The sequence below is a fragment of the Caloenas nicobarica genome, chromosome 1, assembly GCF_036013445.1.
Source record: "Caloenas nicobarica isolate bCalNic1 chromosome 1, bCalNic1.hap1, whole genome shotgun sequence".
Taxonomy (NCBI): domain Eukaryota; kingdom Metazoa; phylum Chordata; class Aves; order Columbiformes; family Columbidae; genus Caloenas; species Caloenas nicobarica.
The window spans coordinates 73,705,482-73,963,762 of record NC_088245.1 but is presented as its reverse complement, the minus strand read 5'-3'; the positions used below and the strand labels follow the sequence as shown (position 1 = coordinate 73,963,762).

General features: G+C 43.8%; 2 protein-coding genes across 3 annotated transcripts; one reads left to right on the top strand and one right to left on the bottom strand.

Annotated features, from left to right (window-relative positions):
• Window positions 1-2,137: 2,137 nt before the first annotated feature.
• On the bottom strand, window positions 2,138-32,302 carry LOC135989098 (zinc finger CCCH-type antiviral protein 1-like). The gene is made up of 12 exons (XM_065635658.1): window positions 31,941-32,302; window positions 28,496-28,625; window positions 22,289-22,541; window positions 21,349-21,450; window positions 17,890-18,013; window positions 16,015-16,180; window positions 13,523-13,643; window positions 12,887-12,983; window positions 12,062-12,140; window positions 6,307-6,437; window positions 4,725-4,876; window positions 2,138-4,097 (listed from the first exon to the last, which is right to left on the bottom strand). Exons 1-12 carry the CDS (start codon window positions 32,228-32,230, stop codon window positions 3,814-3,816), a joined length of 1,929 nt encoding a protein of 642 aa, XP_065491730.1. The 5' UTR covers window positions 32,231-32,302; the 3' UTR covers window positions 2,138-3,813.
• A 38,728-nt stretch (window positions 32,303-71,030) lies between these two features.
• On the top strand, window positions 71,031-215,123 carry ETV6 (ETS variant transcription factor 6). Of its 2 annotated transcripts, none has more exons than XM_065658560.1 (8): window positions 71,031-71,347; window positions 118,590-118,716; window positions 177,242-177,406; window positions 181,244-181,378; window positions 186,019-186,561; window positions 204,297-204,439; window positions 207,460-207,560; window positions 210,914-215,123. In XM_065658560.1, the coding sequence occupies exons 1-8, from the start codon at window positions 71,315-71,317 to the stop codon at window positions 211,017-211,019; spliced, it is 1,353 nt and encodes a 450-aa protein (XP_065514632.1). In that variant the 5' UTR covers window positions 71,031-71,314; the 3' UTR covers window positions 211,020-215,123. The 2 variants fall into 2 exon arrangements, with proteins under 2 accessions (XP_065514632.1, XP_065514631.1); XM_065658559.1 differs by having other exon boundaries at window positions 118,587-118,716.
• Window positions 215,124-258,281: the final 43,158 nt, after the last annotated feature.

Here is a 258,281-nt window from a genome sequence, read left to right as displayed (position 1 = left end):
ACGAGGAAAGGAAGAAAAGGCAGAACTTGAGCAAGGACCACACTGACTCCTAAAAGCTCACTTTTGTATATCTAAGCAGAGCAGTTGAAAAGCAGTTGATACAGACTCTCTATATATTACAAAATAGATACTGGTTGTGTACAGGTTTTGTAAATACAAACACAGCCCCATTCTTGCTTTTGTTCTGCCTTTGCCACACCTGCTAAAGTTAGCAGGCAGATGAAGACTGGATTTATTAACCTAGGATGAAGTACTTTTTTTTAAAACAAGTTTTCAACCCATGTTTTCCTGACAAAGGCATACATATAGATATTTGCAGATACAAAATAAAGGCTTCAGTCAGCTACAGGAACCTCTGCAAACAATAACTTCTTTGGATGCATTGCTACTGACCAAGACCTTTTGAGAAGATATTGTGCCTACCTGTGTGCAGCCACCATGCAGTCTCACAGGCCACGACAACACTTGGCCTTGGTGAACAGCCTTGATCCGAGGCTTTTTGCTGAAAAATGGCATTGCGTTTGTCCTCCAGACTCCCACTCACAGCTGCCTTGAGGTCTAAGAACCCAAAGAGCAGCTGTGCCAGAGGGCTGTACAGTCACAGCCTGTGCTGCTTCAGAGCTGACACCAGCATAGCATCTAGTTTTGCAGAGGCTTGAATGTGCTGGGAAGCAAAACAAAGTCCCAGAGCCTTGCAGGGGCTGGGAAACTCTGTGCTCACATCATTCCATTTCACAGGTACCTCACAACACTCACCATTTAATACCTGAAGGGGTTTGGGCGGGGTGGAGGGAGGACACACAACTGACAGCTGCTGACCAGCTGACTGCTGGGATTGCATCTGGTCTGTGCTTCAGTGCAAGCAATTTCACTGGTTGGCACCCCAGCACACTGGGGTAGACTGGAAAAAATTATATTCAGAGGTTGCCTTTTTTTTTTTTCTTTTTTTTTTTTTTTTAAATAAAACATTTACACTGGTGCTGCTTATAACACATTCTATGGTGCTATTCTCTAAACTCTTCCTATGTCTTAAAACACGAGAAGTAGTTATTCCCACAGTGTAAAGTCAGGAACAAAACAAAGGCTTCCAGAAGGCAAGAGCAGCAATATCTGTGCTCGAGAATATAATGCTGTGCCTAAAAGAGGTTGAAGTTACTGGATTAAACACAGAACATGCCCTTAGCAAATGCATTTTTAGCCTTTTCTGAACAAGCATCTACTGTACTCCCAGAAAGCCATTAATCAAATTAATCAAATTATAAGGCTAATAAATGAGGCAAATAAGCCAGGGTGGTCCATCCCCTCCATTTGACCAATCCAGAAATCCAAGAAAAGAATCTGCAGTGACAAAGTACTATTATCACACATAGGGTATTTCAGACAAAAATATGGCCCACAAGTGGCAGTCTCAACAGGCATTGCTAGGATTGCAAGACAAAAAACAAGCAATAATGTTTCTATGCAGTCACCAGGAATGAAAAAAAAATTACTTGAAAAATTCTGTCGGTTATCATGAAAACAGTTTGGTTTGGTCTTACCTTGAAGCTGGCTTGTTGCAGCAGCCACTGGAACCACAGTGGGTCCCTTCCGACTCAGGACATTCTATGATTCTATGAGGAAGGAGAACCATTTTTCCTTTATGTTCCATCCTCCTGCATTCAGGGTATGTTTTTCCTCATTCAAAAAGATTCTTTAAAAGTTACTCATCTAGGTATTTTAACAAAATACATACTTAGAATAAGCCAATACCTGAATACTTCTTCTACATATTAAAAACAGTAGTTCTGCTACTACTTCACCTTATTCTTTCCCCTTTTTTTTGACTTTAACAACTGCTCAGGGCAGCTGTTTAATTACATGGAAACCGACCAAACTACCACAGTACTTAAGGGTATCTGAGGAAGTTCGTTTACAGAAATATTCCCCATGAATCACTGTAGTTTATCGTTTGCGCTTAGCTAAGCATCAACACTAAAATGCTAAACTACATCCGTGCAGTTCCCTGGTTTAGAAACACAGAGGAAAGGGAAGACAGTGAGCACATGATGAAATGGCTTGCAAGTCTATTTACTAGTGCCGTAAGTTTACGTATGGAGACAAACTGCACACTAACAAGCAAAAAAGAGAAAACCCAGTTTATTTGCAAATATGGCAAAATTCAGTGATTCAGGAACTCTACAGACAAACGAAAGTGAGAGAGATCTGAAAAAGTGGTCGTCTTCCCCTTTAAGGCATTAGTGATGCAATTTTCATTTAGTTCTAAGGCAGTAATTTTGAAGATTTCCTCATTTTATATATTTCCCCTTCCTCTTGGTAACTTGCAAACTTTGAGTAACACACATGGTTGACAGATTTGTATCGAAGATGCAAATAACCGGTTTGCTGTTTGTATTACTGTAAATCTTATCTGAAAGCAAAAATTACTGCTCCTTGGACCTCAGCAACAGTTTCCCTCTTAACAGATAGACTGCCTAAATAAGACTTCTCTGTACAGAAGGTCTTCAGCTCGATTAACTAACAAACTCGGTATTAAAATTCAGTAAAAACTCTCATAGAGTTGCTATATTTTCTTTTTGGGACAATAAAAAGCATGTAACTTAATAAAATGGGATTAACCACCATTAGTAGCGTTGTACATCACTGACAAAGACAAAGCAAGCGTATCAAAAAGCAGACCCAGGGCAGCGGTATCCAGGATCAGGAACAGCGACCTATAAACACAAAGAGGAACTACACTTGTCAGTGAGTTCTCAGAGAGTTGCCCAACGCAATGTGGGCAACAAAACACATATACGAAACGTCTTAGGACAGCAGTTCTACTACTGGCCTCGAAAGAACAAACTGGTCTCTTCCAGTCATGTCATATTTCTGCAAATACGAAAATTAACATATACAAATAGGACAGAAAATATCAACGCTTCTGAAGATGTTTCTCCTGTCCTATAGTATTTGCGAAGCAAATGTTCACATTGCTAAAACACGTGGCCGCGTTCACTTGAAAGCCTGGCTCATTGTGACACAGCCTTTATATACTTACGGCCATTAGTTGCAGGCAAACCACCAAATTTTACTACCTGCTTCTTTATAAACTGTGACTTTCACAGTTCCGCTTGAGCTCTATTTTTGTGTAGGTCACAGAGCACATTACCGCAGATCTGCAAAAAGCATCTGATCCAACAATTTTCTGATCACAACAGTAGCTGCTGTCTTACAGCTGAAACTTCTCCACTTGAGAACTTATGACATGGACTTAAAATAAGCTTTTAATTTTCTTTTTGTTTTAGCATTTTAAACTTGAAACTAGTATCAGCATTAACAAGCAGGACTTTGAAAGCTAAGCCATTCTTACGTACACTGACTTGTTTCGAATTGTGATAGAGAAGAGGATCAAGAACAGCCATATTCTACACTGAGAAGATTATTTGACTACTAAAAACCTAAGAGTTTGCTTAGAAGCTACTGTGCTGCTAATTTTCCTCTTAACTGTTTGCAAAGAGAAAACCTCCCTACTCTATTCCTAAGAAAATGCATTTACAATTATTTGCCCACAGAAATCATAACATTCAATTTCCCATCCCACGATTCTGATTTTTCTGCTATGGTTATCCAAAAGTCTATGCTTCATTTAAGAGAGGAAGAGGAGAAAACAAGGCAATTAGTATCAACAAATGTAACATTTGTGTTTCCAGCCCTCCTCAATACAGAAATTATTTGGATTAACATTCCAAGGGATTGTTTTAAAAAGAAGGAAGTCACGAAGTATGAGAACACTCACAATACAGAAAATGAGTGATACAAACAGCTCTGATTCTTCTAAGACACAATACAGTTTTTTTGTTCCTCCTTATACTCTAGTAAATACTCTGGGTAAATCTGGTATTTTTCAAAGACAACAAAAATGGAGGGATTAAACTCATTATCCACACAGCTGTCATAAAACCGAAGCCCGTTGCTAGACTTTGCTGGGGGACGAACGTAGGTTGCGTTGCCCTTAACATAATCTCCAACCAACACACGAGCCACGAACATGATGTTTGTTTTCAACCCAGGCTGGCAGTACGAATGCGAGTAGGAAGCATCTCTAGCAAAGTAACTTCCTAGAAAACGATATGAAAACATGGTTATAAGGAATATATATAAAGTGACAGCAAAAACTGAGGATTGCGTTGTTTTTTTAGGAGTTGTTTGGCCCAACTTTCAGGTCTCCTCTTTCTAAGTTTACATAACACCACAGAAACTTTCACAAGGAAAAGGATTTCACCACAGAACTTCCATTCAGAATTTGCTGGTTTTGGAATAATTTAAAACAAACAAACAAACCAACCACCATATAAGAATACTACAGGTATGTGTGTTATGATAAGAGAGAAAGACAGGAAAACATGAGGACCTTCCACAATCATACTGAGGGAACGTGCACTCTTCTTGCTCCCTGCCATGAAGACTAGAGGCCATTTCTCTGGCAGGTTGGATTATGACCTGGAGCCTTCAGAAGATCCCACCTACAGCAACAGGGGCTTTTTCAAATCCCTGCCTTAATTCTCTTAAAACCTTGTGAAAAGGCTTACCACCACACCAAGCAAGTCCTTGTCCTCTTCAGAGGGAAGATCATAATACCAATTCCTACCTCTTTTTCTTACCCTCTAAAGACTCCAAAACTGACTGCTCTAGTATCAGAGGAGTCTTATGCAGACATCAAACACACAGAGTCGCTTCCTACGTACCCCTTCCATAGTTAGTTCCATTGGTTCCACAAATTCTCCAGTCGAAGTTGTGAAAGCAGATGGCATCCGTGAGGGAGCTCTTGGTTCCGTGGAAAAGGAGCTTTTCATCTACTTCCTTCCCTCCGTTCTCCCTTTTCATCTGCTCCTTTTGCCTAACAGAAAAATGCAGAGGAGGAGAGTATGAGCCATGGAAAAAAAGGGAGAAAGTGGTTTAAAAACCAAAAAAAGACTATAATGTACATGTAAATATCAGCTGCCATGCAGGCTGAGCTCCTGCCCCTCAGCGAGATCGGTGCAGCTGAGGACATGGAGCCAGGAGGAGAGAAACTGAGCTTTCTTTCACCACTGAAGACCTTCCTGATTTAGGCCAGAGTCAGACTGAGCCATGAGCAGTATCAAAAAGAGAAATCACAACAGAAGGCTCAGCCAGTATTTTCCACCCCTATTTCACAGCATCTGGACATCCCACAGGTTTTCAGAAGCTACTGAAGCCAACAGGACAGTAATATTCTTCGGGAGGTGATCAGCTACCAAGTAAACAGAGCCAGGGAGAGGGGAGAATTCTTCCCACTTGTAGACTGTATAAATGAAAAGTTAAGAGCAATGGATGGAAATTTTTTCATTGAGACCTTGGCAATGTTAAACTGCCTGGTTTGCTTAATTATCTCATTGGAGGAGGATAAAAAGTTTGCACTATTACATGTTCCGAAGTGTCTTAAGTTTTGCGTGATAAAAAGGTTTTAGGAAATTATTAGCTGATAACTTCCTGGGTTCAATCACTTTGCAGGTGAAAGTACTTATATGAGCAGTATTTTTCTTCTCCGGTACCATTTCATACAGTCCTTGAATGCTTCTTTTAAGTACCTGTGCTTTTGTTTTAAACTAGACAACCATTCTATGTAACAGTTTAATTTGCTACCAAATTGACTTGAACGTGGTCATTTATTGTCACTAGCACCAGCTCAAATCTGTTGGTTTCTAGCTTGGCATAAGGACCTGGCATTCGGTATTGCCGATGCAGATGTAGAAAATCAGAAAGGAGCTCTGGAACTCAGGAGATTACGTTAAAGCAGAAGGATTCTTTCTCAGTGAAGACTGACTTCATTCAGCAAAGGTAATCAAACTCTTGAGAAAGCCTTAAATAAATCTGACAGGGAAAAGACAGACCCAAGCACCCTTTACGCTCTTTTTTTTTAGCAAGTATTTCCTATACTTGAACGGATAAACATTTGTAACAGACAGGACATGTGAGCAGCAGGCAGGTACTGATCAATCTCTGAGACAACACGCTATTCCACATCACTGTCAGTATCCTCATCCCGATTTTGTGTCATTCATGTCTTTCTGTCCCTACCCCTTCCTGCATCTTCCAAGGAGCAACGAGAAGGGAACCTGCCCTGGAGAGCACAGCATTCTCTGGAAGGCCTTAGGCACTTTATTTCACTCCTGAAACTGCCTCTAAGAAGGAAATACCAGCCAGGTGAAAGCACAGATTTCACATCTTTTCTTTCCCAGGAAGCAGATACAGGCCAGCAGATCTTGGAGACTCCCTCCCTGTAAGGATGAGGAAACAAATACTAACCACTGAAACACCTTCCAGAGGGATGGATTCTGAATCCTCTGTATTTTAACGACACTGTAGCTTCCCATGGTCTGCTGAAACAGCTGCGTTATTTTGTGGTATTCAGACGTCGTTTTGCTGATCTCCACCGCCTATAAAACAAAAACCAAAGCAAAAGATGACATGAGGCTTCAGTTCGCTTGTAACATGCAGAAGCCCAATTACAGCAGATATACTTTCAAAGGGTCCCCAAACTATACTTATGAAGGTTAATTTAATGCTTTAGAGCGTGACTATGTCAATAATTAGGACAAACAATATGTAAATCAGTGTGTCCCTCCTGCTTCACAAGGATATCTCACCTCTCTTCAGGAAGGATGCTGACAGCGAAAAGATCAATTAAATGTCTACCATCTCCAAGTAAGGGCGCACATTTTAAATCTCAATGAAATAGAAATCTCAAAAAAAAAGAAAACTTCACCGATTATTCCAGTTTTACATATAAAGCTGATTAAGAACAAAAGGTGTTAGATAACAGTACCATTTGTAACCAGACATTTCAGGGAGCTTCAGCTATTAAAGATGAAACAAACAAAATGCACACAACCTCCCAGCATCATAGCTCCTTAACTTTTCAAAGTTAAAACTTGGAAAGCTGCATTTAAATATATACCTAAGGAAAAAAGCTAGATTTCTAAACACAGGAGAACAATTAAGATTTTAATAGGAATGTTAACATTAAATACCTGCTTAAGCAAATGTATCTCCTTCTTTGCTAAAGGAAACGAAGTCTATTTATCCACACGTTTCATGTTTAAAAAGCCATCAAGAAATGCACATTTTTCCCAATGAAAAGCTAATGCAAACAATAATCAAAACATGACTTGAGCTCTTCTGCTTGCTTATGTCATGCATAAATTTTCCATTATGTCTCCAAAGTAATCTGTGTCTTTACTCTTCTCAAATAAACACCTATCCTCCATAAATTTGACTGAAAACGATTAATGCTGGCAGACTGATGTCACTTGGTAACACTTGCCACTTTACTGCTGCCTAAGCCCAGTGGAGATTCAAGATGACCTACAGTGAAATGTACAACATCCCACGTATCCAAGTTGTGTTTTAAGCAGGAAAGCTGCAGTCATCCTAGGAGGTAACAGGAAATCAACATCTTAACCTGTCAGGCAAAAGCTCCCCGTTTTAGAAGGCTGAGCTTAGAGACAAGATAGAATAGGACTTATATTTCAGAGCTGCATATAAATAAAGAAGAGTTTTTCTGGACGTCATGTCCAGCTTGTGCATTAAATACCTACTGATGAAGAGGTCTATCATAGGAAAGTCTTCTAAGGATTAAGAATAAAGCCAGCTACACAAGAAAGAATTATTTCTTTGAATTTATTAAAAAGCTTTTACAAGGTTAAATGAATTTTCCCATGCCTTCATTCAGAAGTATTTTCCAAAGCTGCTTTACAACACGACATAAAAACCAATTTTGATGGGCGAGTATTATGTGCATGCTCTGCAACACCACAGCTCAAGTTGCTCACCATCACCTACAAGATGAAAATTACGTCACTATACTTCAGTACTACATCTTTTATTTATAAATAAGCAATTCTTATTTAGACTACAAATACGTTTTTGCGATTGTTAAGGAAATTTCTTTTCCTTAGGTTTCCCGTAGCAGAGACTCGGGCATGGATTCCAGGAATTCTTCTTAGGTAATTTATTCACAAGTTACAGCACAGAGCAGCTCAAGCTGGTGTCTCCTGAAGAAGGAACCTCAGCAGGAAAAGCCTTGAACAATTATACCCCCACGATCCAAGCCCCAATGCCCAGTTGTACAATCAGAGTCTGGGGTCTCCCCGTTCTTCATTGGATCTTTTCATTTTCGTCAGGCAGGTTGTCGAAGTCCTGACCTTCAGTTGTTATTTTGCACCTGCAGCTGGAGAAAAATAACTTCTTGGCAAACCAAAACGTTCTTCTGTTTTGTCTTCAGTTGGAGGCCCTTCTGTCTCTTTCATTATCTCCAGGGATGCAAATCCCTTTCCAGCTTGAAGACTCTGAGGCCTTTTTTAATTAAGGAAGTAGAGAGTTTGAAGGTTCACGGCTGCAGAAGTTAAGCTAAGCAAACTTACTTAGGCTAATCAAATTCTTTATAAGCCATTTCTAACCAAGTTCTCTAAGCAGCAGAATACCCAATAATTCGATAAGCTGAGGCAGTCTGTCCCCTAGCAGCTACGTTGCATCTTTTACTGAGGAACCGTAACCTTGCTGGGTAAAATAAAACGCAGGGTCAGTCGCGTGGTCCAAGGCCTAATCCTGTAAGAAAGGTACTTCAATTATTTTATTACTTGATGGCCTCCAAGCAACAAAGCCAGTTCTCCTGCATGAAAACTTGGTGGGATTCGCCCTATTTCCCCAAGGATGCTTCCCGTGCTAGTAAAGGGTAACACCACATTGCTACTGCAGGTTGGTACTTCATAACAACATAACTTCTTCAGCTATTTTCATCTTCAGACCTAAAAAGGAAGATCCTAGAAAGCATAAATGTTTGCTAACCCGCTATCAAGGAGTAGAGTTTCTGAGGCAGAGAAAGAATCACTGCCCTGACAATAATTTCCATTAGCGTATGACTGTACAAGAACAGTACTCTGTGATATCAAACTGTGATCTCTGGTTAACTTAGGTTTTGGAAGCAGCAGAGTTTGTAATAGTGACAGTGATCCAACCAGAACTGATGCCTATAAAGTACACAGGACAGACTCCTTGCATTGCATCAGCTCCCACTCCTGCTGCAGCACGGCAATCTTTGGCGCGCATGTCAGGATTCAGCAACATACGGCCACACAGAGACTAATCCTCTGACATAAACCCACACATTCATTGCACATCTTGGTTATAAATTAAAGATAGCATTTAAAACCCAGCATGAAGTTCCAAGACAATATTGATATTTTTTTTCTTTTTTTTGCCTTTAAAAGGTTTACCAACTACTAATTCCACTTTATCTGTCAAACAAAGACAGAAAAAGTTCACACCAACTTTCCAAGCAGGTGTTACCAATTTCCATTGTGCATTTCATACTCTTTACTTTCTATAGAACTATGATTTTAAGTGACTCGCAGATTAAGACACCGCAACACTCAAAAAAAAAGCTATGTTACCAAAACAAAACTGCTCTTTTTAAGCAAAGATGACTTCCTCCCTATCTCATATCAGTGTTCCTTTTTAAAATGGATCACTTCCAGTGCAGCAAATTTTGCCAGGATTATTTGTCTACTGTCTGAGGAGAAGGGAATTCAGCACATCGCAACTGTCAGATCCTGCGATAGTCACCCCCTGCACACAGAATCCCAGCCAGTCCCAATATTACCTACTGCAAAAAAACCCAGGCTCAGGGTCCCACAGAAATATTGAATCTAACCCAGGCTCTCATTTTTAGTGCCAACAGGTACTGTGGGCTTTTTCACTTTTTGGGTACAGAATTAACTTTTCCTTTCCTACGAAAGCTGCTCAGTTTACAAGTTAAGAGATGGTTTTCTGAGGTGCCAACTCGGCAAGTGCACTGAGCTCCAGGAAACGAGATGATCCTTCTGTTTCACGCATCCCCATGAGTACCACTAGTGATACCACGGATCTCCACAACACCTTCCAAAGCCTCTCGCACTCACCTCAGTGACTCCAGAAACACCTCAACAAATAGACTCAGCTAAAATTCAGACTGACGTTTGCAAAGTAAGTAAGTGAAGCAGTTAAGTAAATACAACTCAGAGACCTAAAAGGAACTGAACTACATGTCTTCCTGGCATTCTTTTGAAAAATTCAAGTTAAGCTGCTGATAAACCAAGGGAAGAGCTGATTACCTATATCCTTTATTATTTTGACAAAAGCTCAAAACATCACAGGCCCAAATCTTCAAAAGGTCTGTCTGCCAGGTTCCCAAACAAAATTATTATTACTTCATTCAGCAGGTGCTGGACACCTGACACTTTTACAATCTTGAAAAATTGGGGCGAGGGGTTTCCTAATTGTGAAAAACTGCTGTTTGAAAGGAGCTAATGTACAGAGCAGTTGACTTAAATTTTACCCATTGATTTTTTATCAGAACTGTATTTAGATTAATTTTCTACATACACACATAGCTGGATACATGTATTACATTGAGGAACACATAATTCAATGCAAGAGGGTAGTCAGGGTAAAATGAAACATTCAGCACAAAGCAGAGTAACAGAAGCCAGCCCACAGAAGCTGAGAGACATGGTATTTCTGGTTCTCATGCCACTGCCAAAGTAAGTACACAAGGGAAAATAATACACAAAGACTGAGACCAGCAATGGAGCCCTCAGTCAAACGAAAGTAGCCAGAAAGAATTCTGGAAATATTCCTTCTGTTCTCTCCCTGGCCATCAAGGTATCTGTGCCAACACAACATGCTCAGCATCATAAAACATTTTTTCACATGGTCAACAAGGAAAACCTCTTATGCTCTGTGTTTTACACTGTTCCTTACTCAGAGTCAAAACCACTACAAAAAAAGGACAAGTGTAACACATAAAAGCCTTTTTTTTTTTTTCCTAGCACACCGTAGCACTTCCACTGTGTTACTCTTCCAAAATGACCATTTCTTAATACCATTAGAACTAGTAATTTTAAAAATACCTGCACATTTTTGGTCTGGGTAGACATAATAGGAACATAGAGTCTGGGCTGGCAGGGCTTTGTTTTGTTTTATTTTGTTGAAGAGATCACAGCAAATGTTTTTAGATATTATTGGCTGTAACTCTTGATTTCTGCCATTCCTTCAGGCTGTGGTCTGTGCTCAGATCTGTGATGTATGTGACAGTACTGGGTGACTTCAAAGAGCACACAGAGGTTTCCTCTCCTAGGTCTCCAATCCAGACTTTATCCACCACCACCAAATATGGTACAGGGTATTTCAAAAAGGTGAACCAAATTTGAAACACTGCCTCAATGTTAGATAGATCTCCTGGGACCCCAAGATTGGTGCTACACTCTTGACCCCCAAGATCCCCAGACATTACACCCTGCGAATTTTCTTGTTGGGATGCGCCAAAGACCATGTTTTTGTGCCACCATTAGCGACTAATCTGGATGACCTCAAAAACAGAATCATGCCAGTGGTGACCTCAGTGGAAGAAGACACTTTGAGAGGCGTTCAGGACAAATTCAACTATTGTCTCGATATTGTCCATACAGCATGTGGAGGGAACAGAGGGCATTTATAAAAAGGTTACTAAAACTTAATAACTCATTAAATTGTTTGTAAATTTTTGTATAACTGTAACGTAACATGTTGCCATTGTGAAACATAGTGCTTTGAAATTGGGTCCATCTTTTTGAAACACCCTGTATTATCATCGGATGGCCTTTTACTGGCTTACACAGAAAAGGTTTGGTCTCAGCCCAGCTTCTAGTGAAGAAATGCACACTTCACAGAAGCCCCTCACTTAACTGGTCCACCAAGTCACCAAGGTAAGCCATTAGTACATTTTTAACAGTGAATCTTTCTATCTTGAATTGTTGAGTTTTGGTTTTGCATGTATATAGATGCCTAAAATGCAGATGAAGTTCATGGGATTTGGTACCTCTTTCAGGAACTCTTGGGAGATCACCTAGATCTTTAGCACCCCCATCCAAGAAATCACTCCTGTCCCTTTTTAGCAACAATCCAGTTACAATTGCCTCAGTTAAGCAGCATCCTCCTTTGAATAGTGCCTTTCCATCAGAATTACAAGACCAAAAAAAAGTACCTTGTATCCCACATCAGGCAGTGCAGACGGATCCCAGTGGCTAGGATAGGCTTGATTTGGAATAGAAGAATCCCTCGGGCTGTTTGCAAACAGGCAGAAAATAAGGTGTTAGTAATCCTAGTTCTGCTCTGAACATTCGAACTGGCAGCATCCCCTTTGGCCAATTCCTCCATTCAAAAATAAACAAAATAAACCACAAAGAAACTGGGAAACGGCCTCATACTGTGAGCTGGGCTTTGCATGCTGACATTTGTAGCAAGGTGGGGGCCGGTCTCTTCACTCAAATAACAAGCTACAGGAAGAGAGGAAATGGCCTCAAGTTGCGCCAGGGGAGGTTTAGATTGGATATTAGGAAAAATTTCTTTACAGAGAGGGTTGTCAGGCATTGGAACAGGCTGCCCAGGGAAGTGGAGGAGTCACCATCTCAGGAGGTATTTAGAAGACACAAAGATTAGGTACTTAGGGACATGGTTTGATGACAGTGTGATAGTTAGTAATACAGTAATAGTTGGACTTGATGATCTTGAGGGTCTCTTCCAACCAAAATGATTCTATGATTCAATTGTCACAGTCCTCTCTCAGTTGATTCTTTGAGAAACAACTGTCCATCACCAGTCCTGTAGATGTGGTACCTGGAGTGACATCTGTTTCAGAAACCAGGTGGTGCACCAGGCCAGCAGTTTGTGATGTAGCTTCTGTTCAGTCAAATGGATATGTTTTCTTCCAGCAACAGCTGTGTTCCCTGCACAATTACTGCCAGCACTGGCAGCCATTATAATTCCTTCTGAAATATGAAAAACCAAGAATTTAAAGAGCATAATTTACCCTTTCTTTATCTTCTGCACATCTTCAGAAGACACAAACTTTGGTCGCCTGCGGACCGGCCTTCGAGTTCTAAAAGCGATGTTTGTCTGGATCATTTCTTGAGGGCAAAAGAGAAGGAAAAAGTCATTATAAGTCTACTAGATGGCATCATTAATGAATGACAGTCATTAATGAAAAGTGGCATACTCATTGTCAATTCTATCTGCTGAGGAATATTTGCACAAAGCCTATGTAAGCTGCTTGTTCTTCCCGTAACACTGTTATTTAACCGGTGCCTATCTTGCTTGCTCCTTTAAGTCATCCATACTTTTTAAACGTTGCTTCAACAGCACAGCAAGATGCTTGATTTTTCATTTTTACCATCTGCAGGGTTAACTCACTTAAGTTTTACTATGACTTTTTGTGAAGACTACATATATTTTTATTTCTGCTCCTATGTGAATCTGGATAGTGTCAAGAAGCAAGGGGGAAGGTTACTTTTGTAAGGAATTTTCTCTGGGTCATTGCTACCTCACTTTTCCTTCCAATGAGTAAATCAGGTAATGTTAGCAAAAGAAATCATGGTTTCTAAAAGCTAGGATAGCTTGAAAGTTAAAAGCACTGCATAGTTTTAAATTAAAACCTTAAAATGAGTACCTTTAAAATTGAGCTCATAATGATGCGAGCCAGCCTGGAAAGATATGGTGGCATCTGGATCAGCCAGATACAAATTCTCTATAATAGCAGAAGATGGTGAGTTCACACTGCTCCCTTCTCCCTTTGTGGGGGGAAAGAAGAAAAGACAGAGAGAGAAGAGTAATGAGTAAACAGAGTCAGGACTTAAACCCTGGATAACTAGTCTGGGTAGAGGGAAAGAAGAGGCAAAGAAGAGGCAAAGAATAAGATGAAGAGGAAGCTACCCAGAACTATCATGGCCCAAAGTGCCATTACCAAACATTCACGACATACACACAAATACATAATTAGTAATAACAGACGCATGCATCCTATTTAAATTTTTGCAACAAGTTGTAGTGGGTTTGGCTGGGATATCATAGCAGCTGGTGTGGGGCTGTGTTTTGGATTTGTGCTGAGAACAGTGTTGGTAGGACAGGGATGTTTTCGTTACTGCTGAGCGGTGCTTACACGGCATCAAGGCCTTCTCTGCTCCTCACTCCACCCCACCAGCGCGTCAGCTGGGGGTGCATGAGAAGCTGGGAGGGGACAGAGCAGGGACAGCTGAGCCCAACTGGCCAAAGGGATATTCCATACCATATGACATCATGCTCAGCATATAAAGCTGGGGGAAGACGGAAGGGGGGGACATTCGGAATGATGGTCTTTGTTTTCCTAAGTAATTGTTATGCATGACGGAGCTCGGCTTTCCTGGACGTGGCTGAACCCTCGCCCATGGGAAGTAGCAAATTAATTCCTTGCTTTGCCTTGCTTGTGTGTGCGGCTTTTGCTTTGACTATTAAACTGTCTTCATCTCAACGCACAAGTTTTCTCACTTTTACCCTTCTGATTCTCTCCCCAACCGACTGGGGGGACTGAGCGAGCAGCTGCGTGAGGCTCAGTTGCCAGCTGGGTGTGATGGATGCACTTGATTCCTTGATCAACCTAGGTGGTAGTTTGGTTCAGGCTCCAAAGGAAGTAACGGTCTAGGCCATGACTGGGCCATGAACTTCTCTACTTCCCACCTGCTCTCTGAAAACCCACACAGGAACAGGTTGACATGGTGAGCACTGATGCATATGAGCTTGGAAACTGGAAAACTGATCATGCGATTAACACGTGAATAGCTGGTGGTTCTTCCAAGACTGCTTTGTCAAGAAACAAAGAAAGTTGTGGGTACAAGGAGTCTCATGGTTACCTTTTCCACTGGATGTAATTTGACTACCAGCCAACCACTTTACTCCATAAATCTGACAGCCTGATTGAGCATTTATGAGCTCTCCCTGCTAAGCAATAGGCTGCATGGTGATGATCTTCTCTTGAGCCGGGACACCTCTCAAGGTTACTCCTTAGTGCCGAGACACCCCTTAGATCTTTGGTAAGTGACTGATATTATAGTGTACTAAGATTTTGTATTGGTAACTTTGAATTATTATTATAAACTCTGTGCAATAAGTAGTAGAGTGAACCCTGCAATCGGACTTTGTTAAGTCTCACTTTTGCAACACTCTGCTTCAATAAAACTGCTTTGGTGGTGGTTCTTTAAATGGTCTAAAATCTCCCATGTGACAAACTGACATAGTCAGCAGATGCTAAATCTGCTCTGTGACACCAGGTTTAAACCATGACACAAGTATAATTCTCTAATGTACAAAACAATGTGAAATATGAGGATATGCTGATGGAGGCACTTTGCATTTCAGCTGTCTGAAAACAAGGCCCACCGTTGTCCAAGCCACTCCATCCATCATCTTTCCCTGCGTACTTTTCCACATCACCTGTTCTGCTGTTTGTGCAGCTATACTGTAAATCAGATGGGGAAAGTTCATCTGTCTTGGGGCAAGGAGAGATTCCTTATTTATTTCTTTTCCTGCATTTTTCAGATAGATCACTCTCTCAAAGAGGATTTGGCCACCCAAGGAAAAAGGTAACATTTGATCTAAGAGAGCATAGCAATCCTTGCACGTCCACGGAAGCAGAACAATGTTTAGGAGGAAGGCAAGACTACTTCCTGAATAATTCAAAAGGCAATGTATCTCAAGGACAGTGTATACATGTTAAATCTGTGTAGAAGCCATAAAAAGCTCTAAAAGGGAATCTGACTAGAGAAGCAAGCATGTATCATCAAAACAGTCTGATCAACACCAGCTGAAAAAAAGGAATATTGCTATCCTGCATTTGCCAACAAAGGTCTTTGTCAGGAAGGTAGTTATAACAAATCATCCGGACACAAAGAAAGGCAATTGTTCGTACTGAACCTCACTGCAAGGAGATCAGGGAGGTTCCCTCCCCTCTGGCCTGTCATCATTTTATCAAATCTGTTATGGACATCTGTAGCTTCACTGCCTTACTTAACACTGTAAAATTCAAGCACAAGTATTTACTTAATTAACCTTGCTGAGTAAAGGGGAGTCAGAGGAAGAGGCTTCACACATTTCATTAGAAGTGATTCAAAGCACAGGACGTGGACTCACCTGTTCTCCGTATTCAGTCCACTTGCCTTGGTCATTCTTCCAGTACCAAATCCACTGCGTGGTCAGTATAAATGTGGGTTTTACGACTGAGGACAGGGTAGAGAGCCGTCGCAGCTTAGAAGAACCGCAGGTCATTGTCAGGAAATCAATGTTCTTATCTAGTATGCTGTAAAGACAAATCCAGGTTTATTACAGTTAACAGTATATATTTTATCCTCTAACCCCCAGTTTAAGCTGGGGCAATCTTCTTTAGTATAATGTGACTGCCTGAATGTAATTAGGCTTGAAATAGAGTATCTCCCACAGCATGCATGGCACCTCTGAAAACTGTTTCTAATCTTCAGAAGAGAACTATGACCTGTGAGACACTGAATGCCATCTCCATTGCTAGACAGATGTTGCACTGCCAGCTTTACAGACAGCCTGGGGCTACATGCACAATGCGTAAAAAGGTATTTCTGTGACAAACAAGTTTATCGTTTTTCTCAGTACAAAAATGGAAGTTGGTAAGTACGTGATGGAGTTTGACAGCAAACACCTGCAGCTTATCAACTTTGTTCTTTTCCTGTGGCTACAGAGGATGCAATCACAGCTGTGAGTTCCGTAAATCGCATTCATCACTGGAGCCGCCTGGGCTCTTGCTCCTGGGAAGCTTAAAAAAAATCAGCTCTCATGCAGAAAGAGTTTGAAAGCAGCCTCCTCTTGGGAATCTTGCTTGTGATTTGCACCATCCAGCAGCCTCGTCAAACTGCAAATCAAAATCATCTACTGTCTGAAGAGGCATGGGCCAAAAGGACTGTACTGTACCATTTTATTGAGGCCAAGCTTTGGGTGCCTTATGAAGCCAGGTGGCTCACAGTGGGCCTTTCATAAAGAAGATAAAGGGAAAATCATTCTCTTTAAAAAAAAAAAGATGGGCTGTTTACACAAAGGGCATCTCATACAATTTCTCTAGGCACACTATAGATATTCTATTAGTGTTATAGATATTAGACGTATTAGGAAAGGAATAGCCATTGAGAAGGACCAGCTCTGAAATGCTGTTACAAGACCCAACTTAATTATTATAAATAAATTATGACTAATTATCTGAAATGCTAATATTCTAAGCATTAACTTCCACCCATTTTTTTTACCCCGTACAGAATTTTAAACTCAATATATTGTTATTTTTAGAAGATAAAAATGGGGTAATATTTCCATGCAATCACTTTTCTTTTTGAAAAGAATAATTCTCATTTGTATATCCTCCCAGATTCTGATAAGCTCAGTAATCAGAAGTTATGGAATTCAGGCATCTTTAGGAATAAAACAAGAGTTTTTCCTCAGGGAGTCAACCAAAGTGTTGGAAGTATAAGAGAAATAAAGACAAAGGACATTAATCAACCTTTTTAGAATAGTTAACCAGACATGGACCTGAAAGGAGGAACAGGATGACACCATAAATTAGCTAGGCAAGAAAACACCAAGATAAGCAGGAAGGGAACAAGGCCACTGATAAACCCAAAGTGAGAGTCACTTGAACTGTGGGTGAACTATCCTAATTAACACAGTAAAAAACCTGGCCTTGGGTAGGGAAAGCTCCCTACCAACAAAAGCCCCTTCCCCACTGAATTGGCAGTAAAAAGAGAGAAAGCTGTAATTTTAAGTAGAGGGATAATCGTAGAAAGTACTGATAATTACTGCATGAAAAGTTTACTGCATGTTAATTAAAGTGTGCCAGCTTTGGGGAGTTACCACCCAGCACCCATCTCTGCACAGACATGGAATAAACAATTATCTTGACTGGTTGTTATTCGGTTCCTTGCATACCGGGTAAAATAACCCAGTGTTGGGACAACAGTATGCTAAACAAGCAGTCCAGCATCACTTTACCAGCTGTTTTTTGGGTCACAATAGGCCTTTTCAACTTCCTCCATCGTGGAAACATCATTCCAGTTGATCCCGTTATATACCTGCCATCGATATGGCAGATGGTAATGAACCAGTCTGCATCTATCTGTAATGAGATCAGACATAGTCAAGAGCTCTGCAATTTTAACAGAGAGAGCAAGACAAAGGGGAAAAAAAAAAAAGGAACAAGCATTTTTTTACACTCTGGATTTATCTCCTGGACTTTGGTAGGAGCAATAAAGACAGACTGCTAAAAATAGAAATATGTTTGAACAATAGGGGTATGTGTTTCTCCAGTCTTATCTAGCAAAGCAACATAAGCTCTCATCCTGCCAAATATATTTCAAAGAAACCACAACCTTCCCTTTGCTGAGACAGGACACTGGCAGCTGGGAGAACAGGGCTACACGTAGGAAACTTGTGTCTGTTGTACCACCATGTTTCTCAGCTCTAAAAAGCTTAGTCTACACATTGCATAAGCACTTCGATGTATTTGGTTCTCTCTTTCCCTTAGTCCTTTAGAGTTTATGGGGTGATTACCAAGGCCTGAATGTTTTTTTAGGCCAAGCCCAACGAATGAAACAGCATCAAGGACTGCAATACTCCCCCAGGAGAGACCCCACGCTTGGCCCTGAACAGGTAGCTCACTGCCCTACTAACAAGGCTGCCAGGCACGGCTGGAATTGCTGCTTCTCTTCTTGGAAAATGGGAAGCAGCAACTTTTAACTGCCCCACATGCAAGACCTGCAGCAATGCTATATACCCTTCACATAGGAAGAGCAAGACTTTGGTTTTGTTTGTTTGGTTTTTTGTTCTGTGTGGGTTGGTTTTTTGGGAGTGTTTTTTTGGGGGATTTTGGGTTTTTTTTAATCATCTGTCTTTTCAATGCATACATATCTGCAAGTTTGAGTTCAGACATGCTTAACACCCCTGCATGAGTGCATGCTGCTGGACACAGGCAGAGGCTGAACCTCCCAGCCTCCCGCTGGGGGAAGCTGATGTACGCTCCACATGTGAGTATGGACCAAATCTCTTGGTGACAACTTTCAAGCCAAATGTGGCCCGGCAAAGCACACAAACTCTCCAACCATTATTTGGTTTTAGCTATTTGGTGGTCGCAGTACAGCTGATTTGATCCTGACCTCCACAGCTTGCACATGGATACACCATTCACATTATGCGGGTCCAAAAGTTCATAAACTTAAGCCTCAAGCCTGGTCCTAAAGAAGCAGAGAGTCTGAGAAATGTGAGACAAGGCTGGAGTAGCTGCTGCACAGACAGAGCCAAAAGGAGCTTCACCATTCCTGACCCTTGATGTATCTGACCACAGAACATATGGAAACTCCAGTTAAGAAGATAGTGTCATTCACTCCTTTCTTCCTTCTTTTTGTTAACATGGCTGTAATGCATTTACCTTGAAAGCGCTGTGCTTAAATTAACTTGAAAAGCTGCTGACAAAACACACACTTGGTGTCTCTTGGCCAGATTTCATTTCTATGGTCCATAAAATACCCATAAAAGAGTACTGTCTGTCTTCAAAGTAATGGTGAAAAAGAAGTATTATCATGCCCTAAAGTAACTTACTCATCTGCCTCTAAGAAAAGGTGCTTCTGATGGGAGAACTGCATCTTTACTAGAACATAAACCCACTAGAGAAATGCTAAAGACACACAAACATCTCTGACCAAATAGTTACCAAGCATGTTATTGTCCATATCTTAAGCAAAGGCAAACACAGTCTGACATAATTTAAGTGGATCTTTCACCAAGACCAAGTGGTCAGAAAAGTTATTAGTCCTTTAGAAAGTAACAGGAAAAGTTCACCAAAAGAAAATCTCCTGGTATCTCCTCATAACCAGGGAAGAGCCTAACTTGGAGGTTAAGCGACAAGCCCCAAATAAAATTGTTTATGCTTATATTTCCCCCCCAGACCTCTGCTATTTGCAACTGCTAGATAGATGATAGACTAGATTTATCTTTAGCTTAGCTCGTACAACTACTGTGTTTTCTTAAGACATTCTAATACCTTGCATCACTTTTTAAAGGGGAAAATATGGCTATTATCTGATGTACACAGGATACAGCAGGAATAAAGGATGACACACTGTTACCAGTTGTCAGTGATCACAGAATCACAGAATGTCAGGGATTGGAAGGGACCTCAAAAGATCATCTAGTCCAATCCCCCCGCCGGAGCAGGAACACCCAGATGAGGCTGCACAGGAAGGCGTCCAGGCGGGTTTTGAGTACAGCCAGAGAAGAAAACTCCACAACCTCCCTGGGCAGCCTGTTCCAGGGGTCTGTTACCCTCACTGAGAAGAAGTTTCTTCTCAAATTTAAATGGAACCTCCTGTGTTCCAGTTTATACCTACTGCCCCTTGTCTTATCATTGGTTGTCACCGAGAAGAGCCTGGCTCTATCCTTGTGACACTCACCCTTTACATATTTATAAACATTAATGAGGTCACCCCTCAAGTCTCCTGTTCTCCAAGCTAAAGAGACCCAGCTCCCTCAGCCTTTCCTCATAAGGGAGATGCTCCACTCCCTTCATCGTCTTTGTTGCCCTGCACTGGACTCTCTCCAGCAGTTCCCTGTCCTTCTTGAACTGAGGGGCCCAGAACTGGACACAATATTCCAGATGAGGTCTCACCGGGGCAGAGTAGAGGGGCAGGAGAACCTCTCTCGACCTACTAACCACCCCCCTTCTAATACACCCCAGGATGCCATTGGCCTTCTTGGCCACAAGGGCACAGTGCTGGCTCATGGTCATCCTGCTGTCCACCAGGACCCCCAGGTCCCTTTCCCCTATACTGCTCTCTAACTGGTCGTTCCCCAATTTATACTGGAACCTGGGGTTGTCCCTTCCCAGATGCAAGACTCTACGTTTTCCCTTGTTATATTTCATTAAATTTTTCCCCGCCCAACTCTCTAGCCTGTCCAGATCTCGCTGGATGGCAGCACAGCCCTCTGGCGTGTCAGCCACTCCTCCCAGCTTGGTGTCATCAGCAAACTTGCTGATAGTGCACTCAATTCCCTCATCCAAGTCATTGATGAATATATCGAATAGTACTGGTCCCAGTGATGACAGCATAAGGCCAGTTCTTACACTTTCTGTAACTATTAGATAAATCTAACGTTTAACACTTCAAGTGTTTTTGCCACAGAAACAATACCCAAAGCCTGCCCCCATCAACAGGACCGAAATAGGCCATAGATGGATCATCCAGAGGAGAAAGAGTTTAAGGGTACCCACTAAACTTTCCTCTGATTATGTTTGTAATTCTGACATTGTTTATTAACGACTTGGAAACAAAATAGATAAGTGAGGAGGCACAATTGCCGCTGCCACTCCATAGGCCACCACTAGTCCGAGCCATTGAGTGCAGAGTGACCCTGCAGACAGTACTCTCCAAAGATGATATTGCTGTTTATAAAGCTTACCTTTATTTTTGCAGTACCTTGAGACATAGAACATGCATATCTCATCACACTTATCTTCTTTGTTGTCCTTCGGAGCTTTAGCAGAGGGGTTTTCTTTTTTCTCTACAGGAAAGAATGCATTAGTCCTTATTTGCCCCTACCAAAATACAATTCTTAAGACATTGCATTTGTTATTTTATCCCAGAAATAACAAGGACTTGACCGCAGTAGCTAAGTCAAGTACTTTCAGGGTCTGATTATACCCCGTACAGCCCATCACGTGAGTCAGGGGCTTTGTGACTGACCAACAAACCCCTCCCATGGAAGAAGTCTCAGTGGAGATGGCTAAGGGTGATGTGCCTATGAAGCTCAGAGAGCAACACAGGGTGTGACTGACCACAGCTGTTGCAAAGAGGGTGACTTTGTCTCAACACAAAGGGGACCAGAGGGTGGCTTTTGTTGTAGATAACTGGCTGTAAGCTGAGTGAATCCACTGGTGGTATAAATGTTTCACTCTGAGTTGCCAGACCAGCATGGTGGGAGTGAATACAGGGCTCAGCCCAACACAAGAGTATAAAAACTAAACAACTAACAAAACAATTCTGAATAGAGCAATGGGCTTGAGCTGTTTTCAACCCATGTATTCCCTTCTGGGGACAGGGGACACCCAGTGTCGTGATGGTTATCATATTACACAGGCCTGTAATGGGAATCACATTGGTATTGTGATTGAACTCTGCATTGCAATGGATATATTTTGGTAACTGTAACTTAACATTTGTATTTCATTTGGAGCATATTTTGTTTTTGGGGTTTTTTCAATACATTTTCCCTTGGTTTGTAGTTGTGTACTGAAAGCACAGAAAGGAAGATGGGGTTTAGCTGTGAGGTAAGGCAAGAACAGCTTCTACCTCTGTCAAACTCAGAATCCTACTCAAACTCAGTGTTTCTTAAAACTCACTTCTCCCCTCCTCGAGTTCCTTGTTGAATTCCATGTGCTTGTGATCACGTATAGCCTGGATGTTTGAAGCTATGCCAAAACCAATGCCTCCAGCTTTCAACATTCTAAATGCATCGCTATGTAAGAGGTCATGGGACCTCTTACATGGAAAAAATCTACATTCCCCGTGGAGAAAGTGTCGACAAACATGAAGCTTGTTGCAGTTTTTTTTCTGGTTGCAGGTATCACTCTTTTTGTTGTAAAATGGGCAGACCTAGAAGTGGGGAGGATAGATACAGTATGAAATGGAAAAGCACATTAGAAATAGTAATTTTTTCCTTTGTTCTATAGGCATGCAGCTTTAACAGCAGAAAAACAGTGACTAAAAAGCACATGTTCATTGTGACTTCGTTAATCCAGACAGATTTCTCATATAGAAGAGCAGGCATTTTCATCTGACTCAGTTTTGAAGTTGTGCGGAGTTTTTTTTCCCGATAAAAAGAAAAGCTAATCCAACAAGCATTCATTTTTGGCACTCCTAAGAAAGACAGCTGCATAACAACTGACTGTTTTACAGTTATTCTATTAAAAACAAAACAAAAGCCCTAACAAAGAACAAGCGTCTCCATAAAAAGATGTATATTGTGCCAAATGAAGTATTACTTAATGGACCTGAAACAGCATTTGCACTTCCTATTTGTAAAGCTTATTCTGCATTGAAGATTTGAGCATCTAAAAAAGATAAGAAGGCAGCTTTGAGATTATGAGTACATCTGGAGAAAGTAACGCACTTCTTCATTCCTCTGCTCACCAAACAAGACATAAGCAGTGAACTGGACCAAGAGAACAAATCGCACACCAAAAACTCCTTCATATTGCCCACCAAGCACCACAGCAACACTTTGCTCCTGCAGCACAGCAGAGCTGCTGGTCACAAGAAAGCTGCTTTGAGGAGGACACACAACTGACTGGCAGGCAGCCCCAGCATCACACCACAACTGTTCCCAGATCCCCTGCCAACCCCCGCACCAAGCAACAGAGACAGTTTCAATGCTGTGTTGCAACTGACTATATGTATATTTACATATTATCAAGTAGGGAATAAGAGATGCTGGGTTGGCAGTGTTTAAAAGACTGAAAAGTCAGGTCCATTTCAACTGCAAAACAACTCTTTACTGTATTCATACTCATTAACGATGCCCATTGCCAAAGGCGCATTCCTCATCACCATCAGTCAGTATCATGTACAGAACAATCGGGCTTCTCAAGCTTACTCTAAATTAGGTGGGAGCACACAAAGCCACGGAACTGATGTGATTTCAGTGAGCACTGATAGCTGCTGTCCTCTGCGGTTCTGGTCTTGCTTGTTGTACTGGATTATTCTGCTTCCATCACACACCCTTCCTGCCTGCTCTGCAGGGTTTTAGTTTTACCCGATATCTTGCAGATTTTACTCCTACATGTTCTCCGGCACCCTGCTGGTGCAACTGTATCACAACTTCCCATTTACCTCCTTGCAATTAGGGCTATTATTTATACATTTAAGCTTAGCTGTATCACAAAATGCCATCAGTAGTGTCACAATCTGTTAGGTGCCCACACAAGGTGCTGGCAGAAGGGGTGGCCTCTGCAAGAAGAAGCCCCATGCTGGACACAGCCGGCTGCAGCAGACCCACCACAGGATGCAGCTGATCCCATCAGCCAAGCTGGTGGAAACCATACTTAGGAAAGGGCACAATGCTGCATGGTAGTGAGGGGGGCAGTGGGCAAAGTGTGAGAAACAGCCCTGCAGACCCCAAGGTGAGAAGAAGGAAGGGGAGGAGGTGCTCCAGGTGCCTGAGCAGAGATTCCCCTGCAGGGCCACCTACATCTGGTGGCCCAGGACCACGTCCAGATGGCTGTTGAATATTTCCAAGGACGGAGACTCCACAACCTCTTTGGACAACCTGTGCCAGTGCCCAGTCACCCTCACAGTAGAAGGGCGTTTTCTGATGTTCAGAGGGAACCTCCTGTGTTTCAGTTTGTGCTCATCGCCTCTGGTTCTGGGCACCACTGAAAATAACCTGTCTCTGTCCTCTTTAGGCCCTTCCATTCAGGTGTTTGTAAATATTGATGAGACCCCTGTAAGCCTTCACTTCTCCAGGCCAAACAGACCAGCTCTCTCAGCCTGTCCTCATGTGAAAGACACTCCAGTCCCTTCATCTTAGTGGCGCTTCACTGAACTTCTCTTCCAGTAGCTCCGTCACTCTCTTGTACTGGGAAAATAAATTTTGGACCTGTTTTCAGCTAATGTAGCAGGCCACCATGGCAGACATTATAATGAGGAGATAGTGACTTCTAGCAAATCTAGGCAGTTTACCTGTAGGCCTTGGTTGCAGAGGCTCATACATTATCATTAGTGACAGCCACATAACGAGAGCACATACCGTGCCATTATCAATGACTGCCTTTAACAATACAAGCTGTGCGTTCAGTTCGTATGAGCTTGTTCCTATAGAGATGCATAAGAGCATAACACTCTCAGTGAACCTCCAATTACTGTCTAGAACATTCAGGTTTATATGGACAGAAGGCCAATAGTTTTGGTTTGTTGTTTTGTGTGTAATTATTTGTTTGTTTGTTGGTTTGGGTTTTTTTTTTGTTGGTTTGGTTTGATTTGTGTGTATGTGTGTGTGTGTGTGCGTGTGTGCGGTTTGTTTGCCCAGAAAAATGCTAGAAAGATGTGAAGAACACCAAGGGTGCTGAACCTCACCATGGATGGGAATTCTGCAGAACAAGCCACAGCTCTACCAGAGAGGTCTGTCTGAGGCTGCATTGTCCTTGGGTCCCACGACATCAGAAGGGAAACATATGATTTCTTCTCCTTATAGCCTTTAGTAGTAACCAACTATGTATCTTAAGCATCATGTGCCTTTCTTAATGAGGTTCAAAAGCACCAGTACCTGCCAATCCAAAGTGATTATTCACCTATGCCAGAATTTTGGGTCACTTCATTTTTCTCTCCCTCATTTCCCCAACTTTGTCTGAGGAGAATGCAGAAAGGCTTATCATCTACAGAGGAACCCAAGATCTATGTATCAAGAACATACGGAATAGGTAATGACAAATAGTCTTGTGAGAAATGCTTTGCAACTTCAGTCACTAAAGAATTCAAATCTTACACCACTGCCAAGGAATGGTCTTCCTCAGTTGAAGAATGTAGCTGTATTTTGAGGGCCTGATACCACTCAAAGTGTTACCTTCATCTAAAATGTATATGCCTCATCTGAGTGCCTACCTAACAATAAAAATAAGTTAAGGCTTTAAACATGCAATTTGTTTTCCCAGTGCTCCAAGTTGAGATAACTGTTCAAGTTACTGAGCTGGAAACAAACAGTCCAACATCTACCAGACACAGACAACCAAGCACAAACTAAGGGGTGTAACATACACTTACACAGTAGTCCTGTAGTTCAAAGGAGTAATATAGTTCTCTGGATGTCTCTAGAAAATCTTAAAATCACTGCTTCCTTAATACGTCTTTCCGCAACATAGCCAATCTTTCCCCCTTAACTTCAATATCTGCTCCTTTCTAGAAATAATCTCCCCCAGGAAAAACCAGAATTAGAGAGCACAGTGTGTCATGCGGCCTGAAACTGGTTTAAGAACTACCCAAAAAAGCACAAGACTTCTGTCAGACACTGGTTTGGGGGGCGCAGAGCACACAAATTGCTTTTGTGCTTGCACCTTCCTGCTCAAGACAAACAAAAAAATAACTAAAATACAGAATCAGGTAAAAGCTGAGAGAGTACTGTAAGGAACATTTAACGAAGAACTGTTGTTTTTACATAACTGAGGACCTGGCACCTGACCCCAGCAGGGGGGAAGGACTGAGACACATCGGACTATGAATTCTTAATGTAAAACACAGTCTCTCCCCAGAATATATACTGACACCTGTATACATACTGATACCTGTATTTACAAGTTAATTTAGGGGGAAGGACCAAGAGACATCGGACTATGAATTCTTGATGTAAAACACAGTCTCTTCCTGGAATACATACTGATACCTGTATTTACAAGTTAATTTAGGGGGAAGTGTAGCCAAAGTACCGGGAATCCATATTGATAAGGGGAAGGGTACTGTATGCGTTGGGGTAGTCTGTAAACCCTGAAGTACCCAACCAATGGGGAACAGGGGAGGGAAATTGCAGCTGGGATTTTGGGGGGATATAAGCAGGGGCTTTTTGCCCTATTAGGTGTGCCTGCCTTTAGGTAGAACACCCGGTCTTGCAAAATTGTTATTAAAATATGCTTGGCTGAGACATCCTGCCTGGGCCTATTATATTTGCAAAATAATTGTTTCCTACAGTACTAAAAAGACAAATATTTTGTGTGAAGCATCCGTTACACAAAATATCACTTTAGGGTTGTGGAGATACCAGCCACTTAAGTCACAAAGTGAAGCTCACAGAGATTTAAAGACACCAAATCTGGTTGAGAGTGATTTTGTAAACCATCCAGAGGAAGATGCATTGAAAGATGATGTTAGCATGCAAGACAAAATTTTTACATAGGAACATCACAAGAAGCTACCAAACAGAATGAAGTGCTGCCTCAGCTAAATAGGGAATGCACTATTTAGCTACATCAAGAAAGCACACTGCCCTTGCCTTTGCCATTACACAAAACCTAGGAGAACCAGAGAGAAGATGAGGGAAAGTATAAAACCCCCTGATTTTAGGGTGCTGTTGTGTTTTTCTTACCTTGCAACCCAGTTCAGGTCACAGAAAACCACAGTTTCCTCTTGCTTAAGAGCTTCATATAGTACATGCCATTTGCCAGCACACACAGAGCCACTCAGCATTTCTAAGCAAGGAACAGCCAAGTCAGCTGCCACACCACCCTCTCAAGCTCTCAGGTTTATGAATGGCCTGCATCGATCACCATTTTCTGTTGTTTCTGATACTTTACTCCTTAATAGGAGTTAAGGTGCCCAACTAGGGGTAATTAATGATGCCTGCCAGCAGTGAGGGCTCAACAGATCTGTAGATAAGAACTTAGAATAATATAAATCAATGATGGTTGCTACTACCTGCTCATTACTGGGAGTAATTAAACAAGAAACACTTAAGTTTTAGATGCAGCTGAGCAGGACAAAGATACTACTAATCCTCCTTGCTCATCACCACCATGCTCCTTGAATCTGCCAGCACAACATACTTTGAAACACTAAACCCAACAACAACAAAAAATATTTGTTTTGTCAAAGCCCAGCACTGTCACAGCAGGGAATAAGAAAACAATAGAACTGTTATGCCAACAGATCTGTGGAGACTATAATCTCCAAAAGACAAGGGTAACAGGCAGTACTCTGATAATTTCTTAACCTGGAACAGCTGTAGCCAGAACAGGATATTCTTGGCTTTGAAACTGCCATACCTTGAGGATAGCATTGGCTCTATACACACATGCAGAAACAGAATGGATTGTTCAGCCCAATTTAACAAAATCAATTACTTGCATTCAAACCAGACGAAGGTTGCTTCATAGAAAATTAGTGTAGAGAAACTCAGTGCACATTGGAAGGGGCAGATTTTACACAAAAGTGACTGTAGTTGCTTGGTCACTTTCTCATACATTTTCCTATACCCTCAAGCACCAAGCTGTGCAGGCCTATGCAGGCTGGAAAAGGAAAAGGGCCCTCACTTCCTAGTCTACATCATCTCTTGGAGAAGAGCCAACAAACCAGTTCTTGCTCAGGGCTTTTATCCTGTAAGCGTGTACAATTATTGCGATCTTTCACCCCCGTCTGTAAATCTCTGGTGAAGCTGCTGACTTTTTTTTGTTTGTTTGTTTGACTACCTTTATGGCCACATACCTTTATGTCCACAGACCTGCTGGCAGATGGCAGGTCTTCTGCTGATGAGTCAAAGATGACATGGCCTTACTAGGTGCAAGCCTTCTGGTATTTATGTAAGCAACACTCTCTTCAGTGTTTAACAGTTTTAGTGCTGTTATTTTTTTGGTTATAAGTACATGGCACTTTCACAACCCTGGCTCTATGTTGTTTCTTCCGGTGCTTCCACACACAGCCATTCCCATTCATACTTCTTTGAGATTAATCTTAATATTACTGTTACATATCTTAACAGCTTGAAACTGAGATCAGAACTCCACATTCTCCTTTGTTCTCTCCCGTTCCTAATTAACAAAAGCTTCTCTTAAGAAATTGGTACAACTCACATCAGGGAGGAGGAAAGGGTCGTTTTGGAGAAGCAGAACTCGCAGCTCGTTCTCATCGAGGCCAGACAACCCATGGGTCTTTAGAACTTTTTTGTTCTCACCATTGATAATGTCATGTGAGTACTTACATCTGCAAGAAAACAGACAGAAATATCAGCGTTTACTTCAGTCAAATTGATTTAAAGAAGAACCTCGGATAATGTGCAACTTGGGAAAAGCTACAGAGAGAAAGGTAGTTTGGCGAAAGTCTCTGTGAACATTTAGATGGTCTCTGTAATTACCTAGGGAATGGACCAAACAGCATCATAACTCTGTGAAATACAGTAGTGTCATTACCCCCATTTTAAACATTGATATTGCCAGACCACTTTTAAGAAAGCTAGCACCACAGATTTGAAGCCAACTCTGTCTACCCCACACTCTCTTTCCCTCCACTAAGAGACAAGTCAAGTCAAACGGTCTGAATAGCTGGAATGAAAGCTAATTTTAGAAGAATATCTCAACAACCGTGGAAGTTGCAACACATTTTTGTGAATGTAAAAGGTTGTTGTCCCAGGGATGGTATGTAAAGAAGATGCAAGAGTCTGAGAGTGCAAAACAAAGAGATAACGAAGCTGAAAACAGCACAATTTGTTATCTCTGCTGGGTGGAAATTTTAAAAAAATTTTTTTAAAAGAACAAAAAAGTTCATTAACTTCTGAGTTTTGGATAAAGATGCAATTAAATGACAATAACGAAGACACTGGTGCTACTTACTAACCCAAGAGAAATGTCTGAAGTGAATATGAATTAGAGAGAGAGCTTGCAACCTTTTTGCATCTATTCGAAAAGATACTGCAAATTGATAAGAGGGAAAACATGGCTAAGCTGTGTATTAGTTCAATGCAGTAAAATAAAGCTTCCTTATGTCTTGTTCTTCAAAAGCATGATTTGATACAGTCTTAAAACTAGACATACTCAACCGATAAAAGTACCTGTTAATCTATCAGACTCAAATCTCTCTCCTCTTTACCCTTTTAGCCTATACTTAACTCCTGAAACTCTCCTCATGAAAGCTTTTTTACCTCATGCTGTGCCTGATCCAATCCTGTACAGACCCTTGTGTAGACATTTTGCCCCTGACCCTGGCTAGCTGCTGGACAAATAGCTTTGCAAGCAAATAAACAAGAATATGAAGTCTGAAGGACAGAAGTGTGCCATCTTTGGTCCTGAGAAATGATCTTCTAAGGATACTAGATTCTGTAGACACTTGATTCATGGCTATGAAGGTAGGAAAGCTACAGTGTATTCAAGGTGGGAGCCATCAGCAGCGTTCCTCCACAGTTAACTTCAGATTTCACCAACAGTTACGTGGTGATCTACATCACTTGAGTACATATTTCTAAGTGAAAGGTTGAAACAGCCTACAAATACAACAATAACTAATCAGATGAGTTTAATAACAGCAGAAAAAAAAAAGCAGTGAAGTTACTTGCCAGATGCAAGTTAAAAACAGGTTTAACTGTACTAAAATCCTGATTCCACTAAGTAGGAAGACACCAGTAACTTGCACAGACATTTTTATTTCCAGAGATTCTAAAAGAAAAAGGGTGCAAGATCTGGAAACAAGGCTAGATTTTATCTTCTCAGTTAAAAAATATCCTCTGTCTTGAGCCATGTCGTCCACCTAGCAGTATTCTGCCCTCTCATTTTAACCAACTTCCCTCCCACAAAAGACATACTCTTTGTTTTATTAACACACAAAGGTGACTTTAAATGCTTAGTGCTATTGAGAAGACAGAACAGTTAATCATTAAAAGGAGAATCACCTCATTGCACATTTTAGTTCACAGAGAGTCATCCAGCCCAAATGCCTACACGCTCTTGAAAGTATTTCTCACAGTGAATCACATGGAAGTTTATTGTACCGTCAAGCAAAGCCAGAAGCAGTAAGAAAATCTTAGTATCCTAATACTTTGCTAGTACCATTCTGAGGTAGATATGGCCTTTTCTCTCCATCCCCTTCAGATCCAAGCGCACAACGAGCTATTTTGGTGGGGCAGAAGAGGAAAAATCTGGTGCCACATCAGCATATGATGCTGCAACTGCAACAGCACTGCAACACTGCAACCTGGGGCTTGGGGGCTTAAACTGCAAATCAGAGCTCATCAGAACTCACTGTTGCCACTGATTGTCACTGAAAAGCTTCTGAGTTTCACTTCTGCATTTGGTTTTGGTTTCCTTTACCACTATTTTTTTTAAACTAGGTAAGACCTTTCGCCAACCTGTGCTTAGAGTCTGCTGGGCCTACCCTTCCTGAGAGTACACCCAAAAAAACCAGGACTGATGTATGGGGGAAATTAAACACCACCTCTCACAGAAACAGCTGTAAGCAGAGCAGTGACTTACTGCAAAATTAAGTGTTCATAAGTTTCTAGATTAAAACCAGAGAACATGCTAGCACTTTTGGGTTTTTATTACTTAAGAAATATTTGTAAAATATTTCATCCAGATGCCAGAGGGCTGAGGGACAGGTGTGGCAGGCAAGAGTCTTATACAAAAAAAATCGTAATCATAGAATACTTTGGGTTGGAAGGAACTACTCCCCTGCCATGAGCAGGGACGTCTTCAACTAGATCAGGTTGCTCCGTCCAGCCTGGCCTTGAATGTCTCCAGGGATGGGGCATCTACCGCCTCTCTGGGCAACCTGGGCCAGTGTTTCACCACCCTCATTGTAAAAAATTTCTTCCTCATTCCTAGCCTGAATCTCTCCACCTTTAGTTTAAAATTACTACCCCTTGTCCTACCGTAACAGATCCTGCTAAAATTTGTCCCCATCTTTCTTATAGGCCCCTTTTAAGTACAGAAAGGCCACAACAAGGTCTCCCCGAAACCTTCTCCAAGCTGAACAACCCCAACCCTCTCAGCCTGTCCCCACAGGAGAGCTGTTCCGGCCCTCTGATCATCTTGGTGGCCTCCTCTGGCCCTGCTGGAGACCAACAGGTCCATGACTTTCCTGTACTGAGGGCTCCAGAGCTGGACGCAGGACTCCAGTAATAGCGACAGAGAAAACCAGGCTTCAGAAAACTGCAACCTACCGCGGTCACTTCGGGCTTTTACCAAACCAGCGAGAACAAGCGAGTTCTTCGCGATCAAGAAACTCCCGGTGCGAGGCTGTACCCGCGGAGGCAGCCGGGCGGCTCCTCCCGCACGGAGCCGCGGCAGAAGGGGCCGGGGCCGGACGGCACCCGCGGCGGAGCAGCCCGGCGGCCGCTACCGACGGACGAGAGCGGCCGCAGGCTGCCGCCGAGCCGCCCCGGGCCTGTCCCCACGGCGGCTGGATCCGAGGGGAAGCCCGAGGGGGAAGCCCGGGGGCGCCCCCTTCGCTTCTCTTCCCTTTCCTCCCTTCCCTTGCCCTCCGCGGGGGTGGGCGGCCCAAGGGCGCCCCGCGCCGCCCCTCGCTCACCTGGGCCCCAGGTTGCACTTGCCCATGAGCTGGAGCTTGCAGAGGTGCAGCCGCTCGCAGCCCCCGCACTCCCTGCGGACGCAGACCTGCAGGGCCGACACGGCCAGGACCTGCCGGCCGCCACTGCCGTCCGGCAGCACCAGGAACCGCTGGGGACCCGCCGCCGACAGCGTTTCCTCCAGCTGCTGCGCCGAGAGGCCGACGTGCTGCCGCAGCTCCGACAGCCCCAGCCGCCCGCCCTGGGCGCACAAGGTCTTGGTGATGAAGCAGCACACCGCCGGGTCCGCCATCGGGTCCCCCCTTCGCCTCGGCTGGTCGCGGCGGGATGGGGTGGGACGAGATCGAGACGGGGGACGGGACTCCGCGGCTCCGCCCGGCCCGGCAAAGGAGGAATCGAAACCGAAAGCGCGGAGCGAGCTGGGCGGCGGGCGGGGCTGCGGCTGCGGGGGCCCTGCGGGGGCCCTGCGGGGGCCCTGAGCGCTGGGGCGCGACACCGCCGCCGAGCCCGGCCACGAGTTCCCGAAGCGGCGGGGGGAGCCCGGAGGCTTCCTGGCTGGAAGCCACCCAGGAGACAAATCACCGAATCATGGGATGGTTCGGGTTAGAAGGGACCTTAGGGATCGTCTAGTTCCAACCCCCCTGCCAAAGGCAGGGACACCTTCCACTAGACCAGGTTGCTGAAAGCCCCATCCAGCCTGGCCTTGAACGCTGCCAGGGATGGGGCATCCACAGCTTCTCTGGGCAGCCTGTTCCAGTGTCTCACCACCCTCACGGTGAAGAATTTCTTCCTTATGTCCAATCTAAATCTACCCTCTTTAAAGCTGTAACGCCTTGTCCTACATGCCCTGGTAAAAAGTCCCTCTCCAGTTTTCTTGTAGATCCTGCTTACGTACTGGGAAGATTAAATAATAATAATGTGAGAAGTGACTGAAAGGCGTGTGGGGTCTTTTTAAAAAAAATACCAGATTTTTTGCTGTTTGTGATGTTTGAATTTGGTGATGAGATGCTGCCTGGACGAAATTCCATATATATTGTTGTTAGCGATCCCTATATATCCAGTATGGATCCCAGCTAGTCCCTCCCAGTGCATGTATGTATAGCAGAGCACCAGCATCCACTGAAGGATTTCCTCACCTGTCTACTAACTTCTGTTCCTCTACTTGTATATAACACTAACACAAGTGTGGTACAGATCATTAAGCCTATGAAGTAGGACAAAAACTTAGCATACCCAAATAATTCAGTATTTATGTAGCAACACCATTGCTTTTCTTTGTTACAGACTGGCGGTCAGCTGCCGATCAGCGCTGGTTGCAGAGCGGTGTCCTGGCAGGGGATGTGAGGGCAGAAGTGGCGGATTCCTACCAATGCTGAAGTGGGACTTCGGAGGGCCTATGGGACTGGGGAGAAGCACAGCAAATACTAAATTGAAAAAATTGGGAGAGGGCTGAGTACTAAATCTATTTGAGATGAGCTTTCATACTCAAACTCTTCAGCAATGTAAGCTTAAGAAACAGTAAGTATCAACTGCTGCCTCTATATCAGGAAGTTAACCTTGAAAATGAAGTGAATGCCAGCCTGTGTTGCCTGGTGCTGATGCTTGATTTGAAAGGTATGTGAAACTGCACAGCCACAGTCACGATCACTGTTCAGGTCATAGAAGGAGAACCACCTCAGGGAATGGGACCAAGGTGGTACCGTCTGTGGTTTTGCTCTTTCTTTGTGGAAGGGGAGGTTATGGAAGGATCTTTTTATTGGCTGTATTTGCTCATATTTGCCCTCTTGCTATGATGCTTGAACCAATTAAGTAATTTCGAAAAAGCAACAGAAAAGGGGAAGTAGAAGGAGGAGTTTGCCACATCAGTTCTAGCTTTAGAAAAGTACATCAATAGTTCTGGGCTCGTTTATGTTCTAGGCATGCATACGTGCATTCTCAGGTTGTCAACAGCTTGTCAAGAATGATAAAACTCAGATCCATGCTTGATGTAGTTTTAAGACTGACTGATAAGGTAGAAAATGACTCAAACAATAAGCCAGCAATGTATTACCAAGTCCAAAGAGTAGATAATAATAATGAATCAGGCAAACCTTTCAGTCATTTGCTGCTTATATTTCCGTCTTCTGTTTCTCATCCAGTTCCAGTGAAAACATGCATTTGTGCATTAATCCACTCAGAAATCTGAACTATGTGGGCAGAGGAGCTTTCCTGGATACTTTATTGAAACAGCATGGAGCAGGGGAGTGAAGTGAAGCACTGCAAGCAGAAAGAATCTGCAAATACGATCCTGGCAAACATGTTCTGTTCTACACTTAAATACATTAAGAAGGGTTTTGGATCAGTCCTGAGTGAAAGCAAACAGAGAAACATTACTGGATTTAGTCTGTTTGTTGGTATAATATTTTGCAATACAAATGTCCCAAATACTTGATGTCCTTACCAACTTCAGAAAGAACTCATTTAGGTGAAAAAAACACAAACGGGTGAGGCAGAACGGATCACTGTATCCAAAGTCACAAACTGGTATTCTTTTCATAGGGCAGTGAGTGATTCCAGCCTTAAATATTCAGCCATTTGCTTAAAGTTAGAACACACTGAAAAAATGGCTGGGTTGACGTAACCTCTTGCTGCTGCTAGAAATGTAATCCCTGTACATCTTTCTCTCTGCAGTCAAATTCCAGCTGTAATGTCTCCTTGTTTGCCCTGGCTCTGGTATTCACCTGACTCCTTAGTAAACCTTTCACTGACTCGAAACTGAAGTATTGATTGGCATGAATGGAAGTGGGTGCTTGTAGGCACCAGAAGAAACAGCAGACCAAAAGTTAAAAGAATGGCCTGTACCGGTAACCAAAGACACAGTTTAAGGCAGTAACACTGAGAATAAACGTTTCTCTCAAACCAGGAAGACCTGCACTCTGTAGCCCAGACAACCTGTCTGCAGGAGACCCTACCGTCTGGTAGCTGGACATGGCAGGAAGATACAGCATGTCACAAATGCCATTTCTTTTCCAAATGAAACCAGACCATAGCCTCAGAAATTCAAAATGAAGAAACACAGCAAATGGGCAAACGCATTGCCTGAAGTGTGTGCGGGTGGGAGTAGCCAGACTGTGAAGCACAAGGATGCCACCATAGTGACTGCTGGGTCCCATTTGCTTTTATACCCACTATTGGGCATAGAATACCCCTTCAAGGCAGTTTGCCACTGCCCATGAAGAATAACTGAAGGGAACCCATAAGGGTGTGATAGTTGGTGCGCATCTTCCCTTGCTTTGCACACAGCATTGGGTCCTGGCCAGAACCGCTGGGCACATGCACCTCAGTACTTGTGAGTGTGGGGTTTGACAGGGGGAATGAAGTTGACTAACTTGAATGAATGTGAACGATGGTGAGAAAACTGACTGAAATTAGTGCATACCGAACCGCAATTTCTGCAGTTTAACTGGGTGCAGCTGCATTTTGAAAAAAAATTGCCTTGCCTGATGTTTCTGCAGCCTGAACACACAGTATGTTGTTACACTCGGTCCTGCGGAACTGCTCTGGTGTGTGTGAAGAACAGCCTATTCCTGCTCTAAGTAGCCGGTGCAGCCCGGCTTGCCTGGTAGCTCTGACCACACCAGCAGTTCTGTCCCTCTGGGGATGGCTAAACGATGCGGAAACACCCTGGGCACGACATTGCCAAATTGACTTCTCCTTTTTTCCAGCATGTGGCTAGTTCGGTTTCTCCCATCCTCAGCCCCATTCTACTTCGTGGGACTCCTCTTTCAGGTCTCAGTTTTGGCTCACCTTGTAGTTGTTCTCTCCCACACAACCAGCTATTATTCTTGTTCTGTTTTCCCCAAACCGTTTCAAATAGCATTTTTCAGAACGTGCTGGGACCTTTGCTTTCTCCCCTGTTTCTTACACAACCCTCCCCACTTCTGTACTGTCTGCTTAACCAGGCAACAGCTGGCTATACATTTGCCTGAGGATTCCAAAATCATTTTGAGGTTTTTTTTTTCTGTGGAAACTGTTAGGATATGGGATAAAAGCTCATCTGGTGGGAGATGGCATCTCTCTTCTGACATGCCTGTCCCACACACACCAAATAACTGCAATCAATTCAGACTGCTGGTCTTGTCTCTGGACTCAGATTGAGTGTGAACCCAGTTGCTGGAGGGATCCACCTCCTACATATGTGTGTGTGTATATATTTTTTTTTTCCCATTACCGAACATCCATCCTGCTCAGCCAGAGAGGGGAGCAGGATGAGGCCGTTGGTGGTGACTGTGTTCATGTGGGTGTTCTGAGTGTCTGTGATTTGCATGGCCAGCCACGTATATGTGTATGTATGTGGTGTATGTGTGTCTCCTGTGCGTGTGTGCCTGCTGGAAATACGTTTTCAGCCTTGCTACTAGTTGTACCTAGGGACAGGGAGCTGCAGCAGCCTCACCTCTCTCAGGCTCGTGCCTCCAGCATGAGGTGTTTTCCTCTACCAGAAACAATTCCACCAGTTTTAGCTTCCAGAGATTACTATAGAGGCTTTCGTTTCTGTGGCTTTTAAATCTGTGCTGGGGAAATAACTTTCCTTAAAACCAGAATGGCACTGTGATGTTTTACCTCATAACATGAATGTAATGAATGTATTCCTAGCAGGTTTTTGGTTTTGGGTTTTTTGTTTGGTTGGTTTTGATTTGTTTGTTTGTTTTTCCTGAAAAGTTACTTCTCTACAGAGGAAAAATAAGCTCTTTGCATTAGGCTAGCTGTGACTCTGTGTTAAAGCTGTATCAGCATAGGGATTTTAAATAGAAATACACAGATTGACACGAGTGCAGCACGAATGGAAATACATGTGTGTAACAGCACCAGAAGAAATAGCAGGATGGCCTGCATTGCCTGTGGAAACCGGTGTTCCCAGGATACAGCTCCTATGGCTGTTCTGGGACAGGCAATCCTGTCCAGTTTCACTCCATAGAGTATGGGCTCCTGCAGCAAGCCTCTGCTCTTCATTTTCTTCATTAGCAAAAAGGTCTTTCCTGAAGTCCAAACCCTACTTCCCTCTCTGTTCTGTAGCTCCCCAGCTGTCTTCCCTTAACCATGGCGAAGGGATCAATGGCTACAAAGACAGATTAGGAAGTAACTGGGACAGTAGATGGAAAGCAAATGGAAGCCAAACCCTAATCCTGCTTGTCCTGGCTGGCATGGAAGCTCTCTTCCAAATATGCTTGAAGTGGTAAAGGTGGTTGTGACTTCGTAGGCAATTGCTGATTTTCCTGCAGTTACATATCTATAAGGATATGCGTAAATAAATACAAATAGCGAACAACTCTTTAAAAATAAATGTGTGACTTGTGAGCTTCATGCAGTTACCTGCAGGTATCAGGGAAATGTACTATTTTTCTGCTGCTCAGTTAGCTACATGTATTCTCTTACGAAGCATTTTCTGTCTTCTTCAGAAGCATCGGTGTATGGCAGCAACTAGACCTCAAGGTCACCACAACCGAAGAGAAGAAAGGGCACCTTTCTCAGAGCGAGTGTGTTTGGGGGACAGCACGCTTCCCCTGTAGAGGCAGCACGGTTTGGGGCTCAGCTCTGATGCCTGTACACAAGTGCACACAGCCTGGAGAACAAACAGGAGGAGTCAGAAGTCCATGTGCTGTTGCAGAGTTGACCTCATTGAGATTACAGAGACGTGCAATATCTCTCCTGACTGGAGCACTTCAACCACTGGATAGAAGCTTTTTGAAAAAGACAGGGTAGGAAGCCAAAGAGTGCAGGCTATAAACCTGCTGTACACCAACATGAAAGAAGTGGTTGAAGATGTGATGGTCAAGAACCACCTTTTCCGCACCAAACAAGAGACTGTGGAGTCTAAGATCCTGAGAGGTGTGAGCAATAAAACCAGCAGAATTACAGCCCTGGGCTTCACAAGAACAGATTTGATTTTTTTTTTTTAATAGAGCATTTTCTTTCCTAGGAGCGTTACAGAATTAAAGCATTAAACTTCATTGACTGTCAGGTTTGGGGGGTGGTCAGGAAAGAGGAGGGAAAGGAATTTCCCCTCTCAGGTTAGTTTGTTTGATGTCTTAAATATTTATTTACCTGTGTGTCTCGGGGGTGATTTGCTTTTGCCCACAGCCTGTCGTACAATTCTCGTGGACATGTCTCTAGTTCCCTTGTTCACTACCCACAGCAGGCAGCAGGCTCTGAATTGAGGTCCATCAGTTTAACTAAAAATTCTGTGCTGAATATTTTGGTGAAAGTTAGTAGTCTCAGCACAAGAAAAGGTAAGACTTCTACACTGCGAGATGAAGGTAAAGAGAGGCTAGTTAGTTGTTTGTTTTAGTAACTAATATCCACACACACACAATACTCATTTTTGTAAGGACCATTATATTTATACTTGCAGAATAAAATAATGAGGCATAAGCTTAACACAGTTTCTAATCATCACATAAGCTTTTGTTGAAAACCAAACCCTTAGCAGATCTTCTAACCACTTTGTCAGACTTGGCAAATGTAAATGATAAGATCTATTTTGGAGCTTTCTCCTAAAGAAAGGAGATTCTCTCTTTTAGCATGTTTTATGCATGTGCATTTGTAAACCAAATCCAGCAGCTAGTTCCTTCACAGTAGACTTGTAAATCTTTTTCTGTGGGAATACTCTTACATAGGAGCTCTGCACTCCAGTGGTTACATCAGTAGAGGCATGGTGTCGTCAAAGACCAAACCTTTAGATACCTTGGAAAATGCACCCTATTGTGCTGTTGCCTTTGAAGAACACTTGATATTAAAACATCTCCAGAACCTATTGTACAAACCCCACAAGCTGACTGCTCTTATTACTCCATTAATAGGGACCGTATAACCTTTCTTACCTTAAACCATTATATGCTTACTTTGCTCTCAGCTCAGTGGCCAGCTGTACAACTTAACAACAGCAACTTGTCAGCTGGCGGCCTCTGCAGATCCTTCAGCTGAACTTCTCTCAAGCAATATTGATTTCTGTTCGTGTAACCATTAATAAGTGGCATAAGCAAGAGTAGCTTAACATGTTCCCTAGACTGGGTGATCTAACCATGCCCTCTGTTGCCATGAGTGCAGGGTTAAAAGTGACCGTCAGGGCCCTGGCAGCATTCACTCCCCACCCCAGAAAACCGCTGGGCTGCCTGGACTCTCCGCCAAGACTGATAAGCAGCTGCTTGGCCTTGAACAGAGCTCTCTGAGACAAAGTTGGCAGATGTTTCCACAGGGGCTGCCCCCGCTTTCTCTTGGGAACGGTGTTTAAGCCAAGCATCTCGTCCCTCAACCCCACCTGCGCTGGGCTGCAGCTGCATCACAGCTGTGCCTGCGCCTGGCCACTGGCAAGTGGTGTGTGGTGGTGGCTAGCCGTGAGGCTACGGCTTCTCTTGCTCCCCGGCAGCTGGGCTGCATTGCATGTGGCCGGGAGCAGCGGCAGGGGAAGCCACAGTAGTGAGGCGAGCCAGCCATCAGCGAGCCCAACAACGGGGAGCCCCGTTGCAGAGTGACGAGTCTGGGTTGGGATCAGGGCTGGAGACAGCAGCCAAGGTCAGAGACAGCTCAGGGCAGCTGATGGGGCAGGTCTGAGTTCAAGCTGGGAAGCGAAGCCCCTGGGTCCGGGTCAAGGCCAGGCTGGCGAGAGTCTGAGACTGAACACAGACATAGCTGCTGCCCAGCACCGGCAGGAGCTGGTGGCAAGTGGCAAGTGATAGGATGAGAGGAAGTGGCTTCAAGTTGTGCCAGGGGAGGTTTAGATTGGATATTAGGAAAAATTTCTTCATGGAAAGGGTTGTCAGGTGCTGGAACAGGCTGCCCAGGGAAGTGGTTGAGTCACCATTCCTGGAGGTGTTTAGAAGACGCATAGATGAGGTTCTTAGGAACACGGTTTAGTTAGGTTGATGGTTGGACCCAATGATCTTGAGGGTCTCTTCCAACCAAAATGACTCTATGATAAAGATACAGCTGAAAAGCCATTCTGAAGGGAAAGGAGGCCCTCACATCCTGCTTTCTTCACAACAGCTCTGGCCTGTGAAAGAGTTGGCCTTGGATTCAGCTAAACTCTTTCCCGTGACCAGCTAAATGCCTAGAAAGGGGGATGACATCAGGATGCTATGACCAGTAACTTTGTCCATAGCAGTTCTGTGCCAGGAGTCTGTGCCATTGTCGTGAGGAGTTTGTTTGTGCTCTTCCTTACTTGTAAAAGAAGGAAAGTTATGAACAAGGATACAAAGCAACAGTGTCCCCCTATTCAGACATATTTGTAGAGTGTGGCGCTGCACTAGCCCACGACAAATCCACTAAAAGTGGAAAATTTAACCATATGGCCCTAAAGTACCAGGCTGATCAGATGCTGTGGCAGTCATACCTGTTCTTTAGTTTTCAGTGTTGTTTTTTAATAGCAGAGGGTGTTTTTTTCAAAAATCTCAAACTTCCACAGAAGTAAGCCTACTGTCATGCAAAGCATACACTTTTTGAAAAGGTTAGTGGAGTCAGCAACCACCAAAACCAATTTTGACATAGTTTTCAACCACCCTCCTGGTTGTACTAGCAGGAAGTCCCAGATTAGAAGCTTCTTTTGCAGACCAGCCAAGTCTGGCACTAAATCACTCCAGCCTTACCTAGTGTGTGGGGGATTACTCTTACCTAGAGTTAGTTATCAAATCCTGTCCCTTTTCCATGAGGACTATTCCTTCAATCTCTGCAGAACGTAGATTCACTATAGCTAAAAGTGTGCTTTGTCAGCAAAGACTGCTAATTTAAGCCTATGATTCATGGGGAAGTCTGTTCAGAAATCTTTGGCTAGTCTTTGAACTATTTCCAGTCACTGTTTTTGTTGGCTTCGTGGTGGAAGAGAATTTTTCTTTTCTGCATTGCATACCAGCTGGTCTTTTTATTCATCTGTTCAGTTCTCTCTGAACTAGCAGTACTCTACAAATTTTCTTAATTCAAAAAGTGTTTTGTTTTGTGTTTTCCCTGTTTATTGCCATCTCTAAAACCTGAATTACTTTGCAATTACTAATGATGAAAACTTCTCTATCCTCTATTGCTGCCCACTATGAGGAGTACTCGTATTGGAGTGGCTTTTCTGAAGGAACTCATGATGTCTAGGAGGTGTACTAATTACACAGGCAATGGACTTTCAACAGCTTCATCTGCTGTTTTGCCCATAGGTTTGACAGGAGAATGAGTCCTTTTCTTTTTAGCTGTGTGCTGTTCTAATCTTTGTTATAGGTGAGTCAGTTACAGGCAGAGCAATCAACCATCAATACTTCAAACAAGCAGGCATGTCAAGAGATATTCACACCATCTAAGGTAAAGCATCTTTCTTCGTGCATCGGCTGGACACTCAGGTGGCTACACAAGGAGCCTGGGAGAGCTGACTGAAGGACCTTGTTCTGTGTAGTTAGGCAGATAAAGTAGTTCATTTAGTATTCCCCTGAAACGAGCTATTGCTTGAAGTTCTCTCCTCATCTCTGCTGCCTCTGCCATCACTGTTTCACTGTATTTGGATTCTAGTGTTATTTTGGGGGGGTGTTCACTTCCTTCTTCCAGCCAAAGACAGAGTTGCAGAGGACCAGCAGCAATGTACATCACCATGTTTACTAATCTCAGACTAACATTCATGGCCTGACTGCTGCTCGGGACACCTTCTATCACAGAAGGTGGAGATCGTTGTTAGAAGGTCAAAGCATCTGGGCTAATCCTTGCTGTGAGGGTTATCTCAAGGAAGAACTGCTCAGTTCAAATAATTTAAATAAAAATCAAGATCAAACAGGTTTATAAATTAGTTGAGGCACATATTTAACTGGTGATCAGTGATCTATATATTGAGGATCAATACTGGTGATACAACAGATAAACCACAATGCTAGGCCCTTATGAAATTTCAGTGACTACCTACACAGTTCTAAAGACCCTTTTCTTACTAATTTCAAGAAATTCTATTCACACACAGCATTACAAAGGTATATGCACTAAACTCTCCTCTCACAGGACAAGCAACCCCCCGCAATCCTTCTGGAAGCATGGGTTCCCCTACTTGCACCTATGTTTCTCCAGCTTTATGGGTACCCCTGCGGTTGTCTATGACTCAGAAAGGCAAGCGGTCAAAGACTGGTCAGAAATAAAGTTAGGGAGCAAATCTGTGGTGATGACATAGTAAAAAATCTGTTACGTCACAGCTGCCTGTCTGCTCCTAGGAGAGAGGCCTGGGATAAAAGCAGCCCACTTGGGAGACACGTCTGTTGGTGAGTCTGTAACCACTAGGTGGACCTCAAACACTTTGTATTAATTCACCCATCAGCTGTAAGGAGTTAGTTCTGATTTTCAGTGAGGCTGCGGTTCTTGCAGCTGAGTATCAACACCAGTGCTCAGTGGCATGAGGCTTGTATAGAAATACAGTGAGGCCTCCCAAAATACGGGTAATTCACTCACTCCAGTGAGCAAGTACACTGAATATTCTGTCTAAACCATGGAAATATTATTGGTTTCCATTGCATGGCACAAAAACTTCTGATGATTTGATGAAGAGCACTGGGCTCAGTCTTCTGTTAGACAGACCACCAGCACATGATTTTTGGGTAAGTAATTTAACTTGACTGTGTCTTGGTTCCCCCATCACTAAAGTGAGTTTTGAAACTATCTGCATTGAAGTGTGCAGAGTGTCCAATACATTACTCTGGAAATTATTTAATACTCTTGGGTGGGGTACACCATGCCAATACACAGCGACAGACAAAGAAGTGTCTGTCTGGAAACTGCTGCTCTGCCACAAATTCTGTACTCTGCTGTCCTCCAGGTTTCTGGGCAGCAGGAAGAGGAGATTTCAGACTTATTTGCTTACAGCCCACCAAATAAAACAAACTAAAGGAGAGTTACCGCTCATTTTTTAAAAGCTTAGAATGTTTAATTATTATTATTATTAAAGCATAACCAGTATTACAAAGCCTAGAGGCCCCAGGCGGGATCAGGTCTCTGTTGTACAGTGTCTTGTACAAACACAGAGTAAGAGGAATTCCTTCCCTTAAGCAGGTTACAATCTTCATAGAAAAAACCTGGGACAAAGAAAGCAAGCAGTGCCCTGGTAAGTGCAAACAAGCCATCACTTTACATAAGGGAATTCAGGGAGAAAAGAGCAGCTGGTGTAGAGCTGATGTAGCACCACCGCTGGTGCTGTGAGTTTACAACAATTTATACCAGCTGAGGCTATGCCTAAGGTAAGAGAAGTGTCTTTCTTAATGTCATATTCAAAGCCTAGCCTGGAGTTGAACCAGATCTTCAGAATCCTAATCACAAGGCTTTCCTTTTCATGCACCTGCTTTCCCACTGGCCAGCTCCTGGAAGAGTTGCTTGCTTGTCTCAGATTGTGGTCCTCAAGGACTCAGCTGAAACATCATTACACATAGCTCGTAGGAACCTAGCTGGGATTTTAGATGGGCTCACAGTAACATGGAGAAAGACTAGTTCAGATCTGAAAGAGACTGAGAAATTGTAATTCATAGTTTTAAAGGAGTGTCAGGTGGAAAGAAAGTAGAATTGTCACTATTACTAAGTAAATTTTAAAAATAAATGCATATTCTAAGTAATGCTTTATGATTAAATGTTGTCTTTTTTTTTTCTTCACTGAATACAGCATGATATATGGCTGCCTAACTTTTTATTGCATAATTGAGTAGTGTATTAATTGAATATATTGCTCCAGATGAATTTGCAGCCTGTAAAAGTAATAAAAGTTTATTTTTCCTTACCTGCATTGGGGTGATATTGTGATTATATTAACAGCAGCCATGCAGCACAGTGCAATATGGAGACATTTGATTTCTCAAGACGTGGGAGGCAGAGGGCTTCGAAATATTGCTCAGCAGTTACTGTACCTTTCAAATAAAAAAAGCCCCTAGAAATAACTGGTAAGTATTCTGAGGAATGTTTACAAGGTATCCAGCTGAAGATTTTATCAATTTGTATATATGAATAAAAGGCACATTAAAAAAACCTGTGAAAGTCACCAGAATACTGAAAATAGAGCAGGAAAACTGCTCAGTTAGTAGGAGACTAATGGTCACTCTGCTATACCATTCTTCAGAGAAAGCAAAGCCAGACCTCCTACAAGTACATTTTACTGACTGCCAAAAGTGTGCAAAGAAAGTGGTAGGGAACTTACTTCCTGATTTAATTTGTTGATTAATTGATAGCTTATGCAACACATGAATTGGTGGTGGAGCAGTCCAAAACTGTAACTGAAGAGTTTGAGTGTTTGGTCTTTTAGACTTCCAAATTCAGATTGTGGGTTTAATAGGAACAGTTTACAGAACCTAATTCAAAGCCAGTGAGGTTTCCTTTGGAGAGGTTCCACTGGGAGAGTAAAACTCCAGAGAAAACATCACCAAGCATAGTTAGTGCCAGTCACACAAAAAAGGTATAGAAAAAGAAAGAGGATGAGTGCTATATATGTGGAAAGCTGGCCCTCCTGATTCACACACCAAGCTAAAACATTACATTTCCCCCTTTTGGTATTTCTTCCTGTCTGTGCAGTGTTATTAAAGCAATAATCAAAACTTCTTCTTTGCAATGCTGGTGACTAGAGGAAGACGAGTCAAATGAGATTGAGAATAGGTTTAACAGATATGTGTGTGTTCTTTACAGATATGTGTGTGTTCTTTTTTTTTTTTTTTAATTGGTGGTTTGCTCTGTACATGAATTGTGAATTTCCTGGCTTTGGTCAGTGCACTTCTTCTGTTTCACAAATGCTAACAACTGAACAACTCCATTCTCCAGCTCTTGTTAAAAAGCGGTTTGCCTCAGAAACTTTCTGCGTTATTCTTGGGAATAAGGACATAAATGAAACTGAGAAAGCAGATGACTTGTGAAAAAAAAGAAGCAGAGTTGTCGTAGCCATCTCAGCACATAAAAGAGACTGTGTTTGTAATGATAAACTTTACTAACCTGGTATGAAGTGGCAAAACTTCCAAACAGTAACTAGCATTTTAACAACTCATTGATGATCCTCCTAAGAGAATAAATAATAAATGCCCATTCAGCTCTTTCTTCACTTTCATAAAACTGTGTTTTACACCGACAACACAGAAATATTGTCTTCCAGACTGAAACTACTGACATCCATTCACACCTTGTGCTCAATTATAAAATCCCTGTGGTCTTGGCTGGAAACGTTTACCTAGACTTAGGCTTGATTGTTTTCTGTGATATGCAGGCATCTGGTTGTTGGAGGGCACAAGTCACTGCTAAGAAAGCCTGTTACTGATGAGCAATTCACAAGTGATTAAGGCCTTACATTGTGTTTAATCCTGTCCCATCTATTCTGGAATAGTTCTGCCTCCAGGAAAGGGCAGCTAACTGATTTTGGTTTTCCAAATAGTAGATTAACAAACAAAAATAGGTTTAAAAATTAAATATACCATCATGTGTTTCTCCAAGTGGACTGTACCCTCATGCTTGGGAAGAAATTGCAAATTGCATGGGGGTTACAGGCTACTGTAGTGTGATCTTATGAGCTCCAGGATACTTTCAGTTCCAGCTCTGAATGCCTGCAGAGACAAAGTGCCGGGATCAGAAACAGAAGGGGGAGCTCGTTTTGATGACTCCAACAAAAAAACAAATGGTGTGGATTTTGTCATGCTTTTTTCTATTTAACCATCAATGGTGATTATAAGCCAGAATTCACAACACTAGTCTGCTTGAACCTTTTACACATTGTGCAGCCCCATCTGACTAGAGTAGGACCAGTGACAAGGCTCTGTAGGTGGGACTGAGTTCAAGGAGGTGCTTGTGATACCTGTGCTCCCTCGGTCTCCATAGTTAATATAGTTCTAGATGATACAACTGGAGGATCCCAGAGGGTGACCCAGCTCATCTTCCACAAAGGATCTCCTTTAGGGTGAGCTGAACTGCTCTCTAGGCTCCTGTATCTGTAATGATTAGGACTGCAATTCAGTTTCTCAGTCACAGGTACCTAGGGCCACCTCAGATGTCATGCCATATCCACCAGCTTTCCAGCCAATGGTAAAGAAGGTCACAGAATCTCCTGTAGACTTTGTGCTACATCCACCAGTCCTGGGCAGATGTCTTCAATACCCTGTTGGCTCAGGCTAGCTAGGTCACACATATAAACTGACAGATGCTTGGAAGTAGATGTCTTTTTCTGGAGGCAAATTTCCACCCTCTTCTGCATTAATGTTGAAGCCAACAACATCTTGAAAGTCCAATCTTTGCGTGTAGGGCAGTGACACCTCAAGTCAAAAGCATCACGTGGTGTGCAGTAAGGCCACAGAGTGACAAGATCACAGAGAAGCTCAATACTTCCCTAAAGGTTCACTGAACAGAAAGATGAATAGACTGCTGTGAACCACTAACTCAAGACCAAAAAAGCCCCCTTAAAGTTCCAAATCTTTCTCTCATAAAATATGAAGTATGGTTGACTAACAAAGGAAGAATTGGAAGCTTTGGTCTGAATCAGGTATCATCAAAAACCAAAAGGCAGCATACAAGTTTTACTAGCTGTGGTGACTGATGGAGAACAAGAGTATGGTAATTGTTTGCAAACCAGTCCCAGAAACCTCTTAACTGTTCTGAGATACAGAAACTTGATCTGAGGATGATATAGCAATGATCAGCAATTTACCTGAAAAACATTACTGACACTGTCTTCTTTGGAGGCTGAAATGAGTGTAGCAAATTAAGTGTAAGTGTAGCAAATTAATGTAGGAATATATGTCAGGATGGATAAAAAGCGGAAAGAGGACAACATCAAGACAATGGCAGCATTCACTCTGGACTAAAAGGCAGTGGTGTTTTCAGGCATATGGGAAACATCAAGCCACAGAATCACAGAATGTCAGGGATTGGAAGGGACCTCGAAAGATCATCCAGTCCAATCCCCCCGCCGGAGCAGGAACACCCAGATGAGGTTACACAGGAAGGCGTCCAGGCGGGTTTTGAATGTCTCCAGAGAAGGAGACTCCACAACCCCCCTGGGCAGCCTGTTCCAGTGTTCCGTCACCCTCACTGAGGTGTTCCTGCTCCAGCGAGGGATTGGACTAGATGATCTTTCGAGGTCCCTTCCAATCCCTAACATTCTGTGATTCTGTGATTCTCACTGTTTCTTTTCATATTTAAGTGGAACCTCCTGTGTTCCAGTTTGTATCAATTGCCCCTTGTCCTATCTTTGGTTTTCACTGAGAAGAGCCTGGCTCCATCCTCGTGACACTCACCCTTTACATACTTATAAACATTAATGAGATTGAGCCAGTGTAGTGTAGGACAGACTAAGGTTGTGGCACAAAACTGGAATTAGCATTTGAAGGTTTTGGTTTTCTTGTACTTCTCCTTTAGATGTGGCTATCACTTGGACAGGTTTTTACATAAGTTTATATACCTAAATATCTAAAGACCAGTCACCGTGGCTGCACCTATAACAACAATTGAAACAGGGAACATTCCCAGCTATGGGAACACAGTCACCTACCCCATTCAGTCATTAGAGTGGTCCGTGGTGGCACCTTTTGGTTTGACCAGCCAGCATGCTCCTGAGAAAAGCCTGGGTATGGTTCAGGAAGTAATGTGGGTCAGGGACCATTCCTCAAAGGAAGTTTGAGTATAACTGTGCTGATTTGGAGGGTTGAGCTTAACAGTGTGGTTGTTGGTTGTCCCATGCCAGTTGGCAGCAAGGCCAAGGAGCTGACTCAAGGACACTACATTTTCTAGTATACACACTACCTGAGAGTGCCAGAGTCTGGATGCACTGGCTAATTAACAGTGCTGGAATTTGGAAGACATTATCCTGGTTAAATCATTACACTGACAAGGTTGCACTGTCTCCATTAGCTGCAGTGCTCTAGGCATCTCTAGATGTTACGACAGTGCCGTCATGACAGGCACTGTCCAGACACAGATTGTTTCTGCCTGTCAGTGGGCAGGAAGGCTTTGCATCCAGCGGTTTCCCTCACAGAATCACAGAATCACAGAATCACAGAATGTTAGGGATTGGAAGGGACCTCGAAAGATCATCTAGTCCAATCCCCCTGCCGGAGCAGGAACACCTAGGTGAGGTTACACAGGAAGGCGTCCAGGCGGGTTTTGAATGTCTCCAGAGAAGGAGAATCCACAACCTCCCTGGGCAGCCTGTTCCAGTGTTCCGTCACCCTCACTGAGAAGAAGTTTCTTCTCACATTTAAGTGGAACCTCTTGTGTTCCAGCTTGAACCCATTACCCCTTGTCTTACTGTTGGTTGTCACCGAGAAGAGCCTGGCTCCATCCTCGTGACACCCACCCTTTATATATTTATAAACATTGATGAGGTCACAGCTGGTGCTTTGTGCCAAGGTAGCATTTTTTTTTTGGTATCCCATCTGTGGATGAATGTAGACTTTTGTAGCACTGAATGTGTGTGATATGAACGACTGGAGGTCTAAGTGAATATTTGCAGGAATGAAGGAAACAAGCCTTTCTCCTGTCCCATAAACTGTATCACCCTTAAGCTCCTAGCAACAGTCGCTGGCTTTCTCTGCTTTCAGACAGAATGCACCAGGCTTTCTCATAAGCTCTGACTTTCTCCTGTGCTGTAGACAGGCTAGCAAATTAGCCCCTAGGCGTCTTTCTTGGCTTCCAGCCCTTTCCAGCTTAGAAGAAACTAACAGATGTGCCCTTTTGCTGTTCTGCTCTGAGTTCATTACAGGTTTCCAGGCAGGGGAAATTAGCAAAGTCTCCTTAGCATCTGCCTTTTCCAACCAAGGAGGAGTCACATGCAGACAAGCTCCTCAGCCCTGGCTATCTGAACTTATTTGGGCACAGATCCCTGTAAGTTTGCTACCCAAAGCGTCCCACTCCTTTGTCACTTGTGCCAGCCCCAGATGGTCCTCCGAAGTGTGTGTACCTTTTCTCTCACAGGGGAAATGAGCTTGCTGTGCTTCAAGAGGTCAGTGCCTTCATGGTGTTGCTCTGGAGGATTCACAATTGATTTAGATGAAGAGTCGAAAACCAAAAAAACCCCAAACCAAACCAAAAACCCTCTAAGGCTTTAGTTGTATTTCTTTAATGGTGGTAAAAGAAGCCATGGATCTGTTGTCAATCAGTTGCCATGGTTATTTATTTTTCTTAAAGTCTCAGGTCCTAGAGCTCAGTAATGGCCTGAGAAACTGGATTCCTGCTTTAATGAAATTGTAGTAACGGCTGTGGATAAAGACACAGAAATACTCATTCTAACAGGGAAAACAAGAAAGTTTAAAAAAGACCCAACAGGGGCAGATGCATGGATGTGAAAGGTGGGGGAAGGATAAGGGCTGACTGGGCTGTATCCTGGGTGGCACCTCCCCACACTACATCGTCTGATGAGGAACAGCCTCAGTATCACTTTATGTGACAAGGGCTCGTGCCTGACCCAGTCATACGACAAGGAAGGGAAATGCTGTCCCTTCGGCCAGGCCACACAGCAAAGGCCAGGCCATCCAGTTACACAAAGAGGAAGGTCTCTTCCTCCTCCTCTCCCCAGGCTGTATCACCTCATCTGGCTCCAGTGCAGGTGGGGGCAGGCTGTCATGTTGGGCTTTGAACAGGAGAGTTAAGACCAGACAGCAGGAGGCAGGCAAGGGCAGGTTAATCACAGATCCCTCATTTGGCAAAGCAAGACCACAAAGTAAATTTTGCTGGTGATGTTTTGGAGTTTGCTTGTTTTACATAAGTGCCTACACGGGGAGAAAACCCTTCATCACTGATCAGCAATTATCATGACTGACGGGGACTGGTAGCAGTGTTAAGCCCATCGTGGTGGTGCCTCAGCAAAAATGCATTCTGTAATGTGAGACAATGCCTTTGCAGTTCTCGTTTACTTGTAGTAACTACAAGATTAACAATGAATTATAGAAAAAACTTTATGCCTGTTCCTTTCACCAGCAGAGTATTACAAGGAATCAAGATGATACTGGAGCACTGTGTGCAGTTCTGGGCGCCACAGGATAAAAAGGATATAAAGCTACTGGAGAGTGTCCAGAGGAGGCCACGAAGTTGGTAAAGGGTTTGGAGGGGAAGCCGTGTGAGGAGCAGCTAAAGTCACTTGGTTTGTTCAGCCTGGAGGAGACAGAGGGGAGACCTCATGGTGGCTACAGCTTCCTCACAAGAGGAGGAAGAAGGGCAGGCACCGAACGCTTCTCTTTAGTGACCAATGACAGAACCTGAGGGAATGTCAGGAAGATGTGCCAGGGGAGGTTTAGGTTGGACATTAGGAAAAGGTTCTTCCCCCAGAGGGTGGTGGAGCCCTGGAACAGGCTCCCCAGGGAGGTGTCACAGCCCCAAGCCTGACAGTGTTCAAGAAGAGACTGGACAACACTCTCAGACACATGGTGAGAACTGTGGGGTTGCCCTATTCAGGGACAGGAATTGGACTCAATTATCCTGTGGGTCTGTTCCAATTCAGGACATTCTATGATTCTATAATTCCCGTATCAATGCCACAAGGTGATAGGGGGACAGCTGATTTGGACCTCCCAGTTCTATTGATTGCAATGATTGTTTTTTTCTTGGTGTCTGTCAGTAAAGGTGACAGCAGAATTAAAGTCAGTTTGAGGAAGGAAAGGGCATCTGAATTTGGTATGGTTTTGGCTATTTTGAATTCTGTTCGGCAATATTAAGAACTAACCAGTACTGAATGAGTCAATAGAGTTAGGAAACTTAGGAAACACCCATGTATCAGAACAAATAAATAATAATATTAACATAGGAATTAACAAATCAGATTTAAGGGATGTGAAATTATATAAACTGAAATCTAGAAAGACAAGATTACTTGGGTAAATTTGACATTACAACAGTGGTCTCTGTACTGGGTCAGTGGCTGTTCCACACATTGTGCCAATGGCTACTCCATATGGCTGCTTTTGAAACAGTAAACAAAAGACTTTGACCTTTTCGTGGCAAACAGAAAAAAATGCCCAACAAGTTGTAATTAACCAAATTATATGATGGTCAAAACAAAGAAAATATGAAACTCCCATTTAAAATTAAATCATATGCCTTGTAATATGACACAGATAAATAGTTACAATTATGAGATGCAACGTCAGTACCCGTAGGGAAATACAGAACAATATAGTTCTAATGCCAGACACTCAAGAGCCTATTTATTTAAATTGCATGAAGATTTACACTACACTAATCTCATTATGAACCATACATAGGAAACATGGCTTAAAGAACATTATACGATAGAATTGGACCTTAAAAGATTATCACATTCATAAGGATCTTCTCTTAAATAAAGGTAGCAAGGCACTTTATATTTTGCAACACCTAGCTCCAGAAAGTAATGCTGTTAGAAAACATTAATGCTGTTGGACTTGTTTAACAAGCAACTTCTCTTCCAGGATTCCTTTTTCAATTGAAAGCCATCATTAACACCTGTCAGATCCATATAAACACATTCACCTTTCAAATCATGTGGCCTAGTTGTATTATAGCTCATGTGTGTTCTGAATTTGTGTCTCTGAGGGTGGTAAATTAAGCGACAAAATAAACCTTTTCTCCCACGCAATGATAATCCCTAGCTCCCGTGCTGTCTTTTCCCTCTATGTGCTCAGCTGCTTTACCACTATTCTCCTTTGTGTTTTGTGAGAAAGCAGTGGTGGAGAGGTAAACTCAAACACACAAATTGCCCCAGCAAGGTACTAAACCCCAAGCTTTTGTGCTCTATGGGACCCTGGGGGCAAGGATGGCACTGTAGTACCACGCTGCTGATGACACCGTGACGGTTGTATGGTCTGGCACTCTGGGGTTGACCAACGCCTCCAGGCACATTGGACAAATATATGATCAGCAGTGGGCAAAGTGGCAGCTTTGATTTAAAATCATGCACCTATTTGAAAGGACCAAGGAGCATTCTCATCTATTTTATCATCTGTCCATCACTATTTGGAGGACAATTGCCCAGCTGGGCACTTCACCCACTGTGGCTCATTGCATCCAGGCAATAATGTTATTTTTTATAGAATTTTCAGACACGTGGATCTATCTGCCCTCATCACACCACATCAGCACATGCTCCACACAGGCATCTCAAACCACTTCAGCTCCCGGAGCTCAGATCAAAGATTTTTGCTTTCCACCTAGTGCAAAGAGGCCAAGGAGGTCCTCCCACAGACAGGCATGTTTCAGCACAAACACTGCTGGAACATGAAACATGCACATGCCTGATCTATCTCCTAATTATCTTATCTACAGAATCAGGGTATGTGTACATTCATCATGTTGCAATCCAGTCAGGGCCTTGCCAAATACCGAAGTAAGTGTTGGGAGAGCCATAGCAATTAATCCAAGGCTCTGGCCTGGTTCAAGGACACAGACCTGCCAAGTCTCACAAGCTGAGCATGAAATTCATGCCCTTATTTTATCAGCCCCTCTTGCAGCCTCTCCTGCTGCTTCTCTACTTTTTGCCCAGGGCCACCTCGTGCTGTGCTGGTGACCACAGACCCGCTGATGGACCACGCGTGACCTGTGGGCTCTGAAGCTGTGCAGGGCAGTCGCAGGATGATAAGAAACCTCCCTCAGGTCCAAGTGACCCACTGTAGAGGGACTCAGCTCCTGTCTCATCACATGGCCAGGGACATGACTTTGGTGACTGTAGGCTCAAGAGATCAGAAGATACGGTTACTGAAGGACATCACCTCTGAGGCCATCATGCCTTTGGTTCTTGCCTGCACATTTATTCCCATTTGTCCCTCTGCCTTTCCCTCAGGGAAGCTCATATCCCATCCATGGGGGAGGGAGCAGGGAGACTACAGTGTAGATAGGCAAGGACTATGATTTAAATAACCGATTAATAATACTGAATTTATTAAAAGAGGTCCATTGAATTGGAGTCGCTCATTTGCAATATAGATTAAAATACCTTGGCAAGATCAGCTGTTTTAATTTTCCTTCCTTCTCTAGAAAATGACACAAGATTACAGCATTTTCCTTCATAAGTGATCACTGGTTCCCAAGGACAAATTTAATTCTTAGTTGTCTTAGCACACAGAAAAATCACCTCTTGTGCACCTGAAGAGAGTCTTCACAGATCCGTGTAACTTATCATTTTACAAACAGCTTGAGATAACTTCTTTTCCATTTGCTGTCACTGAACCATCTATAAACTGAGGATTTAGAGACAATCTGGATTTTAAGATGCCAAATTATGAAACAAGGTGGTTCTATATTGCCATAGAGATCCACTTGTTGCAGCAGCCTGTATGTACTGTTAAATGCTATTTCTCCCTGGGACTCCAGTAGGACTCTGCTGGTCTTGGTGCCAGCCATTTAGTCTCTGGAAGAAGCTGAAGTGTTATTTCGGAAAAGAGCAGCTACATTTTTTTTTTATGTTCTTCCTTTTTTTTTTAATTATCTTAAAATTTTTCACAACCAATTTAGATCACTGCATATTTTTAGTTAAATTAATTCAATATATATCTTTAAGTTTGGGCTTTCCTGACCTTTTTTCCTTTCCTGTTTTTTGCTTGGGAAAAGAGGTGAAAACATCTCATAAAAGTCAGCTTCTGGTTTTATTTTTGATTGGAGTGATTTTTTTTTCACACTTGAGCGCACACACACATCCATAAAATAATTTTTCTTGAGCAAACTGCAGAAAGTCTTGTCACTCATCAAGCACTCATGGCACTGACCTCTAGCGTTTTAGATGATTTGAGTTCTGTCTCACACACAATAGGACGCAATGTTTCAATCAGCTTATTTTTTGTATAATAATGTGGAACTTGGCATCAAACAAAGCATTTTAAGTAGAACCAGCTGGTGGCAAGTGTTTTCGGGGAGGAAGTCTGGACTTGTGATTTTCCTCACTTTCCTCATTACAGATTTGGTATCTTTAAACTGTAATACTTAGCAATTTTCGCCATACTTTCCTCTATGCTGTGTTGGTCAGACTTGTTGGCTGGTGAACAGCTAGAAGGATTTGAGGCTAAACAAGCACTACAGGAGCCAGCCTGTTGATTTGGCATCTTTGGAAACTAGGGTATTGTAGAAACTACACAAGTTGCTGGGGAAAACAAAACAAAACAACAACCAACCAACCAACAAACCCCAAACCCATTATTTCTATAGCAAAAATTTTCTAGAAGTTTTCCAGCTTGTAGCAAAGCTTGAGAAAGGACTCTATGTCTTGGGACATTCATCTGTGGGAAGGTGTATCAAGCAGGGACATCTAGGACATGCTCTATTCACCTTTGCTGTTTGGGCAGGTTTTGATGGAAGCAACAGTTACCTGTGAAGCACAAGGGTGTGTCATTCAGACTTATGCACGTTTTTACCCACTCAGCTAGTGAGAGATTTAGAGTCATAGAGCAAGATAATCCAATCCCTTATCTCGGTTACAAACAGGTGTTGTGATTTCCATCAAACGTAACACATTATGTAGAACATCTATCTCTCAAAAGGAACACGCATCATCTGAGAAAATAAGCTAGAGCGCAGGAAATCTCTTTTGTCAGAAGTTTTGCTGGTGAACTTAATTTTATTTACAGGACTAGTAAGTTGTGCATTTATTTATTTGTAGCATCATATAACCACCAGCAGAAAATAACTTAAGCAGCAGTGCCCCCGAAGTCAAACCATGGCATAAATCGCCAATAGCTTCAATTGCCACAAATATCACCACCTGAAGACACACACTTTCTGTTTGTCCCCAGAGAAGAATCAAGGATAAAGCACAGCCTTTGTAGAAAGTTCTTTCAACTTTGAAATTCATTCCTTTTCACAACCTGTGATCAGACAGTTTTGACCATTGAAAAGCATGATGCAAGGTGCTTCATTTTGCCATTGCTCCCTCTTCAACTGGGCAGGTAGCCAGGATCTCTCTCATGGGTGGAGGTGAAAAAGGGAAAGACGAGTTCTGATGTGTCAAGAGCTGCTGCTTTGAAAGTTGTTTGGTTTTAATCTTGTGAAGCACATTTCCATAGCAAAATGCTGGGCATAGTAGATTTTTTTTTTCTGTTTGTTTTTGTTCTTTAAATAAATGAGCACTTGCTTATGGACAGGAGGGTAGATGAGAGGGAAAGAAGGGGTATTTTGTTTTTCAAAAGTGTAGAGATGCTTCTTGACTTTTTCTTTTTCTTTTTTTTTCCAAAGAGGAAAAAAATCTGAGCTGTTTGGCATTCAGATATGGATAGAGATTAATTTCTGTCTATGAACTTAAGTCAAGCATTTTTTTAATGTTAGCCTAGCACATACAAAATTTACACATCTATACAAGGGCCCTCCTCTAGAAGAGGAAGAAAGAGAAATGGATTTTTAAAGAAAGAAATAATTTATGTCTGTATGCGTCACAGGTGGCCAGAGTCTCTGTGCTCTTTGTGGAGTGATCCAAATTTGTAAAAAGTGAGACTGTTGTTGATCTTCAGTATATCCATATCAATCTGTTGGAAACTATGGACCTACTTGGATATACACTGTTATATATGAGATAACATACATATGGTACAGTATCCTTGGTGCAGTGAATAGCAACTGTGCATAAAGCTATCACTGCATTTGAATAGGCTTTCTTCCCACAGTGCAAGTGGCTGCCCAGTGTGTAAGCAACAATACATGATGAGCCGGTGTTGCTGTTTATGTCTCTTCAGCTCCACAAGCTTTGGTAATTAGACCTGGTCCTGGCAGACTGGGATGCTGAAGTACACCTGATGTCCCTGGAAAGGGCAAAGGGATATAACAGAGGTCTATATTAACCATGAATGCCATTGACAGAGTGAAAAAAGCTACTCTTCGTTAGCTTTTCCACTACAAGAACCAGGGGCCATCAGATGATGGAGCCAGGCTGGGAAGAAACAAATGCAGGTCATGCAGGTGTTGGTAAATCTGTGGCACTCCTTGCTAAAGCATGAGGTACATGCAAAAGCCTTACAGGAGCTCAAGAAGCAACTAGCCATCTACTTGGAATGAACATCCATTGAGGGTTACTGACAAATGACATGAGGCTCAGAAGATGCCCTGAGCCTGCGAAGTAATTCAGGGGAAGCATCACATGTGCTTCACCTGTTATTACTCTTCCCTGGGGGTCTGTTTATGGGCTGTTGGAAATAAGATGCTGCACAAGATGGATGCTTGTTCTGAGACAGTATAGTCATTCCTATGTTTCCATATTACTCTTGAGGAAGACTGCAAGCATAGTGTCTGAATGTGACCACATGGAAACTGGCTGCTTCAGAACTTTTGTTTTCTGAGATTTTCTCAGGCCTTGAAGGGGAAGAATGTAACAAACCAGTCCCCATTTCCATTGCTTTCTAATGCCAGCCTCACAGGGCTATATAGATGCTCTCTAAACAAAGTGATTCTTGTTTAGTGAGAACTTACAGTACTAGCAACACCAGATCTGGATTTTTGGTCAGCTGTTTGGATCAGACCCGTTTCTGGTGGGGAATTCAGGTTGGAGAACACAGAATAGTTCCTTTTCCCAAGGACACCTCAACTGCTACAAAATGGTTCACTGTTTGTAAGGTACAATGGAGCTCTAAACAGTCCTCCCACTTTGAACCTATGAAATAGCACTGCTGGCACTCAAGGGTTGTCTACATGTAGAAATTGCAGGACTTTAACTACCCTGCTGTCGGGACAATAGTTAAACCTTCTAATTTGGATTTGCAGACACCTGTATAAAAATCCAAATGCCTATGTAGTTATTATCAGGAGAAAAAAAAAAAGACCACACACTGTGGATACAGTTTCCTTGGAACATTGGTGTCCACATAAAAGGTTGCAGCATAGTATTATTGCATCAAGGAAGAAGCCCCACACTTTCCAGCATGAATTCCTCTACCAGCAGAAAAATCTACATATAAACTAAAATGACTTACCGGGGCAGCTAAACTCTTACCTACTGAAATGGCCATTTCTGACATCTAATCGAACTAGGTTCATTACAGTGTCACAGGGATATGAACCTGTATGCTTCCACTTGGCTCCCACCTGTATGCTGCTGTCACAAGCCTAATAGCATCTTCAAAGAGATTTTGGAGAGCACATGAGGAGTTTGGGTGAAATCCCAGTGAGCACTACACAGTTGAAGCCCTTCTTGTAGCCTTACCCACAACACTTGCAGGAAAGGGTGTGCCAACCTGTCACCTGTAAGGAGAGGCTGTAAAAAGGAAACAATAAAGAACAATGGACATTTTCACTGTTCCTTCAAACAGGACATGGCCAGAGTGATCCTCCATCACTCCTAAAGAACTATAATGCTGGTACAATTCTGCAAGAAAGCACTTTGTCACTTATGCTCCTCACACTTCCTTGTCCTATAACAGTTGAAAAAATATGGTTTGCTTGCCACAAAAGAAACATCATGCTGGAATATGCTCTTTGAATTTTGAAGCCACCTTTTTGCTTCTGTGCCTGTTTTTCTCTCTACACCTGTTTTCATTGCATATGTTCTTGGATAAAATATGAAAAGTTGGGAATTTTTCAGTAAAATAAATTCAGTCTGCTGACACAGTAGCAATATAAAAACCAGCTCGCCTATTCCAAAGTACTTTGGGCTTTGGTCACAAATTGTTTTTCACTCTTCCAGTCCTTCTCACCCTGTAACTTCTTGCTGCTCCTTGGGAAATGAGCTAGTGGTCTCAGTGCAGCTTCTGATGGGTAGAAGGCCCCCTCACTGATTAATATCCTTGCAGCAGTGTCAACATTGGTAGTGTCAGTACAGAATGGCATGGACAGACTGCTATGCAAATTGGCATTTTTACATCCTCATGCCCATGCTATCAAAACCACTCATTAATTCATCACAGCATCATCCATGTGCAAGAGCTAAGGTGTACAATCTCTACTTTACAGCTATGCAGCTGAGGTGCTGAAAGAAACGGTATCTTGCTCAGGGTACCACGGGAAGTTCCATTCTAGCACTTTAATCTCAAAATGACCCCAGAACGTCTCACCCCACAAGAGACACCCTCAAAGTAGGAATCAGCCACCATTCTAATACGGATGGTGGCTCCTTACAAGGAAGCATGAGGAGATGAACCCACTGGCCACATGTTCTGGACGAGTGGAGGACCAATACATTTGGAGGTGTTGACCTTTGCATCCTTCATCCAAATGAAATCTCTTTACAAAAGCAAGCAGCCAAACCAGGTGTTGCGTAGAGACACATCAGAAGGTGTAAAAAACTGTCTCTCTTTACTGGGCACACTGAAAGGCAGCATTTAACTCACAGAGATGTAAGAGGCAGATAAGATTGAGTTCTGGGCACTTCTGCAGATGGAGGACTGTGGTGTTGAAGGTGGCCAGAGGGTGGTAGCACTGCACAGCTGAAGTGCCACAGCCCTCTGCACCAGGAGGAGGGAGAGGTGGGCTGAGGGAGCCTCTGATCCTTCTGGGTATCTGAGGAAGAAGAGGAAGGAGAAGAAGTTGGAATAAATGGTCAAAACTTTAATACTAAAAGAGTGTTACTAAAAATAGGCCTTATCTTTTATACTGCTCTTTCCTGATTCCTTCAGCAGATGACTTAAACCGGTTTCCTCGTCTTTATACTGGAGGATGCTTCTCTGCCCTCTTCAAACCAAGGTAAAAATAGCTGTGGCTTCTTCATTTCTTGTGAGGAAAAGGAGGAAGAAGAGGTCAGGAAAGGTGGCTTTTGAAACAAAGATCAACTTTTCCAAAAGCATCTCACTTTCTTAGGCCCTAAAAACCCTGTGCTACCTCAGACAGTGCAATCCACTGAAAACACTCGCAGCTTTTTCCTGGGCTGCTTCTTTTTCAGATGGGGCTTCTACTTTTTCAGATGGCGCTCCTTCTGGCGTGGCAGCCACAGGCTGTCAGACTTAAGCTTCTGCCCTGTGGCACATAACGACTGCAAACAGATGACCCCACCAGCATGCCGGTCATGTACAGCTTCCAGACAAGGCTCTCAAAGCACTTCGGGAACCTAAGTATACTTGGTGTTGTGAAAGACTTCTGGCGTACAGCTGTATCTCCATTTTGTAAGCAAGAATTATCCCTTTAATTTTGCTGAAAGGAGGAAAACTGAGGAAATAGCTTTCCTAAGGACACAGATCACACCACTGCTAGTGTCAGGACTATCGCATGCACACATATTGTGCACATGTGCATATATTGGTGTATCTACCTGTTAGTATTCTTCGCTTGTAGTTTAAACCACAGAGGATCCAAACATCACAGCCTCCACCTCTCATTTTACTTGGCATTATGTATTCTAGAGCTATAAAAAATAGATTTGGGCTGCTGGCATCAATCATCTCTTCTTCTCTCCTATGCCACTGTCTGTCCTACTCCTATTTCAAGTTGCATTTACCATAATAGTTTAAATCAGACTAATGTGTTGGCCTTGCCATGTGACCATAGCCAAGTGGCTTTGCTCCTCCAAGCCTTGGTTCTCCCATATGCGAAACGAAGGTAGCGACACTTACCCCACTCTGTGGAGGACTCCGAGATCTCCAGCTGCTGTGCAAGAGACAATGGCATAATTATAATTGCCAAGGAACTGTAACGCCCCACGCTCGGTGGAATTTCTTTGTCTGCCTCCTAATGCTGTACACACCATCAATGGATTTTTTTCTCCTTCTCCATTCCCTTCTTGATGCTTTTTCCTTACTTGCTGCCTCCTCTCTTCTCCCCTAGGCCTCTCTCAAGAAAATCTGCCTTCTCTACTGATCCATTTTCTTCCCCTGGCTTGTCATCTCCCTTCTCTTCATAACTGCTTGTATCAATAGTTGCTTCACCACCATTCTCTCCCCTGCTCCCTTCCTCCAAAATTTTCCCTCGGCCTTGACACTTTCTCTAGAAACAGCCACAGGCTATTTCTAACCTTTCTTCTTTCAGCAAAGCACTTGAGAAATCAGCTTGCTGTCGTCTCTCAGCAGGGAGGCTGCCATGCTGCCATGGTTCACTGACCGGGCTGGGAACCAGGAGCTCCTGGTTGGTGATGGTGACACCACCACTGACTCACCACCTGGCCTTCGGCAAGCCGCTCAGCCGCTCTCCTCTCCTAGCTTTCAAATAGGAGTGGTAATTATGCACTTACCTCACATAGGTGTTGTAAAAATTTAATTACCACTTGTAAGATGCTATCTAAGAGTGAAACGTGTCTTCATCTCTCACAGTGGTAGCTGTGACCACTGCAATCTGCACTTAGTTCAGGCCCTGCTGTACCAAAGTGTCTTACCCATGCAGCTGAAGCCTTCCCTCCTTCTGCTCACAAAGGTCCCTGTGCCATAGTCCTCTGTGTCAGAGGAGTCTCCCTGGCCATGGCTGATTCCCCCTGGGTAACAGGCGAGGAGGCTGAATCCCACTCCAGTCAAGGTTCCTTATCCAGCCACTCCTCTGATCACTCTCTCCTCCTGAAACTGCTGGCCAGGTCTCTCCTGATCTGAGATCCTGGTCCCCTTCTCCTCAGTTGCCTTTTCCATCCTCACTCATTGCCTTGCTCTTCCCTTTCCCTCTGCTTTGGCTGACAGGACCTGTCCAAGCTGCCCTCCCTGCTCTTGTGACTCTTCCTTCCCGGCTGCCCTCTCAGCCTGTCTCAAGCAGTACAACCCAAGACTTAGCCTTTGAGTTCTTCAGGCAGTGGCAACAAAGACGGCTCTGTCTCAAGACTGTCCACCTGTGAGGGTGGGAAGGGGCAGTGGACCATGTGCCAGGCAGGCAGAGGTGGCAATGCCACCACTGTCCAAGTGACACACCATAGATTGTGAGGACAGCGCAGGGCAGTGAGCAACAGTCCAGAGCCCAAACTCTCTGTCCTTTCATGAATGCATGTGGGGGCTCTACAGTCTGGTCCTCCATGCCCAATATTAAGTAGGAGCAGAAGCATCCTCAGATACTGCCCCTGGTCGTTTCACACAAAAAGGACACAAAACCCACTGGGACTGATGTTCCCAAGAATAGTGCTCAAGCTGAAATCAAGAGGAAGGGGCTAGGGACCCCCTGTTGCTACCAGAGACTTGTGCAGAGTTGGGCACGATAAGGTTAAGCCTTGGTACCCAGGTCCACTCACCTCTGTGCCTTTTCTCAGTTATCTCTCAAGCTAATATTGGGGTCAGCCCGAATTTCTGGTCTTAATTACGCCACTCCCTAAACACACCAAAAAAAATCGTCAGCGACTTGGGCTAATTACCACCTCGTTCCTGTAAGAAGATGATCAGTTTGCTCTGATGGAAACTGCAGAATATGCAGTGCCCAAAGAAGCTGCAGTTAACCCTTCTGGATGCAGACTTGCTTTTGGAAATGGAAGACAATAACAGAAATAAAGGCCACTTCAGACCAGGGCAATCGGAATGACCTGTAACTCAACAGGAATAGAAAAGTTGTCTTTATTTTTTTTTTTTTAATTATTGGCCAAAATCTTTGTCTTTGGGGTGTATTTGGCAGTTTCTGAGCTAAGGTTATAAAAGCGTGTGAGGATGGAGTAAGACCTGTGAGTGGAAACTGTAGCCATTCTCAGCTACGGAGAGGCTACTGCCTATCCATAATGCATGCACTCTAAACTATATCCATAAACGTCAGACATGATTTAATAGGCTATAAAATCCTGCATCATGATGCCACTGGAACTATTGAAAATAAAAGCAGATAAATCACAATTCTGTGCAACAAGCTGTACTCACACAGTTTTTTTTCATTTACGGGGGTTTCATTCTGCTGTTCGCTGAGCATGCACTACTCTCACTCAGCCCTGAGTTGAGTTTCCATTTCCTTTTCCTTTTCCAAGCTTGAGTTTCCCTTTCAGCCCACTGGCTTTGCAGCTGTGTGGTCACGCTGCTGTAAGCCCCTGCCCCGGAGGGTGCAGAACTGGACAGAAAGGTCCTGAGCTTCCACAGGTTTGGAGCAGCAGTACCATTTTTTTTTTCTCTAGCAATACTGGGCAATTGTTGTAAGCAGATTGACTGCTGTTGCTCATATGATGTTATTCTTCACATTAGATTACAAGCATTAAATCTGCTAGACAATGTTTACCTGGCAGGAAAACAATTTGTGTCACTCTTTTACTGCCAGCAAGATATAGAGTTATAATGACATGGATGACAGAGGGTGCACCACAACTTGGAACAGGCACGACAGCTGTAATCCTGTCACCCTGTGGAGAAAATGCTGCTGAAAAAGGAAGACGGGGGGGCAAGCCTGTGATAATATTACTAGTAGGGAGGATTGGGCTTTGAGAAAAGTTTGCTTCACCTCTGCAGCTGAGGTGAGTGAACTGGAGAAGTAAAAACCAGCCATAGTACATGCAAAATGTAAATCAATTCGGACTTACCTGACACGGAACTTGAACTCTGTCCCTTCAGCTTCTACTTTTTGTTTACAATGTTTTGCAGTAACAGAATATAGCTCGGTAAGTTTTTTTACTTTTACCTTGAGTTTCATCATATATCTTACTATTCCTTAACTTTCCTGGTCTGAGTCATATAATTACATATGAAATAGGAAGGCAGTTGGGAAGGTGAGAAGGCAGGGAGGAAGGGAGGGATAAACAGAGAAAAAGTAAAAAGACAAGAAAGGAGAAAAGAAGGAAGGTAAGAGAAAAAGTTTTCTAGCATTCAAAATTTTGGGGAAAAGTTTGAAAACGTACTTTACAAGATAAAATCCAGAGGCAAGATAAGAAAATGCAGACACATACAACTTACAGAATTTTCCAAAATAATTTTTCCCCTCAAAATCTTGTGAATTTGGGGTGAGAGGCAACTAACATATTATTTTGAATTCCTGATATTGTCAATATTGACACGGTTCTGGAATAGGCAAGAACAAAGCATGATGGTACAACTTATGTCTGAAATTGGTAGCCAACAATCTAGTCCTTTGCAAAATTTTTTTCCAAAAATCCTGCTTTTGGTAATCTTCTTTGCTTTCCTACATTTACTGGTGGTTTTGCACACCCTGTGGAGTTCTGCCTGCTCAAGAAATGAGCCCATGTTCATGGTGATGTCCCTGTGGCATTGAGGATTTCTGTCCCAGCTCTGGCTGCACACACGCTTGACCAGTGTAGCCCTGTCACTGCACATCTTCAGGGGATGCTGGGAAGTTCCTCGCATATCTGCAGAGATTTAAATTCCATTTAAACAACCACCATTGCTGAAATAGGTTGAGCTGGGAGGTTTTGCCTGGTGCAGGCTAGCCTCTTATGCCAGCTCCTCTGCAACTCCCTGCCACTGATCTTCCCCCAGCAGATTCCATCTGTTCTTCTCAGCCCTTCCAGGCTCAGAAGGTGCTCTCCCTCCTCCACAGCACCTCTGATACAGCCTGTCTGGCCTTGCCCATCTCTAGCCACAGGCAGAGGTCCCCTGCTTTTAGTTCTTGGCCATTGCATGCCTGGTGGTCCTTCCACATGTTCTGTCGGGGCAAGATTTTGTAGGGTCAGGGAAAGAAAAGGCACCTGGCCAAGCCTCTTCTCTCTTTGGTAGTAAGCAATAGGGCTACTAGCTTGAGCTGAGGGGTGAAGCCACATCTGTGGCTTTGAGGGACCACAAGATTCCTGCTTAAGGTATCCCTGACAATCTCCATCTGCTTGTAGAACAGCGAAGGGGAACTGAGCTGGCTTTAAACACAGAGATGTACATACACAGACACATAGATTATATATTCCTTGTGTCTCTTTGCAGCGCTAAAGGCAGCTGCTGGCATGGCCAAAGGAGAGTGTGCTGTGGCCTGCACAGTGCAGCTGTGTGGGACAGGGCACTTTTACAGGGTGCCAGTCCTGGAAGCTTTGCTTTGTGGCACCATATTGTAACTAGAACACTAAAAGAATCATAGAATTTTAGTTGGAAAAGACATTTAAGATCATCGAGTCTAACCGTTAACCTTATAATGCCAACTCCACCTCTAAACCATGTCCCCAAGAACCTCATCTACACATCTTTTAAACCCCTCCAGGGATGGTGACTGCACCACTTCCCTGGGCAGCCTGTTCCAAGGCCTGGCAACCCTTTCTGGGAAGAAATTGTTCCCAATATCCAATCTGAACCTTCCCTGGTGCAACTTGGGGCCAATTCCTCTCGTCCTGTCCCTTGTTACTTGGGAGAAGAGACCAACACCCTCTATGCTCCAACCACCTTTCAGGTAGTTGTAGACAGCGATAAGGTCTCCCCTCAGCCTCCTTTTCTGCAGGCTGAACCCCCCCGGTCCCTCAGCCGCTCCCTATCAGACTTGTGCTCCAGACCCCTCACCAGCTTCGTTGCCCTTCTCTGAACTCTCTCCAGCACCTCAATATCTTGTAGGGTCCTTCCCCCAGCTCCAGAGACCTGCAGCTGTAGACAAGGACTTGGTTGTAACAGCCTCATGGTGCCATTGTGCTGCTCCACAGTGGTGTGAGAAGGGCCTGTGGTCCCTGGCAGTTTAGCCCAACCTGACAGTCAGGTTTAGCTATTGCCAGGTTGGTGTCACTGGAGTTAGTGCTCTCAGGAGCTCTGTCAAGGCCACCCACTGCCTCATTTTTACATGCTGCAACATCAAAGTATTTACCAGGAGTAGCACTGTCAACACGTGTCTAAGCAGTGACTTGTGTAGTGAAGTTCACTTTTCAAATATGACTAAAAACTTGCCTATCAGAAGACGCTCTGCTGCTTTGTACAACAAAGGAGTTAAATGAGTACAGCCCTCAATCCACCTTCCCCTTCCTCCTAACAGAATAGTCACACTTACAGCAGTAAAAAAAAAGTTTATCTTATTTATAGAAGCAATATACTAGATGATTCAGGATAATCCAGTATATGACGATGTGTGAGGATGACATAGTTTAGAGCATCAAACATGTTCAGGATTCTTGTTTTACATATATTTGCTGCTGGATGAATAGGTGTCATACCAGGATTTTTGCACTTCCATTTTGACTGTTGTGGGTTTCTGAAATGGTAAAGCCATACAAGTGCCTTTGGAAATTGTATAAGCATCTTTATATCAAAATGCCTACATCTTTAGAGAATGCACTAGTATTGCTATTTTGATTAAAACAAAATCAAACAAAAGACCAAACCCCAAACAAACCTTTTACAGAAATCATTGTATTGGTGCAAATCCCATTCATAGAGCCAGCCCTGATTATTTAGAAGACCACTGAATCTCAAAGATTAGGCTCTCAGGTGAACAAACAATAATGCACATAATACAGATCTAGCATTTCTTACTGTAACACCTCAGACTGAATTTCATTTATATTCCTAAAAGGCAAAGATTTGGGACTTCTACTAAAAGAAACATTCATAGAATCATAGAATAGTTTGGGTTGGAAGGGACCTTTAAAGATCATATAAGAGGTCATCTAGTCCAACCCCCTGCCATGAGCAGGGACATCTTCAACTCGATCAGGTTGCTCAGAGCCCCATCCAGCCTGGCCTTGAATGTCTCCAGGGATGGGGCATCTACCACCTCTCTGGGCAACCTGGGCCAGTGTTTCACCACCCTCATTGTAAAAAACCTTTTCCTCATGTCTAGCCTGAATCTCCCTTCCTTTAGTATAAAACCATTAACCCTTTTCCTATCACAACAGGCCTGCTAAAAAATTTGTCCCCATCTTCCTTATAGGCCCCTTTTAAGTACAGAAAGGCCGCAATAAGGTCTCCCCAGAACCTTCTCTTCTCCAGGCTGAACAACCCCAGCTCTCTCAGCCTGTCCTCACAGCAGAGCTGTTCCAGCCCTCTGATCATCTTGGTGGCCTCCTCTGGCCCCTCTCCAACAGGTCCATGTCTTTCCTGTGCTGAGGGCTCCAGAGCTGGATGCAGTGCTGCAGGTGGGGTCCCACCAGAGCGGAGCAGAGGGGCAGAATCACCTCCCTCGACTTGCCGGCCACATTCTTTTTGATGCAGCCCAAGATAAAATTGGCCTTCTGAGCTGCAAGCACACATTGCCAGCTCACATCCAACCTTTTATCCACCAGAACCCCCAAGTCCTTCTCCGCAGGGCTGCTCTAAATCCCTTCATCCCTGAGCCTGTTTTGGTACCAGGGGCTGCCCCAGCCCAGGTGCAGGACCTCGCACTTGGTTTTGTTGAATCTCATGAGGTTTGCATGGGCCCATTTCTCGAGACTGTCCAGGTCCCTCTGGATGGCATCCCATCCCTCAGGCATGTCAACTGCACCACTCAGTTTGGTGTCATCTGCAAGCTTGCTGAGGGTGCACTCGATCCCACTGTCTGTGTCATTGGTGAAGATATTAAAGAGTACTGGTCCCAGCATGGATCCCTGAGGGACACCACTCATCACTGATCTCCATCCAGACATTGAGCCAATGACCATTACCCTCTGGATGTGACCATCCAGCCAATTCCTCATCCACCAAATAGTTCACCCATTGAATCCATATCTCTCCAATTTAGAGAGAAGGATGTTGTGGAGGACCATTTCAAAGGCTTTACAGAAGACCAGATAGACAACATAGGTAGCCCTTCCTTTGTCCACTGATGTAGTTACTCCATCATAGAAAGCCACTAGGTTGGTCAGGCTGGACTTGCCCTTGGTGAAGCTGTGCTGGCTGTCTCAAATCACCTCCCTGTTCTCCATGTGTCTTAGCATAGCTTCTAGGAGGATCTGTTCCATGATCTTCCCAGGCACAGAGGTGAGGCTGAACCTTGGAAAAAGAACTTGCTTGAGAATATTAAGTGAAAGCTGATCTTATTGCTAATGATGAGAAGTAGCATGACTGATGCACACCAGGGCCATAAAATGCAACTTGGTTTCAGAAACCAATTTGTTAAGAGAAAAACAATCATAGTGCTAAATATACAATAAGCATCACTACCACAGCACCTCTGCGCACCAGCTCTCATGGATTTCCTGGTGTGCCCTCAAGACCAAAAACTATGTGGCATGCTAACATCAATGTATCCTTAAATGTTCTTGGAATTTACTATTGTCTCCTACTGCGTTTGGTTCCTTAAGAGCCTGATCCTGTCCCTCAGTCTAGAGGAGTCATCTCTATTGAGGCTCAGTAATGTCAGCAGATCCATCAAGACACATCAAGTGACTATTTGTATCTGCTCAAACATTGGAATACAAAAATAAAACTAGTAATACACATGAAGCAAAGAAGCAAGCACTAAATAAGTGAATCAGTTAAATTGTGCCAAGGAAAGATAAAGGGAGGGAAAAGATAACAACAGAGAAACCAATGATTATTATACACATCTGAGGTACTGCTTTACACTGCTGAAATCAGAAAACCAGTACTCCAAAGAAGAAATGAAAACCTTGGCTTTTGGCTGGATGTAGGTTCCCAAGTGTGTAAATCCTTTGGGAAACAGGTTCCAACATCCTTCAGGGACGTTTGACAAAACTTGCCTAGCTGTTAAGAAAGTGGAGGAAGGAAGACATTGGGAGTCCCACAGCTCCCAGGTGAGGCCCAGGTGACCGAGAATCAGTGGAAGCCAATATGCAGATGCACTGCCATAGACAGAAAATGAATAGTCCTAATGAAAGGTTGGTTTGCCACGTTTTCCTTACAGCTTGCTCTGTTTTCATGGGCAGACTCTACACCAGAAAATAAAACCATCAAAAGACAGATTTTCAGGCCACTATGAAGAGAAAGAACATACTTCTGTCCATGGGTTTTCCTATCCTGCTCCTGTCACCTAACATGCCACCCATCTCCCTTTCCCAGGAGAGCCCTAAGCAAGGCAGGAACTTGGCTTCACTTCACAGGCCAGAGTATGGTCACCTTTTCCCTGAATTCGTGTTGCTGCCATTTATCTCAGCAAAAAGTTAGGGGATTTCTGGCTAGGGCGTTGATGAAAGGTGGCTCTGTGGGATTGTAAATCTCACTTTCAACTAAAAGGTCCTCCCTGGAGATAAGGTAAGCAGTAGTGTCTGGGTGGGAGGGAAGGAAACTAACTGGGAGTCTGTTCAAGGTCTAATACGAGCTAATGCACTTCCTTTCCGCTCTATGCAATCCCCACATGGAGCTGACCTAAAGGGGAGCTGACAGCTGGAGAAGCTTTTTTCTCACATTTCCAGAGCAACTGCCCTGCAATCACAGACCAACCTGCTCACGAGGAAATTTGGTGGCTTTTTCCATCTCCTGCAAAAGCAGCAGCCAGGACCATATAGTCTGAGGTCTCAAGAGGGGTAACTAATAAGAAGAACTGTGGGAAATCAGGTCAGAGAAACAAGGGCAGAAGGAAGAAGAGAAGCTAACACAGTACAAGGAGTATGGCCCTCCTTGTTCAAAGGGCTCAAAGATGTTCTCCAGTCACAGTGGCTAGTATGGTTGAGGCATATCTGCTCCTGGAGGCGTGGGCAGGGCAGAGGGTGGTGTGGCATGTGTTTTGTCCAGCCACGTTTCCTTCCCCAGCTTTTTTACAGCAGCATCAATGGGAACAAATTCTGACACAGTGTCTGGAAAGGTGTTGCACTCACAGCTGTGGCCTTCTCTACACGTTCACCATTTCTCTCCCTACCTTGTCTAGTTACCATCCATTGTACTCCCATTTAGTGGAGCAGTGGAAAAAAGAACAGAAGGAGCTGGAAGAGAACAGCTCTAAATCAGGTTGTGATCTTGGACAAATACTTGCAACCATTCATACTGGTTGAGAGGTCTGCCAAGATGGATCAAAGCCTGTATTTTTAAGGGCCATCAATCAAAGTGGGAGGAACAGCAGATATCAGTGACCCCAGAAAGAACAGATGTCAAAACTCCAGGCAGAAAAATGAGACTCGGGACACATAACTTCACCACAATCTCCATGGAGAAAAACAGATTGCAGTCGAACTGCAAGAGGGAACACTGAGGAGTACAGAACAAGATCTGATTCATGGTGATGGCAGCTAACAAATTTCATACAAGCTTCTGAGGCAACTTGGAGACAAACTACACCATGATGGGGTTTTGGCTGCATTCACAAAGGATCAGGCAGGTACTTGTCCAGAGAGGACAAAAATAATTTAGGGGAGTACAGTACATAGTTATAACCAGGATGAAAATGGACAAATGAAAATACAGGCCAAATATCGTCCTGACCACAGGACTTGCTGGACCGTGAAATAGTCTCCCAAGGAAAGAGGTGGAAGCCCCATTACCTGAGGCATTTGAAAAGAAAGCACGCAGAGCAATCAAGCACGTGCTGTAAATCTTCCACCAGCAGGGGAGAGGAGCAGATGACCTAACAGGTCCTCTCCATCTCTAATTTCTACATGTAATATAAGGAATCACAAAAAGCCCCAGCTTGCCATGAGATACAGAATAATGACTCAGCACTTGGGGAAAGCCAGTGATAATCATAGAGGTAGAAAGGGAAAATGTTACAGAGATGAAGCAGAGAGAAGAACAGGGCAGAGAGCAGCATTGTAAAAGCAACAGAGATGCAACAACTCTACTCCAGCAGTTCAGCCAATCCTTTAGTATTGAGTTGGCCCTAAATTAAAAAAGGGTTATTGGTTGCTAGGCTGAGAGAGAACCATACCTTCCCTCCCTCCTGCTCATTTAGTTTCAGGGACTGGCCAAAACGAAGCTGTAAGAGGCTGCAGGGAGTTGGTCCTGGTTTTCAAAATGGCCTGTGGGAGCCCACCAAGGGATGCCTGCTGGGAGATCTCAGCAGCCTCACCTCTTGGCCATGCAGGTGAAGCAGCACTGCATTTGACGCAAGCATGCCACAGCCAAGCAGATGTCATGTAACATGAGCTGAGACTTGATTAAACCACTGTGGCATGATTCCCCCTTGCTGGCTATATGCAGTAGCACCAAATCACTCAACAGGAGCCTATTCTTTCCCAAGGCACAGCATCCTTACAGCAGACTCCAGCGGTGGTTCTGCTTTGCATCGACACGGCTATGGGCAGGACTCTGCTCTCCGGCCTGTTCGGGACTTGCAATACAGCAGGTGTATTTAAAAACCAGCCAGGACGCTGCAAGCTGTCTTTTAAAATCACAAAGATATGGATGAAGAGATGGCTGAGTTACTTCTCACCTTTGTCCCCTCTTTTCACCCCTGTGGTGAGGGGTACGGCTGAACCCAGCCCCGTGACTCCAGGCGCTGGAGGGTGAAGGAAAAGAGCAATACCATCTAAGTTACAGTATGCACCCCATACATCGGGGGTGACACAACGCCCCCTCCGCTCGCCCCCGAACCACTGCGCTGAGCTACGCGCAGACCCGCTCCGGAGTCTAAACACACACAGAGCCCCGTGGGCTCCCGGTGCCGCCTGGCAGGAGCGGTCTCCTTCGGGGCGTCCGAACTCCGGTGGGGCTGGGGCCGGCCGGCCATGGGGCGGGGGAACGACCTCCCGCTCCCCGCTCGGTCCCTCTGGCTTTGCAGTCACAGGCATGGGGGTGAGCGCACCTGCGGGGCGCCGGGCCGGGCCGGGCCGCCGGTGCCAACCCACCCCCCCCGCCCCGGACTTCCCGTGCCCCGCGGTAACCCGAGCCTCATTTCCTGGTCGGGGCTCTTAAAGGGGCAGCCCCGGCGGCGGAACAAAGGCCATTGCGCTGCCCGGGGGTCGGCGCTGCCCCGCTGTCCACCCCCCCGCCTCCGGCTGTGTTCACCCATCCCGGCGCAGCGTTTAAAGGGCGCGGGCGACCCCCCGGCCGCCGCGGCACCCTGCGAAGACAAATGACACTAAGCAAGGCAACACGACCCGGCTGCGCCCTCCCAGCCTCCCCTCCGCTTTGGCCGCCCCGCACCGGCACCCCAGGGCGCCGGCAGCTCGTCGCACTCCCGCCCCGGCCGCGGGGCACCGTGGCCAGCCCGTCCTCGCCCCTCCCCGCCGGGGGCGGCAGCGGCGGCGACCGTTCCTGCCGGCCGCCACCTACTGCCGGCGCGGCCCCTTTAAGGGGCGGTGCGGAGTGCCGGGAACCCACGTCAGTTTCGGCCCCGAAACTCCGGATCAATGAGCGGCGGCGGGGCGGGGCGCAGCACTCGGCCAGGCCAGGCCCGGCCCGGGCCCCTCCGCCTTTCGGTTTCTCTCTTCCAGGAAGGAAAACAGCGGCGGGGAGCGGGGCCGCGCCGGCAGCCCCCGCCCCTCCCGCCGCCTCGCCCCGGCGCCCCCGCCCCTCCCCCTCGGCTCCCCCCTCCCCCATTTCCCGCCCCGCTCCCGGTGCCGCGCGCGCGCGCGCAGCGGCTCGCACACGGACTCGCGCGGGCAGCGGGCGCGCAGTCACACACGCGCACACAGCCACAGGCGCGCGCGGGGGGGTGGCAGCGACCGCGCGCCCCCAGAGGAGCGGCGGCGGCGGCGGCGCTGAGGAGGGGACTCCGCCGGCGGGGCGCTTCCCCCGGGCAGCTCCGCGGGCCGCGCCGCGCCCGCCGCCGGGCCATGGTGGCGGCACTAACTTCCCCTTGAGGGGACGGGTCGGGCCGCGCCGCCGGGCCGGGAGAAGAGCGAAAAGTGGGGAAAGCCCGAGAACTTCTCGTCCGCCTGCGCCCGCCCCGCCGGGCTTCGCCGTTTCCCTCCTGAGAGATGTCTGAGGTTCCTGCTCAGTGTTGCATCAAGGTAAAGCCCCGTCCCTCTGTCCGTCCCTGTGTCTGTCCGGCCCCTGTGAGTGCGGGACGCGCCCGCCCGCGCCTCAGGGCAGTAGGCGCTGTGTTTCGCCCCGGGTTATTTTTTGGGTGAAAATAACTGTTTCTCCCTTATTTTCTTTTTTTTTTTTTTTTTTTTTTTTTTCGCTGCGTGAAGGGCGGTCGCGGGGGGAGGTCAGGGTCCCCCCACGTTTGCGGAGTGCGCACCCCCGGGCCGTGGCGGTGAGGACGGAGCTGGCCGCGGGCGGGGGGGACGCGAGAGGCGGACACGGGGGACGCGGCTCCCGTCGGTTGTCAGCGCCGTGCGCCTGCCCCGGGGGGACACGCACGGCAAAAGCCGCCGCGGCCGGGATTTCACGGTGTGGCTCTTGGCTGCAGGAGCTTTACAGGGAGCCCCGGAGCCGGGCCGGGCCCGGCCTGGCCGCCCGCGGGGGTGGCTGCCCCGCCGTTCCTCGCTAGCAACTTCGCAGAAAGTTTCCTGCCGTCAGGGGGATGCAGCCACTGCTGCTTCCACCAACAGTGGGCTGTGGGGCTTCCGTTTTGTTTTGTGCCTTTTCCTCCCCCCCGCCCCAATATCCATATTATTTTTTTTTTTTTTTTTTTCAGTTGCTGCCTTTACTGGCATTGCTTGCCCGACAGCAGGTAGGGGAGTCAGGGCTGTGGAGTCTGGTCCCAGTCTGCCAGGGCCTCGGGGATGCATTTCTCCGTGGGTTGGCCTGTTAAAGAAAGGGTTGCCCCGTGAAGTTTCACATTGGAAGTGGAGGCGGTGTAAAGCTGAGACAATGGAAACAAAATTGCATTTTCTTTTTTGTCCAGACCCTTCCTGCCTAGCAGCCTACTAGGAATAGTGCTTTCCTCTCTCCTTCCCTCACCCCTTGGTTTTGTTGCAATCATGCATTTTCTTCAGGAGTCACTTTGCCTTGTTGCCAGCCAGGAATCCCCCTTCTGCTTGCGACTAACTCTGCCCAAGTAAGAGTGCTTTAGCAGTTCTCTCTTCCTGCCTGGAAGGAAAAGGTGACTTCCACACTCTTTAAGAGGAAGAGCCTGGAATAAACACTTACTTATTCAGCTTAAAAGCACGACTTTTTGTTTGTTTGTTTGCTTGCTTGCTTGTCCCATGCGTGTGTGTGTACATTTGTGGTGGGAGTCTTGCGTTCTGTATGGTATGACCACAATTTGAAAACTTCTGCGTGTATTTTCTCTTGCTGACTTAAATGTGTCCGGGCCTGTGTCCCGTGAAGTCTCGTGGCTTAGGGAGTCTAGTTCGACTTTTCATAACACAGATAGACTAATTGGATAATAGAGTATTGTATGCGTGTTACAGTATGGCAAAATGCTAATGCAGGTGAAATGTGTATATTTAAGCAAATGCCTATATATATAAACTGAAATATAACTACTGTTTTTTCTGGTAAACCCAGTGGAAAGGTAAGACGTGTTTTCTGGACAGAAGGACACAAATGAATGTCACGAAAAAGTAGTGTCATGTAAGTTGTGTTTTCAACATGTCATTTTGAAAATATGAGGCTTGCTTCTACTCTTACTGAAGTCATCAACAAAAGTACTGTTGTTTTCAGGAATAGTAAAACTGGTCCTTCCCTAACCTAAGGGATGTCATAGAGTCATACTGTAAGGGATCAGCTATATAACAGGAGAGGTACAAGTAAACTTCTATTTGAGTCTTGAAATGATTAAATGCCAATTTTTGATTACATTTAGAGAGATACTGGGAAGCAGCTTTTTTTTTTTTTTTGAGTGACTTTCTAGACATTGTGGTCTGAACTTTTTTTTTTTAATGTATGATTTGTTTACACACTGATCTTGCAGTTATCTTTGGAAGACAGAAACTGTTATTGGCTTCTCTGGTGATTATTTTAATAGTTTCAGACATAGAAAGTACATACTTTCAGACAGAAATGTGAATTTCAAATGATACCATTTCTTCACTGGTCAAACCATTCTGGGTAACTTTCTCTTCTGTTTTTCTAGTTACTGTTGTTTTTTAGACACCTGTTTCAACCAGGTAGAGTTAAAGGTGGTTGTGAACAGCAGCTGGATTTAAGAGGAATTGTTTAAATGGTAGTGTGACTATACAAATACGGTCAATTATTTCTTCAGCAGGCCAGTCTAACTTGTGGCACGGCAAGTGAGGTCGAGGCAGAGGAGCAAGCTCCGCACTGTACTCCAGCTTCGCTGCTAAGCTGCTGTGTTGTTCTGAAAAGTAGCCAAGTATTGTGCTATGAGGGTGTTGCAGGCTTTCGTTAGGAACCTGTGAACTGGAAGCGATGGTGCTAGTGGCTGTATTTTGTATTTATTTTTTTCCCTTCCTCCTCCAACACAGGGCAAGGGTGCGTGCAGTAAATGCCACAGCAACTGGGCTGATGAGCCATGGAGAACTTCAGTGGAGGGAGTGAAGGCTAGTGCTTTGTTTATGCCTGAGCTGCTCAGTTCATGGTCTCCCTATCTCACTTTATTGGACAAGTGCTCTAATAAGACTGAGGAAAACCGTGAGGAGGTGAAGTTTTGGTATATATTTAACTACTGGTAATCAATATAAACTTGCAGTAATATCTCGGTTTGTGTCAAGTACTTATCAGTATGTATGTATGATTGTATATTGATACGTGTTTGCTTTACGGAAAGCATGTGTGCTTACATTAACTCTTTCTCCAAGAGAAGAGAAATATCATGTTAATATCCTGATCTTGCCAACACTTGGGTGTGTGCTTGCCTGGCTGATGGCAAGCAGACCTGCTAACTCCAACTGTGCTGTTGTGGTAAGGAAGCTAAGTGTGTAGGTAAAGAGTCTAAAGCTGTAGAGAGAAGTCGTTGCTGGGGTTTAGAAAACAAGATTCTGAGAGTCAGATGGGCATGAAGATTGGACGCTCCATGTTTGCTACAGCTTAGGGCATCAGCATGCTTTCTGTGTGAACCCATAGGCTTTGGGCTTCTGGCAGGCTCCAGCTCAAGAGGGCCTGAGGGCTTTGACTCCAGGGTGGGCTGGGAAGGGACATCTGGTACAGTTGTTGTATTCAGACACTTCTTTCATCCCAGCTGTTGCAATGTCTACATCGGTAGTTAACCTGAGCCATAGTATTTAGCTGATTATATTATTGTAAGTACTGCCATGACGTTGGCACTTGTTTCAGTATTGGCAAATGATCCTTATGGCCTCACCTCTCCTCCCTCAGATGGGAGAACTGAGGCACAGGGAGCGTGTAAACATCTTGGCAAAGGCTTACAGGAGAGCAAAACCTCAAAGGGAGACAAGACTAGAAATTTAGACACAGGTGATGATTTTTATGATTAATTAAGATCAATGTGGTGATGAGTTCTGTTTAAAACCTCACCTGGAGCTTTGTGATTGTGAGGGTCTCTCTGTTTTTTTCCTGAAATTATAATACCCTGAGAATATGACTGTGGAGTTATATGTAGGCTCAAAATTCAGCAGGCAAGTAGAAGGGTTCCAAAGAGCACAGCTTAATTGGTTTATTTTCCTTTTTATAAATTTGGCACTTTCCGTTGCTTAGTCTGATTTACCATGCAAACAATTGTGCCGGCACAAGTGTGGAGTATTGGGAGAGCGAAAACTGAGGATATGGGTGAGGGGGATCAGCTGCTTCAGATCTCCCAGACCAGGGCTTCTCCAGGCCCAAGCTCCCCTGCAAGTATCTGGCTGATGCTTGGGCCGAGGATGCTTTCTTTGGGCAGCACTGAAAGCACTGAGCCTTCTGTGAGCTAGGTTGCACAACTGACTCCAGTGGAGACTTTATGCAGCTGTACGCTGGTGGATGTGAGCGCTTTCTCTTGCAGTGAGCCGTACGTAGCAGCCTTTGCAATTGCATGGGCACTGCAGGAGTCAGCACAGAACCCTGTAGCTCGAGGACTTGTCTCACTGGTGCTCGCTTCAGATTCAAGGGTGTACTTTGTAATCCTTTAAAAAAAGGAAGAGGAAAAAAAGACTGATCATGTAAGCCAAAGGGCAAAGTGTAGTGTTTGAGCTTTCAATCTTAACTGGCTTCCCCAGATTTACTTCAAAAATAAAGTAGTGCTTTATGTCTACTAATATTTAATTGATGCTGTTTTTGTGAAGAGCTCTCACCCACTGAAGGCTTCTTGTGCTGAGGGACTGCTCAGCACCACACAGCCAGAATCCTGTTGTCCTTAACCAAGGCTGAGTGTCTCTTAGTGCAGGGTACGTTCCTTAATGTTTGTTAGTGAACTTGTGTACTAGGGGGAGGATCCTTCTGTTTGGGTCAAAGACAAAACTCTCATTAAGTTTGGTGGGTGTAGGACTGAATGGGAGAAGACCAGTGTTTAGAAGTACATACTATTTAACACCTGATTAATCACTTAACTCCTTGGCACCAGCTAAATTTAATCCCTCTGAAGCAAAATTTTACTAACACTGCCCCAATTAAGCACTGCTTATTACTATTCACTGTGTCATTACAAGTTAAGTCAGTTTCCTGGGAGGCAACCCATTGAAACAGCAGCCCCAATCTGAAATGCCCCAATTAAAGAGAGGATACTTTAATGATAATTTACATGTATATTGCACCTTGCATCTCAAAGTGCCTTTTGGAGGGAGGTGGCTGAGCAGCGTGCTGCTGATAGAAATGATAAGCAGGAGATGAAGTCTTGTACAGTTACACAGAAGTGATGTTTCTGCCTTTTAGAAGTTTCCTTGTTACTTGAGTGCATGCCTTCTGAAGTCTTCTGACAAAAGCTTTCCCAATAACTTGCTTACTGTGAGACAGAAGAGCTAAGGCAGCCTGTGTTTTTGTCCAGTAGTATAGTTCTGACCTACAATCCAAAAATTGGCTAATTTTTTTTTTTTGCATGTGTTTGTTTTCGAGTGTTTGTGGTTCAGTGCCTTCAGATGGGCATCCCCAGAGTGACAGCAATTCAAAAGCAAGTGCTTCTGAAAATGTTTGATTTGGCCTTGCTTTCCCTATCTGTGAAACAGGCATAAAATAATTATGAACTTATCTCTGCAGGGCAGTAGCGAAGCTTAGTATTTGTAATGCAGCATGGAAACAACTTGTATTTATTACAGAAATCAGTGCCGGAGTGATCTGATTTGTTCCTGTCTTTTTAGTTCACACGATCACTGGAGGTGGGGGAGTGGTGGTTGTTTGGCTGTTGGCTTTTTTTGTAGGGGCCACCCGCCTCTGCTGAGCAGCTGGAGAGAGCAAGATACTACTGCTTCACCATGTCCCTCTGGCTGGATCAGCCACGTGCAGGCAGAGTGGTATTTCCATGCTCGCAACCTGCATTGAACTTGGCTTTGGGAGAGGCGGGTGTGTGGTGCAGGCGTAGCTATTCTGCCTCAGTCCTGCTCCTGGCTCAGAGCAGGAGCACCTGGCAGGGATGGCAGCAAGATGTGGCTGCCAGAGCAATCCCTGCTGCCTTCCTCTGACCACTGTCCTTCCCAGGGCTCCCTGAAGCTGAATGCAGGGCCGGCTGCATACTTGGTTGTTCCAGGTGTTATTTTTTCCTGGGGGTAGGAGTGCATCCCTCTCTGTTAGATCAGATACACCTTCCTCATCTGACAAGCGAGGGCCTGCTGGCAAAGGCAGTGGCTGGTGGTCAGCTGCTGGCATTGTCACAACAGTTAATTTTTAGGTCACAATGTGTCCCCGTGCTTCCTGAGGGAAGGAGGCCATCCAGGACAGCCCATGAGTGGGATGTTCCTCTTGGCAATCATGAAGAAGCCAAACCGAGCCCAGGTGTGTGCTCAGGTTCAGCCTGAGCAAAGAGACCAGGCAGACCACCAAAACTCCTGTGCCTTTAACAGCAGTGTTGTGGCAATTGATTCCTGCTATCGTGGGTTATTTTTTTAGGTCTACAACGCAAGCCAAATTTAGACCATATTGGTTCTGGTGTTGCTGAGTTGTCTTCAGGCAATGTTTTGTTGGGGTACTGAAGACAGCTACTCTCTTTATCTACTTCTTTAGTAACATATGGAACTCAAACCTAGATTATACTGATTTTTGATTTTTTTTTTTTTTGTTTAAAAGTGCCACTGCTGGTAGGAAATAAACGCAGAAAGCTCCAGCTGAAGTTGAACTTGTTTACGGAATGTCTGGAGCAGCAGTAAATGAAGGATTTTGAAAGGAGTTAAGCTTTTCACTGATACATGGTATTGCTTCACTTCTGTAATGCTGCTGAGCTCCAAAGTGAACTGGGCATAGCAATTAAGGAAAGCTATAAATGATTCTTCATCTAAATGATTTTCCAAAGGTTATTCCTTGTTAAGCCACATGCAGTTTCTTTGCTTCAGTGTTGTTCTTGTACAGTTTGCAAATAATGTCCTGGTTAAGACAGTCTGGAGAGAAAAATGTGTATGAGAGAAAGAGACATTCTCACTGTGGTATTTATGTTGGTGTTCTGTGGAATGTTTGCATACGGCAACAAATAGCATTGTAAATCATTTTAAAGATATGTATAATGCCAGGAGTAGCACTGGGTGTGACTGCAAGAGTTAAGTGTTAGTACAACTCCACAAAAACACTTTGAATGTCACAACTGGGCTTTACATGTTAAACTTTTAACAGCTGGCTAATATTAAATCCAGAGTTTGGATGTTTAATTTTAAAATTAAATGTGGTTATAAATAGGAACAATGAGTGATTTTTTTTTTTTTTTTTTTTTTGGTTGGTTGGTTTGGGTTTTGCCTGCTTTTGTTGTAGTGTTTTGTTTAGTTTGTTTTGGATTTTTTCGTAACTAGTTCAGGTAGGGTCTGATCAAGCTTGCAAATTATTTGTTTTGAAAAATCTTGAGAGTTTAATCTGGAGGAAACTAACTGGCATCCAGTAAGGAGTATCCTTAAAACTGGTGGAACGCAGCAGAGAGTGAGATTCTTTATATAGTTTGAATTTCTACAGAGTGTGGCTGAAGTGATTTTTCCATTATGTCTTCAGTGGGATCCTCATAAACATCTATTAACAGAAACTAGGAATGTTTTCCGAATGGTATGGGATTCTGTGGAAATCCAGGAGCTTGGAGTTCTACCAGATAAATGAAATGTTTAATAAAAGTGCCAGAGATAGCAGTACTAGAATTCAGAAACAGATTTATCCAGTTAGTAGGGCCACAACAAGGTGTTTGGTATCTGCAAACCACATTTTCCTTTTCTTTTTCTCTTTTTTTTTTTTTCCTAAAAAGGACTTTGCATAAAAGTGGTTTCCATTATTGGTGGAGCACTGTGAAGCTCTGCTGATGTGCTTGGAGGTCAAATGCAGCAAACCCAGCTTTACAGCAATATTGGGGAGCTCCTTCCCACTTTCTAAGAACTCATCTGAGGTCTATGTTGGGATTCTCCACCCTGTGACAGAAGTAATCCTTTTTTTTTTTTCCCTTTTCTGATGGATTAGGAGAGGAGATTGTTGTTTCACCATGTTCCCTCTTGAATGACAAGTTCTTATCTTCTGGCCTGCCCTGTGCTTTAAAACACAAGCAAAGCCAAGCCGCCTTGGACCTGTCCAGGAGTTGAGGTTAGAGGTGGTGGGGTGTGAGGAACCAGAGGCTCTAGGGTGAGGGTGTTGGTGCCAGTTATCACTGCAGACTACCAGAAAAAAACGTTCCCTAGCAGATGGGTCCTCCCTGCTGCATCCGTGAGAAGCCTGGATATTTCCAGCAGGTACCGCTGGGCGAGACCAGCTGCAACTTGAGGCCTGCAGAGCAATGAGGGTAGTGCTGGTGGGCCGTTTTCACCTGTGCCACTGCCTTTCTACCATGGCTGCTGTAGTCCCAGCAGCTTCACCTCAGCTCCAGAGGGCCAGCTCCCTCCAGTTAAGAGCACTGCTGTGCTGGGTTGGGCAGCCTGGTGCAGGCACGTGTAGGTGCCAGGTGCCCAACTGGGACTGTGCTGTGACTGTGGAGTGACAGACCCACCATCTCCCTGGAGGTGAGGAGGAGAAGGGCTGAACTCTTTTCACAGAGGGGTGAGGATGCACTTGTTCCTGCTGAGTCCCAGGGCACCAGAAAAGGCACCAGGTTGCAGGAACAGGAGTGCTGATGAGTGTAAAAGATATTTCTCAATTGGCAGCCTGAGTGGTTGTGTCACTGTCAAATGGCTTGAGCAAATGAGTTCTCTGGAAGAGGAATCAGGGAAGACTGTAGGAGCGGCTTCCAGGGGAAGGTTATGGACTGTAAAATATTTCATGGCATGTGGCCTGAGATGTGTATCGCATGTTGCACAGTAAACACTGGACTCAAACACACTGGAGGTAGTGTCTTAGCGAGCTACCTCACACCAGCTGAGTCATCAGAGCCATCCGTGACTGACCGTGCTCTGGCTTTTATTACCTCCCAACTGGGACAAATTACAACTTCTTTTAACCCTCAAAGAAAGAAGAGAGTGAATTAATAGTGTATGCACAGCCAATTAGCACAGCCAGCTGAACCATGTTGACAGGCAGTGGCTGAGTTTTGCAGGCTTGAAGAAGTGGGTGGAAAGCATGTTATTTTTTTTTCCTTCTTGGTAGTTTTGAGTGAGGCTCTCATGGCTTTTCTGCTTAACAGAAACAGTGAGGTCTCCTTGAGCTGTTTGGTCCTCTTTGCTGATAGACCTTCTAGAACTGGACTTGCAGTTGGGATCGTATTTTAGGAAATGATTTGATGGCTGAATAAAAGAGAAAACTGAGCTCAGTTTTCAATTTGGGGTCAAAGAGGCAAATAAAATTGTAGTGGGAAAGGAGCAAGGAGTGAAATATAAATTATTGTATCTTCCAGTTTGAAACCATGCTGTGTGTTGGTTCTGATTACAGCATGTTTTCCTGTCTATTAAGAAGGTTTGTAGTGGCCCTGAGAAAGATACAGAAATGAGCAGTGAAGTTGTCTGTGGAAACTTCTGTAGGAAGAGATGCTATGTTGCCTTGGACTCTTCGGCTTGGAAAGGAGACTGCTGAGGGAGATATGATAGAGATCTATAAAATCGCACAGTAGTGTAGTATGGGGAGCAATTATTTCTGATAGTACAAAACTAGAACAGGCAATGAAATTACCAGCCAGCAAGATTAAAACAAGTACTTTTTCCATCTGTGTTAAATTATGGAACTCGCTGCTTCTGGTCAGTGTGGAGGCTAAAAGTACAAAGGGATTTAAAAATAGGGTAGATGAATATGGGGAAGATATTAAGTCTAACAGCCTGTATAGGGGGAAAACCCCCTATAATTGCACAGGGGAAAGATTGCTTTTGCTGTCTATTAAGCCTTTCCTGAAACAGAGACTTCTTGTCTTTTTGATACAAGATCCCAGGCAAGATAGACTTGCTCTGATGATGTATAGGCATTCAGATGCTTCAGTGTAAAATTTTGCACCCTGGAAGGCTGGTCTGAAGTGCTTATTAGTCTCCTCTGGATTGCTTCCTATTTCTCAGCCCCAGCAGTCTTGATTTCAAGAGCTCTAACTAATTTTAAGTGGGAAGACAGCTAAGGAGGAATTTGTGTCTGTGACTTGAGAGATTTGTGAAGTCTGGATTGCTAGAACTAGCAAGAGATTGGTTTTGTTACTTTAATTACCCAGATCAAATGAGGAGGGGAAAACCTTCAGATAATATGTGGAAGAGGAATTACAGATCAGCATTTGAAAAAGAGAAGTTTTCTGATTATAGGGAAGAGACATCGTTTGCTTTTAGGGGCCAAATGTGGGTTGCCCTGTCCTTTTCCAAAGGTCTCCCAGTTCCCATTATCACCCATGTGAAACATGTTCCTAAAGCATTGACTCTTTTTCACATACGTGACAAATGGTGTCCCAACTGGAGCTTGCAGCAATGGGCATGAGAGTTACTGCTTTCACTGCCTGGCCAGATGTTGCAAGCAGTCACTGAACTGTCTCACTCGCTAAGAAATGCTGCCGTTTGTACAGACCTTGCATCACACTTTGATTGTGACTTCTTTTTTTTTAAAAAAAAAACAGCAAACAGAAGAATGGATATACAAAATCAGTTCTGGTGTTGTTTTGCATGTGTACTTTTTAGTTATTTTTCCTAAAGAGAGGGTGATTTACAGTGTTGGATAGCCATTAAAACATATTGAATGCAGCTAAATATGGCCTTTAGCCTAAATTTAATTCTCCTTTCTGCTAATCTATACAATGTCCACAAGTATCTATTTAAGTAATTGGATAGCCTCATACAGATTTAGTTAGGTTTTTATTTTGGAAAATAACAAATTACTTTATTTGCTGGATGATTTTTAAAAAAAATTATTTTACATGCTGCTTATGATAGACTGCACTTGGCTTTGCAGTGAAATGTAATTACAAGTGCAGTCTCCCCCATCAAAACACTGAGCATGAAAAGTAGTTCTTAAAATAAAGTTTTGATAACTGTACATGGAAAGAAAGTATCTGGTACATTTGGAGGTAATATTACTTAGTAAATAACTAGCTTTTTATTAAGGAAATTATTTTTTTTTAAAATAATTGCACTGCTTGTTTCTTGTCATGTTGATCTAACATTAGCAGATTTTTCTCCCTCACCCTTCATATTTATTTGTTGACTGGAGGAAAATAAACTTCCTGTTTCTGCAGCTCCAAAGTATTTTCCAACTTTGGTTAAACTAGTCATTGCAACGAACTAATTGAGTAAACTGAAAGAAGAAAATATTCTCTTTGTATCTGTTGCCAAAAACTGGCTCGGCTCTGGCAGACTTGGGTTGTAGGTATATAACAGTGGTACCCACTCGTTCAAATGGTAGGACTTTCTTTTATGCTTTGGCACAAAGTTTTGTACTTGGGATTTACCTTTAAAGTTATTTTTTGCTGTTATAATTACAACTGGGACTCAATACATTTTGGTTTCACATTTTTTTTCTTTTTAATTTTAAAAAAACCCTACTTAAAATTGAAGTTTTAAAAGGAATGTCTTAGAAAAATTATACATATTTAAACATAATGCCATGGCAGATCTTGAATACAGTGGTAGTCAGAACCTCTTTCTGTCCTCTGCATGTTATTAACTATACTGAGTTTTAATTTAATGCTTTAGTGGTGCGACCCATCTTCTTTAGCCATGGAGAGCTGAAGCAATGGAAAATGACCTGATGTAAGGGGTGTTTCTCCAGTCTAGCCTGAAGCTTTGGCTTTGCAGACAAGAAGGGAAACCATCATAGATGCTGAACAAGCCTCCTGCTTCCAAATGAAACCAAACCCCGTATAGTATTAATGCTACTGGAAAGGAAAGGCTCTGAAAAAACATGTTTTAACTCGCGTCCTGTAGTAGAGGTGTCTGTATGCTTTCCAAGATACTCAAGTCTCCATTAGCTCAATGTTTTAATATGTTGTTTGTCCCAGCCAGTTCCCTGTGAAGTAGGGAACTAGGATTGTCCTGCTTCACAGATGGGGAGCAGAATGGCCACATGTAGTCTCTCGGTACCTATAGCTGCAGCAAAATAATGCTATGCTCTCCCAACATGGTCTCCTTTGGCCCTTTGCCTGCTGCCTACGTGGGACCCACACTCACTGTTTGCTTGGCAGATGATACTGTGCTTAGGCTACCCTGTCCCACCACTCATGCTCACCATTCCTGCTTACTGGGGTGAGAACCTCATGGTCCTACTGCCTGTCCCCAGGAGGTGAAGAGTTATGTCATCATCACTTCAGCTCATCTGGTTATATGGTGAACATAAATACCGATGAAAGAGACGGCTAGTTTCCTTCAGTCTAGAATGGAGTTTTCTAATTCCCTGTCCTTTTCCAAAACATCGGTGGTCCACAGAGCACTCTGTCATACACAAAATACTCATTCAGCTGTATGGGCCTTGGCCTCCTTTTTCTTGAAAAAGAAGGAAAACCTTTTTCCCAAATAACAACTGAAGTTCTCTCACTTTCTTAATCTCACTTGAAAAATGAACATAAGTAGACCCAAGATGTCAGCGGGTGGTTGACACAGTGGTGAGGAAAGCGTGAAAGCCGTGGATCGAAGAAATCAAGATAGCTCCTCTGATGATTTGCATTCAAAGGATGCTGAGCAGCTGGCCTGGAGTAGGGCTTGGTTTTAGAGCATATTTAAACTTAAGCATCACAGTGAGCACATGCATATTTAATTTTTTATCTTCTAAAGAGAAAACAACAACAACCTCCAAAAAAAACCCCAAAACCAACACCCCAACAAACTCCAAAATTGATTAAGGGAATTAATTAGTAGCGGTGGTTAGAACGATAACTTTTTGGGGATGGAAGAAGTTCCATTTTTTGATTGCATTCCTTGTAACACCTGAGAAACAGAGCTACCTGAATAGTTTTGACTGTTCAGCAAAGTTTTTCTTGCCCACTTTTCAGAATACTTGCTTGCAAAAATGAACGGCTTGGTCGGTATCCATGTTTTTGGAAATTAAGTAATTACTTATACTTGGAAAGTACATGTTTTTTGTTCAGAATTTGTCCCTGTGATTTTTTTTTTTTTTTTTGAGAAAACTTTTAATCATAGTCTTGGAAGCTCCAACAAATTAATCACCTACAGGTTTTTCTAGACATGCTGATGGTGATAAAGAGAGTACAGGTGAGCAGTTCTGCACTTCAGGGTTGAAGCATCTGTCTTGATTTCCACCAGAGCGACCAGAGGATGCTGCTCTCAGCCCATCCAACTTTGCAGCCAGGCACACAGAAATTTGAAGATACTCGGCACTGCTGCAAGATGCGAGTTTTGGCATGGGGTGGCTTTCCACACCTATGTAGATAGGGAGCTGTTTGAACCAAACAGAGATCTGGTATCTGTATTTCTATACACCTACTCTAAGATATGGGACTGGAGGTTAATGGAGGAAGGAAAACAGGAGCCAGGGAAACAGGGTGGGATTGTGAGTGAAGGAATGAAGATGTGAGGGGGAGGAGTTTGCCATGGCAGTAACTGCAAGCAGCTGGGCCCATTGTAGACTCCTGTGGAAATAATAAAAATATGTTTTAGAAGGTTGTGAGTGGCAGAGGCAGGAGAAACTGAATTGGGAAGGGTTATTTCTCGTTGTATGGGAACGGGCATGATCAGATGGAAGCATCTGGTAGTTTTAAACAGGGGGAAGTATGTTTTCACACAACATACAGTAAAGTTACTGAACTTACTGCCAGGAGTTGTAATGTAGGGCCAAACAGGTAATTGGTTTCAAAAGACAGTTCGTGCTAGATGCATCTATTTGGGACCATTACTTGTAAAGATACAGCTGCCGTCCTTGGCTCAGAAAGCCTCTAACCTGTGGGTTGCTGGGGGGAGTGTGTAAGAGAGTTTATTCCTTGGGTTCTTACCCCGACAATTTCCTGCTGAGTGTTGCTGGGGATGTGTTACTAGCCTAGACAGACCTTTGTGCTGACCAGAACTACTGTGTTTTTTCCATTTTCATTTAGGGTTTTCATGCTTTGGTGCTGGACTCTCTACACACGCCTCTGACAAGTGGGAAAATAACAGTTGAGAAAGCTTCTCATGTGAATCAAACCTTCTGCTCTGTTTTTTGATCTTGTTGTGATGTTTCCTCAGCAGAGGTAACCTGACCATCTGAAATTCATGAGACAAATGTTCTTCAGGTTATGGAGGACTTCTCAGTGAATTTTGTTTGGGAAATTCTTGGGGATTTTCCTGTCCTTGACTCCTCTTGGGCTGTGACGCCATTTATTGGCATAAAGTGCCCTGACCTATTTTATTTCTCTAGGTTTTTCCCAAGATTTGGCTGACAGAGGGTGGAAAAAATAATTAGATTCTTAGATAATTCAAATGCTATGTGCTGTGTCAGCTGCACCTCTTCTGATGGCTGATAAGAGACAAGTGAATGCAGTTCCTTGCAAGATGAGGATGCGTTTGTTTGGATGGCACAAACACGTAACCACATGACTGTGTGGCTCATGAACAGGTGTTATACAATACAGGGACAATTCCAGCACTTCCATCAATTTATTCCATCAACATGCCTGAAACCTGCTTTGGAGTGAGTGTCTTGATTTGATAGTTCAATTTCTTTGCCTTTCAGTCCCTGACTCTTCTTCTCAAGTTCCTAATAGCTGAGAAAATTGAGGAGGAAGTGTTGTTTACTGAGTGCCTGGACTTCATTTTTCTATGCAAAATGATTAAGAAAGGAATAAGCCAGCAGACAAGACCTTCTCATGGGACCTCATATATACCAAATGTTTTCCTTCAGTGGAAGTTGAGCTGTTTCTCAAACCATGCTTGTCCTGTGCTAATGCAGTTAGTGGGCAATAAGAACTAGAAAGGTGAGCTAACTAAAAGAAAAACCAAACAAACGAAAAATCCCAACCAACCAGAAAATACCTGCAAATGCTTGTGTGTCCTTTACCATGCCCCAGATCTAGAGTGGTGTACTACAGCAGGCAGATGCCACAGCAGCTTACTCTCACGTGGTACATACTTGCTGGTCTTTAGGCTGAACTTAGTTGTGATGTGTGTGCTGCACAACCTGCTCACCCTTAACTGTCTCCTGAGGTCCTGTCCCACTGCACCAGCTTGGATGGTCCCTCTCTGGACAGACTCTTCCTTCGCTCTTCGCAAGTGCTGACTATAGAGCCTGAATGGCTGAAGATGTTGTACCTGCTACCAACACGGTAAAACAGAAGCAGAAATTTCCAAAAGATGCTGATAGCTGAAGGAATTATCTTTTCCCAGTGTTAAACACAAGGAAGTTAATTTTGTCATTTCATACAAAAGTGAATTAAAGTATGTCCATGTACTACATGCAGAGTCTGGACATGCAGTTTCCTAACCCAGTGTGCGAGCACAGCAGTAATGTGATCATGGGACCAAGGACTGTATTATTTGCCCAGGTTTTGTAGATCACCTTTAATTTCTTACTTACTGATATCCTACCCTGTTTCCCTGAAAATAAGACCTACTCTGAAAATAAGCCCTAGCATGATTTTTCAGGATTTTTGAGAATGCTTGAAATATAAGCCCTACTCCAAAAATAAGCCCTAGTTACAGTTAATTAAAAAGTCAATTTAAATAGTGTCCAGGCAGCTATACATGTAAAAAAGTAAGCATCTTTTGGAGCAAAAATTGTATAACACCTTGTCTTATTTTTGGGGAAACAGGGTAGCTGTTTGCACTCAATTGCTTGACTCCTGAATTTCCCAGTTGGGCTTTGGGTATCGGTATGGGTTCATGGTGCTGTAGGAGTGGGTGCTGGAATGCTGTTTGTGGACAAATGAACAGTTAACGATGCATTCTTGAATGCAGCCCTCATTTCAGGCTGGTGAAGCTGAGCTAAATTCTCTCATGTTTGCCATTTCCAGTGCTCAGCCTGCCCCTTTCTCAATTTTCCAAATGGATAGCCTATTCATTCATGCAGAGTCACCATGCTGTGTTTTCCTTCAGGTCTGTACCTCAAATTTTACCTCGCCTTTCACATGTTTGAAGACACAGTCCTTAAATGTGGTGGTGACAAGGCTGCTGGGAAAACACAGCGCTTGGAGATTGTGAAGTCCGTTTGTTCTTCAAGTCACTTGAAATAGGAGCTAAATGATATGCCTGGTTTTAGAAAGCAGCGGTATTCTATCTGATCTTGTCCTTCCAGTGGGAAAAAGGAGAGGGTTTGATAATCTATATGGCAGTACAGCGGTAATCTTGGAGTGATTTAGATCGTTAATGGAAAGTACTTTAACTTTGATTTCTTAACAGTGTGTCAGATGAAAGGATAATCTTAGCCTGTCTGATTTCCCATTGCTGCTGGCTTGCATAGCATCTGCCTAAAATGAAAAGGCAGCACATGGATCCCAGTGTGCAGGCTGCTCACATGGCCAGGTCGTTAACTTCTTTCCCTCCATTTCTGTCTCTCAAGTCTCACTGCCATCCATTGTTAATTATTCTGGCTATGGGCTTGTTAAGAAGCCTTGAACACCAAGCATTTTTCCAGGCACAAGTCACTTATGCTGAGATGTTTGTTTCTCCCGTGGTTAACTAGTCCTGTTTTGCCTCTTGCTTGAATGCTTTGTCATTTCCCTTCTCACAGGCTAAGGGTATTCTCCCTAAACTCATTATTTCTTTCTGTAAAGTGCATGTAGGAGGTCACAGGCTAAATTGTCAGGCTGTGCTATAACCTGTTTTCTTTTGAAGTACAGTGAGATTTGTTTTCTTTTGAAGTACAGTGGGATTTGGCATTGTAAGAGTTGGGGCTCTTTATGTATGATGTGAAGAAGATTCCTGCTCAAGATATGGTGAGCCAAGTGAAAATTGAGACTTGAGCAGGAGTCCTGGGTCTTCATCCTAGGTTGAGCCTGCTAGTTCCTGAATTCTTCTACCATGCGGTTGTACGTTACTGTCATACCATCCTTCCCTGCCTCTGACAGTGCCTCTGTGAAGAAGTATTTGTCTATATCCAACCTTGGGGTGTTGTGAAGCTGGTTACTTCTCCTCAGGGTTTTAACTATTCTTTAAAGGCACTACAAAAGTGCACCATTGTTATTTTGCTGAAGAAGTAGTTTGATCAGACTCTTAATTCAAGATAAGGTGGTGGCACCCTGAAAGATCTTGTCCCACCCTTCCCCTTCCTCCTACTGTGGGCTGGCACAATGCTTGGGCGGACGTGAACTCAATAGGGCAACAGAGCTGGATTAAAATGGACAGTTTGTACTAGTGCAAGGCAGAGCATGGTGTGGAGGTGGGAACCAGCAGCTGGGAACATGAGGAGGGCAGGGCACGTTTTTTCAGTGGTGGTGCCAGCTGATCTGGAGTTGATGAATTGATGAAACTCAGAATAAAGCTTTGGCCAGATCTATGTTGCCTAACATCAGAACAAAAGCATTTAAAGATTCATGCTTATGTTCTTTACAAGGACTGTCCCTTTAGGCTATATAGAGTAGCTACAGGAAAAGTGGTCACTGGTTCAGGAAAATGTGGTTCTTCTTGTGCCAAGAAGCTCTTTTTCGTATGCCAGCAGACACCAAATGTCTGAAGCAGCATGGGTTGCTTTTCTACTGTGAAGGGTAGAGCTGTTGCTTGGAGGTATGAATGAGCCCTCTGGTATCAGCATGGGGCCCCGCTGCTGTCATTTGCAGACTTTCAACAGTGCTATGGCTTGCTTTGTGTTTCTGAACACACCTTGGCTGTGCAGTTTAGGTTTGATTGTAGGAGAACTGCTGCTTTAATAAAAGGAGGCACTTAAACATGTTGAGTGTTTTGAGATAGACTGAGAACACCAAATGCCAAACCCCCCACTTTGATTGAAATATATGCTGTTTTGTACCCCTGGTGCTGACAGACAGTTTGGACCTGTTTAACCATGCAGCAAAGTGTGAAACCTCTCTGGGTCCAGGGAGGAAGTTCATCCCATGTGCCTAATCTAGAGGTCATTCAGGGTTTCAGTTATCTATTAAAATTGTGGCCTCTAAACATGCAAACATGGAAATGATATGTTCAGTCCATAAATGTTATCTCTTTATGAGCCATGTTCACCGCAGCTTTCCTGGGAACTCAGTATATATGCCCTGTATTGGGCTTGGTGTGAAAGGTATTTGTGTCATCCCTTCTATAGAAAACTAGGCCAGCTCATAGGTCTTGTTTTATTTTTCTTATATCTTTTATGCTAGCCTTGTGGCACGGTTATATAAGTATACCAGCCTGGCGCATATACTCATTATCCTGGACAGGGAGGATAGGCTTGGGTTAAAGGTACTGTATGGAGATACAGGAGGTTTTAGTTCAGTCCCTGTTCTCTCGCTGCATTCTCCGTGATGTTGAAGTCATCATACACTGTGGTTGCCCCTCTGTAAAGTGTTAACGCCTGGCAAAGAGGAGTCGGATCACAGGTAGAGACTGCTTGTGCCTTTGCAATACAAATAGTTAATAATAATCTTGCTGTAACCCCTTGCTGGGGTGATTAATATTGCAGTATTATTGGCTGTAGGGCCCAGGGTTTAGCAGTACTGGAGTACAATTTTTGGTAGTTCACCTTTTTTTTTTTTTTTTTTTTTTTTTTTCCCCAACTTCCATTTTGGACTCTTCAAAAGATACCACTGTGGTGGTTGATGCATAACGGGGGCTTCTGAACCGTGACTAGGATAGTGAACTTAAAATTTAACAAAAATTAACATTAAAATCTGCACAGTATAGAAATGCTGAGTTGTCAGTTTGGTATTATCCCAACACTGGTGATTTGAGTAGATTTTAGTAAAATGGGTCCTTCGGGCTGATAGCAGATTATTTTTATGGTGAAGACTTGAGAAATTCTCCTCCCTGCTTCCTCCAAAGTTACTTGCAAAACTAAAGAAACTTTTGCAGCTAAAGGAGGAAAGAAGTCACTCTTCAAGACCTAAGTATTTACCAGAGATTATAAAACAATCGTGTTTTATTGGACTTGATACGTATGCTCTGAGTTCAAGAGGATTTGGCTGAAGCCTGTAGTGATAACACAGCAAGAGATAACGGCTAAAGGAAAACCCATTATTAATCAGTGGCACTGGCCACAATGAAAGCTAGTGAAGAGAGAGATTTTGTCACACAGGTTAACATCACTACTTTTAATTCATTTTCTGAAAGTTCAAACATGGAAGAAAAAGAATGTCTTTGGTTTAAAAAAACCCCAAACACGTAGAAGTCTAGTGAGATTTCTGGAGATTTGCTAACAGCAAGCTCAGCTTGCCTCTCTTTTTCTTTTTTATTTCTTTTTTTAATTACTATTATTTTTATTTTGAGGTGTTCTCATACAAAGCAGAATGATTCATTTCAGAACTTCATTCTTCATTTGTCTTTTCCTGACTCAGCTTGAGGAAGTTGACTGAAACAACACTTTACCCTCAGAATATAGACAATGTGTTTTGTAATAATGATAATTTATGATTAGCCCTGCAAATGATCACGCTGACAGGAGCAAAAATAGGAAATTTCAGTACTAAGTAGCTGTCTTTTTTTTTTTTTTATTTAAAGGCCAGATGTACGGGTAAGAAGCTATAAGTAGAGTCCATCTCTCTTTAACCAGTGTTTTACATCTTACCTGTGACACCTGCATGACAGGCAGATGACAAACCCTCCAGATTTTTTGTTCTTGACCTACCCACCCAGCTACTTGTCTATATCCCACATCCAATCTCAAGTAACACTGGCGACCTCCTGAAACTGTGCAGACACTGTATCTCTTGAGCCTGTGTGATGTGTCTGTCCGACAGGCAGCCTGGCTGGGGAGAGGCGCGACTCACTGACCATTCTTGTTTCCAAACAGTGAGTAGCATTGATGCTGTTGCTTCTCTGCAGCCACAAGAGATGATTTGCTGTCTGATTACCTGTCTCCTCCCCTGCACCAGCTCAAGACTTTGCAACTTGAGGCTCAACAGATTTTAAGGCTGACCTTGCCTGGATGACTCATCTGTCTTTGTGTGTGCACTATTGATGGGAGAGAAAGGAGGCAGGGATACTTGCTGGCTGTCATACAAGACTGCTTTCCACTGCTCTGTCTCAGTGCATCAGATGGAGGCATCTTTTCCTTCTGAGCCTCTGCATTGCCTGCAAGTTAGAAAATTAATTGGGCTCCCATACTGAGGAAGGGTTTGCATTTCCTCCACCCCCTGCGAAATGTAAAACCTTTGGAATATTTCTGACAAGTATGAAATCGGTGCAGGAGCTACTTCATTAGTTTGATCAACTGTTATCCACCTATCTTACATTCATCTGGCTATTATTTTATTATTAGTTGCTTGTGTGTAATGTGATTGGAACAAATCTCCATTTGTTCTTAAATCCCTTTCAGATTTATTTAAAGTTCTTGTCTGTCTTGGTTTTGTCTCTTGTCTCATCTCAGAGATGTGATATCCTCATTCTTCCATCACCCCTCACCAAATACTTTGTACCATCCATAGGTACCTGGGTGCCAAAGTATACTAGCCGTACTGTAGACCTGTTCAGCATGGACTTCAGGCAGTGGAGAGGTCCAATGCTGAATGTTTTTGTTTGGTTTAATTTAGAAAAGGAAAGAAGCCTTCGCTAGAACACTCATCTATGAATAGATAACTATTATCTGTTGGAACTTTTTTTTTTTTTGGGTGAAAACAACTTACATAAGAATGGAAATCCTTGATTTAGAAATGTAGTTTCCACACTAGTCCTGCTGAATGGCTGCGCATCACCCTCTATGCTTCTCTGAAAAAAAGTCCTGCCAGCACTACTGCATCATTGGTAGTGTGGACTCTCAGCTCTGCTAAGAGACTGCGGCTCTGACCTTACAGTGGGCCTCCAGGGATTACTCTCTTCCTTTTCTTTTTCTAGCCTGAAATGTTCAATGTTTTCCACCTTGTTTGATAATGGGCAAAGCTGCAGCAGCTGTTCGTACAGAATCGATGTCCCTCTTAGGTTATTTGAGCAGCTGGACAGAGGATTTTGGAGTTGCCCCTGCTGGGCTTACGTGTTTCTGAGAGTCATTTTTGTTGGATCCATCCTTGAATTAGACCAGCTCAAGCAATGTTATTGTGCAATTTTTACTCTGGACCAGTACAGCAAACAAGGAAAGGTGTGTGTATCTGTGCGTGGGAAGATGTTTTCAGCCCTGTAAATAATAATTTCCAACTCTTTGCAGGTCACTTTTTTCTTTCCTTGCCTCTTACTCCCACAGATTAGCGAAACATGCAGGAACAATGAGATGAGGTTTCCTTTGGAAGTTAAGTGCCAATTTGACCTTCACTCAGAAGCTTTACAAAAAGGTGTTTGGAGTGCTTGGGGAGGGAACTCCCTTTGAGCATCTTCCCTTGCCTGAGGGGTATCCACGTGAAGAACTGCTGGTTCTTAAATGCCTTGAGAAAGGGCAGGGGGATTGGTTCCTGGAAGAGTTTTCTTTCCCCAGGGGACCCCTGAGGAATTTTGCTTGTACTTCTAACCGCTTTGTGGTGAGTACAAATGCACCTGGCTCTGTACTTCTTGGAACTGGGGCTCACTCACCACTTACATCTCAAGCAGTGGTGCTGCATGTTTTCATGTCCCCCTTCTGACTCCCACAATCCTGTGGTTGTGGTGGATTTTTGGCCACCTGTGGTTTGAAGCAGAGTTGTTGAGGACTGTGTGTGTCTGTGTGTGTGTAGGAGTAGCAGATTAGAAAATGAGAGGCTGAGAGGCTCAAACAGCTTCCTGAAAGTGTGGGAGTACAGGCCAGAGAAAGGAAGATAAATCTTTTTGAAGCTATATCAGTGCTTTACTCAGACAAGAATAGCAGACAGAGTGTATTGAGAAGAGCGATCTGAGGATAAATGTGGCCATGTTGCAAAGAGTTGGTGCTGTAACAATCACCACTGTCCACTAGTGAAATAAATTCTTCCAGCACCAGTGCAGTTTTACTGGTATGGTTGGGTCCACAGTATGCACTCCTGCTGGCATAGTTATGTTAGCCAGATGTGGTGGACATCGGTAGGTCTGCATGTGTCTGTAGTGTATGTGCTGCCTTCTACAGAATTACGGAGCAGGTGTGAAAGAACAGCTCGGATCGCGTCTTGTGATGTTTACTGCGCCTGGGAGAAGAGATGAGATAGCTGGGTATACTCCTGTTGCAGGTTGGTAATGTGTACAGTTCATGCTCAGTACAGGTCCATTGGTGCTTGGATCCTTCCCCCAGCTCATATAAGATTCTTTCTGAGGAGGATTCAACTCCTTGTCTTAAAGCCTATAGTGGGCAGTAACCAGGCCTTGGGTCCTTGGTGGAACAAGGCCCAGCTTTGTTTCGTGTTTCAGTTGCTGTTTCCAAAGACTTTACAAAGCAAATCATTGTCATTTCCTCTGTTTTTCTAATGGGGAAACTGAGACATAGAGAAGCAGTGGTGAAAAGGGAACAGTTCATATAGCATCTGCCATCCTAAGACAGGAGGAGCAATCTGATTTGTTCTAGGTCAGTACTTTGGGCGCTTGTTCAACAATTTAAGCACATGCTTAATGATAAGCATGGCAATAGCTCCCTTACCTTTCCCTCTTTTCAGAGGATCATGAACAGAACTGTTCACTGAACCCAAATTGCCGGGCCATTTCCACTTATGCCAACCCATTAACATTGCCCAAGCTGTCACCCAGGAGACAGCTGTATTTGCTGGGGTAAAAGATGTCAACGTCTGGCCTGTAGAACCTGTCTTATCATTAAGGATGCAGGAGATGGAGCAGAGAGTCATCTTTACCTGTGAGGAAGTGTTACCAGTTGAGTTGCAGAAGATGGAGACAAAAAAACCTGTCGTGACAGTTGGCTCTCGGATGGAGTTGACTTGAAAAGAAACTCCTGAACCTCCAGGTGGTCTCAGAAAAGTCACACAGAGGCAGAACAGGGTCACTGAGAAACAACTTTCATACAGCAGCACAATGACCCCTGTTAGTCATGCCTTGAGCATTTAAGTGATGTATTATAGTACCTCCATTTAAAAAAAAAAAAAACACCACAACCTAAACCAACAACAAACCCCAAACCAAATAAGTGATCACTGTTCCAATACATCCACCTGCCTGTCTTCAAAGAGAGCTTCAGTCTTCACAGTTGTCCTGGCATAAAATATTTCATGATTATGCTAAGAGGCAGACTTATGTCAGTGTTGGAAGTTGCTTTAATGAACCCAAAGTTTGACAACCAACCTAGCTTTTGTAAGAGCAGCAATTTGCTGTTGCCGAGAAAATTACCTTTTCCAGGATCTCAGCTCAGAAGCTGTTTGCTGGATGGTGGAATTACAGTGACTAGAAAGAGTGTTACAACTCCATTTGCTACTTGAGTTCTTACTGTATATCATGTGAGACACCATTCATTTTTTTTTTTTTTCCCTCTGTACGCCAACCTCATTTCAGTGTATCCCTCTGGGCATTTTGATCATCTTGGTGTCTTTGCCATTGATTTTGGAAGGTTATTAATCAGAACTTTTACCTGGGTTGGATATTCTCAATGAAATTGCTTATTAGAGAATGAGTTTCAGGATCGTATCTCAGGAATTTATGTACTTTTGTTTTTTTCCATCTGGGAAAAAAATCTGGTCTGGGATTACAGTCTTAGCATCAGGACTTAATCAGTTCTGATTAGAACCAACGGGAATTTCTATTACTAATTGCCACCAACATAAATTCCAGCTCATAAATTTGGGATCAAAATGTATGTTGTTATATGCTACATTAAGTGAAATATATATAATATATATTATAATGTTATGTGCAATATATGCTGTTGCCTATTACATTTACTTTTAAGTAACGTTATTTTCTAAAATTAGACTACTGCCTGCTCTCTAAAGAGTTAGTCTGAATTGAATTTTTTGTCCAATCCTGCAGGCAGCTGGATTTTTTTATGGACTATTCCTTGAGCTCCCAGTGTGCTCCTCGTCTGTGCCTCAGTATCCCCTGCATAACAAAACCAAACCAAAATTAAAATAAATAAATAGAGCAACAAAACAAGAAAGCCCACAACAACAACAAAGAAAAAAAAAAGGAGAAAAAAAGGAAAAATGCTGTTTTATTATCTAGGAGGCTTTAACTGTGCTGCTACCTGTACAACATATAGCAATCCTTAAACATCTTGTTCCACAGAACGTAAGCATGAGCTAGTGGCAGTGATGGGCTGATGTTGTCTATGATGTTTGAAACATGTAAATAACTTAGTTTCCACAGAGGATAAGCAAATTGTATGAAGGATTGAAGGGAATGAGTTGATGTCTAAAGATGAATGAAAATTGAAAGGGGAGACTGACACATGGAAGGAGAAGAGAACTTGCTCACTGCAATAAAGATACTAGCAAATTTGGAAGCATTGGTGTAACACCTAATGCCATAGGCAGAAGAGTTAAGAATTATTTAAATGACATCTACATAGTGATTTATTAAACGGTTAAATTATTTATTAAAAGCTTAAATTAAAATTATTAAATGGTTAGTAGAAAGCTAGAGCCATTATACGAGGAATGTTTTTTCATTTTTCTATTTTGTTTTAGGAGTTGCACAGGGCAGACAGAACCGATGGTTCAGAAAGGGATCGCTCATCTCTGCAACATCTCAAAGTCAGGATTAGCAACTAACAGAGTACAGCTGAAAGAAAGAGAAAGGAACATACTACCCCACTCTTAGAAATGTGCAATTTGTGACTGAAATTGAAGGGAGGCACAGATACCAATTTTGAAACTTGTCTTTAGCTCTCCCAGGTAATTGCCATACATGAGGTTTGTCTCAAAAATCTTGCTAAGCTTTCATAACTAAATTAGCAGAATTGTGCAAAACTTGTGTGATCTAAGGTTTTGTGATTTAGGCCTGGGTCCTGTAAACATCTACTGAGATTTTCTGGAACTGCACTTAGTTTTGGCCAAATATAGGTTGAGTGTCTTGATGGCTTGAGGGTGAAATAATTGAAAACTTTTATGTTTACAGTGATGATCATGGCTAAAAGACTGAAGCAACAGCTCTTGATCTGAACATTCCCAAATTTGGAAGTCTGAAATCCACATGTGGTTAGAATTTTTAGATGGAAAGATTTTATTCTGGAAAAAAAAAAAAATCACAAATGTTTAAACTTAAACAGCCACAAAATAAATCCCTCAGGGATAGACAAAACATTGTATGAAGGCAATTTTTTTGAAGGAACTGATTACAGTGCTAGTCACCTTGATGTCCTTAATTCACGTTACTAATGTCATGTTGCCCAAGTTAAAAAAGAGGATAGTAGGTTAAAGCAAGGTATATATCATGGTCGAACATGCTTTGAGACTTTCTCTTAGGCTGCCTCACAGTGAAGAAGTTACGGGTTAATAGTTTGCTCTGTCTGCTCTTGATGTATAGATGTAGTCTCCACACACCAAGAACACAATTCTACAAATGCATATGGGTCCCACTGGATTTGGTGGGATTACTCACACATCTGAATGCCTGCAGGCTTGCAGCTCGGTTTTATATGATTATTATTTTTTTTTTTTAGAATCCTTTTTAAAAATACACAGGAATTAAGCAATTTCCTTTACACAGTGCCTCAGCCAAAGCCCACTGAAGTAATTGGGAAGACTCCCGCTGTTTTTTAGCTGGCATTCGGATCTATCCCATGTTCCTTATAGCCTTATCTACTGGATGTGTGTATGGGGGTGTATAACCATCTTAGTTCTTCTAGAATGGCTGTCTTGCTCTAATTTAGTTACCATGGAATAGGTTGCCCATGTTACTAGCAGCATAATTATTCTGGAACAAAAATACTTTGATTCCAGAATTGTCTTCGTATGGGGAGCTACTCTGGAATAAAAATTGGGCAGTGGCTTCATCTGCAATAGGTGTGCTACATGGTTGCTTTCTATAGGCAAGTAATGGGAAACTTTTTTTTTTTTACATCAGCACAGCCTGTCTGCTGCAATTTTTTTGCTGAATTGTGGTTATCCTAGTTTATAAAACAAAACAAAACACCCAAGCCCCCAAAACTCAAGTGTAGACAAGCCCTTACTATGGACTCCAGCCAAATTCCTGATCCCACAATCAGATCTACGTAGGTGGACCTCTGTGCATGTGACTTCGGTGGGATTTTCTATATGTGCAGATACCCATCTATGCAGATCTGATGGCTGGATTGTGGCCCCACACCAGCAAGAGAGCACAAATATTGCCGTTTGTTTAGGGATGAGCGCATGGGTAATGTGGGGTATGACCTGGACAGTTCAAAGCCTTGGAAGTGTGCTATCTTTGAGAACCCTAAGCAAACTGACCTTCTCTCATATTTTAATGGGAGCCCTATTTATGGGGATGTTGATAAGCAATCTGGAGGAGATTCTTTGCCTGTCATTGCCTTTTTGCACTAGTACAGATGAAGCAAAGTGCTCAGTAAACTAACTCTTTGCAATGTGTATATGGATCCTATGAATGGACTTGGAGCAGACTTTGAGGCTGAGATTTTACAGTTTCCATATTTGGTGCCTGAACTCATGGATCTAACAAGACCCATAGGCCTAAGCATCTTAGGCTAATTTTCAAAGTTGCTACATTATTCTTGTCTATTTAGCTATTCCTTTAACACTCTAACGTTTTTTCTATTAACATGAGTAGTGGCTAACGCACTACACATAGGCACATATACAATATTAATTCGAGACATTTCACAAGACAGTTTTTAGAAATTCACCTGTGTGATGATGTATTAGCCTTAAAGCAGCCACTTCAGAAATAAAGCAGCAGTTTAATTAATGAGAAAAAAGGGTTAAAGTGAGACTTACTCAGTCCCTTTCTTTGCAGTACATAAGTTCATGCACAAATATGGAATTTGCAGGAGGAGATGAGTTAGTGGGTGGTTGTGATTTTTTTTTTTTTTTTTTAATTAACCAAATACATTGGATATAGTGCATGTTGGTACATCTGTGTAGTGTGTTTATTACATAGAAACAGAACTGGTATTAAGTGGCATTTCCCATGAAAAGTGTCAAAAGAAATGATTTTTTAATAGATTTTTCCTTTGCAATGAAAACAAAAAAGTATATCAATTTTCAGAGGAAATACATTTTTCTATAAAGACTTATTTTGTTAATGACAGAAAGTCAGCCACTTCTCTGTATTACTTCCCATCTTCAAATCTCTGCTATGAGTGTCTGTTCTAAAAACTATTGAGTGTCCTCAGCTCTCATCAATTAAAATAGATATGGAAGCATACAGCATGTCACTGGATTGGACTTGGAGAAATCCAGTTGAAGACCTGGTCAGACGTGATGTTCTGGCTGCAATTAATCCAGAATGGAGAGGTGCTGCCTCAAGTACTTATCACCGTATTATTTGTCCCTTCTACCTCCACCCCACCTGTTCACTCAAGTTTTCCTCTGTAGTTGCTTCCTAATCTGGTTCTATCAAAATTACCAGTGTGTTGTTGTGTGTGTTTGTTTTTCCTTAATGTATTCTGGATATTGGATTTATTTTTATTTATTGTGTGTGTTGGATTTTTTTTTTTTTTAGTTAGAAAGTTGTCACTTTCTTTAAATGGTCGAAACTGGAAAGCTGAGATTCCTATCTCAGTGAGATTTACCTCCCACTGGTCCTGGGGTCTGTCATGCTTTCCTGAGCCAGATTTTCCCTTTATCTAAAGCATATTTTTTAGTGGCATCTACATATTGAGGTAAAGATGTTGATTAAAAGCAAAGAAGTTAAGACTGCAAACTAATTCCATTTTAAAAATAGCAGAGAATCTATTTTTCCATTACAGGGAAATATGGAAAGCAGATGGTAGGAATTTCTGGCAGTGGGAGTTACTTTATTTGTTGGTGAAAAAGGGCTTGTTCTGGAGAGAGTGCATGGGAGGAGGGACTTGATTTGCATTCTCTGATGCTACAGAGCCATCCTAGATGTTTGACCCATATTGCGGCCAAAGTTCAAAGTGGCTCAGAGAGGCTGCTTATATGAGGTGTGCTGGGTCGGGCTTGTCTAAGCAAAAGCCATCCCAGACCACACTCGCTGTGGAGCCTCCATCTCTTTGTATTCCCTTCAGAAGCAGCAACCCTTCACTGTGTGCCTCCTTGGACTGCGGCACCTTGGAGCAGCGATCATTCCTACTGCAGGCTGGGAGCGTGCCCACTCTTCCCAAATGCACCTACCATGCTTTGGTGTCCCTGGATGTGGTGTGGCCAAGCAGGGGTGATGGTGAGAGGGAGCTGGGCTGCTTTTCTTGGCTCTGCCGCTGGCTGGAGAGGTGAACTTGGAAACACACTTCGCTTATTTGTGGTAATAAAATAAGGTGGGTGCAATACGTTGGTCTCCTTTGAAAGGAAAAGGCAGCAATGGTGCTGATGTGATGTGTTGTGACTGGCTGCACGTGGGTGCCTGAAATCCACCCAAGACTGTTAAAACCTAATTGGTGTAAAAGGATGTTTCGCTGAGAGCCCCCACGTTCTCACAGTGGTAGAGGAAAGCGTGCAGGCTGATGCCAGCATAACAAGCATGGCTTCTGATTGTCCTTCCATGGGCGAGGCTTGCAGGGCTACTCCATGTGCCCAGCCTCATCCCACCCTGGGCCTTGCTGGCACAGTCTCTCAGCATTTCTAGTACAGGGTTTGCCTTGCAGCAGAGTCCCCTTGTTCTGTGGGTAGGTGAGGATGAAGAGACTCCTCTCCCTTGTAGCCTAAACTGTGCTATGAACTGTGTTACCGCTAGAACACAGCTTGGTTTAGGAGCCGTATGGCTGAGGTGCCATTTCCTTCTGCCTATAGGCTGGATTTCAGGTTTAGATGATTGAAATGATCCCCTAGCAGCTTTAATCAGCAGGTAGTTCATTGCCATGATGCGTTTTGTGATCCCAGCATTGCTTGGACTGACCTGCTGCCACCTGCCTGCTGGCTTGATGGGGCAGAGTTATTGCCCAAGGTTGGGAGGTCTTCCCTTCAAAACTGGACTCCTCTGCCTCTCCAGCTCTTATATTATGCGTGTACTCTGTATGTTGATGTTCATCACTCTCTATCACGAGACTTGCAACATCTGCTAAGCTCGATTTTTCGTCCCACTGCTAGCTAGCGAGGAAGTGACTGTGCAGGGGAAAGAAGGGAGAAAAAGAGCTAAGGCGAACTGGCTTGTGAGCCTGACAGTGCAAAGCATCCCTTCTTTCAGGTCCTCTCTTTTGTACTAAATTTAACTGTTGTTGCAAATGAGCGGGCTTGCGCTCCGCAGCAGCATGTAGTCTGTAAACAGTCTCTGTTTCCTGCTGATTTCATGTTTTGCTAGGAAGGATGCGGTGCGGGACTTGAGATAGAATTAAGCACTGAGCATGGGCGTTTGTGGAATGATCATAGTGAGAGATGGGCTTGTTCTCTCTCTCAGCAGCCTTCAGTGCTGGAGCCATTCTCTTGTGCCATGGTTTAGTCGCCTCCTGAAAATGCCTGGAGCTGAACATTCAAAAAGACTACATGTTTGCAGTTCGACAGAAGCAACTGACACTGGTTTAAAAGGAAATATTTTGTAATATTTCCTCCATAGAGCCACTGATGAGAAACTTTGGACAAGATTTTTACTTGACAAAATTCTGCTTTGACATAGTTAAGACAGGCAGGAGATTTCTCCCATGGCTTTTCATTACAAATGATGTCATCATGAGAGCAGCATATTTTGTGTCTTGAGAGTATCTGCCCCTGCTGCTAATTCCCCACCTGAAATCTTAACTTACCGTGGGTGACGTTAGACACACTTCAGCAGCGGCAAGCTGTGAAGGGATGTGTGAACAGCCATCCCCATGGTAAGGAGATTAAAAAGAGTCCAAGTTTGTTTAATCTATGGTTAAAGCACTTTTAAAGGGACAAACCCATGTCCAAATTGTCTGGAAGCCTGTTTTCTGCTTGAAATGTCAAGAAAATTAAGCCAAAGTTCATAGACTTAGGGGATTTACAATGCTGAAGGAGATCCATTGCATCAGCCTATGTAAAATTTAAGCGAAGTAGTAATTTATCTTTTTTTTTCCTCTAAGATTTCTGTCCTCGCCAGCCAGCTTCAGAGGTCTTTGAATGCAGATTTATGTTTCTAAATTCTAGCTGAATGACAGCAACAAAACAGTATGACATCTACTGTTTGTACAGTCATCCTTAAAGTGCTTGTATATTACGCAAAATCATCAGGTACAGATTTTTTTAATATATATTTTTATTTTTATATTTTTGATGGTCGATGCCTCAAGCCTGTCAGTGTATAAGGGGCATTTGCACGATGCTTTTAATAATATGCTTTAACTCTTGGCCAGCCATGAATTGCTCAGGCAGTTGGACTAGGCAATTGTTGTAGGTCCCTTCCAGCTGAAATTCCCTTCCCTTCCCCCCAGGTTTGTACAGATGCATCAGAGAATGATAAACTCAAGTGCAGTGCAAGAATAGAGGGGATCCATGTGGCCTTACCTCTTCTGCCCTCTAAGCTTGGTCAAGCCCTGCTCCTCAGCCATCAAAGCTTATTTAAGCTTTTGCTATCCACACTGGTGCGGCAAATAGTAGTTAGCATGGGCAACTGCAGCCTCATGTATATGTTTGGGAATTAGTCCTGGCTCTCTGGGTGCTGAGGTTTTGCCTGCTTTCGGACTAGATTTGGTGTTGGTGTGTGTAACTCAACAAAGCTGTTTGTGTGTGTGGTGTTTCTTTTTTTTTTTCTTTTTTTTTTTTCTTTTTCCTTGTTCAGAGTCTTTGAAATTGATATGTAGAAAAATATACAAAGATAGACAGGCAAATAGTCATGTGGATGCTGATGTTCCTTAATGATACAATTGGCCCTGTAAATCTGTGTCAGGAAGCAGAGGACTTGCAGCTGGGATTACCATCATTGCTGTACAAATTGGCTGCCAGGAGTTTAGGAATAACCTGTGGATATGGGGAAGGTAGATATCTTGAATGTATATGTAATATGTCTCACTTGTGCTAGATTTTTTGGAGTTGGGGAGTGAGGTGTAGGGTTTGTTATTGGCTGGTGTTGTTGCTGTTTTTTTATGTGAATAGTGGTGTGGATTGCATGCCTTAAATAGCATCCTTTAGTAGAAAAAAAAAATCTTGACCATTACAGATTTGTCCTTGCTGCTCTGACAGCACACCTTGCAACTCCAGTTTCCCCACTACTCTCTCTCCTGTTTATAAACCCATCCTCACCTCCACTAGAGTGTTGCTCTCTCCTTGAGCTTAAGTGGTTGAAACTCCTTGTCACCAAAACTCAAGTTATGAAAGTAGTAGAGTGAGCAATCCTAGTTACATTAACTGCAGCTGCTGATGCAGTCACTGTGTGTAGCTAATCAAGTTCCTCTGTTTAACCTGAGGGTCACTTTTGCTTGGGTTTGAGCCCCCAGTGGCTTCAGGTAAGCCCCTGGACTTTGCTCTGGAGTGGATAAAGAGCACTCATGCATTCCCTTCTGCCTAGTCTGCTTCAGGATGGTAACTCCTGGTGCTAGGGTGGTAAGGAACAATAACTAAACCTCTGCAATTGTTTACTAAACCCTGAGCTTTGACTAGAAGGGAGTTTGTGGTCCAGTATAAATTGAAATGAAGAGATTACAATTGACTCCATTAACTATCACAACTGAAAATTTACTAGCCAAGATTTGTTTCAGGACTCCTGCTTTGGGTGATTTTTCCTAGGTGGATACGCCACTTTTGAGACCAAAGGCATGCCATAGGTTGGGTGCAGGATCTGTGGGGTGTCTGTTCTTGTGCATACTGAGATAAGTTAGTTGGAATTAATGCAGGACAAAAATTCCCTCTGGATGATCCCTAGCATAGCTGTGAGTTTTATCACAAGATTAGCATTGAGTCGTCTGTGAGGAATGGGGGAGGCTTTGTCTAAGTCAGCTGCTATTAATAGATCCACACTGACCAGCAGAAATCTTCTGATTTTGGTTTAATTAGAAAGACTAATTTTGCCAGAGTGTGAGAGCGGAATAAAATATTTTGCTTTTACAAAAAAAGACTGCTTTGTTCATTGTATTAATAGGCACCTGTAGGTGTTCTGAAGAGTGAACACACATATCTGTTTTCTAGGATTTACTGAGGTATTTGGATTTGCAGTTGTCTGAAGTTTGCGCATCTAGTGCCCTTAGAACTTTGTGTTTCCATAGAGAGGGGAAAAAACCCACCACCTGTAATAAAAAATAGATTATGCTTTTTATGACTTTCATAGCTTCATAGCTAAACCTTGAAAGTAAGAGTCTTTGCTGCTTCTACAGATGAGGGAGCTTGTGGGATTTCCTCCCACTTGCTCTCATGGGTGTCTTTTGTTTCCTTTCCATCCTCTTCAGTGAGATCTGACTCTCTTCTGTGTTCCTTGCTATATCTGGGGCTGTCAGTGTTTCCCATTTTTCTTTTCTCCCATGTGCTAGAGAATTTGTGCCCCTAAATTCTCACCTGTCTCTCAGTAACAGGCTTCCTCATTCTCTGCTCAAACTAGGAGCTCTGTGTACATCTGCTAATAATTTCTGTTGTGCCAAGGGTGCTATATGCATCTTCCAACAGGGTTAATACATTTTTTCAGTTGTTCTGTAATTACGGGCTTAGCTATGGCAAGGGGTTTGTCACACTAATGTATCACAGATTATGTCACCAGCCAGCTATTGCAGGTAATAGGAGCATGTCACGCTGCTCACTAGGGAGACCAGTGTCTCCATTGCCTACTTTTGCAATTTCCAGTGTCCAGCAAAACCTGTAGTTTCCTGTGTCGGTAGGAGTGCATATGCTTGCTCACAGGTTTTTTAAGATTAGTTCATTTAACATCAAAGATAAAGATCTTGCATTTATTTTATAGACTTGCAGGTTGAGATGAGTTTCAGCACAGGTTCCTGATTATTACTATTAATCTTGACGTTAAAGTTGAAATGGTGATGTTCGTATATAAGTGTATGTGTATGTGCATGTGCATGCATGCATGTGTTGAAAGATAGCAGAGCTTTGCCCGGGAGCCTGTCCACTGTTCCACCTACATCAACTACTCCAACAGGAAGTTTTAGGTTTCTGTACAAACCATGCTACTCTACTTTTAAATGTGCTAGTAGCTTCAGCATTTCCAGTGTTAGTTAGCGTTAGCATTTCCAAACTGGGACTTTGGATCATTGTATTTTTACTCCTAGGATTCCAGTCTGGGTAAGGATAGGAAGAGGAGAAACTTTTTTTGGAAAATAAGTAAATAAATAAAATTGGTTTTCTGTGGCAGCTCACAAAGTAAATTCAGCACTGGATTAGCAGGCAGGAGGCAAGTGGAGTGTTTGCTGGTTGCATGACAAATGCAGTTTGTTGTGTGCATATCATCGCATTGCACATACAGCGTGCACCGTCCTGTCTAATTCAGATTTCATTTTCCTGGTGCAAAGAACCATGCATGCCATCAGTGGGATGCCTGTATGTCTGAGCCTAAAAGTGGCTGGAGGATGCATGCTATAGAGGAGTTGGTGTAGGATGGCTGTATTATGCCTGTGAAGTCTGATCTACACAAGTTTTAAGCATCCAGGCTGTTAGGAGAGATCCTTTCTCACACTGCTATGTGGGTTGCATGTGGATATTGCTGTTGAACCCCTCCATGGTGGCCAAGGAGAGAGCTAGACCAGCTCAGACAGCTTACAACCAAAGGGGATGGTGTTTCTGTGAGGCTTACAGGGTTGAGAGGGCCAGCTGCTCTCATTAAGCTGATTTTAAGGGCTCCTGAACAGCTGCCATTCTGGTGTGACTGGAACCTGGTGAATGATTTTTTTGCTTGCAGGTGTGTAAGCAGTGGTGCCCATTCACTTGTTGTGCATTGAGCTTGTAAATCCATCATAAATGGTTTGTAGATCGCTTTGGGATCCTTCTGTCTGATGGGCAGATCCTGTATAAGCACATCACCCAGCCCTGCTGAGGCAACCCTGCAAAGCCCAAGGCTCCAGGAGCAAAGCCAAAGAAGCAGGTGTGTCAGTTCAAAGTGGCCCATGAGAAGCAGCTGTAAGCTCGAACTTTGCCCATTTATTTGCTCAAGGTTTTATCTCATCCTTTATTATACAGCCCAGTGAAAATGAATATTTACCATGTCAGTTAAGCTGGGGCCGTCTGAGTGGCAGGCTCCATGTGTGCTAGGCGGCCTCACAGGTGAGAGAGTGGAGCAATATGTGTGTCGGAGGGGAGGGCCAAGCTTTCTGTGCCATCAGAGAAGATAGGAATACCTGAGTAAACAGTGGGCACCCAGGGCTGTGTGGGTAGGGTGATTTGTTTGGTACACTCAATTGATTTTGTTGTTGTTGTTGTTTGGTTTTTTCTCATGCCTGTAGTGGTTTAGTTCTATAGGGAAATTCTGACATTAGAACAAGACAAGAATGCTCTGAATGGAAAGCTAAACTTACGTGTTATTTTTCATTTTGCTTCAGGATTTTGAATGTGGATAACTAAATTAATATCGAAACAGAAAGTTCCTCTGAATTGAAGACCAAATGTTCCACTTGGAAAGTATAGTAGCACAGTGTGTTGCTGTGCTCAAGACAAGTTATTCTGCAGAAAAAAAACCCCAACCCAACATTAAAAACCCCCCTATGTAGTAATTGAAAGGGCTATTTTTGGTGCAACATTTTGATTTTTAGCACAATTGCATGCATTGAGGGAAATGTTTACTATAAAATTTGTTACCACTTCTGGTATTCAGATCCTTGGCAGTGGATTTATCACCAGGCAGTTGCAGTTGATGAATTATTTTTTGTGTAGTGCATTGTAGGAGGATAAAGCAGCATAATTTTGTGGGATTAGGGGCTGTTTGGTGTTGGAGGTAAGGCAGCCATATCCACATAGTGTATGTCAGCCTTGGTTGGCAGTTGGGCACGTGTCTGTAGGGAAACTGGCCTGACCTAATATGCAGGGAGTCAGGTGGATGCTCAGAAGAGTCCCTGGTTCTGCCTGGCCTTGAGCAGTTAGTTCATTAGACTGCACTATGCCTCAGTTTCTTGTTTTATCTGCTGCTTAACTTCTCTATTGAGATGCTAAACAATTTGAAATGCGACTGTCTCACTCTATTCAAAATAACTGCTCTACTTCAACACAGTCTTAATAATAAACATAAACAACCATGGTCTGTGGATATGCAAAATAAATTTAAGAATAATTTGGTTAATTTTTGATTTTTTCTACTGAATTACCAAGAGTTGATTTTTGGGCCTATATAATGAAACTTTTCCTTATTTGCTTTATGTTATTCTGCCTTTCGAAGGACTTTGTGGAAAAGAAAGCAGCATAAAAATCACACAACCGGTTTGGCAGGTCCTGTATAAACAGCAGAAATGCCAGGAAAAGTCTCATGTCTTTGTTGCCAGCTTAAAAAAAAAAAAAAATCCAGTTAATTTTCCCCTAACAAAAACCTCAGCTGTCGCTAAGTGTGAGCAGGACTGTGAGGAAGTGCATGTGGTAGAAGGGGCTGGGGGATGCTTGCTTGAAGGGACATGTGTGTCCTCAAATGCTGGGAATGTTCCTGTTCTCAGGCAATTATCCCAGTCACCTTCTTGGCTGTAGGAAGAGAACAAGTGTTTTGTCATGCTTCTTGTAAGTAGTTTTTTTTTCTTCCCCCATCTCCTTTGACAGTCTCACAGCTCAGCTCGAGTGTTAAGCACGCCCTGCTTGATTAGAAGGGGGTGATTGATGCCCCCCTGTTTTGTTTCGCCTGTGCCAGCAGAAAGCTGCACTGATTTTTAAGGCCGTTTAATCGTGTTGGGTAAGGAGCCCTGCCTTCCTAACTGGATCTGTGCCGTTGCGTAACTGTGGGAAGGGTTGAGGTGCCTCTGTCCTGGCTCTTGTGGCAGAGGAGGGATGTATTTCTGGAACAGGTTCACAGCTCTTTTCTGGTGCCTGCACCATCTCTGCTATGCACTTGTGGGTCGAAAGATTTCAGTCAGTGCTTTGGCAAGGAAGGAGGAGCATTGGAAATCAGAAATGCTCGTGGGGAGGGTATTTAAAATTAGTGCTGGAATGCAAAGCAAAATGATGCCATCTCGGAGCTTTTGCACAATGTCCATGTCATTTTATTTCTCTCTTGTAGTTCATCCTTCTGTTTTCAGAGAACCAACATAACCCCAGAAACACAGCCATGTGAGTAGAGGGTCAAAATGGGATTTAGGCAACTTGCTGCTGCTTCCTGCACCTCTGTTTCCTAATTGTAAAATAGGATTCAAAAAGATCCTTCCCATGGTGCTTCTCTATCTTGACTGGTTTGGCTTTGAGCTCTTCAAGGCTATTTTCTTACTCAGTGTTTCTGTCGTGCCTTGGACAATGGCCCCATGGTTCACTTTGCCTCTGAGTGCTATCACTGCATAAATGTCAAGTCCTGACAGTTGGGTTTGGATCCTGATAGAGAGTTCTTAGGAAAGAATAGTATTGTCTAAGATGTTGAAGTAGGTTTTTGCTTAGCCCCTGTGCTCCTGATGGGCTAACCATGTAATCTACATGTTTTGGTCCCTCTACTTGTGAAGATGAGTGTAATAACACTTTTCTCTATTGCAGGAAAGTGGTAAAGGTATTATAGGACATATTTAGATGGTGTAATGATGAGGAGCTTTCATATTGAGTCAAAAGGGGCCTAGGACTAGCACTGTACTCTTTTTCTTAAAGATGGCTAGAATTTACTTCATTTGAGCTGGCTCAGTTCCCAACCTTGTCGCTTATGTAGTGAGGCAGTATTTGCAGCTCATAAGCAGTCTTATGGTACGGGTGGAGTGGCTCTCATTGCAGTGTCCATTCTGTTGTGAATCAGCAATGCTTAGCTGTGAAAACAAGCCAAAGATAACCAGAGTAAAACCTCAGCACTTACCTTCTGCCAGGAGAAACATCATAACAAATGCTTTGGGATTATGAGCTAAAACAAAATAATAATTTGAGGAAGAACAAAAAGTGATGCAAAGGTTGAAAGGAACAATTAAAACAATTGTGGAACTTAACGAACAGGAAAAGCTGTGGCAGGAGAGCAGCTGAACTGAGATGTTTGTGCTTAGCCATTCCAGGGCTTGACAGACCTGTGGGCTTAGTGTTGTCCCATTGTCGTGTTGGCACAACCAAGGCAGTGAGGGTTGCAATAATGCCACAGTTTGTTTTTGAGAGTCAGTAGCAGGTCTGGGAACAGACTTCTGTCTTTCTCATCTTTCTTCTTCAAACGTCTTCTGCGGAGCTTGTTTTTGACTGTGCTTTGCAGTGCAGCATCTGCTGCCCAGCCCCGCACAGCAGCGCTGTGCAGGGGATGATCCACTTCTTGTTCCCTTTCCGAGTGCTGAGAATGCTGCTGGAATTTCCAGAGTGAAGGCATAAAGGCTGTGTGGGATGTACCCTGTCACATGGACAGGTCATACCTGGAAGGCATCTCTTGTTTTCAGAGCAGTTGGGAAAGGATGGCTAATAGCACTCCTTACACAACAGAATATTCACCCGCTTAGTTCATTACTTATTAGCTCCGGGCAGGGACATTGCAGATTTGTTAATGGTAATGGCCAAATCATTAGAGTGTGCAGCATTAATGGAGGAGAAAGCATTTAATAAAGAGCCATCACTCGACCCTGTCATTGTCCCTGGAATAGAGACCATATTGTTGAATTCAGGCTCTGCTCTCCTTCTGTCACCTACACCTTAAAAGGATGGCTTGCTTGAGAGCTTCAGCGTCTTTTCGAACACACATGAAAACTCGTCTTTTCTTCTTTTGAATCAGATAAGCTGTACCATGCCCAGCTGTTTCTGTACAAACATATTTTAGAAGTCTCCTTAAAGTTCTGCCAATCCCAATGGTTCTGTGCTGGAAGGACCATGTTTTAAAGGAAATAAAATATTTCACTGTGCCTCAAGCTGTCCCCCAGGTGGTACGTTTATGCATCTGTCTGATGCATCGATCAGCAAATGGTTCAGTTTCTTGTAGTTTGCCTTCTCATGCTCGTAGACTGTTCACTAGAGAGACCTTCCAAAAGCTGCTAAATAGCTTGTTAAATAAATTGTAAAAAAAATAACTTGATTCTTGTGCAGGTTGACCTGCCTGCAGATTGTATTTCTTTTGGTGTAACTCAGCTTCCTTCAGTGGTCTCCAACTGCATTTTAGTGTGTTAATCACAGCTGCTCATTGGCTCATCCTTCTGCAATGTCTTCTAGATTATCTTCCCTTTCCTCTGTTTTTATTTCCTTTTGGCTGTTGAGCTGTATCTGTCATATCTCTCTCTGTCTCTGTAGTTCCTTTATTCCTTCCTTATAAGCTAGACCTTCTGACTCCTGTAAAACTTGTCTATCTTGCATATAATAGATGTGTGTGTATATACATATGATGCAGAAAGAAGAGCCTGCAAATCTGCAGGATGCAATATTCTAAGTGAAATCCTACCAGCTGTTTTTTTAATATACTCTCCGTTGTCAGCTATAGTTTCCTTTTTGGTCACAGTGATCTCATGTTGTTCATGTTAAAGTAAGTGGCTGGACTAGGGGAAAGATATTGGGAGAGGAAGATTGTAATTTGATGTTTCTTCCATATCCAGTTTCAGTACAGTAGACAAGGTCAGTGCAAGTATGGTCCTTTTTAGGAAGCCCCTCTGCATTTAATATGCTGCGACTTAATCTGAATCATTCTGGTATTTTATAGTGGCAAACATCCATCACTGCTTATTTCTAGACTAGCTCATCAAGACATTCTTTGAGAGTGGGCATGTTATTTGGCTGTCTTTCTCTCTCTGTGGGTTCTGTTCAGTTTTCCTGAGCAGCCAAGTGGATCTGCCTGTTTTTTCACCAACAACCCTTATTATAGCTATCTTCTTCCTGGGCTGGCCTAGATTCCCCCTGGAAAGTTGCCTTTACCTACTTAGAGGTGGTGTTGAACAAGGGGATATAGGACACTCCTTGCCATGCTGTGTATGCTGGGTTACTTCTGTACCACTTGAACCTTTAGGAACAGCAACTCTAGGGTGCAGGGTTAGACCTTGTCATGGCATCCCCAGGCTTCTCTGTGTATTTGGTATGTCCTTTTTCATGAAAAGTCTACCAGAAGTCTGAAGTATGATGAAATGCTGTCCTGAAAAATGTGGTGGTGCTGTGTATGCCAGTAGTGTTTTGTTTTGTTGGTGAGGAAAGTTGTGAAGATGTCAACCTTGCAGGGTTAAACTATTGTTTCATAGGATAGTAAGTATGTACACACTTCCAAGGCCAGAATGCAAGTTTGTGATCAGGGTTGTCTTCTCAGTTTCTCCAGCAGTGGATAACCTTTCTTCATAAAGGAAAGACTTTCTCATGCTTACCAGGGTAGACACCTATATGATTGCACATAAACAGCTTTTTTTCCAGTTTGTTATAGTAGCTGATTTTTGGATGTGCCTATATTTTCAAATGGTAACAGATACAAGATAATTATGGCATATGATTATGCAATTTGTTTCCAAACAGGCATAGACACACACACACACACACACACACACACACACACACACACACACACACACACACAGAGTTCACCTCAGGTTCAAGCTGATTTCATGTAGATTAGGACAGAGAGTAAACTTAAGTGACTAAACTGGAGAAGATAAAGACTGAAGCCCATATGTGGACTTCACTTCCACTAATGTAAATCAGGACCAGAATCATTGTTTTAAAAAAATTGCTGCAGAATTTTGTAGGGAGCAGAGTCCAGCCATGCAATGGGACTGAGAAGGGTCATTTCTTACATTTTTAAATTGTATTTTTAAAATGTGTATTTCAGAGTGTTGTAGCTCCTCAGGAATTTTGTTTCCATCTGTGACTGAGGATTAAAAGAGGCTATGACTTTTATGTGAATTACTCTCCCATGGTTTTTCCACTACTTAACCAATGGGCACATAGATAATCCACAGTGGTGAATAAGCTGACCTCGTCCACGTGACAGTTCTGACCTGTGGTTCATGCTATGGAACTGTGAAGGATCCTTTTCACACTAATTGTAGCTTCGGTAAAAATGTTCAGAAAACACCACTCGTCCCTTACAGAAGGACCAGAAACCATGCTTGCCCTGGAAATGTGAATGCATACTAGCATTGCAGCTTAGCATTACAGTGACAGCTCCATAATGCAACCCAGTGAAAACATTTGTGCTGCTATGCCAGTCCTGAGACACTATAGAGTAGGATTCTCCTTTCCCATAACATGTGAGAGGGTAGCTCCCTGTACATCATGTGTCTCCTTAGTTTTCCCATCTCAGTTTTATGGCCTCCAGAAATTTTGCACTGAAATGAGTGCGTGACTCCAATCACGGGTGTTTAGGGTGTGAATTCCCATGTGTATGGGCAAGGTTGTACAACCACTGTATGTTACAGAGATGAGGCTCCCCAGAACTCCCTGTTTTAGAAAAGAGAACATGAAAAAGATGCAGTGAAATATCTCTAAGCCTGGAAGGTCTTTCTCTATTGCCCTCCCTGCTTCCCTGCTGCTTACTCACTGACCACAGTACTTCAAAGTCTCACATGTTGTGTTTGGTGTTTTTTGTTTGTTTTTTCCCTCCCATCTAGCTGTGCAATAAACTCTCTCTTAAGCCTTCTGTGGTGCTTTATGCTAAGCTGATGTTCTAATAAAATCATCATGTAGGTGCAAAAGGCGTTGCCCTGTGGACCAGAGCAGTGGCCCACCTTTCTGCATGCCCCACTTAAACAGAGATCCATCGCAAGTTCTTCGGATTACTGTTGCAGTGACAACCCTGTAACGCAAATTTTGGAGTCGCATGTGAAATGAGCCGGGGCAGATAGTTTCTTAATGTCAGGTGATTGAATCCATAGTTGACTTCTGCCTTGAAGTAGTAAGTCAGGTGGGCCAAGTCCCAGCTTTACTGCCTCGCTGCAGCAGGGTGGGTGTAAGGGTCTCCCACTTCAAATTGATAAGGCTTTACTCCTGTTTTGGAGTGCAATGATTCCACTTCCAAATTCTGAACTAGAATCTGCCTGGCATATCCCGGCTAGGCAGCACAAAATATATATCTATGGATAACATTCTTTATTATTAATATAAATGACTAATCCTTTCATGAATCTTATTAAACTCTTTGCCTTAGTATACTATCTTGTAGTTTTACTTGATACTATCTTCCCATAGTCAGTTTCTACTCTCTGTTCCCCCATATTAGCAGTGACCTCAGAGAAGAAATAGTTTTTGAGCATGTGGTTCAGCTAGTTTTTTGCTTCATTTGTATTTGCTAATTTGAGATATTTTGCAGTGTCTGGACAATAATGCGACTGTATCATGGCATTTTCAACAACATCGACCTCTGCAAGCTGCCTTTTCACAACACTTGAGTGCATCAATATTGCTGTCTGTACGATTTTAATTTAATTAGAACAGTTGCTGTAATAATTTTGAGAGAAGCATGAACTTCCTCACTGTCTCCCTTCCCCTTCCCTCTTGTGATGAACTGTTGCACCTCTGTGGGGTTTTTTTAGTCTGCTTGAGTAAGGATTGAGACGTGAGAGGTTGTCGATCTCCTGCCCCTGTGCCGGCAGGTTCATCAGAGGCAGGCTGAAGGAAGGAGGCAGGGAAGAACTGAACTTCACAAAATCACTAAGGTCACCAAGACAATCTCTGCTCTCTGTGCGCAGGAAATGAGATGTTAATCTTTTCCCAGTGCTGCTTTGCATAAGGTCCATTTCAGAGAGCTGTGTTTGTTTTAATTTCTCTAATTACTGATAGCGTGCTGATTATGCTGCTATAGATTTGACGTGAATTGCTGTATTAATGGGATCAAAAATGAAGAGAAGTCTGCCATGGAAATTAAGAAGACGACAGCAACTGGGGGAAGGGAGAGAAGTGGAGATTTTAATTCATACACTGGTGCAGCAGAGCTCTACTTTACTTTTTCTGGAGCCTGATACTTTGTCCCTGGCAGAAGTTGAAGCATGCAAGCTATAACATTGACCAAAATCCCAAAATGTTTTGTGTTCCTGGCGCCATACAGTCTCTTAGGGGCTCTGATTTCCCCCCTTCTCCCTATGTTATGCCCTGTAACTCATCTCATATCAGTCTCTTGGACTTTTGTACCCAGCTGAGGTGTTGCATACAAAACACTGGTGAACGCTGTATTATGTCTTCCTTCACTTTCCTCTTTCTCTCACTTGCTTCCCTAATGATTAACTTGTATTTTCTGCTGTTGTCCTCTGTGCTACTTTGTGGCTGGTTTGCTGGCATTGCCCTGCCTAGTGCCCAGATGTGCAGGACTTTCTGAATCTTTCCTGAAAGCACCTCTTTCCCCCCAACAACCTTCTTCTCTAAGGCCATTTTCCCCCTTTACCTTACCCAAGGCACCTACTCCTAAAACGATCCACAGTAGCAAAACCAGACCCGTCCAGGCTTACCTCAGCTCCTGGTCACTTGGCTTGTCTTTCTGCTTTCCCTGCCTCGGTGTGCTTGGTGAAAGAGAGAGCAGCCCCGATCCCATGTCCCTGAAGAGCCGAACATCCTCCATGATTTGGGGCATCTCGTGTTGTGTCCACAACACCAACTTTCACGGTCCTAAGAGCTACAACTGTATGTTTCAAACCTGGATTTTTACAAGGCAAGGGCATGTTATCCAGGGGTTTTTAAGCCTAGGGCTTCCCCAAAAGTCTAAGAGGGCACCAGAATATCTGCACACCTACTAGTGCTGCCCTCTCTGAGTGCGTGTCCCACAGGCAAGGTGTTGGAGCAGGGTGATGAGATGATATCCAGGGAGCTGGAAACTTCCCTTAAAGCAGCATCCCACTACCACTGTCCTGCGAGTAAGCAAGGACAGTCTGCGGGAGCACAAAAGGGTACTTTCTCCCTTTTTACTTGGCTTTCCACTAATTACCACAGCACAAATTATTGTATCTCCACCTTGTGTTAACACCTGCTTCTCTGGGGATCGGGGTGGGGAGTCTGGGCCATTTGGAGAAGCGAAGATGAACTGCAAATGTAACCAGACGAGCGCAGAGTGGCACACGTACACCAGCAGCCTGGAGGGCTAGCGCATGTCAGCTTTCACTCTTGGTTAACTTTGTCCTGTGTGGTATTATTACATGCAATATAGGAGTAGGTTTTTTCACAGTGATATGTGGCAGCTGCCTTTCATGTCCAATGCAGGGTAATGCAGACCATGTTGGCCATTCTGGTTTCCTGAAAACTGCTGCATTGATAATGCATTTCTTTGCTTTATCAATTAAAAAAAGTAATTTTATTGTACCATCCTATCCAACGGCTGAAGTAGTCATGTATTTAGGACAATGTGAGGGTTTGCTTAGCATGCTTTCTTACGTATTTTATTTTCATTTCTGCAAAAACTTGTATGTCCTTTGTGCCTGCCAATTGGGTGGAGTCAGTAAAGGGACCAAAAGACTATTAGACTGCAAGCTGGAGAACATTCATGATGAAGGCTGCTGCTCTGGAGTTTAGAAGGGCATAGTTTTAGCAAAAGCATGAAGTTATTTTTACCTGCAGCATCACTTATCCTCAACTGTTAGACTTTTTTTAAAAGGTGACTACAATTTTAATTTTGCAATGTTTAGTTTTTTTTAAAAATATATTTTAGCAATATGAATTATTTGTGTTCCTGATGGAATTTTCCAACTGTTCAGGTAGATTTTTTTTCTGTAAAGGATCTATGCCAATTCTTAAAATAGAAATCAGTGTGTGCTTTGGTGGTTTTGGTGTTACGTATACTCCTACTAGGTAGTCATGATCAGTATAGCTTTTGAATTACCTTCCTTTTTTTAGACAGGATGGTTTGATCTAAGGCTTTCTCAGTACCTGGATATTTAGCATTTTGTACTTTTCTAGTACAAAGAGAACAAAACTGTAGCTTGTCTTGATTCTTAACCATGTGTTTCAATCTGTCTGTGCTAGATCAGGCAGATGAAAGCATGCCCCAGTCTCAGCAGACCTGGTTGTCTAGATGGCACTGTTGGAGCACCAGCTGCTACTAGAGTAAACCCCAAGGAGGGTCTCCGTAAAGGTTGACTTAATGCACTCTTCAATTATTATAGTCACGGTGACATTTCATGGTGAAACTTTCCTGACTCACAGTGAGCTGAAGAAGCCTTTCAAAAATGATGACAGCAAGCAATATGCCCACTGTTTTAGCCACCTCATTGTGGCTACTGGCAAAATACTAGGAAGCTGCTATTTTGAAGTTGCTTGTGGATGGCAGTTGTTTGGGGCTGAGTGTTTGGTCACTTGTGGGTTTAAATGTTTATAGAGTCCCCTGGCAGGTGGCAAATCTGGAATGTGGTAATGCCAAGCGCTTTCCTAGCACTCTTCACCAATAGTCTCAAAGGGCTGCACCAAATGTGTGTTGATTTAGTCTCTTTTACCAGTAGACTAAGTTGCAGCAAGGCTGTTTGCTCAAGTGCACAGAAGGTTGATGCCAGTTCTGCTACCAGCACTACCTATCCTTTCTCCCACGCTGCTACTTGAACAACCCTACCATCGAACTATCTTTTCTTGGCCTTAATGCAAAGCTAAATATTAAACTCACTGGTTAGGAAACTCTTTCAGAAGAATTCCTAGTAGCAGAGTATCTGGTGGCTTAACCTTAGAAGTGCAAGATACCAGCCATGTTTTTGTTTGATGGATGCCATGGAGAGAAGCACTAAGCAGTTCTGGAGTTGTGAAGATTAAAGCAAATCTGTTCTCAGTGCTGTGTGCACAACAGGTACCTCCTGGCAGCGTGACTCGTAAAAAGCCTCAAAAAGCCTGGAGGAGCAAATGTGACCTTGTGCACTTGCACGTCTGTATAGGCTGGGAGCTGCAGGTGGCTGAAGCACAGAGCCTACGGTAGGTTGCAGAACTGGACTGATGTTTGCAGTTCTGTTTCCAGCCATGTTAACTGAGTCATGCTGCAAACAGGGATGAAGCTCATTTTTCCACAAGTCCAGTGCCTTGACCTCCTTGTGACATTACCATTCCACACCTTTTGGAAATCTGGCCAGAACAGTTACAAGGGCTGCTCTTTCAGGATGCACTTGTTAAGTGTAATGCCCTTGAGAGGCACATGCTGTCCTTTTTCAAGACTGCTTAACTCTGAAATTACTTAGCTCATTTGAGCTTTGCTCTTTCTGTAACTCAGGTCGTCCGTGTGTCTAATAAAAAGAAAAAGACTTACAAATGTCTGTAAGTTGCTCTGATATTTGGGTTAAAGGTGCTGGAAAAAAATGCAGGATTAGTAAGAGAGGGCATTTCAAAGGCACTAATAAGAGTCGGATAGCTAATTCCCCTCTGTGCCTTGTAAAATGTGTTCTGCAAATATTACCAACTCATGTGTTACTGATGATATCCAAGGTGTGTGGAAAAAGTAACTGTGCATTTCCATGACTACTTTTTGGTTTTTACTATCCCGTTCTTATGAATACTAGGAAACAATGAATCAAATGTATTTAACAGTAAATCCCAAGGAAACTGTCTTGATATAAAATCAGGTTACCATATGCCTTGAGGAGGTTGATCGGTATGGAGAGAAAGGTAGCAGGTACTAGAAGTGTATAATGTTTTAGTTTGATACAGCACCTCCTGGGTGGTGAGGGATGCGCACAGGGTTCTGGATATAATGTTGTCTTCTGCTTGCACTTTCCTCCTGCTGTTGACCAGTGAGAAGGTTCTTTGAAGCCACTTAGCCCTTGTCTTTGCAGTGGTGATTCAGTATTTCTGAGAGTGTGAAATGTGACCTGAGGTTGGACTGTGTCCTGTGTTTTTTGGGAGAGGGGAAAAGGACTTCAGGTCTCCCATCTATTCTTTAGTGCCTGTTCGCAGAGACAGGCATCCGTGTAGCTATATTTCAGAAGCGTTCCTCTTTTTATAAATACCTCACTCAATAAACAAAATGAGCAGCTGCAGTGTGGTTCAATTATCTGAGCTGTGAATCGCAGCAGGAAATGCTAGGAAGTGGCTGGTCTCGTCCTGAGTCGCTGGTGTTGTGCACCAGCAGTGAGAAGGTGCAAATGGACAGCAAGACTGCAGAACAGGCCCAGAGAGCTGCGCCTCCTGGGAATGTGAAGCGTAGTGTCAGCTGTTGGGGACCAGGGCAGGAGTTGCAAAAGTTGAAAGCAGAATGATGTTTCGTAGCTCCGCAGGTGCATCTTTCACCATGTCTCAATGAACATGCCTATTTGTTGACTAAGGAAATCTAAATTCATATGAGCTATTGGATTGCTGTTGCCTGGACAGTGGTGAGTAGAAAGAAAATGAGTGGGCACAGGAAGATGTTAAAGGGCTTTGTGGGAGACTTGAACGTAAGATTGAACAATTTCTGGTTAAAATGTGCTGAGCTGAAAGCCACAGAAGCTGCACTCCCAGAAATAACACAGTGGTGGTAGAATTAACCAGGCCTGTCTTCCCACTCCGTTTAAGCCCAGAACACTTAGTATTGAGGTGGATCATTTATTCTCCACAGGCTGTCAGTCTTCCTTGCCTTGACTATCAGCAGTGGTGGCAGAGTGATGGGACTCCAGACATTGAGGCGAAACTTCTGGTTTTGCGTGAGCTCCTGAACAGCAAGCTCATAGCAGCAACTTGTGTCAGAATGAGCTGGGCTTGCTTTGAAGCAGTGTCTGAGAGGTGCAAGACATTCTAGGTGCTCCATTTCTTTTCGGACAAGTCATTCAGTCTGCCTGAAGTTTTCACCTTTAGTATATTTAGTAGTTATTTACCCGTGTTGCACAAACCTCTCCTTCCCTTTGCTGGCGGTGAGGGTGCTAAGGTTATGTTCTGCAGGTGTCTCTGTCAGCCTCAGTCTAATTCCCTGCTGCACATCCATGATACTGTTGTGGTTTGTAATGGAAGTAATTACCCACTCTTGCTCCAGCACCAAGTTTTTCTCTTCCATTTGCCAGAGATTGGGTCAGGGTGGGGGAGCTGCACATGTACTCTACTGCAAATGCTCAGAAAGGAAGGTGGCTCCTTTTGCTTCTTTATGTATGTGGATGTAAATCCATGCTGTTTGCACTGCCGTCATTAAATGTCAGCAGCATGGTTTTGGGGAATAACACACATTGCCTTCCAGGAAGCATATGATAATGATTTTTTTTTGGTGCTCCCGTAGAATTGTGGCTATGTTTATTTACAAAGGGTATAATTTGTGCTGTGATTGGAGTATGGGCTTAGAATATGGAAGGATTTTCCCATCAGATCAGATGAAATTTCAGTCTTAAATTTCTTGGCAGCTGTTTTCAGAAATAAAAGCCTAACAGTGACAATTACGAAACTAATGCAACATTCACGAATTGCCCTTTTGCTCTATTTGACTGTCCTTGCATAGTTGCTTTCTGTATACTGCTTACTTACTTGGTTGCAAGTTAAGCTACTTCAAAGAAAGTGCTAGTAACTATATACAAGAAAAAAATACATCACTCAATGGTAGTTTTCTGGTAGTATGGTTTTCTGCAGTAAAGACAAAACTAATTGCTTAATGACTTCAAAATGCTATGAAGGAGTAAAGTGTTAAATAAGTATGCTCAGATCATGACTGATTTGTTAGCATAAGATTGCATTTTTGGCACTTTGTAACAGTACTCATGCACGTATCATGGAGCTGCTGTCAGATTTTCACTGACATAAAACCCTCAGAGTCTCCCCACTTGTGTCTCACTTCCCTTTCCTCCCTCAGCAAATTTCTGAGAAGACCCTTGGAAACTTCATGGACCTTTTGAAAATTAAACCCATCACCTGAAAAGTTCTTTGGCCTGTGGCCGCAGTGCCAGGCAGCTTGTTGCCCGTGCAGCGCTTGCCCACAAGTGGACAGGCTGCAGGCTCGATGGCTCCCTGGGCAGCCGGCTGCATCACTCATGCTGTTCGCCCCCACTTCCTTCCTTCCACCCACTTCCCCCTCCCCTGACTTGGTTTCACACCTCTGTTCCAAAGTTCACGTTGTCCTCTCTCTTTCTCTCTCCCCCGCCACCCCGCTTTCTTTTTAACAGCAGGAAAGAATTTCGTACACACCTCCAGTGAGCCCGGTACCAAATTACACTTCCTCGTCACCACTACATGTCCCAGTGCCTCAAGCGATCAGGATGGAGGAAGACACGATCAAACTGCCAGCACACCTGCGTGAGTGTTAGCATGGAGGCTTCTTATGTTCTTGGATTAAGGAGGGTGCGGGGTGGTATGAGGAGGTGTTTCTGTTTTTATGGAAGAGATCAGGGAAGCTCCATACCTTTAGACATTTTTTCCTTTTTTTTTTTTTTTTTAAGTTCTAGCTGGTTTGATTTTTCTAAATACTCCTATTAACCAAAGGAAATTGCTCTTAAATACAGTACGTTATTTCCCCCACCACCGTCCCCCATCCCCTGCACCCCCTGTCAAAGATTTTACTTATTTCTCGCGGTAGGCATAAATGTGGAGGCTTTATTTTGATGGGAAATACTATATTTCATTCCACGGTATAGGAATTGCTCAGCAATGTGCTGCAGCACAAGGTCAGAGTTTCAGAAACTGTGGCAAGTGGAGCGTATTTGTGCCTTCAGTATTTTTCAGATAGTTATGGGTCTCACTGTCAAATGCTCCTGGTGTTCAGGCTCTCTACTACAGAGTGTGTGTGCTGACAGAGGCGGTGGGAAAGGAGGAGGAATGAGCTTAGCTGTGCACAAAAGGATGCTGCAAAGGAGGAAGGGCATATCACTGACATTGGAACAAAAACGAGCTGGGGGCAAGGCAAGAGTCAGGCACTTCCTTGCTGAGATGATTTAATGTTTGAGGAATAGGAAAGGCCAAGGGCTGTTGGCTATGAAGAGGTGAATTAGTGAGATAGGATGGCGACAAGGAAGAATGGAATTTTCCTTTTTGGAGGGGAAGCAGTTCTGATGTAAATTGAGAGGTTTTAAGTAAACTTTTGTCAGGTGTTACATTCCTGGGGTACTTGAGCAACAATGAGCAACAGGGCCAGGAGCAAACCTAACTTTGTGCTTTGCCATCTGACAAATGAGTTTGGGATTTCAGAGGGAGGGGAAAAAAGGGTCTGTGTTTATCATAAGACATTCTTATTCATGTCCTCAGCTGACTTCCAGGCAAATAGTTTTCTGGATGCACTTCTGTAGTGCCATGCTTGCTCCCTTGCTCGCCACTGAGTTGCTCTGCCCCAAGGTCACTTGTTGTCCATGCTGTGTTCTGCACGGCCATGTTTTTACCTGCTGCTGCCTCTTACTCTCTTCTGCCTGTGGTGCAGGGTAGCCCAAGTTGTACCTTTCCTGTGCTTTCTGACGGGAATGAGAGCTGGTGCTGCAGCATTTCTGACCGTGTCTGGTCACTACCCAAGTATTTGTGAGCTCCCAGATCCTGCTTGTCCCTGTGTGTCACTGCTTGCCTGGATCCCCAGCCTGTGGAGGACTTGCTGCCACACTTATAAGGCATTTATATCCTTTGCCCGAAACGTAGATACACAAAACCCAACACAGAAGCACTTCTTCTCCATCAGCTCTTTTCCCTCGTGTGGCTTTCTGTCCCTGAGATCTGTGTTGTTTGGTGTGTGTGTGTGGGGTTTTTTTGTTTTGTTCGTTCGTTCGTTTTCACTGCATTAGTTGGTACTATTTACTTCTGCTGTGGGAGCCCCTGTCCTCTCCACAGCTAGGCTCGTGGCTGGCTTCCCAATTACTTGTTGCCTTCCTCCTGGGTCTGACATATGCATGGGGCAGGAAGGCAGAGACCCCTGATACTGACTGTGTTTGCTGCCTGCTTGCTTCCCACCAGCTAGCCTGCAGGCTCGGTAGTGTGAAGATTATGAGGCTTTCTGTCAGTGAAAGCTTTTTATCCAGTATTTTAAGGTGTGATACAGTCTTTCACATTGATTTTTGTTTTGGTTTTTCTTTTCTTTTGATTGGCACATTTTTAAACTTGCAAGGAGGCTGCTTTCCCACTAGTATTTCCACACCAGTGTGACTTGTTGTATGTTAAAACCAGAGATGACTAATCATTAAATATCTGTGGAATAGGCTTCCACAAAGTCAGTGTCTCAGGTCATATACATCAGGAAGCATGTTTATATGGCCGTACTAGTTGTAGTCCACGGCTGTATAGTATTCTGTAGCTCAGTATGCAGTCAATAGTGACCCAGACATTGTCACCAACCAGCTGGCCCAAATATTGTTAGAACCACTGTTTAAAGTGTATAGATTCATAGCTAGGCCAGAAGTGACCATTATGAATTCCTAAAACGATCTCTGGTATAACTTGAGTTACAGAACTTCATTCAGTAACTCCTGTGTTTAGGTCCAGTATCTGTTTGAGCTACAGCATGTTATGCAGAAATATTTCTGCTCTTCATGTGAAGACTGCAGTGGTGCAGAGGATATAAGGTCTCTAGATGTTCTCTCAATGCTTAATTATCCTCCTTATTTGCTTTTTTTTTTAAAGTGTCCTATTTATAGTTTGAATTAGTCAAGCTTCAGTTTCCAACTATTAGATCTCATTATCTCCTTTCCTGCTAAATATTGTCAAAAGACTACTCCTGATATAGGTGCTTTTAGGTAAAGTCACTTTTTAACCTTTTCTTGGCTGAACTGGAGAGGAAGAGAGGTTCTTAAGGCTGTCAGTCTTCCTGTAAAGCTTCCAGATTTCAAATGCTCTTTGTATCATCTCTGTGAACTGTTTCCCACTTCAGATATCCTTCTTAAAGTGAGGACGACAGAACTGAAGATGGTATTCCAGGAGTAGTCTTCCTAATACCAGGTATAGAGATATCTAACCACCTTTGGATCTTGGGTTGTGAGGTTTAAGAGGTATTAAATGGGATTTTCCAATTCCTGCATGGACCTCTCTAATTTTTTTGAGACGTGTAGATTCAAACTGCCCTAAAATTCAGGCAAGGTAGCTAATTTCTAGTTCAGGTTTTGGTAGCGTATGTGAAGATTTGGTCTAGATTTGCAAAGTCTGAGCGTTTTTTTTAGGTCTGAGCTTTTGTTTGGTTCCAGGCTTATTATTGTTTTTGTTAATTAGGTGAAGCATAACAACCCTCAACCCTCCCTCACTCCAGTGCAACAAGGAGATACGGGAGGTTTTTACAGCCATGCGTGAAGCTGGTAGCTGGACAGGTCTCCACTCATTCTCTGTGTCTCTGACATTCTGATGACATTTATGGAACTGAAGGCAGAGTTCACTCCTAACCCATACATCTTCATTTCTGCCAGCCTGAAAGTTCAAGAGCTGTACTACAGGTGTGGCTGAAAGCAGCGGTTGGCCCAAGCGCAAGTAGAACTAGAGACAAACATTTCAGATGGAACATGAAGTGCACTCTATGGATTCAGGCAGTGTTTTATGCCTTCCTATTAGGAATTTCACTGTTTCTAATGTTTAAGAGCACTCTGAAGGTGCTAATAGATAATAGTATCAGGACAATTAGTAGAGCAATTTCCTTTGGTGCAATAAATTATTTCTCACCGTTTGGTGAGCAAATGGGTCTCAGCTATGCTGAGCTGATTTGATCCAGAGGCTGGAAAAGGGAAAAGTGCAAGGTTTAGAAGAGTAGAATGCGGATCCCTCTTTGCTGCAAGTAAGCAGAGGAGGTCTCCTTCTCTTTGATCAACACAGCTGGAAATATATGGAGAAATCCCTTTTCCTGGGAGTGATGCAAAGGCACTTTTCCCCTTCTCACACAACCTTTCTTGTTTTAATTAGCCGCTTTCTTTCAAGCCTGCCCTGTTCCCGTAGTATAGAAGTACAATGTAATCAGTCTTAACTTTAAAGCTCTGGGAGAGTAAGAATCGTTTTCTGGTAATTTTCATGTATCTCTGATGCTGTATTTCTCTGTGAAGGACTTTTGACCCATACTCTTAAACACACTCGTTTGCCTATCATCCACTTCTTACCTACTAATTGAGTATTGCAGGCATTGTAAACAAGCTATCAGTGGGGAGCTGGAGAATATGCTTGCATCTACTTTAGGTATATAGTCAGAAAGTACAGTGATCTCTAGTTTGCTCTTTGTCCCTGGCATGTACGCTATGGTAGCTTTGAAGCATATCTGGCCTCCACTAGACTGCCATAATGTCAGATAGAAGGAGTGTTGGGAAAACTGAGGTGTTTACTGAGGATTCAGGAGAAGCAAGTTCAGCTCTCACACGAGGCTCTGCCATTGGTGCCTTCTGTGACCCTGGACATCTTTTGTTAGTTTACCCACTCTAAAATGGAAATAACGTGACTGCAAAGACTTAAAAGTTGTGAAAATTAGTACAGTGACTGCACAGATATTGTCATAATGGAGAATGCTGAGATGGGTGGAAGTCCTGAAACTATTTGCATACCCCTTATCTCTAAGGAAACTTACTCCATATTACCACAGAGAGAAAGTTCTCTTTTTTTCTTTTTCAATTAAAACCAATCTTTTTGTCTCATCTGGTACAATGTCATTAGTTACGCATTTTGTGCTATGGCCAATACTTTGTAGTAAAAAGTTATTGGAACTGGATAGAGGATAGAGCATTTAAGAGATGGATACGAGAATCCATCCCTGTGTCTATTAATATGCTGTGAATCACAGAGAAAATAGCATTTTTCTACAACAGTAGCTGTAAATATGTGCTAAAGGCTTCATGATTTTCTTCATCACTTTCAACATACAACTTCTTCAACAAGAGACACAAAAATATCAGTGCTGAAAAAGAACTTGTTGCATGCTCTGATCCTGTGCAGCAGCATTCCTGCTTGCACGTTTCTGTTAATTTGTACAGTCTGATTTTTATCTCTGAAGGGCATCTTCTCTTGGGAATGCGTGTCGGTTTGTTTAGGGAGATGGAACCTCATGGGCAAAGATTTCACAGTGTTTTCTATTGATACAAGCATGATCAGGAGTTCATTTCTTCCTCTAAACTAGTTACTCTTCTTTCTTTAGTGTTGGCATCCTTTGTATGCATACTGCCCATTGTCATAGCAAGGCTCACTGCACATAGTTTTCTGTACATGTGAAGTGATTATTCTTGGCAGCAACTAATTATTGCTTTTGCTTTTTCATGAATCCCCAACAGCCTGCACTGATGTTCACAGTAAAATGACCCAATGTAGATGTCAGGGTACATTCATCATCTCATAGGGGAGAACTTTTACATTGGGATTATAGTGTTGTCAGCATCTTGACTGCACTCACTTTTTGGGGGGTCATGGTGGTAGGGAAAGCTAAGGGCCTATTTGTAAAGTTGTTCGACCGCTTCTTGTTTCAAATGTAGGCCCAGGTTCTGGTCTTTAGTTTTCTAGTGTGTGGTATGTTCCAGGCTACAGCTGATTTTGATGAACTCAGAGTATCCACACCTGGTCACACATAGTCAAATCACATTTTTTATTTCAGTATCTATGTGTTCCTTCTAATTACTGTCTGTTCTACTGCCCTCATTAAGGAAGGACAGAAGGATAATTTTAGTTTTCTGCAATGATTGTGTTAAAGGCTTTAAGTTTTCAGTGAGTGCTTCGTAGGAATCTTTCTGCATGCCTATTTATATTGGTTTTCATACTCTTGATTAGATGGGGATGTGTCCGGTGGGTCTGTATTGGTTTAGCATCCTTGTGACTCTACGTGTACTACATTCTGTAGAAAAGTCTTCTAAATTAGCCCCGAGTGTGGACATGAGTAGTAGGGCAGGCCAGGCAGTTGGGCTCTCAGTTGGGCAGGTTCTTTAAACTCAGGCATTTATCAGCCCTGAAAGCAGTTTCTTATGAATTTCTTTCTCCTGATCATGCATTGTTGCTTATATGCATCATTTGTGTTTTAAGGGCACCAGTTTTCTTTTTTTTTTTTTTTTTTTTTTTTAAGGAATGCAGGAAACAATTAAGAGAAGGAGGAGGAGGAAACAACAACACTGTCAGGGTTGCCAAGGATCCATTTTTTCTGTATAGTGTCTATTAATTATGCTGCTCCTTTTATTAATCCTGTGGCACCTGTTAATTATTCTACAATTTTGGCTAGCAGCTGGAAAGCCACTTCGAAGCATTAAGCATAGTGTTATTTAGTTACTAGAATATTCAATGCATTGAACTGAAAGTATGTTGTGAGATGGGAAAAAAGCCCTTCACCCTAAGCCACTTTTAGAGCAGCAAGCAATAAAAATATTTGTTTTAGAAGGATCTTTGTGGAACAAAACTGACTGACGCACATACAGGGAAAATAAAATAAAAGCTGCATAAGACAAAAGGGCTGTGAGAGGTGGCCAGAATGTCAAATTAATGACTCTGAGACTAATCCTGGTCCCAGTGAAATGAGTGCTTAAATTCCCACTGATTTTAGTAGGATCTGGAATGGCCTTTTTTCTCAGGTGGCTGACTTCTTCCATACCCCTCTTTGCTCTTCTCTGACATTATGGCCACTTAAGCCTCGTTCCTTCCTCTCACTGTCCTTTCTATGCTTGCCTTTCCTCCTAATCTCCTTTTCACCTTATACTTCATTTTCTTTCTGGCTAGCTAGTTCTTTCTTAACCAATCTCAACCCACTACCAAAAAAAAAAAAAAAATTAAACCAGGTCAGTGGCACTGCTTACTACCACCAGACTGTTTGCTGTATTTGATTTTCTTGGTGTTGCATCTTCATCTTCCACCATGGGCTTTTCTTGCATGTTTATACAGTGAGCTATGCAGGGCAGGGCACATCTGCTTCCTCTGTTCAGCAGTGCCTCCTGGTCTTTCAGCTCGTAGCAATCTACTGATGGGCTGGCTGGACTGTGGAAATCTGAGCCAGCCGTCCTGTCAGCCTCAGTGACCATTACTTTGGTCAACCCTAGTGAAGTGACTGGGCCTGGCTCCTTCATGATTGTGAGTTACATCTAGTTGTTAGGCAAACAGGATGGAAATCATGAACGAGGGAGACATTGATAAGGCCTGCCTCTTAACTGAAGTGGCCTCTTCCACGGGCAGCCTCATGTGCTCATCTGAATTTAACTCATCTACTCTAGCTTGCCTCCTGAGTGTTTCTTACAGTGAATCTCCAAACAGCTTTGAAGCGGTCGTACAGACCTGCGATTTGGATGGGTGGGAAGCCCAGTCTCAGATTTGCTCTTGCACTGTGGCTAAGGCACAACATAGATGCTGCCATTTCACTTAAAATAGCTTTATCTGGAATATGTTGGACTGGGAAGAGTGAAACCTCATTACTGATCCAGCTGCAAAAGCTGTGGCCTTTGGATCAGGAAAATCCTGCTTTATATTTTTCTGGCACAGTCTTTGTTCATCATCTGTGGGGAAACTGAGCCCCTTCTCACTGGGTTTGCATTGTGGTGACTCAGGGCCACTTCAGTTGTCACCCTTGATGTAAACAGCTGGCGAGTTGAACCCTAAATCTGTTAGCTCCTTACTGCTGCCTTGTGACTGTGGCAGAGGCATCCAGCTTAAGTGTGAAAAAATTTGTCGGGCCAGTGCTGTGAGCTGATTTCTGCTTCTTGAGAGGGTATTTTAAGAGTCAAGTGCTTTTTAAAATTTTTTTTCTTTTTTCTTTCTTTTTTTTTTTTTTTTAATGTACCTGGTTGCTACCCAGACAGAGTTAACACTGAGGTTTCCTGTGCCGACAGCCCCCAGTGGAAGCGGGTGGAGGGATGGGAACCTTCCTGCCCCGATGGGAACTTGCCAAGCAGTCCTGAGGCGGGAGGGCAGGAGGCCAGCGCTTCAGGGCACAGAGAGCCTGCAGTGTGGGAGTCCCAGTGGAGCTAATCCTGTCTTTTACACTCCTGGAAAGCTTCACTTCAGGGTTTTAAATCTGCAAAACACAGACTCACCTCTATTCAGAGGGGAAAGGGAGACATGTCACTTTAATTCGGGATTCAAGATGATCCCTTGTGGAATTCCCCTCGAAAGTGTGGGGAGGAATAAGAAGCAAAAGCAGCAGGACATTTATGGTATTGCTGGGTTTGAAGCATTTTTAGCTTTGTCTTAAAGGGATGCTGTCAAGATCAGTGAACCTAAAATTAGCTTGCTTTTTCTTCCCTTCCCAAATGTGTCTGTTTAATTTTTCATTTGTGTTGTTATAAATGCTTCCATGTTTGTTTTTGTTTTGTTTGTTTTTTTTTCTTAAGAAATAAAATTAATGTAAAGAACCCAGTGTTCATAAATAGCCTTACAATTAAAGAAAACGCAGAAGAGAAACTGCGTGTAAGCCATGACTAACAACTCCACAAAAACAAACCATTGTGCGGTAAGCGCCTTGCAACAAAACACAAGTGTGGTAGAAAACCCTGCGGAAACATCATAGCACGCATGTGATGTCCACTCCCCTAATAAAAAACAGAGCTGAACCTCTGAATATTGGATGAGAGAACCACTGGCCAGTGTTTAGAGGAGCGTGTAGTGGGTGAGGAGAAACTTGCTACAGCTTCAAGGTACCAGGTATTAATGTAATAGGTCATCTGTATATACACACAGAGAAAACAATTATTTTATGTCCTTTATGAGAGACTGGATTTCTTTCTACTGTACTTGTATGTCTTCTCTCCCCTGTGCTGGCACTCCTTGTCATACTTAACAAATACGGCATGACAGAATCTCCATTAGACAGGGTTTTACATTCATTTTACAACTCCCTGTTTTACTGCTGGAGCTGAAGGACTAAATGATTTGTAAGTTTGTTGAAGACATTTTTGGTACAATGGTTTCCTCCAGACTGGGAGGCCCAATCCAACATCTCAGCCAAGAGCCTTTTCACAAGGTAATTTTCCAAAGATACTTGGGAAGGGGAAGCACTTGTGCATCAGCCATTCCACTGTTGTGGGTGCTTGTGCGCTGTCTTGTCTTTTATGGAATGAGTAAGTTTGAATGTGTTCCCTCCTCATGTAAACTTTGTTTCATGCAGGATTAGCACACTGTTATTAATGTAGCAGTAATCTTTGTTCAAGAACTTATGAATATATTTAATAAGCATATGGTTGGCGATGTTGTGCGTTAGAGTCACCACTGATTGGCTTTCTAGAGTCAAAGCATTGGGATACTTGCTCAGCTCCAAATCTTTGTTTGTGAGCCTTTATGCATAAAAATCATACCCTGGGAATAGCCGTAAGCAACCTGCTTTATTTACTGCATGTGCCTGTCTGGTTTTGATCTCCATATGCTTTTGTGTATTTTGAATATATGTATATTTTTGTATATACTGAAAAAAAAAGTATCCATTCTGCACTGGCAGCAGAATTAAGTAGCTCTGTGGTAAATATACAAACCAGAAAATTAAAATGTTAAATTACACGATGACAAGTTAAAATGAAATTAACATCTCTAGTGATTAACCAACATATCCTTTCTGCCTTTAATGCCCACAGACATAGTATGGAGTGTTCTGCAATCAGTGGAGAGATAGGGTGAGGGGCTTCTGTGCAAAATCCTCAGTTATGGGATTTGATTTAGAGATAGTGCAAGTCTTCCTATTTGAGAGTTTACTGAGTGGATCCCTGTAGCTGGAGATTCACTATTACTGGATTGCATGTGCTGCAAAAAACCAGACCCACCTCCTGCAGGCAAGCAATATTCTATCCATGTCCTACGTGGCCTTTGCCCTGTCATGGCATTGTGACATGCAGAAGGGGTGGCATCCCGATACGGGCTTTTGGCATCACACACTCCTTTCTCAAAGGAGGAGCAGTAGTTTTGTTTAATTTTGCGCTATGGACTACTGGGTATGCCCTGGGGTGGAGAGGGAAGCAGTGGATTGGTTGACAGGAGTTCAGTCAGGAGAGTCTGACAACAAAGACTTGGTCTGAACAAACCAGGTGTAGGAAGCACTGTGAGAGTCAGCTCTTTGCCAGAGTGATAAATTTTGCAAATGCTTTCCGGTAAGGGTAAGCTCTAAGAACACACTCATTTCAGAAGAAAATACTATAATGCTGATAATGAAATTGCACTATCTCAGCATTCTGCAAAAAAAAGGTTTATTTTCTTAACTTATTAATATGTTTTCAGTGTTCTCCTGCTTTGAGTTCTCTAGAAGCCTTTTTTTATGTTTCCCTCAGGTGTCTTAAAGCTTCTTGTTTGCAGAACAAACGTCCCGAAGGGGCTGTGACCTGGTCAGAGCACTGACATTTTATTTTAAACCCACCAGCAGCAAAAAAACACAGAATATTTTTGAAGGGAAATTTCCTTTTTGGGTTTTTGTATCCCAGAAAGAATTTCCGATGTAGGCAGACAGTAATTCCCAGCTACATACTTCCTGATAAGGAAACAGCTCCAATAAATGCAGCTATAAATAGCTACCTTTTTATTTTTTAAAAACGTAGGGAGATTTGTTTAGCTTTTCTTTCAAACTGTTGAAAGAAAGGGACAGTGTAGGGTAAGAGTCCTAGGTTTGGCAGCCATAGGCTCTTCAAATCCACAAATTAAGATTTTAATCTGCATCTGTACTTTTAATTATGTAAAGTTTATGTCTGGTTATTTCTGCTTATCCTTCTCTAAACACTGTAAAAGAAAAAAAAAATCTCCTTTTTATATGGTCAGCATAAATTGTGTTCTGCCTTCCTCATGAGTGAAAAGTATTACCTGCTTTAAGCAGAATTCTGAAGGTTTTTGCTGTGTGCCTATATTTTAGTGCTTCTCTTTCTGTGTATAGTTTGTTAAGGTGCCTTGTCATCCCCGGATAAATAGCATGATCTTCAACTGCATTTTTTCATGTTTACTATGGACGTGCTGTAGCAAATTCATAGTTAAACATAAATTTCCTTTTTTCTAAAAGTAACTTGCTGGGAATATTTTCTGCAGTTAGTTTATAAACCTCCTGAATTTTCTGTGTTATCTTCCCCCTTTTTACGGTTTCATGTATTTTTAATTTCATGCCTTTTACTTTGGAGTCTTGCTAAAATTTTCCTTTGCCAGTCCTCCTTTTCCTTGTTCTTTTAACAATGCCAAATGCACAGTACCTTCAGAAAAAAACAAATAATTTACCTACACAAAAAATTATAGAGATGAATAAATTTGGTGCAAGAGTTAGTGTGAAAATGTCTTTTCAGGTTAGATTTCATGCCAGCTGTAACTGTCATTCAGATTACGACAGAAAATGTGTGTGTCCACTAGCTTGATTGTTTTATAGAGGGTAAGTCTGCTACATAAACCACCTTGATCAGCGCTTAGACCTCAGTTAGACCTTGGTTTCTGTCCTACAGCGAGGAAGGGTCTGTGGGTCTGCTTGCAGGCTGGCGTGTCCTGCGTGGCTGCTGATGGGCATGTGTCTCCAGCCAAATCCTGAGGCATGTCTGGGGATGGGCTTCTTCACAGGGGCTGTTTGTGCCTGGGACATCCTCTTTACTCACTTGTCCCTTGTTTTCCTGGGGCCAGGGTGAGGTGCCCACGGTGGGTTCCCTGCCGTGCACAGCAGCGGTGACACCATGGCCAAAGCCCCTGGAACGGTGAGGGTGCACCTTTCCCAGCGCTGGGAGTCAATGGGGAGTTGAAGACCAGCACAGCAGAGAGCAAGTCAAATAATCTCCCTTTCCCTCCTCCTCCCCCTTTCTCTTTCCAGCGATTTCGCAGGATCTTATGACTTGTGGCCAAGTCCCTACCCGCAAGGGCACTCAGCTGCCATGGGCCCCTGCTTTTGGCCCAGTGGTTGTGCCCCCAGCTGGCCCAGAGCCGAACAGATTGCACAAGGGTGCAGCTGGTGGAAGATCCCTCCTTGCCCTTATCCTTCATTGTTTGCTGAAATGCCATGGTGGGGCTCAGCACAAGCCCCTCCTCAAACGCCGGTTGCATAGCCCCTGAGCACAGTGCTTGTACTCTCTTTTCCTTTGTGGGTACATGGAGGGGTTTTACCTTCTCCCTCCTGTGCACCTCTCTTGACTGCACTCTGAAGGTTGATCTGCATGTGCAGGCCTTGCCACACCTCCTCAACAGGCCTGTGGAACATGCACAATTAATACGGTATTAATTAATTATGGGGAGAAGTCGCTGCTGGCACAAGAACCAAGGCTTGCAGCTTATGAAGTGAATGCTTTGATGCTGGGCTTTAAAGAACATTTCCATCAACTCAAGCCAGCAGAGAGATTCTGTGATATTTAAGCCCTCCCTCCACACAGAGTCCGGAGCTCAGGGTTCTTCCACTCGGGGCACTAACAACAAAAGTAGTGGTGGCAAAGCAGGGTTCAGAAAGCACAACTAAGCACAACCCTAGTGAGTTAAATTTGCACAAGTCCTAAGTGGAAATGTTGGGGCTGAACCAGAAATGGTTTGTCGAGCCAGCTTAATAGATGCTTGCCGTGTGAAAATAGCGTGACCTTCTGGACCCACTGAAAGGAATAGGAGTTGTCTCACTGACTTCAGCAGCTGCCATGGTTTTATCTAGAGAGTGTGTGTGTGTGTGAGTAAATGTGTAGATTTGCGCTGTGCTTCCACTTATTTGGCCAATGTTTGGGGGAAGAGAGATGAAGGAACGACTGCCTCTTTGGTTTTATGCAATACTGAGAATTTCTCCCTTTCTACTTCCTCCTTCTCGGTAGTGCAGAAGGAAGTAGCCCCGGTCCCTGCCGGTCCACAAACCAGTTACTTATTTCAGTTCTGCCACTCAAGTGGGTCCTTGTTTATTTCCTAGTGGGGAAATCTCCCTTTATATACATAAGTTCCTCCTTCCTATTCTCTCTTTATGATTTCTTCCGAGCAATATGTCTCCTTCAGTTTTTAGCCTCCTTGCTGGCTTTCACTTCCTCTCCACGCTTCAGTGAAGGCGTTTTGTCAGAAACTCCCCCCTCCCATACACAGATACTTCTTTGTTCCCCATTTTTTTTTCTGTGTCATACTTCTTTGTATCTTGCTTCCTTGGAAACTTCCCAAGTGGTCTGATTACCTCTGGGCTTTTAGCTGCATTACTCTAGGTAGTCATTACTGTGTTGCTGGGTGTGTTTGAGGCACCTTGATCTTTTTATTAGAGGTTGTTGTTTTTTTTTTTTTACTGCTCTTTAAATACTAATAGTGGTGACAAATATTGTTATTAAATACAGGAGGCTTATTTCATCACTGCTCTTACAGCTTGCTTGGTGGTTTTCACTTGTTGAAAGTGAGTGTAACCAAATCACAGGAATCATTCTCTACTTCCACTTTGTGTTGTTCTCAGGGGTGCAATGCACAGTGTGGGGTAGTGGTGGATGGGTCACATGCAGCAGCAGAAGTTCATGGTTTGGTGCAGGATTGAAGCCTTGGACCTCAGCAAAATAGGAACAAGAGGTAGCACTCAGTCTGTGTAAGAGTTGGAACATTTACAGTCCTCCGCCCATTTTTTACACCCTCTCAGTTTTAAAATCATGCCGAATGAAATACAGTGTAGGGACTGGGAGTGCCAGCAAAGGTAACAGTGACAGCGAGCCGAGCTGTGTTTTTGATGGACAGACCTGAAGCAGCTGGGCTGTTAAAGGAGTCAGTATTTGCTCTTGGCCTCCTGCCACACCATTATCAGTATATGCAGTTATGATGGCTGAATATCAGAAAGTTTGGCGGCTGATTCAGTTCAACAGAACACCCAGAAGTGAATCCAGATGTCTTTCAAATTGGTTGGATATGCAGTGTTGTGGTGAGTTCTCCATAATTACGATTTTTTTTTTTGGTGAGGGTTCTGGGAGAATCCAGCTACTTCAGGATAATCCTGAGAGCACAGCTTCTCACCCGTGGCCTTTCTGGTGCTCCATCATTTGCAGTGAGAATATGTGTGCACAAAAAACCCCATGTGAACTCAGGAAAGAGTTAACAATCAAAATTTATTCCAAAGCTGAGAAGTTTTGGATTTTTTTTTTTAAATCTGACATGTCATGTTATTTCTGTGTACATGTACATATTTAGATCCTGCAGAAAGGAGACTTGCTCAGGTACTTAAGTTTTATGCACAGAGGCTGTTACTCTTCCCTTTTCTCTTGAAGCTAATTAACACTTACAATGTGTTACAACCATTTTTTCTAGGCAAAATTGTAAAATTACTGCCTATGATCAGAAAAAATAGATGCAAAAGAGTGTGGAAGATGCCTCTTGTGCCACATATGCTGCCCAGTAGGCTCACAGTGCTGTCCTCCCCATGTCTCTACTGCATCAAGCAGGCACCAAAGCGTTAGCCCGTGTTTTAGACTAGACACCCAGGTTTGAACTAGTCTTTCAATCAGTTTTTACCAGATCGAGTGTACAGAGTCAGCAGTGGTTTATATGGTATCAAATCTCTAAGTTGTCTTAAAATTGTAGATGGGACTCAGCTGCAATTAATGCTTTCTTACTGTGTGCACAGCATGGGCCACATCCCAAAGACTACTTATGTGAAGGGTAATCCACAAACAGTCTTGGTCCTACCTCGGAAACTGAAATAATCAGAGTGGTGTAACCCATTGTGAATAAAGGTAGCTCACACTGATTATTTTATCCTGATATGACTGGGACCCCACTCCAAAACATTTTCACAGTACAATTTTATATGTCAATGTAATATCAACAATGTAAAGACTGTAAAAATGCAGTTAGTGGTACAAAACCTGTCTCTTAACCGACTCTAAATTACACATATGCTTTGTATAATTTGAGCCTCAGGACAGCCACACTTTAATAGATCCCGACTACTGGAGAAGCAGGGACATTATTATCTTTCTCTGCATAAACAAAATGCCCAGTGTGTCTTTAACACTTGAAGTTATGGCCATCTACTAAATCAGCTGCTCCCAGTGTCACTCAGAATTGGGATGAAAGCAAATTATTCTTATTTTAATATTTTCTCAATTCTTCTTGAGACAGCAACTCATTCATATGGCACCACAGTACAGGGAAATTTCATTGAGAAGGTTGTTGTGGTCATTCAGCAGAAAACAATTACTGATGTGAGTAGCTCCTGACTTTTTCATGTGCTTTTGCTGTAAAACCTGTGAATATCCCTTGGCTGTAGAGTTAAGCAAAGATATTTGTCAAAAATCAGTCACCAGTCTCAAATTTGTTTAGCAACTCTGCATCGATTTCATTATTTTCCACCAAAATTGTTAGGAAATTGAAGTTCTAACACAGTCTCATTGGAGCTCCTGAACTTCTAGAGAAGTTCTTAACGTCTTGAGTTTGTTTGAACTCAGTCTCACTCAGGATGTGATGGTCTCATCCACATGACCATTTTTAATATGATAGGGGACCCAGCTAGAACAAGACTACTTCCCCACTTTTCCCACTCCCTGGAGACTAGAGGGGGGAAATAGGACACTGCAGTTTGAGGAAAAGATAGTTTTGTAAGTGAATGGGTTGGCAGGAAGAATGTTATCATGTGGCTATGAAATCATACTTGGTATGGAAAAGGTGAACAGTGAATGATTCCTCACAGAACAGGAAATCCAGAGATCCCAGATAAATCACTGGGCAACATGTCTAAAAGAAGCGAGAATGAGGATGCATTGTTACCTGAAAGAAATAATTGCAGGAAGATGTTTTAAGGGCTGAAAGTGTAAATGATCTCTAAAAGGAACCAGATAAGCCTATGGAAGGAGCGATAGGCCATTTGGTCAGTATGGAAACGCTGGTCTGGATGCAACCACAGCTCATGATGTCCTTAAACCACGAATTACCAGAGACTGAAATAAGCAATATATATTATAGAAGAGATTGCTTAATGTTTCGTTATTCCTTATACTGAAGGCATTTGTCCAGATGGGTTGGCGATCTATTCTAGTATAGCAGTTTTCATATTTTACCCCGTCTCGTAATCATCTCCAGTGATTTGACAGTAGTGTGGACACCATCCAAGTAGATATATATGCAGTATGCATATGATATGCCAGAGGGCTCTTTTAGGTGATAACTAACTCATCAGCTAGAGGCCATGGATAAAAGGTAAGTGGGGGGATTTGCCTGTAAGCAATTCTGACAAAAGTCTCTTTACACAACAGCTGACTGAATCATTGAATGTAATGCCAAGGGCAGCAATAGAAAAAAAAGTCATGTAAATTAGCTGGCAAGAGAACAGGGCAAAGCTATCTGGGGAAGCAGGGGATGGAAGGGGAAGGCAGGCAGCCGCCGGCTGGAGCTTCGGCTTCAAGGACCAGATCTCCCCCATCAAGTGCTGGAAAACCAAATTTCGAAGTGGAGACTGAAGGGGAAATGTGGAGAGTCTCTCTCCCTAGCGTACAGGCCTCCAGTGGATTGTGATCACCCCCATATGTGTTTCTGTTATCCCTAGCCCTCGTTTCTCCCATACGCCGTCAAAGGGTTGCTTTCATTTTCCTGCTGTTGTCCAATCCAAGATCCATTTCAGCCCATGCCCCTTCTGTGGCCTTGTCTCATCCATGTAATGTGAGTTTCAGTTCTCCTTCCTCTCTTGCCCCAAAAAACAGTTTGGGTTTCTGGGCGTAGTCATGAAAAAGAAGTTTTTATTCCATATTGCTTATGATTTGTAATGGTAAATTAAAAACTTACTGGAAGTCTGGCAGTGCTTCTGATCTCTGTCCCCTTTGCTAAGGTGCTTCGTAAAATACCGTATGTTGTAATTCACTCTGGCCTGGATGTTCTTGGCTCTCTCCCACTTAATGATTCACAAGATGTCTGTGAGATTCATTTTTGTAAATGTGGTTCCCCCCCTTTCCCTCTGTATATTCTCCCCTCCTTTCTCCCTTGTCTTGCAAGGCTTCACTGCAAACACTTATTTAATAAAACCCATAGTATGTGTAAGGGTCAGAGTGCAGTCTTGGCTGTGCCATCAGAAGAGATCTAAGATATGGTGCAAATTTTCCCTGATTTCCAAGTAGGGGATTGAAGCAGTTTGGGAAGCTTTTCTACAGCTCCCCCTCCTCTTCCCCTGCTCTTTCTCAGCTCTCTATGCATGTCCCATGCCTCTCTCCTGAATAGAGATTTTTTTTTTGCTAGTAAAAAGCTCAGCAAGTCCTTCCCTCCAAGTGTTCCTGGCTGTCTTTGGGGAGGGGGGAGCAGGAGAAGAGGCGGGTGCGGTGGGGTCTCTGCATGCCTGTGCGAGGGCAGAGCTGCTGATCCTGTCATGCTGGCTGCGGTGAGCAGGCAGGGGTGTTTGCGGGGCTTGCATGCCAGAGTGTCTTCAAACAGCTCTGCTCAAAGGCATGAGCCGGGCTCACTTCTGAGGGAAATTTCCTTTTTGGGGAAGTTGCTGCAAAGGAATTTCCTGTGTGGGCAGACAGAGCTTCCTGACTTGAAGGCTTCTTGGAAGGGAAACCGTTTCATAATGAAATGATAAATTAAAGACATACCAGCCTGGTTCGCTTCAAAACAGCTATTGAGAGAGCTCAGGCAGTGCACCATTATACTCCCGCGCAGAATGAAAATAAATTGCATCCTGACAGGATTCTCTGTAGTGGAGCACATCCTTTCCCCCAGCCTTCCTCCCTGTACGTCTCTCTTTCCTACCCTCCCTCCCCCTTTCTCCCTCCCCTGCTATTTGCTGCCCTCTCATTTGTCTTTTGCAGCTCCCTCTAACTGACAGGCAAAGGGGTGTGATGCTGGACATGGTTTGCTAAATGTTCTTTCCCCACGAAGCAGGTAGCTCAGTTTAACCCTGCTATGCTGGCTGGCACAGCAACAGTCTCGATTGTAAGGCGTAGAAATGGCATGTGGCTGTCGTGAAAACTGGATGCCATGGCTGCTGATGCAGTTGTGGTGAGGAGAAATTAGGGGCACCCAGGAGGGTTTAAGTCAGTGCCTATAATAAGGAATGTCTTGGTGTGGTCATGAAAATAGCTGGGAGGAAGGGTTGCAGATATCTATTTCCTGTTAAATAAGAGGAAAAAAGGACCTTTGCTCCATCCTGGCCAAGACACAATGGAGGGAGGGCATCCCCAGAGAGCTCAGGCTGTTACAGCCGAGTTTTCTACAGGCACAAAACAGCTCATGTTATTTCTCTGCTCTGCGCAATCCCAATCTTTTGAAAAGTGAAGGCAAGTGCTTGTGGGTCTCTGTGCCCTAGGGGATGCCTATAGCTGCAAGCTCAGGTGAACAAGGTGATGTGTTCGGGTTACTGAACTCATTGTTCATGCAGATGGATATAATTTCAGGTGGCATGGGAGTACAGGGAGCAGACATGCAAGGGTTTCACGTCACCTTTCTCTGTCTCAACTACATCGTCTGTAAACTTGATGGGTGATTCTGCTCACAATAGCTAGTTCCACTAAATGATCTGACATGCACTGCTACAAGTGTGGCATCAGCATTTGGTTTTGTCCCTTGAGAGAAGTCCTTTATTCTCTTCCTCATATCAGGCTGGCAATTAAAGCCGCTTTAATTCATTGCAAGAGTCCTCTGAATTGATGTGCATTATGTGCCTTGTTCTGCCAAGGAGGCCTTACCCCTCTCCATCGCCTAGGAATTTTCTTAGGAATTCTGAAACAATCAAATTGCCAGCACAACGTTGCTTGATTTTTATAGTGAATGTTGCAGTTCTGGGAAGTTTTTCTTAAAAATGCATCTGCTGGAGTCACATGACAATGAAAGACTGCGAGGTTTTATTTCTATTTTTAAAGCAAGTTTCTGGCCTGCATAAAGTCAAGCTAGAAAAGGTGATTCACAGGGCTCAGAAGTCAGATACAAAAGACCCCAAATAAAAATATGGATGTATGTGATCATATATATATGATGTATTTTTTTATAGCTTTGGCAGTTTTTGCCTTCTCTTCGTTGAAGGTGTGTTGCCTCATGTTCATATTCTTGGGACTGGTACTCCCAGAGGTATTCAAGAAACAGGACTCCAGTATTAATTGGGGAAATTATCTCATCAGTAACAGTGTGGAATCATTCTTCATGTCGTATAGATATGCAAAGTGTGAAGTCTGAAATGTAGAACTTTGCTCGTCATGATCGGTGTGCCACACCACAGCACGTGTCCATGATGCACGACAGCACCATGAAGGCAAATCTGACACTGTGCTGTGTCCAGGGCTGCCTTACAGCGGTCTGAAGAGATGGTTTTGCTCCTTAACTGACAGTTAAGAAGGATCTATCCTGAGAAGTCTGTACTAGGGACATGCCAGCCTCAGAGCTACAGCATAACAAGAGGTCCTCAGAGAAACAGTCTTCTGCTGTATGGTACTAGACTGTCTTCTTCATTCAGATGTATCATTGGGCCAGTCTGGATTGAAAACTAAATGGTTCAGAGCAGAAAGATCCTCACCATGGCATGCATTTTTGAAGTGCTTGCTTTCTTAAACCGATGAAAGTTGTGTGGAAATACTCAAATGACAATGCTCAATATGGTTATAAGTAGTACTGGTTTTAAGAAGACAGTTTCTGTAGGCAAGGTATAGATCAGAAAAGAACAATATATAAATACCTATTTTGTTCTAAATCTATTTCATTAGACACCTGGTAATTTTTACTTGAGTGTTATTGCTTGTAGAAGTAGATTTGGAGTTGAGGATGGTCTCTAAGGAACAGCTTCCATGCTAGATACAGTGCCTGTTCAGCTTGAAAGGGCTTAGAGGCTAAATTCTTATCATTTGCCTAACGTGGATGACATACCTGGGATGAAACCTTGTGTGGGACATTTGACAGGCTTACTGTTTGGCGTGTTTCATTTTGTTGAGTTGTGAGGCACTCAGAAGTGTACTATGTAATCTGGCTACAAAGGGTAGATAAACACTGGGCTCAGGACTTTTATGCTGTCTCCACCTTTTCATAGCACTAAACTAATTATTAAAATCAACATATCACATACTGTTTGGATAAGTTGCTGCTCTTCCTGCCCTTGCTGATGTATTTTCTTCAGCTAATCTCCACCTAAAGAAGTGTCATTGCACTTTATTATCTACCTCTTTCTTGGGCTAGGGTGATGTACGCCTCTCTCTTTGGGTTTTGCCATCCCTACTTCCCAAACTGTGAACTCCCAATCTCTCATCTTTCTCCCTGAGAATGCAGAACTCATTTCTGTTGCTTTTTTTTTTTTTTTTAGCAAAAACTTAACAGAATTACTTCTAGTCTAGTAGTCTACTCAGAACTAACATCTAGGTAACATCCTGCAATGGCAGCAGCCCTAGCCATGCCAGGAGGAAATCTGAGTGGGAGCACAATTTTTGAGCTGCATGTAGGACAGAACTGTTCCACCGATTGATTTTTTTTTTTTTTTTTTTTTTTTTTTTTTTGTTACAAAGGTTTGCATTGTTAATCAGGTGCCACTCCAGGCTCACTAGGCAGCCTAATGATAGTGAGTTCCAGTAAAATGCGGGTGGGAGGACACTTAATTTGTGCTGGTTTTTTATTGCTTTAAACGCACACACAGTTTGTTCTTGGCATGATATCAAAAGAGTGCTGGAAGGAAATGAGGTAGAAAAAGGACATGAATATCACAACCGCATGACTGATCTGTAAGGGTATTGTTCCTGCTTCCACGTGGAAAGCCCAGAGATTCCTAGCAGACATTCTTGCTGGATCTCTTGCAAGAGATGGAAATCTTATATTGTACTTTTGGCAGTAGTGGGTCAATAGGGATTTCTCTAATCAGCTGAAAACTAGCAGCGATGGAGTTTAGATAAATTATAGGCAATGAATGCTATCAGAGGAATAGCTCCTACAATGCAAGGTCTTTGAGGACAAAGACTGGAGAGGTGAGGTAGGATGCATCTTACTACACTTGCTCTTGCAGGCGGCATTCTAGGGCCTTGTCTTGAGCTCTGCCTCTCCATGTAGTGGTTATCTCTGCTTGAAATGAGAAAGCTGGAGATGGCAAGGGGTATAGCACGTCCCCACTCCAGAACAGTTCATTTTGTAATATGCTTGTCCTCTTTGGTGGAATTTCTGTGACTTCCCTTGTGAGACAATTAAGTCTCACCCACAGGAGGCTGGCGTTCAGCCTCTGTTTCCCTTTGATCAAGCTAAATTTCTGTTTTCTGAATTACACTGACTCGGACCACTCTAAATCTCTGCTTGTATGGTGCTCCTACGAAATATTTGCAGGTGTTTCTCTCCCTACACTTTCTGCTTCTCCTACACTGCTGCATTGAAGTGTGTGCAATGTTTTTGAAAGGTCAGCAGATTTGGTGTCAGAAAAGTTGGGGAAGGAATATGTCAGCCAAAGATCATTTCATGGTAGCCATTCTTCAGATTCTTCTACTACTCTGGTTCGCAGGCTGTTGGGAGAGTAACTGGTGTTTTATCAAGCTGGATCTTGTCTGATCATTTGAAATGCTTCCTTTTTCACCACAGTGTAATTTACAATCACAGATCTATTGCAGCAAGAAACATTAACAGGAAAGAAATGTAAACACTCCGACTGTGTTTGACTTCCTCTAAATATCTATATGTTTGCGTTGAGGGAGTTATTCAATTAAGATGAAAATAAAGCCTTCCAGTCAACCCTGGGAGGGCCTAACTTTGAGACAGGTTCATCTCTTGGGAATCCGGAGGGAGGGAGAATGACGTGTGCCAGTTGGTGTGTTGCCCAAGCTGTCACTATGACAGCATTTCAGCATGGCGTCAGAGACAGCGCCACACCAGCTGCATCTGCTTCCCATGAGAAAGTGGATCGGCATGGAGAACCCTGAGGTTGAAACTGAAAATTATGGACACAAGTTTCCTCTCTCGCACAATCCCTGTTTAGGGGTTTTCGATTCCTGTGCCTGATTGTATGTGAAAATTCTTAACTCCTTAATTGCTGAAATATGTAATGATTTTCTACAGGAAAGCTGTCTTCCGTTATTTGAACAAATGTTACTTGAATGGAAGGGGTGAAAAAAGATGCAGCTCCCCATGTACCTCACTTTTATAAAGGGTGGATAACATAGTGAATCAGTGCCCTATATTTTTTAAGTAGTGAAGACCTGGAGTAAAATTCAGCATAAGGCACAGATAAGATAGGCAAAGTCACACTCTTTGTAGTCTTTAGTAACTTGCAGGTTTTTTTAATGCTGCTCTTCTAATTTTTCCCAGGGAAGGTGGCAACTAGTGTATAGCAAGGCGTATTGACAGTAGGTTTACTTTTTCAATTATCTTTCAACGCCTTCTTGGAAGAAGTTGAAAAGACTCCGTGAAATCCACAAACTAGAAATTGAATAGGAAATATTTGTCCTTTTTACAGAATGCCTTCTCAGTTCAGCAGCCTCAGGACTGCAGCAGGATGGCAGGAGTTGTGGCAAGCTCACACTGAAGGTTATTCTCAAAACACATACAGAACAAGAGCTGGAATACTCGAAACCATAATCACCTGAATTTCCCTTTTTCCTTTTACACATGTTAGAGATTCAGCTTTGCTTAGCTAGACTAATGTGACCATAGCTGCTTGGTTTTAAATGGTTTTGGGTATGGACAGTTAGGCTTTCTGAAGCAGATGAAGAGAGGTGATCTCTGTCTTCATGCTGACACTAATTGCTTATATCTGAGAAAAACTGTAAGACCCACAAAGTCATATTTTTCTTAGGGAAATTTCCTTTCTGAGGAAGTTAGTCATATAAAATAATAATTATTATTTTTAAATCCAGTATGAGTCGAGGGAGTGTCCTGATTACACATTTCCTGGAAAAGACCGTTGGTGACGTACCATTGACTAATGAAAACTTGCTGGGTAGAAGTAGCTCCTTTCTGTTAACTATTTCATAAGTCAAGATTATTTTAAACTACAGGTCTTAAGACATTTCCTTGTTCTTTCTTTTTTAACCCACTATCAGTGGGCCTGTTTACATCATTAGCAGCTACAGATTCATGGCCCTGATTGGGAAATACTAAACTAATTCTGATACAACAAAATACGTGAACTCAAAGCCTGCTTGTCATCTTGTTGCCAGTAATGAGGATGTGCAGCTTAATGCCACAACCTAAAATGCAGGAAAGAAGAAAAGAAACACAAACAGCGTACAACAAGCATGACAGCAGATCAATCAGATTTCCCATGAAATTTGGGATGATGATTTAGCTACAGGTGAGCAGCAGCCCTCAAAGTGCTCTCTAGTCCCTGCCTAGGGATTAAGGATACAGTTCTGTGCCTGTATGAGAAAATTTGGGCAGGAAAGAGATGGGCAGTAGAACTGAACTTCTGTGTTCCATCGCTACTAATTCAGTTTTTTCTAACATGTGTTAAACCAGTGTCCAGGAAATCTGGGAGCGGATGAGCCAGACTTCTAAATACCATTTTAGCTGTTATGTCTAAGACTCTGGGAATTGTGTTGCTTATGCTCAGAAGAGCATGACTTGTGACTGCAATTTGTTCAACCCAAAATGACCTCCAAGTCTTACTGGAAGTCAACTTAGGGAAAAAAAAATCTACCTCCCCCACTTCTACCAAAAGAGATTTTTCAGTTTTAAAATCATCATCGGGCAACATTTTGTTTTGTGTTTAACCCAAACAATATCAACATGACAGAATTATGCAAACAAGGAAATTTCCATGGGCTGAACTGCACAATTTCAAGAAACAATCTGAGTTATTAAATAAACGTGAACACTGATGCCATAGCATTGAAGGGCCGTGCACTCTCTGTAGCTGTTGGAGCAGAGAGAATAAATATACCTTTCTTCTTCCCTGTTCATTGACTGAACACACAAGTAGGTATGAATAGGACCTGGCTAAGTGTTTGTGTGCAGTGCCAAAGTGCAGGGGTTGCTTGGAGGGCCAGTGCTTGAGATTTACCGTTCAGTCAAAAAAGTAGCGCTAAGATGGAGATACGAGCAATGCTACTATATGTGTTAAAGCTATGCGATGAGAGTCAAAAGAGTTTCCTAGTGCATTACAGATTTTCCTTTGTACTTCCGTAAGATTCGCTATGATCTATAACGATAGCTAGCTCCAGGATATAATAAGAATTTCCAACTTCACCACAAAGATTTCTGTGAAAGATGCAACACAGACACTGACCCAGCAAGGATCTGCATTTCAACTTTCAGCAACATGCTGGTCTTAAATCGAATAACCTTATATTCTCACCTAGAAACCTTATGCTTGCCCACCAGGCTACATTGTAGGTATGCTCCCATAAATGAACTACTAGACTGTATTGTTCTACTGGTGTTTCTACTGTATAACTTCACATCAGGCCTTGTCATGCACGTTATGCCTGTAAGGGCAGAATACCTTTTTAGTCTCTCAGTACTATAGCTTTCATTATTACAAAGGTGCTCGGCTATGACAGGGATTAATCTTACAGAAGTTAAGATCATTAAGTGATTAAGGTAAGTAAAAACTCAGTGCCAACCTCTGACTTTGCATGAATGAAAACCAAAACCAGTAATGGCCATGAACAAATTGATCTGGGATATGTAAGGTGTATAGCAGTCAGAGGAGTGAGATTCTAGAAGAGCCATCCAACAGGATTAATGGCTCAAGCAGTCTAAGCAGCTGAAGGAGCTGGTACTATTTTAAACAAGATTATTATAGAGAGGATTCAATTTGGGGATACTTTCTGGAGGGTGATCCATTTAGAGGTCCCTTCTAAACCAGTGCCTTGTGGCCTTAAAGCCTCGTGTGCTACTCGCACAAATATGAAGTTCTTGGCGAAGTCTTCCAAGTCAAGAATTATGGGAGTGCCTGAGATGTGTGCAAAACCTGAGATTTATTGACTTTCCCGTGGTTATCACATGCCTCAAAAACCCTTCTCCCATGCAGACTGTAGGCATGTATATTTGTGGAAGGGATTAGAATTGAGACTAAGATGGGGTGAGACGAACAAAAGGATTACTTGTGGAGTTAGAGAATTATAGAGTAGGTGTTTTCTATGAAACCAAGAGGGGAGAGTAGGCGAGATAGCTCCAGTCTGCTTTGTGAATAAAGAAAAACAGGGATCCAGGCATAAGCTACCTGCATTGGGACAAAAGTGTAGCATATTTGGCACCATGTGACTTTCAAATGTGTGCAAAACACATTATTCCAGCAGAAGCTGATTTTCTGAAGGCTTAGTCAATGAATATGAATGAATCAATATACTCTTACATTTTATTGGGTGATAATCAACTGCTGAGGCTCATCAGCAGAATGACGGATGTGGTTTCTTTATCTGACTGTCGAACAGAGAGTTTGTGTCATTCTTCACTTACGTGAGTTTGCCCAAGGCTTGCATTATTGGTAAAAACTGTCCCATTTGCTGTATTTAATGATCTACAGGTTATCCAGCCTTCTGCAATCCTTTACCCGCTGTGACACTTTATTGCATGATGCTACTTACTTCTCCTACCTAGAAAAAGGTCCTTTGCAAGGATAAACACATTAATTCTTAGAAAATATTTTGAAATCTGCTGATGAGAGGTGCTTCTTTCCACTGTCTCATGAGTATTAGCAATAATTCTGTCTGAAGAGGATGGAAGAATAGGGAATGTGGGTCAAAAGGCATTGACAATTAGAAGTTTGTCTAACAGAGAGCCTTTAGTGTAAAAGAGCTGTGATGGTTTGAGGCAGGGTGACTGAATGCAGGAACGTGCCTTTGCACTGAGCAATGCTGAGAGGGGCTGGAGCCCCATCGTTATCTTATCTCACCACATCTGCGTTTCCAAAGTCTGCCCTAGATGGATGATGAGTCTGTAGCATACAGCAAATAACTCAGGAGAGCGCAGAGAGCAAACCAGAGAGCAAACAAAACGTGATCCAAGAAGATATTTCCTCATTTGTAGTTATTGGGACTTTGAATGTGGCTACATTGTTGTTGACAGCTTAATATTCTGCTCCATGGTCCATCCCCAAAATGGTCACAAGAGCCTGTGTACACTGATGAAGATGATGGCTGCATTTGGAAAATGTTCTGGCGCAATTACTGTAAGCGAGACTAGTTGGCTTGTTTTTTCACTTCTAGGGGTGAATGCGCATGCTGGGAACTTCAGAAAGACTAGCTCTGACATTGTTTCCTGCGTGGTATTTTGTTGCAAATCTCTGTTCAAGCACGTAAAAACAAAGGCAGATTTTGTATTTTCCACAGGGTTTCTGTAGTGTGAAAGAAAATATAATCTAATTCATTTTAAGAGGCGCTGATTTGACTGTGTTTGATGTAAAGGCAGTTTTGGTCTTACTGGTGTCATTTCAGAAGGACAGCAAATGAACAGATCTGTAGCAATGCAGAACTTCTGTAAAAGCGAAAGGACTATTAAGCTTGGGTGTTTGAGACTGGTACCAATATGCGTATTTTGTCTTACTTTACAAGCCTTGATGTGTATTACACTTAATTACTTCCCTTTTGTTAGGTCACATTATTGGTAGTTTGCTGACCTGGGTGGTTTCTATCAAACAGAGACTTCCAACTATTTACTTTCCAGATAAATAAAAAGATGACTACTAAAGATATAACGAGATAGCTATTAAAGTAGCTGTCTTGAAAAGCCAAGTTCCTTGGCAGTGCCACAGAGGTAACTTCAACTTTAGAAGACTGACTTAGTTAGGAAAGACACAAAGTTGTTTGTTGCTAGTTGAAGCTTGTCCGGTTATTTTAAGTGAGACTCAACAGAATCATTAATGCACAAAAATTTCCAGCTTCACTAAGGCATTTTGATTGGAGGACATGAGATTTTCATAGTCCAGGTGTCTTCAAGAGCTTTAGAAAAGAAAAAAACAATGTAGCTGGAGTTGGTTCAGAGCTGGTATTTCCAGTCTGCTCTTTCTCACGAGGCTCTCTGAAATTCTTAGGGTTACAGGAAATTTGAAAGTTCGATCTGTGTCTTCTACTCCTGTGGCCCTGGTTGTCCTGGGCCTGGTCCTGCTTCATCATATTCCGTGCTTGTTATGAGAGAAACAAGGTATTGAAACTGGAATCTCCTTTATAGAGATGATAAAGAAGATAGATGGGGGAATCTCAGGCTGCACTGGAGGAATTGTTCCAGTGAGGTGATCCATGTCCTCTGACTCTGAACTGCTCAGGCAGCCATAGGCCAGGACACTGAACAACTCCAGCTGGATAAGCTCTGGTTGCAAGACCTGAAGCTGCTTCTTCAACAGCTTTTTCTGACTTATCAATTTCCTCTCTCTCTCCTCCCATACCCTCATACACACTAGAATTCAAAGGTGTTTTAAAGGTTGGGTTCCTTATGCCTTAGTCCTCCTGTCTGTTTGATTTTGGGTTTGGGGATTTTTTTTTTTTATGTTGTAATTCTGTCCTTCTCATTGGTACAGGCTTTGTTCACTCAGCACTGCACCAACTCTACTTCTCCAAAACCCACAAGATGGCCTAGCAGATGGGGTATAAAAACCATGTAACGTATATCACAGACCCACTAAACTTAAATTTTTATTCCAGTCATGGATCAGTCTAGGGGGAGAAGTTGCGGAGGGGGAGAGAGGCAGTGAGAAGGGAGAACAAGCTGGCTCAGGGGAACGCTAATAAGTTTGGTTTGAGTCCAAATCATGCTAGCAGTGATTGTAAATAAACACTTGGTGGTGATTCAGTGGCTTCTGTTAAATGAACGGATGGTCTCTGTCCTGTCCTCAGTAAAGAACCATCCATGCACATCCAGCCCACATCATTAAACCAACTGTAGGTGTAGCTGTGAGCGGATGGCTAATCTGCCAGGCCTGGGGGAATCAGAGCGAAGCAGGTTCTCACAGCTCAAGATAGCCTCTCTGTGTCATGGTCGGCCCATGGCTGAGGCAAAGTCATGTAAACCAGCTCTTCTCTAGTCTGCAGGGTAGAGGCCTTGTTCGTCACGCCACCCTTCATTGCTTCATGCTTTCCCACAGCACTGACTTCTCAACTGATATGGAAGTGTCAGGGAAAGTGATAGAGAAAACTGTATGCTGCAGCATCAGAGGGGAGAGGGAAGCCAAGAAAAACCCATTTGTCAGCTGAACAAATGAAAAAATTAGTACAAACTCAGCATTTTGTCAGTCATTCCACCCCCCCAGCATTTCCTTCACGGTTAGGACTTTAATCATCAGCAAAACAATAATAACAAAACATGTACAAGGAGTCCAACCATCAACTATCATAATTCTCTTCAACACAGCAAGACACTCTTCAACAAATAACCATTAAGAGATTAAGCCTCTTTTATGAATAAATTGTTTGGTACGCCGAAAGAAATTTGTTTGACATTAATTTTGCAGGATTAAGGAGTCAAAGACCCTGACAACATGCTAATTGTCTATACCTGGCACAGAGGCAATGTTAAAGCCTTGGTAATACTCCTTGCCATTGACAAAAGTAGCATTCACAAGCGATCGTTTGCTAATGTAGTCCTTGGTTTGGCTGCTAATAAGAGCAAGTGAGTTTATTATGATGCTGCTTTTCATCCAAAGATCCCCAAATACCATTTTTGCTGAAGGTCTTCCAAAACTCAAAGTCTCCTTGAGGAAAGTCGTACTAGTATTACTACCATTGTCCATTTCAGAGAAGAGGAAAGCAAAGGCTGCAATTTCGCCAAATACTGTAAACGAAGGTAATGTAGTGCCACTGCTGAAAAATGCCAGTCCTGTCCACCAGTTGCTCTGGCTCTTCCTCACACCTGCACGCTGGCCACTGGCAAAATTTCTTTTTCCGCTGTGCAAATATTCAGACTGAAAAACTCTTCTGGGTTAAAACTAATGCTGAGAGAAAATAGGGATTTTTTAATTATACCTGGGTCGTTTTCTTGATCAGGCTGCCTGTATAGCTACTTCAACACAAACAAGGTTTCAAGGGAGCAGTATGAAAACTGGAATGTGAGATGGGAGTACGTAGGACTGATTTATTGTGGTAGCGCCACTTCAAACCAGCCTAAAGTGCTCATAAAACTGTGGCCTTGAGATACAGTTAGCCTGTGTAAAGGCTTGCTCACACCACTCTCATGGACTTCCCCAGGTCAGTTTTAGTCTCATGAACTGTCATGTACAGGGTCCTGGTCAAATGGAATCTTTTGCTGCTGCATCTGAATTGTAACCAGCCTGGCTAGTCCACACCAGGTGCAGCTGAAGCAGTGGGTGCAGAGACGTCATCAGTAGTGCAAGTAATCCTCATCTGTCTTCTCCAAAACAGTGAAAAGCATACTCCCTGCAGTCTGATAATAGTACTTAATAAACTGTGATGTTTTTCCCTTGTTTTTAAAACAGTTAATTTACAGGCTTGAGCCTCTACTCCTCAAAACTAAGAGCAGCCAGGGAAAAAAAAGACAAGGAAGCAATTTTTCCTAAAGCTTATTTCCTGCCAAGGCACAGTTTTCAGCTTTAGAAGGATGTATGGGGCAGAGAGAAGTCCCGTAAACACGTTTGCATTTGCCAGAACTGCTTGAGCTTTTGCTGTAGCCCAGATCTCACAGGTCACGCTGACTGTGGTTCATTGTCCTCTCAGAGGAACTTCGTGTTAAATTGTAAATTCCATACACGCACAAAGAAGAAAAAAAGAAAAGGAGTGAGGCTGTATCAGATCTCGTAAAAAAACCCCAAGTCTTCAGTATTTCACCCCCCTGCTTTCTGAAATACTTTTAATCTAAAAATCATGGAAGCTGAGATCATCCCAAGGAAAGTTAGAATAAATATGACTGGAAAAGCCCCCTTGGGAAGACGTCTCAATCTCCTGCTGCTGTGTGATTGTAAAAGCCTTCTGCCTTGTCTCTGCAGCTGAATAGGTATCAATAAAGTACACAGCTCAGAAGAATGAGACAACTTCACTTTCTTAGAAGCGTGATGGGGGATCAAAAGAAGTCAAGTGGCAATAAACTCTGTGTCAGCGATTTGCTTTACTATGTATCTGGTCAGCATCTGTTCTTTTTTTCTTTTAAGTGTACTGCAGGAAAAAACCTGCTATGTTGCTTTATTCAGGCGGGGTCCCTGTTTCGCTGCATTGTAAAAGCATTGGTTGGTGCGTGTGTGAATGGTCTGTGTATGGGTGCCTGCATGGACCTCTTTACCTCTGAATATAGGGTCTCAATGTTCTGGCTTGTGCTGATGACACTGAGCAAATAATGTCACTTCCCTCTGAAGTGAGCACAGAGGCAGACACCACATGCCTCGCCAGGGTAGGAAATGTCCTCTGCTGCTCGTCAAAGGAAGCTTATCCAAAATTCAGGAGTTCAGATCCCTGGTGCTGGTCAACACTTTACAGTCAACCTCACCCAAGCTTCTGGCATGTAAATGAGGGGTATTATGGTTTTTAACTGCAGAACTGATCCCTCTGCTTTGGATGCTGAAGGTTCTTGGCTTTTACTTCTGTGTGTACCACGAGGGAGGCTGCACGCCTCCTCTACTAGTGTGATTTATGACCACTTTTGGTTTAGATAGGAGTAAGAGCAGAGAATAGATAGCTGAGGTGATGAGTTTGAGATTACAGCCAGAAACTTATTCCCAAGTGACATCTTTCAGTGTAACTCATCCATGGGGAGAGCCAGGCCCTGGAGAGGCCAGAGGTTGTGGACATTTCTCCTAAGCCCACCTAGGACTGCTGGAAGACCACTGCAGTGAGCTCAGATATTGCATTGGGTGGGATGGTGTCAGGGAATAAAAGAGTAGGATAAGGAGCTCTGGTGGCACTGGGCTTCTGTAGGTGCCTGCGATCCACCTGGGGTTTGCAGCTAGTGAAGGCTCCTGTTTGTCATTACCTGGAGGACAGGCCAGGAGCTGTTTCGTCTCGCATGTCTCTTCTCTCCTGCTCCTTCACTCTAAAGCACATCCTAGTCCTTGGCAAAAATCTGTTAAGAGCAGAGAATAAAAAGCTGTAGTCTTTTCCTCCTACTTACCAGGTCTGCTTCGTGGTGGTTTTCTTAGGAGGGCACAGTTTGGTGGTCACAGGCCGTAATCTGTGATTACTGTACCCTACTCTGAGAGCGCTGCTTGCAACACAACCCCTGCTCGCAGCTCTAAGCACATTTAGTTATGTCTCAGCTTTTGTCCTGTCTTTCAGTTCAGGGGGCTGCTCTTAGAAATGGTTATGATTGTTAATAGCAAGCTTTGACCATTAGGACTTCACTCGAAACACCAGGAGGCTTGTTTTTCTGAAGCAGGAATGAGGTCACCCTACCAATAACTCTTCTCGCTTATTGATTGTCTGATATGTGCATTTATCAGCAACTGATAAATAAGTGAGAAGGATTTTGTTGTGATGTAGATCACAGCAGGTCTCAGAGTCAGTCAGCAATTTTTTGTCAGTGGGAAAGAGCAAAGGGGTTATCAGTATATGTACCTAATATGTCCACGTTCTTGGTTTATAGCTGGCTGTGCTGATTGAATTCTTCGGGTCATTCAGTGTGTGTGTGCGTGTGTATACATCTGCTTCATCATCTAGTGGTGATTTGCAGAAATTTGGTGCTGTCTACTGTGGATTTTAAAAGGTAGATCTTCATCATCGTCATCCTGGCTACCTGATGCATTTCATCTATACTACGTACTATGCCCAGTTGAGAAACTGCTATCATCCCCTTGTTACTTAGCACTATATTCCTCTTTCTTTCTCTGTATTTACTTGCAGATGGGTGTGTTTAAATATAAATTTGAATTCAGTGCCTTTATGTCTCACTGTCTGAGAATGGGAGAGGAAGATAGGGAGCTGCCAATGAGGAAATAGTGTCTGAAAGCTAGAAGAATGGAAATAGTGAGAAGCCAGGCACATTTTGAGAGAGATGTAATGGGGAAAACAAAATTCTATTACAAATCTAAATGTCCGTAAAAGTCCTGGAACACTGAGTGGAAACTAACCCCAGGTACTTGCATATGTACAAATTCCAAGTCCTCTACAGATTGTAGAGTGCTCACAGCAGATTTTTCGAAGTGCGTAAGGGTAATGACTTTTACTGGGTAGGGTGTAACGCTTGCACTTTCAACATAACAAATTGTCTGGTCCAGGAAGCAAAATATTCCAGGAAATGGTGCAATTGTATATCTAAAGTATAATAAAGAGATCACTAAAGCTTTCATGGCGTTACTAGATGTTCAGGACAATAAGTAAGCACTGAACTGACTGAAATTGTTGTCAAACTGGTAGTTGTGGGCACCCTGGCCTGAATCTATCTTGTAGGACAGTCCTCTGTCACAGTGCCTTCACTGGAAATGGGAAACATCTTTTGTAGTACCTGCTGGTTTGTACTGTCTGACACTTCTTCTTCCTGCCTTGAATGGCTGAGTATTTGCAGAGCAAGCTACAGCCATCACCTTGATGTGGGAGAGAGCTGACTTCTGGGTACTGAGCTGATATCTGCGTAGTCTATCAGGGCTTGCTTAGTGACTCCCCAAAGAGACTTTGTCTTGCAGCCAGGTCAGCTCTAATGTCTCTGCATTGCCTTGCGGATTTTCTGATTTTTCTTTCTTTTTTATTCTTTTTTTTCCTTTTCTTTTTGCAAAGACCTTCTCCAAAGCAAATCACCTCAAAAAAACCCCCAAAAGATTACCTGTTCTTTATTCTTAGTGATCCATTTTCCTTACAGACCAAAGTAAAAGCTTTGGTTCTGAACCTACATGTTTAGACTGTGCTGATCTTGACCGACCTGATCTAATATTTGATACTAGGATGTAACATTTCTGTTGGTGGCATAGAAACATATCATTTGTTCTGCTTCAGTCTCCCAGAGTTGCCAGCAGCATCCTGGACTGCCTTATGCAGAGCCTTGCCAGCAATTTGAGAGAGGGGATGTTACCCCTCAGCTCAGCCCTGGTGAGACCATATCTGGTGTGCTGTGTCCAGTCCTGGGCTCCCCAGTATGGGAGAGACATGAACATATTGAAGGAAGTCCAGTGAAGGGCCATGAAGTTTATAAGGGGACTGGAGCATCTAATGTGAGGAGAGGCTGGAGAGCTGCAGCTATTTAGCCTCGAGAAGAGAAGACTTGGAGGTATGTTATCAGTGTGTATAAATATTTCATGGGAAAGAGTAAAGAAGGCAGAGTCAGACTCTTGTCAGTGGCGTACAGTGACAATGGATACATACTGAAATACAAGATATTCCATTTAAACATAAGAAAAATTTATTTACTAGAAGGATGATCAAACACTGCAACAGTCTATCCAGAACGGTTCTGGAATCTCTGTCTTTGGAGATACTCAAAACCTGACTGGATGTGGTCCTAAGCAACCTGCTGTAGCTGACCCTGGTTTGATCAGGGGTTGGAGTCAGACGGGATCTCTGAAGATGCTTTCTGACCTCAACTGTTCTGTGATTCTGTGATATGTGCAGGCTGATGAACTCTGGGAAAAACTCATAGTAAGGAACCTCATGCTACTGTTGACTGTTATCCTTAGTCTGCTGGGTGGTTAAAATAAATCAGGCAAAAGGAGTTGTTGAAACAAGGAGATGAGGACTGAATGGGGCTGTAGTTGCTAACTGTGTATCAGAACAGTCTGGAATCACAATCATTCACTAAACTATTTGAAAACCTAGTTTACAGGATATTATCCATTCCCTTTATTTTCCTAGTTCACTGAAGTTCATTCAAAAGTTCTGTTTTTTTAGGTGGAATAGTAAGCTCTAACTCTCCTCTTGCCATTAAAAAAATATAGGCTGAATTAGTGTCAGGTTATAACTTTAAATGTTAGTGGATTACATTTACAGAGATATTTAGGATCACAGAATAATTCAAGTTAGAAAGGATCTCCTGAGGTCTCTACTCCAACCTCCTGCTAAAAGCAGGGTCAACTACGAGGCCAGACAGGTCCCTCAGTGCTTTATCAAGTTGGATCTTTTTGACCTCCAAGGATGGAGATTGCACAACGTCTCTGGACAGCCTGTCCCAGTGCTTGAGTGTCCTCAGGGTGAAAAAGATTTTCTAGTCTGAATCTTTTGATCTTCAACTTTATTTTAGGTGAATGGAGGTAACATAGGTGTTTTGGGGAATTTTCAGGACTGTATAAGCAGACTGTATAAGCATTGTAGATCCCTTACTCTCTTGGGCATTTCTAGAAGTTCCCCTAGATCCTCATCTTTATTTTGAAGTGTAAAAGTGCATCTGAAAATCCTCTCCAATGTCTCCTGGGCTTCATAACTTTAAGAATTTGGAACCTTGAAACTGAAATATCTTCCCTTTCCAAAATTTTGTTAACTTTCTTGTGTTTATGAGCAATGGTTTAGGATTTAGAGAGGCTTTGATTACAGGAGAGCGTGTCTGGTGGAATATAACTGAAGAATTTCTTTTTGAGCATGTCCTCCTCTTAACTTTGCTGATGTTAATAATGACAAGGTAAGTTCAGAACTAGGGCTATAATTGCATGAAGTTTGCAAAGAGTGGAAAGATCCAGAATTCCTTTCACACCACCTAGCACATTTCTAGGTGACTGCATCAGTAAAATGTTTTTAAAAGGCAAAGAAAACTTGTGTGTGTGATCTTAAAAACATTGCATCTGTGTATATCAAACAGGCTTTATTTCTGAATAATACTTTAGGTAGAAAGCCTCATCAGCCAGCTCTAATAGCACATATTTTCATGTGTGACAGATGCTAATTTGGTCATGCTTGTTACCCTAACCATAACTGCCTTTTTTTTTTTTTTTTTTTTTGTGGCAGTGTTTGCTTTTGCTCTGTCCGTTACTTGTTCATAAAAACAGCTATTTGCCAAAACAAATGTATGTGAGTGATAAAAGCCAAGAGGAATGTCTGTTGGACCACAGGAAATTTCCTGTGCAGGAAGAGATCTTGGGAACTTCCTGTGGAGCAGAGCATTGTGGGTCTGTTGGCAGAAGTCCCTTTACCACAGCTGCAATTAACTAGAAGAGGGTGGAAAATAGTCGGCAGTGCCTTTTGCAGTCATGTAGTTCAAGAGAAGAGCCTGAACTAGACACTTAAAAAAAACGCTGCATGAGCAAATGTTAAGTCAGAGTTGTGGGTTTGCAGATGATTACTCTCATAACCAAAAAACAAGCAAACAAGAATGGCACGAAATTGCAGGTCACCTCTGCTCATGCTGCCATACTTTGTGCCCACCATATAGACTAACTTGGTATACATGGGAGTATCCCAAGGTCTGATGCTGCTAGAAGGAGACCTCTTCAAGCTTGGTTCCACATGCCTGAGAATGAAGTGTGTGCTTGGTCCCTGCATTTTGTACACCACTGTAGCCTGGTACCTTACAGGATTTATGAGACATTGCTAGTCAGCCTGTGCTCTCCAGCAGGGTTTCCCATGACAGTACTGTCCCCACATCTTCCATGAGGCTTCCTGATGGGTAATTCCCAGACAAGTTCAAATCTTCAAGTGAGCCATATCCCATGTGTTTCATTAAATCTGCCTGATGCACGAAACTTGTGTTGACTGCCAGATGTTCAGCATGGAAGACCCTTGTTTTTGGGTCATCTTTATTTTTGCCTCTAGCAGATGTGCATCTCTTTTCCTGCCTCTCTGAGATGACCTTTGCAGGGGAGCTGCTTCTGGAGAGAGGAATGAGGAGACAAAAACTGAAGGAGGGATACAGGATACTAACATAAAACACCATAGTAAAAAAGGAGGGAAGGGACAGCTGGGTAATCAGAGGAAATGATTGTAGTTCAAAGGGAAGCAAGAGAAGGGGAGAGAAAGAAAAAGACACCAGAAGCACAGATTTTATAAAAAGGGAAACTGGGCAGTCTGGAGACAAATGTGTTTTTTCTAACCGTATGTATAGAGCATGATTAGATCCTACACAAGGGGGGATTTGTGGGGCGGGGGGGTCAAACCCATTATTACGTGATGACAAAGTCAGATGGATGTGGACACTTGTCAATACATCCTAGATTGCAGTCCCAACCTCCTCTGTGAAGACAGTCGTATGCCCTCTGCCTGGACCCAGCCCCTGGTTTCGCTGGAGAAGGTGCCATAGAAAAGGCCACTGAAATGGTGCTTGAGGTTGTGATCTGTGCTCTCTGAGCCCTGTGTCCAATGTAGCATTAAGGCTGTTGGTTCTCTTTAGAAAGGTCAAACAGCAGCTGACCATAACATCTGAACTTCAGCATGCAAGCCCAACTTCAGCAGCATGGTCTCATCTGGTGATTTCTAAGCCCTAGCCTCTCAGGCAGCATGGTTCTCCTCAAAGAGTTTGGGTCTGGTGACAATAGCACCCTTGCCCATGCTGCTTCATCCTTTTTTTTCCTTACAGCTGTATGTGTGTGCACTTTCCTTTTGTACCAAGGAACTCTTTGTTTGCTTACTTAGTGCTTCCCCACAGGAAATTTCCTGTGACGGAAAACTCTGGGGAAGCTTCCTGTCAGACAAGACGCTGCAGGAGGCAGATAACGGAGCCGCTGGAGCCCGCAAACCGCAGCAGCTGAGGAGGCATTGTCACCTGGTGCTTTCTGCCGGAGGAGGTTGGTCGGCAGGAAGAGTCAACCACTTTCTGGAGTGATCTGGGGTGATAGGACAAGGAAACCGCTTGCTGGAAAACCCACGGCTGCTGTTGACTGATGAAGTCTTTACTAAGGCTGGGCACTGCGGTTTGATGGTGTTGAGCCCAGGCCCCTGGAAGCTTTAGATTAATTTTTATTGCAGGGGACTCCTCTTTTCTCAGGCTCTTTTCTCAGCCTCATTTCTCAGGCTCTGAAGAAGGCCTGTAGTTAAGTGTCCTATTGCGAGCTGGATACCAAGCGTGGCTCTGAAGTTCACAACCAGTTGAGGAAAAAAACATTACCTCATGGAAGAACCCCACCTTTTAATAATTTTGTTCATCTCCTACAAATGGCTCTCCTGAAAAGGGAGGGTCCTGCAGCCATACTGGTTTGAGCCCACGGCTGTCCCTGGCAGCCTGTGGAGAACCACTTTGCATGACTTACTGGGATTTGCTCTTACATTATACAAAAAGAATGGTCTGGCTGTCAAGTAACTGTTATTATGAATGGCATCCCAGGCTCCAGCAGAGACCTCTTGTCATTTTGGGCAAGGGTTATGGCTTGGCAAGACTGGAGCTTGATGACCTCCTAGGAGCTGTGGCCTGCGACTGTGCAACAATGGTTCAGTCAGTCCAAGGCTGACAGTACAAAACTTACTTGGGGAAAGGACCGTGATGCAGGAGGGCTCTTCAGACAAAGCCACGCGATGTCCGTGGTCATCATATCACTGATGCAGTTAGGTGGGACCTTGGGGAACACTGAGGCCAGTGAGGTACCTGAAAATGAGCTACATCCTTCCACAGCTCTTGCCGTTTAGCCTCGCAGCGCCTCATATTCCTCATATAAAATGTCATTATTCCAGTGCTTCTTTCTGCCCCCACTGCTACCTCCTCGGTCAAGATCAGTGATGACCAACTGTATGAGGAGGCAGGACTTCAGGGCTGTCAGTCTGTCAGCACAGAGGTGTGTCTGCCCCATAAACAATGCTTTGAGCTTCCCTCTCACCAAACTACTCTCTGCTCTCCACAGTGTCCCTTTCAACGCTTCAAAAATTTTTCTCTGTCCCTACAATACTTCAGTTTTCCATGCTGTCTGCTGTATTCATCTGTACCATACAATGATTTTTACAGCTCCCTCCACAAAGTTGCTGGTTCCTGGTGACATTCCTTAAACCTCTTTTCTGGTAGTACTCTCATTTCCATAGGGTTTGTTGTTTGCATGTAATTTATCTGTATGGTGATTTATGCCAGGAACCTATAGCAATTTTATACCAAAAGACAGAAGAGAGAATAATCTTCCAGACATTTTGACCTGAATGTTCCTGTTTTTCTTCTGAGCTCAGCCTCTTCAATCTGGTGAAGGCATTTCATTTGCTTCATTGCTTTTCTGTTTCTCTTGTTTTAGAAACTCAGGTTGAAATCAAATTAAATTGAACTACAAAGTCCTGAAGGAACTTCTTTAGGTCTGCTCCCCCTAGACTAGGAAAGGCAAATGTTTTGAGCTTTTAGTTTTCAATATGGCATAATATCAGTACAACCTTCATTCAACCAGCAGTAACTGTTTCAGTTTGATAAATGGAGTTGACTCATAAATGTGTGCAGATTGTCTAGCTGGCCTAGCCAGCCAGTCCCTGGGTTGGTGAGACTGGCCAGCTGGCTGTCATTTCTTGGCTGATGGGGGACCCCAAATTGCAAGTGCTGCTTTCTCAGCTATGGGGCAGATGGGAACGAGGCACTGCTTTTCGTCTCCTGGTAGGGGAAAGAAATAGCTTCAGGGTTATACATAGCCATCAGTTCCCTATGTCATGTAACCTGCCGTGGATCAAGGCATCCAGGAAAAATAACAAGCTCTTTTGTGGAGTGAATGGTTGTGCCACTTGTTTTTCAGATTTCCAGACACTTCCCATGATAAGAAGTTGGGTTTGATAGCTTTACAGCTTTTCCACTTTTTAACTGCTGTGGCTGATAATTTCTTTGCCAGGACTGAGAACAATACATCTGTGTTGAACTCTCAAAATGTCTAGTGGCCTAAAATCTGGAACAGACTTGAAGAAACAGAGGTAGTCTCTGGATGAGAAGAGCTCAGACTTGGGGGGCAGGGGGAAGAGCCTGGAGCAAGGAGGCTGGTCAAGGACACTGACATTGGGCATTGACAGTTAGAAGTGGAGGGAGAGGACGTGAAGTCAAGCTAGGAGGACGGATTTCTTAATCTTGCCCTTCTTCTGCTGTCACATGTGTCCTCGGCACAACCTGCTGGCAAAATGAGTCAGGGTTATAGTAAGATGTCTTATGCCCTCCTGCTTGTGTTGGTTCCTATAACAAGTGACAGCGTATTCCTGCTGCTATCAGTTGCCCCCTTAGCAAAAAGTGACAAAGGTCTGTAGGCTGGATCTAAAAGTGCTAGCCCTGCTGCTGACCCATGCAGGTTTCATTATGATGCCATGGTGGAATTTCTGAGGGGTTTTTTTCACCATTACCGATTCTTTAAAAACAAGGGAAAAAATTACACTCAATATATGTGTTCTACGTTACAGCTACTAAGGTTGTAAAGGTGAGGAAATGTCAGAGTTAACATTGCCTGTATGTACATTGATCGTTCAATTACACGAGGTTTGCATATACATCAACACATGTGGCATCTAGCAAACTGGGGACTCCAGGAACTGCATGAACAACTTGACTAAATATTGATAAAGGGTAAAGGGATAAAGCTATAGTCAGTAGAGAGGATAATTGCAGGAGAAAGCTATTAAGCCTGAAGGGACTCTTGGTCTGCTCACTGGTATCTCAGCATGAGTAGTGTTTTTGCAGCTCACGAGTTGTCCGTAACCACATGAGCTTTGGTGACTACAGCTGGGATGAAATGGTTGTCTTGAAGCGTGTGACAGTTTCTTCCTGGCTGCATTCAATACGTGTGGGTTTGCTAGGTCAGAAGTGGTTTGTACCAAATCACATAGGAGGCCTGCGGCTAAACTCGGGTTTTCCTGGTCCCTTGACCAGTGTCTTCCTTGCTAGAAGCTTCTTCCTTTTGTAGCAGTGCACAGGCCTATCTTCCATTCATATTCAATATCCCTGTGGCGAATAACTCAGCTGTTTACATGGGAAAGTAATAGTAGGAAAGTATTTATTATATTTTTAGCAGTCTGTAATGTAATTTAGCAGATGGAAAAAACGAGGAGGAGAGCCAGCTTTCTGCAGAACACCAATACGTGCTTTGCAGGCTGGAGCTGGAGGTTTGGTAAGCTAAACTAACTGAGACAGCGCAAAGGTTGCTGAACAGATGCGCATACTGTCAAGCTGGAAATGCACTCATGAGAAGACCTGCAGTTAAAATCACTCAAATCAAGAGTAAGCGCTTCCATTGACTATAGTAGGCTTTGGGTTAAACCCTATTAGGTCCTAAGATGTTTGGTTGGGAGTTCTGCATGGTACAGTACATGTTTGTAAAGTGTTTGTCATGCTGTGGAAGTAATACATACACCTCACCGTGTACTTGGACGAAGTGAGTAAGTGGGCTATGGGAAGTCCAGGATAAAGCACTGTATTGTTTCTTCAAAAAATTTAATTTGGTTTTCATAATTTATAACACTTCATAATACACTAGGAAATCTTCTGTCGTATATTGTGTAAACATAATAAAGTCTTGGGAAAATTAGAGTTCGCTACAGAATGGCTATTAAATATTTTCAGGGAAGTAAAGTGAAACAGCTCAAGGCTGCAAAAAATGATCCAAATGGCAGATTAGTAAACTGAGAATTTGCACTGTTAATTTGTAAATATAAATAGTGAAGTTCAGAAGTGAAGTCATTAATAGAGCTTATCTGTCAGTAAACTTTCTTGACATTAATTTTTAATACTGTAAAAGAAGCTGTCTTTGAAACACAATTCTTCTCAGAAGAGGTTAACACTGCGAATTTTTTACTGTTATTAAAAAATATTCTAAGTTGGAAAAAAAGAGCTTTAAGCAATGGTTATCAAACTGATTCTCATAACAATCATGGAAAATTTTGCTTACCCCAAAACCTGTCTTAACTCAAAACTCAAAGTAGACGTTAGTAAGTGTTGTGAAACCAAAGCACCAAAAAGTGATTGCATCTTGAATGGAATGGATTAATGCCAACCTTGAAATATTGCACTTTTTTTCCTTTTTATTTTTTTTTTTTTTTCAGTGGATCTGTTTTTGCATATTCAAGCAAAATTTTTTAGGGGCTGACCAGCCTCCTGACTGCCATGAACTCATCTTCTTTTTTTCTTTTTCCCTCCATTATCATCTGTGGAGACCCAAATGCTGCCTCCTATAGCAAAATCTATGATGTTACCCCATCTTTTCTGTTTTGTTTAGCTTTCAGGAGCTGGAGATTTGGGAAAAATACCAATATACTACATCCTCTTAATAGCTCTGTGTAGAGATTACAATCTAAGGAAATTCTCTGGACAAAAATATCATGTCTCTCCTGTTCGTGTGCATTACCAAGCACACTGGGGTCCTGGTTTATGATTGCAACTGAGACACTACAATTATGCAGAATAATAATGCAGGCCTATTGAATTAGATGATGAAGATCATTTGATTTCTATTAGGACAGCACCTCCTGGCCCTTCACATGGACCAGGGCCTCATTGTGTGAGCTGCTGTAGTTAGTGAAATAACTGTCTTCTGCCTTTCTGTACAAACATGGCATCAGACCCACTGGTTTATAGATACTAGGTCTTTTTAAGCTGTATGAAAAACAAGGCAAGGGCTTGTGTTGTTTGTGAGAGCTTTGGAAGATGTCAAAATTTCAGCATAATCCTTTCCAGAAGAACGAAGTTTATCTATTATTAAATAAAACTTAACCAAGAGAAGGACAGATTTTGCAGCCCTTTCTTTCCCTGGAAAGCAGTTATCCGAGTGAGACATCCTACTAAAATCACTGGAACTGCTTGTGTAAGTAAATGCTCACACGGATATGGGTTAAACCGTGCAACCCTCAGTGTCTTGTTTTTTACTTCAATGTCATATTTACTTGAATTGATGTACTTTGTTATTCATCCTCCTTTCCACTATTTATGAGGCTTGCTTTGCAATTTTACATTTATTTCAGTTTTGACAATGTAAGTATGAATATCACTTATACTTTTGTTTAGAATTGCTTTTAGTTTGAACAAATTTCAATTGTTTCATTTAAACAGATATAATTAGGGGGCTTTAATTTAAAAGTAGAAAGAAAACCCACAGCCATTTTGACTGAATTTGAAATAAACCTGTACAGAGAAAGAATAAATTTTTTGCACTAACAATACAATTTTCTTTATTTAACACTGTGCATATAAGAATAGAGTTACTAAAATGTACACTTTACAAGAAATAAAAATAAACCAGAAGTGTATAATAGAATGAATATTGGGATTAATTCTAGATAAGGTTTTCCTAGGGCTTCTCAGACACATGGAGAAATGTCTGAGAACCGATGAAGTGGAAAGAGAAGAAAAAAGAAGAGAAAAAAATATATGCAAAGCCACTTGGGTAGAGCTATGCAAATGACCTTATCAGGGCAAGCAAAAGGCTTCTCCATTGTGCCTGACAATTAGGAAACAGCAACTACGGACATACTCAACTCTCTTTTCCTCAGGAGATGCAGCTTTAGCATATGATGTTGGCAACCACACCATGAAAGGAGATTACAAATTGTCTCATCTTTTATGTCTTTTTAAGAGGTTGGCAGAGATGCTAAACAAATCCTTCAAAGGGCAAGCACCCTGATGGTATCCCAGTACCGTTTTTTCAATTTCATATGGATTCTAGCAAACCAAGAGAGCAAAGAAACCACTAGGCTTTGACAAGGGTACAGAAATAGTCCTAGATTTCTTTGAGGGCGCTAGTGTCCCTCCATCCTGACTCCCATTCTGAAGACAGGAAGGAAGAAGAAACACGTTCTGCTCTTGAGTGCAACTCAGCCTGCCTGGTCCAGGTGTGCTGCTCTCTCTTTCTCTTACCTCTTATGATTAAATCCACTCTCTCAGTTGGTCAAGCTGAATGGAAACACAGGAAAGCAGCAACTAATCTTACACAGTGTTTTCCAAATAGTGAAGCATGTTGAGATTTATGAAGTGTTTCGATAGTTAACACAAAAGGAAGACTTTCTATTCAAAATCAGAAACATGAACTTCTGATATTCTGGGAAACTTTTCTCTCCCTTTTTGGTGCCTTACATACTGCTCTTTAGCACCACAGCTAAATCATGAAATTTGCCACTAAATTGCACAGGAGATGCAGACATGCTTTTCAGGATTGAAAGCCGGTGTTTTCAAAACCTTGAGCAGGCATTAACTGGTCGCTCGTTTACCATTCAGCTGGGTGGAATAAGTTCATGGTCAATATGACATGTTCATGAGGACTTTCCATAGCTAGGGTCTGACTGTGCCCAAATTGTCTGGTGGCAGCCAGAGGGTACGGTCGGATGAAAGGCTCGGCTGAAGTGTTACGCTCTGGATTGGGTGCACACCCTGAGGGTGCAGCCACTGTGTTGGTGCTGCTTTATTCAAGTCGCTCCTTCCCCAGCTGAGAAGATAACTGTGTGAGTAGTATTACTTAAGCAAGAGGGCAAAGACTGAAAAACCTGTGTGATCTTTCTGCATGTTAAAGCAGAGCAGCATGCAAAAACAAGAACCCAAGCATTTTGCCTTTCTCTCCTTAACCCCATAGTGAGAGAGACAACATCCTGGGTGGAAGAACAGGATTTCGTAGAGGCTAACAGAGTCAGCAGAAATGTGTGAGCATTGGAGCTGCCAGGGTGCAGGGCTGTGGGACGAGCCAGCCCAGTGGGAAGCTGCAGAGAGGGGCATTCCTCAGTACCCAGCAAAAACTCTGAGCCTTGAAGGTCCTTTTTGTTGTATGGAGATGCAGGGTGTACAAAAAAGTCAACTTGGGCCTTCAAAATGATCAGCGAACTGAACTAGAGAGAGAACTAGGAAGTTTGATGCAGAGGAGCTGTGCTCCCTCTGCCCCATTCAGAGTCAACACTGCATCTGCCTCTGTGAACAGTACGGTCTAGGGGGCTGTGTTCATGTCTGTATCTTTGGCAAACACAAAACAGAAAAGGGACTACATCTTAAGAAATGCTGGTGCTTCGTGTGCAGCTCTGGGCTAAGTTCTCTGCTGATCTGCCCTCTGCCATGAAAATCCCTTATCTGGACACGAAACTGAAGAGACAGCAACGTGCCCAGATCCACAGAAAGATCTTGGTGTGCACTGTTTTGGACTCTTTCGCCTTAGTAATGCATGTCTCAATCAATTCTTCTAGATCCCTTCTTTGTTGTTAGGTTTTCAAAATCATTTTTTCTTCAAAGCTAGTTCCTATATTGAGTTTTTAATGCCCCTTACTGAGAACAACCTGTTTCCCAGTATCATTTCTCCAGGTTAGCAATTGTTATAATTGCAGCAAGGATGCCATTTAGCAATGAAGGGGAGGCAGTGAAGCGACACTTGTTCTGCATGCCAGCCTTTCTCTTACACACAGAGGCTCACTTATAGTTCTGGGAGAGAAGGGGGAAAACCAGAATAATAGCTCTGTGATTTTTTTTTTTTTTGTTTAACGCACGCTGCTTGCTTCTTGTTTTCTTTCTGATAACACCAAGGTATTTACGTGCAAACAAAAGACTCCTCTTGCAGAATCAGCCTCCTCCTCCTACCTGATTCCGTCAGCAAAGTTGCAAAAGCATGACTGCGACAGCACTAAATGAATAAGGGTGAGATTGGGCTGCCGAAAGAAATTTCCTCTTCACACGGTGTTCGCACCTCAGGGGTAGTGGGGCGAAGTGGAAATCTAGAAAAAGTTCAAAACAAGGCATCAACAAAACATCTTGTTAAAACGTCATGACGGTGTTTTCTTGTGAGAATGAACCTTCAAGTGAAGTAGTGTTTCAGGACCTAGATTAACAAATTTGGTCAGAGCTGGGAAGATACAGTATTGAACAGAACCAACCTAACAGTTGCCCATTCCAGCGGCTTCAGAGGAAGGTGTAAGAAAGAAATGCTGTAATTTATTAAGAAATAAACCACCTCACAAAGAAACCTTTTTCTGAATTTCCATTGTTTGGTTATCCAAACACCTGAATAACAAGGGCATAAATCTTTTCTGAAATTGCATTCATGTCCTCAGAAACTCTGCATGGTGTCAAACACAGAGGACTGTGTTTTCATGAACATACAGTATTTGAGTCCATATGCTCTATGTTTATTATCTGCCGAAGTGGTGTGAGACATCTAGAGTCTGCAGATTTTTTTCAGGGCTTCACAGGAAAATTTTTGGCACTTTGCATTCCCTGATGTCATTTTGTGTGAAATTGCTGAAGACAACTTCTCCCTCCTTCAAACTGACAATGTGCCCGTGTCTGCATTTCTGTACCATGCTGTCAGTGCTAAGCCAGTTGACCCCAGTCATGTGAAAAAATCAAAATCACGTTAATAAGCGAAGCATTTCAGTAAAGTAGTGTTCCACTTGTAGCCTTTTAAGAAGGAAGATCTGGAATGTCAACTTGTTTTGCACTGACAATGTATATCTAGTAGCTTAGTAATTTCTGTAATGTAGGAATTATAAAAACAGGCATGGAGGCATAAGTTAGGGCAACCTGAAAAGTTGGGTTAGAAGGTAGTCTTTCTTCGAAACACAGTTCACTATCCTTCTCTAATGTGCATGTTTGCTTCTTACCTTCTTCTCAAGTCTGTCTTTCTACTCATCCCCAAAATTACTATTGCTGGTACTGCTGGCAAAAACAGCTTTCATGGGTACTTAATTTGTGACACAGTCGGCTTAACCAAAGAGAGGAATATCCAGGCAAGTGTTTCTTAGTAGGACAAAAGATACTGCATTGGGGATGGCCAAATTCAGGCAAGTCCAGGCATGTAACCAGTAGGTCCAAATGGTGGATTTTTAAAAAATGATGTTCCATCTTATGCAAGTTGGTTGTGAATCAGTCTTCCCAGGAGAGCAGAAACTTGAGATAATTTGGAAGTTATGATACAAAAGAATGAAGCTAAACTGGTTTGGACTTTGTGAACCAAGCAAGTCTTGAGGCATTGGAAGAATAGAGGAGAAATTCCTACTTGATAGACACCTCTGTTGCTTTCCAGACTTCAACGTGATTGTGATTGTCTGAGTTTTCATGACGTAGTGGGTAAACAGATACACCTATAAATCTGGATTTCTGCATGATAAGATACGTAATTTGACAAGTATCCTTCACAGAGCTGACTGAAATTTGCCAAAATATGGGGGAGCACTACTATGAAAATTTTAATTAGATAAGTTGATGAAAAAGTATTTCAACTACATTTTCACAATATCCACTTAGTAAAGGGTGTATGGGGATTCCAGTAGTTCCAGCTGGTTCCCAGGAGAATCAGCACTGTATGCACACTATCATGCTGTTCTGTTTCCCTTTACGTTCAATCCCTCACCTCTCTTCTTTATATTGTAACATCCTCTAGGCAGGGACTCCTCTTTATTCAAAATTTTATACTGCCTGGCACAACTGTCAGCCATGTAAAGAAACCGTTAGATGTTACTAAATATTTCTGACATATCATTTGATTTTCTTCCACAATACTTAAACTGAGAAAAATAACGTTGCTACCCCTTACCCTGTCAAAAGAGAGGGCACTGCTAGTGGGACTAAGGGGTAACTTTGTCACCCCTCCCTGCTGTCACAGCTCCACAGCCGATCCCACCTCAGCTCTGGGACTCCCAGCTGCAGCACATGATGCCCCTCTCAAGAGACACAGGTCCCCTTCTCCCCAGCACATCTGTGGTAGCTTGCTGGTGAGAGCAAGCACAGGGATGGCCGTCCTTCCTGTGGGAAAGGAACGGTGCAGAGGACAGCACAAGATAGCTACACTGATGTTGAGGCCACTAGGCTTATTTACTAGCACAATAGGTTTACAGAGTATTAAGAATTGTGAATCTGCGATGGTATCAGTTACCCATCGTGACTAGGTATGCAGTCTCTATCACAGCACCTTTACCTTTGCAAGAAACCCGAAAAGCAGGATGAGACAGAACCTCCTTGTGAATTATCTCATCCATTTGTTTTCCTTTCCATTCAAAGCTTGATCCTCTCCTGGAGATGCGTAGGTAAATTATTTGCCTCTATTGACATTGCAATATTTTTTCCAGCCCTGGGAGCAAGCCTTTTTCGGTGACATCATCAAGATTAAACTCAAGTAATACAGCGAGCCGGTGCATTTTTCAGTGACATGACATGTTCTTTAACAATACTAGCTGAAGCATTTCCTCCCTTCTCTGTCACCACATCCAGCTGTTATTCTTTCTGCAATTTGCCACCTCCCTCCCAGTTATGTTGACCTAACTGTTAGTGCAATTGTGCTCTTAATCAGCTCAGAAAGCTGACCTGGCAGAAACCAATGTACATATATACTTAAAAACATGTTGTTTCTATCATCGAGATCACAGCATAGCTCCTTCACCAATTGCACTGGCACATCAAAGGGGTGGCCAGAAAACAATACTAAGTCAGCAGTGCCAGTGGACACTACATACTGGCTGAGCTGAGGCCTGGAAGGATCTGCTTTGAAGAACAGTGTAGTGATTGCAGACATCACAGCTTTGAGACATAGACTATTGTCTTTGTTCTGACTCTTTCATACCAGACAGAATAAGAGAAAGGGATTCTAATATACCCAGTTCAGGAGAGGGGATATTTCCATCAAGTGCAGGACTCCAGCAAGACACCTGTGAGGCTGGAGGGGAGAAACTAGAAGTGTCTGTTTCTGAGATCTAAGGCTGTCACAGAAAGGTGGCCATAGCTCACCCCAGCGTGTATCTGCACTGCAGTCAGAGAGGAGTCGGTGTCACAGCTGCCCAAGCGTTTGCTGAAGCCATGGTACCCACAGACTTCATGGTGAACTGGCTACCATGGTGTCAGGAGGGCTGTGTTGAACATACCACGTATGCTCAAGCCCTTGTTGTGGCTGGCACCTCAGGGAGCGAGTTCGGGGGACATCTCACGGGTGACTGCATGTTCTGCAGCCATGCCTCTGACTGCAATATGCACGTGGCTTTGAGACACACAGCACAGCGTCCTAGCTCTGATCTGACAAGCTCCCAAATAGGAACTTGCCTGCTGTCCCAATTGATAAAGTTGAATTCTGATTCCTTGGACAATATTTTCAAGTGGCCCCAAATAGAAGTAATGCCTCAACTTCCTAAGACTTGCATAGAAATAGTAAGTGGAAGCCAGTTTTTTGGGGGGCTTAATAGTTGAAGTTAGTGGGTGTGCTGACTAGCTTCAGAGCAAGCAGGAGTTAAACCCCGGAGAGGAAGCAGTTCTCAAGATGCAGCAAAGATAATCATGATAATTTATCATCTGATAATCAAAGAGCACACACTTAATTTGTTCTCATTATCAATGTATTTCAAGCACAAGTACCTTAATACAAGAAGCCTTTCTGTGTACAAGTTGCACTGGAAGGATAAAGACCCCCATGCAAATGCAATGCTGTTGCTCCTCCTGTATGGGTGATGTAGTGCAGTTTGGAGTCCATCTCAGTGGCCTCCCTGTCCCCCTGGATGTGGGAAAGGATCCCTGCCATCTAGAGCTGTTGTTTTATGCGCTTGACCTTTCTCTAGGACAGCAGTGTCTTCTTGGAGAAATGACTGACAGTTTGTAAGAGCTGCAGAGATTTAGTTCATTAAGGAACCATCGAGAAATGAAGTAAATCTGGAGTTTTTAACCATGTCAGAACTCTGGTTTGCAGCATGCTAAGAGCAGGCTTTTACCTCCAAAGCCCCAGATGTGGTTCAGAACTGAGTACAGCATGCAGTCTTCAGAGCTGTAATTTGTACCATTTCCCCCAGTTATTTAATATTTAATGTCACCTGAAGGCAGGTCTTCACATAAAGCACAGAGGAACTCATGTACTGGTGGACCGAAGCAGGCTTTTAGAGCCCTCCTGGATTAGGAGTCTGAAGGAGAACGCCTGCATAAGCAAAGAGACAGAGGTCCAAAAGTGAAATCAGTTAGAGTAGTAGTATGATGTGCTTTTATTCTGGTAGTAACATTTTCTCAACACTGATTGTCTTAATGATTATAGGCAAAGTAAGGCATGGTTCTAGCTGAGCTGCCAAAATCTGCTTTTACAGTAGCAGCACAAGTGCAGCTGCAGCTCTCAAGGCTTGGAGCCCCAGTGCTGAGGAAGCCAACAGATGACATCTTGCTGTCACGGCGTAGACTGTTCTGTAGTGGAGCTGCCCTCATGTTCCCTGAAAACAGCCTGGAAAACATGCTCTTTGTGTACACGCTCCCCCCTCCCCAGCTCTCACAATCACGGTTGAATTAGGAAACAAAGTCCCAGCCAAAATTCCTCAAGGGAAAGGGACCCAACTTCTTCAGGATGTGAGCCTCTGAGAACAAAATCTCCTTGTGAGAAGAAGGCAGTTTCTTAATACAGGAAGATTACAATGTCTTGCTACTTTGGTGGTGGTGTTTTGTTGGCATGTGAAACTGAGATTTCAAAACTTTCCACTTGATTCAGCTGTACAAAAAGGACTTCATGACCCCTCTCTTCTGAAACAGTAGAATCGCCTCTAAGTTTGCAGCCACTGGAAGATCTAGGTGACCTAGCTGACGATAGGTTAAAGTGATAAATTGCTGAAAGGGACCATCTTAATTTTAGCAGCTGTATTATTTCCAGCTAGCAACTATTTCTGCAGTTTTTCACATCTTTCTGGAGTGTTGATCAGGTACTGAAAACCAGAGTGTTCAGTTCCATCACCAGCATTACTGCTGCATACTGTAAGCGTGGTAATAATGTCAGCACCCCTCTCCACTGTACAGCAATTAGGCAGCAGGCGAAAGACTTAAGTAAAACCATATGTAGGTCAAGACTACCAAGATCAATTTATTTCTAACTATTTCTATTCCTTACAAATCTTCAACAGCCCAGCCAAAGATCAAGGCCATATTGTGATAAAAGAAAGAAACAGCATGTACTGACAGTTCATTCTAATACGGGGGGGTTTTTTGTTTTGTTTTTACCTTAAAGTTACTATTGCCAGGATACACCAAGTAAGTGACACAAGAAGTGGGAAGGAAAAGTAGGTGTTAAGGGTGTAAAGATGCTCTGCATTTGTCCAGTTGTAAAGGGGAACAGAATATAGTTCCTGGATTTGATCCGTCCTGTAACAGATTTGGTATATGGGCAGGTGTCCAGTGACTTTGTGCCTCACATCTACAAAACAGATATAACAATCTAATCTGTCTGCAGTTGAAAGGCACTGCGTTGTGTAAATGTGCATGTATTACTAATAGTAGTATCAGCAGTGACTGTATCCAATACAGGAAAATTGTAAAGAATGCTTGGAAGGCCTGAGTTTTGACTTGGATTAAGATAAATTGGTTTGAAACAAGAAAGAGTCGCCGAGAAGAAAATTAAAGTTTTGATAATCTTCTTGACTTCTACTTGCAGAACTGCTCTCTCCCTTCTGGCAGCGTGGTCTTTTGAGCTAGCTGACCCATGCCATTGTCAGGGCTCAGCTAGTTCTGCTTAGGACGTAGTTTTTGCACATACAAGGAAAAAAGCAACAGAAGACATTTCTTTCAGCTCCTTTTGGAAGGGAGCAGTAGGAAAGCAATGTCTGCTCCATGGAAAACGGCCAAAAATTGGTTGAGAAGGAGTCAGGAGTGGATTAGGACTATAACTGGGAGCAGAGCCAAACCAACGTTTCGCTGCTTGCGCTGCACAAGCCGCTCTGGTAGGAATCCCACGGCCACCTGCACGCTCTGCCCGTGGGCACGAGGTGAGCAAAGAGGTGGGTTGTCCTGGACCCAAGCAAGTTCTTTCCTGCCTGCAGCAACGGCAGCTACGGCTGAAGGGCTGTGGTCAGCTGAACGTTGTCCTTTCCATGGCTCACTGACTCACTCCTGCGCTCTGACCTTCTCTCAATGTGGTGCCCAGATGCAAAAAGCCAGCCTTCTCCCTGCCCTGGGAGGACAGCTCTTGTCAGGCTTCTAGGAAGGTTTTGCGAACAACATGAAAGGAAACCGGGGCTGTTCTGTGCAATTCTTGAAAGCTCTTGGACATGGCTCGTGGAGTGAGTGCCTGGAAAACAGGCTGGTCTTTTCATCACCTCTGCGGTTTCTCGCTTCTTCGGCTGGTAGCTTTTCCCTTCCAGAACTTCAAGCCCTGACCACTTAAGCACGCACACCAGCACCTTTAATCTAGACTGGTTTGCACCGTCCTGGACAAACTGTTTTCAGGCCACAAACTGCCTGTCAGCAGCAGGTAGACTCCTCCAGCATTTTACTATTTTCTGTGACTGATGCTGAAACAGGGGCAGCTCACAGGGAAAAGATGGCTCTGTCTTAGGGTCCACTTTTTCTGCGGGCTAAATCCAGATGATGCAGGCGGAAACAGAAAGTAGGGGGACGGCTGCTACGGATCATTTACAAGAAGTACAGCACAACTGGCCATGTTAATGACTGGGGCTGCACTTGAGGCTTTATTCTGACATCAGGTACAACTCTAAGGACTTCAGGAATTGGTCTGCAGTGTTCAGGGACTTTTCTGGTTGTTGTTGCGGCAGGGGGTCTTAGACATAGCTGAGTAATATTGTGTAAGAGAGTTACTTTATTTACTAACCTTTTATCAGAAAGAAGAGGGTTCAGCTATAGAGTGAGAAAGAATATGTTGTTCATGTTGAATTCTGTAGGCCCTTTCCTCCCCCCTTTCCCACTTACACAGACTTCAGATTTTGTGGGGTTTTTGTACCGGTGACTTCATCTGCCATCATTAATCAGCGAGCTATCTCAGCCCAGCAAGCTAATTTAGAGTCCCGCTTGCGCATTTGATCAGCAAATGCAAACCATGTGTAATGTCAGCAGGTCAGGGGAGGTGATGGAACATGGGATTTTCACCTCAGTTCCAGAAAGGGCCATAGTTGCTTCCAGGAAGTTAAGCTTGGCACTGAGTGTGGGGAATTGAAAAGATTTATTTCCCTGTATGAGAGCTCAGAGCTTGATCATTCTAATCAAGCATTTTCCAATCAATATGTTTCTTATGGGCTTTCCAAAGGCTGCATTAGAAAACCAGTTTTATTTATTTTATGACCCTGGAGCCCCAAGGGATTTGGATGTGTCAGCTTTCCAGGGTCTCTGTACAGACTGAGGAGAGAAGTGCTGGGTCACGGGGCACCACACTAGCAAAGTCAGCACGACAGGAAACCAACCCGGAGCTTCACCAGGTTTGTTTCTGTAGATGTCTGCATACCCAGAGGCCCCAGAGCACAAGGCATTACCTGCACTTGTGCTCTGCCTGAAACACCCTGTTCAACAGGACAGCAGGATATATGTGCCTATGCCTTTTATTTCAGATTACTACTGAAAAAGCTGTTTCGTCCTCTGTGCCCAGCAGCGTGGGAAGCTTCCCAAAGCCTTGTCATTCTGGTTACAGGCAGTTTCATACCTTTTTAAAGGACACACAAGCCTCACTGGAGTCTCTCTTCCTGCTCAGCACAAAGCTCCTCTGTTCCCTATCTAATAGTTTTTTCCTTAACAAGACCTGTAAAGGCACATTTTCGTCTCCTGCCGTCCATTTCCCTTGTACCAGTTTGTACTCACCTCCCAAATAATTCTCTCTGAGGATTAGGCAGGATTAACCTTTTCCTCCTTTTCTATCTTTGCTTATCTCTGGGCCTCAAATCTGCAGAGCCAGCTCTCCACTGCAGGATGAGGCAATCCCTGCAGGCCAGCAGCAAAGAATGGCCACTGCTTCTCCACTACCTGGATCAAGTGGCACCTGCTGGGAAAACCAAGTGGTCCAGCACATCCCCGCACACCAGACCTCTGTCCCTTACTTGTAACAGCAAGTGCATAGACCACCAGCGATACGGGGTTTATCCTGTGGTAGGACTGTATCTTCCACACATATGCCAACCCAAGAGCAGTCCCAGAAGGCACTTGTTTAGGGTGTCTGTCTGCATGGGGATAGCGAAGCGTGCCACAGCTCTCTGTCACCCATTCCACTCCTCTGAGAAATTAGAAAGGCTTCCTGAGAAAGCAGGGTCCTTAATCTTCCTGCCTTTATTTTCCATAGCAGAAGCAGTCCTGAGGAGCTGCTGATTGCCCTGTGGGTGGGAGCCTGCCAGCACTGGTAGCTATGGGGAAGGCACTTATGGTAAGAGATCAGTGCAGCAGCTCCAGCATAAAATCCCCATCTCAGGAGGACCTCAGCACCCAGCTTGGGCTTTAATTTGAAACCGCCTTCAGCATGATCGGCACACTGCTCTTGAGCTCAGTGCTGCAGCCCTTCTCGGGGAGCAGCACGTCGTGGTTTGTCCTGTCAGATTCGAGTGCTGGGTCAGAACAGGGCCCCTGGTCTGCATCAACAATCAATATCTCTGAACAGAGAACCAGAGAGCAGCAGAAACAGCACCATGGGAGTATTGAACCATAGTCATTCAAAGCCACTGTGCAGTATTTTGCACTTTTGAAGTATTTCAGATGTTAACTGGCCAAGCCCCGTGACACCTCGTTGCATTTTGGTGGGCTAGCTTTCCAAATGAAGAAATGAGACAGAAGGAGGAGACTTTTAAAAGTTACTCTGTGAGAGCCTGGGAGAAGGGTTTGGATCTAATCCTGTATTTTTCCTCTAGACCGTGTTGCCTTTATACAGAAATGAAGAGGAAAACACAACCTCATGCTTCTCCCCTGCTTGACATACACCATCATATGCAGAACTACATATTATGCTCTATGGGTAACATGGAAGAATTTTGTAAATTAATGACAAAAGAGACAGCTTCAGTTCCTAAAGAGCTAGTTGGTAGTGAACATTCAAGTCTGCTGAACCTCTCCAACATTGTTTTCTTGCTAAAGGCTCAAGTATGGAGCTGGCTTTCCTGATGCTGCCCGTGATGCTGCATCTGTCCCTGTGTGTTAGGAAAGCAGCTGCTGATTTGCATGCGCTGGCCCCTTTGCTCTTTGCCCAGCTGTGCTAAGGAGTTTTGGTGTGGGAGTGAGAACGGTTCTGTCAGCCCTGCAGAAAGCAGGGCTAAGTGAGAGGTCTGTCTTTACCCCTTTCTCGCCTCGTCATCCTGCCTGCCAGGCAGCCAGGTGTAAGGACGGAGCGCCCAGCTGAAGTGGAACAAAAAGTCAGATGAAACTGACTGTGAATGTTGTTCCGACATGCATGCTGCCGTGTGGCTGCATCCTCATATCGAAACTAAAACGGAACAGCAGGTCTCAGTGGTACTATACATCACTCTTTGCATTGGATTTGTGTCTTCAGATTGTTCCAAAATGACTCAAGGTGAAAACAGCGTACGGGACATTATACTTCACATTTTAGATGTATATGTTGCATACATTGTGCATAGCAACTCATACTGTAAAACGCATACCCTCTTTTCCAAAGCAAAGAAGGAGATGCTGAATGTGAATGCTTTGCAAAATTCAAGATTGGCTACATCTCTTCGAAAAAGTTGTAAGCCCACCAGAATTCTGTGGTCAGATGCAGATATTGCTGGCTGTGTAGTTTTACGTGCAGAAGGTTATACTAGGTGAGCAGAGCACTCTGTTTTCCAACCTCAAAGCCTGATCATGCTTGAATTTCCTGAGGGGCTCACTGTCAAAAAAGGAGGGAACTCTTTAGAGACCGTCAGGTTAAACTCCTCTTCAACAGACCAATATGTTCTGCTGCATGTGTGTGCCCATGTGTGTAAGCGCCTGAACATACGTAAACAATTTTACTTGAAGAAGAAGGTGTAAATTACCCCATCGGCCCCTCTTCATTGTACTTGTTTTTCCTGCAGAGAATAGAAAGGAACAGGAGTGGATTTCTGCTGTAGTCCAGATGGTTATCAGCTTGTGCCCTGGAGCACGAGAATTGATCACTCTCACAATTTATAAGGTAGCTGGTGTAACAGGTGTTAGAAACAGGACTTCAGGTGAGGAATAAGCCACAGAAGTAGATAATCTATTAAGACACCAGTGCACCCGCCTGCGGCATTAGAAAGGTGAGCATGAATATTGCTCCCTGTTTGATGCATATGAAGCTGTCAGATTATAAAAGCGTCTATAAATTATTGTATTTTACTCAGCTGGAGGTGCTGTTTGGAAGCTGACAGAAGACAGACTAGAGAATATGCTGGATCTCACAGAGCCAGATTCTAATGGTTTACATGGCTTTGTCTCACCTGCTTTCAGCTATTGAGTTCAATAAGTTTTTGTTGTTGCTTATTTTTCCACTACGCAGATAGGGAGACCAAGGTTGGAAATGCTTGCTGGATTTCAGCCAGCCGAGCACTGGCAGAGATCAGAGCAGAGCCAGGTTTGATTCCGAGGTCAAAATTCACCCTCTGAAGTCCATGATGACACTGGCCACCGAGAGGGTTAGACCGGGAGAAAGGCAGTGTCCTCCATGTCTGATCACACCTACTGAAAGCAGCAAAGCCTTCCCACTGATTTCAACACTCAGTTCAACAGGCAAAAACTCTGTCCTCATTTTGTAACACAGCACTCGCTTTGCTCACTTTATTCTGCTTGGTAAATATCTTTGTTAGTTGAAGACAATGCTGCTAGCTTTCACAGAGAATAAAACTGGAGAGATAAAAAGAGCCCATTTTCCTCCACCATGGGCACGACAATAAAAGAGAAGATGGCGAGGGGGAAATAAGAAACAGCATCCAAAAAAAAAAAAAAGAAAAATTGTGTAAGCGGGATTAGTTTTTCTTTCATGGAGAGTATAGTAAAGCATTTTCAGGACCTACTGATAGCTGTTTGTGTGCTGTGCTGTAAAAACCCTTCAGCTGCAAAGGCAACCCTCTCATTCCCTTGTTTTCACAAAACCAACTGCTTCTTTTTAAGAAAGGGCAAAGAAGGTGACATACAAGTTTAGTAAATGCTGTACTGCTCATGAAAGAATTTTTTTTTGAATGACAGTTTCTGAAGTACTTTTAGGAACACCAGTCTGCACCCACAGAAAAGCCTCCCATGACTGAACTGGTTCAGCCTCACAAAACCAATGGGCAGTGGAGGCAGGCAACCACAGAGGGGTTTTTTTGGCAAAACTAACTTCCCAGGAAAACAGCAGGGCAGAGAGAGAGGGAGGTGAGAGGGGAGATGGTGCATCTAGGGAAAAGCAGTTAATTTATTTTACGGCACTTTATATCTTCCAAACACAATGTAAGTATTTAATTACGGTATCACCCCATGGGTGATACATCCACCCACTCATTTTAGCGATAGCCAAACTGAATTAGGCTGCTTGCTGGTTCTCAGTCACTAGCAGCCAGGTGATCCTAGGTCATTCTACTTTGGGGCTTTTCTCACAAGCTTCAGAGATGCTGCTGAAACGCAGCAGAGGCCTGATTTGCAGTGTGAAGCATTGAGTCTGTTTCAGAGTTGCCAACACAGCACACATGGCTTGTCCCAGTCTGGGTAGCTTATTTGTCTGGTTTGGGTCTAGCACAAATCAATTTAAACCTCTCTTCAGACATGGTGCTTTTGTGTTAGGTGAACAGAATGCAAAAATACCCTGTCACCGGGACATGGGATGATGAACTGTGCTTGTACAGAGAGTGATTTATTTATTATGTTGTTATCTATAGGGCAGCATGTACATAATGTGAAGTTATCATATAGCTCTGCCATGTTGGCCTGATTTTCCCAGTGATGTTTTGTTTTGTACCTCATCATGTGAAATGCACTTTAGAAGTCCAGTTAGATTTTCACATGACAGTGCTCCTTTGAGCAACTTATTGTGTGCATGACATGGCAAAGGGGGAGGCGAAAAGAAACCACATATGAGCATTTCAAGCCCTTCTCAGATGGTCTTTTAAACCCTTTCATAAGTTGTGGCCTGGCTGCATCATGTCTGACTTCTCTTTTAGCTGCAGTCAATGTGCATGCTGCCCAGCAGCGGACTGGAGTCTGGAGTGTGTTTTCTGCAGGAATAACCCAGTATTCAGCAAAAGATGAACCTCACTCTGGCATTTTAGATGACAGTTTGCAGATCTCTGAGCAGATCTCTGAGTCGATCTCTTCTCTTTAGTGACCAATGACAGAACCCAAGGGAATGTCAGGAAGATGTGCCAGAGGAGGTTCAGGTTGGACATTAGGAAAAGGTTCTTCCCCCAGAGGGTGGTGGAGCCCTGGAACAGGCTCCCCAGGGAGGTGTCACAGCCCCAGGCCTGACAGTGTTCAAGAAGAGGCTGGACAAGGCCCTCAGACACATGGTGTGAACTATGGGGTTGTCCTGTGCAGGGACAGGAGTTGGACTCGATGATCCTTGTGGGTCCCTTCCAACTCAGGACATTCTATGATTTTATCTACACTTCATCCCATCTCTTCAAAAAGAAAGGTCCAACAGAAAACTCTGACTCCAGTAATCAGACCCTAATTCAATGGGGGGAAGAGAATCTAAGTCCTTCAAAAATAAATAAATGCTACTTCTTGTTTCTGTGTGGTACATAATACAGTGCTACAAGGCAGTTGAAAGCCGGTGGAAATTCCTGCTGCTGCCATGCGGATGTCCCTTCCTTAGGTCAGCTCTGACCCTTTCTCAGGCTCGATCTCAATTCCTTTTCCAACTGAGATTCAGTTCTGTATGCAGCTGTTGCTCTGGGACTTTCCAAAGCCACTGTCTGGGAATCTGGCATAGCAGCAAAATGCAATTCACTGCATGTGACCTCTTACTAAAACAGAAAAAAAGAGTTGCCTATCTGTTAAAGAAGTAAAACCCAGAACAAAACAGCAGTACAACTCTCCTGGCTTTCTTTTAGTGCCTGGTAGGAGGAGGGTAATCAGATCTCAGAGAATGGTGTGCCAGGAAGGAAATTTCTTGCCATGTGTCGCATACAATCAGCCAGGTGCAATATGAGGAAGGGAGGTTCATCTTCCTCTGAAGCGTAAGGTATTAGCTCCTGCCAGAGGCTGTGTACCAGAGATCTGATCAGATATGGCAAATTTTATGTTCCTATGTACAGTGTGAAGCCTTCATTTCTACGCAACACATGATAGCAAGTCAAACAATGAGTCATCTCACAAGGGGGAAAAGGAAAAAAAGCTTTTATCTCCCAGTGGATTGGAGATAATCTCTCTACCTGGGTATAAACAGCTCTTCACCGTGCTGCCTTCTCTCCAGGGGAAAGAAGCTATTTTAAATTTGTCTGTAAAACAGACATTGAATTGTCACACCTTCCAAGTCTCTCTGCCTGGGCCCTGTAAAGGTAGCAGGCAAAAGGTCTTTGACTTTCATGGTAGCTTGGTTGGGTTCCTGTGAGTAAACACAGTAGTCTAGTCTGCATATGCTGTACGAGCTGGCTGGGAGAAAGGGAGTGCCAAATTCTCCTTGGAGCCCCGGAAAGTCTGTGTCCAATCCGAACATACCTGCTATTTTACTATAGAATGGCACAGCATCCTTATATGGACACAGTTACACTGGTAATATTTTATCGCTGTACAGGAAACCCAAGCTAAATCAGTGCTAAAGGTGCCACAGCCTCAGCACTGATTTTCCTCTCCGGTGTGGGAATAGCATTGGCTAGCATATCGGCATCTGCAGGAGGGGTGGGCTAGTCCAAATACACCTTTCTCAACCATACCCACACTGATAGCCACTTACAGACCCACTGTTACAGAGGCTGTGTGAAGCAGCCCATCTTTACAGACCCCAGCCACCTAGAGGGAAGTATGGTCGTAGCTCTCTTGCATCTGACTACTTTTCATTATTCTTGATCAATGAATTTAAAAGGGGCATGAAGAGAGAGCACACCTCTCTTCTATGAAAGGTTACACACCAAGGGTGGATGGGGCCAAGGACTTTGCCTCCTGCCTGCTATGCACCTCAGAAGGAGCAGCTGGAGGAAAATCCCATTTCACAGTGGAAACCTGGAATGAAATAACATCCTATAAACTTTTTTCAGGATGCTGAGGCAGTTCTTGTTTCTCAACATGTCGCAGATAAACCAAGGTGCCCAAGCTAATGAAGTATTTCACAGTCCAGTGCTTAGAGTAATCCTGCATCAACGTGACATTCCTCTCCTACACCTTCCCCTGAGACACTGCACATTATGGTGTAGGGAGAAAGAGGGATTCACAGAATCACAGAATGTTAGGGATTGGAAGGGACCTCGAAAGATCATCTAGTCCAATCCCCCTGCCAGAGCAGGAACCCCTAGGTGAGGTTACACAGGAAGGCGTCCAGGAGGGTTTTGAATGTCTCCAGAGAAGGAGAATCCACAACCCCCCTGGGCAGCCTGTTCCAGTGTTCTGCCACCCTCACTGAGAAGAAGTTTCTTCTCACATTTAAGTGGAACCTCTTGTGTTCCAGCTTGAACCCATTACCCCTTGTCTTACTGTTGGTTGTCACCGAGAAGAGCCTGGCTCCATCCTCGTGACACCCACCCTTTATATATTTATAAACATTAATGAGGTCACCCCTCAGTCTCCTCTTCTCCAAGCTAAAGAGACCCAGCTCCCTCAGCCTTTCCTCATAAGGGAGATGCTCCACTCCCTTCATCATCTTTGTGGCCCTGATTCACTGATGTTTGCCTATGTTCCCAGGCCTTGTCTCAGTTTGTAACACAATCATGATCTCTTCCTGCCACAGGTTTGCAGCCCGTTTACTGGAGCAGGGATGATGTGGCACAGTGGCTCAGGTGGGCGGAGAAGGAGTTTTCCTTGAGGCCGATTGAGAGCAACACTTTTGAGATGAATGGCAAGGCTCTGCTGCTCCTGACCAAAGAGGACTTTCGATACAGGTCTCCTCATTCAGGTGAGAATCACTTACAGAAGCTGTGATCGAAAAGAGAGAGGTAGCTGTGAAAAATCTGGAGAGGGTCAAAGGAGGAAATTGTCACATTTGTTGGGGTGGACTGGACAAGGGGAGGAGAGGGAGGACAAAGACTCTTGTATGAGGCAAGGACAGAAATGACAAAGAGGGAATGAAATTCTGATACACCTGAGTTGTAGGCAAATTTGAATGCAAATTCAAACCCAGACCCAAACATCCAACCTGTTTCTAGTTAAATTCCCTGCAGAACTCCCAGAAAGCAAGTTTCTTTGGCAGCACTTTGTGACTTCCAACTCTTCCCTCTAAAGACTTATCTTTTCACAGACCCAACTACAGCAGCAAGTTAATCAAGTGCTCCAGCCTCTTAAGAAGCCCATATTAGCATTCTGCCTCACAGTTGGCTTGGCTGACGTGCTGTTAAAAGTGACTGCAAAACTCCTCCCTGGGGGACCTTTGCTCTATTTAACGGCCCCTGTAGGCTTTGCTTTACTTTACCATATTCTCTCACGTGCTGGAGTCCAGCCCAAGGCACAGCACAGACAGGTGTGTGAATCAGGCTGCCTATTGCTCAAATTATGTCTTCATTTATTCACAAAGAAGATTTAGAAATGTGTATGTTGCCTGCCTGTATTTATATCCCCTGCGGTCTGTCTGCCCCAATTTTACAGTCAGAGTAAGCCTCTACCCTCCTTTGTCAGGGATGTTTAACTAAATATGAGTTATTGGTTCTAAATAAGAGTTGTGAGCTTTTCTTTTGTGGCCATACAGGGTACTCCTGTTAAATATAAAGGCTCGTAATCCAGTCACCGTAGGTGATCAAAGAGTTTGGACGAGGCAGTGGCAGAATAGCTCTGAAGAGGCTTCCAGTGCAAGGCTCACTAGGTGCAGAAGTACAGCTGGCGCTGCTTGGATCCAGCTGATAAACAAGCTGTGGCACTAATTCTGCATGAAGCTGCTCGGTGACTGCCTTGAACGCACCCCAACAACCATCCTTCTACAGAATCTGCCTCACAAACTGTGGCTTATGTTTAGTGTATACAAAGTTTTTTAAGCATGTGCTTCAAATCCAGGACTAATTTTGTATGGAAGGAGATGCCAAACATTAATGTCTATTGCCAGTATTATACAGTAGTGAAAACTGATGCCTAGAAATGTCCTTTTTAAAAAAATTCTGGTACACCTCTTTGAATCATTTCATTAAAAACTTAGCCCTCCTTAAGGCAAAAGGAGTATTGAAAGTGGGGATGTGGTCAAGGGTTGCAAGGAACACCTTTGTGTATCTTGTCTGCAACTCCCCTTGTCATCTCAGTGCCTTGCTATGTACAGGCTATGCCTCTGCTCTACCCCTTGTGTGCTGTGAGGGCACTCGAGTAAGATTAAAACGTTTGTAGGCTGGACACAGGGCATTTCCAAAAAAGAGCCTCTGGCTTGCAAATCCTCACTTCATGCAGAAGGTTAAGCTCGCTCTTACCTAAATCTGGAATGAAATAATGAAACTAAAGGCCTCCTCCCTCTCTTTTTCTGTCCTCCTTCTCTCCAGGTATTCCCCACTGGTAATAAACCTTTTAGAGGATAACTGAGTCAGTCCCTAAAAATGTAGATGACTGTAGGTAAAGGGACATTACCTCAACATTTCCCAGAAATTAACTCTGTGTGAAATTTAAGAACTCTGAAATAACATTTGCCATAGAGGCATTAAGTTTTTCAAGGGTGTAGCTTCATAAAAGCTGTATCCTTTACCCTCATGGTTAAACCAGGAGAACCATATCCTCTCCCCCCAGAAATCCTGGCAATAAAGTGAGCTCACAGCCCCATGGCTATTCTCCTATTTAAGGCTGGCCAGGGAAGGGAGATAGCGAAGGAGAGAGAGAATGAAAAACACCTTCTTAACTAGCATTACTGCATCAAGGTGATGCAGAAGCATAACTGTTCTGCTAGGTGAAAAAAAGACAGCCAGCTTTATGGATGTTTCCACTAGTCTGTCCGGCCAAATCAAAAGGGGTACAAATTTACTACCTCATTGCTTGGAGTGTTACAGCACTAGTTATGATGATGCCACTATTGCATTCAAAGGTGCAAATTATGTGGTAAAATCACTTTTTAGCCTTTCATGTACTAGATGTGGAAAAGGTAACTGGGTTCTCGAGGCTTTGTTTTTAATTAGATTTTCAGGTATTGCATTCACCTTTTAAAAATGCCCTAAAGTCACTGCTGAGACAGTAAAAGCAGCCAAGATGCTAAAAATAAAGGAAGCTGAACTATAGAAAGCAGGATGTTTCACACTAAGGCACTAAACTTGCCCACAAATAGAGCAGTGGCAGTTTATAGAGACAGGGGACAAATGGTGCACAGCTTACAGTCTCATAGAAACAACTACTAAAAAACCCCACACATTTCAGAAAACTCTCTCAGAAAATCCAAGATTTCCTAAGTGAAACTTCACTGAGTTCGTTTTCAGCTAATATGTTATCGCTGCAGCCTGTTCATCTGTAATATGAGCAGTGACAAGAACAGAGCACAGCAGAGTTAAAGTTGAGAGACTTTCTACCCTGTGTTGTACATTTTTACTGTGAAACATGCAACCAGTTACATCAGAAAAAATTTATAGGTGCCTTCGTGTTTCATGTAGATGTTGGAGGAAGGGCATCAGTACAAGATGTAATACATAAAAAGACACAAAATAAGCTGTTAGTCCATTGGTCTCCTAGGTATTGCAGTGATATGTTCCACTGAGGAAAGATATCACAATTCTAGTGCCCAGGAATAGGGAGGGAAGAGAGGAACAGCCTGCCTGCACCCCAGAAAGAAGCATCTGGATCAGTTCATGCAAGCACGTGTGAACTTGGTTCAGTGCAATTCGCTGCAGACATTTCTGTGGAAGAGTGATACATTAGCAACTAACAGACTATATTCACCCATACAGAACACCAAGTGCACTGCATTTTGTTCCTTTGTCTGCGTGATATCTGTGGTCTAATGTTGCCTGTTGCAGTGAGCTCCATCCAGATTCTAATAGTTAGAAATAACTGGTTTTGGGATTCCATTTGGGCTTTTCAGGAGTCCAACCCATGACACCAGGAGTGAGTTACAGGAGTTCCTAAGGCATCTATAGCACTTGAGTGTCATCAGGAATTGTCACCACAGCAAGGGTGTTCGGGGTAGTTAAATCTCTCAATTATTTTCAAATCTTTTGAGACCATCCCGAAGTAACATCTTGAAGTTAGAGTTCTTCCTCCTAGAATGGAATATCTGAGTAGCACACTGCCTCTGGCCTTGAGGCACCAGTGTTCCATGGAGAGGTTTTAACACCTCTTCTGTCTCATCCCCCCATAAAGCCTAAATTGTTCAGTAATTAAAGAAGAGCACCACCTTTGTTCCCAGCAACTCACTGCATAAATCATGGGCTCTACATTTAAGAATACTGTGTCCTAAGGTGTATCTATCTAAAAAAAACAAGGCTGTGATGAGAGAAGGCGTAAGACTGAACTAACTACTTCTTGTAAAGGTTTGGAGCTCTTGGATGGGCAGTCACGTAGCCTGAAAAAATTCTGTGTTGAGGTAATAAAAGCCATGTCTTGTCATTCCCCCATTTTTCCACAGTCACACACAGGGACGTGATCTGCAGCTGGTTTTTTTCTTTTTTTTTTTTTCTTTCGAGGAAGAACCTTGCAAAACAGTGAAATGTAGGATTTTACTGCAAGCATTTTGGGGTCTGAAAATAGCATCCAGGAGCCATGAATTCATGCATCAGATGGCTAAATGAGGCTTCTCAGCAGTATGTAGGTTTTCATTTCCTTTTTCCTGCTGTTTCTCTTTCAGGTGATGTTTTGTATGAACTCCTTCAGCATATTCTGAAGCAAAGGAAAGCTCGAATGCTCTTCACACCTTTCTTCCACCCTGGGAACTCTATCCATGCTCAGCCAGAGGTCATATTACACCAGAATCATGATGAAGGTAACTCTGTCTCTTTCTTATGGAAACTGCCATTCCAGAGGCAAGTACAGTAAGACTGTGAGGAATTACATCATTTTCTTGCATCAAAGTTACTTCAGTAAAGCTACTCTCCTTCGTTTGTCTCCGTTAGCTTTAGAACAATCAACTGGTCTAGGGAGTCAGCTGTCCATTCTCCATTTATCTTGTATTATTTTGTCCTGTTTCCAAAGCTATGCCAGATGTGGATTAAAAAAATACCAGAAAGTTTTACTGACCGCATCGATTCATTTTTCCTCACTCCCAATTATGTAGACAAAGGCGCTTCATGGACTTTTAGTATCTTGGAGATGCAACTAGATGCGATTGTTTGCAGAGCAAGGGAGAAGGCAGCCTCAGCCATGCCAAAGTTCCTAGCACTGTGTCCATCTTGTTGCTCAGCTTTTGAGCTGATTGATCAATTCATGTTGAGAGAAGTTTTTTTTCTGCAGGTGTTCTCTCATTTTTCCTATCACAATTACTTGCTTAGGTTATTAGTTAGCTTTCTAGTAGTGTCCACACTTACCATGCCTGTCAGAGGTGGTAAAGAAAGAATAGATATGTTTGTGGAATTGCAGATTTGGGCTTCTTCTGCTCATTATTAGTACAGATCGAAATGTACATGTGCTTCCTTCAATGAAAAACAGAGGTTTTATTTTCTTTTAAAATATACACACAGAATTCACTTTTTCAATTAAAATTTTTTTTAAAATCTAGGAAACAGTAGTGTTATTCCTTTTTTAAGTAAAGAGGAGAAGAGAACACAAGTGAGTTATGATATTGCCCTGGTTTCTGCTAACTGGAGCAAAGATGCACAAATTATTTCCAGATTCAATGTGGGACTGCAAGAGAATATTCAGGAGTACTGTCAGAGCTGTACAAGTAGCCCATGGTCAGCCTGAGCAAGCCAGAATCAAATGGCACCTGCAAAACTCTGAGACTAAGCCAAGCGCAGGACAGCAGCAGGTGGGATAAGGACACTCCAAAGTGTTTCCACACAGCTGTGTAAATATTTCAGATTAGAAGAGTGTGCTACAGGTCAGGACGAGGTTGAATTGGCGGAGTTGTGCAAGAGACAGTTACCTAGTGTATTAAGATAGGCACTTTAGAGAGACCATTATAAAAATCTTCATTTTTTCATGAAGCTTGACGTTCACCCACAAGTGTTCCCTTTCTAAATTTCAAACATAAATACTAGCTGCCCTCTCAGACACCCTGACATCAAAGATATGGACCAACTTTCACTCGAGAGAGAATTTCACAGGGATGTTGAGTTGACCTTTCATGTGCGCCACTTAAAATGTAAGTTCTTTGTAATCTAGTCCAACTTCTGTCAGAGCACAGGATGATTAAGAAACAACTTTGATTTCTTCCTCACAATACTCTGTATGGTGGTAGTACCACTGTATTTGCTTAGAGAACTCTGAGCTATTACTTAAAACTTTTCTTTGTAATGACTAAAATTAATTCTTGTTTTGCTGTGAGAAGGACTTCAAACCAAGCAAAAGAAACTACACCTTGCTTGCCACAAGACACTGAGCAATCAGAAAATCTCTATGCCAAGAATTGATAGGCAGGTGAATTTATTTATTTATGTCTTTTGACATTCTTTCTTCTTCCTGTTTCACAGAGTCACTTAGGAGAAACTAACACAATCAAATTTAACACTTTCTTTTCCCTCAGCAGAACTTGGTAAAAAAAGGAAAATGAATGCGAGAAGTAGAACTTAACCCTGTCTGACTCACAAACTGTAACAGAAGGGCCAAGTGTTACTTTGGCACAATTTTGAATAGTTAAACTTCATTAGTGCTGGATCTTTTTTGGAATTCCTTCTTACTCCAGTGACCTTTTCTATTTTCTTCTACTGGCTCTTTTGCCCTTTTCCTAATAGATTATATACTTATGATCCAGCTTCTAAATGCTTTCATTTTAAGGTAGTTAATCCAGAATCAGATGAGACCAATATTTACATCTAGTGGCTTTTTACTAGCTTAAGCAAAGTGGCTTTGACTGAAATCAGTTGACAGCAGTTTAGGATGTCTCCAAGTGCATTGGCATTGGCTTGGGATCTGCCCTCTGAGCATCCGTCTCTGTCTCTGTAGAGGGATGAGCAATGGAGAGTGAATTACCTACATCTCCAGTGGTCCTTCTGACTCAGCACTGAATCATTTGATGAGATGCCATACAGGAAGCTTACACTGTCATTCCCTGCACTGGCAAAAAGTGCCAATCTTTGGGACTGTCACACAAGCAATTGCTCACTCCCCAAGTGCAGCTCCACCCATCCCTATATGGATCAGATAGGTCAGCAGTGTTCCTGGGAGCTGAGTTCCTTTTCACAGCATTTTCTTCAAGAAAAGAGTGTTGGTCATTCAGAATGAAGAGCCAGACTGATGAGTGAATCTATTCCTCCAGGAAATGATATACCGTATGTGCTCAACTTAGAGTCATCAGATGTGCCAAGGAATGAATGTGATGAGAATTTTATTCTCTTCAGGGTCATTGGTGGCAGTGGAACTACTTGGAGCTGAGTTGGAATTGTTTTATGCTAAACAGCAGCTTCAGTCATGAGAGGATACTTTAGTTAAGTATTTAAAGAGAAAGATCTTAGAGGAAAGTAAACACTAGTGTGTATCCATTTCTAGTTTTCCCTCTTGCTGCTTTTTAAAGAGTTCCTTGGTCCCTGCCTTCTCTCCATCCCGTCCTGGTTCAGCACCACCATGGTTTGGGAGCAGACAGATAGCTCTGCTTTTGTTTGGACCTTGTCAGTGCCAACTAATGTTTGCAGGGAGCTTGGTAGAAAGCACAGCAAGGCATTCCTTTCTGCTTTCAAGATACCTGCTGCCCACAGCCAAGACACTTTAAGTAGGACAAACAATACAATATTGTGGTCCATATTTACAAGCCAAGAATGAGCACAGTACATTTGAATGTACAGTGATGGGGGTGGATGGTCTGTAGAAGATAGGACGCTGAGTAAAATTGAGGGCTTGGTTTTCTTTATATTGTAGCAAAGAAAGGAGACTTTAAGAAAAGTCAGCCACAGAGGTAGGTACAGTTGTAAATTAATTCCTATTTGATCTTCACATCATTTGGGTTATCCCACATTAGCTGGCCACATTGTATTTAAGGCTGTTTGGGTTTAAACAAAAGCAATATATAGCTCTGGAGTTTCATGTCCTCCAGCTGTTTCATTATGACTACCTTAAATAGCTCTATGAATGCATTTTTCTTGTCTGGGGCCTCAAGTGTGTGAAATAATTGTTCTGGAGCCACGTAGTTTCTGCCAAAAATTTTGGGGTTTTGTTTAGACTTTGGCATCCTTATCTAGATGAACGGCTCATCGAGAAGGCAAAAGGGCTGGTGCTATGTCACTGCCTGGCACTACATTTTCTCAGGTCTAAAGCTTTTCCTGTGCCCGCCTTTCCCTGGGTAAGTGCTAATCTCTCTCCTGAGGGATCCTGGGTTCCAGGGCAGCAAGAGCCCGTGGGTCTTCACCTTGGCAGGGTCTTAAAGAGTATTGCTGCCTTGACAAGAGAGCAAGGGGATCGTTAAAGAGGATCAGAGCAAATGGAGTGAACAAATAGGCAGCTACTTGTTTCAGTTGTTGACGTGTACCCAGAAGTTTCTTTTATCATCCAGGGCTCTCAACGAACGGCACTGAAATTTGATCTTTGTTTTTCAGATAAAAACCTGTTAGTCACTGTGCTCTGGTGGTATTTTCCTCTTTGTCGGTAATTTCCCAAGTCAAAATTGATGGCTTTAGCTAAGTCGAAAGTTTGCTCCGTATATGTCAAGCATTTCATTTTGTGAGAGGATTGTTAGTACTTAAAGACATTGACCTAGAACTATGCTTTATCTCCCCACTGCTGTTAAGTATCATGACTGGGGGAGTATGCTCATGCAAAAGTGATTGTAGAAGTCCTCCTGCTGAAGAAATGTAAGTGCTTATATGGGAAACCCATCAGTAGACAGCACAGACTAGATAAAACAGAGTGAAAATATCCTTATGAAGATATTACATGCTCTTAAAATCAAGGCAGGGATAAAATTTAGCTAGTGTTTCACGAAGAGCCTTCTACCAGTGGGTTTTTTTAGATAACCCAGTCTTATTTCAGACCGAGATATTGTCTACCTTGACTCAAGCCTCTACCATCTAAAACTTAGTATCCAATATTTTCCTGGAGACATTTTCCCTTTTTATCTCTGCCCTCAACCTTACAGTGCTCATTGTGGTACAATAACAGGAACCACATGTAGAGATATGAATGGCAGGAGATAAATTTCAAAGCATTTGCACAGAAACACAGTACAGCTGGATCAGATCTTACTTTCTTCACGTGCATTCCAGTCAGCTTCTCAAAATGGGTTTTCTCTTAACATGCTTCCCCAGGAACCACCATTACATGGTGGGAGGGCAGTAGTTTTCACAGTACTGATTTCATCCTGCGTAATAATAACTATCTGCATTTCTGTGTCATTTTTTCTGCTCAACTGTAGGTCACACAAATAAAAACATTTTCAAGCTGGCAGCAGTACCCAGTAAGCCCAGCTAGCAGTTTGAGAGTTAGATTCTACACCTTGATCACAATATATACTATCTGTATTTCTTTTTTTCTCCACAGATAGCTTTGTCCAGAGACCTTCAAGACCATCCACAGAAACAGTCCACCACAACCCCCCAACCATTGAACTGTTGCATCGTTCTAGATCACCCATCACCAACAATCACCGTCCATCACCAGATCCTGATCAGCGGCCACTGAAGTCCCCTATGGACAACACTATCCGTCGCCTCTCCCCAGCTGACAGGGTGCCGGGGACAAGGCATCAGCTAGAGAACAACCACCAGGAGCCCTATCCTCTCTCAGTGTCCCCGATAGAAAACAACCACTGCCCGCCTCCTTCTGAGATGCTCCAGAAACCCTCCAGCCCTCGCCAGGAGAACACCAGGGTCATCCAGCTGATGCCTAGCCCTATCATGCATCCTTTGATACTGAACCCCAGGCACTCCGATTTCAAACCACCAAGGTTGTCTGAGGACGGGCTGCACAGGGAGGTAAAGCCAATCAACCTGTCCCACCGAGAAGAGTTAGCTTATATGAACCACATCATGGTGTCTGTATCCCCTCCTGAGGACCATGCAATGCCAATTGGAAGAATAGCAGGTAAGTGACATTCTCTAAGCTACACTAAAGCTGATGCTTTTCATTCATAACTAACCATGCTGGTATTAAGAGCTTCTCATTTCCTTTTGCTACCCTGTGACCTCAGGAGTTTACTGGCATTCTGCAAGTTTCACCACATCTGTGGTTTAGACAGTTAAATATGATTAAACCGGTTTCATTGCAGGTAAGCAAAGGTGCAGAGTGACTTGCTTGCAACCACAGAATGCGTAATTGGTATTGAAACATTTGTGTCATGACACTCACAGCTCTCTACCCACTACCAATCCATTTGCTTCCCAATTTACCTATCTCCAAAGCCTTGTCCTGCAAAGAGGTAATTTCCAAGAGCTGCATTCACATTAGTGTCCAGTCCTATGGAAAGGTAAAAACCCTTTGTCAGTAGCCTTTGAGATAATGCGATGTCAAGCTCGCTATTATGGCAATGGCAGGTCTTAGGCAACACCACCTCACAGTCCTACTTCGTTGGCTTTCCCATGCTCCTCACACCAGGATTGTCCCTTTTTACAGAAACAAGGTTGCCTTTGTCCCACGCAAACCACAGGCATCGTCTCACTTTTGTTATCGTAAATAACTGACATCACAACAGCTGAATCAGGAAACTGAGGTTACAGAAAATGTTTTTTGTACTTGAAAGGGAACTGTAAATAGATAGGGAAAGGGGAATCCAACCACTTCAGAAATATGCTGAATGCCCTAGTAACTAATTTCTTTGGAGAGATGTAAATACACACCACACCCAAAAACATTCCATGCATTTATGTCAGCAGCGAGCTAACGTGATACCCAGCTCCTGTGGGGTATTACACATGTCCATCAAGGTACATTTTAAAACACCTTGTTCTTTTTTTCCTTACCTGCCTTGAATTTGTTACTTACGTGGTGCTGCCTCATCTTCAATGAGGAAGATTTTATATTTCCTTGAGACTTACCACTTTAAAGTCAAAAGGCACATATCTCACCATCCATTCAAACACCAAGCACAACAAGGGCCACGAACCTTTCATGTAATGGAGAGATGGGCTACAGAAATTAATCTTTTGACATTTTTGCCTGGCTGACATTTGTCTCTCTCCTTTTGATTCTTATTACCCACACTATTCTCAGCAAGTTAAGAAATATACTTAATGTTATAGCAGAGAAGATACTCTACTGGTTGCATCACTGGATATTTCCTTTCCAAAAAGTACTATTGGAAGATCAGGAGGGTTGTTGATTTTTATTTTTCAGGAGGAAACATTCTCTAAGAATGAAGCCTAGACTGAAAAGAATATAAGAAAAAATATGGGGAGCGGGTGGTGGTGTAATATTTAAATTTAAACGGAGGAGTTTTCTTACATAATTGGGAATCTTTGGTTTCTGCACGTTGTGCACTGGGTCCAGTGACACCAGCCCTGTAACTAGTATGTCATGTCCTTTCCAACACAGCCCAAGCTTGTGGATATTTGGGCCTAAGACCGTTGCTTGGCAAATATGTGTAGCAGTTCAAAGTGTTATACACAGGCTATATTTGCATATTTAGCTGCTTTCACTTGCAGTCTCATGGCTTTGCTTAGACCCACCAGCATGGGTGACATGTCTTAAAGAGCTGGTGAAGTATTTCATGCCAAAAAGATCTTTGGTGTACTCAAGCATTCAGTTCAGATGAGGGCAGTGCTTTATGGCCAGGGGTTGGGGCGTTACATAGCTGGTGGCTGTGAGCATCTTAGATTTCTGCTGATAAATTTGCCAGTGTGCTTCCGTCAGTACCCCATGTCCTTTCATTGTAAACAAGCCTCATTTGCTCTATGGGCACAAGCTCTTCTGGTTGGGTTGTAATGGCTCCCGAACAGTAGCTGGACCCTATAGAGGGCTCACAGCCAATTTAAAGGTGACAAAACCCAGATTGCTACTAAAAATATCGACAGCCCACGCTTCATACCTGAAGTCAACTTCATCTGTGCTATTGAATTCCATGGCAGCATACTTAGGCCCCCTAGAAAGAAAGTACGCACCTTTCTACCTGTTTCGCCCCCATCTCACAGCCTTCAATTTAGAGCTCTTGCCATTAAGTGATTTCATTTTAAGAGCATTTCTTTTTTTCTGTCAGCATAAAACTATTTTCTACCTGAATGTCCTTATCTTCACTCACACTGCTATAGTTAACATAGAGGCTCTTGGCCAACCGTGGCTCGCCACTTCGATTTGAGAGACACCATGAAAATTATGAAATTATAACATTTGACTCTTAAACTGCAAATATCCATCAATACAGATGTATTGTTAAAAAGAGCTTTTTAAAAATCACTGTCATTATTTCCATTTTATGGATGAGGAAGACTGATGGGTTGTGTAATGAAAATATTTACTGGTAGTCCAGTGGCAGAGCGAACTACGTATCTGTTTACACTGGTGAGAAGAGAGTTTTGACTTTCTACTGGCTTAACCATTTGCGTGCAGGTGATTTTCAGGGCAGATAGCTTTGAGGAGCGGCCACTGGGGAAGCCCCGTGGACTGCTGGCTAAAACATGTTCAATTCCCAGCTCAGATATTTTAAATTGTAAAAGGAATTCTTCCTGGACTTAAGATACCTCACAGCCTCATAAACCTGTTTACTTGTAGATAGAGTTTGTTTTTTAAATGCAGCATTCAATTACTGGGTGCTGAGAAAGAAGACAATGTTTTTACTTGCTGCTATCCACAAATACTCCGTTTTCAGGAGGTCAATCAATAGAGCTCTGGACTTCCTATCAGACAAAATAATGACCTCTACTCACCGGCTGACTAATCTTTCCTACCATTTTATGTAATATCATTTCTCAAAATATTAGTTTTACTGTTGAAGCACTTTTACAGCAAAGAAATCAAGTTGAAGGTCTTATTCTCTTTTCCTCTGAGGACATTTTACACTTTTCTAGCAAAGCAAGAGGCATAAAGTATCTTTATATTACTCATTAAGGTCCCATATATTATTCATCAATGGCTAGAGCTGATTTTAAAAATCATATTTAGCTATCTTCTCAACACAATATGCACGAGTCTTTTTGGTAACTTGGGCAGAACTAGAGGTCATTGTGTTCGGATGATCCAAAGGCAGGCTTGCAACCCCTGTAAATACACCAGTCAAGGGTTAAGCTACTAACTCAGGCATCAATAGTTATCTAGCTACGACAGCACTTAGAATATTAAAAATACGTCAGAAGGGGAGTTTTGCAGAGCAGTGTAATGGACAATTTTCCCCACTAGAACTGCTAATTCAAAGCAGCAACAATGTTTTTTGGTAGTCAGCTCCTAACTTGGACTCTAGTAAGCAGTCTTTCTGGCTTACTTTTAGTTCTGAATTTTTTAAATAGTCCATCTTGGTTCCCGCCAGATAGTCTTCAAAGATTTCACTCTGTGTGGAAAACAAATGTACTTTCCTTTTTTTTTTTTCTTTTTTTTTTTTAACACAGTTGCAGTTTAAATCAAGAGAGGTGCTTCAAATTAACTCTTCTGCAGAATGGAAATTCCACTCCCCATACACCTCTGACTGGGAGGGTTTTGTTATCAGACATTTTAGGACTTTGATATCTCATAAAAGATACTTCCCCAGGTACAAGGAGAGGCAGGGGTTATTGCGTTTGCAGGCATTTATAGCATGTCATGGCCGAGGCGTGCACTGCAGCCCCAGAGGAACCACAGCCACCAGAAATCCTCCCTGCAGCCATCCTGAAGTTCTGCCCCCTTGGCTTTCATTGGGAGCTCTGCCGTTTACTTCAACCAAGGAAGGTTTCCACCACAAAACTTTATCTAGATGTCAAAAATGTCCTTTTTTTTTCAGATGTTCATGTCCACCTCAGCTTGTTAGCATGCAGGAAAATGGGAACTGACATGTTAGATCTCACCAGAAACCTGTCAGTTGCTTAAAGGAAGACGCAGGAATCCCTGCAAGAGGCAGTTACAGGATTATCCGACTAACACAGGGTTGGTTTCATCCTAGTTTTTATCACACAGAGGTTGGCTTAGAAACACTCCAATTAATCTAATGACATGTTGGTGTTCACCTCACTTTTGTTTCCATCACTTAAAACTCACTAATACAATTCTGGATGGTTCTTGTGAGGGGAAATACACTGCTGAGCAGGTTCCTGAGATTTCTGGCTCTCAGTGTCTTTTTCTATCCTAGCTCTCTGGGACTGAAAGGCTTGTTCACTTATCCACAGTAACCACTGGCCCTCAAACTTTGGGATACAGGTATAACTGCCCCCTTACTGGAGCACTGCCCAGTACAGATATTAACCAAGCGACTGCACGGGTGTGAAAGGCAAGGTGCTGGAGAGTGGCAGGTGCAGCGGGACTCCCCCAAGGACTCCCTGTCCTGTCGCAGCTGGGACTCAACAAAATCCATTGCGCTCCAGGTTTACGCTGTGCGTGTCTGAGGCCACCCTGTCCTATTCATACTGGCACCTTAAAAGGATGAGCATTGCTGCTTCTCCACCGAGCCCCAGCCTGCTGATTGCTTTTGATTCTGCTCTGCGTTTGGTGGGGGGGAGATCTAAAGGCAGGTGAGTCTTGTCCCTGTTGTTGGTAATTAGTATGCTGTTCTTATCAGCTGGGTTACCTTAGCAACTGGGCTGTATTTGACTTTATGAGCTGCCAGATTTGTTTCTTCCCCTTCAGGAGTCTGAGGAAAAGCCAGGTAATGTTTAAGCCATTCAGAGGCACTTTGTCTACCACTGTATTGGTTTGGCCCATAAAACTATTGACTGCTGTCGGAATGAGGACAGGCAAGATTTTTACCCTGCCAAAGTCATGAAAGAGATCTACCTTCAGCTTTGCTTCTGACTTTTCTCAGTGCCTTGATGTGCTGCAGGGCCACACATCCAGAGTGTATGGGGATATAGCCTGAACCCCACAGATTTGTAGCAAGACGCATATCACTCACATATAAAGACACATATAAAAACAGTCTGACTGCCAAAAGTGAACATTCAGTCCCCTGTAAGAGTGCACCAGCTATGAATGAGTCACATTCTACTAAAATCTACAGAGCAGTGCTTACGATGGGCGTAGGCTATGTGCTAGCTCTGAGCATGGGGAGGTGTTCCACCCCAAAGCTCTGTAAGGATAGTAATTCGGTTGTTTTATGTGGGGAGAGAGGTCGGAGGGTGAACAGGATCAGGGATTCTCCTCCCTCTTTGTTTGAAAAACTTAATCACTTCACATAAACTTGTGTGGGAGGGGAAAAGAAGCTAAGATTTAGTTGAGTGAATCTTTCACATAGTGCTTAAAAAAACTGCTAATTGACTGATACTTATAGTTTTACTTTGGAATTGAGCTGGAAAGCTTCTTTTAAAAGAGAGTAAGAAAAACAAACTCAGCTGATCAAACTATTAGATTTGTAACACTAGACATCTACAGCTTAAACACTGCAAGTCACTGCACTTCAAAACATGGTACCTTGGTCATCAGTGTCTCCTTGACTTATCTACTAGGACCAGAGCCCCAGTGCCCACATTTCCTCCAGATGTGTCGATGTGACATTTATGACTGTGTCAAGTTGTAGGATGGTAATTTCTTTTTTTAACTTACATACCAGCAAAATCCTTTATGCGGTTACACCACATTAGTTTATTTTTCTTTCTGTACAAAATAGCTGTACAGGCACAGTTGCTATGCAATGGAAAAGGTTGAGTGGTAGGGAGTGAGGGTGTGAAAGGAGGCAAAGAACAGTTATGCCTGTAAAATACCAATAAGGGGATAAAACCCCAAAACTAAGTACAACTTAGGATTTTAAAGTTTTGAAGCAGCTGATACAGTTAGCCCTCACGGAAGGGATGCTGCTTCATCTTCCATTTGATTTTTAGTGTTTGCACTACAGTAGTATCTATAGGCTCTGTTGTGCTACAGTCCCTGCACCAAAAAGTGTACTGTCTAAACAGACAAGGTAAATATAAAGAGAGGAAGAGCACGCAAAGGTGAAAGGTGTTTTCAAGAGTTATTGGTGAGAGGTGTTGGAAAGAGAGCACTATACTATATTTTCTGTAAAGTCAGTGTATCAGTAGACACCATCTGACCAGTCCTCCACTCAAAATTGTGGGTTAAATTTATTTCCAGATTCTAGTGACTAGTAACAGCTTTTGTTATGCTATGATGCCTCACATTTACAGGTTCCAATTTAATACAAAAATGTATTATCCAATTTAAAATTGGAACAACCAATGACCTGCACTACTTGTCAGTCTGGTATTTCCTTGCTTTTTCTTCTTCACTAGACGTCTCATCACAACAGCAACACCAGCTAGCCATAAGCTCGATAGGCTGGGTATATAACTTACACCAAGCTCTCTGCTCTTGCTTTTGTCTGTTGCAGCGTTTAAAGCTAGTTGTAATGATTCTGTGATACAGCTGCTTCTGTGTTGATGTTGCAGCCACATCCTCCAAGCAAAAGCAGAACCTACCCACCTGTGCCAATCTACAACAGGGACAATAACTCAGATTCTTGAACCCAAATCAGTCTGGTTTTCCTCTTGCTTTCCCTTTTCCTTTCGCTTTTCCTTTCCCTTTCGCTTTTCCTTTCCCTTCTCCTCTCCTCTCCTCTCCTCTCCTCTCTTCTCCTCTCCTCTTTCTCTTTTTCTCTCTCTTTCTCTCTCTCTTTCTCTCTCTCTTTCTCTTTCTTTTTTTTTTGTTATAAATTGTCTACATGTGTAAGGCAGTAGTCAGCACAATGGGTCTTAGTAGTAAAGGCTTGAACCTAATTACCTCATAGTCATTTTGTGGTTGGTAAGTGACTTTATTTCAGAATGACAATACTGCTTTGTGAGTAGGAACCTTCTTCTACAGGAAGGTCACTTACGTGGACAGGCACATCCGCGCAGACCTGCTGTGGCACTTGTTATTGGGAAAAGCCTATGCCAGTCAGGTTCCCTGTAGGCACCAGCCCTCAAGCTTACTTTCCATCCAGTGAAATGCATTGCTCTTTGGTTCATTACTATCCCTCCTTCCAAAGCTGCATCACGAGCTTCACTGTGGTGAACTCTTTATCTAAACTGAAAATGATTGCTGTGTCCTCCTTTGCAGAGGATGAGTACTGACAAACCAAGCTGTGAAGACTTAGCTTTTGTCTTATGCTTCCTTAGAGGTATTCCGTTTTTTTAAGACAGCACCTATCATTGCTAATACTATAGGAGCCTATGTGTATACTTGCCTGAGACTGCCAAGGCTGTTTTCAACACTGTCCTGAGACCTGACCCCATCAGGTTTTGACAGCATGGTGCTGCTTGTGGGCTTTCGTGAAGCACAGACTTTGTCTGGGGGCAGCTGTGACAAGACCCACCTCTAGTCTCAGCAGCTGAGCAGTTACATGTTACAGCCTGGCAAACTACAGAAAACCAGAATAGTAGTTCACTTCAGCATGGTGAGCTGTAAGTGGTGGCGGGTTCAGGGCCTGCTCTCTGGGCAGCTGACCCTCTTTCCCGTAGGACAGCAGCCCGTACAGACAGGTTAGAGCCTTGAAAGAAGCTGGGAATCTTGGCGTAGGCATGGCCTGTCACTCCCGTTTGGATATGACAATGATAATGTCACTGGCCTTGTTTAATCACTTGCCCTTGCAGTCATGTACACTTTTACATTTGCAGTATATGCCACATCTATTTTGAGCCCCTTGTGGAAAGCCAGACTACTATAAAGAGACTGAAGTATGGATGAGAGTCAAGCTCATAGAGTTCATATTCATCGGAGAAGTTTTCATTATAACCTTGAGAGTCATCTTAACATGGCATTAACAATTAATTTCATCATGAAAGTGTGCCTTCCCTGCCAATTTAACTAATGACACTCAAGCAATAGCTGGATGGCAATAGCGTGCATAGGTGGTTGCAGATTTTCTGTGAAGTGTCTTGCTTTACAGCCGCCTCTGTTCTTACTGCACAGTTAGAGGAGCAGAAATTGCAGCCAGGGCTTGTTCTGATCCACTCAGAAGCCAGGACTGACCAAGCCGTAGGAAAGCGCAGTCATTTAGATTTCATCCTTCTCATTCCTGTACTGCAGGATCTGTATGCCATGGCTAGACAGATGTGATAAGTGGGTTCAGAGTAGCCTCAGCCTCCACTGGGGTCAGCAGGATGTTAAACAGTATTTTAAGAAACTCGCTTTTTAATGAAAACATGACCCTTACTTTCCCTATATATTGCACACTTTCTTCAGGCTAGAATTGTGTCAGTAATTCAGATTTCCTTCAACGAAGCAAACCTGCATCACTTTAAACCCTCATAGGTAAACCAGGAAAATACACTGTGGTGTTAACAGAGATAGGCCTATTGAAGTCTAATCTAATCAGTTAGTCTAATACTAATCAGTTAGAAGTGGCATACAAAAATTTGCATCAGTTTATGTTCATTTAAACTGGTAAGACTACTGTTTGGAAGGGAAGGGGTTAGAGTTTGGCCATGTCTAAATATGGAGATCGCCCAAGAAGGGGAGGTCACATTTCAGTTTTCTGCAAGGGGCCTATCAGAAGTCACAAGTTTACAGCTTATGAAGTCCCTTGAGGAGGGGTTTCTTGGGAACACACCAGGAGCCATATCTTCCAGCCACACCTCTCAGAGCACTCTGAGCTTTCTGATGGAGCTCAGAAGTGAGGTTCTTAGGCAGTAGTCTCCTACAGACAATGATTTTCAGCTGTTGCAAAAAACAAAAACAAAAACCAAAAAATCCACCAGAGAAGTCTAAGCCCGAGGGTGAAGTCAGCTTGTGACAGAAGATACTGGAGATTCTCATGTTGTAGGGTCAAAAAATATTACTGTTGTTGGGAATGCCTTTGCTGTAGTTAAGTCACTCCTGCTTTTGCCTACTTCTCTAAAGTACAATTCAGAAGACAAAGCTTCATCCTTAATTCTTAAATTCCCATCATTAAAGTGTTTGGCCAGTTTTCTGATGTCAGAGTGGCTGCAAGGTGTTCGTAGGATGTACATGTGAACATGCAGAGGTTGAATTTCTTTCCCTTTCTTGCCCTTCACGTGCAATAAAGGTGAGGAAAAGCCACAGGAGGATCAGACGCACATTTCTGTAGCAAGGTAAGTGGAAGAGTGCTTTCCACCATTGTGGTGGAGTGGGGAAACAACACCACTTGAAGCTAATATTGGAAATACCTATCTGTTTGGTGAGGATGGAGGGATGGAGTGCAAGAACAGGACCGGGGTGGGAAAGACATTTTTTAACACAACAGACTTTAGCTTTCAAAGTCTTCATCTACCAAACTGTCTCTGGCCCATGTGTTACATATTCTTTGTGATCTGGGTGCTCTTTTCTACAACCACATGAGGGATATGAACCTTTTGGATCCTCCTTCCCTTACACATTTTATTGGCAAAGACAAAGCTTGGCCTCATCTTTCTGTGTTACTTTTACAACCTCACAGCACAACTCTTTGCAGTGTGACAGTTTCAGGTTTCTACTCTTCTTCTGCCTGATCTCCCGTTTGGGTACAAGACAGAAGCGACATACAACTGTTGTATAGCATGATCTGGCAACCTCTCTCCTCAGCCCCAGCTTGAATTTACTGAGCTGAACAAACAGTTGTCTGTCAAGAGGTTTCTCCACATAGAAACATTGGCTTTACTGTACCATCCTGCTTCCAACAGCAGCCAGCGTTCACGGAAATAAAACTCTTTTCCCTCAGTAATCTGGACATGGATTACTGTATAGGGATGAGTGGGACTTCTCCATCTCAGGATTGATGCTCCCCCAGTCATGAGAGACATTTAAACTCTTAATCATGAGACTTGGTTACTTTTTTCTTGTAGTTTTGTCTGCTAAAATAAGTATGTGGTGGGATTAGATAGATGTTGTGGCTGGATTGTGTCTCAACACAGCAGTAATCCTACTGTAGCATTACTTTTTTTGTCAGTGTGCTGTCTGTTGTTTTCCCAATATTTTTGTTTTGCCACAGAAAAGGCCTTCAGCAAGAATACAGGAGCTGATCTGATAAAGTCTGGTGATACGTCTTCCCTCTCCTTTGTACCAGCTTTATTTTTCCTCCCTCTCCATTTGTGTGATGAGAGCAAGCTAGCTGAGTAGATCTCACCATACACCTGAAACAGATGACAGCATCAGCCAGACTGTGAGCTTCATGTACCTGTTAGATAGCCCAAAGGTCCATTTGGCTTGCCCAGAAAGCTCTGCCTGTTGTGCAGCATCAGGTGTGGTTAAAATGCAATTAGAGCTGATCTCCATTGCAAGCCTAAACCAAGTCAGGATGTAGTAGTTCTCTCACAATCTTTTTTATTTCCCATGCAAGTGAACAGCCATTAACCTTTGTGATGTCTTGGTTCTGGCTACAGTTTAAACAAATCCAGATGGCCCAAAGTAGTGTTGTCTTCTCAGAGACTTATGGACCTTCTCAGGCAAAGGGGATGATCACAGACAGTAGGCTGAAGGTCCACGGGACCTTCTAGGCCCTCTCCCTCTTACCTCCCCATCCTCGCCTGCTCCACCACATAGTCTTGCTACCTTCTTTGTGCTGGCTTCAGCATTCACTAGATCTTCCTGCAGGCAGATTCAGCTTTTAAATAGCAGAAGGCCAGCTGGTGGTTTTTGCATGGTTTGTTTTCTTATGTTTAACTGATTTAAGTCAACTCATGGAGAAATCTGACAACAGAGCCAGCACAAGGTAAGCAGCAGGAGGAAGGGAGATCAGGACCTTCTTCTCACAACAGCTATGGCCAGCTGAATTTTACCAGTTCAGCATTTTGCTACCGTGAGCATCACCACCTTAGGTATCCTAACTGCACTTCAGGTGTCCTCACAGTAACCAGAGTACCAGAGAACTTCAAGAGAAGTTCTGTTCATTAGTCTCAGTTGTGAGCAGCTGCTGTCTGCTTCACTCTGAACAAATGCAGCTGAAGCACAAATCACCTTGTAAAACAAAGGGGCCAGAACTTGAGAGAACTCTTCAGCTGGTAGAAATCAGAGAACCATTTAAGTCAAGTGATATCACACTGGAGAAATTTTAGGCTAACCAACTCAGTAAGGGGTAAGGCCTCAACTGATGTCAGAGGGAGTATGACAATGTTACTTTGGCATGAGCTCTTCCTCTGTGAAGCCATGTTAGTTTCCAAGTCAGTCATCAGCCAGACCAAATGCATTTTATATAATGATCTTCAGTGTAAGATGTGGGTGGGTCTTGCAAAACATTTCTGTGGTTGAGAAAGGATTTTGGTCGTCAATACATGAAGAGGGCCAGCTCTGCTTCTGCACCATGGGCCTCACTTAAACAACAGGGGTCTCAGATGCACTGTGTGTTGTAGAAAATATTGCAGTGCAGGGGAATGTTATAGTCTGAACAAAAGAGGTCTAAAGATAAGCATATGTGTGCCTACACTGTTAATAGCATTATTTAGTCTAAGGGAGCACAGAAGTAAGACCTCTCACTCCTGCAACATCAAGACTAGCAGTCTTGTGTCTAACTTGGCCAAATGATACTAGAGAAGTCATTCCTAATGTCTGGACAAGTGTCAAAATACTAGGACCATGAGGTCCATAGTGTTTCATTTATAGATTATTTTGAGATGGTATTTTAATTCTAAGGAATATACGTGTTGCTGTTATGTAGCCTTTAGGAAGTATTTATATGCCAGCGGTTTTTAGGTGTATATTCAGAAGACTGTTCCTATAGACTTAAAGCATATTTGAAAAGGAGACTCTGTAATACATGCTTCCACTCGCACAGTGTCTGTTTGACTGTCACAAGGGATTCTTAATGACAATATTACAGTCTCCCCTTTTTTGTAACATCACCGAAGCAGTGCTGTAAGTGTGGGCAGTAAACAGAGCTTTTCAGCCAGGGAAGAGAAACTGAGTTTTACCGTGCTAAGGAGGAGTGGCTGAAGTTCAGGCACTTCTGCCATGTGAAAGGAGGGGTTAGAATTAGAGCAAGGAGGCAAGCTTGCTGCTATCAGTGGGGTTTAAAGCCAGCAACTGCTGTTTATGGGAGAGATTTCTTCCTACTCCTCAAACCTCAAGCACTCTGTCTCCTCTCCCTCACCCTCTCCAGGGATGTGCTGCTGCCTATTTTTCTTGTGCGTGGTGTCAGCCCTGGCAGCCAAACAGCAGCCAGGAGACTGAGTGGGCAGGCAGCCCCCGAGGCTTTACTTGAGCTCTGCCAACCTCAGGACTGTACAGTCATGGCTGTTATTAGCAAGAGTGTGAAACTGCTGCCTCTTGCACATGTAGAGCAGTGCTTATGGGAGACATTGTGAGAGCCAGCTAAGTACTCTACACCTTATTGCTACCTTATGCATAACTATAAAAATCCCTCTAGAAGCAATAACTGCAGGAAGAAAGTTGTAGCCATGCCTCTTCATTTGAAGGTGCAGTTTGCCCTAATTCCCAGCTAATTACATAGTTCAGCCTTGCCCAGCGGTACAGCTGAGAAAAAGGTGGGACATGGAAATACCTGCTTTGAAGAGCCCTGTCACATTGCTGGGCCCATTCACCACCTTCCCACTTTGGCTAGGTTGTTCGATACTGCGTGGCTTTAAAGCCTCTCAACCCCAGCTCTCTCCACAGCTGAATCCCTTCACCTTCAAATTGTACAAAGTTGAACCATCCGAGTTCACTTTTAGAAAAAAAAGGTACATATATATTAGGGGGAAATGATGTTTCCTTGTGCTACAGAGACATAGTTGCTTTCTAAGTAAGCTTATTTTAGCCAAAAGGCAGGAAATTGCAGCATGTCCAAACAATTTAGGTACCAGTCCTGACTCAACTCCCCTGTTGAATCTCCCACACTTTTTAACTTGCTGGCCCTCAGCAACATCTGTGTGCTTTCTTGCTGTCGCTCACTAGCCAACACACACCCTGTGGAGAGTCCCCCCATGTGACTGCTCCTTTGGAGGACATCTGACAGCCAAGGAAGCGATTTAGCCTTCGTGGAGTCATTCACATCATCCAGACTTGCCTCAGACAAGTGATTTACACTTACAAAGCAACCATCCACATACAAGTCCCTCTCTGTTTCTCCATCCTTCCTGAAAATACTTGTAACAGCTTGACCTTCCTGGAGGGTGCTACTTTCTGTATTGTCTTCACCAGCCTTCTGTGGAGGTACCTCTTTTCCCAGTGGAGAGGCTCCTTTTAATAGCATTTTCTAGCATTGCCTCTTCTTGGATTTACACCAGTTTCATAAGCTGAAGTTTACTCCAGATGGGCTCTACTATACTCCAAATTCATTATGCTCAGTAAGAGTTATCAGGTTGTCTCTACTGTCCTATTGAAGATGGTCTCTACTGGCCTAATAATGGTAGATTATTCGGTCGCTGTTCCTCTGTCAGTCAGGGAGACCCCTCCAGAGCCTCATTTTTTTTTTTCCATGCTATCTGTGGAGAAAAATACCCAGGGTGTAAATCATTTGTGGTTAAAACCAAAAAAACCCTGAGCGCCTATGCTCAGATTCCTGAAGGCCTCCCATGTGAAACTTGAAAGAAGGCAAACTGATTTAGGTACTCTGCAAACAGAGCTCATACATTTAACTAAATTGGGCTGCCAAGCATCAGCTGGTCCATGATAACTAACAATGTGCACACTCACAGCTCTCAGCAGAGGTGAGAAGAAATGCAATGACCCTAAATATTTTCTACTGATGTTTAAAGCTAATGCTTTTTATTTCCTATTTGCAGTGGCCTGAGACACAGTTGCCACAGTTGCATTGATGCATGCCAGCTCATTAAATTATTGCAACTCAGTCATATATCTAAATCTGCTGATAGACAAGTATAGCTTTTGAAGACGAGTTTTTAAGTGGTTGTAGGAGCCAAGCAGAATGTTTAAGATTTTTCAATTTTCTTGTTGAAACAGAGATTTAGAGGTCTAAGATACTTGGGTGGTTGGGTTTTTTTGCAAATTCCACCAGCCTACTAAATACCTCTGCAAGTCTGAGCAGCTCAGTCAGTTTAGAATATGGGATGGGGCCTTGATCATTTGGGACTTTTCTTGTGAAGATCTCAAGATGCAGATCTGAGTTCTTCTCATTTGAGGAATATTCATATTCAAGCTTAGCCTGAATCCATTCTAAAAATTAAGTGAACAACAAAAAACAAATCTGCACTTGAATCCTACATCTTCTCAGAGTCTGAAGCTCTGTTGTTAGTCCAATAATTTGCCACCCAGACATCTTGATCTGAATTTTTTGTGCTTGCTTGGTTTATTTTTTTGTGAAGGAGATGGGCACAGTGTGTGTGTGTGTGTGTGAAGTAATGATAACCAATGGAAAATAACCAAAGCCATTAGGTTTGACTAGAATTTACTTGCTGGCCGCACTGACGTGAACATGCAGCCCTGGCACAGTGTGATGCACATTGCATGTGCAATTCCAGTCAGCTGTCAAAGAGCCATCAGCTCCCTTAAACTCTTTAGAGAGGATATTAGGGGTCTGCCGTCCCCATCAGTAGGATTTGTACTTATACACTTGGAAATTTTATAGACCGTAGATACAGCAGTATAGTACCGATTAAATATAACATTGCATATTGCAAATAATGAGGTGAAAGTAAAGTTTAGGGTAAGTCATATCTCTGTAGAACTGTAAATATTAGCTGTAAGTTCCTATAATCAGAGGGTGTCTGCCCTGGGCTGCTCATTCAAGAATATGAGAGAGCCTGACGTTGAGTTGCGTCTGCAGGAGCAACGGCCCTCCAGCTGACCCTGGAGACAGACAGAATCACAGAATGTCAGGGATTGGAAGGGACCTCGAAAGATCATCCAGTCCAATCCCCCCGCCGGAGCAGGAACACCCAGGTGAGGTTACACAGGAAGGCGTCCAGGCGGGTTTTGAATGTCTCCAGAGAAGGAGAATCCACAACCCCGCTGGGCAGCCTGTTCCAGTGTTCCGTCACCCTCACTGAGAAGAAGTTTCCTCTCATATTTAAGTGGAACCTCTTGTGTTCCAGTTTTTCCCCAAACACCCAGACACTCCATAGTGGCACAGGCAAAACCAAATGACCAACACTGGGACACCGAATTCCTGCAGCGCTCTCCTGACGGGGCCGTACGCCAACCAACCATGTCAGCAAACTTCCAGCACAGTCCAAAAGCTCTGGTTTTCTTCTCATAGGTTTCTGATAAATTCCTGCCTTGGCCAACAAGTGTCTCTTTTTTCCTTGACGAATATCAGCTAAGTGAATGTTTTCTGATTTGAAACTGCTCCCACCAAGACAGACCTCTCTTGCAGATGAGGTGGGGCCAGACCGAGCCCATCACAGGTGTTTAGCACAGAACTGCCCACTGATGGCCGTGGTGAATGATTCACTGCTGACCTAGGGAATGACATCACCTTTACAGTGATTTTAGTGGAGGATTGAACAGAAAAAAAGCTTGGAGGTCTTTGGGAAAAGCTGATCTAAACCAGCGTGAATTGTTGACATAGACTATGCAGGTTTTGTTCTTAAAGTTTTCACAGGTTACACAGGATGATGATTAAAAAAAATGGTAGTTTTTGGAAAGCAGCAGTATTACCAACTCTGATCAACTGGTAAAATATGCCCTGGGGAGTCAGAGCTAGAGAAATTGAAGAAAAGGGGAAAAAAAGATGGGTAAAGTTTTAGGTTGATTTTTGTTTTGTTTTAATTAAGATTCTTGCACTAAAAATCATTTTCTGCACACTATTTCATTGAAAGAGTTCGAGAATGAATTGCATGTGTGTCAAGGAACCACTTATGTGATCGTTACTACGCTATTACCTGAGCACCTCCCACATTGTTAAAAGGCACAAACCAGTAGAGCAATATGATCTCCCTTAAATGAAGTCTCAAAAGAAGATTTTTTTTCTAATATATGTGTGTCTAAGAGACTAAGTGTATGTGTGTGTGAAAAATTATTGATGGAAAGGTGATGGGAGAACTGGTTTTTTTGAATTTGTGAGAGGAAAGATGGCAGAAATTTAAATTTGAGTCTGAGACTTTCAACTTCACGCTCTTCTACAGAGCTGCCATGGAGTCTGGGGGAGGTCACTTGTGCTTTGCAGCTGTGGAGTAGGCAGCTGGGCTACGTGTGCAACTTGGGGTGGCGGGGACAGGGAGAAGAAGGCTTCTCTGCATCCATGTGCCAAGAAGGGACCCGTTTAGGCTGGTCTTTGGCAAATGCATGCAGAGGAGAATTGTTTTCTGTCCTGGTCCCAGCTGTAGGTACCTTATTCTGGGTGAGGAGGAGGAAGCTATCACATTCACCTCCATGAATGAAAAAGAAATGGAAATTGGTTTCATTTTTTAAATTAAAGCCCAGAAGAATTTCAAATGCAAATGGCCATTTTTCTGTGCAAAACGCTAATGAAAATATTTTTTTTTCCATCCGGAAAATCTGACTGCCTGTTTCTTTTCACATTCCTCCTCTCGTAGATGTCACGGGTGAGGTGACCATTGGAGTGGGTTTTAGCTAGAACAGAAACCTGCAATTTTTGCCAGATTTCATCTCTTGAAAAAGCACTGCTTTGTTCTCCATAGGACTGGTAGGGAAAGTCTATAGTAAAGGCACTGGCAAACTAAGCTCTGGGTTTAGAGACAGTACAAGTTTCAGAGATACTATTTACATCAAAAATGGGAAATACTGTCAATGATGTTAATATCCCTAACCATTTCAGGTGTGCTTATTAAATGTGTTATTCATATCCCGTTTCAAAAATCATTTTGTGTTCTCATAATGATGAACACGTCATCATCCCTATTGTAACACATACCAACCTCAGACAGACAGGAATAGAAAGACAGGCTGACAAGAATCCATTTTAGCACCTACAAGCCAGATGTCTTTGGTCGCCTGCCCTTTAACCACTCTAACAAGACACCTCTCAGAGATTGGTTTTGCTTTCGAAATAAAATGCAACTGTACGGCCATCTTAGGGATCTGGACAGTTGAACTGTAAAATCCCTTTTGTTTCTGACAGCAGCAGAACCCCCAGCTCTGTGCAATTCACTTTCCATATTTCATAGTTGCCAGTTATTATGCTGCGCTGTGCACACACACATTGCAAGCAGGAAGCAGGAGCAGCTCAGCTCTTGGCTTCCTCAGTCTCAAGAGACTGCCATGAAACTGAAAAACACTAAACTAAAACCTAAGTATCTGTTAGTCCTTTAATTAGCGACCTAAGGAGTGTTTGCCAAGAGGAAATTTGAATTCAATTATCCAAATAGAAAGTATTTAACCTCTCAATAGCACTCAAGTAATTATAATAGTTGGGTTTTTTTTTCAGGAACCTTAAAAAATAAAACAAAAAGCAAATGCAAAGATGGTAGACGGTGTCTATTTTATATCACATGGGGTATGCGAAGGAAAGCTGTAACGTTGCTCATGCTTTAGACACCTCATGTTATCACAGGAAGGGGCAGCCTCAAGCAGGAAGAGCAGGTTGCAGGATTCTTGACTTCTTTGCTGAAACAGCCAGCAACAGTATCAGGGTCAACAGGGTTAGGTTTATGGGCATCAGTGCAACAATAAACACACAACTGAGATCAGCAGGTCATCTCACGCATCTTTTCATGTGATAAAGGTGCTCTGTCAGTGTCAGAAGGACTAGGATGCATCAGAAGAAGCTGTGTATTCCAGTACATTTTGCAAACATCAGTCAAAACCAACCAAGCTGTTTGCCTTGCACACTGCAGCAGCTGTTTCAGCCCTGGTCCCAACTGTCCTTTAACTGCACATCTACCAGAAAGTTTCCAGAATTAATCCCGAGGTAAAAAGTCAATATTGCCTTCCTTCTCTCTTCACAGACTGTAGGTTGCTTTGGGATTATGTTTATCAGCTGCTTTCTGACAGCCGGTACGAAAATTTCATCCGATGGGAAGATAAGGAATCCAAAATATTTCGCATAGTGGATCCCAACGGGCTGGCCCGGCTGTGGGGAAACCACAAGGTAAGGAAGCAATACAATTTTCCTCCTACAGTTCTTCACCTCTTGTAACATCACAGGAGTCACTTATAAACAGGGGAAAAAGGAAGAAAGCACGTGCGTATAAACTACTGCTGAGAAGTTGTAATCTTTTGTTCTACGCACATTAGAAGTATAAAGCATCCAGCCTCAAGCACTAAAACCTATCCTTCATATAGAGAACCTGTTGGCTTGGTTTAAAGACGTTTAGTTATAAATGCATTTAATTATAAAATTACAAGGAATGCAAGAATTAACGGTCCTTCTCTCTCAAGACATCTCATTTCTTCCTGAAACCTGATGTGAGGATGTTCTGGTTAGATGTCGTCTACCGGGAGCTGTATACTACATCTCAGCAGGAGCTTTCTGTCTGTGTTCCTGACTGCACCAATATTCAGTTTTCACCTGCTGTCCTGTGACAGACGCCAAATGCTGCAGGATTATGTATTGCCTTTTAAGAGGGAAATTCTGTTTTGTTCTCTGGAAAGCAGTTACTAATTTTTGCAGTTTGAGGCTGAGCGTGTACATGGAATCATAGAATCATAGAACCATGTTGCTTGGAAGAGGCCCTCAAGATCATCGAGGGCTCTAAACTCTTGCTCTAAACCACATCCCTAAGAGCCTCATCTATGCGTCTTTTAAACCCCTCCAGGGATGGTGACTCCACCACTTCCCTGGGCAGCCTGTTCCAAGGCCTGGCAACCCTTTCTGTGAAGAAATGTTTCCTAATATCCACTCTGAACAGATAGATCTATATGAATATATGCATATGGGTATATTCATACGAGCATATGAGTAGTCAGCATAGATTTACAAAAGGGAAATTAATGCTTGACCACCTTGATATCCATCTATGATAAAATTATTAGCTTGATGCATGCAGAGAGAATTGTGGATGTAGTTTATCTTGACTTTAGAAAGGCTTTTGAGACTGTCTCCCAAAATATCCTCATAGACAAACTAAGGAAGTATCACCTAGACAAGAATACAGTGAGGCAGATTAAAAAATGGCTGAACTGCTGGGCTGAAAAAGTTGTGATCAACAGCACAAAATCCAGTCACTAGTGATGTTACCCTGGGGATTGCTTCTGGAGCCAATACTGTTTAACATGTTCGTTAGGGCCCTGGGTGATGGGACAGAGTTCCCTCAGCAAGTTCTCAGACAATACAAAATTGGGAAGAGTGGCTGGGAGACCAGAGAGTTATGCTGCCATCCAGAGGGACTTGGACATGGTGGAGAAATGGGCTAACAAGAATTTAATGAAACTTAACAAGAGGCAATGTAAAGTTCCTGACCTGGGCAGGAATGACCCAGGGAGGTCATTTCCCTTTGTTACATTTCATGACACCCCAGGTGTGAGACTGTTTTACTAGGAAGGTGGTGAGACACTGGAGCAGGTTGCCCAGAGGAAATTGTGGAGTCTCCATTCTTGGAGATGTTCAAAACCCAACCGGACACAATCTGGAGAAACCATCTCCAGTTGACCCTGCTTTGAGCAGAGAGACGAGACTAGGTGATCCCCAGAGGTGCCTTCCAACCTGAACTATTCTGTGATTCTGTATAGGAGTATACATAGCCTATAATCTTGATGAGGTCAAGGTTTTCTCATGTGACTCAATGCTCACATTAACACCTGTCTTAGAGGTCTTGGGTTGCAACACTGGGCATGGAGAGTTCTGCCCTTGCCTAGTCCCTGTGCTAATAATTGGGCCTTGCCATCATGTCTCATGTTGTGTGTCTGAAACTGAAGCTACTTCAGACCACTTGGGAAATGCAGTGGCCTTTTAGCAGGTGGCCAAAGTACACATGGTATTTCAGGGGGCATCCTTATGAGGAGAGTCTAGATTTTGCACAGTAAACATTGCCCTTGTTAGTGTTTAATTGCCAGAGGAGGTCTCTATGTGGCCTCCCTTAGCAGAGCAGTTGCAGTCAGGGCAAACGGAGGAGGTCTGCTCTTAGGGGGTGTTTTAGACAAGGTGGATCAGTCTCATTTAATAAAGCCAGGTTGACACTACAGACTTCTGCCTGATCTTGAGCTGACAGAGCTGTGCCAAACCACACTCCTAACACGGAGGCTCACGGATGAAAAGCGTGCTTCTACTAGTTTGGCATATTTTGCCCCTGGCAAGGCGGCTGCTTTATACTCCTGCAAACACGGCTTTGCCCACATTGCTGTCTCTCTGCTCAGAGTTTCTTTGCCAGCATAGTAACCAGTGCTCCTTGTACCAGAAAAGTACTCTTGGTGTAGATGTAGCCTAAGGGACTGATCCTGCTACCCCAAGTCAGTACTGTGTGGGCTGCCCACATACAGCTCTGCCAGCGCCCATCCCTTCTGTCTTTTGACACTCAGCTTCATTGGGGCCATACCTCAGTCACCCCACAGTGCTCTGGCCTTTGGGGTCAGCAGCGCCCAAAATGAAGGGGAGGCTCTGTCACAGAAGCAGATGTACCACCTCATGGGCTTCTTGATTTGCACCTGTATAACAAGAGGAGAAACTGGCTCTCAGTCTCCACAGTGCTGTGTAAGCATTAACTAGTTAATGGGGGGAATCCCGGAGGAACAGTGCTCTTAGCAGAGATTGCTGACAGATTCAGTCTATTAGCCACTGATCTTATGTTTTTACAAAAGGTGGGTTTCATTAAGAACAGGCTTGTCACATCCCACTTGGCATGAGCATCTCCCTCCATCTGATGTCTCCTCTTGTGGTGGATGAAGCCTTTTGTCATCTGTCGTCCAAGAAACTACAGAAAAACCTCACTTGGAATTTTTGTTAGACTTTCTTGTCTAAATTGCCCTGTATTAAAAAAGACCCATAAAAATTTGGTGATGAAGGCTGGAGGGGCAGGATGGGCCTGCAAATAGCAGAAGAGTGAAATATGTAATTTCTTGAACTGACCTGGTTACTTTAGCTAGCTGTGATAATTCTGCAAATCCTTTTGGGGCTTAGGAAGGTTTTAATGAATCATCTCACCATGTTTTTCCTTTTTCTTTTGAAAAAACCAGAACAGAACAAATATGACTTACGAGAAAATGTCCAGAGCCCTACGCCACTACTACAAACTAAATATTATCCGGAAGGAGCCAGGACAAAGGCTTTTGTTCAGGTAATTCTTTTCTTTTCTTTGCCATTCCTTTCTACAGACAATTAGTTTTTGAAGGTGAAGAGTGGAATTGTATGTGGGATACTTCATTGCCACAACCATAACACAGGTGGCAATGGGCTCATATTCGTAAAAACTGTCTAGACCAGCGTTTCCCAGCTTTGCACGAATTTACGAAAATACGGGCCTGTTTCAATGATCAGCGGAGTCAGTAGAAGGTTTTTAACTCGCTTCAAGTAGGCTGTGCTATTGTTTAACGCCTTAGCTAAGTGATTCTTGGTCTCGGCCAAACTGCTGGAAAACCCACTCCAAATTCACATCTCAGACACAGCTGCTGGTGAAAGCTGAGGAGGGATCAGGCATTTCCTCAAGTGCCGCAGCACCACCGAAGAGAGTTGCTGATGACCATGTCTGCAGCGGTGCTGCCTTCAAGGAAGGAGGGACCTGCAAGAGCTGTTCATCAAACCAAACACATCGGATTGGATGATGCAGCTGCAAATTTAGGACATAGTGCCCAAAACAGCATAAAGCAGGGCGTTACTTGTACAAACTTGAGCGCGGCTGGCAGAGAGCAAGAGCACTCCAGTTCTCTTCAGACAAGACCAGCGAATCTGCACGTCTGACCCACAGAGCACTGAGCTCGGACCGAAGACTGCTTTGATGTCAGTGGTCTGGACCGAGTAATGTGCTCGGAAATGATATCAATAGGAAGGCAGTCTTGGAGTTTGTTTTCTTAAATAGCTAACAGAACTGCATTAGCACTCAAACTATCTACAGCTGAAAAGGTTTCTGTGGAATGTCTTGTTTATGTCAGCTCTTAGAAGGAGACTTAGATGGGGGAAGGAGAGTGAAGGGAAGAAGGAATCACAGGCAAAATCAACTGCGTGACTTTGATTTTTTTTTGCGGAAAGATAAAAAAAAAGGTTGGGCCATCAGCAGCAGAACCAAGGCAGGCAGCCTGGATTGCTCTGGCCTTGTGTGAAGACTGCGCTGCCCCAGGGGAATTCCATGATGCTGAACAGTGAATGTGCTTATCTTGGAGCCTCTCCTTTGGTCGGGGCACTGGCAAACAGGAGTCCATCTCTTCTCAACCAGGCCGCCAATTTTCTCCAAACTGTAGAAACTTAATACCCTTGGGGACCTCAGTTCCCCTGTCAGCTTTGCTCAAAATTGACCAACAGATTCAAAGGTCACCAGGGAGCATAAAGCATGAGCATATAAACCTCATTTCCTTTGGAAACTGGAAAAAAAAAAGAACAACAAAGCATTTTTTGCACAATTCCCAATAAAAACTTATTGATGTTGTTTTCTTAGACCTATTTATATCTGAAGAGAAAAAGAAGAACAGCTGCAAAAAATCAAGGCATTAATGTGCCTTTCTTGGCGATTTCTCACAAGCACAGAAATAATAGGAAATGTGATTTTATAAGTAACATACAGGCAGTTGTCATCTGCAGATATCTTTATAGAGCTTTAAGTAAAATGGAGTCAGAGAAGGGATTTCTAATAGGTTGCCTGAGTGTTTTCTGCAACAGAAGAGGTCACAGACACTATTTTTTCATTAGCTTCTAGTTCTGGATTGTTGTGGGTTTTGTTTTTGTTTTGTTTTTAATTTAATCAAATGCTAGTACAAATACCTATGCTTTGAGTTTATTGACATGACTTAAAACACAGACCAGAAAGACTACCCAAAGTACTGCAGTGCAGTTCACATCAGCCCATTTCCACATGGTTTGGGAACCAGGGCAGAGAGAAGGCGGGGAGGGTAGTGGGATCACCCTCTGTTTTGATTTCAACCTCATGCAAGATCAACAAGACAAGCAGAGGGTTTAAATCAGGGCACAGCCTGGCCCGTGGGCTTTGGTGCGTTTTCACTGTGTAGCTAGGGACTGATTCACCACTTCTGTATGCAAGTTTTTCACCACCGTAACACCATTTAGATCAGCAGCGTTCTTCCAGCATACAAATGGGAGTGACACAGCAGTGAGTCACAGCCCTTTCTTTTCTTTTTTTTTTTTTTTTTTCCTAAATGCATGTGTGCACATGATTTCCAAAATTAGAAGGGGTGGCAAAAGGTTAGTTCCAGGCTGTGCTATGCATTTGCTGAGAGACTCCAGATTTTTCAGATGGAAAGCCCTCAGCTTTATAACCTCAGAGGCAGAAGAAAGGGCAAGTCTTGCCCATGACCTTCAGCAGTGATTTTTCTGGGTCATTGATAGTAACGAGGCTCCTGTCAGTTGGTTTTGTTTTCACTGGGATAAGGATACTGAGCATATCATCAACCTGAAATAAAATCAGCTCCTCTGATTAACACATTTTGTACTGCTGAATGTTAGTCAGTACATCGTTAATGAAAGACTGTGAAATTTTGTAACACTTCCAGCATAAACAACTTCCATCCTAATTTCTCTCGAAGTACTTAGGAGTTAGCAAAGTGATTTGTTTAAACTAGGATTCCATCCTTCCTGTGCCACTCTCTCTTCCTACGCCATTAAATTCAGAAAGAAAAGGCAGAGCTTTTCCGTGCTGTCTCTGAGCAGCAGTACACGGCAGTGTCCTGGCAAAGATCAGGACTGCAAACGTGATCTGCAGGCTGGTGGATGTCCTTCCCCATTTCCTACTGCTGCCCTGCCTCCCCAGGGGCAGTTTCTGTTTCTAGCCCACCGCAGACTTACTGCATCACGACATTAGTGCTGGAAGCCATGGCATTCATTTACAGAGGATACTGCTTCATTGCAATTACGCTTGCTACAATCACACAGGTAGAGACTGTCTTCACTCACAGTTCCTTAGCCCCAAAGCTTTTTCTTTCAAGGGCTTTTTCCATTTCCCAGAACTTGTTCTGACTTGGTCCTTGGCTTTTTCCGCCACTGTTCCTTTGGTGTTTCCTGTTCCCTTCACTCACTGACACACAAGCCTGCACAAACCAGCAGCCCTCTGCCTCTCCTCACCTTGCAAGTGCTTTTGCTTTGAAACGTGCTGGCCATGAAGATCTTTAATGTCTCTGTCACCAGACACCACAGATGAGTGTACCTGTGGCATACAATCATCTTATTTGACAACAGCAAACAAATGAGGGAGAAGAAGTAAATATCATTCTTTGGAAGACTATGGGGTTTGGTTCAAATTAGGACTTTCAAGGAGCAGGGGTAAATGCCTGTGATTTTTTTGGTTTCCTTTCCAGGTATGGAGGAGGGAAGACACCAGCAGGCTGGGGAGAAGCTGGGAAATACTGAGTCACTGGGAGGATACAGCAAAGATGATTTTGGGAGCTTGTAGAGCTCAGGGGCCTCAATGTCTTGATGAAGGTAAAAGCCGAGACCACTGGGAAATCCGCTTGTTTCTCTGTTTTGCAGGTTCATGAAGACCCCAGATGAGATTATGAGTGGCCGAACAGACCGCCTTGAGCACCTTGAATCCCAGGAATTGGATGAACAAATGTACCAAGAAGATGAGTGCTGAAGGGAACTGGTACACCGCCTGTGTGGGTCCATGGGAGAAACATCTGCCCGGATGGCCGGCACAGTTTGGCAGGGGAAGCAACAACACAGAAGCAGTACTTGGGGTCACCGCTTAGCTTGAAAGCCACGCAGGACCTGAAGCACCTTAACAAAACAAACTAACAGGCAGAAGTGGTGCTGGCAGAAAAGTAAAGGGGAGAAAGCCTGGACTTACGCACTACTTCACTGTTCCTACAAAGTCTCCCTTGAGTTCTTTCTTTCTTTTTGGTTTGTTTCAGTTTTGGGGGGTGTTTGTTGTTTTTTTTCCCTAATAAACATGCAGTTTGACTTTCCTTATCTCACATAGGACAAGACATCAGATTATGCTTTTTGGGGTTTTTTTTGGAAGGCTTTCCTATGGAAATAGAGCGCTTTTATTTTCTGTGCAAGTCTCATGACATAACACCGCATAAAACAATAGCAACACAGGAGGGATTTGCTTAAGGGTTCCATTTTGCTCAGATCAATTTACATGTGCTGCCACTGGGAAAGGTGTTGAAGCTACCAAAAGAATTTACCACACATACCTGTCAAACGAAGAGGAGTCACCCTTCACGTGTAGGCTGGGATATCATCCCAGCATAGCTTGGGCTCACGACGAGTCCTGCGAGTGGCTGTTAACTGCTGGAATATGGGCCAAAACCAATCACCTAAGTGCTCCGGGGAGGAGAAAAATAAATATTACAAACCTTTGTGGTAGACTGACGTTGACGTTTTCCCTCCCTCTAGCAAAGAAGTGATAGAATGGAGCAAGGGGGAGAGAGGGCATGGACAAATACATATATATATGTGTATATAATTTTTCATATATATGTATATATATGTAACTCCCTCAATATAACCGCAATGCAGAATTTCAGCTCAAAGCTTTCTATAAAAAGGTGAAGGCTGAAGCATCTGTAATTACAAAAGGGAGGGGTGTTTCTTAAACCTGCTAGCAATTTGGGAGTGAAAGGTGAAGCACTGTTCCTTACATCATAGGGAGAAAGTCAAGGGACCCATCACATGGTTTGTATTATTCAGAAACCTCTCCAGGATCATTTTGTGCTGTTGGAGAGGTAGATGATTCACCAATCTAAAAACTGATGGTAGGGAACTAGAGACCAAATAGCTACACTTATATTTCGTAATTGATTTTGGCTTTGGTTTGGGATTTGATTTTTTAATGCCTCCCACTACCCTCCCCACCCCACAGTTCTGCCATCAGGGCAGCATGTCTCAGCTTGCCCATTTTTAACATGATTTAAAAGACAAGAAAAAAAGAAACCCTACAGCCGCGTTGCTTTCTTGGTTTTTGGTTTCATTCTGGTTGCGAGGTGCCCCATTTTTTCTCACGCCCGATTTGGTTTGCTGCACTGAGGGTGCTTTGCATGAGTTGAAGAGCTGTGCCTAGTCTGGTGGCAGGAAGCTCAGCAGTGTTTGATGCCCAATGCAAGAGGAACTACTGGCCTTTCTCATTTCACATTGCTTGGAGCACCATGACAGGAAAGTCTTGTGGTGTCCAGGTGTCCACCGATCCACCATCAGTGGTCCTTTTAGTGGGAGGAAGATCTAGCAGCAGAAACAATGTCTGCAAAGGGAGAAGATGTATAGAGAAACTCTGAGGAATCACATGGTGCCTGGAAGAAAGCACTTCCACACCAGGTCATTAAAACCAGAAAACCTCTTTTATGGGAATATCCATGCTAGAAATGGAAAAAATCAATAGGCTAATCTAATTTGTTTCAACCAAAAAACCAAGGTACCTGCCGATGACAGAGCTTTTATCAGCCATTAAACCAACACATTTGATTTTACCACATATTTAACAAGGTTAATCTATCCAGGAAAAAATGGCATTCAGAAATTAATAGCATCCCCTATGTTTAAATAAAGAGATAGTCCAATCTCACAAAAAAATTAATATTGAGTCACACTTTGTGGAAGGAATGGCTTTGTTAAGGTGTAGATAGGCATCATAGAGCGAGGAGAGATGTTTCAGAGCCAGTATCTGATGAGGAACAACAGGGCGTACATCTCACCCTAAGCTTTTCTCAGCCACATTTTTTTTTTATTATACCATAGTCAATATGTTAAAAGTCCCAGCACACCACGTACTTGACTTTTTCTGCTTCAGAAGAAAAGACACAGGAGTGTGTATCAGAAATATGAGCAGACGGTCTGTCACCTGTCTCTGCCGTGACTCTGAAGTCCTTGGAGATCATGAGGTGTGAGACTGGGCAGCACTGAGGGACTTCAGTGGTCACAGACCTGAAACCAAAGGGCCAAGGAGTTACTCTGCTCCATTACCCTGCTCAAGGGCACCCAAGTTGCATCCGTGTCCCAGGAGCTGTGGTGAAAAGGTGCATATATATGACAGAGGAAGTGTGAACATCGGAAGTATCAGTGTAAAGAAAGGCTCTTGCTGGTTTCTTGTGTTTCTGAAGATGTTCAGTGGTAGAAAGAAACCAAGTTTGTGCTGAGAACGATTCGTATCCTTTACTGCTCTGGCTGTGACAACTGCATTATTTTCTTTTGCCTGCTGTAGCTACTGTTACGAAATGGTGAGGGGGGGAAAAACAATGATAGGGACCTTCCATATAAAGTGCTCTGATGAGCCAGAGGTTTTTGTCGTGGCCAAGGCGCACACTGCAAAATACAGAGAACAGGAGACAATCCACCAGTATAAGCCCGTATGCTCACTGTGTATGTTGGCGAACACAGCTCATCCTCAGCACTGGGTAAGACAGGAAAAAGCAAGGAATCCTGAAATCACACGTGTTGTACCACAGGGAAATCTTGTAGGGGAAATTTTGTAGGGGAAATGTTCACCTTTACCAAAAAAAATGCAATGACTTTCACCTGCAGAACCTAAGTCAAAGGAAAAAAAATATGTATTTGGTGGCTGTTGGAAACTATCTTCCAGTTGGCACGTAAAAGATGTCTTAACTTCACCACCACAACCACAGAGGAGAAGTTCTCTGGAGGCTCATGCTGGTCAGAATGAACACAGGCTTTGTGCTTGGAGCTGGCGGGTCCCACAGAGCCCAGTCCAGGCTGGTGCTGCCCCCTCCTCCTGCCAGCTCTGCCCGGGGCAGCAGTTGGTGGCACAGGTGACGCTGCAGCTGCCAGAACTGCTGGGGCTTGGGACCTCTTGTGGGAGCTGCAGGATTTGAGCTGCTCTTGGGGTCTTGGGAGGAAGTTTACCAGCTATGACTTAAAGAAAAAAATAAAATAAAAGCAGGCTAGAGCAGCTGCAGTATCCAGATTCCCTTCTACCTCATGTCCAAATGGCAGATACATGGAGAGCAAACAGAGCTAACATACTGAGCTACAGGAATGCCTGGCTGCCCATCTGGGCTAGCAGAGGTCACGCTGTCTTTCCACCAACCCTGACACCTGCCTTCCCTCCTCTGTTTCTGATTTCCCAGTGTAGAATTTGCCAGCAGCAAAGCAGCCAAACTTTCTGCCTTTGCCACCAAAGCAAGTGGGAAAAGGAAGAAAGAATCATCCTTGGAGAAATGCAAAAGCCTTTCACGTGGTCCTGGATAACTGGCCCCAGGTGGCCCTGCTTGAGCAGGGGGGTTGGACCAGGTTACCTCCAGAGGTCCCTTCCAACCTCAACACCCAACAAAGGATCTTCACACTGTGCAGTTAAGTGGGACCTTTCATTGCCATCAGCTTGCCACAGGTCTGAACAAGCCACAAGCCCGCCAGGTAGGACATGCTGCAGTTCCAGAACAAAGCATTTTCGTTATTTAAGTTTGAAACCTTTTGACTGCCTCTCCATCCAAACAACACTATTGGGGCTCTTTCTGTGAACACTAAGTCACCACCACCCTCCTCAGATTTCAAACTCCTTGCACGCATTCTCCAGATCTCTTTGTCAGGCTGCAACCATCTGCAAATCTAGAAAGCATCAGTTCAAGGTCTTTTTTTAAAATAAAATTCTCCTCTGTTTTTATTGATGATGGCTTTTTGGTTTTTTAAGGTATGGGGCTAAGGGACTGAATCAAATGAATGTAACAAAACAAAAACAAACAAAAAAGCCTATTCTCAGGGCCAGTGAGTTGCAAATAATTTTAAAAATGCCTGTAATCACATCATCTCAATAAAAAAAATTTAATATAAAAGTGAGAATGCCAAATTTTGTTGCTGCAATCATTGCTACAAGGTCCTTTCTTTTTAAGAACTATGGTACCCAAGTGTCTATAGAACATAGCAGCTGTTTTCAATCTGGAAAATAAACCTGCATGTTTCCTGTCCCCAAACACATATAATCAGAGCCTGGATCCTCCCTGGGAAGCCGTGTTTGGAAAAGTTAAGGCTGTACCTTGGAGTATTTACTTTGCTGCCTGTCCCTGCAGATGAGCAGAGCACCCCACCACTGTTTAGAGGGGTGTACCTGGTTCTCCTCCCTTCTCTTGGTGAGGCTGTAGAAGCAAAGAAACAAAAATGAAGCTGTGCCATGACTCTGTTGCAGCTTTATTATCCTGCTAAACAGGCAAGGTCAAGGAGTTTGAGAACAAGAGTTTTTCCTGCACTGTTTGTCTGCAAACCAGCCTAGAAACCCTGCTGCTAATATGCTGCCCCTCCAGCCTGGGGGGACCTTATTTTCCTGTCTTCCCCCCTAACTAGGCACAGGGCGGTTGGTGGCACCAGGTCCCGGGTACTGAGGGGACGGCAAGGAGAGGTGGCACGAACTGCTCCCTGCTGTCCATCGCTCCCCGCGGCAGTCCTTGTCTCCTGCAGAGAGGGGTTACCAGTGCTCATGGCAGTGTGAGGACCACAGAGGGCTTCTTAATGTGCTGCTCCAGAGAGGTGCCACCAAACGCACATCTGGTCAGTGAGGTCCAGCTGTGGCACGCTGGCTGTGTCTGGTGCCTGCTCTGGTTGGAACGATTCATGGCAGGTGAAGTCGTTCACAGCTACAGCTCAGGATGAACCTGTGGTAATGTGGCTGATCTGTGGGTTATCCACTCAGCTGCTCCTTGCTCACTGTTTGTTCTTGGTTTGCTTTGTTCTGATTTCTTAACTTGTTGTCTTTGAACCACGAGGCAAAGGAACAAGCACTAAACAGCCCCGCCACCCCCCTGAACCCAGACATGGAGCAAGAAAGAAACAAAGTGTGCTGCTCTGTAATTTGGTCCCTTCATGCCACTTCCCTTCATTTTAGAAGAGGAAATAGATGTATCCTACACCCTCTCACAGCTCTCTCTGCACTCTGACCAACAGCAAACACTGCAGGTTGAAGGCATAGGGAGGAAGCTCTCAGTGCTTTGGGGTATCCCTCCAGTGAGGATGAGGCTTAGCTCAAGAATTAGTCTTGAGCCCAGAGAGACATTAGAGAGCATCGTTTGGAGGCTGCAGGACAGAAGAGGCCCAGCAGCACATGCTCTCCCATTTTTCTCTCCCATTTTCAAACAACTCAGCTGTAAAGGAAAGCTGCCAGGCCAGCACCAGCGGGGGAATCGCGGATGATGCCTGTATTTGCAGACTGCGGCTACCACAGGCATGACGGTGCGCACTTCCCCTGAAACACTCACCAGTGCTGACCAGGAGAGATTTTGCAAGGGTGTCAAAGCTGACCTCAATGACTGTCCATGCACCCCCAGGACCTACAGAGGCTGCCAGTAAGGTACTGACGGCACCATTTCTTAATTATGTAGAAACCCATTTAAAAGTAATACTTGGCAGAAAGGTTTTAACTTCTCACGGATGAGATTCCACCTGTGAGGAAGGAGCAAACTTGCACGTGCTTTTTTCCCCTCAAAGACTTAGACTGATTCAGGTGATCCTGACTTCAGTTTGAAACCCAAGCAGTTTCTGAGCAATGCACAAAGAGACACCTACGAAAGGTGTGAGGGCATAAGGAGATGATAGAGGATGCACTACCACAGTCTGAAGCCAAAAACCAAGCGTGCTTCATTAACCACCTGAAAGAAAGGATTGGTGTGTCCGTCTAAATATTATAATAGCACAGGACCGGGTAGATCTACCACACGTCAGCTCTCTCTGTACGGGATCCACATGCATCCAGGGATCTGCTGGCTACACTGGATTCACCCCAGGCCCGGCCTTGCCCAGTTCCGCTGCAGAAAGCAGCATCCCTTCTCACCCTATGCAAAGCAGAGCAAGCCTGGAGGTCATGCCAAATTATACCCACCTCGTAGGAGAAAGGTGCCCTATTTCATGTGCTGCTTCAGAAGAAACGGGCACCAGGCCCAGCAAGGAGGAGCCTGGGGAGGGAGGAAAGAAAGGGATGGAGCCCAGTTCAAGCCTTCCCCTCACTGGAGAGCTGCCCAAGAGTCCAAAAGAGATCAGGGTGATGCTGGAGGATGAGCTTCCCAGCACCTGCTTCCAAAAGAAGCAAGGACGTGAGGTGCCAAGAAAACAATGCCAAGGCAGCTGCAAATCCAGCACAAAATGTAAGACAGGACTGTGCCTACTGGTGAACAAAATTGCTTCACGGTTTGTTCATCTTAGGTGTTCCTACCTGTTTTCCCCAACCAACTCAAAAATTTTATGTTGTTTGGCAGCCAAGCCAGAAAAAGAGGGTCAAGAGCTTGTCTCCCCACCTTGGTCCTTCCAGTCCGCCCTTTCCTCACTTTGCTGCCTTAAGAAAAGGGGAGGGGGATGAGGATGCTCGCAAGCCAGCTGTCCCTGACACGGAGAGGCATCGGTGTGCCATGCACAGCAGCGTATCCCTCACTGCTGAGCTCAGGGAGACCTGCCCCACACCAGCCCCCTCACTCAGCCCGAGCGGAATCCAGCAGTGGCAATGTCACCAGTGAGTAAAACAGCCTTTTTCCTCCTCCTGCATAGCAGTGATGTTCCATCCCTGCTGTTACAGCCCTAACTTGCTCAAAAGGACAGCACTAACAGTGCTTAACGACTGTCTTCCATGGCTGATCATCATAAGCTGGGCAACCTGTCTGCCCGCTGCCTGCCCCTGGTTAGGTCACCTGCTGAAGGGTAAAGCTTAGGTTGCGCGTAATGGTTCTCCCTGCACGGCAATGATTTTTTCATGTGTTTCTGGTCAGACTGAGGCAGGCTAAAGACACGAATGGAGGAAAAAAAAAGGCAATTGCTGTAAAGAACCGGGGCGGCGCACATGTTTACTTCAGTGCTGTCCATTTGTCAGCAAAAGCGAGTGTGTGCGTCTCTGCCAGCCTCAGCAGAGCATCAGTATATCCCAGCGCAGGAACCGAGCTGAGACACCAATTTAACACCAGGCAGACTCTCTTTCTGTGACTGCACCGAGCTGGCTCCCACAAACTACAACCAACTTTCGGGGTAAAAAAAAGAAAACACAGCAACACAGCACCCTCCCATAAGACAATAGAGTTCGTTATGACCGATACAATCAGTTGTAAAACCTGCAGGGACACATCAATTTTTCTGCCTCCTGCAAACACACGTGCATAAAGTTTCTCAGCATCTCAAAGTGCAGGAGAGCAGCCACAACAGGAAGAATGATAACTGTTCAGGAGTTAGAATTGATCTCCTGCCGCTTGATAAGCACGGTTAGCCTGGGGTTGTTGACTTGGAGCCAAGCTCTGCTAAACTGACAAAGTTTTCAAGTCAACCCTTCCTGGTGTTTGACAAGGTAAGGGGAAGGAACTGGGGCGAAGACAGCTTGAACAAAGCAGGTATTGTTTCGTGTGGGCTCCATAAAGGTGTGAACACATGACCTCGCAGAAGAAAGGGAGGAAAAGAAGCAGCGGTGGCATGAAAGCCGAGGCAAGTGAAGAGTCAGTTCAGATGATCGCCAAGATGAAAGCTGGGAGTGTTCACCACATGCCTTTGCCTTTCCTTCCCAAGGGCAGGGCCAAGGTCAGTAACTTTCGCTTGGCTAATGTCTGCTTGCAGGATATGAACCAGTCTTGATTCAAAGACCTGCGGAATGAGGACTCCACCTCCTCTCTAGCAAAGGTTAATCATCCCTTGCATTAAAATCTGTCTCTTCCTTTCCGTTTAACTGTATTATAATTCTACTTCCAATCATTAGCCCTCATTATGCTTTTCTTCACTGAATTCCTGTAAACCGTAGTATTCCCACCCATACACAAATATCCTTACGGACTCCAGTCACTGCAACTCTTTTTATTTTTTTTTTATTTTTTTTTTTTTTCCCTCCCAATTAAATAAGCGGAATGCACGGGAGGAACTGCAGCCCTGTGGTACAACAGCTTCTCGGAGGGGCTGCTCCTGGCTCAGGGAGCTGCAGGACTCAGCCGCACTTGTTTCTTGGGGTCCTGTCTGTGCTGTTCCCACAGGAAAGGCTCCAGAGAGCACGTCAGTCTCTTGGGAACTGGCTGATGTGAAACAGAAAGGGGAAATCGAGAACTCCTCATTGAGGTGCCACTTTTGTCTCCGAGAGCCCAGGTAATCCAACAACCATGCTTCTTCCAACTCCTCAGCTAAGGTGGGAGGTCTTCACACCTGGGAATGACCCTGGGGAGATTGCCTGCAAATACAGTAGCAAATACATCAGCAAAAGAGGCTGACCATTTCCTTATTTATTTTCAAAATGTTCTTCGTGTTGGTGAGTGCTCTTGGGAACGTGATGTCTCACAGATGAAGGTTTCCTCCTTTTCACATGCCTGCCCGGCTCACAACCCAGTTCGCGCCTAAAAATTCAGCGGAATCAGCAAGCAAGAATAATTAACAGGCAACTGAATTTCACTCGGCCTGGAGTTCACCCAGCATTCAAGTCACGTAGTCCAACCCACTGCTGAAATTTCCTCAACGTTACACAGAACACGAGGAAAAAGGGCCAGACAGATCTGCCGTTCCAGCACTAACAATTTCATGCATGAAGCGACACCTTTGGTCTGCTAAAGCCAATGGAAATTAAGGCCGTATAAAATCTGTGCAACACAGAGATCTGAGCAGTGTCCACAGAAAATATCCTACCCAGGAAAAATTGACGATTTGCTTCAAAAATAAAACTTAATCCCCACAACAACCACTTCAACCAAGCCAGTTCCCACCCTGGAGTGAAAAACATAACAATTTGTTTTGATGGTACTTTGCAGAGACCTGGATTCAGTGCTGACATCCATCAGTTCCAAACACAGATGAACTGACAGCACAAAATCCGTCTCAGACCCAATTATCAAGGACTTAGGCATCCAGGGTTTTCGAGTCATGTGTTTTCCAATTAGACGAGTTTCATTAGAAATGTTTTCACACAAAAGGATAAGTCTGGTGTACAAAAATAGAGAAACGCTTCATAAAATTAAGCCAAGTCCATCTCAAGACATAAGAACATACTGTCCAATTTCCAAAAGGACCGATTAACCCATAGTTTTCACTGAAGTCAACAGAAACCAATGGGTTTTCATCTGGAAATCAGACTGCTCCTTTAGGCTCCCGATTCTTTATTTGCATGCATTATTAAGGGCACCTTGCATTGCTCTTTCTAAATTGCCCAGATCTAGCAGACTTGTGGACTTCCCTTTGCCCCACCACGTCCATGTGCTCAGCTCGAAGATGCTGCCCTGTTGCCCACCTTTGCAGGAGCCAGGGTTACGGAGGCTGCTCAGCGGTAGGTGAGGGACTGGGCAAGCAACACCCCTTGGAAAAGCTCAGTGCCAAGGCTGGTCTCCATGGAGGGAGGGCAGGAGCAAAACACAAGCGCCGCTTGAGATACCCCAGACATCTGCACAGGCCTGGTGGGACCTGCTGGAGATGTGCATCTGGTTTCCCCAAATGCTTCTGGTTTGGGAAGCGCAGATGAAAAAGATGCGCTCGCAAGGAAGGATAAAGCCACCTTTCTTCCTTCATGGCAGATGACCCAATGGAGACCTTTCTAGGTGATGTTTGAGAGGAGAAATGGTGAGTTGCCTTGGGAAGAACTCAGCTCTTGTGCTCCACACCATCAGCAAAAGGGCTGGGGGGCGATCCCCGACGTGCAGCATCTGTGGCCGAAGCAGATGTGCGCAGCATGGGGGAGAGATGCCCGGTCCCTGCTGAAAAGCAAACAACAGAGCACAGCTACAAGTGTGAGACGCCGATTGGAAAAGGGTAAATATTTATCTGAGAGAATTTTAGAAAGAAGGAAATATTTTTTCATTTGGTTGTAAGTCTTCCAGGAAATTATTCATTTTTCCAATGAAAACATTTTCTTTAAATTCAAAACAACTGTTTTTCTCCTGGCTTTTGTTTACAAAAGAAGGAAGAGTTTCAGCTCTGCCCTTTTTCATCGTTCTGCACAAAATGTCAACCAAGCCTCACGTCTTGGGTCGAGAAGTCATTTTTTCAGAAAGGAATACAAAAAAATAAGAAAGTGTTCTGAGGCTTTGCTGAGCAGCTGTAGTTGCTGCTGCAGAGAGGAGGGCAAAGCAATCCTGCTCTCCCCACCTGTTGGAGATGGGCAGGAGGTTATTTGTAATGAGCTCATTAGAGCCAAGGGCTGACTGCTAGAAAAGCAAAGGGGAAAAACAATTGATTCACCTCTTCAAGAGCCTTTTAAGCAGTCCTGGTCAGAAAATGAGCATCTTCTGTCTCTAGTTCACTCCTACTTTTTCCACCTTGATACTTTTTATGTAAGACAGACGCCTCTTTTGAGTCCCAGCCACTTGGGTTCTGTGTGCAATGAGTGAGCAGCTTCCACTCCACAAAATAACCATCCTGTCGTCTTTTGCTCTTTTGTCTCAAAGACGTGTTGCCAGCATCCTTAGGAAGCCAACAAAAAAAATTTCACAGGCCTTGTGCTATGACTGAGGGTTGGTAAGCTGGTCTGTTGCTAAGCCCAGCTTCCCCAAGGAGGGTGTTCCTCAGAGGAGACATCTGCCCCTCTCCTCCATTGGGACTCAAACCAAGAGGCGTGACGTCTGGCTTCATAGAGTATCTCAGCTGCTGTGGTTATGACATGACCAATCAAGGCAAACTATTTGGTTGTAATTTAAATCTTATGAATGCTGAAACAAAACAAAACTGAATGAAAATCACAAGCCGTGGACACAGGAACTGTCCCTGAGCGTGTAGGCCACTTTTTGCATCCACAAAAATCAAGTGTCTTAACATGCAACCAAATTGGTTAACATATCACAGTAAATCCATCTGAATACAGGAATGGATGTGCCTGTGTGGGAAAGAAGGGGTGTCAGCCCACCGGCAAGCATGAGTTGTTACAGACCAGCAGGAGACAACACGTTGCTTCCAGGAGCAGCTGCAGAAGCAAGAGGCACGCACAGCTGCGCCTGCAGCTAACAAGGGGCGAAAAAAAAAAGGACAAAAATATAGTAGAGAACTGGCTTCCCAGCTCTGATCGGTCCTGTGACCCATCCTCTGCAGCAGCCAATGCAACCTGGCTTACCCTGATGGACAGCAAGGACCTTCTCTCCCACATCTTCAGCCACAAACGTTGGTCTGGTAAACCCAGGTCCTCCCACGTGTTCCCACCACCCTCCCGGTGGCAGCACCAGCCACCACACACACTGACCCAGGCAAAATAACCTGAAGAGAAAGAAGAGGCTGGTTTTCAGCTGCTTTGTTGCCACGATCTGACTCACTGTCCGACTGCGGGCACAGTGATGCTGCTGCAGGATGGACAGCGGGAACACGCATTCCAAAGAACGAAGAGGGGAAGGCTTCGGTCTGCTTAAAACAACTGGGAAGCTGTAGCCCAGCTAGATCCCCATTTGGGCCAGCTCACTGTCATTGCCTGCTTCCCACAGAGCTCCATGCTGCCAGTTTCTTTGTGTTTTCTGTGATCGAACCACCTCACTCAACACAGCTCCGTAGCACCTCAGTTTCGAGCAAAGCAGGCTAGGAAACTGAGTTCCTGGGGCATGGCACGGTCTTTGCAGGCTGCAGAACAGCAAGGTTAGCAGCTGTCCTGCTGTCTGAGCAGATGCAGGCAGCTGGCTGATGTGCTTCGAAAGAGCTCATGTGTGCACAGCTCTCTGAGGCTTTCACCTGCAGCCTTCACCATTTATTGTCTCCCTCTCAGTCATGCCCCACCTGCAATTGTTCTTTGCAACCACCTGAGAGCCACCAACAGACTCAACAGGTCTTCTCTAAAAGAGCCTATAGCTCTTCTGTCTGGAGGTTAATGCCTTTCATGGCCAAGCAGAACAAGCAGGCAAAGGAACACCAAAGACACAAGCAGCAGCACGGGACACTCCCGTGGTTCTTACGAGAAGCCTCGATTCCCACGGCTGGACCCTGCTGTGTCTTCCAGGTGCTGCTCCTTCGTTCACCAGGCAGCACCACGTCTCTCCAGACAACACCACGGCTCTCCACTGGTGGTCTCCTGTGGTAAAGACCAACCTACGTGCAGGCTTTAGGGAGAAGCCTCTTCCTTTTCAAGATAAAAATCCACCAGAGAGAGAGTTCACTTCAGTACAAGTTACATCTGATTATCGAAAACACATCGCAGTCTCTCGCCTGCTTCCTTGGCACTGCAACACGCACTTCCAGCACCCTCCGAAAACCAGCCCTTTCGTCTCGGATAAGGTGTTGGCCACAGAAGTAACCACCTCCACACAAGATTGCTGTAATTCCCAGCCTCTGAAATCCCCAGGATATTCACTTGCCAGCTCCCATCACTATTTTGATCTTCTCAGCCGCAGTGAAGATGAGCTGGGGGAAGATGATGGGTGTTGCAAGCTAGATGGGTGTTGCTCTGCTCACAGAGGCAGCGGGTACTTCCCTAATGTCCCTGATTGCCCCTGAGCAACACCCCCTCCCCTCGAGCCCTTCTGGGCCTTTGCTGCCTGGTGAAGTCTGAGAAAAAACACTGAGGGGATTTTGAGGGGCTTCAGTTTTGTCGTTTAGCATCATGTGAGGAGCTCCCGTTGCCACAACCTCGTGTGGCAGCTATCTGCAGAAACCCCCTCAGCGTGAGCACTGGCCCACGCGGGCAGCGCGCAGGCAGCAGAGCCGCGCTGCAATGAGACCTCTGGCCTGAGCGTTTCTCTTGGGGTGCACCCCAGCACCTCCTGGATTTGACTTACTCAAGCACATGATGAATCACTTTGCCAAGCCAACAGCACAACCAAATAGCCCTGGTTGCTGGTCCCTCCACTGTTTCTTCCCCTAAACATATCACATTCATTAATTTAATTGAACCTTCAGGCTGCTTGGGGTTTTTTTGCACCTTTGCACAGCTATTACACTAGGTGTGCAGAACTTTGCTTGCATTTACAGTCAACAACTCCGGTCTCCTCTTCTGAGCCCTACAGAAAAGCACAAATGCTTGCCAAAGACAAATTGTTTTCCTTCTCTTCCCTCCTCCTACAAGGAGGTGAGAAGGATATTGCAATAGGTGTTGTGCTCCCCACCCACATTTTTTCTGACTGCCAAACACATTGCATCAGGAACAATTAGAAAATTTTTCTTTCTGTGGGCCTTTAAACTATACATAAAATGCATAAATATTTTTTCTTCTGAAAAACAAAACAAAACAAAACAAAAAACACCTCCCGCATGATCTTTGGACTAGCTTTCAGGGAACTGGTTCGGTTGATAACGTGAGGAACCCTACTCGTGGGATTGCTCCAGCCACAGATGCAGAGGTGATCTTCCAACCTTAGGAAGGGAGAAAAGGATGCTCAGGGGCTGTTTATTCCATCAGGGAGACAAAGACACAAGGAGAAAGAGCTTTTTGAAAGTTACAGCTGCATGAACTCACCACGGAAGGTGATTACGGAAAATACAGCCTAGGTCTGCAACAACTTCTGCTTCTGCCAGCGCTGGTGTGTTGTTCCGGAAAGCGCCTTCCCAGGAAGCAGGGCCCTGTAGCTCAGTGTGATAAACTGGCACAGCAAGAACGAAAGTAGATTGACATTAATCAAACACCTGACTCAAGACGGGAACCGCAACTTCCATTACCACCACTGCATGCAGAAGCACAAACTCAGCAGACGTCAGCATGAGAGCCCAGCTCAGACCAGTGCGTGGTGCTTATCAGACGGACTGAAAGCAATAAGCGACAGTTCATACCCTGACATTCAGGCAGGTGCAGGCAGTGCCCTTCCAAAGCAACATCCTCAGCTAGGAGAGCTGCTTCATCTGCGATCTGACCTGTGTCTTGGGGTGCCAGCTGCAAACAAAGTGCATGTATAATCCTCCATAAGCAGTTGGAGCAAATGTTTCAAACAGTAGCTTAATTTTGTATCGTGCAGTCACCCTTTGATGCTGTTTAATACTTGGGCCTGTCCTGCACACCTCTATGAAGCACACGGTATCTCCCACCGCTGCCCTGTCCACGTACCATGGGACTTCACAGGAGTTTCATGAACCAGTAGCTGAACTGCAGGGCTGGAAGTTTGTACTCTTGGGGTCTAACTGGAGTCAACAACTTCAGTGGCATGGAGCTGTGGGCTGGGTGTGGGCTGCCAGGGACTGCAAGGGGGGTGGGATGCAGTGGCTATGTCCAGCTGGAGGTGAGGCCAGAGAGACAAGGTTTAGCCCCAGCTTTGCATCCAGGACCCCCAGGAGATTTGCACCCAGTGTCCCGACCAAAGTCACGTCTTGTTCAGGACCAAATATGTGCAAGATCTTTGTTCCAGAGCCGTGGCTTTGACAAGGTAGCAGGGCAAAAGCTCTCTCCTGTTGCTCACACACCTCCATCTCCAGCCCCTGGCCGAGGGCTGAGCCCGGCAGCCTTCACCCCGGAGCTGCTGTGCCTGCATGAGACTGTCCCCACCATGCCCAGGGACCTCTGGGGTCCCACACTTCCCCAGCTCCCCCATGTCCCCACCCAGCACTGCTGGCAGCAGCAGCGATGGCGGTGGCTCCAGCCAGCAGCAGACACCCGTCTATCACAGCGGGTTAACCCTTTCTCTACTCAGACACAAAGTAAAACACTCCCCACCTTGCTGCCAGCAGCCCTGACCACATCACAAACAAGGAGGAATCTACAGAAGTATTCAAAACATCTGGTTGTTGTGCCACCACGGCAATTAAATCCACACTCACTTTCTCACACAGTGCCTGGAGGGAAACCGACTGCACGGTGGGGCAGAGGAGGACATGCTGCGGTAATCTCAGCTTCCTTGCAGCCCAGCTCCATGTTGCAACCTCCAAAACCATCCTTAACAGCAGGCCTTGCCCTGGGAGCCCAGACCACCCTCTCCGGAGTGGGGTCCCTCTCTTTGGAGGGCAAACCATGCCAGAAATGGCTCTGTGCCCACAAGGGACTGCAACGCCCAGGGCTGCCTCTCCTCGCGCCCACCTTTAGCTGCTTTTTTGGAGCCGAGACAGAGCAGCAACTGAGCAGGGCTGGGGAAGGGGAACGTCTTCCTGGGCATAACCAACAGGTTCGTGCTTTAAGAGAGGACTGAGGCTCCTGCTGCAGAGCTGTGGCTGCTGCCCCGCATCGTGGGGAGGCATCTCACAGCGGCCAAGCAAGGAAATTGGTGCAGCTGAGGAGCTCCAAGCACTGTCCCTCTCCCAGCCTGCCAGAACAGGTCTGTCAGGTCTGTCCTTCCTTGTGGCACCGCAGAGCGGGGCTCTGCCAGCCACCCTGCCTGGGCCAGGGGGTACCTGCATACCAGTGGCACCCCCCATGCAAAGTTTCTCATGGATCTTGTTTCCATCAGGAAAAGGGAGTTTGCCACTAGCACGACAGCTCTGCAGCAGCGCCCCGACTTTGGTGGCATCTTAGGGGGCATGAAGCAGGTTTCCACCAGCCCTTTGGGCAGCCCAGGTGTGCTGCCGGGGTCCCCGCTGCCCGCGGTGCGGCGTGGCTGGCCCCAGGGAGCAGCCGGGCTGCCCGCTGCCCAGGCTTTCCAACCCGCATGCTGCAGAGTCCCGCCTGGAGCCCGTCCCAAGAAATCCACTTGGAAATTCCCTGTCACCACCACCGCCGTTACCCGCTTCCATCTTCTGCTTCAGAAACACAACAGAAAAGAAACTGCAAAAGGGGCATTTAATTAATCGCATTTCAATGGCCAATCTTTTCTATCACCGGCACCAAATTTCCAGCGAGGGGGTTGAGGAGAAGAATAACGCCACTCTGAAGCCAGGGAAGAGATTCCTGCTGGAGGGCTGCACAGAAGCTCCCCAGCACACTTGCTGCCTGTTTTCCATGAACAAAATGCCAACGTAGGTCGCGTTACCTCCCAGTCTCCCACCCTTAGGCTCCTGCTGCTTTCAGTGCCTTTGGACAAGGCACATACTCTCTTGATTTTCTTTTCAGCAGAAGCTCCTCGTTTATTTGCAGCCCACAAACAGGTTTTTGTTCCAGCTGATTTTGTTACTTGGTAGGAATACACTCTTTGCAGCACGGGTAAGCTTGGCTTTACGTGGATGTGTGATGCCTAATGAAACGGGGCCCTGCTTACTCACGAGTGTTCCTAGAAGTTCATTCAATAGAAGTACAGAACAATTTGGCAACTTGGCTACCAGGCTACAGGCTGCTGGCCAGTTTACAAATCAGCAACCAACTAGATGAGACTCAACTCCTCTGCCTGGATTCAGCTGGATTAACTATTTTTGCGAATACTTTATTTTCTGGGGAAATGGCATTTCAGATGGATTGACAAGAACTGCAAGTTCAGGTCAGGTGAAGCAAGTGGTTTCCACTGAAAAAAAGCAGGCAAAAAATTTATAGCCTTGAAAAAGTTTAGTCTGGCAAAATGAAAAATTATTTGTTCCAGAAATGTCAAAGAAACTTTTTGACTTTTCCCTTCAGGATGGAAATTTTCATTTAAAAATTGACCTAAATTTCTAAAAGGAAGATATTAAATAACTGGAAAATGGAGACTATACCACTCTGGATCACATATAGTATTTTAAGATAAGAAGAAATCTTTTGGTTTCTTTCTTTTCATTTTTTTCCTAGGGGGAAAAAATCCTGATCTTTGCCTTGAACCAGCACTTCTCCCAGAAACATTCACCTTAGCCACTGAGCAAAACCATGATCACCTCTCCACTGGGTTTTGCAAATATTTAGAACAGCTCACAGCACATCTTCAAGGTAAGTACTTTTGGTGTGAAGAACCAGGACCGCAGAGAAATTACTCGATATGTTAGGGGCATACGAAGGGCAAGGAGAGTCAGAAGTGAACTCTAGGTCTTCTGACCCTCATTCTCCCGTCAATAATACAGTAAGTGTGGCTGTCACAGTCTGGGATGCTTTTTTTTTCCTGTGAAATGACGACTTTACTCTCTTTCCAGAATCCATTTGAGGAATCTTTCAGAGTCAGAATTATCAACACGGGAAAATTAAATGCAGACAGATTTTTGAGCTGTGTTTATGTAATAAGCAGCCTGCAAATTTGGGGCGCCTGTGTTTTTGGCTGCCTGACTTCAGATACCCGCAGCCTGATTTGCATGAGTATTATGCACCCAGAACTCCTACTGAGATCAAAAAAACAACTCAGTGCCTCTGCAAAAACAGGTTGTCGGCATCCAAAAATCAAGGCACACAAACTCAACACATTTTTCCAAAATCTGGGTCCGCAGCCCTCGTTCGAGGTAGCCACTGAGTCAAATCTAGAGTTCGGCCTCAGCAGTTCCTGGCAAAATCCAATGCAAATTCTACCTCTACAAAAATCCAGCAAAATCTGTCTTACAGTTTTGGAAGCTGTCTGTTGTCCTCTGCTCTCTGCTTTTTTAAAAATCACCCTGATTTGAAGCATTTCTCCTAGAGCCTAGAAGAACTAAAATTGGCCAGGGGCCACCTCTATGTGCATAGACATTCACAAGCACAAAAGCAGTTGGTGTAGAGCAGACACCGTGAGGTTTTGCCGTAGAGCAGATACGCACTGAAGTTGAACAAGGAGCCCAGTTTCTCCATGCGGTGAGGTGGATGCTGACCATGCTCAGCAGCCGTGGGGTCATCACGGTCTCTGTGCTCACCACCCTTCCATCAGAAAGCCACAGAAAGCAGAGATAAATGAAGACAATGTGCTATTAGTCTGTGGCCAAAAGAAAAAAGATTTAGCAACACTTCCTGCTTTTCCTGGGGCAAGGTAGACTCCAGAATGTTCTGCATCAACTATCTGCAATGTCTACCTGTGGGGTTTTGCTTGTTTTTTGTTTTGGTTTGAGTTTTTTTGTTTGGTTGGTTTTTGGTTTGGTTTGGGTTTTTGTGTTTGCTTGGTTTGTTGCTTTTTTTTTTTCCAAGGGAGGATGGAGGTGTCTGTGTTTGGCTGGGGGAAGGAGCACACACTGCCAGAGTTTGGAAAGGGCACTGTCATGCCCAGGTAGTTAGCCTAACAAGGACTGGGCTCCATCCATGGAGCTCCATCCATGTGGCACGACTGCTGGGTGGTTGCTTTCATGTGCTTTTCGTTTCATGTTCATCGCCTCAACACCCAAGCAGTTTGCATCTTGGTTTAGCAAAGGTTTAACCACAAGAACTCTCCCTTCTTGCGAGGATGGGGGAGGGCGAGATGCTGAGTGCTTTACAGAGGGTGGGGTGCAGAAATGAGCTGAGCAGATTTCATCTAGCCTTGTTTTCGACTCTGATCTTCATCAAACACAGATGGATAGGCAAGGCAAATCTGTTGCAGCCCGTGAAAAGGCAGCAGCGGGGTCATTGCACCGGGACAGCAGTGCCTGGGGGAGCTGTGTCAGGCTGGGCTCCAGCCAACGATGCTGCAGAGGGACCTTTTCTGAAGATGCTCAGCAGCTTTGCACCCTTTGCCCTTGTTGCAGGTAGCGTAAGAAACCATGCTTTCCTTTGGAAGAGGAAAGACAGACAGACAGCTAGGAGAGGGTGTTAAGAAGAGAAGTCTAATCATTTATAAAAAGCAGCTTAACTCAGGTGGCCGCAGGTACTGTGACAATCTGTTCTGGGCAAGAATTGTATTTTCTGTGAATTCTTTCACTTATGTCAGTCTGTGTTTCAAATCAGCTTTCACACAACCTTAGTGACAAAGGCTTTCAAGTCTGAACTAAATGTGCTACAGACATCATTATTCATAACCACTCAGACGGAGAGGGAATATTTTCCTTTTGAAAGGTCCTGCCAAACCTGTCCTGTGCTTTGTTTGCTTTCAGAGGCACCGTGGTCATTCTTTGGGAGGAAAGAGCACTACTGGATGGAGGAAAGAAAGGGCAGTAACAGTCTGGCGTGGAACAGCCTTCAAAAATCACTGATAAAAATTATACTGATTAAGAAAGTACAGGGAGCATCCCAGCTGGAAACTGCAGCTTTGCATGGACTCCATCTAAAGGACCTTTATGCAGAACCTTCTCCAGGGAGTAGTCTTGAGCCCCGCTCTGTGACACCTTGATCTGTGTCTATTTTACTGACAGTTAAGCTGCTGTACTTTGTAGGGCAGTGGCAAGGTGCAACCCAAACAGCAAGTGTTCACGTATTCAGAGAGCACAAATTCAAGTCAGTCCCCATGGTGAGCAGTAATCATCTAGGATTTTGTAGTACAGGGATTGGCAGGGATGGGGCTGCATACATACGTCTCCATAATGGCTTTGAAGATACGTAATTTTTACATAGGAGTTATTAGAATGAGTTTTGACTAAAGTTTCATTTCAAATGCCCCGGGGCCCAACCTGCTCCTGTTAAAGTCCCTGGAAAGACTCCAAGGCAACAAGCTGAGACTCTTGCTCTCTGTGCCTACTGTTCTTTTAGTGCCTTCCCTCCATTCGTTTGTTCTCCACTTATTGCTGTTGTGTTTGGGTTTTTTTTTCCTTTCTGAACATTTCTGGGTTCAAATAAACCTTCCTCTGGTACAGTGTCATTCCGTAAAATTTTGTCAGTGTTCGTTTCCTGAACATGTCTTCTTCTCTGGATTTGTCTCTCTTTAGGGTCTTCTCAAGCTTTTTAGTATCACTGCTGGCCCTTCTGTCCCAGACTCCCATTTGGTATCACTTCAAAAGCATCTTTCCTCCATGGTGGCTTCTACGTGCCTGCCCACTTAGAAACACTTCTCTGATAAGCATCATGTTGCCTCCTGCTGCTCTCTCCTCCTCTTTTCCTTCAATGTCTCTTCTGTATTTATCTTTCCTCCACTTCCATCCCTTAACTTCATTTCTGCATCCTTCTCGCTCCCTCATCTCATAATCTCATCTCATCTCCTGATTTTTTCCTTTCCTATCCATATCATCCCAGTCTCCTCATCTTCATCTCCTATCAGTTTCTCTCCTGCTTGTCCCCCTTCATATCAGCACCGGCCTGCCTTTCTCTGCTACACACAGAATTCCCCAACACCTTCTTTCTCAGAGAAGGAGCTGGACATTGACAAGAAGGGGAAGGAGCCTCAGGGGGATATTTTTACTACCTAAGTTAGATAAATAAGCTCCCTATGCAGTCGGTAGAGAAGTATAGGACAACTTAAGAAGTTTATTAGATGTCATCTTCCCTTATTGACTCTGTAGGGAACCTAATTCGCTCCACCAAATTTAGTAGTCTGAAATTAATGAAGCCACATGAATATCCTCTGCACAATCTCACTTGTGTTTGGTCCCATGTGAAGGAGAGAGGGAAGGACTAGGTGTCTATAATACAAGGAAGCTATTTTCCAGTGACCAGAAAGCCTTGGCTCCTTGCATACCTGGTAGGCACTGGTGGGGCACAGGCAGTGGTGGCTTTTCAGAAATCCAAAGGAGAGGAAAACAGTTTTGCAGATGTCTGGGGGGAGTGTCTCCCAGCCAGGATGGGCCTCTGGGCAGTGAGAGCCAAGTCATCTTTGGAAAAGGTCCGTGGGGGGTAGGTCTATCAGATGAGAAGGCCAGGGCTGGCTGACTCTTTAGTGACCTGAAAAGTAAAAGCGAGGAGGAGTCATCTAGCGGAAGTAAGCAAAGAGATGAGCAATGTGGTGGTCAAAGCAGCGAGCCAAAAAAATCACGATTTAGGACCATGTTGTTTAGGAGGCTTGAGAGGATCAGCATTACAGGCAGCCAAGCTCCTGCGATAGCATTGAAGGAAGGGTGGTGACACCAAGGGCCAGTGTTGAGGTTTTCATTGTGTAGGATGACAGACGAGGAGACTGTGGATTTCAGAGAGAATGCAGGCAAAAGCCCCAGGACTGGAAAACAGCCTGGATGCTGGAGTCCAACGAGATGGCTGAATCAAAGGTGAACAGCTTGCTACTTTAACTCCCCACTCTGGAGACCTCCCCAGACCATCTGCACACCTGGGTATACCTCTAATATTTTCTCTGCTTTATTTCCTATGTCCCCACCAGGTCCTGGGCTGCATCTGCTCTTGTAGCACTTAGTATGTGTTCACTGAGGACAGAGCTGAACGGAGTTAGAGACCCCCCACCACAAGTCCAGCTTTTCCCCAAGATCTGACAACACACAGAGCAAGAAGTGTGATGGGAGGGCTCTCAGTACTCCACTAGTGAGTAAACATGGGAATTTTCCAAACCAATTAAGAGCCAAGAGGTGCAGGCAGACAAATATAATGGAAAGTATGGACATTTCAAGAGACAATCAGTCTTTGCTCTGAGAAAAAAAAAAAGCCACAAAACAAGATTCCTAAAGGTGTCCTGGGGTAAGTGTTTTTCCTCCTGCGCTGCTATTTTCCCTCCCTCTCAGCAACGGTGCGCAAGCACCTTGCATTGTCAAAAGTACGAAGTGTTGGAGAGAGGACAATGCATCCAAAGTGACTCCCGAATAAAACGAAAACCGTTTTAGCACAAGGACTTGTGGAGGTGGGGGCAGAACAAAAAAGCATGAAAACCCTATGAGAGCCTGAAGGAGAAGCTGCTTTGAATGCACAGAGAGAAGGAGCCCTCACCCTTCACGAGGCTTTCTCGATGGAGCAGCAAAGCTGCTCTCTGACTCCGAGCCCTGTGAATTTCCACTCCAGCTTTGCTGTTTATAACCAGTACACAAAGCCCTTATCTTCCAAGCACAGCTTTAGATTATAGAGAGGGCACGCTGTCAAGAGAGCCTGTCAAGGCTAATGAGCGTGGGGTTAAACCAGTGCTGCAGCAATGAGACACCGCCCGAGGAGCTGGGCTTTCAGCACCTCCAGATGCACATTTATATCTTGTTTTCCCCCTCTCCCTGGTTAGCTCCTGTTGCTCTGAAGCTACAGCTTGACCACCCGACTTCCAAATATCTAGGCAACAATAAAAGTCTTCTGAGCCTGCAGGAACATGGTCCTCACGAGCGGCCAGTGGGACGGGGAAGCGCTGACAGGGATGGAAGGCACACGCTTTTAAAAACATTGTGGCCATAAACTTCTTTGGTGTGCGCATATCTCTGTGATGGTCTTTTTGTACAGGTAGCAGGACTTTTAAGTGTGTCAGTTAAATAACCAGGGCAATTTGCACTCTGGCAGCCAATTCTAATGGCAGATGCAGGTAGCTCATGTAACCCACGTGGGAAATCACAAAAGCCATGTGCTTCCACAAAGAACACCGAGCTTCTTCCCACGCCAGTAAAGAAGGAGAACTCCACTGACATGACACTCACGAATCCAAGAGGACAATCTTCCGCCCTGTTTTTTCACATTATCCAGCCAGAAAGTGAGAATTCCCATCAAAACTATTGCTTGTTCTGAGAAAAAGCCTCCCATTCCTCTGTGCTCTAAGGTTACTGCTTCACAGCACGAATTAGGAAAGGTGAAGTTGATAGAGTGGAGGAAAAAAGAGCAACCTGGGAATAAATTAGCCTATCATCACTATAAATGGAAAGCAGCTTAAGACTGTTGAATGTGGAAATCACAAACATCCTGGTACATATTTTTCTGTTCATATCATACATTCAGATAAATTGAAAGTGATCTTTTGTATCATACTTCCCCTGCCTATCCAATGCAGTCATTTCCTCTAATAAACTTCCTAGTGCTTTGTGTGGTCAGATGTTAGATGGCCCCAAGGGATGAAGTTTCCACCACTTCCTTGCAAGGCATTGCACATCTCTCCATCAAGTACATTCTTGATATTCACTTAAATGTTCCTTTTCTTAGTGCACTTCCATTAGTCCTGATTATCCTCCTGCATACAGCCTTAAGTAAATCTGTTCAGCATTTACCTTTTCCTAACACTGGCGACAGTTACTGCATTCCCTCTGTTTCATTTTTTGATTACTTTATGGGGAAAAATTATGGAGTAGCCTATTCACAGACAACGCTCCCTCCCTACCTGTTATTTGGTTGCTGCTCTTGAATCCCCTCTGGCATGCCCCTGTCTGCGTAGAAGTGCAGTACCCAGGACTCAGGGCAATACTCTACATGCTCTGCCTTCCCACATGTGAGAGGGTGCCTCCCCACGCATTGCCCACTTCTGCAGCTTGAGAAATATCGCTTCCAATCAGCTAGCGGCTATCATTCCTCCATCTCCTCAACGCTATTTATTCCTGCTGCATATTTGAGTCTCAAGTTGTTTTTCTCCAGTTTGCATTTTTCCAAGTTGGAACTTGCATTGTTGTTTTCCAGCCATTCTTTAATCTCTCTTGAATTGCTTCATATCACTTTCCTGTCTGTAAGGGTATTCACAGCCTTTCCCAGTGCAGCACTGACGTGTGTTTCACTTCTTGTAAAAAAAATTAACAGTATATACACACAAACTCTCAGAACACCTAGACGCCTGCAGTGAATGACTACATTTGCACAACACACAAGATCTAGCTCTGTTCCTTCTCTACGGCTCTGCTTGTTTCCTGAAACTCAAACCACCACTAAAGGGCTCACAAACTGTCCAAGGGAAGGCATCCCAACCACAAGTCACAGCAGTCATCCATCATCCATGGATTTCACCGATGTGCTGCTCACTCTGCTTCGCGTGGGGAAGCCACCGCCATCTCCGCTGAAGCTGACGTTATAACAACGTAAGGACACTCATGTTGATAGAGCTCATTTCCATAAATTCACAATACAAAGTTTAGGAACAAAAACTGGGTGTTCCCCGCAGAACACCTTAAGTTGGCCTGAGTCTATCCCCGCACCCTGTGGTGTGTGATTAGACACCCGCTCCACGCCAGCCTGCTGCCAGAGCACCGCGTTACCATGGTCCAGTCCTGGTGTTGCAGGCTGGCCTTGACTTTGCAGCCGAGGCGACCATCTGGGGCTAATTTGAATGGGGAGGGTGTGAATTTGACACCTGATGACAGGAGCTGAGGCTCCCCAAAGGAGAGGTGACCCCTGCAGCTTCACAGAGCCTGCACAACAACTTCAGCAGCCTCCCTGCATGTGTGTGCAGAGCTTGCTGCAGTGTCAGTCGTGCAAAGCACTCCAGGCAAAGTCAGACCAGCTTACATTCCACTGCTCTCCCAAAAAAGGGTTTTCATCTCTTAAAACGTATAGGCAACCTTGGTCATGTGACATTTCTTTTGGGATGAGTATTTTGAGGTCTTCTGAGCACCTCTGCCAACAGATAACACCAAATAAAGCCTTCAGTGAAGCAGATTGTGTGTCCATTTCTGCCTTTCTGGAACACCAACTTAACAATAAAAGGACTTTTTGTCATGTGTAATCAGAGGACTTGGCCAGGCTGGCACACCTTTGTGCTCAGCACGCTAACTGTAGAGACCATGCCTCAGAATAATTACAATGCTGTGTCTCCAGCCTTCGAACCATTCACAGATTACCTCACTTCACACAAACAAGTGGTACCTTTAAGATGAGTTTATGCCTAGGCACAGAGCAAAGCACATGCTTAGTATGACTACAGTGCAATTTGTCAGGTGTATGCATATATGCAAATGAGTTTTACATTTGGTTCCTGCTAGCAGCATAGAAGTGGCAATGCAGTGCGGAGATGCTAATGAAATACCTGGGTAGCAAGGAGATCCACGTGGCCACAGGCCAACAGATTGGCAGCATGATCTCTTCAGAGCCATCCCAAATACCTCTGCAAACTGCAGACGTACCCTAATTTGGTGGCTACTGTCTAGCTGAGGCTGAGGGACGTCCATGGGTAACTTCAGAGTGGCCCAGGAGAAGCATGTCTATTTTAGTGCTCACAGCAATGCACTGCCAGTGGAAAATACCTGGATACCCACGCATTCAAGTTAAAACCACTGCCTGAAAGAGAACTGTACTTGTGTCGTAGGTTGCAATAAGAAACTATGGGTGGGAAAACAAAGAGTTTTCTGAGTACATGGTTTCAGTGGTATCTGCTTCCCCAGCCGGCAGGCACAGAAGGATTTTCCTGCTTTGCCTCTCAGTGGCCTATTTGATGAGCACCATTACTTGTAGTTTGCCACCTGCCTCGACTTTATCACCTGCCAGAGTCCTGCGAACATCGCCTTGGCAATTGTTCTTCCGAAGGAAGCACAAAGTAGTGGCTTTATTGATTTTTATTCTTTGTTTTGTTCTGTTTTGTTTTGTGGGAAGCGAGGTCCATGTGTAAAAGAAAGCATCTGAGTAAAACACAGGTACTCCTGTTTGTTGTTAGCAGTGCAAGCCTTGGAGCCCAGAGGAGGCTGCGCTTGTGCGTGGCTCTCACCTTGTGCTTCCTCACAGCCAGACAAACAGGTTTCTGCAGTGAGACAGACATTGCTCTTCTCTTCTCTTCTCTTCTCTTCTCTTCTCTTCTCTTCTCTTCTCTTCTCTTCTCTTCTCTTCTCTTCTCTTCTCTCTCCTCTCCTCTCCTCTCCTCTCCTCTCCTCTCCTCCTCTCTCCCCTTCCCTTCCCTTCCCTTCCCTTCCCTTCCCTTCCCTTCCCTTCCCTTCCCTTCCCTTCCCTTCCCTTCCCTTCCCTTCCCTGCCCTTCCCTGCCCTTCCCTTCCCTTCCCGCCCTGCCCTGCCCTGCCCTCTCCTTGCCCTCTCCTTTCCCTCTCCTTTCCCTTCTCTCCCCTTTCCTTTTTGCCAGGAAATGTTTTGTTAGCACATGTGGGCAAAGCGACAACAGCTTGCACCCAGGAGGGGAAACCTTCAGCAGCTCAGCATCTCCGCAGCAGGGTACCGTGTCCGCGGTGGCAGAGTGCACGGTACCACCTACCAGCTTAACAGGCTGGATCCCTGCCTGCCACAGCTTGGGCAGCCTGTCCCTGGAGGCCTCCTGTCCACGCTCTGATCCAGACCCACGCGGCTTAACTTCTGACGAGATCACAGCACAGGGACACACATGCCCATAGGCAAATAGTCACACCAGAAGCTGCAATGTTACAGTGCCAAGGACTAACTTCACCACCGAGCCTACTTGGGGTGCAGCTCCCTGCACCTTGCAGCTCCCAGAATTAATGAAGGTGTGGGCACGTCAGCAGGATCATTTGTACCCACCTCACATCCGCAATGAGACTGATGAAAGCAACACGCTGTGCGGAGGTGCTCGTGCCCATCTGCCAGCCTACCTGCGACAGGCAGCGCCCAGACGGGCAGCACAACTACCTAAAGGGACCGAGTGGGAAGCAGGAGACAGAGGCTACAGCAAAACGGAAGACAGCACATTAACAATGCAGCGCTGATGTTCCCTAGCAGCCTTTGCTGCTGATTTATAGAGCCAGCACGATTCATTTATCCAGGTTACCTTCATTTTATTGTTATTAATTGTTACGAGTTTTTTTGGCAGGGATGGAGAAGCTCGTCTGATTAAAAATAGCTTTGGGGACGGCAGCTGGCAGAGTCACAATGAGAGAAGGATCCAACTCCAGATCTTTTTACAAAGAACATGTTCTTAGCAAGTAATTGGGTGCAATCAAGCACAGAGATAAATAGTAGCACTTCCCAAGGTGTAGCTCAAGGCCCTGATCCTGGCAAACATTCAGAAAAGGCCAAAGACCTGCTCAAGTCTCTGCAGACTTTCTGGCAGGACCAGTGCCCAAATGCTTTGCACGGCTGGAGAGGAGAGAATTTTCTACACGGACCAGGATGCCTTAGCAGGGTGGGCTTTTGGATATGCAAAATATATCACAGCGGTATCAAAAACATGCAGCGTTAAGGGCTGAGAAGCTGGTTCCATGAATGCACGTGCATCTTCGCTCTTTTTGGCTGACGCACGTGTGTTTCTGCAGGGCCCTCGTCCACACGCTCCAAGCAGCTTCCACAGCTTTCTCGCTTTGCATTCTGCATGCAAGCAAGTTTCCACAACCAGAAAGGAAAATTAGCAGCAAGCTGAAGAACCAACAATCTCACCGAACACTGAGTGTGCTGAGAGCTGGAACTACACTTTTCTCTTTTGCCCCTTTTTGATGTCCACTGATCATTTTACTGCAGGTACTTACTCCCCATTTCCAGTTCACAGCAGTACACGTTGGGCCTCCACCTGAACACGAATCTGAGTTTGTCTCTAGGTCACAGACACTTTGATTTCCTCTGCCTGATCCACCAGTGTGATGTGGTAAGGATGTCTCTCGAGCAGTCCAAGCAAGCTGGTGCTTAAACTATAGGAAGGCTGTGCCAGTGCCAGTAGGTTTTGGCTAGCGGGATCCCAGACCCTTACTGTGGGAGTTAGCGAGCCAGCTTTCCGGCATCCGAGTGCTCACCCCATCATCCAGCTTCACTTCCAGCCAAGCCAGAGAGCAGAAGGACTTCTGGAGAGCTGCCCTCATCAGTGGCCTTTGAACTTCTCATGGAGGTTTCTGCTGCCAGCACTGTCACCGGCTCTCTGAGGCATCCACTTCTTGCGTCTCTTGGGCGTGTGGAAATTGTGCTCTGCAGCCTACCTTTAATACGTTGCTTTCTAATGGATTTCTGTGCTCACTTCCAGGAAAGTTTTGGCAATCTGTGAATCTCTTTCTTTGGAAAACATCTCACACTGTGTCATTAGGTGAAAATGGCCTCCGGAACAGCTAAAAGACCAAAGCACTTGCCCATGTATCTGTTTTTGCAGGAGAAAGTGCCTCACTGCTTCGGTCTCTCTCTTTTTTTTTTTTTTTTTTTTTTTTACCCCCATATGTATGATGAAAACGTCTGAAATTTTTAGGATTTATATAGGCAGATTTGGCAGTCTCTTCAGCTTTAGTTGGACCGTGACATACAATTTAATTTTGGAGCGTGCTTGCTTTCTTCCTGAATATGCTCTCTGTAATCAGACAAAGTTTCAGCAGCTGAGGCAGAAAGCACTGCCGCTGCTGTCAGCCTGTGCTGACGATCGGCAGGTGTTCGTTGCTTCAGCTCCACTGAAATCAATAAACCACCACAATTTATACTTGCTGAAGCTCCGGCCCCGTTTTGGGTTTTTTTTGTGTGGTGGGTTTTTTTGTTTGGTTGGGGTTTTTTTTTACTGTTTTCTTCCTTTGCCGCTGTAGCACATTTGCTCACGATCGCCTCGACTAATCATGCCAGGGACAGGCTGAGCCCTGAGCCACAGCAGAGAGTGCCACCTACTGAAATCTGAATTTTCCGTGACCGGTTCCTCTCCGGCTCCCCCCCGCTCCCCGCCCCACATCCTCCTCAGCTTCCTCCAGGGCCTGGAATACACTTCCAAAAGACACAAAAGAGCAGGAAAGAGGATTTAAGTTGTTTATAAGGCCATCACCCCTGTTTTAAGAGGGAAAACCTCGGGGATGGAGGAAGAAGGGGATTTGTTTTCCAGGTTTTTAGTCTGCCTGAAGCAGAAAGGTACACAAAGAGAGAAAAAAGTCCCAGCTTGAAAAACATTTCCTTTTAAATGGCATGATATGCCTTTAAGGGGAAGGCAGCAGGCAAGGATCCATCTTCACCACATACAGACTTGCCTTGTTCTTCCATTTCTGGCTGAGTGATAAAACGTTAAATGTCATTTCCTGTATCAGTGGTTAACCACTAGATGCTGGATCAGAGATTTACCAGAAGTGCAATATTCAAAAGTGGACTTGCTGCTTTCAATAACCCTTTCTTGCACTCTGTGGGAACAATTTAACTTTTGAGAGAGAGAAAAAAAAAATTAAAACCAACAAACAAAAAAACCCACATACCCTGGATTTAGGTAGGGAGATAAGCCTTGAGCTTCGTGCCAATGCCTCACACCTTGTGCTGGCAGTCGTAGGGATAAATCCTTTCCCAGCCCCAGTCTGGCACAACACTGAGGCTTGTGAGAAAGTGAAGCAACTAACGTGGGTTTATGAGCCCTCGGTCCTATCGTCAGCAGCTGGAGATCAGGCACTGGAGGATGTGGCTGTTTGTTTTGCACTGATTTTCTTTCACTAAAAGCCAATATGTTTAGCAAATGGACGGACGCTGGAATCCAAAACATGTACTCTCTACCAGCCCTTACTTTCCATATATTTTACACTGCAGAGGCAAACAGTTTATCTGCCCAGGATGTATTAATTTTATTACCATCATCACAATCAGTTATGGTGTTGGGGTGATTAAAAATCATTTCAGGAAGAGCAGCTGGGAGAGTTAGGAGCAGATAAAGAAATTTCAGTTGAGGCTACGTTTCCAAAGGATTAATTCTGAACATGTGGTTGTGCAATTGCCTGTGCAAATAGAGAGTTATTTTCCTAATTACATAATATTTGTAAAGCACTCAGAACATAAAGTGGCTAAGCACACATCAAGAAATACTAGTTAGAGAAGGCTGTGGCCAAATAGTGGTAATGAGCATCTAGAAATAATAGAGGAGGGTCCTTCAGACATACACCAAATGTCTAAACTGCCTCTGCATGGCTATGGGTTGCAGCAATAACCCTGGCTTTACCCTCTGGGCCTGTGTCATCTCCGTATCCTTGCTCTCCAAGAGCTCAAGCAGCTCAGCTCAGTTGGAGAACATCCTTTTTCAGGGTGGGGAACAGCTCTGCCTTCCCTGCATGTATGTGCCTCGCGCAACAGAGCCCTTGTCCCTGAAGGCAACCGCAACTTAAATAATAAATAGCAGTAACCTCAGAGCTGAGGTACCTCACTCCTTTTTTCCTCAGCCAACAGCAAACGCCCACATCACTTCTGTCGTTACTATTAACTCGTTTGCACTGCAACAGCGCCCGGGTGACTTGGTCGTGGACCTGAACCCAGCCAGGTGCTGTACAAAATACTCTACGGCCAGACAGTGCCTCCGGCACAGAGCTGATGCTCTCAGACATGAAAGGGAAATGCTCCCAGCATCCCCACCAGGCACACCCTGACCACTGGTACCCGCACCCTGCACGGAGTTTAGTTCCCAAAGCACAGCCACAAGGAGGCACTAGGAATTGTTCGGTTCGGATCCTGGACTTCCCAGGCAATCGAGGGCAGAGAACAGTATTTGTACAGCTCTTGAGCAGTATCCTCTGCCTGCTGAGCAGTGATAAACAAAGCGGTGCTGAGTCCAGAGGAGAGGCTTTCTGTGCCGCTCAGGGAAAAACTGGGATGGTGGAAGATCCAAGAAGATTCCCCCAAAAGGTGACACTTTTTTTTTTCTTCGCTCCAAAAGTCACAGGAAATCTCCAGATTACTCATCCTTTCCCAGGAACCCTGGCTGGAAAAAAATCAAGGGGCCTCACTATTTTCCTACAAACACACACATACACACAAAGGAGCCCTGCAAAGACTTTAACACCAGCTGTGCTTGCCCTTGCCAGAACTTCCTGAATCCACCCCCGTTTACCCTAGCTTGCCAAGCAATGCAAATATTTGAGAGGCCACCTCGTTTCCGCAGCGTCCGATGTAAAAATCCGCATCGAATCCAAGCGGTAAAGGCTGTGACTCACAGCTACTCAGCAGCCAGAAGTCCTGACAGGCAGGCCAAGCTTTTATATAGCAGGAGGTCACTGGAACACACTCTGGCTCACCTCTCTCATCGATTAAAAGAGTGCAACCGCTTAGAAAAATCTCCTGCTTGCCTTGCCTTTTTAAAGTCAAATGCTAAGAAAAGGCTTCCTAGTAGGCAGAGAACAGGATGACACAGATATGGTATCCTGGGGAAAGAAAAATGAAATTTTGTCTCGGCAGCTGCTGAAATTCACAGCACAAATAAGTTCTGCCGCGTAACCTGGAGGCTGCAGCCAAGAGAAACTTGAGTCAGAAGACCTGATTTCAGTTTCTGCCTGCACTACTGCCCCGCTGTTTGATCTTGGGTTAGTCACTCAACCACCCCTGGAAATAAAGTCCTCCTCTGATGACTAATGCTTGGGAACAGCCTGGACATCAGCAAGAACATGGAAGAGCGAGGTGACATCTGTAGCCGAGTCCCAAGCTGAGGAGAAAATAACAGCATGTTGCTTCAAGGTCTACGTGGAAGATGGGTGGTGAGGAAAGAGGGAGATAAGAGACCAGTGCTTTGACAGCTATCAAGGTGTTAATAAAGAATTTTAAAAAATGGGGACACCTCTCCCCCCACATACACATACTTGGGGAACATAGAACTTCTGGGTTTCCAACATGCTGCACAAGGAAGACATGCCTCATCACAGAGTCCCCTAGGAGGTGACTTGCCTTTCATGCTTTAAAGGTCAAATCTTTGACCACATCAGCAATCCCACACATTCAGGAATCATGAATCAGGGCTTCAGAAGTTGCAAGTCTGACTGCATCTTCCCAAAGTTTCCAAAGCATACTTGAATACTTTTTTTTTTTTTTTTATGTGAGCACTCAGATTCTTTTCCATATTTAATTGACTCCAGAAGCTGGAACTAATAATCTGCTTGTCAGGGAATACAATACTCTGGAGTGTATGGTCCCCTTCAGTCTTCATATTTCATAGAATCATAGAATCACCGAATGGTTTGGGTTGGAAGGGACCTTAAAGATCATCTAGTTCCAACCCCGCTGCCATGGACAGGGACATCTTCAACTAGACCAGGTTGCTCAAAGTCTCATCCAACCTGGCCTTGAACACTTCCAGGGATGGGGCATCCACAACTTCCCTGGGCAGCCTGTTCCAGTGCCTTACCACCAACTGAAAAACTTATTTTCCTGCTCTGTAGTTCTGTAATGTACTGTACCTACTGCAAAGAGGACATAATTCATGACTAGCTAAAGACTAAGAAAAGACATTGTCTACTGAGATTTTTTTGTTGTTCTTTCAAGACTTGTTTATACTTCAGGATTGTACTGGTTTCAAGTCAGTTCATGGCAGATTGAGGACACACAAATTCATTAAACCATGTCAAATCAAATGTGTCTATTTTAAGAGCACCTTACAATGCATTTAGCCTTGACCAGGAGTGGCAAATTTAGCCCTGGACACCTACATTTTCATACATAACCTTTCAAGGTGGTTTCTCCACCCTTCAAAGGCTCACCTTGCTTACTTGCACACAGCACACAGCTCCAGGCTTAAGCTTCAAGCTTGACCTCCCTCTCTGCACATCCAAATTAACTACACAGATGTATCTCACTGGGTGAAAGCTCTAAAACCGGTTCAAAGTGGTCTTCCAGCAGTTTAGCTGGATTCTGATCCAGCTGCCCTCTTCCATCTCTTCACATTTGTCTACCCAGCTCTCCCCTCACATCTGCAGGAACAGGTTGCATTGCCATTTGTAGGTGTACAGAGGCTGAAGCCAAGGTACCTAAGAGAAACACAAGGTGAGGCTGCCACACCCCCATGGCTATCATGAGTAAATATCCCTTCAGGTTGGCTTTAAATAACAAATAAAGGAAAGCAGAGCCTCCTTGCCTGGCAGCTGCTTGCACAGGTATAGTCATAACAACACCCTGACAAAGAGCAGGGAGAATCTGACAACATCATCTTCATTCGTGAAGACTTACCCTTGTGTTGATGGCCTTCTGCAAGGCCCCAAGGTGAGCTATGGGGCTTTTCTATCCTCCAAAAAGGAATAGTAGTAAGCAGTCTGGTGCATGCCTCCTCCCTTATACGCTGCTATAGTTATATGGTGCTACGGCATGCGAACTTCAGGTCTATACTGTTTGGATGGTCACACATGACAAAAATCTTGAGGGCAAAACACGGACTTAAAAGACCCATCTCCACAGATCTGCAGGAAGTCTAAAACGTAGCCATGGTCATCCCTGAGATGGAAATTAATTTCTCGATCAACAGTTTCTGATGTAAATATCTTTTAGCATTAAAAGATGACAGGTTTGGCTGTCTTGCAGTTATTAAACTGCAGGACTGAAATGAATGGTATCTCCCTGAATGAGGTACACTTGAGTTGTGCTTGACAAGCAAATAAAGAAATTTTTGAACTTGCTGAAGGAAGGTAAAGATCATGTTATGGGGGAAATGCAGAGCTAGGTATTTGATAAGAAAAACATCTTGCAGAAGAGACTCAGAATTAAGAGCTTATACTTTCAAAGATTCCAAGTATTTTCATTTCCCATGATACCCTCTATAAAGAGCAACATCAGTGGCAGTTTTTCTTTCAAAACAAGATTTTTCTTCATTGCTGCACACCATGCTTTGTGGCAAGCCCATTCTTACCACTGGGCATGTATTTGTTCAGCTAGTAGTTTGTAGAGCACTGTAGGCTGTGACCTAAGCAGACAAAAATGTGCTGAAATGTAAACTAACATATTTGGTAGGGATGTAACACAGAAGAGTTACAGAGGTTATTGTAGTTTTGCAGATATGGACACAACAGAGAAGCAGCTCCTTCCATGGTATTGCAAACCCTTAGGGCTTACACATTATGAATTGGCTCCAAAAGCTAGGAGACGAAAATAATTCCCATAATATTTCTTTTTTTTATTTGCCTTCTACAGTTTCTGTTTTCAATATTTTCTCTTTAAGCACAGGCATTATGAGTTTACATTAAAAATATCGTGGAAGTTGAATCACGTGATTCCAGGAACAAGGGTTTAATGGGGAAAAAAACCCCACATATTTTCCACTATGTAATTCATACCAGATAACCACCAATACTTTAAAAGTAATGTTCCTTGCAAGTAAAACCTGGGATAACCTAAAGACAGAAGGCATCAGTGCACTGCAAGAGATGGGCAGGTTGTTGGACGCTGGGAAGCCTGGAGAAACACCCACTAAGAAGCAAAGAGCAGCAGATAAAAGCCATTAAGCACGTCTGACACCCATCACCTCGCCAAAAAGACTGGGAGAGACTGAGCCTAACCTGTGGTGAAAACAAGGGGAGCTGAGCCTCAGAAGTGGGAAGGAAAGGTGTGTGACAGAAGATGAGCCTGGGAAAGGGGGAGGAAAGGTGAATGCTGCCATCCTGCTGGTGAATCACAACAGAAGGCGACTTCTTTTTTCTCTTCGAAAAAACCCAAATAGCACATGGTTTATCCACATCATAGCTTATTACAAGAGCTGCAAAACAGTTTCATCCTGCTTCCTGCTTCAAGCTAGTACAAAGCACAATAATCTATTATGTCTTTCTAGGTCTAGTCCTCTAAATTTGGTGAGACCAAGCAGCTATCCCCTTATAAGGTTCATTTTGCAACCACCCCCTTCTTGCAATGTGTCCCCACCATCCAGCTGTTTTATTTTCCCCAAACTTCCCTTACTCCTTTCTAGCCAATAGGGTAAAGTCTCCTGAGTGGCTTCGCTTCTTTAAATTTGTCACTCGTTCCCTCATAGACCTGAAATTATAAACAGCTGCCTACAAAACCACAATTGCTTCTAGAGTAACCAACATTAAGGATACCCAGAGAGGGTTGTGACCAGCCTGCATACAGGGAGAGACAGGGATGCCGGAAACAAAGATCCTGTTTCAGTGAAGATTATCCCAGCATGAACAATAGAGGGACATATGGGATACACAGCCAATTCCTTACAAAGAAAACGCCTCTCGGTTTATCCAGGAGGCTCCAGAAAACCAGAAGAAAAGGGAAAAAAAAGAGCTAAGCAGGTCCCCCACGGTGCCCCCAGGTACCTGGCCTTGTGACAGAAAGAAAAGCTACGCAGAGCCACCGATGCAGATGCCCCTGGAGCTTGCCAAGGAGCAGATGCCTTGGGCAGTGAATCAGCTTCTATGGCTTGGCCTCTGGGGCTGTATGACCGCCATACAAAAATGCCGAGGTGAGGGGAGAGAGTCACTGGCATCCAGCACTAGTCTGAGCAGCACCTGGCCGCTATCAGCTGTTTCAGTAAGAAACATTATTGCATTTAACTCATCTGGTGCTCAGGAGTCAAGATTTTCCAGACTTATGCCAAAGCAAGAGAAAAGCGTGAAGGTTATTTTTGTTAGCAAAAATGAGCTCTAAATAAAAGCCAAAGTTATTTCCCTGCAAACTTTCAGGAACGTCCTGTGGAGAAACACAACTGCTAAATGAGAAACATGATTGACTGTTACTGTGAATGCTTTCAAGGTTTAACTTCTGCGTAACTGTTTAAATCAGCATATTAATTTGGACTTGGATTTTTCCTACCAGTCCACTGATGACTCTGGTCAAGCGATGCTCAATGTTTCCAATCTGCCAATATCTGTGTGCCTTCAGCATTCATATTCACAAAACCAGTGCCCACTCTGGCATAGTATTTCCGTCTGTCAAAGGAGAGCTCTTTTCTATGTCAGGCAGCCACAGCTGCCACACGATAAACTTGTGTGCTGGTTTGACTGAAAATGGGTTAATTTTCTTCCTGCAGTTAGAAACCTTTCTTTTTCATAGCTAGCATGCTCATTATTTGGACTTTGTTTGAGAACAAGCAGATAACACCCCACCCAGCACAGAGCTAATGTTTTCAATTGCTCTGGTCTGAGAGCCAAGGACACTCTGAGCGCTTTGCCCACAGGTGTGAGGCATCAAGGAAGGGTGGCATGGATGGAGCAGAGCTTGACTGACATCCAGACTGATCATAAGAGTATTCCATCCCATTAGCATCATGCTTCATATTTAATGAGAGCTGGGACCTTCTGGGTGGCTCACTTCCTCTCTCGCTCTTTCGGGGGTTCTCACTCTTGCTTGCTCTGGGGCGCAGTCATGGGGGTTTTGTTTGGGACGTTTAGTCTGGCCTTTTGCGATTGTGCAGAGGCCTCTGGGCTTTCCTGCCTTTTTTCCTTTTTTTCCCCTCTCTTTCGGATCGGCTGTTCAGGACTGGAGTATCACTTCCTGGGACGGGCTGCTTAGTGTGGACGGAGTTTGTGAGGAATTGCCTTGAGTATCTTTTATTTCTATTTTTATATATATATATTTACTAGTAGTGCATTAGTATTTTGTTATGTTATTAAACTGTGTTTATCTCAATCCAAGTTTCTCGCTTCCCATTTGATTCTCTCCCCTATTGGGGGTGGGGCAGGGGAGAGGGTGGGTGAGTGGCGATCGTGGTTGTATTGCCAGCTCGGGTTAAACCACAACAACTTGAAAACAGAGGACCTCAACTCAAAAAGGACTGTAACAAAATCTCAGCAACAAACATTACCTGGCTTAAAATGCAAAGTCTGTTCGTTAGCTTTCACTCCTTAAAAACTATTGATATTTTCAGTTGTGAGATAGAGCACTTCATGTCCTGCAAAAGGTATTCCGTACATGTGAACCACTGGCTGGTAGACAGATCCCTAGCAAACTATTTTTCTGAAACAAGTGGACGTGCATTTGTTTTGCATGCGGGAAAGACAGGCAAGCAGATGGACACATATGCCCCGCACCCCCATTTTCACTCACTCATTCGTTTAATAATTTTAGAGAATCTTGGAAATTATGAGTTTATAATGGAAACAAAAGCCAACTAAATTCTGAACCGTGATGTTGCAGGACTTTGGATGCAGGTTTCATTAAAGTATCTACCACAATGCAACTATCTTGTGATAAAGACATGTCCGGCCTCAGGTGAAACTCAGCACTGTCTGCAGAAGTGCTACTTTCCTTATGTTTAGACAGGCCATACAGTGCACTGTAAAGAGAAGAAACATCTGTTTTCTTCTTATAATCTAGTAAAAAAGAAAAATCTAGACAAAAATCAACAAGGCACCTTTCCTCTCTATCTCTCTTTAAGGTCCATCTGTATATTGCTGCAGGAAGGGGAAAGGGAAGTGGAAAAGACTTCTCCATTTAATGGTGCAGCACTAGAAAAACAACCCAGGAATAGAATGGCTGTATTTTAAAAACTGACATGTTTTGGTTTGGAGTGGGGTTTTTTTTTCTCTCTTCCTTTCTTTCTAGCTTTCTTTAAGTAAAAAGAGTTGTGAGTATGTATTTCAAGGAAAAAAACACGTTGTGAATGTGTGTTTCTACCACCACTACCAGCTCCTCCATTTCTAGCTCACTGGTTAAGTCCAGAAATGTCTAGGTGCGGAAGATTATGTCTCAACAACTTTCATGTCAAGAGCCCTCACGGTATCTTTTGACATACAAGTTTTTGGTAGCAGTTTTAGCTGATATGGACACTGTATTCCCTCTTTGCCCTCGCTGTGTTTTCCTGTGCCCATACCAAGTCCTCTGTTTTGCTTATTCGAGTGTTTGGAGCAAGGAATTGATCCCCCTGAAAACTAACATTTTCCCCTCACACACACACTTTTTTCCTGGCTCTCAGCTGGATCTGATCACTGATGTGCTTCACTGTGCAACCACACAGAGGGCAGTGCCAGCAAGTTGGGAGTGCGAGGCAAGGAGTGGGCTGCTCCTCCAAGTGGCAGTGATACCAGTTGGACTGGCAGTGAACTAGAGCACAGACAGACAGAAAACATTCTGAGTACGAGAAAAAGAAGCATTGATCACTTGTCTCACATAGCTGGACATCCCGCTCCAGGCAAACACCCATCAGGCTCTGTATGGCAGAGGAAACTGCATCACATGAACGCTTCAGAGCAAGATCAAACTGTTTGAAGTGGCCTGATGTAGGATACTCCATGTCCCTACAGCAACACTCCACCAGCCTCCAGCAAAGATGAGGGAAGACCATGAGCAGTGGTGGGCTGTGAAGGAACTACTGGGACCTCTCTGGATCTGCTCTTCCACATTGCTCCTCTGCTCCAGCATCCTACAAGGCAGGTCCTTTATGTTTTGGTGACTGATCAACTGCTCCAGGTTGGCAGAAACTGCCCGGAGTAGGGCAGTTGAGGAAGGCAGAATTTTTGATCCTAGAAAATCGCTGGTGTGAGGTTTTAAACTAAAATCGGTTAACAAAACAGCAAAGCACAAGGTCTGAATGGACAGCAGGTCATGGCAGCCATGACCGCCGCATGTGAGAGCAGGAAAGGAGGGCTGGAAAAGAGGATTGCAGATAGACACACACGTAAAACAAGGTCAAGTCTTCTTTCAAATGAAGAAATAACGAAACGTCTGCCTTCCCAAACCAGACCCACTATGCAGTTAGATTCGCCTACACGTTCTCTTTCCCTGCTGGTTTTGAAGCAATGCGATCCAGTTTGAGAGGGAAGTGCCGTGTTTCGCAGGGGTCTCCGGATGGGGGGGCAGGACCTGTGTGATGAGGCACAACGCAGATGTGTGATGTCCCTGTGCAAGCACTGAAAACCACCAGCCTACGCTCACGAGCGACCCACACCCCCAGACCCTGCCTCCCCCCCAAAACATCCCTGCGGGGGCCGGGCTCCCCCAGGCCAGGCTCAGAGAGGCCGCCGCGGTAGATCACGCCGCCATGGCGCCACCTGGCGCCGCGGGCGGCCTCGCTGAAGTGGAGGCCTCGCTGAAGTGGAGGCCTCACGGAGGCCTCTCCTGAGTAAATTAAAATTTTAAAATTAATTTAAAACAAAAAATAAAACAACATTTAAAAAAAAAATCAAACAAAAAAGCCCCACAATTAAACAAATCCTTGGGAGCTTAAGTCCCAGCTTTCATGGAGGCCTTCTGACGTTCAGTGAGCTGCTGTCAAAGCGGCCATGTCGCCTTGGAAAATGGTGAATTAAAGCACTTAAAAGTGATGTTGGTCTTTCCAAGGATTTTACAAATCACCTAGCGTGTCAAGAAATGTAGTGCTGTCAGATGAGGCTGCCTGGCTGCCTAACACCACAAATTCACAGGGGAAAGTCCCGAAGAAAGGGCTTTCCCCCCAACAACGAGAGACGTTCCCGTCCCGCTCTTCACCTCACGGGTGCTGTGTAGGAGCCCGACAAAGAGAGCTGGGGTGACCGGTCAGGAGACGGCCCCGCCAGAAGTCCTGAGCTACTGCCCTGCCCTGCTCCTCTGAGGAAAATGGATGCAGGGGTGTCGCTCTGTTGCCAAAAGTGAAGTCAAAGATCCTGATGATTTAAATCTCAGAAATGGACATTTTCGAGTGTGACTAACTTCCAGGATAATTATTTCCACCTTTGAGCTTTTCCTGCTTTTCAACAGCAGTAACAGTCTTACCTCCCGTCTTAAAGCATTGAGCCTTGCAGGAATAACTCTACTGTTCTGTTTCAGATCATCTCTTCCTCAGGAGTCTCCACCCAGCTTTACCTAGTAAACTGTGTTTGCAACAGTGAAATACTGTCTATGTTATTATTCAGTTAAGAATTTCATTTTTCTAAGATGTGATTTTAAAACAATGGTGCCTAAAGCTTGGTATGTCTTTGGGCCCATCTGTACCCAGCTGAGCTCCAGGCTGTCGATGAAACTTCAGCAGAAGAAAGACCATATGAATTTCTGCCCATGGTGACACCTAAATAAACACTCCAGACTTGAGGCTGATGAGGACACTTACAGCTCCCGTGTAAATAAGACAGGGAGTTGCTGCAGGTCTGGGAGAGCAACTGCAAAGGCTCAATTCAGCTTCCAAAGGTGATGCTCCTACAGAAGATATCAGTCTGTTGCCCTGCTGTCCGTACAAGGCTGGTGTGTAGCACACCGTGCTGCAAAGTAACTATGAAAAACAAGGGAAATAAAGCTTATAAAGCAAGACTTTATGAAGAGAGAGAAACATTGGGTTGGTGTCCTGGGCTTTGTCCTTAAATGAAATGAGTTTTGAAGATACTCATAATAGGGCTTAGACAGAGATGTTGCAGGGTGAGGGTGTCTTAGCATTTTCTGGAGGATTGATTGTTTCTTCATCTGTCTCTGTGCCGCTCTCTTCTGGCTTTCTGAGACACATACAAAAGAGAAGTGATTGAATTTCCTGAGGCATCAGTGCTTCATGACATCAAAATGGTAATTCACTTGGAGGAGATTGACTCTGTTTTGGAAATGTGCAGATTCTCTCCCCTCTCAAACATCTTTCAGCAGTAGCTGAACAGTTAATGTTGTAGTTAAGCAATTGCTGGCCATTCATATTCATTGTCATCAAGGAACAAGGACCATTCACAATGCTCTGTGCTCAGGTGCTGCAACAATTACAGAGTAAGCTTTTGTGTATATGTTTTTTTAACAAGATAAGCTATGGCATGAAGCTGCAAGATTTAAAACAAGCAGAAATTTTCCTGTACTCAATGAAATCCAAAATACAAAATATACGGTAATATAGCCATTCACTAAGTGAAAGTCTTAAAAGTTCCAGATAGAAATTCAACATGATTTGAGCATCACCTTCAATTTAACCAATGGAAGTACCTGAAGCAAAGAAATCCCCAGAAACGTGTGCTTTCCTGGTAGATACATTCAGTCAGTCAAAGGCTATTAGTTTCAAAGGTGCAGCCAGGTAAAGGTTTATTTCTTGTGCTGAAGGGAAGGTCTGAGTATATAATATAATTGGTCACTTCTGACCTTGAAAACAGAGGTTCCTGAAACATCAAAGAGCAACAAGGAGTAGGGGAGAAAATTGCTCCACAAAGGAGGATGAGCCAGGAGCTGAGGGTGACTAAAGCATAGGCAGTGCCTTCTCACACACCCCCAGCACAGTCCCACAGGACCTGAACAGTGTCCATAAACGACCTCCAACCAGGTGATGTGATGAACTAGCTCCAGGATCTGGTGAGGAGATAAAGCTAGAGACAAGGCAATAACATAGGCCCAAGGTCTATCCAGGACATGAGGCGGAAGATAGGTACAGCTACAGCATAATGCAGACAGGCACTCACTGTTTAGTTCGATGTCTATTGAGAAGAGTTTGATTCTGCCCTTCAAGCACTTTGTGGGCAGCAGTTAGATAACATCTTGGCCTCCTCCTTGCTAAACTAAACATGCTCATCTCAATCTCTCTTCATACAACGTGAGCTCTGGGCTCCGTACCACCCAGCAGCCTTCTGCTCTGCCTCTTCAATTTCTCCACATCCTTCTTGGGACATACGGTTTCAGCTGTGGGCTCAGCTGCACTGAGGTGGAGGAGATAGGAACTTCCCTTGGTCTGCTCACCAGATTCCTCCTAATGTGATCTAATGTTGCAGTGAGAGGGCCCTGTCAGTTCATATTCAGCCCAGCATCCACCATAACCAGCAGAATTGCTGCTCAGACAGTCACTGATGCGTAGAGCAATTCTGCCCCAGTGTGGAACTTCACGAGTCCTTACTGAAGTCCTACAACAGGACTTTCTTTGTCCTTTTGTTGAGGCTAGTGAGTTGTCTTTGGATTGAAGCACTGCCATTTGTCTGTGCCATGCTCCCTGCTTTAGTGTTACCTGCAGAGATGCTTTGGGTATACTCTATTTTCTACTCCCGGTCACACTCGAGGTGTTGAATGATATTAGCCCCAATATTGATTCCTGGGCTAACCATTACCAGCCGCAACTCAGTTGATGAGCCATTGATCATTATCCTCTGTGTCTGGTGATACAGCCAGTTTTCCCAGGAATCCTTTTGTTTATCCCATACTTCCTCATGTTCCGTATGAGAATGCTGTAAGAGACACTATAGGGAAGCCTTAATAACACCGAGTTACCTCCAACACCATCTCCTCACCCACATAACCAGTCATTTCCTCACAGAAGGCAGTCAGGCTGGGTAGGTGCAGTTTGCTCTTGGTAAATCCACGCTGAGTGTTCCTGATCACATTCTCGTCCTTCACATGTTTGAACACAGATTCTTAAAGGACATGGTCCACAATTTTTCCAGCCACTGAGGTGAAGCAGACTGGCCAATGGTTCCCCAGATCCTCATTTCTTTGAAGATGGGTATAGCATTAGCCTTTTTCTTCTCCTTCCCTAACTGTACCAATACTCACGGAAGTCAGGGGACAGGCTTTGCCTGTAAAAACTGATGCAAAAAAGGCATTGAGTTCTTCTGCCTTGTCTGTTTCTTCTGTTTCCAGGTTGTCTCCTGCATCCATCAGTGGACCCATGTTTTCTTTGAATTCCCTTTTGCAAGTATTCTTGTTACTGTTCCAAAGCTAATCTTTGGCTTTTTGTGTTTTGTGTCCAAGTACCTAAGCAATGCTTTTCTAGGTTCTCTTTTGTCAGAGTATAAAATGCATCTTGTAAAATTCCCTGTCTTCCTCAACGACGGGATGATGTGTCCCTGAGTTCTCCAGAATTTCTCTTTATAAATCAGCCAGATCTCTTAAGCATCTTTCTGCTTTATGGCTGATTCCCAGTGATTCTACCTTGAAATTCCCAGGGTGAGGCAAAACCCACTCTCCTGAGTGGAGCATCCAAACCACTGCTCACCTTCCCAGCCTCCTTCCAGTTCCTGAACTCCAGCAGAAGACACAACAGGCAACTGAGACTAGTTCTGCCTTGAGTCACCACAGCAGATTTCCTTAAAGTCCTCAGGAGATAACAGCACTGGCTTTAGGATAAAATAAATAAAGAAAAAACAAACAACAATGATGATGACGAAAACTTAAGTTACCCCATTTGGACTTTGACTGCCTTGTTCTCATAAAAAGATCTTTAAAGATGCAGGTGGGCAGTGCTAGAGCTGGTTTGTTAGTGGAGGAAGAAGGGGAAATTCCCAGTGAATTCTGCAACGAAAAAGGAATGAGACGTGTATGGTTCATTAATGTCCAGGTTGATAATACAGAGTTTGTAAGGGGAAAATCAATTTTTACTTGTGAAATTATTGGCCACTGTATCTGAAGAAAGTGGTAATAGATGCTATTTGTCATGTAGCCCTCGGACTGTGATTAGGGGTAGCAGTCCAGCAGCTTCCAGCAGCCTTCCTCATTCACACTGTAATCAGCCCTGCTTTGCTGTAGAGGGGGCAGAGGTGACAGAAAATAAGCCGGACTCTGGGAGACGGTGCTGTTTCACCTCTGTGAACGCATCCCACGCTTCCTTTTTGTCTCATCCACTAAGGTTTTCTGTCAGGGGTTGCTGGTTGCTACAGAAGGTGGCACAGGTGGATTTTGATGGTCAGCAAGCACTCATTGACTTTGCATCGTTGCAGTAGTGGCAAGACAGCTGCATGATCAAGATCACCATGCTGGACCTAAATAAAACAATGCTGTATGGTGCATGCTTTTTGTCCAGCTATTAAACAGACAGCAATTTGGTTCTTGCTTCCTTCCCCTGCCCAGGTCCCCCATACAATCCTCCCTTTGGTCACAGATGGGATGAATCCATCTTATTATTCCCAAAGCTTTACTAGGCAGAACATATAAGGCACTAGGGGAAACGCTGTCATTAGGAAACCACCGCTGTCAGTCCTGCTGGCACAGAAACATCTATTGACAGCACAGGAAAGCAGTATCTGGGACTGTGCTTGGCTGCGGGGAGCCAGGTGTTCCTCCTCCTCCTCTTCAGATGAAGAAATGCAAGAGAAGATCCTAGTCAGGCTGCAATGACTGCGGTCCAAATAAGAGCTATTAGCAAGCTGCTCTGTTCTCTCTGCTGTGACACACGTACAAAAAGAAGTCTGTCGCTGGCTCCGGAGCGAAGAGGTTGGTCTTTGAAAACAAAAGGTTTGGTGACTGTGGAGAAGGGGGCCTGTGTCTTTAAAGCCAGGTATGGAGGAAGCTACAGCTCATTACTGTATTTTTATAGCCATTACTGCTTTCTGGATTGTTTAACGGCATGCAGATGTTTGAAGGGCGTATTCAGCCTTCAGCAAAGAAAATGCTCTTTTCTTCACCAGTGACTGCGAGACTTTTCAGGAAACGACCAGCGTCCTCTCCTGTGTGTGGACAGCATTCAGCACACGATAGATTTCACTTGAATATAAATGATTTGTATGAAAACTGCTAGCAGCCTGATTTGGTTAATAACACTGTTCCTACTGACAAATTCTAGAAGCTCTTGATCCAAATAAGTGAATTTTAAATATTTAATAGTGAATCTTCAAACTTTATTTTTTAATATACAAAGCTGTATTGACCCCTGCTTCTTTAAGACATGAGGACAAATTACTTTAACCATAAAAGCAATACCTGGATTTTTTTTTTTTTTTAGTCTGAATAATCCATTATAAAGGTAATCTCAGGCAGCTTTCAGAAAAATCTCTTCAACATTTTCAGCATCTCTTTTCGGTGAGTAGAACTTGTTGCATGTCTCTTTTTTTGACCACCTTTTAGGAAAACAAAACAAAAACCCACCAAAATTGGAGAACCCACTGAGAAACAGTGACATCTGGAAATCCTAGAAGCTGCCAGTTACGAAAAAAACGTGAATATTATATTCTTCTTACACACAGACACACAAATTTCTGTTTAAAATAACTTGAAAGTCACTTTGAAATTCAGATTGTTCTCGCCATAGCTATCAAGAGGTTTGAGACTTCAGCACAGAATTGACTTACACCTGGTATTCTACTAATTAAGTCAATTAGAAAGTCTCCTAATAACTAATTAGGACCGTAATTTCTGTTTTCAGTTCGTTAGGCACTGCAGACTGTAAGTTACTTCTGAAAGTGAGACTTGGTGTCTTGAATACTTACGAATGTAAACACCCAGCATCATTTCTCAAAACAAAAGCCTTAATCTCCAGAGTACTTATCCCTCTTCACCCTGAAGATGAAATGTAATTAATGTTGTACAAAAAAAGAAGCAGTAACAAGGCAAAGCACCTTTGGGCATAGAAAGGGAACTGGGACAAATGAAAAACAGAGCTTCTATGCTGTGCGAAGTTCCACTTTTAAAATATCTTGGTTTCTCCCAACTTGGGATGAAGAACTGAAGATAATTTTTCGTTGAATAAAACATTTTGGGTTAAAGCAAAACTGAGTGTTTTACTGAACTGCATTTCTGCAGTGCTATGTCCTGTATAGCCCCCGTATATCCTCCATATAGCCCCTGACCAGCCCAGCCAGAGGGGAGGTGGCTGCCTTAGGGGAGACACTGTTATCCAGGGAACCAAAACCAGGGCACAAAATGGGACCTAAACTCCAACTTCCATGAAGCAAAGCAACAGCAGGCAAGGCAGCTGTATGTCAATGTAGTTGAAAACATACATCTGAACTTGTGTTAGTCCAAAGAGACAAAAATACAACAATTTGGATTGCGGGGGGTGGGAAGAAGCTTCATTTTGATCCCATATTCCCCTTCAACGATTTTTTCAGGTATTCAGCAAAAGTGAAATAATTACAATGGGAAACCCATTAACAACTTTTATGGGAAATGAGGTGCTACAAGTGTTCTATGTCTGTATCCAGATAAACAATGTCATTAAATAACCCTCACAAAGAGCATTAGATCAAGTTTTAAAGGACAGTAAAGCAAGTTATAAAGTTGTGTAAACTCTTCTTTTTCCCCTCTTCAATGAGCAGAGGTTCCAAATGTTGTCACAGATGGAGGCTCTTCCTTGCCATCACCTACATCTTAGAGTACCCAGCTGGAAAAAAAGTGTGGAGGACAACACTGTTACCAGGGGTACTGTACCTCAGGCCTCAGACCCACTTACATTTTTGGGAGACCCTGTTGTTTTTCACCTGCTTAAATTCATTTACAGAATGAAGGCCTTCACGGTAGGAGGGGGTTTTGGAGATTTACGGTGCTGCAGGATTGCTAAGTCTTATGATTAATGGACTAACAAATGCCAGAGAAGTAAGAAGATTGGAAACCCAGTATCTCTGTCTCAGAGGAAAAGACCCTTATGCACGCAGATGGTTGGTTTTAACTTAAATGGGAAAAGCAGCTTTTATTGTTAATGTAAAAAAAAAAAAAGTTAGTAAGCCCCCAAAGATTGCACAAAATGGATATTCCAAAATTCAGAAACCATGTTTCTTCCTCAGGAAGCCAAGGATTTTATTCCACATATTTCTTTGGGAAATATTATCCCAATTTGACACAAAATGATACATTCTTAATCTTTAAATTATTGAGGCTTATAGATCTGCCACCTGTGTTGTCTACCAAGGCTTTTTTGACTCTCTAGTAGCTGTGCAAAGCACAGCAGTTCAGCTCATTTTGGAGTGCTTTCTATTCTGATACAATGTTCTTATCTGACTGGAAATCTTGCTAAAATACCACTCTTCTGGAGAAATCCTGATCAAAGAATTTATTCTATTTGACCTGTGAGGATAACTAACCAACATAGACTTCAACTGCAACTGTGTTGGCCTCTGATCCCTTGATTCATATGGTTTCATTCAGCTTGTGGTTTCCAGTCCCATGCTTCCCACTTGAAAACATTTTTGCCTTCACAGCTATTAGCTGCAGTGAGTCAAGTGTGTAAGAATGCTCTGCATATTTCCTACCTGAAGCTCATGAAAGTTTTCCATTTTATGAAGAAAAAAAAACCCCAAAAACTATGCTTGCTCATATAAGGATGTGTTCATATCGCTTCAAATGTCAGCATCAAACAGGAAGAATTAAGAATTTCCCTGGGGCTGAGGTACACCACAGCCAGGGAGTTTGCCTCTGCCAGCTGGGCTAGGGTAACCACACATCCATCTCAGCTGGACATCTAAGCAAATCTTTTTATCTACATATATGAAGAACACACTTAGGAAGTTACTGAAACTCCTTCAATGGGTATGAAGCAATTAGCCCTTAAATGGAATCATAGAATGGTTTGGGTTTGAAGGTACCTTTGAAGATCCTCTTGTCCAAACACCCCTGCCATGGGCAGGGACATCTTTCACTAGATCAGGTTGCTCAAAGCCCTGTCCAGCCTGGCCTTAACACTTCTAATGATGAGGCATCTACAGCTTCTCTGGGCAGCTTGTCCTAGTGCCTCACCACCCTCATCGTAAAAAATTTCTTCCTTATGCCCAATCTAAATCTGCCCTCTTTCAGTTTAAAACCGTTGTCCCCTGTCCTATCACTACAGGCTCTGGTAAAAAGTCTCTCTCCATCTTTCTTACAAACCCTCTCTATACATTGAAAGACCGCAATAAGGTCTCCCCAGAGCCATCTCTTTTGCAGGCTCAACAACCCCAACTCTCTCGGCCTGTCCTCACAGCAGAGCTGTTCCATCCCTCTGATCATTTTTGTGGCCTCCTCTGGCCTCTCTCCATCAGGTCCATGTCTTTCTTGTGCTGAGCACCCCAGAGCTGGACACAGTGCTCCAGGTGGGGCCTCATGAGAGTGGAGTAGAGAGGCAGAGTCACCTCCCTCAACCTGCTGGCCACAATAGTGAAATGTAGATATGCAGAAGAATGAACAAAAGGAATATACAATTGCAGATTACACAAGCACCTGAAACACCTCAGTGGCATCAGGAACATGTTCTACTGTGGGTGGGCAATTTGTGGCAGCACTAGTATGGTACAATATGTACATTCCCAGATGTGTATAGAGATGTTCTGGTTTGTCAGAACCATAAAACTGATGAGGGAATAAAATCACTCATCTGTTGAAGGATCTGTACACCACTTGTTTTCCATGCAGGCCCACAGGGGTTTGCACTGGCTCTTCCCAAGCTGAATTTCACCTCAGCTTTACCCGCACTTGCAATGAGTCCTGAGCTCAACATGGGGTGTAGCTGCTC

Bases quoted from the DNA above. Each gene is read 5' to 3' on its own strand.
- ETV6 (XM_065658559.1), top strand. From the start codon at position 71,315: ATGTCTGAGGTTCCTGCTCAGTGTTGCATCAAG. The intron at 177,407-181,243 runs GTGAGAATCACT...TTTCTCTTTCAG, and splicing joins ATACAGGTCTCCTCATTCAG to GTGATGTTTTGTATGAACTC. The intron at 207,561-210,913 runs GTAATTCTTTTC...TCTGTTTTGCAG, and splicing joins GGACAAAGGCTTTTGTTCAG to GTTCATGAAGACCCCAGATG.
- LOC135989098 (XM_065635658.1), bottom strand. From the start codon at position 32,230: ATGGCGGACCCGGCGGTGTGCTGCTTCATCACCAAGACCTTGTGCGCC. The intron at 16,181-17,889 runs GTAAAGTGATGC...TTGTCTTTACAG, and splicing joins TGTGACCCAAAAAACAGCTG to CATACTAGATAAGAACATTG. The intron at 12,984-13,522 runs GTACTCATTTTA...TTTGCCCTCAAG, and splicing joins TTATGAGCTCAATTTTAAAG to AAATGATCCAGACAAACATC.